General features: G+C 35.4%; 10 protein-coding genes and 1 long non-coding RNA gene across 13 annotated transcripts in view; 6 read left to right on the forward strand and 5 right to left on the reverse strand.

Annotated features, from left to right (window-relative positions):
* Positions 1 to 35,214: 35,214 nt before the first annotated feature.
* Positions 35,215 to 38,362, reverse strand: LOC129262515 (protein FAM184B-like). The gene is made up of 3 exons (XM_054900640.2): positions 37,353 to 38,362; positions 36,765 to 36,947; positions 35,215 to 36,234 (listed from the first exon to the last, which is right to left on the reverse strand). The coding sequence occupies exons 1-3, from the start codon at positions 38,328 to 38,330 to the stop codon at positions 36,028 to 36,030; spliced, it is 1,368 nt and encodes a 455-aa protein (XP_054756615.2). The 5' UTR covers positions 38,331 to 38,362; the 3' UTR covers positions 35,215 to 36,027.
* Positions 38,363 to 44,135: 5,773 nt separating this feature from the next.
* On the reverse strand, positions 44,136 to 48,527 carry LOC135154227 (uncharacterized). The gene is made up of 3 exons (XR_010293599.1): positions 48,356 to 48,527; positions 46,687 to 46,876; positions 44,136 to 45,605 (listed from the first exon to the last, which is right to left on the reverse strand). It is a non-coding gene; the product is annotated as an uncharacterized LOC135154227 (long non-coding RNA).
* Positions 48,528 to 74,657: 26,130 nt separating this feature from the next.
* On the forward strand, positions 74,658 to 79,114 carry LOC129262514 (tubulin-specific chaperone A-like). The gene is made up of 3 exons (XM_064099690.1): positions 74,658 to 74,828; positions 76,004 to 76,090; positions 76,981 to 79,114. The coding sequence occupies exons 1-3, from the start codon at positions 74,673 to 74,675 to the stop codon at positions 77,065 to 77,067; spliced, it is 330 nt and encodes a 109-aa protein (XP_063955760.1). The 5' UTR covers positions 74,658 to 74,672; the 3' UTR covers positions 77,068 to 79,114.
* Positions 79,115 to 81,802: 2,688 nt separating this feature from the next.
* Positions 81,803 to 104,940, forward strand: LOC129262511 (G kinase-anchoring protein 1-like). Its single transcript, XM_054900638.2, has 9 exons — positions 81,803 to 82,084; positions 92,081 to 92,245; positions 93,667 to 93,744; positions 94,424 to 94,618; positions 95,727 to 95,843; positions 96,516 to 96,623; positions 97,123 to 97,186; positions 98,632 to 98,702; positions 99,238 to 104,940. Exons 1-9 carry the CDS (start codon positions 81,890 to 81,892, stop codon positions 99,337 to 99,339), a joined length of 1,095 nt encoding a protein of 364 aa, XP_054756613.2. The 5' UTR covers positions 81,803 to 81,889; the 3' UTR covers positions 99,340 to 104,940.
* An 826-nt stretch (positions 104,941 to 105,766) lies between these two features.
* Positions 105,767 to 132,071, forward strand: LOC129260578 (uncharacterized). Its single transcript, XM_054898544.2, has 10 exons — positions 105,767 to 106,324; positions 113,946 to 113,997; positions 114,366 to 114,424; positions 117,982 to 118,061; positions 119,577 to 119,650; positions 120,735 to 120,805; positions 125,261 to 125,367; positions 126,088 to 126,152; positions 128,283 to 128,374; positions 128,830 to 132,071. Exons 1-10 carry the CDS (start codon positions 106,234 to 106,236, stop codon positions 128,988 to 128,990), a joined length of 852 nt encoding a protein of 283 aa, XP_054754519.2. The 5' UTR covers positions 105,767 to 106,233; the 3' UTR covers positions 128,991 to 132,071.
* A 6,681-nt stretch (positions 132,072 to 138,752) lies between these two features.
* Positions 138,753 to 147,219, reverse strand: LOC129262510 (BTB/POZ domain-containing protein 2-like). Its single transcript, XM_054900637.2, has 5 exons — positions 147,063 to 147,219; positions 144,017 to 145,095; positions 143,038 to 143,125; positions 140,698 to 140,844; positions 138,753 to 139,195 (listed from the first exon to the last, which is right to left on the reverse strand). Exons 2-5 carry the CDS (start codon positions 145,033 to 145,035, stop codon positions 139,037 to 139,039), a joined length of 1,413 nt encoding a protein of 470 aa, XP_054756612.1. The 5' UTR covers positions 145,036 to 145,095; positions 147,063 to 147,219; the 3' UTR covers positions 138,753 to 139,036.
* Positions 147,220 to 149,441: 2,222 nt separating this feature from the next.
* Positions 149,442 to 197,742, forward strand: LOC129262509 (protein mono-ADP-ribosyltransferase PARP6-like). Of its 3 annotated transcripts, XR_010293600.1 has the most exons (23): positions 149,461 to 149,722; positions 157,264 to 157,356; positions 166,257 to 166,346; positions 175,979 to 176,094; positions 177,332 to 177,448; positions 179,067 to 179,170; positions 179,584 to 179,644; positions 180,066 to 180,153; positions 180,479 to 180,548; positions 181,211 to 181,303; positions 182,143 to 182,259; positions 183,951 to 184,101; positions 184,876 to 185,025; positions 186,685 to 186,903; positions 187,654 to 187,790; positions 188,701 to 188,749; positions 189,417 to 189,529; positions 190,741 to 190,813; positions 191,292 to 191,408; positions 192,045 to 192,111; positions 195,489 to 195,573; positions 196,114 to 197,636; positions 197,714 to 197,731. XR_010293600.1 is itself a non-coding variant. In XM_064099692.1 (22 exons), the coding sequence occupies exons 1-22, from the start codon at positions 149,638 to 149,640 to the stop codon at positions 196,211 to 196,213; spliced, it is 2,295 nt and encodes a 764-aa protein (XP_063955762.1). In that variant the 5' UTR covers positions 149,442 to 149,637; the 3' UTR covers positions 196,214 to 197,742. The 3 variants fall into 3 exon arrangements, 2 of the variants coding, with proteins under 2 accessions (XP_063955762.1, XP_063955763.1); XM_064099692.1 differs by having other exon boundaries at positions 149,442 to 149,722; positions 196,114 to 197,742; XM_064099693.1 differs by lacking the exons at positions 195,489 to 195,573; positions 197,714 to 197,731 and having other exon boundaries at positions 149,465 to 149,722; positions 196,114 to 196,249.
* A 7,409-nt stretch (positions 197,743 to 205,151) lies between these two features.
* Positions 205,152 to 224,240, reverse strand: LOC129260577 (HAUS augmin-like complex subunit 1). The gene is made up of 9 exons (XM_054898543.2): positions 224,131 to 224,240; positions 219,584 to 219,697; positions 215,741 to 215,915; positions 212,702 to 212,834; positions 211,959 to 212,093; positions 209,860 to 209,983; positions 209,362 to 209,427; positions 206,535 to 206,654; positions 205,152 to 206,250 (listed from the first exon to the last, which is right to left on the reverse strand). Exons 2-9 carry the CDS (start codon positions 219,620 to 219,622, stop codon positions 206,200 to 206,202), a joined length of 843 nt encoding a protein of 280 aa, XP_054754518.1. The 5' UTR covers positions 219,623 to 219,697; positions 224,131 to 224,240; the 3' UTR covers positions 205,152 to 206,199.
* A 104-nt stretch (positions 224,241 to 224,344) lies between these two features.
* On the forward strand, positions 224,345 to 240,128 carry LOC129261894 (ribosome-releasing factor 2, mitochondrial-like). The gene is made up of 17 exons (XM_064099302.1): positions 224,345 to 224,971; positions 226,005 to 226,106; positions 226,911 to 226,965; positions 227,838 to 227,966; positions 229,919 to 230,044; positions 230,298 to 230,386; positions 230,971 to 231,120; positions 232,400 to 232,588; positions 233,068 to 233,148; positions 233,608 to 233,756; positions 235,407 to 235,547; positions 236,089 to 236,188; positions 236,706 to 236,859; positions 237,113 to 237,189; positions 237,829 to 237,967; positions 238,879 to 239,055; positions 239,887 to 240,128. Exons 2-17 carry the CDS (start codon positions 226,065 to 226,067, stop codon positions 240,126 to 240,128), a joined length of 2,040 nt encoding a protein of 679 aa, XP_063955372.1. The 5' UTR covers positions 224,345 to 224,971; positions 226,005 to 226,064.
* A 19,878-nt stretch (positions 240,129 to 260,006) lies between these two features.
* On the forward strand, positions 260,007 to 279,290 carry LOC129261893 (ADP-dependent glucokinase-like). The gene is made up of 7 exons (XM_064099694.1): positions 260,007 to 260,506; positions 269,671 to 269,899; positions 270,706 to 270,771; positions 271,323 to 271,554; positions 272,442 to 272,626; positions 273,483 to 276,402; positions 277,781 to 279,290. The coding sequence occupies exons 1-6, from the start codon at positions 260,166 to 260,168 to the stop codon at positions 274,071 to 274,073; spliced, it is 1,644 nt and encodes a 547-aa protein (XP_063955764.1). The 5' UTR covers positions 260,007 to 260,165; the 3' UTR covers positions 274,074 to 276,402; positions 277,781 to 279,290.
* Positions 279,291 to 280,306: 1,016 nt separating this feature from the next.
* Positions 280,307 to 288,358, reverse strand: part of LOC129261892 (retinol dehydrogenase 8-like) — a 16,040-nt gene continuing 7,988 nt past the window's right edge. The window contains exons 3-6 of the mRNA XM_064099695.1: positions 287,100 to 287,279; positions 286,222 to 286,315; positions 282,882 to 283,096; positions 280,307 to 282,503 (exon numbers count right to left, since the gene is read on the reverse strand). Of these exons, the coding sequence (XP_063955765.1) occupies positions 282,355 to 282,503; positions 282,882 to 283,096; positions 286,222 to 286,315; positions 287,100 to 287,279 (638 nt within the window). The 3' untranslated portion in view covers positions 280,307 to 282,354. The remainder of the gene's footprint in view (positions 282,504 to 282,881; positions 283,097 to 286,221; positions 286,316 to 287,099; positions 287,280 to 288,358) is intronic.

Here is a 288,358-nt window from a genome sequence, read left to right on the forward strand (position 1 = left end):
TCCTTATAATTTCATTCTTTCAGGAGCTGAACTTCTGTTCGTCAAATTTTTTGATCAAATCATATAGAAGAATTACTTTAAAGTTCGCGAGCATGCCAAAAAGGAATGACTGGCGCTCTTCGATGCTGCGGTGCTTCTTTTTTAAACTGATTACGAAAAAGCAAGACTGACAGCTCAGCGGTAAGTCATGTATTCCACTTCCCTTATGGGATTTCCAAACACTAATTGTGAAAAATTTGTAATGTCAAGTGATCTTCCATCTGCCATGGATCTAGCATTCATGAATCAAAGCGATTGTAATCTTATAATGTATTGTATTTTCAAAACCCAGCCACTTGCTGCCTCTGCAAGCTTCCCTTGATGTCTATGACTCATCGAGCGATTACGACGAATGTTGCTCAAAGTGAATGAGAATGTCTCCATTGTGACTGTTAGAAATGTATATTGACATGAATTCTTTGTTATATTCATTTTGCAATATTTATTTAGATGACAACATTCCTCATCCAGACTCTTAAAGGGAGGATTCTACATAAAGGCACATGTATGGTTAATAAGAGTTCCAGTGCCTGATATGACATTTAACACAACAATGTCAACCAGGATTGTACCACGGAGTAATGATAATAATCCAAGGCAAAAATAAACAATGTAACATAACCAAAGTATTCTGTATAATATATTGGGTTTAAATTGGAGAATACTTAAGTAACAAACATACAATGTCAGGTGAAGCAGTAACCAAATAAAACTAAGTAATGTTATGATTGTGAAACAGATTGTGAAACTGTTCCTGATAGGAGGGGTTCAATACTTTCCACACAAAGGTCAATACCAACAACTTTAGGTGGAAACTTGCCAAAGACATACCTGACACACACATATTGCATGTAGAATGTGTTTAATTTATTATAATAAATAATAATATGACGGAAAGTATCAAGAATTGCAACATCATTAGTGTCAGGCCAACTATTAACAGGTATCGGCAATTATATTCTTTCTAAACCTTTTCCAAGAGTCCTCTCACAGTAACTTTCATGTTTTTTTTTAACTACTATTGATTGTGTTTTTATTACTTCCCTATTTCCTCATTAGGCCTATATATTTATGTGAAAGACTTTTATAATATGTAGTTTCCATTTGCTCAAATTTATGAATGTTTATAATTTATTTCTAATTTCACAATATAACAATTCATAAACTTTATGAATTGTTATATTGTGAAATTAGAAATAAATGAATTGAATTGAATTGAACTAAACTACTATTAAAACAAAAAAATAACAACCACAACATCAATCTCATAATGAACCTCTAAAAATGTTGTTTCCAGAAGACCACAATCTATCCTGTACGTACGCAGTGCACACAAAAATGCAGTGCGTTGTGCTCAATACTAAACTGCATTTTCACAAACTATCTTTGGAAATCCAACACTTTCATGTCAAATTGTTTTTAATGAGAGCAGAAAATAAGACACATACATGTATTAATCATGGAGCAGCTTTCCTCATGTAATTCAAATTTCATGAAGTGTCATATTTTCTGAACAAGTGGAATGCCTCTGGCCGTCTCACCTGCATCACGCGATTCAATATAGCAGCAGTGCTGATTTTGAAAACTACTATAACTCGCACAAGATGTTCAGTGATACTTGGTTACTCTTATTTCCACATTTTATGAACTAGACCAATACACTTATAGAGATATGATGGCAATTCAACAAATACCACCAACGTGGCCAAAGTTCTTTGACCTTACATGACCTTTGACCTTGATCATGTGACCTGAAACTCGCACAGGATGTTCAGTGATACTTGATTACTATTATGTCCAAGTTTTATGAACTAGACCAACACACTTTCAAATTTATGGCTGTAATTCAACAAATACCCCAATTTGGCCAAAGTTCATTGACCCTAAATGACCTTTGACCTTGATCATGTGACCTGAAACTTGCACAGGATGTTCAGTAATACTTGATTACTATCATGTCTAAGTTTCATGAATCAGATCCATAAACTTTCAAAGTTATGATGGTAATTCAACAGATACCCCCAATTCGGCCAAAGTTCATTGACCCTAAATGACCTTTGACCTTGGTCATGTGATGTGAAACTCAAGCAGGATGTTCAGTGATACTTGATTAACCTTATGTATAAGTTTCATGAACTAGGTCCATATATTTTCTAAGTTATGATGACATTTCAAAAACTTAACCTTAGGTTAAGATTTTGATGTTGATTCCCCCAACATGGTCTAAGTTCATTGACCCTAAATGACCTTTGACCTTGGTCATGTGACATGAAACTCAGGTAGGATGTTCAGTAATACTTGATTAACCTTATGGCCAAGTTTCATGAACTAGGTCCATATACTTTCTAAGTTATGCTGTCATTTCAAAAACTTAACCTCAGGTTAAGATTTGGTGTTGACGCCGCCGTCGCCGCCGCCGCCGCCGCCGTCGCCGTCGGAAAAGCGGCGCCTATAGTCTCACTCTGCTATGCAGGTGAGACAAAAATCAGATGCATTCAATATAAAATCAGACTTGTAAACTACACAACAAGAATACTGAACCATTACAAAATGACAATTTTTTTTTGCATTTGAATTACATGTAGGCCTACATGACAAACAGGAAGAATAAATTTTTAGATAAATTTTGACCAAAACTTTATCAAAAATGACTCTAGTTGTGCTAAATACCAACTTTAGATCAGGGTATCCCTTAAATATTCTCAAATTTTATGCTGCTACTTTCTATACAACATATTTTATCACATAAATGCTCAATTTTTAACCTAATTCACAACAAATTCATTTACAAAACTATATGGGGACATTTAAAAAATTATAATTAAATTGCAATAGACACAACCATCCTTCAGAGGGTCAGAAACAGAGATCAAGACCAAGAAGTTTTGAGAAAACCTATTAAAAAAACAAATAAAGTATGCAGTCTGCCAGCCAGTACAGACTCTGTAATACTTTACACTCTGAAAGTATTCTTTTCGAAAGAAACCTGGCCTAGCATGAAGCACATTATGCGTTATTAAAGTGCCCACTTCCCAATGTTCCATATTAAAGTCTTTATAAAAGGCATACAACATGTATTGCCAAGGCATACATAGAAATCTAAATAAAGGAAATAACCAAGAGCAAACAAAATAGCATTTGGTTTTTTTTAACAAATGTGCAGATGCAACTCAAAATTTTTATGGAAAGTGAGGTTCAAATAACTTGTCACTAATTTCTCAGTACTCAAAGCAGATGGGGGATGCAATTCATGAAACAAATAATGATTTTCACGAATTACTGATATAAGCTACTGAAAAGGATAGGACTTTGAAATAAAGAGTGCGGGTCTGGACATATATGTCTAGCCCAGAGGGAGGGTCCCCAAATCACTATTTATGTTGTACAATTCTTTTATTTTATCACATATTTCAAATTGCAATATATTGTGGGGTAATAGCAATAAAATGAAAATAGATTCAATTCTGCGCCTCCAAAAAAAGGCACTCCGTATCGCAATATTTAGCTCACTGTGATCCCATTTTTTGGAAACTCAAAACGTTGAAAATAAACGATATCCATACTTTACAATCTGCCATTTTTATGTACAAATTCTCAACCAATGCTATACCTACATCCTTTCAAAACATTTTTACTTACAATAGGGACATTCATTCATATCCTACACGTCACTCATCAGACTTTCATTTGACAAACCCGAAAATAATTTTAGCACATAAAACAATTAGACACCACGGCCCAGATATATGGAACGACATACCCAATCATATTAAACTCACTGCATCTGTCTTTTCTTTTAAAGCTTCATTGAAAAAATACCTTTTATCCAGATATTCATAAATCTCTCACCTGCACTTGCACCCACTAGCACACACTTCATTTTTCAATTTCTACAATTTCTACTTTTTTTTCCGTTCTTCGATGATTCGTGACATTTTTTTTTTTTTTCTTACAGACACAATTAATTCCTAAGGTTTCCATGTAGCCTTCCCTTTTTTGGCTGCTATGCTTCAAGCATTTATTTGCTTATATAGTTTGCATCTGCATTTTACTCATTAAGTTTGTTTTTTCTATATTGTATCTATGTCCTTCTCCAGTCACTATATATAAGATTGTCACTTGTTTATATACTTTATGCTATCTTATGATTTTGTCTCACACATTGTAAATTTGTTTTTGTATATTATTCCAATAAATGCAGAAAATCCTGCAAAAAAAAATTTTTTTTTAATACTTTCATCCGATTGGCTCAGAGCGATTTTTCAAATTTTTTGCCATTTTCTATATATACCTGTACTCATATTAAGTCAAAGCAGATGGGGAGGGAAACATTTCACGAAACAAAAAATAGTGAGTTTTCACTGAATCTTGTTATAAGCTACTGAAATCATTGCATCTGATTGGCTCAGAGCGAAAATCACTGACAAGATGACACTCCCTAGGTTAGTATGGCCTGTCTTGGGCGGTGGCCAGGTATGCTTCGTAGAGCCGTTCAATAATCTCCACTGTCCAGGAAAACAGATTGCTGGGCATGTCTACGGTTTCTTCTCTCATCGCCCGGAGCAGGCAACAGGATATCAAGAGAAATGGTCCGAAGAGGAGCCGACGGAGGCCAACGGAACGAAAGACGAGGGTGAAAAGGATAGGACTTTGAAATAAAGAGTGCGGGTCTGGACATATATGTCTAGCCCAGAGGGAGGGTCACTGATACATCAACAGTAAACTTATCCAGTAAGACTAATAACCACGATCCATATAAAGAGATAAGATGAGCATCAGCCACTTGCCAGTTCTCTATTTAGTAAGGACCCTTTTCGCTTGTTTCTATGTTAAGTTCAGTGACCATTTTTTGCTTTACATTGTGGAAAAGAACCACATGTAGTGTTATAATAACATATTAATATTGTTAAAAGGATTACAAAGAATTGAATGATACATTATGAGCCAGTGGAAAAGAACTACCCCCCCCCCCCTTCTCAAAAGTTATACACTGATATCAAAAAAGCAATTAAACTTTTGATTGTAAAATCTTGGCATGATATGAAAATAAAATCCTTAATAAATTTAAAGAGATCTTTTGTTGATAATAAAAGGTAGTCAGGTATAATAGACCGGCACAATACTCAATTCTTGTAAAATTATAACTTTCATGGAGGTTTTATAGGTGAAACAGTGAGTGTATTTCTATAAAATGAATAAAAAATTATCTTTTATAGATTTCAATCAAAATAAATTGATTATCCAACATCACCTGCATGTAACTAACTGATAAAATTTCTTCTAATTGAGAATTTCATTTCTCCCCTTTAATAATTATCATTGACCGGTAGAGCGGCGTACCGTGGGTCACGGCATTGGGGGGACACCATCAAAAATTTGAGTCACTAAATGAGCTTGCGAAGCGCGCTCATTTGCCAGGTATACTGACATAATAGAGACATTAAACGGATATGTATCTCACTGATCAAATAATGCGAGCGCAAAGCGCGAGCTGAAAATTTTTGATATTCAGACCTAGAAAGGGACATTATAAGCAACTTCTTGTTATCATGTTACGTACTGGTCTCGCTAAATAAACAATACGAGCGCGAAGCGCAAGCTGAAATTTTATTGAAGTATATATTGACCCCAAACAGGGACATTTTAAGGACTATATTTAGGAATCCATGAAGAGTATACATCTCTCACCATAGTCAGCTAATGCGAGTGCCAAGCGCTTGCTGATTTGGTTAGAATTACATCTAAACACATGAAGCACTTTTTGTAGTCATTGTAATCATGATAATCATACGCATCCTACTAATCAAATATTGCGAGCGCGAAGCGCGAGCTGAAAATATAGGAAATTCAGACCTGAAGAGGGGCATTGTATGGCTTGTAGAAATTTACTAAGACCATACTTTTTTCACTAACCAAATGATGCCAGCGCGAAGCGTGAGCTGAAAATTTTTGATATTCAGATCAGGAAAAGGGACATTTTAAGGACTGATTTTAGGAATTCATGAAGAGCAGACATATCTCACAAATCCTTTAATGCGAACGTAAGCACGGACAGGAAGTGTTTTATATCAAGACCTTAAAATGGGGCGATCACTTTCAGTAGTCATGAAAAAGAAGCATATGTCACTATATATAATAATAATAGCTCGAAGTGCGAGGAAATATATTCGGTGAATATTGACTTGATTTGACAATGTCACGTCTCTCAAATATACTTGAAAACTATAGTATTCTGAAAAAAATATTTGATCTATTATATCTAGTTAAACAGACAATGCGAGCACCCGGAACAATGAAGACATAGGCCCTGAGCAAATTATGGTTCATAAAGTTATGAAAAAAATATTTCTTTATGTAATATACAGTAACATAACATAATTATAGTATAATATAACATTATAATGAACAATAATTTCTTCTTTCCCTCCACGTTTCTTTTCCTTTCTCCTTTCCCCCCCATCCCCCCCACCCCCCCCCCCCCCCCCCCCCCCCGTAGTTACGCCACTGAGGTAGAGTATCCCTTTAAGGTAATTTGAAGGGAAAATGTTTAGACCATGAACATGCATGATACCCTTTACTGGCAATGACCTGTAATGGTTGCTATGGTAACGGTGATCCAGACAGGCCCAGCTAGGGAAGAGAGTCAGGACCATTGCCAACATTAAAACAGTAAGTAGTAAACCACACAGCCTGGCCACAAATTAATCAAATTTTGAATAACAGAATAAACTTTCCCAAAGTGATTCTCAATTAGAAGAAATTTGACCAGATTTTACCAGTTACATGTAGTTACATGCAGGTGATGTTGAGTGGAGCGCTGTGGCCCAGTGGATTAGTCTTCTGACTTTGAAACAGAGGGTTGTGGATTCGAATCCCAGCCATGGCGTAATTTCCTTCAGCAAGATATTTATCCACATTGTGCCGCACTCAACCCAGGTGAGGTGAATGGGTTCGCAGCAGGATAAATTCCTTGAATGCACTGAGCGCTGAAAGGCAGCTCAAGATAAAGCCGGGGTAATAATAATAATAAACTATGCGCCTTGGAAAACAATATTTCTAGATAGATGGTGCTATATAAATACCTATTATTATTATTACTACAAGTTCTTATATAAATTATAAAATGCACCCCAAGGAGTGATGTTCGTTAATATGGAGCATTGGAATTTACCACCAAAAATGATAAACGAAATAAATTGTGCTGGGAGTCACAAGAACTGCCAGAAAAAACATTTAGGAATAAAAATGTGGGGATGGAAATGGGGGATTGTTTTTTCAAATTCTTTTAGCAACTCAAGAGCAATCATTATATTGTGGTTTTTCCCCCAAATGACATCACAAAAGGGAATATCAATGATCTTTTTCACCTTTTTTTTTTCCACCCCCCCCCCCTTTAAAGTTATGAGAAGAAAATGATGGAGGAAGTATTCAAGGAGAAGTTAACCCTGACAAAAGCTTTCTTGCGAAAATAGCAGAAAAAATAATTTTGAAATATTGATGATGGTTTGAGGAAAATCCATCAAAGATTAAAACGGCTATTAAATTTTGTTTTATTTGTGATGCCATATGCAAACAAGCAGCTTCCCCATAAAGTAAAAATAAAATAAATTTCATTTTCTCATAAAATTGACATTTTCTTTTACATATTGAACCTTCAGTATATCATTATCAACAGACAAATTATTTCACTCACTCTCCTGAAAGAAATGCTTTCAGTCATCAAGTACCATTAAAAAACTGAAATTCACGCTTCTTATAACTTATAACATATGGGGCAGCTGCTCGTTTATAACATTGTCACAAATAAAAACTTAAAATTCTAAAAACTTTCTTAATCTTTGATGGACTTTCCTAAACATCTTCAATATTTTTTTCCTGTTATTTTTATGACAAACTTTCCTTCAGGGTGAACTTCCCCTTTAAGAGCTCTCCTATGCCTCAGGTGTATTTAGAAACCAATTAAACTTCACACTTCACATTGACAACATGCTGCCAAAAATAAATTTCATTATGATGGCTTGTCATACATAGCATGTCGGTATCCAATGAGGTGCAACATCAAGTTTGGTTTAAAGGGGAAGTCAGCTCTGACAACAAGTTTATTGTAAAAATAATAATAAATATTGGTGAAGGTTTGAAGAAAATCCATCAATGATTAAAAAACATTAAAAGTTATTAGAATTTTATGTTTTGGATTTGTGACGACAGTGACGTCCTAAACAAGCAGCTGCCCCACATGCTATGTAATATAAAATGCATAAATTTGAATTTTTTTATGGTTCATGATACCAATTTCTTTCAGGAATGGGTGTAAAATAATTAGTCTCATGGTATACTGGAGCCTGGAGGTACAATAAAAACCATTTTCATTTTTTTAGAAAATGACATTTCATTTATTTTTTACAATACGGTTTATGGGGAAGCTGCTAGCAATGAAGTCACAAATACAAAAAAAAGAAAAATTCAAATAACTTTCTTAATCTTTAATAGATTTTCCTCAAACATTCACCAATATTTTCCATTTCTTTTTCTGCCATTTTCACAATAATCATTTTGTCAGGGAGAACTTCCCCTTTAAGAGAATGTGATGTGACGAGACTGAGAATAGATAGTCAGAATATCATAGTAGCATTTCATGAACAAAAATAACTATTGTTATAAGCTACTGAAATCCTTGCATCTGATTGGCTCAGAGCAAATTTGGCAGTGAACATCACTATTTTGTTTCATGAAACTCTCCCAGGATTAATTCACGTAAAAACTACATTATTGTGGCCCAGAGGATTAGTCTCTGTACTTTGAAACAGAGGGCCGTGGGTTCAAATCCCAGCCATGGCATATTTTCCTTCAGCAAGAAATTGATCTACAATGTGCTCCGCTCAACCCAGGTGAGGTGAACAGGATTTTAATCCTTGATTGACTTAGCAACTACATGGCGGCTCAGCAAAAGCCGGGGAATCACATGATGCCAAGTATCAAGCACAACTGCACTGATATTATATAAAGATATCAATGATCTTTGAAGCAGAAGACATTGAAAATAGGTACCTTTATATGGCAAGTAAAAGCAATAACACCCATTATTTAATGGCTGATGTTGCTAAGCAACTGCCAACAACAAAAAGAAAGTAGACCATTAAAATTCAAATAGAAAACCTTTTTTGATTTCCTTTAAACTGAGAAATTTCTGCCATCAAAAGAAAGAAGAAAAAAAATTCTCCCTTTCAGCCTTCTATTCTTCTTTCTAAAAATGTCTAAGTATATGTACACATATAATAAAACAACTCTTAAAGTATACTTACAAATTTGGAGTCGCCATAAACACATATGTAAAGACACATTACTTCAGGCATTGTATGTCTCCCAAAATATTGCATCCACTGTACATTTACGAGACCTTAAAAACTGAACTATACAGACATACTGAGCGTGAGGGTCTGAAAGTGCTAAAAATAAAATGAAAATCCTCCATGTCTGCTCACGCTCAATATGTGCGCTCCTGGTAGCAGATTGGCCATCTATAAATATCAGAAGGGATAATCTAAGAAAGGTCATTAAAATCACCAATTGCTCAAGAAGGATAAAAATCCAATTAGTGACAGTTCAATAATCTATATGGGGTACACACTTTGATAATAAAATCATTCGGTGGAATGGTTAAGAATATTGGTTGGTTTGCTGATTTGTGAAAATGTAGGCCTGCCTATAACCATGCAGAGAAGTTTAAAGGACAAGTCCACCTCAACAAAAAGTTGATTTAAATAGAAGAAGAAAAATCCAACAAGCATAACATTGAAAATTTCATCAAAATCAGATGTACGTGTACAAATAAGAAAGTTATGACATTTTAAAGTTTGGCTTAATTTCAAAAACAGTTATATGCACATCCTGGTCTGTATGCAAATGAGCATACTGATGACGTCACCCACTCACTATTTCTTTTGTATTTTATTTTTGAAAAATTCAAATTTTCTCCTCCTCATGTGAAACAAAATTTTTTTCCTCCCTGTGGAATTACCATTATTTTAACAGTTTATAGTTTAGAGTCAAGTTGGTCTTTATTGTCAAATCTGTAAAAAATGAAATACTGTATATATTCAAACAATTAAAAATAAAAGAAATAGTGAGTGAGCCAGCGAGGGACATCATCGATTTTCTCATTTGCATATCACTGAGTTGTGCATATCACTGTTTTGTGAAAAATAAGCATAATATAAAAATGTCATAACTCTCTAATTTTACATCCGATTTTGATGATATTTCAGTGATATGCTTGTTTGATTTTTCTCTATTTATTCATATCAACTTGTTGTTGGGCTGGACTTGTCCTTTATGCATGGAGGAATGTTCAGTGTAATCAGAAAATCCATTCTTGGTACTAGTAATAGTAGTATCACATAATGATAAATGATAACATGAAAATACTAATATTAAAGTCAATGTATAGCACAGAACTATATACTCTCTTGTACTTATACTTGGGGCCATATCATTGTGCCACTTGCAGCTGAGCCACCGATGGGGAAAAATTACAAGGGGCTCGGGCAATTTCAACCTCGATATGCACAAAAGAGCCCTGGAAATCCCCATTCGTTGCAATGGTAAAGCTCATCCAATGTTGCAGATTCAGGTAGTAAGTTGTGAGAAGTAGCACCCGAAAATTAAAAATTAACATTTAGCCTAGCTACATATAGACTCTAAAGCAGACGAGCATCCAACCTGGGTGGATGAGTGCAGCCAATGGAGGTAAATTCATAAATAAACCGAATTGTATCTACGTCAGAGGAAAACTAAGAAAAACAGAATGGTGTACATTGTATATATGAAGAAGAAACAATCGGACAAGAAATGAACAACAATTCATGTACCATTGTTGAGTCTACTTTACCATTTGTCCTGAAGTAATATGGTTCTCTCCAAGCAACCTACCCCTCAGAGAGATAGTCAAATTCTGTAGCATATTGAGATTTGTCCTCATAATCATATTAAACAAAAAATATAATTCTGAGACTTTAAAATTTGCACTTCAGTCAGTTTGGGACTTTGGGTAAATGTTCAACTTCATGTACATCGATGTACACAAGCAGTAGCCTACACAACCATAATTCTGGTTGAGATACAAAATGCACTTGAAAGTTGAAAGTTTGTCAAAAACTGACGAGAATAAAAACAAAGACCTATGTTTCTGAAGAAAGAAGAATAAAATTGAATGCTGACTTGTTTTCCCATAATTCATCTGGATATTTGTGCAACCAATAAACTCTTTAATTTAAAGGAGAATGTTCTGGGTGAGTTACTCTGGAAAAGGGAGCTAAAAAAATGCAACATGTTTAAGTAGTGGTTAACCAATGGTCAGCATGCCTTTATATGGGAGCTGTGCCCCCAGTGCCCCTATCCCCCCCTTCAGCTTTTAAGGTTTAAAGTCATAATTCAGACCCTGACGGTTTAATACTTCTTAACCACTGCTGAGGCCATATCAAATGAATGTAGAACAGGAAGTCAGTCTGTAAATCTACACAAGGTCAGTGTTAACTACAAACCATGAACATTTACTGGTATACACTTCACACTGCCATAGCGTGGAAAAATCTTGTATTTTTTAAATCGGTTATTCTGAAAATCTACCCCTGAACCGAAACTATTATTTCACCATTACATATTAAAGTTAAGTACGCTATACTTGTAAATTCCACAAAAGAAAGAATAGCTTTTAACAGTAGATACATAGTAATTATATACTGCATGTATAAGAACTTATGAATAATAATTACTTTCACAACCTTTTGTTATATGATAGCAATTCACAGCTTCCACATCCATAAACATGTGAACACATCATCCCGTGCCCATCAAAATTTGCAAGTAATTTTGTTTAGCTGTCTGGTTCACGAAGGTGTTTAGTGCATAAAATACTTGGTTAAAGCTTGGTATTTGGAACGTTACCTGAAATGTTTTCCTAATCGAGGAAGTGTGAAGGCATCATGGAAAATTCTCTTTTCTACAGACTAAATATACCTTCCTGTATTAAGTTAAAATCAGAGTGTCATCTACATGTATTCATTATTAAAGCAAAAAAAATTAACCGATCTAAAGACAAAATACATGGCATGCACATGTAAAAAGCTAGTTATATCAGTTCTACAAGGATAAGTCATGTTGAAAATGACCCTGCACACATTTCCTATTAAAATTACATGTACTTTACTTACAGTGTACGCTAAAACCAGTTTAACGAGGCAAAGCAATCTTGAAAACTACATCGCGAGGTGGTTTTCTGAACCGGTTTGGAAGATCGCTTCGACCATTCTCACTACACATTAAACAAGTTTCCAGTAAACTAGTTTTAGGAAAGTAGTGAGAACGGTGTCGTTTTGAAGATCGCTTTGCCTTGTTAAACTGGTGTTAGTGTAATTGAGGGTAAGCTCAACCGTTCTTTGGGAAGCAATCTTCGCACATTTTGAGCGCGCTACTCCACCCAGTGTGTAGAATGCCTACACTGCGGTTTTGAATTTCGCGCGAAACGTGTGACCCCACTGAGAGCGTTCCCATAGCAACAAGATCGCTTTACGTGAAGTGATTTAGACAAGTGGAGCGCCTCTGGCAGTCTCACCTGCATCACCCGATTCAATATAGAAGCAGTGCTCACTTTGAAAACTACTATAATATAATTATCACAAAAAACACCATATATATAATGATACAATACTACGTTCATTGACAATAAATGACATTTGACCTTGATCATGCAACCTAAGAGTTGTCAGTGATACTTGATTACCCCTATATCCACATTTCATAAACTAGAAATTTATGACAGCAATCTAATAATTACCTCTAAAATGGCCAAAGTTCAATGACCTTAAATGACCTTTGAATTTGGTCATGTGACCTGAAACTCGCATGAGATGTTCAGTGATACTTGATTACTCTTATGTCCACGTTTTATGCACTACATGTAGACCAATACACTTACAGAGTTATGATGGTAATTCAACAAATATCCCCAACATGTCCAAAGTTCATTGACCTTAAATGACCTTTGACCTTGGTCATGTGATGTGATGAAATTCGCACACGATGTTCAGTGATATTTGATTACTCTTATGTCCAAGTTTTATGAACTAGGTCCATATACTTTCTAAGTTATGCTGTCATTTCAAAAACTTAACCTTCGGTTAAAGGAGAATGAAACCCTTGAAACCAGCTGAATCCATATCAAAGAGAAAAATCAAAGAAACATATTGTTGAAAGTTTGAGGAAGATTGAATGAATAATAAGAAAGTTATGAGCATTCGAATATTGAGATCACTAGTGCCATGTAGATCCTCCCAACGGCAATGCGACCAAGGAGATATCACTATCTCCTTGATGCGACCAAGATCTGTGATATCACACACGTACAACTCCCTCATTACTTTAGTACTTATTTCACTTATATTCTCACTTTTATAGAGTCTATCACAAGGTCAGGTGTTCTCTTTATGAGATGACAAGTACAGAGGTTTCACAACATTATATCATTGATGAATCGTTTGTCATATGATTAGAATGAGCAAAAAGAAATGTTTTGGGGTATATTTTCAGTGTCCAAATGGGAGAGTTGTACGTGTGTGACATCACAGATCTTGGTCGCATTGCCAATGGGAGGATCTCCATAGCATTAGTGATCTCGACATTCAAATGCTCATAACTCTTTTATTGCTAGTCCTATTTTACTCAAAGTTTTGTTGATCTTATTCTTTGATTTTTCTGCTTTCACAAAAGCTAACTTGCTCCAAGAGTTTCATTCTCCTTTAAGGTTTGGTGTTGACGCCGCCGCCGCCACCATCGCAGGTGAGACAAAAACCACTTTCGGGTTATCAAATGGGAATGCTAGCAAAGTGATCTTCCAAACTGGTTTCCTGAACCGGATTCCAGTATTAAACCCATTTTAAAAAGCTGAATGAGAACAGTGTCTACATGTCCTTTTATAGTTACTAGTGTTACTGTTATACACATGCCTTTTGCCTATCATTCGAAGGGCAAAGGAAACAAGGCAAACCCTTATAAAAAAAAATATTCTCTTGTCAATAAAATCACAAATGAATCAATGCAATATCAACTTCAACTTCTTTTGTTTTTTTACTGGGAAGGGAGGAGAAAATTTTTGACTATAGATACATCGGATATTTGTTAAGATAATTTTTTTCTATGTACTGTATACAGTACATCAAAACCAAATCTTAAAACTAACCCAGTACTAATTTCGGACATACATATGTACACACGTACATGTATGCATGAGGCCTATAAAATGAAGCTTTTTCCCTATTTGTGGATAAAACAAAGAGTGCAAGCCATTTTGTACACAATTGCTGCTTTGCAAATAATTATCAGAGTTGCACAGAAGAACTAAAGTAGGCCTACATGAGGGAGCTCACATGTCATGATACATATATCCTCCTCTAATTGCTATCTAGCATTGAAACTTAATCCACACGTGATAAAGAGCAGAACTGTCAAGCAAGAACCCACTTCCGTTTTAGAAGCCGCTTTACCAGTAGGGTAATGCTCCGACCCTCTACCCTCCACTATTCCCCTTGATACCCCCCCCTCCCACTAACACCCTCGCCTTTATACCCTTTTTACACACGCTAAAATTTCCTTAACCCCGTACTATAGGTGGGGCTAAATTGCCATTTAGCCCCACCTATAGTACGGGGTTAAGCTTAGCCCACTTTCTTTTTACACAGCATTTTTGCAAAGTGGGCTAACCCCACCTTTAGTACGGGATTATTTGGCCCTGCAAAAAAGCAGGGTTATCCCAGCAATTGCGGTGCTAAGAGCGATAGTACGGGGTTAAGATCGCTAGTGTAAAACGAAAGTGGGCTAAGCTTAACCCCGTACTATAGGTGGGGCTAAATGGCAATTTAGCCCCACCTATAGTACCGGGTTAAGGACATTTTAGCGTGTGTAAAAGGGTTACGAGTGAATGAGCTACCACTAGTCCGGGGTTAGCCAGTTTCATGTGTGAAAGGCAAGCATTCCTTATCCGGGGTTAGCAATAACAATTTAGCATGTGTGAAAAGGAAAAAAAATAGTACGGGGTTAAGGATAGTACGGGGTTAGCGATAGTCCGGGGCTAAGAAAATCCTGTGTAAAAAGGGTACAAGTTTCATGAAATGGCATTTAGGTGTCTAGCTATCTGTGTGTATCTTGTATGAATAGAGAACAGTGTTGAAAATTAAAATACATGTATGCAAGCTGATTAGGTGGATGTTTCATAAAGCTGTTTGTATGTTAAGAGCGACTTTAAGAACGACTGGTGAACCTTTCTTATGCGCTAAATAATCACCAATGAACATTTAATGGTGAATATCATTTACCACAAGAAAGGATCACCAGTCGTTCTTAAAGTCACTCTTAACTTACAGCTTTACGAAACTGCCCCCGGGTTAGATTAATGGATTAGGATTAGACATTATGCTCTATCACTTATATCTTCAAATCTTAATATAAAATATAGCTTACAGTTAGAAAATTGCTTTGTAGAATTCAGCAAAGAATAAACTCAACTCTCAGCCAGTACAGGTGAGTATGATTCAAGATTACATGTATTTTATTGTTCCATGAATGCAGGCATACAATAGTTTCAAATAGAGAATCATAACAATAGAAAACTATGTATGTACATGTAGCTAGGCCATGTGACCTACACAACATAACTCACGGTAGTATTAACTAAATACATAAAAGCTATGCAATACAATATTACTATTAAAGTTTATCGCACATATTACTTGTTGCTATGTCTGGCAAGGCTCCAACAAGCTCTAGGGTTGTCAAACACAACTTTTGGTTCGCAAGTATGCATAAAATATGAATATGTGTACATGTGTGTATAGATATTAGTAAACAGGTGTATATTTACAAAACTAAATAGGCCTACTTTAAAACCACAAGACCAGGAATCCCAAGATGGTTTTTAAGGTACGGTACAGAATCCAACTGCAAATGTACTGTAACTCACCCCCACCCACCTCTAACTCACTCACAAACAAGGCAGACCAAGCCTCCTGGCCAGGAGAGAGGGCAGAATTCTGTAGAGGTGAATAAATATCAGTGAAGTCCCTGTATCTTATACACCCATGCCACTATAAAGGTAGAATACAGTTGGTGCAGCAAACAATTATTTCATGAAAAAGTATATTAAATCAGGGCTAATTGCACTGGCGGATCCGGGGGGGGGGGGGGGGATAGCCAGTCCGTGCCCCCCTTTTGAGAAGCAAAATTAAAATGTGTAATGTAAAACTGCCATTAAAACAGAGGTGTGCCCCCCCCCCCCCCCCCTTTCCTCACCAAGAGGTGGGAAGATGAGTGGATTGGCGCTGATTAGAGAGTGGGAGTCATGTGCCCTCTATGTTCGCTTTGGGAAAGAGAACTTCCAAACACCAAGGTCCAATCTGGACTAGGTCGACCAAGGCTTAGGCCCTTAGTTACAATCGTAAGACAACCATCAAAACACTGTCACAATCATTGCCGACATGATTTCAACAAATGCAATCCCTCACATCAAATAAGGAATGAGAAATGGAATTTTAAAAAATCAAGACTTGGTGAGACCGCGACACTATGATCATTGATAAAGATAAAGATTCCACTATTCCAGGATACACTGTACCAAAAATGTTGATTAAATCTTTACACTGACATTTTGAAGAAAATCCCACCAGTAAGAAAGTAATGAGCCACTCCCAACTTGTGATTCAAAATACAAATTAGATATTTTCTGAAGCCTAAATTTTTTTTTTGAGAATGTATGAAAAAGGTTGTACACAAAGTTCACAAACTCACATTTATATCCTTTTGAAGAAAGAAAAACAGGATCAAAACTTTATAGCCTATTGGACCCTTTGTTTAAGGTCTAAAACTCCTGTACATATTTCATGTTAAATTCATGAATCTTTCATGAATTCAGAACAGAATTCCCAGCAAAAAAAATCAAGTAGTACAATAATATCAATTCGATACATATTTTTGTGCGTGCGTTTTTGTAAATTGACTTTAAAAATTATTTCAATCTTTCTTGCTTTCATACAATTTATCTTTGGGAAATAAGTGATTGCCTAGTTATGTTTATATAGTGGTAAATACATTAAATAAATTTGATGAGGTATATATAAAGTTGCAGCCAGGGCTAATATTTTCTTCGCAGAGCAAGATCAACAAAAGCTGACATCCGTATCCCGATTCGTTTAAATCAAAGTTTATGGTTGAAATCCATCACCATTAATCCTAATAGTGCGGCTGATAGGCCATACGTGTGTTGCAATCCTCATGATGCAGCAAAACAAAATCCTGATATTTGAGCGCTTCTCTGCCTGACTTCTGACCCTATCATCCCTGCATGCACTCCCCCTATCATTCAACAATGTTCATATGATAAACCACTGGGTGATCAGAGAAGCTGAGGATTAGATAGTACTACAGCCGTCAACAAAATCATCTACAGGATTTCAGCTCAATATTAGATATTGAGCTTTAGAATGTCTGAAATTTTAAAGACCATGCAACTTGCTCTGCACTTCTGCGGCCTTGATAGTGAGACTTACAAAGTACTAAAAGCAGTTTTATGGTGTGTACACTGAAAAGACTACCTTGGGTAAATAAAACTTAATAAATAAATAAATAAGTGAATGAAGGGACAAATGAATTAAGTTTTCGCTACTCTTACAAAGTGATCACCATGGTCAAACAATACATAGAACCCTTTGGTTACAGTTTTTCTACCCAAAATACATGTCATGCCTCAAATATTTCTTTTTCTCAATAGGGATGAAAAGAATATCCACTTTCCCTGAATCTGGCAATGTTGTTCATCAAATATTTGCTCTCTAAACTTTGAAAAACCACACCAACGACAGAAAGAACAATGCAATGTGATCTTGGTGTGTATTTCAATTTTACAGGAAACTGGCAGCAAGATTGACTCATCTGCCATTTCTCTAATCTAGTTTGTTTACTTCTTTGAGGAATTTCCCCTCTTCCTTTCTCTTCCTAGACAAATGATTCAAAAACAAAGTAATACAGCAAATAATTAATAAATAAAAAATCAAATGAATGAATGAATCATACGTTTGAAAAGTGAATATATATGTATGCATATACATCTAAAATGTATAAACCCGTTAATATATACCAAAAAAGAATTAATGCACAACCAAATAAATCAATAGCTGAAAAAAATCAAAATGAATAAATACAGATATAATGAATATGAACTATAAAATGAACTAACAGAATTTGTATGATTTTTTTCCTTGTTACTTATCTAGTTTGAATAATTCTAACCTCCACTCTAGACATTCAATTTTGAAGGAAGAAAAATGGCCACAATATTTTGAAGCTACAAAGTGTATGATACCATGTCTACAGTGTTAAACATATCCTGTAATTTATGGATAATGGCCTTTTCTCCTTTTTTGAAATAATATTGTCAGAGTAGAAATCTAATCCGCAACTTCCTACAAAAAAAACATGCAAAGGGGTACAAAGGTGGAAAACTTTGGCTTGCAATATGAATTCTATTTTGGCTCATTCAAAAATTCATTCCAATTACAGAAACTTGTTTAAACTTTAACAATACATTATCAAAAGATGACATCTAGAGGCCAAATGTGTTGCTTTCATATGATTTTTTTTAATATTGGACTACATTCAACTAGTTTGTTGATTATTGTTCAGTTTGACTTGCATTTTTATGTTCATCAGACTTCTACAAAGTAAAGATGTTTAAGTAATCTATTTTAGGAGAAATACATGTACCCACTTTGTGAAGTATACAAAAATAAGACTATAAAAGAGACCATTTTCAAATTTATATCAACAAGAAATTATCAAAGTGTTAGATCAAATCTACAGTAATGGAAAGTTGACCTTCCAATAAGTGAAATAATTGCCTCACTCAAAGCATTATTTCAGACCAGAATATGCAAACAAATGTATTTACATCTTCTATAAAGTTGAATTTATATCTTCTAAAACTAAGATGATTTCCAAAAGTAATACAAATAGAGTTACACCTACCTTGCTTGGTCCAGGGAGCAATCTTGAATGAGTTGACTATTCACTGTTAATAGTTCGTCACCAAGTCGGAGTTGATTATCACTATGAATGTACGAGTTTGGCAGGATAGCTGCCAGTCTGATATTTCCCAATATTTTTCCACCAGTGGAAGCGGACTTGACAGGATCCACAGCCTGAGGTACAGCCAGCCCTTGCAGCTTAGGGGTAGCCCCGCCGGTCTGGAGGACAATCCCCAGCTCGTCAAACGTTCGAGGCGGTGAAACGAAGCTTAATATTTTAATCTCATCCCTGTCTTTATAGTCGAGTCCATCTTGTTGCGGAGCCGGAGCTCTGATCGCGGATCCTCCTGCTCCTGCTGCGATTCTGCCAGGGAGAACAACCTTACCTCGTAGCTTCAAACGGGTCGCACCTTCCTTCTCCAGGAGTCTATTCAGGTGGGAATTCAGAACATGGATCGTTTCGAGCACCTCTCCCTGGAGTTGGGTATTACGTTGTGCAGCATGTTGGAATTCCTCCACAAGTTGCAGGGCGCGGGAGGCTGAATCATCCGTGATAGGCATGCTGACTTCCTCCCTTTACAGCGCTGGGGGAATATTTGGAAACCAAAGAAATAAGAGGAATGAAGGGGGAGAGAAAACATTAACATAAGGATAAAATGTTGTTCTCAATTACTATCAAAAAAGCATGCCAAGTCTGCAACCCTGTCATCTGTAAACTAGTTTTCTCAGATGATTCACATCCAAGCATGTTTATGTTCCCGCATCAGACACAAATATGTTTCATCATTTCCACTTTATGACGTCTCAGAGTTTAAGACACATCATATCAAAGCCCATCTAAAGCGTTGGTCATGGGTCAGTAATAGAAATTATACTGGAATCATCAGTGTCATTTACATGTAGATCTAACATTCCACTATTACAACACTGTAGTGGTCACTGGATGTTTTTTTCAGCCGTTCGGTTCGAATGTCAATTTTTCAGGACACCCAATCAAAATAGATTTTTCAAATTTGAAATTTCTAAATTTATCCAATAAAACACTCTTATTTTATATCCATCACAATATCATAGCCATTTAATATAGGACATGCTCATTCACTCAACCATGTACAGTGTAGTAATGAAACGGACAAGTGACTTGCACTTTTGGGGAGTTTCCAAAACTAAAGATAGGCTTTATCTGATTATACGTTCTGTAGCAATTGGTCACTTTTTGACAACTTGAAAGTACACAATTACTTTTAGACAACAGCACACAGTAAAAACAAACTTTAACAACATGCATAAAACATGGTTTACTATGTGAAATAACAGTTGATTGTTTAGAGCTTAAATTTGTTTTTTTAAACAACTTGTAAGCAATAAGTATCAGTAATTGAACATTGTTTTTTAGTTTAAAACATTTTGTTTTAAATTTAAACAATATCTGATTGTTTCAGTAATAAATTCTATAGCATTTTAACTGTGTACATGTACAGATGTCTCTAGGCATATTCCAACACATCAAACTTTCTAGATAAGAATAAAATATAATATGAAATTCATGAATTGATTGTGTGAAGAGCTATAAACAGTGCATGAGTAATTAAAATTTCAAAGTAAACAAAAAAATGTACAGTTACTTCATGAAAAAAAAATCAAAAGTTGTATATCACATCATCACATGACAGGAGTAAAAAGTCCTCAGTGGGAGATCTAGGTGGGGGCGCAGGGAGCGTACGCCTCCTCTATATTTTGACAGTCGCCCATCAAACATACAGAGCTAAATTTAAGAGAAATTTCATCTGCACCCCCTCAACCACAACATTTGCTATTTGCTCTCCCTGTATACATCCTGGATCCACCACTAATGCTGTACTACATGTAGTCAAATTTCCCGAGCGGTGTGAGTTGAAAACTGCCATTTTACGGATTTCTGTATGAACCACAAATGAAGCTGGTAGAAAACTCTAAATGCAGATGTTTTCAACTCGCCGTACTGCCACCCTAGGCAAATATGACTGTGCCATAATTATTATTAACAGAGCATAGATGAACATATCAAGGGCATTCTGATGGTAGGTACAAGTTCCTTCTAAGATATAAGTTACAGAGTTTTAAGGTTATCAATTATACATGTAGTCAGTTCATCCTGACATCTAATCCATTAAATTTCCAACAATAAAAAAGATAGAAATACTGTTTAATGACAACATATGAAATTACAATGAATTCAATTCAAGGAATACATCTAAAGTACTTCTTTGAATATAAGGCCTACTTTACTACTACTATACTACTACTACTACATGTACCAGGAAAAATTAAATAATAATATAATGAAAATAATAATGTAATAATAATAATCCTCATCATCATTATCATCATCAACATCGTCATCATCTTCAATCATCGTTTCTTAATATTGTTTTTTATATTATTATGATAAAATAATTAAGTCAATAATTTCTAAAGATTTGATCAATATATTGAAAACCCTGAAGAGAATTGACATTGTTTTCTTTGCTGATGATTTCCCGAACAGGTGTTGTATGCTAGCCTATTGAAACCTGTTTGGAACAATCATTTCAGGGGCTCTAAATTATTTTTTTTTAATGGAAACTAAATTTGTAGGGGACCAGAGGGAAAATGAGATGGAGCCTTGCAACATGATTAAAAAGTCACAATCTCACCCCCCCCCCCTTTTTTTTTTAACCAAGAATGTGCTGTTAATGTTTCTCCCTTTCAATTAGAATATCCTGAAATTTCCAATATAAAAAGTGCAGTAGTTTTCTTGTATCGTCCTCAGTCAAAAATTATGTACACCTATTGGCACGGATACTCATATTGTAATTTTAAAAGAAAAATCAAGCAATTATCAATCCACCCCCCCTCAATTCTCAAGTCAAAGACTGCTGAATTACCCCATATCATCACTTGCAATCCTTATCTAAATTCTAATCAATAAAGGCATACATTATAGGGTGCTTACAACAGGCAGCGTGCTGTTTATTGATTGTTTATTGATATTTGGGAATAAAATGAAATGGCAATAAAAATTTTGTTTTTTTAAACTAGATCTATGCAGAATATTTAAAGGAGAGTCTGTATACGAGAGATTCCAAAATCTCAAAAGGGAAAGGGATACAATAATAATATTCAAGTTTAATAATAACAATATTTTAAAAAACAATTCCCTTTTATCCATTGTAAGTACTTAAGTACATATAATATCTTTACGAATGATCAAAAAGGGAAGACAAAAATAAGATCAATTGACCCCACTAATCACAGGGCACAATTACTTACAAGTATTTGTCTGGGTATATAAGCCTATTTCTTACATACAACATCCTAGCAGGTTCAATAAATTACCCTCTACAATGACTGCCTTGATAATACTTTTCCAGGTTAATCTGGAGTAATTTCCACTAAGCAGCTAAAATTAAGCTACATCCTGCCTCCACAATACAGGCAAAGATGATCTACACTGCTATGTCACTGTATGAGCATAGATCAGCTTTATATGCCATGGTACTGGTTTAGGTGATACATGAACGAGGTCTATAAGCCATGAAGCAGTGTTGTACCTAAATGCCACCTCATCGTTAATTACAATAACAAACAATGATCGATTGATTAACAATAATGAAATATTGAATACTACCCTGTAAATACTACTACAATGACTACTACTACTACTACTACTACTACCACTAATAATATTAATGATAATATCAAATAATAATGATAATAACAATAATAATAATTAATAATAATACTATTAATAGTAATAATAATAATTGATAATGAAAATAATAATAACAATTACAATTTACACAGTAATATCAATAAATAACTATTCATAGATTCATACTTCAAGCAATCTTTATTTAATGCAAAGCACATCAATGTGATCAACATTGATGTGCATAATGACAATGTTTCACCAAAGTTTATTCATTCCCTATACAGTAGCAACATATAAGTTTATTCAATTTAAAAAAATAGATACATGTACCACTATTTCTATAAGTTAATTCGATATTATTCATGTTGATTTTTTGTTATTCCTAATACAGTAATTATAAACTCATAATTGTTTTAATATTCATTGTGGTAGTTTATATTGTAATTGTATGCACCCACATTTTTTTAATATGAAGCAGTGTACATAATTATGTAAATCAGAAAGTTCACTGATCTTTGACGGGAATAAGGATGGAGGTAAATTGTCGCAAGGATTTACTTTACCTCAAGACTAATTCACTTCTCATGACTCAAAAAACATCCAAATACTTATTAATGGAAAGGGCAGAGTTTGTAAAAGATTTAAGTATGGTAGGCCTACAATTAAAAGCAAATTACACTTGAAAAAAAAAATTTAATCTGCAAAAACAATTTTGGTGCCTCGTAATTTCTGCACATGCACAGACTCATAATCAAATATAAAATTACAAATTGACAATTTGTATAAATACATGTAAAACAAATACATCAAACTATCAAACAAAAGAAAAATATATTTCTTACAAAAGATTTATCAAATTTCTTTGCTTCCCTTCTCAAACAGGAAATCAAACCTACATGATGCAATGAATCATATGCATGCAAAGACAAAAATAGGACTAACTACACACATGATTTCTTTTTTTTTAATACATGGCATGGACACAATTGTATTAATTAAACAAATTCAGACTCAAACAAAATGATTTCTTTAATTGATTGATTCATTGCTGTCATTTGAAAATTAATGATTTCCATCATCTAATCACAGTAGATCATCATAAATTAGTTTAATCATTATCATGCAAATTTAATACTAAATGTACTACTACTTCTACTAACTACTACGACTACTACTACACGTACTACTACTACTATTACTACTACTACTACTATTGCTGCTACTACTACTACTACTAGTAATAGTACTCTACTACTACTACTACTATCACTACTTCTACTAATATGTGTACTTCAAATTAATAATAATAATAAAAATAATGATAGTAGTAGTAGTAGTAGTAGTAGTAGTAGTAGTAGTAGTAGTAGTAGTAGTAGTAGTAGTAGTAGTTGTAGTAGTATTAGTAGTTGTAGTAGTATTAGTAGTTGTAGTAGTAGTAGTAGTAGTACATGTAGTAGTAGTAGTAGTAGTATAGTAGTAGTAGTAGTAGTAGTAGTAGTAGTAGTAGTAGTAGTAGTAGTAGTAGTAGTAGTAGTAGTAGTAGTAGTAGTAGTAGTAGTAGTAGTAGAAGTAGTAATAATAATAACTATCATTATTAATTTACTAACTTAATAATAGCAATATAATATCAAACAAGAAGATGCATCTCGAGGCGCTATTACGGGGACTGTCATTAGTCTTCAGTGCAATTTCCATTTGCAAGACTTAAAACGTTTCCATCATTACTGCTACAAAATTAAGCAGCTACATATGATCTGTTAATAATCTTTTCTAAAACTACAGTCATCTGATGTATTCAAATTCGATCGTGTACATTTTAACCAAACAAAGATATGCCAATAGATTGACTGACAGGTGCATGTATGAGCATTCAAATTGGTATTCAATCTCATCAAATTCCTGTTCAGGATTGAATTCAATTCACCATGCATATATTGTAGCATTATTATGTAGAACTCCATTGGCAGGTAAATTTGTAAAGTGAACAAAGTCAATTAACAATAAATTTACTAACCAAGGATGAATACCAATACATTGAATGAAAAAATGAAGAATTAATCCTCAGGCTCAGTGATGGGAAATGCGAAAAATACAAGAAATACGATAAATTTATAAATACAACCTGAGAAAAAATAGTTATTCCTATCTAAATATTTAAGAAATATGAAGTTTTACTATTTTAAAACACGTACATTAAATGCATCCGTTCTTTTGCTACCAATTTGAATTGAAGCCCTCGCATGTATACATGAGCACTAATACCACTGCAGTAAAACTGGCAATTCCAAGGCAATAGCCAATAGTGGCCAGCCAGTGCCACCACTCTGCACTACATACATGCATACGGTACATACGGTACACCTGCGTAATTGATTGCCTCAAAATTCGGAAAGGTAATTTCGAACACCAAGTAAATTGAGAATTCATTCCAGTATACTTTTTATTTTATTCATACTCACAACTTTCACTGATCAGCCGTTGGCCTGAACTGAAAATTCCATTCCCATTACGAAGCGAAGACACAATCCTTATTTTTGTTTTAGAAAAATGATGAATAGCCCAGTGGCTTCTTGCGATTGCGTGACTGTTGTTGACTTCATAGCGTCCCTACCTACTCAACGGGCATTGCGTGGGCAGTTTACGTTGAATTACGTGTGTAGGATCAGTGGTGTGTGTCAAACGATAAGCTTGGTCCCACCCGCAGAAATGCAAGGAACGTTCTGATAGCAGACGACAGTAGTAGGTTGAAAATGGAAATGAGGCCACATAATCCAGGGCACATAGTGCCCCGCATAGTGCTTAGATTATAGGCAGAGTAGCTATAAGCTTGCAAGAACATAGTTGGAAACCATATGAATGTGATATATATATTTTTTTTATGAACATTATCTCTGAAGTTTTTAACATACTCTGTCACAGGATGGAATGAAACCGTTTGTAGAATTCAAGTGAAAAATTAATTTCACTTTTGATATATATTTTTAATTTAAAAAAATGTCAATCGAAGTTCAAATACAAATTGCGATATTACAGGTACATATAAAAAAGAGAAAATGGTAGGATTGAACACGATCGGGGGCTGGGAGGAAACTCAAAGACACAAAAAGAAACTGAGGAAACTTTAGACAAAAGAAAGTACGAAGTTACGAATGATCTCCTCTTCTGGCTTTTCTCTTTCTCCTTTTCCTTTACATATTCTTTTTCTCTTTTTATATTTCACTTTAGGTCACCTTTTCCCCTTTTCTGGCAATCTCCCATGCTTTCTGACAAAACATTGGGAATATAACATGACAAAATTTTAAGCACGTGTCCCGCCCCACGTTATATAGACCTAGATAGGGGCTTGGAGGCACACACCTTTCCCTCAAAGAAAAATTATATTTAAAAATACGAGACTATACTTTAAAGAAGGACAGGTGAAATGAAAAGGGTAAGAAAAGTGTGAAATACGATATGATTTTCTTAATGTTATATGTCAGAATTTTTATGAAAAATAGATTTCCATTTTTTTTTAAGTCAAAATTTTCATTCGCTTTAAACTTTAAGACGTTTTGACCCAATATCCCATGCCCTGCCCCCCTCATTTTTTTTGGGGGGGGGTGCTTACTCGTAATTTGCAGATCAGTGTTCGATTGTCATTATAATGTAAAATGAAGAATATAACGTCATGCTCTCTGGAGTAGAGATCTGAGCTTTGGGGCCACGGACCGTCAACAAAACAAAACAAAAAGAGATAAGGGAAGAAACGAAGTTTAACGACCAAAAAAAAAGAGATAAGGGAAGAAAAGAGAAGATTCTGTCATATTCTCTTATTTACAGCTTTTAAGAAATGTTGCTCCATAGGCCTACACATTGTCGGCCCCCTCAATAAAAAAAGGAAATAAATAAAAATGCTCAGTACGGCACTCGGGTTATCTTTTCTCACTTTTGCCGGAAAGGGGAGAGGGGGGCAAGATTGGTGACATCATTATAGGGGTATGAATTACACGGTCGGGCCTTTCTTTCTAATATCTCTATGTCTCTATCCCCCTTTTTATCATCCCTTAGTATATGCGTGGGAGCTGGGGTGTTGCGTATAATTATTATTAACCATAGTCAGTTGACACCTCCCCCCCCCCCGCCACTCTCCTTTGGGGTGCTCCCAAATGACGGAGATTTGTAAGCAATTAACTTTTGGGGGGTATTACCATAATCATCTTGGAGTGACTTTTTTTTTTGGTGTGGGTCATTTTTTTTCCTGAACAAAACCCCAGAACCCCCTATTCAAAAATCGTTCCCCAGGGCCCAGATTGTATGGAAAATTATAGGAAGTACCCGCTTCTATCCACCCTTAGTGCCACCCCCCCCCCCGATCAAAAATATGAAAATTGTTCTCTCTATGTCTACATCAGGATTTCCTCTCTGAGGTGATCCATTCATTCCCTTCATACATGCCTCGCAGATGTTTGAAAATTATAAGATATCGTATCATGCAAAAACCTAAATAATTCAAAAGAAATCGCAATTTAGTCGATCCAAATTTCCTATGTGTAGGCCTATATTTTGCTCGGTTTTTCTTCATAACTATGAATTTTAGAAAAATTGAGAAAGAGAAGGGCGATGGAAACCCCCATCCCTTAAAACAAGGCGATTGTGATAGACCTAATGAAAGTAAGAATGGTAATTGAGTCGATATGCAAATGAGTGATAATGATAATCACAATGACGATTGTGATGGATATTAACGACCAATAACGTCATATTTACCCAGTACCATAGTACGGTTTACAGAGAATGGTATTGTTTCTTTTCTTCTTCTTCTTCATTTTTTGGTGGGGAGGGGTGGTCACTTTCTTTCTTTGTTTGTGTCTTTATTTCTTCATATTTTCAAACATTTCCTTTTCCATTTTTCCTTTCTTTCTGATTTCATGCTATAGATTACCCCCCCCCCCCCCATGGACTATGCCACAAAACTACAAAGTTAAAGATGCCCTCAGTAGTGGCGGTACGTAGGGACTTTCTAGAGTGCTAAGAAGCAAAACAAATTTTGTGATTATTCCTAAGATCAGTGGCGTACCGTGGGTCACGGCATTGGGGGGCACCAGCAAAAAAATTCAGGTCACTTAGGGAGCGCGCGAAGCGCGCTCAGTTGTCAGGTATACTGACCTAATAGAGATATTTTAAGGACATGCAGTGCCATTAAACGGATATGTATCTCACTGATTAAATAATGCGAGCGCAAAGCGCGAGCTGAAAATTTTTGATATTCAGAGCTAAAAATTGACATTATAAGCAAATTGTTTTGTAATCATGATACTTAACTGTCTCGCTAAACAAACAATGCGAGCGCGAAGCGCGAGCTAAAATTATTGTATATATTGACCCTAAACAAGGAAATTTTAAGGATTATATTTTAGAATCCATTAAGAGTATAAATATCTCACCATAGTCATCTAATGCTAGTGCCATCCTTTGCTGATTTTGTTAGAATTACATCTAAACACAGTCGTGAAGCACCTTTTGTAGTCATTGTAATCATGATTATCATACGCATCTTACTAATCAAATACTGCAAGCGCAAAAGCGCGAGCTGAAAATCAAGGAAATATAGACCAGAAGAGGGGCATTCTGAGGGTTGTTTGTAGGAATTCTCTAAGACCCTACGTATTTGACTAACCAAATGATGCGAGCGCGAAGCGCGACTTGAAATTTTTGTATATATTGACCCCAAACATGGATATTTTAAGGACTATAGTTAGGAATCAGAGTACACATATCTCACCATAGTCATCTAATGCGAGTGCCAAGCGCTTGCTGATTTTGTTAGAATTACATCTAATCACATGAAACACTTTTTGAAGTCATGTAATCATGATTATCATACGCATCACACTAATGAAATACTGCGAGCGCGAAGCGCGAGCTGAAAATCTAGGAAATTCAGACATGAAGAGGGGCATTCTAAGGCTTGTTTGTAGGAATCCACTAAGACCCTACGTATTTCACTAACCAAATGATGCGAGCGCGAAGCGCGAGCTAAAATTTTTTGATATTCAGATCAGAAAAATTGACATTTTAAGGACAGATTTTAGGAGTTCATGAAGAGCAGAAATCTCACCAATCCACTAATGCGAACGTTAGCACGGACAGGAAATGTTTTATATTAAGACCTTAAATTAGGGTTATCGCTTTCAGTAGTCATGAAAAAGAAGAATATATCACTACTACTTAAAACAATAACTCTAATTGCGAGGAAATATATTATTTTGTTGTATATTGATTTGAAAACGGGAGGCTTTAGTACAGCAGGTTTATATATCTCGTTAAACAGTCTATGCGAGCACCAGGAACAATGTAGACACAATTAAGCAAATAATGTTTAATAAAGTTATGAAAAAATGCTTCTTATGTTATATAACATAATATAATATAACACTACAATGAACAACAATTTCTTCTTTCCCCACTACGTTTCTCTTCCTTTTTCCCTCTTTTTCTCCTTTTCCCCGTTTTTTTTTTTTTTTTTTTTTTTGGCCAGCCGATTGGGGGGGCACGTGCCCCCCATGCCCCCCGTAGTTACGCCACTGCCTAAGATTATTTACATTTGAGGATTAAATAATGCGAAATTCATTTATTCATTTTATAAGCCAATCAGATGCAAGGATTTCTGTAAAACACAGTAAGTGAAAATCGTTGACTATTTGTTTCATAAAATGTCCTGTTCCATTCTTTAACCCTGTGCTGACAAGGAATTATTTTGAATTTAATTAAAAGATGAAATGCACAAGATATTGAAAAGATATAGTTTAGTCTAACCTTACTTTAACACCAGACTACCTCTAAATTCCAGGATTTAAAATAAATCCAGATGGACTGTGAAGAGTGACCAGTCGAATTTTATTTATTTTAAATCTTAAGGATTAACTTTTAAATCTCAAAAGATTTTAATTCAAATCTTTTAGATTTATATTTTAATCAACAAGGTTTAAATCTATATCTAATATTTGGCTGGTCACTATTCATATTCATAGCCGATCTGGATTTATTTTAAATCCTTGGAATTTAGAGTGTAAATTCATGAAATAGATTATAATCGCTGGACTGTTGCATGACTTCGAATTAATAATCAATGTTATATTAGTTCGGACATTCATGTCGCATATACCACTTTCAACTTTGAACTGCTGTTATACTTTTATATTATGATATTATGAAGTCTCTCTGATTACTGTCGCTGTCATTTTGTCCAATTTGCAAGAAAAGTGAAATATAGTACGTAAAAATGACATTTTGGCCAAAAGATAAGGGATTGTCAAAGGGTCGGAGTATATCGAAAAGATGACAACCACAAGAAGTCCTTTAAAAATGTACAGTGGAAGTACAATACTGTCAGCGGTTACAATGGTTATCAGAAAGAGGAAGATGTGATGTATATTACCTGAATTGTTTCTTCAGTAAATCAGTTTAATAAATTTCAATTGGAATCGATCCTATAATGGTCCAAAAGGGCAATTGTCTGAGTTTGAGGGCACTTATCAGAAGGTGAATAATGTACTTGTTGAAAAAAAAAAGAAATTGCAGATATTCATAATTATGAAAAAATAAAAAGGTGAGAAGTGGGTATTCATTGTTGGGATGAATAGAGTGCAGGATCCAAAAATTAATTCCTTATTAAACCGAGCCTATTTGGATTTTAATCCGGAAATAGATCCTATAACGTGAAAAGCGCCTATAGGCGAAGGACCCATGTTGTAAGAAAAAGGAAGTGATACAATGAAAAAGGAGTCAGCTTATCATCTAAGATGTATGAGAGCATTGCCACTCGCCCCCCTCCCCCATGCACTTAGGGGGGGGGGGTTGTGACAACTCTCTAAATTCCGTAGATTGAGAGTCAATCTAATATAGAGTTTTCAATCCTAAATTGGATTGAAAATTTCAATCGAATAAGATTGAATTTCTTATCTCACTTCATTTAAAGTGATATGAATGACTGATCCCCATACCTCTGAATTTTCCCCTATATATTTTTTTTCTTCTTCTTAATTAGTTATAACCGTGTTTGTTTCGTTTTACATTTTTACGTATCTATGTTTTTATGTGTATATTCATGTTTAATTATTGATATAATAATTGAGGTTGGCATAAAATATACAAGCCCAACCCTGCATGGCTTTAATCTTGCTCACCTTTTTCAATTTTTTATGCTGCTTAGTCTAAACTATTTTCTTTATTTATTATGCTCTAGATGTATCTTGATGGTCATGTTCTATACTCATGCTACTGTTACTATTTTATATATGCATTTTTTTGTGTGTAAATGTATGTTTAAAATTGAAATAAAGATTGAAATTGAATTCTACGTCTAATAGATTGAAAACTTCAATTCAACTTTGAATTGGTCCCAGATCGCAATTTATTTCAATTTAAGGTATTTAGTGAGAAGATTTGATTTTTTTTCTCAGGGGGGGGGGGGGGGGGGTTGTTTGTGTGTTTGTTATACCAAAGGTGTTTTCCGTCGTGTACATCATAAACCAGGATCTGCACGTAATTGTAGAAAATTATTTTCAAAGAAATTACACTTGTTCTCTTTAACCCCTCCCCATTTGTTGAAAAAAACAAGATTAAGAAAAATATTGAGATCTTTTTTGACAAATGGACAAGCAGGAAATTTTGTTTTGTATTGTTAATGAATGAATGAATGAATGAGTTTAATAAAGGACAAGTCCACCCCAACAAAAAGTTGATTTGAATAAAATGAGAAAAATCCAAGGAGCATAACACTTAAAATTTCATCAAAATCGGATGTAAAATGAGAAAGTTTCGCCTAATTTCATAAAACAGTTATATGCATATTCTGATCGGTATGCAAATGAGCAGACTGATGACATCACCCACTCACTATTTCTTATGTATTTTATTATATGAAAATTCTATTTTTCTCCTCATTGTCATGTGAAACAAAATTTTATTCCTCCATGAACATGTGGAATTAACATTATTTTAACAGTTTAGGTTTAAGTCAAGTTGGTCCTTGATGTCAAATCTGTAAAAATTGAAATATTGTAGGGGCCTATAATTCAAACGATAAAAAAAAAAAAAAGAAATAGTGAGTGAAGGACATCACCGACTCTCTCATTTGCATATCAGTGAGTTGTCCATATAAATGTTTTGTGAAAAATAAGTGAAATTTGAAAATATCATAACTTTTTTTTATTTTACATCCGATTTTGATGAAATTTCAGCGTTACGCTAGTTTGATTTTCTCTATTTATCCAAATCAACTTTTTTTTCTGGGGTAGACTTGACCTTTTAATAATTAGCAGACCTATAGAGAAATGTCTGACAAGATGGTGAGGATCAAGAGTTTTTGTATTTTTTTAATGATATAGACCAAATTTAGTAGAATAAGTACTTTGAGATTATTTAAGATTACTTAAGCTATGAAGTTTACATATTGGTATTGTGTTTCACATCAAGACCAACCAGTAGGTCATAATACTTCATCACTATTTTCTTTCTGTTCGTTTTTGGTTTTGGGTTGCTGAGTGAATGATGGCGCTCTTTCGCTCATAATAGCAAAGATCTAATTGTTTCTCTGTGTGAAAAATATATATGTTCGGACAAACGAGTTCAACAGTATGCAAATTGTTACTTAACATTCCATTATTATCCTAAAGAATGATTCTTTTTATGTTTAGAGATGTCAGATAATCATTATGTGAAACTTTTGTAAATATTGCCATTATTGGTATTTTGTGATAAAAACATAGGCATTAAAAAAGTTAAACAACGATATATTCTCAAAATATTATAAATGTTAGTGAATCACATATTTCATTTTATGGTAAGATATAATTATTTATCGGTAAGAAATATTTAACAAATATATAAATAAATGAACATCATAACCAGATAACAATGAGAAAAAAGGCAATGAAGAAGAAGAAGAAGAAGAGGAAATAAGCCGGAAAGGTAAGAAGATCAAGAAGATTGAGAAGACAAAAAAGAAGAACAACAGATAAAACGACAGTTTGCATCATGACAATAATTTGATTGGTAGCCTATACATTGTCCCAGCCAACACATCTCCTCCTCTTTCTGGCTCACCCCCTCTCTTTTGATATACAATTAATTCAAATAAAAACAACAACACACAACAAACTTTGAATTCACACTTTATTCAAATATAAAAGCTTTACGACAACAAAACAATTAAATTAATTATTGCATGTTGATTTGATAAACATACTCATTTTATTGGTTTATGTTAACCTAAAAAAAAAATTATTGAATTTACTTATCACACACAATATTTTGGAATATTTTTGAACTCTTAAACCAAATTGTCTGGTTTTAAGTTACAAATCATTTTATCTCTTGAATTATTAATTGGCAATTACTTTTCAGCTACAAACATATATACAAAACGGGATGGCAAATAAATAAAAATTACTTTGTATTGATATTTTCCTTCATTATAAGTTGGCAGTTACTATTCAGCTAAAAATATATAACAGAGATATTAGATAAAACTATTATGGTATGGCAATTAAACCCCCAAAATATTTGTATTGCAAATATTTGTATCAATAATATCAAATTATACAAAAGACTTAATAATATAAAATCTCTATAACTTTAATATCAGAAAACACAAAGACCAATATTCTAATATATCTATATTTCTTCAATTTTAATCCTGAATATCCATTATTATCCATTATTTTTTTCTTAGTGATGGACTAAATACATATGTAAAGTGCTGTATTTTCTACAACAATATTGTCATCAGGAAAGTATTCATATCAATATGCTTCTTGAACTTCTAATCACTTGTATATTCCTAGGACTGATGTCATCAGAGGTAAACTAACACTTTATCTTACTCAAAAAGAATTGGCAAAAACACTGCATAGAAAAACTTTCATTTGGGAAGTTCTTGTTTAGGACGGAAGAAAAGGAAATTATATCTCTACTATTTGGTAATTCTAAATTCTCCTAGCAATTTTAATAATACTTTACATTTTTTTTCTTTCACAAAACAAACTGCAAGCTGCTCTTGAATACTGATAAAAGAGGGAAGAACACAATTAATATCTTAAAGATGATTTTGAGTTAAAAAATAATCTCCCTTGTATGAATCCATCCTTCAACCAAACATCCAACATTTAGTGCCTGGTTATTCCTAAAAAAAAATGACCACCAATAATCGTCATTCTCCTGGATGTAAACAAATTAAATGAAAAAAACATCGCTTCCGCATTTTTTGTAGATATTCTGAATAAAGTCATGCCAAATCAATGAGCCCATTACTCTTTTGAAAGCAATAGCACAAATACTTGCTATATGAATTTTTAGACAGGAATTAGGAAAACAACACTTTTATCTGATATCCAATTATTTCTAATATTTTATTAGAATAGGTGGACTCAGAGAAATGAGTTATTTTGATACTACTAACTAAATAATTTTACTTTGAAAAGAGAAGGAAAAAAATGATCAAAGGAATGGCAATTGTTAATTTGATTAGACACCACAATCAATTATTCCATAACAAACTTCCAAATCATGTCTGATTAGATTACCTTGCAATTTCCATGTTAAATATATTATAATTATCACATACATAGGGAATTAATATACTAATGAACACAATACATGTATATGAATTTTTACTCAACCTCATAAAACGATGTCTAGATCTATGTACATTCTTTAAAAATATATATATACAAATTTCATTAAAAATACACATCTTATAAATTTGACATTCGTTTCAATACTGCACAGATCCCATTGCATTTTATCATAATTAAATAATATGATTCATACTTTCGTACATTTCAATACTTATATGGTAAACTGCTATAGATTGGACATCTCTCAAATAGATAAAGCTACCAAGATTTTTTTCTAGGTTAAGAGAAATAGAGCAAAAAATTGCAAAAACATTCCCCAAACAAACTAATGAATATGCTTTTCTTTCGGGGGAGAGGGTAGAATTCTTTGAACTATATGCAGTAAAAGTAACCACAGGCTATCATTACAGGAAATTATACATGCCTAATCTCCCTTTTCCATCCATCACATAAACAGCAATTTGGATTGACCAAGAGGTGAAATAAAAATGTAAAACTAGCTTGGAAATCTGTTAAGTATTCAGACTTCCTTATATTTGAAGTTGAGCAAAAGTTCAGAATTTTGTTAGGTATCCCTTTCCCCTCATCTGAAAATGGAAATATGATTTGACCACTGACAGTGATTTGCCAATAATCCCTTTGAAGCTGTAATTTCATTTTGTGATTACCTAAACAAAAAAAGGGCAGTTGCGTAGATTACAATTAATGAAATCCTTAAAAGTGATGAAAACTAAATAATTTATTTATTTTATTTATTTATTTATTTATTATTATTATTATTATTATTATTATTATTATTTTTTTTTTTTTTTTTGGGGGGGGGGGGGTAAAGTCTCATCTCATGTGAAATGTCTTCAAACCAAATGTATGTACTGTACATGAAAATCATGTTTTGTAAAACTTTGGCAATATTAAAAAGTCAATGGTTTTAATGTAAGAATACTATAAAAATATTTTTCTCACTTTTAAAATATACATTTACCACATCTCTCAATGTCCATTTCAGGAAGTACATTTTTTGAAAATACATAATGCAGCATAGAGCAAGACTTAATATCAGACCTGAATACTTTCCAGATCTTTCAAAGGCAACTCTTCCTGTGGGCGTGAAGAGAGCAAAAAATTGTGTGCACTTATTTTTTTTAAGTTCTTTAAATTTCAAATGGACTGATTGAAATACATGATAGATATACATATATTTTTTTAATCATTTCAATATGAAATATCTTAGTGAATAAGTGTCAATTCAATTAAAATTATATAGGGGAATAATATATTGCAAAATTGACTGGCCAAGTATTCACACACTGATTTTTATTTTTTGCGTATTATTCCACTGTAATATGTTGACTGGCCTAAACAAAGATACCTCACAAGGCCCAAGGTCAGACCTAGTTTAATATTGCTATATTAATATCTCCATGCAAAGGGCAAAATGAGTCTTGTGAGAGCAAGATATGTTAAATGCATCTTTCAAAAGTACAAGGCATTCAGTTTACTTCACTTGAAAAAAAATTTGCTAGAAATCAATATAAGTAAAAAAATTGAGAATTCATCCACAAAATGTCAGCTTCTTAAAACCCTTTCCTGATCAAAAAAAGAATATCAACTTTGCCTTCACTTCAATTTTCAATCAGCTATATCCACTTATACTGTGGACCGAAGCCTTCTCCCTGACTGATGGTGATGCCCCCATGACTCCTGCCCCTTTTGAGTTGTGTCCTGGTTTGGTACGATCCCTCTGTCTCCCGTCCATACCGAGGGTCGGTAATCGGTTCGGCAGTGACCGGGATTTGTGGGAACCATCATCAGAACGGGACGATAGGGATCCCGAGGGTGACTGCAACACAAATACAAGAGAATGATTGGTTAAAAAACAAGGTCCAGGGTTCTAGTCCCACTGCAGCAATCGAGTCCTTTGACAAGGCGGCATATATCTACATTTGCCACTCTCCGCCCAGGTGAGTGTAGGAAATGGGTAGGACTACCTGGTAGGAAGGAATTCCTTGAATGCTCAAGCACAGGATGAGGGCAGCCATGCTAAAGACAGAATGACAGTATGCAAAAAAATATGAATGGGATATTTCAGATGAATTTGATCTTTACCATTTAACTTTATTGCTTTGTGAACAGAAATAAAATAAAATCACATCATAAATAAGTAAGCAAAGGGTGATAAAATCAAAGACATATAAAGGCAACTAAACTGAACATAAATAATGTAATACATGCACATTAAAATATTGGATTTCATTTGATGGCAAAAAAATTATATATTAAATATTCAAGACACATACATGTATATTTAAGATTTCGAAATGCAAAGAGAGAAGAAATTAATACTCATATTAGACAAATTGTGATACCTACCAGAACCGATTGGTCAGGTCTAGGTCTAGCCATTCCAAGATTTGGTCCTGCTACTGTCATTCCTCCTAGTCGAATTGGATTTGAGTCTGCAAACATGCGATTGAAATTTCCTTCCCTGTTACTAAGTTCCATACGGTACCATTTGATCTCCTTCCGCAGCCTTTCAATCTCTTCTTGAGAATCCTGCAATGAAAATTAGAATTTGGATCATGAATAACAAAATTACGATTTTGCACCAATTAAAAACATGAAAAATATAATTCTGTTCTTTATTTCTAGAATATGTGTCACCTAAACTAAGTTTGATTAAACAATGATATCTAAATTAAGTTATGAGAAGTTGGGGCACACATATAACGTTGCATAATGGAAATATGAATGTCTCATACTCCTTTGAAAATACATTTCAATTTATCAAAGATTACTTATAAACAGGGGAAAATGAAAAGAACAAGATATAAAATAACAGAAGTCACTGCCAAGTTTCACAAATTTAGATTGAAGATAATTTTTGTAACCTAAATATGATCTGAACATCTGAGGTGATATTTTTTAAGCCTCCCTTCGTTAATTGCTTGAAATACTCACACTTAAAGAAACTTCAGAGAGGCTTTTAGATGATCTTGAACCAGGTCTAGTTGAGGTTGCTTCACTGCTCCGCCTTTGTTTATGTTCATGATTAGATGATGCTTCCTTCTTTTTCTCCTGTAATCTGGTTTTGAGATGTCTGATGTCCGTTTCCAGCAATTTACTCTTCTTCTGTGCCATCTCCTTGGCTTTATTTGCTTGAGTTGCATCATCGATAAGTTTTGAAATTCTTAACCTCAGCTCTCCTTCAGTCTTTTCTAAATCCTTTTTAAACTGGGCAATTGCCTTGTCACTTTCTCTTTGTGTTTGAACATTCATTGCCACCATGTGTTTCAAGTTTTCATTTTCTATTTCCTTGACCTTCAATTGTTCTTTGAGCCGAATAAGGTCTGCAGGATCGGGTGATCCATTGGTTCTGGGAGAAGTTACTTCAAGGTCAACAACATCAACTCCTGATGAAGACTCTCTCGATGACGAGGATTGATCATTGCATTTTTTATTAGATTGATCCATTTTGGTCATTAACTTTGCCTTCACGGCCTCCTCTTTGCTGATCTCCAATTCCTTTTGCAACTTGACAATATCTTCTTTGAGACTTGCAATCTCTTTCAAATATGTCCCATCTTTCTCCCAAATTTCAAGGAACTGTTTCTCGCTCTCTTGCTTTTGTTCATTTAACTTTCTTTCAAAGTCCTGCTGAACGGCCGCGGCTTGTGTTTGTGTCTTTCTTTTCGCTCCTGCGAAGTCCTGTTCAAGCGCTTCGATCCGTTTCTTCGCGTCCGCGATAACGTTGGAAATCTCTTGCTCATAGGCTTCTTTTGTCGATTCCAACTCCACTTCTCTCTCGTGATTGCGAGAAAACAACATATGTACAACTTGTGTGAGCTCTGCAACCTTCTTGGACATTTTATGTTCAAAAGATTTCTTGTTATTTAGACGAGAAGTCGGAATTCCCGACCCTCCTCCCCCGTCAGCCATGGCAGTTGTTTATGATGGCAACGTAAATTTTGAAGATTTCGACTACATTTATCTGTATGGTATAGTTGCTGTGCCAATAACGAAGAAAAATTAACGTTTTGCGTGGTATAAAAGGTTATGTTGGTCTAATAATAAAAATAGTCTTATTTCAATGTGACATAGAACAATAGACTGTAATGTTTAATTTGGTTTATTATTTATGTATCATAAATGTAGCGCTTGACACAAGAGAGGTCAGAAAATGCCGAGTTATGTTTTAAGTTACAAGAGTTCATAGGTTCAAACTTGTAAAGCCAAGATGCAGAACAAATGTGAGAAAGCAAGCTTTTAGTCACCGAGTAGTCAATGATTGGAACTCTCTCCCAGCTGAGGTAGTTGAAGCTCCCACAGTAGACACCTTCAAAATCAGGCTAGACCGACACTGGAAAGATAATAAGCACTATGATTGCCACTACTCTCAATTAGATATGAGAAGTCATCAACTTGCCCCACTGCCTCCTTAACTTATTGTAGCATGAAGGAAGCTGACAAAATTAGAAGATGGACCTGGAAGCTCGGCTGATAATTCAGCATTCTTCCAGTATTTGCGGTAAGGTAAGGTAAGGTAAGTTAATTTTCACGAATGTAATATATAGTACTGCCAGTTGTATTTCAATGTAATTTAAATTGTATCTTCCATAATGATGCTGAGATGTACAAAAATGCAGGGTGCTACATAAGCACTTGCCCGATTGCCCGGGGCAAGTAAAAGTTAGAGCCGGGAGTTAGAGTCGGGCAAGTGTTTTAAAGTAAAGACCAAAACTACTTGCCCGAATTGGGCAAGCAAAATTCTCAGTAGAATGACCAAAATTAGGGTCGAAATTATATGATATTGACCCTAGTTTTGGTCATGGCAGGCAAAATAAAATCACTTTGGAAAAAGAAATGCAATAACAAGGTAGATCAGTTCATGTCAAAAGAGAGAAAAGGTCAATGGTTTAAATAACCGCAAAACTTTCCTTTGAAGAGGTTTTTTCAATGATTTTTTTCGGGCAAGTGAAACAGATTTTTGAGCAAGTATATTCCAACTATTTAAAAATCTACTTGCCCGACCGGCCGACCGGGCAAGTGCTTCTAAAAAGTTATGTAGCACCCTGAAATGTATTTACTTTTCTGTTAATGTGGAAATAAATGAAAGGAAAATTAAAGTTTCGGATCCGGAGGGGGGGCATAGGCCGAATTAGCCTCTTGTCGAGACCCTGGCGGCTGCTTCCAGAGCGAAGCGAGGGATATATAGCAAAGCGCAGCGCCATGCAGGCATATTTCGCTTCGCATATCAAATCCCTCGCTTCGCTCAGGAAGCAGCCGCCAGGGCCTCAACAAGAGGCTAAGGCCAAATATGCTCACCGCGGGCCCTATATGAGTCTCGGCAGGCGGAGGTGAAAGACTATATATATATTTTTTAATTTTTGCTTGTCAGAATTTTTTGAGCAATATATACCCCGCGACCCTCTTTTAAAAGAACTCGGATCCGCGCCCCTGGCTCAGGCATTGAAGTGGTACTCCGGGGTGAAAATAACTACAACTATGATAAATAGAGTTCGTAAAATTCACCAAGGAAAATGGTGAACTGAATTTCATAAAAATCTGACTGATAGCAAAGTTCTTGAATATTAAAGCAAAGCAATATTTTCTGAAAACAGTATACATCGTCCTGCATGGATACTCGATCATTATAATGACATCATCAGCCCACCTAATTAGGTGGGCTGATGCCACACCCCCATTCCTCGTTTCTTATGTTTTTACATGGATCCTTTATGTCATATTTTTCTACATTATGAGATGCTCCCCCGAGTATAATTAAATATTGAATAAGTGGCAGCCATGAATATCTTTTGCATATGATCAGTTTTCAAACGGTTCAAATACTACTCAGCTTGGTTACCCCTTTAAGAAAACGGATTGTTATTGCATGCTCACCCAGCAGACGGTTATTTTCCCGTATTTTCCCCTCTCGATCTCTTTCTTTATAGTTGCATTCAATCTCATTTTATCAAGGCTGACCGTGATCTAATTGATTGATAAAGTAAAATTTAACGAGCGTACCCGCATAAGTCTGCATGGAATTTCATTAAAATCTGGTAAAAATTATCCATTGAATTTGAAAGTCTGCGTTATGAAAACAAACTTTTTATCCCCCCCTTCGATCTCTTAATGAAAAAAATGCCTTCATGTAATCTCCCCATGGGGCTCCCTAGACTGAAAACAGTTTTATGCATCCCGTCCATGCAATAGGCGGCCCGATGATGTCATGTCTCCACTTTGAATTTTCTTATTTAGGCCCTACTTCAAAAATAAATATTATTTGTAAATTATGTAAGAACATTGTCTCCCATGTAAGAATATATAGGGCATATAAGTTTCAACAATGTTTAATTTACGTCAGTTCTATTGTGACATAATTGGAGGACATCATTTTAATAACATAAGTCAATATATTAATTGCAAAAAACATAATTGAGTTTAAGCACCAATGGCAGTTCCATAAGAAAAAGGAAAAAGCTTAAAACTTTTTAAAATCTCAGTCAGTTCTGTCATTTATAAACCGAGCCTAGCTTGTACAAAGTATAAAAAAAAATGCCTGAAAATGTTTGAAAAATAAGACCTAACTAAATTTATAAATGATGGCACGACAAGTCTTTGGGAGGAATCCTACATAACCCGGGACATAACATCTTACCAAGTACACAAACGGACCTCAATAATGAACAAACTCCCGAATGAAAGGGAAAATTGGCCTAGCCCATGCTGTGTGAACCCCATAGTAAAGTGAAACAAAAATACTTTTTATTTGTCCATCGGTTTTTCCCTGAAATCCCCCTTTTTTGCTAGTTAAATTTTCGAGGCGAACTTTGACCCATGCTATCTCTATTATGGTCGACTTTTTTCATCGACAGGAATAATTTTTGACAACTAGTGCACGAATCTCCCTCCAGCCAGCGCCAGAGCGTTTCTTTATCAGAAGAACCCGTCATTTCCCCCGACCGCGCAAGTACAGTTTCTTGTATTTAGTTAGCTCTATCTTCAGTTTATCCGTGCTGTGCTGTACTGTGTGGTAGGCACTTATGATCCAAGTTTGAAAGGAGACTCGTAAAATGACGTCACTCTAGCCGATGAATATTCATTAGATCGTGGTCGTGCGTGTTCAATACACACTGCGTGCAGGCATGCAGATAGTTATATGCGAGGAACTTTGGCTCCAGAGACAAGTTGTCAAATAACGTGTGTGTGTGTGCGTGTGTGTATCATCGGCTGGTAGTACAGTATTCCATGCTGTCTAAGACTTCAAACGCGTCGGAGAGAGTGCATGGCAATTCGGTAAAACGAAGTTTCCGATATAAAGAGATAATAAAATAACACTATGTACAGTACGTTGAGAGGCAAATGTCAGAACAGGGGAGGCAGGAGTACAATCAGGTTTTTTTTTAAAGGGAAGAATAGTGTAGAATAAAAGGTATTATATATATAGCCAAATGATCGAGGGAAGTGAACAATGATGTTTTTAAAAAAAGAATGAATATACCTTACCTGAATATTATGGTGAAGCCAATTTAAAAGGAGGTGAGACAAGTTTCAATGGAGGTTTTAAAAAATAATAAACTGTATTATGGTGAAGCCAATTTAAAAGGAGGTGAGGCAAGATTCATGGAGGTTTAAAAAAAAAAAAAAACTATACTAAGAATTATGGTGAAGCCAATTTAAAAGGAGGTGAGGCAAGTTTCAATGGAGGTTTTTAAGAAGAATAACCCTGATAGCAGAAACTGGTAAAAATGACGTCATAATTACGTCAGTTTAACGACGAGTGTCACGTCATTTTGACGTCGTAACATGACGTCTTATTGACGGGATCTTGCACCCGCGAATAACGTCATTATGACGTCGTATATTGACGTCATTATGACGTCTCCAAGAGTGACTACGACGTCTTAATGACGTCTTAGCAACGTTTTTACAACGTTTTCCTGACCAGTATCAAGGGTCAGATTGACGTCGTGTATTGACGTGATTATGACGTCTTCGAGAGTCAACAACGACGTCTTAATGACATCCGTGCAACGTGTTCCTGACCGGTTTTAGACGTCATATTGATGTAATTATGACGTCTTTAAAAGTCATCTACGACGTCTTAATGGCTACTTTGCTACCTATTCCTGACCAGTTTCAGACGTCATATTGATGTAATTATGACGTCTTTATAAGTCAACTACGACGTCTGAATGACGACTTTGCAACATATTGCTGACTAGTAATAGACGTCATATTGACGTCGCATATTGAAATGAATATGACGTCTTTTGGAGTCAACTATGATATCTTAACGTATTCTGACGTGATAATGACCTAAACATTAAATTCTACATGCAATGTACATACACACATCACTTCAAAGACCTTGTCATTGAGGATTATCTATATTTGGTGAATACTGAGGTGGTCTGACAATGTCCAGCATTCCCAGTAACAATATAATGATCCTCCATGCCAGGGCCTTGCATAACTTGTCTCGGTCTCAAGAACATGACCCCCCCCCCCCCCCCGAAAAAGAATATATACAAAAATGGAAAACGAAATCAAATACATGTACGCATTTCAATTACGAAATCGTGGCAAATATTCTATTAATAAATAAAAGTTGCATAACATATTACCAGCAAAAAAAAAAGGAATACAAAATGTTGAAAACTCTAAATAGATTGAAAAAAAAAACACTTTTCTATGAAAATGCAGTATTAGGGTCAAAGGAATGAAATTACAATGTTTGTTATACCAATACATACAATTGTACATGTATAAATACACATTAATACATAACAGAGGCATAATGATCTCCAAGAATAAAGCTTTTTCGTTGAAATTGTAATTAAATATACCTTCAACTTTAGACAACTATGTAATGTAGGTAAAAATATACTGTATGTAAAAAAAAAATACCCGAGTTGGAATAGTTTCAGGATTTATGGAAGCTCGCATTTGGGTGAAAGAATCATACATGTACATTAATTCTTATGAAATGTTTGGATTGTATTACACTATCACTTAGGGCCAGGGGTAAAAGACAGTAGTTGCAGCAAACAATTATTTCTTCGGAAAGTCTTTTAAATTAAGGTTAATTGTCAAAATATTGTACATAATCTAGATCTGGGCCCTGTCTTACAAAGAGTTACGATTGATCCGATCAATCATAACTCTATGGAAATCCATCAGTGTCATAATTTTTTTCTACGAAAAATTTGCACAATGTCCTTTGTATGCAAAGAGAAACGCAGCGAATTTTTGAGAAAACAATGAATGCATGAACATACATCATAGCTAGAAAATATTTTGAACAAACATGCTTAATAGATGTTAACGTTGCTGACCGTCCATAGTTGCGATTGATCGGATCAATGATCATAACTCTTTGTAAGACGGGGCCCTGGTAAATTAATGTAAACTTGTATCTTTGTAAAATCATGAATTTTGATCTTAAAATCAATAATTCTGATGATCACTAACACAGAAAAGCATATGTGGGACAGGACAGTGTATTATGATTGATTTGAAAAATACCCGACATTTGATAGAATTACATGCTTATTTTGCTCATTTCTCAGCAATTACACATTTTCTTCCCGAGCTTTTTGGCACACATCTTTTATATATACATACACTTTGCTGGTAATTCTGTTGGATTCTGTTCGAACTCATTTTAAGATAGTTACTACTAGAGGTGCGCTATTAACTTAAGGCAACTATGTAATGTAGGAAAAAATATACTGTATGTAAAAAAAAAAATACCTGAGTTGCAAAGTTTTCAGGATTTATGGAAGCTTGCATTTGGGTGAAAGAATCATGCATCAATAAGTCTGATGAAAATAGTTTGTGGAACTGTTGTATTACACTATCACTTAGAAGGAAAAGACAGTAGTTGCAGCAAACAATTATTTCTTGAGAAAATCTATAAAATCAAAGTTAATTGTCAATATATTGTACATAATCTACATCTGGTACATTAATGTAAACTTGTATCTTTGTAAAATCATGAATTGTTTAACTTAAAATCGATAATTCTGATGATCGCTGTAAACACAGAAAAGCATATGTGGGACAGTGTATTATAATCGATTCGAAAAATACCTGACATTTGATAGAATTACATGCTTATTTTGCTCATTTCTCAGCAATTACGCATTTTCTTCCCTACATGTAGCTACGTAGGCTTTTTATGTGAGCTGAGAGATTTCATACCAGATTTCCTTTGCTTGAAAAAGTTCTTATGATAGTCTGTGTATCAGCATAGCATGTGTTCAGTGTTTTGAACCCACTGGAGATTGTGCATCATATCTTTATGTATGGAAGTCATTTTGCGTCTGCGGTCTCCATGGTTTTTTCAGGATCTATGTGTTGACTAGACCAGTCCCATATTGATATTTTCGTGCTGTGTCACTTTGGAAGGCCGTCTCTAATTGGTTGACTGGTGAGTTGGCAGATGCACAGCCCATCCCACTTTTCAATTATATCATTACGTAATCTCTAACATGTCTAAGATATCCACCAGATCAAGAGGCCGCTTGCACTCGGCTAACGCATGTACACAATCCTCTGCTTCATCATTAACTGGATCTAAACAAAGCCCAGCATACCTAGATCATATTGATACAGTCGTTCAAAGAGCGGTGGCCGTGGCAATGGAACGCGAGAGACAAAAACTCAATGATGACATGGATAAGCGCGAAAATAAATTGCGTGAAATTCTTAATGAAAAGCTCACTAGTCTACACGTTCTTGAAATATCTATCGATACTAAATTGAAGCAACTCCGTGATTTTGAAAAATCGGTTTCTGATAACATGACTAACACCATAATGCTTTGTCAAATAGGCTTGACCACATCGAGCAGTACTCCTGTCGCAATAATATCCGTATCCGTATGAGATTGTTCGAAATGTAGCAAAGCAGATTGGTATCGATCTTACTCCATGTGACATTGATCGATCCCATCACCTTTGCCGACCAACTAGCAGTCATGATGTTCAACCCAAAGGATCATACCCCGGCGTGGCCCTGTAATGCCAACTTAGCAGCTCCACCAATCAATGTGAAATTCACTTCATACAGGCCGAAACAAACGATGATGAAAAATAGAGGAAAATGAAAATGCTCAGGAACAGATGACTGGGTGCAGGCAGGCAAGGCAGTTCAGGTGGGATGAAAATTTATTGGCAGGACACCTTCCGTTTCAAATTACAGCATCTGCAAAAATAACAGAAGAGGAGAAACATAAAAACTTTTTCTACATAAACTATTTATTAATCTTCATTAAAAACTAGATGGTTTCAATATTAATTTCCAATTTATTTTAAATGATTAAAAAACGATGTGGGGTTTGTTACATATTTTATACTTAAAATATTAACATGTTAAGTCAAGTCGGGGGGGGGGGGGGCATGATGCCCTCAAGACCTTTAACCATCTCTGTATAAGGAAGGAAATTTTAAAATCAATTTATTTGACACATAAAACATATTATTTTTTTATAATTACAATTTTAATTCATGCCTTTTTTATGTGTTTTAAATGTTTATGGGGTAACCAGGACTGTCAGGACCGAGAATTCGAACTTCTAGGCTGAAATACAGCCATTCCCTATGCCTGATTTGGCTTAAATTCAGGTCAAGGATCAATTAAATATATATTTTGCAAAAAAAATCTGACAAATTTTGAGGTGGAATTAGTTTTCTGGCATCGCGAGATCGACCAATGCAAAATTTTATTAGCGCCAATTTACCATCTAAACTTGTCATTGAAATTAGAACGTCCAAACCGATCTAGTAACAGTACTAGCACAATGAATCAATCAGCTATGCATGTGCACCAATTCTGTATTTCTTGCATACGTACGTCACTCGAGTTAAAGTTCATGTCATTGCGTTATATAGCGTGGGAATTGTAAGAAAGTGATCCTTCAAAATTTTTACCTTCCAACAATTAACATTTTTTAAGCCTTTGTATGCATTTAGAGTACAAAAGCTTACAAATTGGACAAATTAAATGTTTGCCCCAAAATTATTGTGGGAAGGGTGGATTTTCTAGGGAAATCCATCTTAGTGTACAAAGTTCTACAGGCAACAGAGACTTGTCTAGGCTCCGTGAATGAAAATACAATGAAAAAATATCACAGAGTCCTCGAAGTACAGTCAGGACCATTAACAGATTATAAGGTGCCCCGAGTTTGTGCACACCCAAATCTGCGTGATTCTGATAATAGAGATTCCCAATGATCCCCCCCCCCCAAAAAAAAAGGCTTTACATCTGAAATAGCCTTCTAACTTACCTACATGTACTGCCCGATGCCTCCTATCATGTAGGGCAGCAACGAAGGATCTCCACTCCTGGCATCCAGCGATTCTGGGCCTTCTTCTGGAAACTCCCCCAGGCCAGGTCATATTCACTGACTTCATCTCCTCCTCAACTCCTCATGTGTGACACCGAGACAGGTGGTTTTGTGTCTCCCTCTCTTTCTCCTGAAATGTCAAACAGATCTATTCATTAAAAATCTTACTCAAAATGGTGCTTTTGGTAGAAAAATAATGAATATAGGGCATTTCATGTGACGGCCTTAACCCTTATTAAACTGGGGGGGGGGGGTCAATTTGACCCCCCCCTCAACAAATTTCATCACTACGCTGTCGCGCAAAAAATTTTGATCTCGCCGCTCACTGACTTTTTTCTTTCAAGTCTCGCGCAAATTTTGAGACCAAATTTGTGACGCCCGGGTACGCGGTTACGACATTACGCAACATTATGTAAGTGCATGTCAGACCCAAAATTGCTCATAAACATGATTTCATGTACAAATCCAATGCAAATTGTGTATTTAGCCAAAATTCATAAATTTATCATTATTTCTACTTTTACTGATTAAACTTAATTAATTTTGCCTTGTTTATGATTAGAATTAAGTCTAGAACGATTTCCATCGAAAATACAATAAAAAACAAAATGTAAAAAATTAAAGAAATAGGCCTACATGATTTAAAAAAAAAAAAAATACATAAGTCATAAGAAATCGGTCTTGGTACCAGATTTTTTTTCATTCACAATTGTTAGGAATGCGATAAAGAATATTTTCACCCCAAAAATAGCATTCTAGGAGCTTTATTTAGTGAATCAGAGCAAAAAGTATGATTTCATGAATAAATTAGCATAATTAGGCCTAGGCCTAATTCATATAAAAAAAAAAAATGAATTCAGTGAAATTTACCAATGCAACTACGTAGATTACGTCATTCTCTACCATCATGCAAATTTTCGTTGTGATCGTGCAATCCACGGCCGAGATCTTATAAGGGGGGGGGGGGCAATAATACCCCCCCCCCCTCGGGAATGACAAGAATCAAAATACCCCGGTAGATTTAGGATTTAAACATGTTAAAAAATTGTCAGTACGGTATATCATCGAGGATCTACATACTACATGTAGATCTGGTACAGAACATAAACTGAACTTTGTGAAATCTTGAAATCTACACTGAAAAATGTTCAAACTGAAGATCACCAACACAGATAGCACGTGGGACAGTTATTAATATTATTGCTCTGATTAATGTCGGCCCGACGCTTGCCTTGGCTCGAGTTGACCCGAATCCTGTGCTTTTTTTGCTTATTTCGCAGCAATTACACAATTTCTTCCAGAATCCTTTGGCACATACGGTATTATTATTATTTATAAATATAGACAGACACTTTGGTGGTCATTTCATTGGATTCTGTACGAACTCATTTTGATATCGTTACCACAACTGGCATTTACCTTAAACTTTAAAGTGTGCACTGTGTCTGTGCAGACTTGGGCCCTGAGCCCACCAGCGCAGCCTGTCCTATTCAGCATGCCGGCGCTCGGGGCAGCCACCCCGGCCGGGCAGTGTCAGTGCACGAAATCTAAAGCCAAAGGCAAGCCGCGCTCCGAAAAGAAAATCTTAGAAGATGGTTATCTAACTTACTGTTTGGTCTCCTGCGAATGCCTTCGAAGTCGTTATCCAAATCTGAACCGTGTTCTTAAAGTAGTAGAACTATTATTAACGGCCATCTTCGTCGCACTTAATTCTCGATCCAAAATTAGGCTGCAACATTTAACGGCGAAAAGGGCATACCTTTTTCAAATTAAATGGTTGCGACTGCGCCAGTTGCATGCAGTGCAGCGCGCATGCGCAGGCTCGACGCCCGGCGGCGAATTAATTCTGCGGATCATGAATTTTTTATAGGGGGTGAGCCCGGGGGCGTGCATGGGGGGGGGGGGGGTGAGCTAACTAGGGGCATGACACCACTTGCGAAAAAAAAGTTTTAAAATAGATACAAACTTCTTTGACATATAATGCTTCCTCTTGTTTGGTTTGGTTGGCAACCAGTTAAGAAATGATTATTTTTGCCACTGCTTTTGAAACTTTTTTTCTTTGAAGAATTATATACTTTACCTAAAATAAAAAAAATTCTGTACTATTTTTTTTTAGTTTTACTTTTCCTTTTATAAGTAGAAATAGCCTTGCTAACATGGCAAGGTTGAAAAAATGGCAAAATAGTATGTGGCTTTGAAATTAAACTTGTAAATTTCCTCGTCGTTGATTGGTAAAATTTGATGTCATAATCACGTCGTACTGTGGTCATATGAAAACGCAAATTTCTTTGTCGTTGTTTGGTAAATAAATGATGTCATAATCACGTCATAATGTGGTCATATAAAAATGCAAATTCATTTGTTGCAGATTGGTCGATAAATGACGTCGTAATCACGTAATAATCTGGTCATATAAGAAAGCAAATTTACTTGTCGTAAATTGGTCAGTTAATGACGTCGTAATCACGTCATAATCTGGTCATATAAGCGAGCAAATTTACTTGTCGTAAATTGGTCAGTAAATGACGTCGAAATCACGTCATAATCTGGTCAAATAAAAATGCAAATGAAAGTTGCCATTCTAAGTCGTCAAAATGACGTCGTAAGAACGTCATAAATACGACGACATGACGAGTATTACCACTTTACGATCAGTTAATGACGTCATTACGACCGTGTCTGCTATCAGGGAAACTGTACTACAAATTATGGTGAAGCCAATTTAAAAGGAGGTGAGGCAAGTTTCAATTGAGGTTTTTAAAAAGAATAAACTGTACTACAAATTTAAAAGGAGGCGAGGCAAGTTTCAATAGAGGTTTTTAAAAAAGAATAAACTGTACTACAAATTATGGTGAAGCCAATTCAAAAGGAGGTGAGGCAAGTTTCAATGGAGGTTTTTAAAAAAGAATAAACTGTACTACAAATTATGGTGAAGCCAATTCAAAAGGAGGTGAGGCAAGTTTCAATGGAGGTTTTTAAAAAAGAATAAACTGTACTACAAATTATGGTGAAGCCAATTCAAAAGGAGGTGAGGCAAGTTCAATGGAGGTTTAAAAAAATAAACTGTATTATGGTGAAGCCAATTTAAAAGGAGGTGAGGCAAGTTTCAATTGAGGTTTTTAAAAAGAATAAACTGTATTATGGTGAAGCCAGTTTAAAAGGAGGTGAGGCAAGTTTCAATGGAGGTTTTTAAAAAGAATAAACTGTACTACAAATTTAAAAGGAGGCGACGCAAGTTTCAATAGAGGTTTTTAAAAATAATAAACTGTACTACAAATTATGGTAAAGTCAATTTAAAAGGAGGTGAGGCAAGTTTTAATGGAGGTTTTTAAAAAGAATAAACTGTACTAAGAATTGTGGTGAAGCCAATTTAAAAGGAGGTGAGGCAAGTTTCAATGGAGGTTTTTAAAAAGAATAAACTGTACTAAGAATTGTGGTGAAGCCAATTTAAAAGGAGGTGAGGCAAGTTTCAATGGAGGTTTTTAAAAAGAATAAACTGTATATGGTGAAGCCAATTTAAAAGGAGGTGAGGCAAGTTTCAATGGAGGTTTTTAAAAAGAATAAACTGTACTACAAATTATGGTGAAGCCAATTTAAAAGGAGGTGAGGCAAGTTTCAATGGAAGTTTTTTAAAAAGAATAAACTGTACTACAAATTTAAAAGGAGGCGACGCAAGTGTCAATGGAGGTTTTTAAAAAGAATAAACTGTCCTACAAATTTAAAAAGAGGCGAGGCAAGTTTCAATGGAGGTTTTTAAAAAGAAAAAACTGTACTACAAATTATGAAGCCAATTTAAAAAGAGGTGAGACAAGTTTCAATGGAGGTTTTTAAAAAGAATAAACTGTATTATGGTGAAGCTAATTTAAAAGGAGGTGAGGCAAGTTTCAATGGAGGTTTTAAAAAAAGAATAAACTGTAGGATGGGGGGTCGGGTGTCCGGACACTTTATATTTTTGAAGCCTTCTTTTTTGTCTTTGGATTACACTAAAAATATGAATTCAATAGTTGTAATCATCTTCCATTTTGTTCTCTATAATATTTCCTTACATTTTGCACTAAACATTGATGAAACTTAATTCGCTTGTAAATTTTTCCAAATGACTTTCTAAAATTGATCGTCCGGACACACAACCTGTCCGGACACACAACAACTGGGTATACTACAAATTTAAAAGGAGGCGACGCAAGTTTCAATAGAGGTTTTTAAACAGAATAAGCTGTACTACAAATTATGGTGAAGCCAATTTAAAAGGAGGTGAGGCAAGTTTCAATGGAGGTTTTTAAAAAGAATAAACTGTATTATGGTGAAGCCAGTTTAAAAGGAGGTGAGGCAAGTTTCAATGGAAGTTTTTAAAAAAGAATAAACTGTACTACAAATTTAAAAGGAGGCGACGCAAGTGACAATGGAGGTTTTTAAAAAGAATAAACTGTACTTACTACAAATTTAAAAGGAGGCGAGGCAAGTTTCAATGGAGGTTTTTAAAAAAGAATAAACTGTACTACAAATTATGGTGAAGCCAATTCAAAAGGAGGTGAGGCAAGTTTCAATGGAGGTTTAAAAAAATAAACTGTATTATGGTGAAGCCAATTTAAAAGGAGGTGAGGCAAGTTTCAATGGAGGTTTTAAAAAAATAATAAACTATACTAAGAATTATGGTGAAGCCAATTTAAAAGGAGGTGAGGCAAGTTTCAATGGAGGTTTTTAAAAAGAATAAACTGTACTACAAATTATGGTGAAGCCAATTTAAAAGGAGGTGAGGCAAGTTTCAATTGAGGTTTTTAAAAAGAATAAACTGTACTACAAATTTAAAAGGAGGCGAGGCAAGTTTCAATGGAGGTTTTTAAAAAAGAATAAACTGTACTACAAATTATGGTGAAGCCAATTCAAAAGGAGGTGAGGCAAGTTTCAATGGAGGTTTAAAAAAATAAACTGTATTATGGTGAAGCCAATTTAAAAGGAGGTGAGGCAAGTTTCAATTGAGGTTTTTAAAAAGAATAAACTATTATGGTGAAACCAGTTTAAAAGGAGGTGAGGCAAGTTTCAATGGAGGTTTTTAAAAAGAATAAACTGTACTACAAATTTAAAAGGAGGCGACGCAAGTTTCAATAGAGGTTTTTAAAAAGAATAAATTGTACTACAAATTATGGTGAAGCCAATTTAAAAGGAGGTGAGGCAAGTTTCAATGGAAGTTTTTAAAAAAGAATGAACTGTACTACAAATTTAAAAGGAGGCGACGCAAGTGTCAATGGAGGTTTTTAAAAAGAATAAACTGTACTACAAATTTAAAAGGAGGCGAGGCAAGTTTCAATGGAGGTTTTTTAAAAAGAATAAACTGCACAAATTATGAAGCCAATTTAAAAGGAGGTGAGGCAAGTTTCAATGGAGGTTTTAAAAAAGAATAAACTGTAACTACAAATTATGGTGAAGCCAATTTAAAAGGAGGTGAGGCAAGTTTTAATGGAGGTTTTTAAAAAGAATAAACTGTATTATGGTGAAGCCAATTTAAAAGGATCGAGGTGAGGCAAGTTTCAATGGAGGTTTTTAAAAAGAATAAACTGTATTATGGTGAAGCCAATTTAAAAGGAGGTGAGGCAATTAAGTTTCAATGGAGGTTTTTAAAAAGAATAAACTGTATTATGGTGAAGCCAGTTTAAAAGGAGGTGAGGCAAGTTTCAATGGAAGTTTTTAAAAAAGAATAAACTGTACTACAAATTATGGTGAAGCCAATTTAAAAGGAGGTGAGGCAAGTTTCAATGGAGGTTTTTAAAAAGAATAAACTGTACTACAAATTATGGTGAAGCCAATTTAAAAGGAGGTGAGGCAAGTTTTAATGGAGGTTTTTAAAAAGAATAAACTGTATTATGGTGAAGCCAATTTAAAAGGAGGTGAGGCAAGTTTCAATGGAGGTTTTTAAAAAGAAGAAACTGTACTACAAATTTAAAAGGAGGCGAGGCAAGTTTCGATGGAGGTTCTTAAAAAGAATAAACTGTACTACAAATTATGGTGAAGCCAATTTAAAAGGAGGTGAGGCAAGTTTCAATGGAGGTTTTTAAAAAGAATAAACTGTATTACAAATTATGGTGAAGCCAATTTAAAAGGAGGTGAGGCAATTAGTTAATGGAGGTTTTTAAAAAGAATAAACTGTATTACAAGTTATGGTGAAGGCAATTTGAGAGGAGGTGAGGCATGTCTACAATGATTTTTTTTAAAGAATGATAAGTGTAGAATATAATTCAAATGATGAAGCCATCTTGAGAGGTGCATGAGGCAAGTCTACAATGAGGTTTCTAAAAACAATGAATAGTGAAGAAAAAGATCGCAATTGCTTTTAATAATCCACAAAATTGTGTAGTTATTTATTTCATGCAAATTGCTATTAATTGATTATGCTCATTTGTGCATAATTAGTATACTATACCTATTCCTCTAACTCCCTAAATAAAGCTCCAAATGTTCTAATTTTTGGTTTAGAAACTCTTTGTGGTGTTCTTCGATAATGTATTTCTTGTGTTTTTACCTTTGTATTGCATTGTTTTTTTTCAACGATGCTCGGACTCTCGTAACAGCATAAAATAAATCAGTTTAGTTCAACAAAACTAAAAACAATTAGGCATTCATGAATTTTGGTTGAAAACGCATATTCCATTGACGTGGTACACAAATATCACAATTTTGAGCCATTTTTGTCTGATATGCACTTACAAATTGTTTGGTAATTTTCAGAACCCAGTACCCGGGCTTCGCAAAACTGGTCTCAAAACATGCAAAACACTTTTTTTTTTAAATCGCAGAGCTCAGAGCCCCCCCCCCCCCCCTGCGTAAATAGGTTAAGTTTGCATTAATTTTGAACTTTTCCATTCCCAAATACGTAATATCCCCTCCCCAAAAATGCAATTGTCACTGAAATGGAATATACATAATATATTTTTTAATAAGCCATGTTTTGCAAAATAATCATCATGTCATCCTTTGTCAACAAGAAATCTGTACATGTCCTCTGGAAGAAAATAATACCTCGGCCGCCTATTAAATTCTAAGTTTTGATTTTGTAAGTATTTTACTTAGCAATTTGGCTGGCTTATCAAAATGCTTAAACTTGTATGCAGATCAGATCTCAGAATTTACCTTATCCAAATTGAACTAAATACTAATACCCATTGTGATGTTATAAATTTTGAGCCAAATAGTGCCAAATGTGTGAATGTATTTCTGTGCGTATCATTTTTGTATATGTAGACTTAAGTCTAGTAGATGGCTGACTTACATTTAAGCAAAATATTTAGCCAAAAAAAAATGCAATTGAATACCAAAAATGGATAAGTATTTTACTTTTGCAAAATACTGAGTAAAATATACTTGAAATTGTGGCTTTAAAAGTAGCATTGAATACCGGCCCTGTTCCTCATCATCATTATCATCCCACTACTTGACTGAACCATATAGTATTAAACAAAGCTAATTCCACATGTTCAGGGAGGAATTAATCGTTGTATCACTTGACATTAAGGAGAAACTTAGAATATTTCATATTTCCTATAATAAAATACAAAAGAAATAGTGAGAGGATGACGTCATCAGTCTCCTCAGGTGCATACAGACCAGGATGTGCATATAACTGTTTTTTTTTAATTAAGCAAAACTTTAAAATGTCATAACTTGCTTCATCATTTGAATTATATTATACACTTATCATTCTTTAAAAAAAATCATTGTAGACATGCCTCACCTCCTCTCAAATTGCCTTCACCATAACTTGTAATACAGTTTATTCTTTTAAAAAACTTCCATTAACTAATTGCCTCACCTCCTTTTAAATTGGCTTCACCATAATTTGTAATACAGTTTATTCTTTTTAAAAACCTCCATTGAAACTTGCCTCACCTCCTTTTAAATTGGCTTCACCATAATTTGTAGTACAGTTTATTCTTTTAAGAACCTCCATCGAAACTTGCCTCGCCTCCTTTTAAATTTGTAGTACAGTTTCTTCTTTTTAAAAACCTCCATTGACACTTGCCTCACCTCCTTTTAAATTAGCTTCACCATAATTTGTAGTACAGTTTATTCTTTTTAAAAACCTCCATTGAAACTTGCCTCGCCTCCTTTTAAATTTGTAGTAAGTACAGTTTATTCTTTTTAAAAACCTCCATTGTCACTTGCGTCGCCTCCTTTTAAATTTGTAGTACAGTTTATTCTTTTTTAAAAACTTCCATTGAAACTTGCCTCACCTCCTTTTAAACTGGCTTCACCATAATACAGTTTATTCTTTTTAAAAACCTCCATTGAAACTTGCCTCACCTCCTTTTAAATTGGCTTCACCATAATTTGTAGTACAGCTTATTCTGTTTAAAAACCTCTATTGAAACTTGCGTCGCCTCCTTTTAAATTTGTAGTATACCCAGTTGTTGTGTGTCCGGACAGGTTGTGTGTCCGGACGATCAATTTTAGAAAGTCATTTGGAAAAATTTACAAGCGAATTAAGTTTCATCAATGTTTAGTGCAAAATGTAAGGAAATATTATAGAGAACAAAATGGAAGATGATTACAACTATTGAATTCATATTTTTAGTGTAATCCAAAGACAAAAAAGAAGGCTTCAAAAATATAAAGTGTCCGGACACCCGACCCCCCATCCTACAGTTTATTCTTTTTTTAAAACCTCCATTGAAACTTGCCTCACCTCCTTTTAAATTAGCTTCACCATAATACAGTTTATTCTTTTTAAAAACCTCCATTGAAACTTGTCTCACCTCTTTTTAAATTGGCTTCATAATTTGTAGTACAGTTTTTTCTTTTTAAAAACCTCCATTGAAACTTGCCTCGCCTCTTTTTAAATTTGTAGGACAGTTTATTCTTTTTAAAAACCTCCATTGACACTTGCGTCGCCTCCTTTTAAATTTGTAGTACAGTTTATTCTTTTTAAAAAACTTCCATTGAAACTTGCCTCACCTCCTTTTAAATTGGCTTCACCATAATTTGTAGTACAGTTTATTCTTTTTAAAAACCTCCATTGAAACTTGCCTCACCTCCTTTTAAATTGGCTTCACCATATACAGTTTATTCTTTTTAAAAACCTCCATTGAAACTTGCCTCACCTCCTTTTAAATTGGCTTCACCACAATTCTTAGTACAGTTTATTCTTTTTAAAAACCTCCATTGAAACTTGCCTCACCTCCTTTTAAATTGGCTTCACCACAATTCTTAGTACAGTTTATTCTTTTTAAAAACCTCCATTAAAACTTGCCTCACCTCCTTTTAAATTGACTTTACCATAATTTGTAGTACAGTTTATTATTTTTAAAAACCTCTATTGAAACTTGCGTCGCCTCCTTTTAAATTTGTAGTACAGTTTATTCTTTTTAAAAACCTCCATTGAAACTTGCCTCACCTCCTTTTAAACTGGCTTCACCATAATACAGTTTATTCTTTTTAAAAACCTCAATTGAAACTTGCCTCACCTCCTTTTAAATTGGCTTCACCATAATACAGTTTATTTTTTTAAACCTCCATTGAACTTGCCTCACCTCCTTTTGAATTGGCTTCACCATAATTTGTAGTACAGTTTATTCTTTTTTAAAAACCTCCATTGAAACTTGCCTCACCTCCTTTTGAATTGGCTTCACCATAATTTGTAGTACAGTTTATTCTTTTTTAAAAACCTCCATTGAAACTTGCCTCACCTCCTTTTGAATTGGCTTCACCATAATTTGTAGTACAGTTTATTCTTTTTTAAAAACCTCTATTGAAACTTGCCTCGCCTCCTTTTAAATTTGTAGTACAGTTTATTCTTTTTAAAAACCTCAATTGAAACTTGCCTCACCTCCTTTTAAATTGGCTTCACCATAATTTGTAGTACAGTTTATTCTTCTTAAAAACCTCCATTGAAACTTGCCTCACCTCCTTTTAAATTGGCTTCACCATAATTCTTAGTATAGTTTTTTTTTTTTTTTAAACCTCCATGAATCTTGCCTCACCTCCTTTTAAATTGGCTTCACCATAATACAGTTTATTATTTTTTAAAACCTCCATTGAAACTTGTCTCACCTCCTTTTAAATTGGCTTCACCATAATATTCAGGTAAGGTATATTCATTCTTTTTTTAAAAACATCATTGTTCACTTCCCTCGATCATTTGGCTATATATATAATACCTTTTATTCTACACTATTCTTCCCTTTAAAAAAAAACCTGATTGTACTCCTGCCTCCCCTGTTCTGACATTTGCCTCTCAACGTACTGTACATAGTGTTATTTTATTATCTCTTTATATCGGAAACTTCGTTTTACCGAATTGCCATGCACTCTCTCCGACGCGTTTGAAGTCTTAGACAGCATGGAATACTGTACTACCAGCCGATGATACACACACGCACACACACACACGTTATTTGACAACTTGTCTCTGGAGCCAAAGTTCCTCGCATATAACTATCTGCATGCCTGCACGCAGTGTGTATTGAACACGCACGACCACGATCTAATGAATATTCATCGGCTAGAGTGACGTCATTTTACGAGTCTCCTTTCAAACTTGGATCATAAGTGCCTACCGTACTGTGTTCATTGAGTTGAGGGATTGATTTGAGAGAGCGCCCAACCTTCCTTTTGCCAGAAAAGCAGTTTATATTAAGAAAATGGCAAGTGCTGATCCACGGCTAAGGAACATCAAAATCAAGACAGGAGTCTTGAAGAGGTACTTCGTTGTTTAATGTTAATTGTTATATTTGATTGGGCTTTGGCCTTTTTGGCAGACGGCGCAGCGGCAAAAAAATTCCGGTTGACTTCCGTGCGCGCTGCATGCTGCACTTTAACCCAGAGAGCTCCCGCCCGCGCAGCGGGCGGGAGCCCAGAAGCTTACCGTGTATTTTACCATTGTCACCGGACTAGGGTGATTTATGGTCTAAATATTTCACCAAATGAATTGTGAAAACGGAAAGTATACAATTACCACGATTATATGGATGAAGGTCTAACGAGTGGCAGATTCCTGACATCTGGGCACAGTCTGGAACCTCAAAAAAACGAAAAGTTCTCTCCTTCTACCCAGTCTCGATCGGCCATTTTGTTACGATTTTTAACAAAAATGGCCGATCGAGACGGGGTAGAAGGAGAGAACTTTTCGTTTTTTTGAGGTTCCAGACTGTGCCCAGATGTCAGGAATCTGCCACTCCTTAGACCTTCATCCATATAATCGTGGCAATTGTATACTTTCTGTTTTCACAATTCATTTGGAGAAATATTTAGACCATAAATCACCCTAGTCCGGTGACAATGGTAAAATACACGGTAAGCTTCTGGGCTCCCGCCCGCTGTGCGGGCGGGAGCTCTCTGGGTTAGCTGCACTTGAGTCTTGGCCACGGGGTTGCAACCGGCAATCACGACCTGGTGGGTGTTTCATAAAGCTGTTCGTAAGATAAGAGCAACTATAAGAGGTAATCCTGGGTTTTAGGGGCGTAAAATATCTGTATACATTACCGGCCTCTAACTTCAGCAAATCATCCCAGCATAGTATGGACGGCTAAAAGGGCAAATATTCAAATATGATTGAGCTGTTTTCATCATTTTTGTCTCGCATGTTATAGCTGGATCTTTTCTTGAAACTTTGGCATAAGGGCAATCAAGTTTCACTGACCGAGTTGAAGGTCACATGATCAAGGTCAAAGGTCATTTAGGGTGAAAATTTTAACAAATAATTGTATTTTCCCCAAGAAATTTGAATGTAAGGGTAATTGAGTTTTACTTTTAATATCAAAATATTGCTGGTCACCTGAACAAGGTCAAAGGTCATCTTAATTCGAGGGGATTTGGCTTGAAAGGGGGAGGGGGGTTCTTCCAAGTACCCTACATTTTAGTGGAAAGGGGATCAAATTGGCCTTTATATATATTGCACCTACTGGGTTTGAGGGGTATAAATTATGTTTTGGCTTAAGGAGGGGGGGGGGGTACTTCCAAGAACCCTACATTAAATTGGAGAGGGGATGAAATTGGCCTATATATATTACCATATTGTACCTACTGGGTTTTAGGGGCATAAACTATTTTAGGGACTTGAATGGGGGGGGGGGTACTTCCAAGAACCCTACATTTAATTGGAGAGGGGATGAAATTGGCCTATATATATTCCCGTAATGTACCTACTGGGTTTTAGGGGCATAAACTATTTTAGGGATTTGAAGGGGGGGGGGTACTTCCAAGAACCCAACATTTAATTGGAGAGGGGATGAAATTGGCCTATATATATTACCATATTGTACCTACTGGGTTTTAGGGGCATAAACTATTTTTTGGTTTGAGGGGGGGGGTACTTCTAAGAACCAAACATTTAATTGGAGAGGGGATGAAATTGGCCTATATATATTCCCGTAATGTACCTACTGGGTTTTAGGGGCATAAACTATTTTTTGGCTTGAGGGGGGGGGGGGGTACTTCCAAGAACCCTACATTTAATTGGAGAGGGGATGAAATTGGCCTATATATGGCCATGCGTTTTATGTTGGGCCCGCAAATAGGTGGTATCGTTACATTTGCACGACAAGCACAGAAATAATTAATGGTATAAAACTTGAAATACATGTGCTACATGGGTATATTTGGTATCATATTAAAGGGAATCTTTATACCAATTACTTGAAAGAAAAAGAAATACTTGAGATTACTTCATTTACCAGTAATTAGCAATTATGTAACATCAATTGGCCATTTTTGCATGGTGGTAGACGAGGGGAGCATGATGAGGGGAGCATAAATTTTCATTTCATTAAGAAACTAAATGTGTAACATCACAGTACCTAAATATGTAATAGTTTTGAGGCTCATTGGCTTATTCTTCAATCATAAGTGGGTCAAATTTGAACTTTTAAGTTTAAAGGATATCTAATTAAGCTAATTAGTATAATTAATTGATGTACATGTAAATCATGAAATTAATACAATTGAAATTGTGGCTGTCTGATGTATAGGAAATGAGGAGAGATAAAATATAGTTGTGGGTTACACCTTCAATAAAATTTAGAAGCTGCAGAAATTTCAAAAAGAAAAGCACAAACTAATTAAAGACTTCAGAGATAAATCAATCTATTTTTAATTATGACCTCATGGTTTCAATTTTGACAGCGTAGACTGATAGTGATAACTTTGATGTGTCCGAATATTCAGATTATTCTGGTAACATAAGAGATAGCAAATACACCTTTTATGCAATTTTAATTAATGAAAACTTGTTTGTAGCAATAAAGCGGCTAGCCCTCATCTGATGCTATTTACTTTTTTTAATGTTACATCACACTGCGTCTATGAATCAGTAGATGACACATATTTGGCTGGCACAAAAGTGTTCAAAGAATATTTTTCCAAATTATAAAAAAACTACTTGAGAATGAAACTGGTACGAAGATTACACTAAACAGAGGCAATTGTACCCATAGAATATGTTTTGTGCATTGACATTCAACCCAGAACCGTACCAAGAGACCATTTCCTGCCGAATGTCGAGCAAGAGGATATATTCAAAATATAACACTATAAAATAACAAAGTATTTTTGCCAGGTGTATGGATTTATTTATAACATGTTAATTGTTTTTGTTCACACTAAGTTTAAATAAGCTCAAGCAGTAATGAGAACTTTTCATTGTGCATTCATATTTTTCCTATATTTATGTTAAACCTGACTCAGTTGTCAACCTGTGGTCCACCGGTCTTTGAGCCAAGAGGTGACAAATCCCACAATTTTTTTTTTTATATTAAAGGTAAATGCTAGTTTTGGTAACGATATCAAAATGAGTTCGTACAGAATCCAATGAAATGACCACCAAAGTGTCTGTTTGTATAAATAAAACGCATGTGCCAAAGGATTCTGGAAGAAATTGTGTAATTGCTGAGAAATCGGCAAATAAGCACAGGATTCGGGTAGAGCGTCGGGCCCGACGCTCAAAGCAATAATTATACATTGCCCCACGTGCGCTTATCTGTGTTGGGGAAGTTCAGTCTGAACATTTTTCAGCGTAGATTTCAAGATTTCACAAAGTTCAATTATGTAACTGTACCAGATCTAGATCCTCGATGATATACTGACAATTAAGCCTGGTTTTACAGACTTTCTCATGAAATCAGTGTTTACTGCAACTACTGGAATTTCTCTTTAACCACAGTAAATATATTATAATATACTGGTTAGTGTTTGCAAGTGTATTTATGCAACTAAAGGCAAGACTAATTGATATTTTAGGGGTAAATCAAGCATTGATACATTTTTTATTCATAATAACCACAGTAAATATATTATAATATACTGGTTAGTGTTTGCAAGTGTATTTATGCAACTAAAGGCAAGACTAATTGATATTTTAGGGGTAAATCAAGCATTGATACATATTTACCCGAAAAATTGTGATGTGAAATTTGGTCTTAAAAGATGATTGCGCCCAATTATTTTGGTAAAGTTATCCCTAACAAGTTATATATCACTGGAAAGGTCTCACTCTAAAGAGTTGAAATATGCATGTTATTTCCCTATAGGCTGTAAAGTTTATCTGATTCTCAGATTTATTGGGAAGTATATTTTTTCACAGTTTTCCACATATTTTGACCTTTAACTTTTTATGACATTACCCTATGCCTTTTCTGATTGCATTGTTGAATTCCTCAGACAATTTCCTTTCAGAATATATATACTTTTATGGGTATAGGATGGCAAACATAAGAAAAAAATACAATTGTATAAAATGGTGCGATTTTGGAGGAAAATTTGAGTTGTAACGGAAATGGGCCCAACTCAAAACACATGGCCATATATTACCGTATTGTACCTACTGGGTTTTAGGGGCATAAACTATTTTAGGGATTTGAAGGGGGGGTACTTCCAAGAACCCAACATTTAATTGGAAAGGGGATGAAATTGGCCTATATATATTACCGTATTGTACCTACTGGGTTTCAGGGGCATAAACAATTTTTTGGCTTTGAAGGGGGGGGGGGTACTTCCAAGAACCTTACATTTGAGTGGAGAGGGGATCAAATTGGGCTATATATATTGCACCTACTGGGTTTTAGGGGTAGAAACTATTTTATTGGCTTTCAATCACATGATGACGCATTGGTACAGGGGCAGATCCAACTTTTGCCAGTATGTGGGGGGGGGGGCACAAATTTGTTCAACCATATTTTCCTCGATTGGTAAAGGGGTAGTTGTAATTGACACTTCTTGTATTCGCTTTATTCTTGTAACCTTATAATCTCATACGCCCCATTCAAACAGTGTGAGCGCAAAATATTTTAATGTACGTTCTGGCCTGATCGAAAGGGACCTGTTTGCAGATAGCCAATAAGACGATCCATATTTCAACGATGGAAAACGCGAACGAGCAGCGCAAGCTGAAAATGTTTTACATTTCGAACTAAACAAATTCATATTCTACGCACTTTTTTTAATCATAAAGTTAAGCACCATTTGAAGCACTGTGTAGGAAATTTGTGAAGTGGATATGGATCACACTCTATAAATGATGCGAGCGCGAAGAGCGAGCTGACATTATTTATTTAGACCAAGGGCCTGAACATTTTATGGACATTGCGTAACCAAGGGCGGATCCAGCCTTCGCCAATAGGGGGGAGGGGCCGGAATTTTTTCAGCCAAATCCATGTTCGGCTGCTCGAAGAAATTTTTTTAAAAATTTTTTTTGGTTTCTTTTGAGGGATAGTCCTCATAGTCACTAAATCAAGCTATATATATATATATTTATATGTATATATATAGCTATTAGGACTATATATATTCACATAATATCATAAGCTATTAAGTGCGAGCAGAATTTTTTATATGCGCTTTGATCTGATAAAAAAAAATTCTGTTAACGGCAGCTTCTTAGCCAAGAGGACGTTACAAATTTCAACTATCAAGTGCGAAGTGCGAAGAGCGAGCTGAAAATTTTGAAAATTTTACCTGAAGAATGGAAAACGATAGGTATATAACTAAATAACTGATACGAGCGCGAAGCGCGAGCTGAAAAAAGAATCGAGATTTTAATCTCAACTTTGACACTCTATTCATATTTTGTAAATCATGAAAAGGATGAGTAACTTGAAATTTTCCTATATTAATAATGCGAGCGCAAAGCGCGAGCAGACAGTTTTTTTATATTGTGATCTGAAACTGGATAATGATTTAAATAGAGAACCTGTGTATCTGAATTTCAGATTTCGTGTTTCAGATTTCGACCTAGAATTTGGGTATTCTAAATACCTTTGTTATCATGAAAATCAATAAAGCAAGCGCAAAGCGCGAGCTAAAAATATATGATATTCTGATCTGACAAAAAGGTCAATTTAAGCTCTGCATTTCAAGCACTTTGTAGGAAAATTGTGAGGTTTCGTGGATATGGATCACAGTTTAAAAGAGCTGATATATTTCATTTTTTTAGTTTGGCATAGGACCGGGACATTCTATAAAGACATTATGTCATCGTATAAAAATGATGACTATCTTCCTATTTCTCTTCCTAAGCATGAGAGCGCAAAATCTAATAATATTATGGCCTGAAAAGTTGACATTATTTTAAAGCACTTTCGAAATTATGAATAAGATGCATGAGTTAATATCTTTCAACAATCAATGCGAGAGAAAATCACGAGCCGAAATTTATGATAAACTGTCATCAAATTGGGATTTTTAAGTAGTTTGTTTCAAAATTAGTATTGAGATATACATAACTCACCAATCATATTGCGAGCATGCAGCGCTAGCCGATACGTTTTGACAATCTGACGTGAATAGGGATCTTAAGTTTTGATAACTTTATGGAGTACAGGAAAATAATAGGTACCTGAATAATCAAATTTTGCAAGCGCGTCGCAAGCTGAAAATATTAATATTCAGACCATAAAACAAGAAATTTTTACAGAGCACGTTTAAAAAAAAAATTGTAAATCAAACAAAATAATGAAAGTTAAATTTCCGAGTTGAAATATGTTTTGTATATTGACTTCAAAATTCAATATTTTAAGCTCCATACTGCGTAAGATATGTAAATCACCTCAAAGGCAATGCAAGTGCGAAGCACGAGCGAAAATTTTATATCCCTACATGAAAGTTTTTTTATTATTTTCCAGGTCTTCCTCTCTTCTTATTTTATTCACTCGTCTTCCTCATCTTATGTTTCTCTTCTTTTTTTCTCCTCTCTTTTCCCTTCTCTTTCTATTTTTTCTTTCTTTCCCCCTTTTTTTCCTTTTTTGCTCCGCCAATAGGGGGGGGGGGGCGGATCCCTCGGGCCTCCCTGGATCCCCTTCTGTCTGACAAATAAAATTTTGCGAGTGCGCAGAAGACAAAACATAAATTTTTGCAGAGCACTTTTTAAAAATCAAGTTGTAAATCAAATAAAATAATGAAAATTCGATTTCCGAGCTGAAATATGTTTTATATATTGACTTCAAAATTTGATACTTAAGCTCTGTATTAAGCAAGATATATAGAAATCACCTAAAAGTCAATGCGAGCGAGAAGCGCGAGCGAAAATTTTATACTGTATGGTGACATGAAATACTTTTAAAATTATTTTCCAACTCTTCCCCTCATCTTTTTTTATTCACTCGTCTTCCTCCTCTTATGTTTCTCCTTTTTTGTCCTCTCTTTTTCTTTTTTTTCTTTCTTTCCCCTTTTTTTTCTTTTTTTTTGCTCTGCCAATAGGGGGGGGGGGGGCCGGGCCCCTCAGCCCCCCCCCCTGGATCCGCCTATGCTATGCGTAACCATGTAAAAATGATGACTGTCTTCCTATTCCTCTTTCTCAGTGCGAGATGAAACTTGTCGATTTCCAATTCTTAACAAGTGGAATGCCTCTGGCCGTCTCACCTGCATCACGCGATTCAATATAGCAGCAGTGCTGATTTTGAAAACTACTATAACTCGCACAAGATGTTCAGTGATACTTGGTTACTCTTATTTCCACGTTTTATGAACTAGACCCATACACTTATAGAAATATGATGGTAATTCAACAAATACCCCAATTTGACCAAAGTTCATTGACCCTAAATAACCTTTGACCTTGATCATGTGACCTGAAACTTGCACAGGATGTTCAGTAATACTTGATTACTATTATGTCCAAGTTTCATGAATCAGATCCATAAACTTTTAAAGTTATGATGGTAATTCAACAGATACACCCAATTCGGCCAAAGTTCATTGACCCTAAATGACCTTTGACCTTGGTCATGTGACGTGAAACTCATGCAGGATGTTCAGTGATACTTGATTAACCTTATGTATAAGTTTTATGAACTAGGTCCATATATTTTCTAAGTTATGATGACATTTCAAAAACTTAACCTTAGGTTAAGATTTTGATGTTGATTCCCCCAACATGGTCTAAGTTCATTGACCCTAAATGACCATTGACCATGGTCATGTGACATGAAACTCAGGCAGGATGTTCAGTAATACTTGATTAACCTTATGGCCAAGTTTCATGAACTAGGTCCATATACTTTCTAAGTTATGCTGTCATTTCAAAAACTTAACCTCAGGTTAAGATTTGGTGTTGACGCCGCCGCCGCCGTCGGAAAAGCGGCGCCTATAGTCTCACTCTGCTATGCAGGTGAGACAAAAAGGGGCAAATTCGATTATTCGGATTTCATCAATATGTTATTATGTATTCATTAATCTAATAAGCCTAATACGAGCAAGAAGTTTGTTGATATTAAGGCCTTTTGATTTTTGTACTTTTGTATTTATCAAATGCATGCGTTAATATAGTTTTAACAATTAATGCGAGTGCAAATCGCGAGCCGGATTTTTTACTGTCATGCGCGGGGGGGGGGGGGGGGTAGGGGCACAGTGTCCACCATCTTTTGAAGCATTGAAAAAGTGCCCTTTTTTACGCAATAAAAATGTCCCATCATGAACGTGTACTATGCCCCTTTCACCTTAGGAGGAGCCTGAAAAACCCTTTCTCGTGTAAGTGCCTATTTTTAAGTGCCATTTAAGTGCCAATTTCTACACAAAATCCCTCTTTAAAAAGGAATTTATCCAAGACAATATAAGTGATTTTGATTTCGAATATAGATCGATCATATCAAGACCACCTTCAACTATCGGTCTGACACAAACATTACGTTTAACTTTCTCACGCTTTGAATTCCATATCTTATGTAAACCCTGGCATACATAGTCTGGCATTGGAATAAACGTACCAACATAAACGATTTGAGGCACAATTAAACATTTCATATTTATCATTATATCGTTACATGTAAGCTGACTCATTTTCCATGCTTTTAGTATGTTATTGACCTTTTCAATTTTTCCTTCACAATGAGCTTTCGTATATAATACTCTTCATCCCCCCCCCACACAAACATTCCTAAATACTTAACAGGATCATCGGTAAAATCAAACTCGCTTCTTATCTTTCTAAGTTTAATATCCCTATTTTTAACATGTTTGTCTTATTCCAATTTACTTTGGAACTTTTGGAACCGGAATTATTTATCTCTTTCATAATATTATGAAGGGATTTAATCGAATTAATGAATATCGTCGTATCGTCTGCGAACAGTGTTATTTTCATCTTTCTGTGTGGTAAGCATAAACAATACCCTGAAACATCTATACCTCTGATTTTATCATTTTCTTTAATACGAATTGCTAAAATCTCTGAAAACAAAATAAACCACTATGCTGACAATGGACACCCTTGTCTTACACCTTTATTCTGATAACCAACCACATGTATTGTAGTACTGTACCTTGAGCATATTTATGTAACATCTTAGTCCAACTTATAAACGATTCCTTAAACTTTAATGTTTTAAACAGAAATGAGTGGTTCACATTGTCGAATGCTTTTAGAAAATCTGAAAAAAAATAATGACACGGGAACTTTTAAATTTACAATTAAGAGTCAATAATATCTTGAGCAAGCATAACATTTTTGCATGCCGATCCACATTGATCAGTTTAATGATGATAAAATTTTCTGTAAACGCATCGCTAAAACCCGAGCTGCAATTTTGTAGTCGATACTGAGTAAAGATATTGGTCGTCAATTATCAAAAGATAATTTTTATAATAGAGTAACAACTGACTCCATGCAGGGGTATGGAGTGATAATTTTTGAAGTGGTGATGTCATCGATGAAGCATCAGGAAGCCTGGGCCATCCACGTCCAAAACATTAACATTGTATGTTTTATTTGTTCTAACTAGGTATGATATAAAAAACCACAACCAATGGCACACATTAATTTCATGTTCCTGCATAAATTGTGAGTGAAATCATAAAGCCTACACTTCTGTTCCAAATGAAACGGATCACTCTATTAAGAGCCATTGATAATAATGACTGTTTGTTTTCCCCAGAAGGTTCAGTAATGTTTCATCCTATTCGTTTCCTTTTTCCATTTATTTTTTTCATCGGACATGGATTTCTCTGGGGGGGGGGGGGGGCTGATCTGTATAGCAGTGGATCAAGACGTGGCCTTACACAACAGACGAGGAGACCTTTGAAGCGAGTGACTATGAAGAGGAGGAACCAATCACACAGTCAGTCACGAATGAACAAGAATTTCAAATGACAATAAAGGAACACCAGTCTTGTCGAAGTTTGGAGATGAGGATCGACCTGAATTTAAAAGAGACCAACGCTTTTTCATTTCTTCAATTAACTCTGGATCCACAACGTGCCTAATGAACCCAACAGCTCTTTTCAGAGCTACCTTTATGACACTGTGTGAGAAACGTCCCCGTCGTAGTGTCGGTAATGCGTTTGCAGCTAATTCTCTCCTTTTGCATGAATCAGAAACAATCATCAACATCTTTTAGAAAAATCGTGGAATCAAGTATTCTTCTAAAAGACAAGCGTGCAATATATACATTCCTTTGTCATTTTATATCGAAAATGTCCGAATACATGAATAATACAGCTATCCCATGGTTTTCTATGACGAGGAATTAATTTCTGACATTATTTTCCCCCTTTTTACCAATGTAATTGTCGTAATTAGTATAATTAGCATAATGCGCTAATTAACATATATCTGCAATATATATATATATATATATATTCCTTTGTCATTTTATATTGAGAAAGCCTGAAAACATAAACAATTACAGCTATCCTATGGTTTTCTTTGATGAAGAATTATTTTGTGACATTATTTTCCCCGTTAAACAAATGTTATTGTGTAATTAGCACAATCAGTATACTGCGCTAATTAACATAATTACCAATATAATTACATATGAATATATATTCCTTTGTCATTTTATATTTTAAAAATGCCCTAAAACATAAATAATACAGCTATTTCATAGTTTTCTATGACGAGGAATTCATTTATGATATCGTATTTCATTTAAACAATGTTAATGTTGTAAAATTAGCTTAATGATTGGCATAATGAGCTAATCAAAGTGGATCGCCTCTGGCAGTCTCGCCTGCATTACGCGATTTGATATAGCAGCAGTTTTGACTTTGAAAACAGCTATTGCATAAAATATTCACGTAAGAAGAATTCATATGATGTCCATCGATCCAAAATGGCCTTTGACCATGATCAAGTGACCTAACATGTGTGCAAAACAATCCTTGATTACCCATATGTTTATGTTTCATGAACTAGATCCATAAACTTTCTAAGATATGATGCCAAGTTAAAAAATACCCCCAACATGGCCAAAGTTCATTGACCTTACATTACCTTTGATCTTGGTCATTTAATTGACCTGACATGCGCACAGGATATACAGGGATCGGCCTACATGGTTGCACTTATGTCCAAGTTTCATTAACTACATGTGGATCCATAAACTTTTAAAGTTATGACAATTCCACAAATACCCCCAGCATGGTCAAAGTTCATTGACGCTAAGTGACCTTTGACCTAGGTCATGTGACCTGAAACTAAGACAGGGTATTCAGTATGACTTGATTACCTTTATGTTTAAGTTTAATGAACTAGGTCCATATACTTTCTAGGTTATGACAACATTTTAAAAACTTATCCTTGGTTAAGATTTCGATATGTATTCCCCCAACAAGATCTTAGTTCATTGGCCTTAAATGACCATTGATCTTAGTCATGTGACCTGAAACTAAGGCAAGATGTTCAGTAATACTTGATTACTTTTATGTCCCAGTTTCATGAACTAGGTTCATATACTTTCTAAGTTATGATGACATTGGCATTGCTTATTTTATATATCAACGTTGACGACGCTGCCGTCGCCGCCGCCGTCGGAAAAGCAGCGCCTATAGTCTCGCTCTGCTATGCAGGCGAGACAATAAATACAGAGACAACGAAATATATGTATTGCACCTGTATTTTAATTACCACTAACCATATGTTAGTGATATATTTTTCATGTTTTTCAGGCACACTCGATAAAACTAACATAGAAAAAATGAAAAAAAATGAAAATCCATAATTTATTGTTCGAAATAGACATGAAATGAAATAGTCCGAAAATTTGCTATGCCCAATTGATCATGGGCCCGGCGGCCGCTGTGCAGCACCAGATTGACGAGGTTCTATCCCTTTAATCATTGAACGTCAAACAGGGTAGCAGCAACTCCCATCTTTAACGTCTTTTGGTCTGACGCGGGCGGGGTTTGAACCCCCGACCTCCCGGTTGTGAGACGGACGCTCTACCAACTGAGCCAACACACCGGTCATAGGAATATATACTTGATATATTGCACATAGATGTTAATTAGTGCATTGAGCCAGTAATTCTGATTAAGGCATTGGTTAAAATGGAAAATTACTGTCATAAATGAATTCATCAACATAGAAAACATTAGAAGAGCTGTATTATTTATGTTTTCAGGCTGTTTAATAGGAAATTTTATCTCCTCTCCAATTAAATGTAGGGTTCTTGAAAGTACCCCCCCCCCCCCTCAAGCCAAAAAATAGTTTATGCCCCTAAAACCCAGTAGGTACATTACGGGAATATATATAGGCCAATTTCATCCCCTCTCCAATTAAATGTAGGGTTCTTGGAAGTACCCCCCCCCCCTCAAGCCCAAAAATAGTTTATGCCCCTAAAACCCAGTAGGTACATTACGGGAATATATATAGGCCAATTTCATCCCCTCTCCAATTAAATGTAGGGTTCTTAGAAGTACCTCCCCCCTCAAGCCAAAAAATAGTTTATGCCCCTAAAACCCAGTAGGTACAATACGGTAATATATATAGGCCAATTTCATCCCCTCTCCAATTAAATGTTTGGTTCTTAGAAGTACCCCCCCCCCTCAAACCAAAAAATAGTTTATGCCCCTAAAACCCAGTAGGTACATTACGGGAATATATATAGGCCAATTTCATCCCCTCTCCAATTAAATGTTTGGTTCTTGGAAGTACCCCCCCCCCCTCAAGCCCAAAAATAGTTTATGCCCCTAAAACCCAGTAGGTACAATACGGTAATATATATAGGCCAATTTCATCCCCTCTCCAATTAAATGTAGGGTTCTTAGAAGTACCTCCCCCCTCAAACCAAAAAATAGTTTATGCCCCTAAAACCCAGTAGGTACAATACGGTAATATATATAGGCCAATTTCATCCCCTCTCCAATTAAATGTAGCGTTCTTGGAAGAACCCCCCCCCCCTCAAGCCAAAAAAATAGTTTATGCCCCTAAAACCCAGTAGGTACAATACGGTAATATATATATATATAGGCCAATTTGATCCATCTCCACTGAAATGTAGAGTTCTTGGAAGTACTCCTTAAGCCAAAACATAATTTATACCCCTCAAACCCAGTAGGTGCAATATATTTAAAGGCCAATTTGATCCCCTTTCCACTAAAATGTAGGGTACTTGGAAGAACCCCCCTCCCCCTTTCAAGCCAATTCCCCTCGAATTAAGATGACCTTTGACCTTGTTCAGGTGACCAGCAATAAGTTGATATTAAAAGTAAAACTCAATTACCCTTACATTCAAATTTCTTGGGGAAAATACAATTATTTGTTAAAATTTTCACCCTAAATGACCTTTTGACCTTGATCATGTGACCTTCAACTCGGTCAGTGAAACTTGATTGCCCTAATGCCAAAGTTTCGAGAAAAGATCCAGCTATAACATGCGAGACAAAAATGATGAAAACAGCTCAATCATATTTTAATATTTGCCCTTTTAGCCGTCCATACTATGCTGGGATGATTTGCTGAAGTTAGAGGCCGGTAATGTATACAAATATTTTACGCCCCTAAAACCCAGGATTACCCTATAAGAACGACTGGTGAACCTTTCTTAAGCACTAAACCATCGCCAATGGTGCATGGTGTATACCATTTGATTTACCAAAAGTACTTAAAAGAAAGGATCACCAGTCGTTCTTAAAGGGATGGTCCGGGCTGAAAATATGTACCGGTATAAGAAACTATAACTTAATAAATAGAGTAGAATTCACTGAGCAAAACGCCGAAAATTTCATCAAAATCGGATAACAAATTACAAAGACAAAAGTTATTGAATTTTAAACTAAAGTTTAACAATATTTTGTGAAAAGAGTCGTCATGATTGAATATTCATTAGGTGGACTGAGTGATGATGTCACATCTCCACTTGTTCTTTTGTATTTAGCTAGACAGCTGGCAGCCGTCTGTTTCGAGGAGTTTTTTAACATTTTGTTTTTTTAATTTCTCCTCATACACAGACGGCTCGCTATCGTGCAGCCACCATTAGGGGACTTGCAATGCAAAATCCCCCCGTCGGGGCTCTTCAATTTTTGTCTTTAATGAAATTTTTTTTTGAAAATTAATGCGACCAAAATACAAATTAACATTCCCTCTTGGCATTTATTGCCAAGAAACGGAGAAAAATCAAGTTAAAAGGAACAAAAACAGTGACTTACCTCGGCTGTCGTGCAAATTCACTTCCCTGTTTTATCCGATCTTAAAGGGGAATCCAGCCTTGGCCATAAAATGTTGTGTTGGGAAGGAGAAAAATAAATTAAACAGAATGGTGAAAGTTTGAAAGAAATCGGACAAGCAATAAAAAAGTTATAGCTGCTTTAAAATTGAGATCACTAATACTATGTAGATTTCAAATTGGCAACTGGGTAAGTAAATTATGACAAGGGGCAAGGACAACTTTCCCATAGGTCATGTACTTTATCATCAGGGATTTGTGGTTTTCTTTTTAAGTACCCATTCCCCGGGGAAGTAATCTAAATATAACCCAGGTAGAATATTTTTTTAATGTCCTCATGAAAGAAAAATACAATTTGAAATAAAACTTTTGGGAAAAGTGACATTTTAGCCATAATATGTATTGGAGTACATGGAAGAGTAGTCCTTGCCTTACATCACTATGAAATCCCATATGCGGCCAATTTGAAGTCTCCATGGGTATAGTGATTACCAATATTTACAACTTTTAAAAATTCATAACTTTCTTGTTGTTTGTCCAATATTGTTCAGACTTTCACCTATCAACTTGTCTGATTTTTCTTTTTCTTATAAAAACAAGTTTTTATTTGGGTTGGATTCCCCTTTAAGTACATAAACATATGGCCATTGAGTCCCCTGTACAGATCGCGCTAGAACTTCGGTCTCTGTATTTGGTGAGTGAAGCCAACGGAGTTCAGCTGAACAACCAACATAACAGAGACCGAAGCTTTTGGTCTAGTATTTAGCCTACTATTTTATTATATGAAATTAGGTTTATTTAAATTTTTTCCTCCAAGAACTAGAAAAATTGGATTGACAACTGAATAGTGCTTTAGATATTTATTGCTGCAACTTATTTCATTATAAGGGAGACATATTATTCACACAAGTATGAAATAATGAAAAAAATAATGATTTTATGTCATAACATAAGACAACGGAAAGTGGAGATGTGACATCATCAGCCCACCTAATGAATATTCATGACGACTGTTTTCACGAAATATTGCTAAATTTTAAACCTCAATAACTTTATTATTTGTTATCCGATTTTGATGAAATTTTTGGCATTTTGCTCAGTGAATTCTACTCTATGTATTGAGATATAAATATTTTCAGCCCGGACCATCCCTTTAAAGTCGCTCTTATCTTACGAATAGCTTTAATTTATGAAACACCCACCAGGGGCCTGTTGCATGACGAGATAAACGATACGTAGCCGTAGGAACGTCGTAGGACCATTCTTCCGAGATAGGAAGATTGGCGACAAATCAGCGCTTTCCGTTTCGCAAAGGCAATTTTGTCTTCCAAGTCCGCGACATCGTTTGATATCGATAGATAGTATCAGAAAAATATTTAGTCTTCATCGTCACCTGAACCTTTTATTTCGGAATGACGACTTCATAATATCATATATTTCAATAAAAGGAGATCAAATAATGTTTTATTTATATAATATTACGGTACTGATTGTAGAATTGATGTATGGAGCTTTGTGAGGTATAAAGAGAATAAACTTTAAAGATTCACAAACATAACTGGATAAAATCGAAATTTTCATGATTTCCCTTATTTAGAACACAGCGTCCTTTTGGAGACACCTTTCGTTGATATTTCAACAAAAGAGACCCTTGACCGATATAAAAATTGATTTAACTAAGTAATTTCGACATTTTATTAGTTCAATATTCTATATTTTTTATAGAATACTTATATATAATGATAATTTTTCAAATTATGCATTAAATGTTATTTAGAGTGTTATAGAAACAGTGGATAGAAGAAGAGAAGAAATGGATAGGCGAGAAAGTGGAGATTTGAGAGTAGAGTATTCTTTCTTGAAAGTAGTCCTGAAAAGGACTGTAAACCAGGAAAGATCTTTCCTGGTTTAGGGGGGGGGGGGGTGGGCACTTATATTGTCATTGACGAGTGGATAGCCTACCATGCGTGACCATGCTTGACCATGGGGCTTTGAAAAGCACCCTAAACAAGTATTTTCCATGTTCTGAAAATGCACCCCTTAACAAGTATTGGCATGTGAAACCCTACCCTTAACAAGTATTGGTAACAAAACGTTACCCTTGACAAGTATTCCCTGAATTGACCCCCCTAAACAAGTCCAACGATATCTTAATTGTTAAGTCACGGACGTGATCATGGACATCAGCTTTACCTTTACTTTCATTGGGAACTTTAGTACCACCCCACAAATCTCGCTCAAATCTGACCCTTAACACATAGTGTTGGGGCAAAAAGTACATCCTTTATAAAATATTTTAGTCTTTTTATACCCTCGCAAATTGGACCGTAAACGTAGTTTTCCAAGCAAAATATACATGTACACGTATACCCTTTTTTCTTTATTTTAGGGTTCTTGACACCCTTATTACATTACGTACGTAACGTGCCCTATCTTGAAAAACAGATCCTTTTTACGTGTTTTTTCTGGTCACGCATGGTATCCACTCATCAATGGAAGTGGCCCCCGGGGGAAATCCGTTAAAAGATTAAGAAAGTTATTGGAATCTTAAGTTTTGGATTTGTGGCGCTATAAAATAAACGAGCAGCTGCCCCATAATGTTATGTAATATTAAATACATGAATTTCATTTTTTAATGGTTCCAGATGACTTATTTTTTATTTCTTTTCATGATCAGATGTGAAATGATTTATAGATAAAAAAACAGTAAAACCATTTTCAATTTTCTGAGAAAATGACATTTCATTTATTTTTTTACCATTCGATATGTAGGAATGCTGCTAGCATATGATGTCACAAATCAAATAATTAAAATTCCAATAATTCTTTAAATCTTTGGTGGATTTTTCTCAAACCTTCGTCAATATTTTTAAATTATTTTTTTCTGCTGTTTTTACAATAAACTTTTTGTCAGGGTGAACTTCTCCTTTAAGGCGAATTAAAAGGACAATCACAGGCCCAGCTTATACTTGTAGGTGATCTTGTAGTAACTTAATGTTAGAACTTTTAATTGAGTTGACATGATTAAGTACGTATCTCATTTGGGTTGATTGTTTTCTTATCTTGATGGAGAAAATATGTCAATCTTTGGTATCTTATCTTCTTTTTCTCAATAGGTGTACAAAAGAAAAAGTGATGTATGAAAAGGAAGTTGTTTCGCAAGAGAAAAAAGTTGAAACAATGAAAGCAGGAGGAGACGATGAATATAATATCAAGAAACAGGTTTGTACATCTCTTCTATATCTAACTTTACTTATATCTGATGTGGGGCCCCATTTCATAAAAAGTTGCTATGGTAGTAGCTCTTGCTAAAATGTCAACTTTCATTGAAAGGGCCAATCAAAAAGCAGAATTTTTACTATTGTCATGGTAGTTGACTTCCACCAAGAGTTGCTATCATAGCAACTTTTTATGAAATGGGGCCCTGAAGCTTGTTTTGATACACCCCTGTATCCAAAGAATCTACCCATATAGTTACACAACTAATGCATGCTATTATATGACAAACTTGCATGCATGTAACTATCGTCGTCATCATCACTGTAATCATCATCATCATCATCACCACCACCATCATCATCATCGTGGTCATCACCATCACACCATCACCATCATCATCATCACCATCATCATCACCATCATCACCATCATTATCAGCCAGTAGCAGCCAGTAAAATACTGAAATATAAGGCCTGGCATCTTTACCATCCCTCTCTTTCTTTCCCCAATGATCTCCAAGACCAAACTTGTGGACTGGTGCCAGAATTTATGAAAATTTTGCAATTGAACAAAATTGTTTATTCTAGAGTATATTAATTGTCAGGTCAGAACAGGAAGTAATTTTTCGTTAGAACTAAGGATGAGAATAAGTTGTTATGATCTTGAACACTGCATCCATGAAAGGAAAGTGGTATTATCTTGACATCCTCATCGACTCACCCCTTCTCGGCAGTAGATCTTCTGCTTTGAGTCCATTTTCTTTTCTCCTGCTTGAGTTTGAATTTATCTCACCCCAGCTGTATTTCTATTTTACTCACCCAGCTAAAGAAAATCTCCATCACCTTAAAATACCTCATTGTTTCTAATGTGCAAAGATAATGTCCAAACACAGTAAATCTTGCGCTAAGTACTGGTGATGTGGTCTGTGAGCACTTTGAGTTGCAATCTCCTGTTTGCTTGGGGTTTTCAGCAGAAGAATCCCTGATTACATGTTTTTTAGATGATTGGGGTTCGAGTTGGAGTCATGAATTGAATTTCCAGGAGAGCATTTCATGAAACAAATTCACTGACTATATTGTTATAAGCTACCCAAATCCTTGCATCTGATTGGCTCAGAGCAAATTAGTGGGTGAAAAGATGCCTCTTTGAGTCTTTATTTTGAATTTTACATTCTTCAGATTGAAGTACTTGAGGAATCTAAAATGATGATCCCTGACTGTACAAGAAGAATAAGGTCAGCCTTTACAGACTTGCAGAATTTAATTGTAAGTACATCAAACCTCCTTTTGTCTCTTAATAATGTTATTGACTGGGTACTCTATCAAGTAGGGTTGACAATTTTTGTGTCTCTATTTAATTGCAATTGCAAGTCAATTTCAGAGCCCAGAATCAATCATAAGTTTTATGATTGATTACATATTTACAATTGATTGCTAGTCTGCATCTGTATTCATTAAATGATGAGATTCATTTATAGGTATCTTGCCTTTTATTGACATATTTAATTTCTTTTGATTCTTAATTGCTAGCAGTGACACTTTGAAAAATCAATAGACAGGATGTTTTTAGTCTGTTTCCAAGATGGTTTGCCATTCTTAAGTATGAACATTTATTTAGTCATTCATTCATAAAACAAAATGAAGCCTTGCAGTGGAAATTGTTATTGTTTTTACTGTACATAAATTGAATTTGGTTAATTTTGTCTACATTTGTCCTTTTTCAAGAAACTTTCTGTTTTCACATAATATTTCCATTCAATCTTTTGCTCTGTCTCTTTTTCTTTATGTGCATTCTGATCTCTCTGTTTCCCTCTTCTCTCTCTTCCTCTCTTTCTTTTCTCTTTGTTCTTGTTCTGGCCTCTCTGTTTCTCTCTTATCTATCTCTCCTCTCTTCCTCTTCCTCTTCCTCCCACCTCTCCACTCTCTCTTTCATTGCTCTCGTTTTTTTTAAATCAATATTTCTAAATTTTGTAATTATTTGAAAATGTTTTGCCTCACAATGCCAATTTATTTATCATATTGTCTCTCTTTTCTCTTTTTATTCTGCATTTTTCTCTCTCTCCCCTCATCCCTTCAATCCCCCTCTCCCCCTCTCTCTTCCCCAAATCTTATTCTCTCTCAATCGTCTTCATGCTTATTCCTTGTTTACTGTGTAGGACCAAGAGGAAGAATTGAAGGAAGCAGAAGAATATCAGATAGCTGCTGCCCTTTTATTAGAACACAAGGATGCTGTCGAACACTGAGTCGATATGTGTATATCAAGCCAACCATTTGATCATGAATGTATCTTTGTGTGTGCGTGTGTGTTTGTCTTTAATTTGTGCAGTTGATTCACAATGAACCCCTTGGCTTCCAGAGGGTCCAGTTTCATAAATTGAGTCAAATCAATACAAATTGTTTTTATTCAATGATAAAATTGCAGCATGCAGTAGCTTATTGTACTCGCTTGTAAGCTCGTCATTGATGACAAGAATTATGAAATAGGACCAGGGGCCCGTAACACAAAGCTTAGCAATGATCGTAGAATATTTGTTCGCTAATCTGTGTTTTACGGGCCCCTGGTCAATTTTTAGTTTGCTAGTCTTGACTGAATAGCTGGAGTGAGACATAGAGACTGTTTAAGAGCATGACAACCTTTCATATGAACGAGAAAACAGACAAATCACTTTAAGAAAGGCTATCATATTAATCCAGGTTCACACCTTTGCGTTTTTAAAGCTGTGTATTGCTGCATCAGCCTAAATTGGAATATACAGCCTAATGCAGCATACTATGCAGCAAAATATTCATTTGCAATCACATTTTTGCCTCATATAAAGTTGCACACAGGACAGTGAGGTGATGTGAGCTATAAAAGCAATGTAATGTGAGGTAAATTGAACACCAACGCTGCGTTAATGCCTGCATAAGCCGCTTGCTGTTGCTCATTGTTGCTTGTCCTTGCTCGCATTTACACGTCGCCACTCATCTTTTTGTTGAGTTCTGTCATGGATGTTTGAAAAAATTTCAAACTATCAAGCTAAAGCGCAAGGCCTCTGCGTTAGTCTGCATATTGACCTTTCATTAGCTTGTTTCATTACGTTGTTTTGTGTTTGACTACATTTAAGCAATCCGCAGCTGAACGCAGCCCAAAACACAAGGTTTGAGCCAGTCTTAAGGGTCTTACATGTGGAATTGCCCATGTCCAGGTGAATCTGCTTAATTTGAGTCTCGTTGAACGACAAAACTTTGTTGGATATAGATAAAATTTGACTTCAGTAGATATTGTTTGTAATCGCAGTGCTTGCATACCCTGTTGCGAAAATTCACTTTGACGTTGAGAATTATTTGATTAATGGAAAGTCTATCAACAAATGATGCAGTCACACCAGTGAAATTGTCTCCAGACTGATGAAATCTATGAAGGTATTACCAATTGTATAATATTGGTTGAGTTGGAGTCTGTTTCATTGGTGTGGCTGCAGCATTCTGCAGACTCGGCCATAAGTTGTTAAAATGAGTTTTTTTTATACATATCATTATCAAACGTTATTATGTGATTAATGTATCTTTTTTTGTAGTAAGCAATGTCTGGATGTTATAAATGTCTATTTGATTATTCTGTTTTGTGAATATGGAAGACATTGCAATTATAAATCTCTCTGTGAATAATTACCAGCAAGCTTGAATCTTTTTAATGTAAACATAAATGATGAATGAAAATGATGATTCTCTATGTCTATAATTGGTATTGAAAAATGAAAATGTTTGGAATATTCTGAGAAGGAAGATAAAATTAACGAATGAGTTTACACTTTTCACATCCGATTGCATTTTGACTGTAATTGAGAATGTACACTCTTTCATTATACACAATTGATGGGAAATATTTACTGATAAGCAGAATATGATAGGTGCTTAATCAGACTTAAGAATGGATTGTAATTTTATTATTTATTACACACAAATCCCTGAATTCTTGTTATTTGATGTGCATTATACATAATGATAGCAAAGAAGTTATACTAGTTCAATTTTGCTCATTTCATGCAAATATACTTTTGCTGGGGTAGAGTTACCATTTAAAAAATGCAGAAAGGGGAAGCAAAGGAGTGGGGTTGAATTTTATTCATATCATCTCTTTTTTATGAGATATGTATGTAATCTAAGATGTTCTTTCTCTAATTCAATGTATCATACCATTGACCTAAATTGTAATCAGTTTGTAAAAATACAGTATATACATGTACATGTATGTTGATGAAAATATGTAATAAAACACATTCCTGTGTCCAGTTTATCAAAACTAAACCCATCATTTCTCTGTTTATTGTTTAAGTTATTTCATTTACAGTATTTTGAGAGTCTAGCTCTAATTTGATTTTGATTTTTATGAATTTATTTAACTTGTCCTCATGTGTATTTTTTTAGTTTTAATATGCATGATTGTTTCATGGAGTAAGGGACACACCATAAGATATCCAGGGGGGGGGGGCTGGAAGTTAAAAAAGAAAAAAAAACTTGACTTGCTATATGAGCAAAAAAAAAAAAAAAAACTTGACTCACCATCAGAGTAAAAAAAAAAAATTGGTCCACTGACAAATCATCTGAAAGGGACAACCCCCCCTCCAAACAAAAAGTTTGTCTCAATGGACTGGAGAAAAAAAAACTTTACTCAAAGAAGAAAGGGGGGGGGGGGAATTTGCATCAACCCAAACTTCCAGCCCCCCCTCGGGTATCTAATGGTGTGTCTGTAACTTTGGACTGCTGTAAAAATACGTAAACATTTATATAAAAAAATGGGAATGACAGAATTGCATTGGGTTAGGTAAACTTTGATATCAATGTCAAATATTGTGATGTGATCCAGTGGGTGATTTTAAGTCCGGTGTTGGCCTTGGTGTTGAAATTTGGATTGCTTCCCCTTGCTCCAAAACTTATTCAGAGTTTGTAAAACTGATCCAGGTCACATTATTGACATCTCAACAACTAGTGAGTAACTTTTCGGGACCATTTTCATTTTATGTTTGGTGTTATAATCGTGTAAAAATTGACCGAACACCAACACCAAAAGGTCAACACTGACCTTGAAATCACCCAGTGTATTTACTAAGTCTTAAAGGAAGAGTTCACCCTGATGATATGTTTGTTTTAATGAAAGAAAAATAATAGTGAAGGATTGATGAAAAACCATCAAAGAAAGTTATGAAATCATAAAGTTTTTAATTTGTGACGTGATATGCGATAAGCTCCCCCATATATCATGTAATATGAATCCCGTAATTTTTGTTTATGGAACACTGATGAATGGAAATATTTTTCTTATATAAGGGAGTATGAAATGATGTGTCTAAAGATGTATCCCCCACACAAATAAAATCACTTATTTTTTGAGAAATCTGCATTATATGGAATTTATATCACATGACGTATAGAGGAGCTGTTTGTGACATAAAATCATAACCTTAACAAAATTGTAACTGTTATTCAACAGATTTTCATCAAACCTTCAATATTCTCTAATTTTTCTTGAATTAACACCAAGTTATTATCAGGCCAGGGTAAAGTTTCCCTTGAATAATATCTGAGGTGTTTCCAGGCTACATTAATCTAGACCCTTCATTTATTTTGGTGCATTTGAAACAATGACTTATTAAAGCCCTATGTGATCAATCTTTATTCTATTGGCTACTGTATTTTTTTTCTTTATTTTTTCATAATTTGATAATGATGATGAATATTATGATAATAATCATAATCCCATATAATAATACTAATATTTAGTACATATGTATATTTTAAAGGTTAAAGGAATTTTTCTGAAGAAGTTCGGAAGAGGCTGAAAAGAATTGAAGCCAGTATTTTTTTCTGAATGGCATATAAAGAAGGAGCAAATGTAGAACAGTGAAAATATGATATAGTCTATTGGTAAGTTTTGAGATGTTATAATAACATTTTAACAAATTGAAATTTGCTTTTGAACCCTGAGACCACCAGAGGGGGGGGGGGGACTTTCTTGATATTTGGTACAAAATGTCTTGGGAAGTTGGGATATATTCTTAAAGGACAAGTCCACCCCAACAAAAAGTTGATTTGAAAAAAAAGGAGAAAAATCAAACAAGCATAACACTGAAAATTTCATCAAAATCGGATGTAAAATAAGAAAGTTATTACATTTTAAAGTTTCGCTTAATTTCACAAAACAGTTATATGCACATCCTGGTCGGTATGCAAATTGGCAGACTGATGACGTCAACCACTCACTATTTCTTTTGTATTTTATTATATGAAATATTCTTATTTTCTCCTTGTCAAGCTAGTGAAACAAAGTTTCATTTCTCCCTGAACATGTGGAATTACCATTGTTTTAACAGTTTATGGTTAAGTTTAAGTTGGTCCTTCTTGTCAAATCTGTAAAAATTGAAATATTTTATTATTCAAACAATAAACAACAAACGAAATTGTGAGTGATGGACATCATCGACTCTCTCATTTGCATATCACTGAGTTGTGCATTTAACTGTTTTGTGAAAAGTAAGCGAAACTTAAAAATGTCAAAGCTTTCTTATTTTACATCTGATTTTGATGAAATTTGCAGCGTTATGTTTGGTTGATTTTTCTCTATCGATTCAAATCAAAAAATTTCTGGGGGGACTTGACCTTTAAGATCATATATATTCAGGAATTTATGATGATTTTTACAGCAAAGAAAATAGTTTCCTCAGTTGCCTGTAAATGATAAAATGAAAATTTTGTCATGAGAAAATAATTCCGACCGGTGCTACCATCTTCAAAACATTTTTCCATTAAGCATCCAATCAGTGATCTCCTCTGAGAAAAGAAAAAAAAAGTTTGTTTCAGCCATGCAGATGAAAGGAACTTTCATTTCCTATTTTTCATTTCCTATTACACTCTTGACAATATTGTTTTTGAAAGTAGCCGCAGGTGGCGCTAGAACAAAATTTAAAAGGCCCTGTTAAAATTAATGTCAACAAAAACAAACCACATGCGCGGTGTTGTGACATTTGAACCCGAAGTCTGGTGTATCAAGTTTGAGAGATTGAAATCGGTTGATTTATCCCCAAAATGGCAGCAATGCATCTTTCCTCAAGATTTGGTGTTCTTCGAGTCGATGATTCACCAGACCTGGATTCGGACGAAGACATGGCTGCGCAACGGAGGAAAGAGAAAGAAATGAAAGCAGCTGCAGCTGTGGAAGCCGCGAAGAAAAAGGCGAAGAAGAAGAGGAAGGCACAGCAGCAGAGCAATACGAAAAATGAGGTATGGTACAGTGTGATGTGCGAATGGGAGTGCGCACAGACCTGTGAAGGCTGAAAACCAAGTTGTGTGTGTTTGTGATCGTGCTGGAGTGTAATGGCATGGCTCGCCTACTCGTCCTGGGAATTCCCCAGGCGAGGATGAGTGCAAAACCTCAATATTGCAACATTACTTAGTTACAAGGGGAGCTAAGTTTATGACATGTATGTGCATCATCATCATCATCCGTTTAAGTACAGTCCACCAGGTTGGTGTATTATCGTACTTGTAAGTTGTAAAAAATAAAAAATAAAAAAAAATATATAAGTTATAACCTATGCGCAGTCTTACTCTTAGCGCAATTGGCTTTTCTGCACCTCAGCCTTGAAGTTGGCTACTGAAGTGCAGTTAACTGTAATGGCAGGGAGAATATTCCACAGTCTAATGGCATCAGGAATAAAAGTTTTCTGATAGTGATAAGTAACAGTGCGAGCATGTGGGACGTGTAACCTCATCTGATGACCACGAAGCGAAGTGGAAGTAGCAGCCTGGTTGAACTTGAAGTACTGTACCTTTGATACATCAACAATTGTGTTTACCAAGCGATAAACCATCACCACCTTGAACTGGGCTCTTCTCTCTTCAACTCAAGGGTGGGCCACTGTAGCTGTCGTAGCATATCGGTGACACTACTAGTGCGACGATGGTCTCCCATGGTGAATCTAGCATATCGTCGCTGCACCATCTCCAGCTTCCGGGTGTTGTCCTTGGTGAAGGGGTCCCACACTTCACATCCATATTCCAGGACAGGTCTGAGGAGAGATTTGTAACATAGAACCTTGACGCTTCTTGGGCATGAGTGCAGGTTACGTTGCAAGAAGGCACGTGTAGAGTTGGCCTTCTTGGTGACCATGCTAATATGGTGGTTCCACTTCATGTTCTGATGAATATGAACACCAAGGTATTTTGCAGAGCTGACCTTTTGTAAAGGTTGATCATGAATGGAGTATGTCATGTTTAGTGGATTCCGCTTGTTGGTTACTGAGATAGTTTGACACTTCTGAGGATTGAATTTCATAAGCCAGTCTGACTCCTACTTCTGCAAGGAGTCAAGATCCTCTTGAAGTTTGTTGGCATCATCCTGAGATTGGATCTTGCGGTAGAGTAGGCAGTCATCTGCAAACAGTTTGGTTGTTTGAGATGAAATGCAATCAGGCAGATCATTGATGTAGAGTAGAAACAGGAGAGGGCCGAGGACACTGCCTTGCGGCACGCCTGACGAGACTGGGATAGTATTTTTTTAGGTACATCCATTGATGACTACTCTTTGAGTTCTGTTGTGGAGGAAGTCTTGAATCCAGCGCAGGGTAGTAAGACGAATGCTGTAGAACTTCAGTTTGTATAGAAGTCGATGGTGAGGGACTTTATCAAAAGCCTTCGAAAAATCTAAAAGGATCATGTCGTGCTATTCGCCTTTGTCAAGTCCTTTGGCAAGGTCATCACAGGTGAAAATGAGTTGGGTGATACAAGAACGTCGCTTACGAAATCCATATTGAGCATCTGTTATAATGTTATTACTATCCAGGTGATCCATAATAGAGCTGCAGAGAACATGTTCTAGGACTTTGCACGAGATAGATGTCATACCTCGAGCGAAGTTCGTGCAGGCTCCACTCTAGACCAAAAGCTTCGGTCTCTGATATGTTGGTTGTTCAGCTGAACTCCTGGCGTTGGCTTCACTCACCTGTGTATGAGGAGAAATTTAAAAAATAAAAAAATGTTAAAAAACTCCTCGAAACAGACGGCTGCCAGCTGTCTAGCTCCACTCCACTTCACTACCGCTACACTACACTCCACTCCAGCTCCACCTACCCGAACTTCAGGACGGTGAACTCGATCGGATATTCTGAGTGACAAAGGTGGGATGGAAATGTTATTTATTGTAAAAATTATAGAAAAAAAAATATAACGAGAAAGAAAAATAGTTTAATTTCTTACTCTTCACCCGTATTTCACTCCGTGTCCATCCTCCGGTTATCCTGAAAATTGGTGATTTTGGGCCAGTATCTTTTTCCTCACGTATTATTCACTGCCGATTTCAAAACATCGCATGCGATCGCGATCGGTTTGACCTGCGACCGATCGCCTGAGTCGAATCTATTTTAAAATCGGTGTTCGATCGATGTCATCGAGCGCCGGTGCAGATTTTGCAAAATCGGTGCATCGAAAAAAAATAAAAATAAATACGTCGGCTGTCCGTTTCGTTTGGTTTACACAATCAATCATCAAAATACAAAATAAACAGTAATGTCCAACTCGACTACAACTTACTTGATTTGTATTCCCCCCAAAATGAAACTGATTGTGTAATTATGATGCCTATTCACCATTAATTTGAAGTTTATTTCGATCATAGTTCGAGTCTTACTCGTCTGCTCGTGCCGAGATAATTTATGCACGATGAATTCATGAATGGAAGTCATCGATCGTGCAGCGCATGCGCAGTACTGTGCTTTAATCAAACCAGAAAATAGCCGGAAAATTGATGCGATCAACGTAAAATAAACCTTGCTATCATGAACAATATTAATATTATGACCATAGAACATTATTTAATCGTAATATTTAACAATAATTTGCATATGATAATCATTAATATGAATTTAGAGCTTGATGTGAAACGTTTGTATTTCGTTTCAATTTTCAATGACGGACATCACATGACAATCGACTTGAGTGAGTGCACTTGTCTAAAAAAAATCATCACGTCAGGATTGATTCTCGAACATTGTCAACATGCAGAAACTCTTTTCAAGATGGTAATATCACCATATAATAACATTTTACATGATAAAACAGAGAAAATTGCGTTTGATATTTTTTCCATCAAATTGAAGCTAGTGTTGTAAAAACTAAAGGATGTGGTGTGGGTTACAGATGATGTGATGGCACGAGATACATACGAATTACAATGGGCGAGTGGTTAATTAATTACAAGTACAACACTGACAAGGGTTACGACTCACGACTACGAATGGGTTTATGACGGTACAAGAACAGTGACAACAACTAATACTCACCTGACACTTGTACAGACGATTCCACACGGTAGATAACAGGTATACTATATCAGACTTCTATACAGCTAGGTTGCAGACCATGGCGCCGAGTGGGGAGCTACTGTGATGTCCTCACTCGTTGGCGTCTCGGGGTCTTCTCTCCGTGGTGTCTGGATCCAATCTCGTACATGTACAAGTACATGGCCAATTTACTACACTAGTTTGGGCTCTGATTTCATGAATGGAAAATATGTCCTACGTCAACGAACGCGCATGTGCATTGTGCTTCTTTTTCTCGGAGCTAGCTCGTGCTCCGGAGACGTCCAGGCCAGAGATGGAATAAAAATAAAAATAATGCCAGTATAATACTATTATGAACATGACATACATGTACTTTGCTGACATTGTCAATACTTTAAGTATGGCCATAAAATCTTATTAAATCTTATTTAACATCCAATAATAATTTATATGAATTTAGAGCTCGATCCGAGACATTCATATTTATTTCGATCGCATGCTCTTGTCTTGTGTCTAAAATACAAAAATGTGGATTATCATATCAGGATTAATTTTCGAACATCGTCATAACTCATATTCCTCAATCTTTCCTCACAATCGTTATATCAGCATTGAATACCAATTAAAATGACCATCCAGAGAAAATTACGTATTTATTCTCATCAATTTGGAGCTCATTTTTTATCCAACTACACAATCTCAGGCAAGTTACAGTGCTCCCGCTGGTTGCACTTGTTTGCTGGCGCTGGCATCAAGCACGCCTGTCGTTTCGGGAGAGTGAGTGTACGGGGCTGCGGGCAGGGCTGGTGTGTGCGAGTCTGGACCGCAAATGCTAGTTGACCGAAAATCGTTCGGATCGTCTCTGCGTGATTCATGTCTTTGATATTGTTTCATTTTAAACTTATATGTTGTCATCTGCAAATATCATTGTTGATGATATTTTTGGAAGAATTCTGCATTGGTCCCCGGCTTTTTTTGTGTTTTGTGATCATGGAAAATACATACGAACTTTGCTCTGTCATCTGCTTGTGCAACGCTTACCCGGCCAGCGCATACTGTCAGTGCATGCAACGCGTGCATAGCGCATTGACTCGACTGCCGGAGCAAAAAAGAATTGACTTGATTTTCTCTGCTGCGCCTTCAAAATTCGATGCATCGATGTTCGATCGAATTAAAGCTGTCGAACACCGGTTTTCAAAATAATCGATATGACTCAGGCTTAATTTCCATCCCACCTTTGTCACTCGGAATATCCGATCGAGTTCACCTTCCCGAAGTTCGGGTAGGTGGAGTGTAGTGTAGCGGTAGTGAAGTGGAGCCTGCACGAACTTCGCTCGAGGTAGTATGTGCACCCAAAACTTTAAGCACAAACAAAACATCTATTTTAGTATTTGATTTTAAATTCCACAAAAATATGAAATGCATTTCATAATTTTTGTGGAATTTAAACTTAAAATAAGGCCTAGCCCTAGAATGTTTTGTTTATGTTAAAGTTTTGGGTGCACATACCATGCATACCTGACATGAAGCTCTCCTTGTAATGTCATTGTCAGTATGGAACTCTCTGCCATCAGAATTTAACATAGTTAGGTATAACTGTTAGTCTTATCTATATGAATTTATTTATACAGGAACTTCAAAAATATTTAATTGTAATGCCTCAAACAGTCAAAAGCGTGAACAATGATATTCTACAGTGCAGTGTTGTCTAGGATTGTACATTTTTTATGTTTTCTTTTCATATTTTAGTTAATTTTGTTGTTTTGGCTGTTTTTTAATGCCATCAAACTAAATTGTGTTGTTTAATTCCTTCTCAATTATTATTTTCCTTTACTCTTTTTTTTGTGTTAATGTTGTGGTGGCCGTCAAGGCAAATCCTCGAGGGTTTTATACAACGGCCATTTTCCATTTGTAATTTTATCTATATCATTGTAATTTTTGTTAACCATATTTATACCTGTTGTAACTTTTTTTTTATATAGGCAGGGCTCCAAACTGACCAGGGTTGTAATAAAAAACGTTTTTTATAAAAAAAAACAAATAAAACGTTTTTTATTGTTTTAAAACGTTTTAAATCGTTTTAAAACGTTTTTTTTCCAACGAACGATGTAATTTTCCTGTAAATCAATTAAATTATACACTTAATACAATATGATTTAAGCTCTTGATGTTTTAATTACATTTTTGGAGTATTAAGAGATGACTACAATTTTTGTTACTGAATTTTCAACAGAAAAGTTCATATTTTTCCCAAAATTACTAAATCAAGGAAATTGAATGCCAAAAAATTAAGTTGACATTTTATAGGTTTATTCCTCATATATGTAGTCTCAGGTTTTTTAGTCTTATCAATCTATAGGGGTGAGAAGAAGTTGCACTATGTAAGAAAACAACATAATCTATACACTATAGGCTTTCAAAGCTTAATTTCATTTATTCAATATGCTTTATTTCATTTGTATCAGTTATATAAATTTTAAGTAATAATAATGATAATAATAGTCCGCTTTTATGTAGTGCTTAATACATTGGAACGACGTGTCTAAGCGCTTTACAGATATATTATTAACCCAGTCATCGGATTCAATCAGTCATTCCCGCACACAATGTATGCACATCCTCCACTCCCTGGGTAGTATTCCAGTCAGTCGCTAGTGAGGCGCACACAGTACTGGACAAGCTACAATGACTTTCACATCCTACCGGGTACCCACAAGTGCATGAAATATAAGTTTGGGTTTAAATCTATAAATATTAGGCCCTTGAACTGCTTATTTCTTTAATTGAGGAATTTTAATCAAATTGTTTTTTTCAATGTTTGTTTTAACTTTTTTTTTTTTTTATTTGTTATGTACAGTTTTGTGGTTACTTTTGGGTTTTTTTATCGTTTTTTAATGGAAATTATTGGCAATTATTTTCCAATCATTAACAAAAAGTACAAATATTGATACAGATAAAATGTTGGCGAAAAATTTGCATTGGCTTTACTTGTGTAATATCATGGAGCTATCAATGTGTTGATAGCTCCATGGTAATATCATAACCGCATATCCATGCATGTATCCAAAAAATAGTCTTGAACAATATGGCGTGGCCCTGCTGTTCTTATGGATTTGTCATAGAAATTTTTAAGGAGGCCATTACAGTCCCCTGGGATTGTTAGGGTTAAAGGTCAAATCCACCCCAGAAAAATGCTGATTTGAATCAGTAGAGAAAATTCAAACAAGCATAATGCTGAAAATTTCATCGAAATCGGATGTAATAAGAAAGTTATGACATTTTAAAGTTTCGCTTATTTTTCACAAAACATTTATAACAACTCAGTGATGTGCAAATGAGGGAGTTGATGATGTCCTTCACTCACTATTTCTTTTGTTTTTTTAATTGTTTGAACAATAAAATATTTCAATTTATACAGATTTGATAATAATGACCAACTAATAACTGAACCAAAAAATGTTAAAACAATGGTAGTTCCACTCATGTTCAGGGAGGAAAAAAAATATATTTCACATTACGACAATGAGAAAATAACGACATACAAAATAAATAGTGAGTGATGTCATCAGTCCCCTCATTTGCATACCAACCAGGATGCGCATATAACTGTTTTGCGAAATTAAGCGAAACTTAAAAATGTCATCACTTTATTATTTTACATCCGATTTTGATGAAACTTTCAGCATAATACCTTTTTCTTGGGGTGGACTTGTCCTTTAAGGTTTGCTAGCTGATTATCTTATTCTGAATTAAACTACTTTTCTTCATCTTTACAAAGCGCAAAGTTTCACCTACTTTCGTGTGTACCTCAAGGTTACAATGTCAGTTATACTGTCTATTTGCAAAATATTATTGTGCTTGTGCAACACTTCCATTTCATTCAAGTACTACTATTACATATTTGAGCTTATTTTAAATAGTGTTTCTTTCCCTGTCTAAAAGTGAGCACAACACTCAAATGCTTGTTAAAATGAGAATATATAGATTGATCTACATAATTGAACAGGAGGAAAGGAACATGACAAAGCAATGGAAAAGGGGAGAATAAGGGGGGAAAGAGAGAGGAGAAAAAGAGTGGTTGTGAGAAAGAGATTTAGTTAGAAGAAAATAATATACCACTTAAGAAAAAAAGTATAAAAAATATATTCATGTAAAATCACGTCCATGCATATTTATAACACACAAGTCTATGAGGTGTTTTAAAACACGTTTTTTTTGTAAAAAAAACGGGTGTTTTAAAACGCGTTTTAAAACATGTTTTAAAACACACCGTTTAAAACGTGCCAACCCTGAAACTGACCCTTTTTTTCTACTGGTCCAACCTATTCATGTCGGACCAGTAGATACCCAGTTTTTCAATTTTTTACTGGTCCGAACTTAAAATCTACTGGTCCCCAAAAATGAAGGAAACATTAAAAATGGCGCGAGTTTATCTTGCTGTCCTTTCTTGTTACCCCCCCCCCCCAAAAAAAAATGAAGGAATGAAAGACAAAAAGAAAGCAAGACAGACAGAAAGAAAGAAAGAAAGAATAAAAGAAAGAAAGAATAAAAGGAAGGAAGGAAGAAAACAAAAATAAAGAAAGGAAAGATGTGAGGGGAAAAAAGAAAGAACTAAAGGAAAGGAAGGAAGGAACAAAAATAAGAAAGAAAGAACATGCAAAAGAAAAAAAATAAAAGGAATGAAGGAAAGAAGGAAAGAAATGAAGCAAGCAATAGAGAAAGAAAGAACTAAAGACAGAAAGTAGTGAAGGAAAGAAAAAAAGAAGCAATTAAAAAAAAAAGGGTAAAAGGAGAGATGGAAAGAAGGAAAAAAGAAATGAAGGAAGGATTGAAAGAAGGAAGAAAGGAATTAAGGAAGAAATAAAGAAAAGGTAAAAGGATAGATAGAAGGAAAAAATAATGAAGGAAAGAAGTACTTAGTAAATAAAGAAGGAAGGAAGGGAAGTAAGAAATAAAAAAGAAAGAAAAAAGAAATAGAGAAAATTATTATTTTAAAGGATAGAAAGAATGAAAGAATGAATTAAAGAAAAAATGGAAATTAAAAAAGAAAGACAGTAACAAAAAATGAAAGAAGAGAGGGAAGAAACAAAGAAAGATTGAAAAGAAAGGAAAGAAAGATAGAAAGAAAACAGAGGAAGAAAGCTAAAACTATCATCATAAATAAATTATCAGTTTCTTTTTGGCTCAATTAAAATATAGCTACGAAAGAAAGTCAGAAACCAAGTGTATCAACACACACACAAATGCATATGTGGGGCTATCATGTATTCAGACGATGTCACTCGAAACCCGATCTGTTTGAACTAAAAAAAAGTGAAAATTTCTCCTTTTACTGCTTACAAATGACAGAGTTACCCCAATTTTTAGGAAATATGGACATTATAAGAACTTTTCATGAGTGTGAACTGTGAATTTTGACAGTTCTGTGAGAGATTTCTGGCAGAGGTCAGCCAAGCTTCGTTCGTGCAGCCAGTAGAAAATTTACCATGTGGGCTGTGTGGCAGGCTACGTATGTACACTGTATGTTACCCTAGTAAAATTTACATGCGATTCATTCTGTGTGTGAATGACAGAAATTAACGCGAGGAAAATGGTTTGCAATTTGAGTCAATAAATTTTTTTTCATGTTTATGTTGGACCAGTGAATTTGACCATTTCTGGAAAAGTTACTGGCCCGACAATGATATTTTTACTGGTCATGTCGGACCAGTAAATCTTGCTATTTCTGAAAAATCTTCTGGCCCGACAGCGATTTTTACTGGTCTGGGACCGTTGGACCGGCGCTAGTGTCGCGCCCTGATATAGGCCTATATAATGGAATAAATTCAAATAGAATCAAATTGAATTGAAAATTTCAGTTAGTAATCTTATATATGTAAGTGTGCTGAAAATCTCATAAAACTCTGGTCTGTTTGAGACTATGGCCCGTATTCTGAAATCGGGTTTAAATTAAACCCTGTTTTAAAGTTGTGGTTTAACTATGGAGAGCCAAGTAGGGTACAAATCCCTAACAGTAACTCATTTGACACTCAAATTGTTCATAATTATCTGGGAATGATAACTGAAGTATTCTGAAATATTTTTCTTCATTATGAAAGCAACAGGAAACAAAATGGTAAACATAAGAGATATACAATATAAACAAAATTTTTGAGTTTTTGGCTCCCCATAATTTTATGATAATAATAATAATATAGGTATATTTACCCAGGGAAGCTGCTTCAATTCTGAAAACTGTTCTCCCAGCGGGCCCTGCTATTATTATTACCCCAGCTTTAGCTGGGCTGCCTAGGCGCTGAAAGTATTCAAGGAATTTCTTCCTGCCGGGTACCCATTCACCTCACCTGGGTTGAGTGCAGCACAGTGTGGATAAATTTCTTGCTGAAGGAAATTACGCCATGGCTGGGATTCGAACCCACAACCCTCTGTTTCAAAGTCAAAAGACTGGGCCACAACGCTCCACCAATTTTAGCACAGAGTTAGACCGTGGTCTAAGTTAAACTTAAGTTCAGAATACGGGCCTATACAGTTTTAATAGGCCCTAATGTATTTCTACTTAGTTCTTGTCTTGAATTCTTATGACACTTTTCACTTCTTGTAGATATAGATCTGTTACAGTAACATAAACTGAAGTTTGTGCAATCATGAAATCTAAGTAGAAAAAACAATTACACTGTTGATCGCCAACACAGATGAGCACATGTGGGACAGTGTATTACTGTTGCTTGGAAAAATAACCGAAATTTGACTCGAATCCCTTTTTTCTTACAGAATCCTTTAGCGCATATTTTGCAAACATTTATGCAGACCATTTCTATGCAGGTTATTTTATTCGATTCTAGGCAAAACTCATTTTGAAATTGTTACCGCAACTGGCAATTGTCTTTTAACTTCTCTCACCTCAACACTTATTATGATAATTAATTTTTCTTTTTATCAGCTACGGGAGATGACTTTCACCAAGATTGCTAGCGTTCCCAAGGTGGCTCTTGCATCGAGTCCTCCAGCCAACAAGCCGGTTGTCGTTCATCCCGATGTGTTGAAGATCGGCTCTCCTCCGGAGGGGAGTAAGGAATGGGAGCATTGGCACAATAAAGACCAGGAGGTATAATCCTATTTCTTTTCATGAGTTTTCTCTCAAAAAGAATTTGGCAGTGTTGTGAAATACAACCTGAATGACCCTAAATGGTATGAAAGCAAAAGATAAACAGTTGAAAGAATTTATTTCAAAGCATGCATTTTTTGCTTTCAACCATGTTCAAGAGACAAGAATTGCTGTTTGATTTTCCCCTCATAGATTGCAATGTTTGAAATGATATAATTAATTTTGAAATTTCATGTACTGGTACCTATATTATCTATCCATTTTAGCAATGTGAATTTTAATTGGGGTTGAAAATGCATTATTTTGCTTAGAAAAGTATTTTAGGCATTATCTTATCTTAAAACAATGTACTAAAATTACTTTTTTTTACAACTCAAATATTGAAAAATTTGATTGTTTTGTTTTGCTCGATTTTTAAAAATAATTAACGACTCAATAATATACAAATATACTTTGCCTTGAGAGTTTCTGGTAAAAACTATGGTCAAGAGGTGACTCCAGAATAGTACTATTCACTGAGGGGCGCAGCCCCGAAGTGAATGGTACTATTGGAGGCACCGAGGCCCATAGTTTTAACCAGAAACTCGAAATTATGGCAGAATATATTTGTTTTATATTTTGGATCAAAAATGTTAAACAAAAGGAAAAAAACAGAATAATGGCTTACCTTTTATCCTCTCTTGTCACTCTGAAGGTCTTGTGCTCTTAAATAATATCCAATTTTAATGAAATCCAAGTTTTAATAGTCAATGAAAATGTCTCAAAAAGTCAAAGCATAAACTGTAGTCTAAACATTTTTACACTATTTATATCATTTTCTTTGTGCGAGAGTCGCCCATGGTAAGCACTCAAGCTCTCGTATACCCCGCTGAATGTTGGTGATTTTGATATCACGCGCATCAGGCGTATGGCGCCGTGACGTCATTTCCCCAAATAGTTTTACTATTTGGGGAAATGACGTCACAAAAATGACGTAATTTTCCCAAATAGTATGCCTAGCTGCCAACATTCCAAAATAGTTGAAAATACACATAATCACGTGAAGCTCTTTTAGCCAATGACCGGAGGATAAATTTTTGATCCAAAATATAATACTACTTATATAATTTCAGGGCCTAGCCTGGCTGTGATAGATCATTGGCCATTGTTTGTTCCCTCATACACTCAATTGTATTATGTTCATTATATTGTGTAAATTATTTGTTTTGTAAATTTTGATTGTATTTGATGTTTTTTATTGAGATTATTGAAAATAAATGGATTGAATTGATTACACCATTTTAAGGGGATGAGCAAGAGTCTGAAATGCAGGAGTCTCACGCATAATACGTGAGACTTGGCATGTCTGCAAGTGGCAATTTACATTTAAGTACTTTGTAGGTCATGATCCAATGTTTACTATCTGTTTTCACCTCGTAAAGTTTGTTGATGGGCAGTACCAGAAAGACATTCAGAGAGCCATACTTCAAAGCAAGCTGGAATTTGAGAAAAGGGAAAAGGTAAACTCCAGCTCAGTTGTCTTCATGTTTCACTTTTTCTTTACATTGTGAAGGGTAGTAATCGTTTGACATTTTGTTCAGTACTGGCAAGTTATGTACCATTATGGATTTCAAAGTTTGATATTGCCACCCACAAAGTCTAAAATCAGGTTTGAGATATAGCTAGTGGCATACTTTACATTGTACACTTATAACACTTATTGCCAACTCGTCCACTCACCACATGGTCTACTTTCATTTAGTCCAATGCCATTCCATCAACATTTCGTCTAACAACCATTTGGTGACTTGGTCCAATCATCAATCTCAATTTAACACTTAGTCCAATAAGACCAAATGGTGTATGGACTAAATTGCTATTGGACCAACTGAACATTAGATGGAATGGCATTGGACTAAATGAAAGTAGACCATGTGGATAGTGGACGAACTGATGGTAGACCAAATGACAGTAGACGAGTTGGCAATTGGACGATTTGGCATGAGACGAATTGGAAATAAACCAGAACAATAACATAAAATAAATTTAAAAAATAGAAAAAGAACCATGTGTTTGGCTAGGTGTTAAGAATGTCTCCTTTCAATGCTAATTTTATGATGATTTAGTCTAATTATGATAATTATGAAAAGGAAGTAAATCATGCATTATAACTTCTATTACATTATTTTGTTTTTTTAGTTCTTTCAAGAAATCGGGCCTGCAGGGGTGGTAGTGGATGAAGAACAAGCCAAGCTGGCTGCGATGAATCGGAAAGAGAGAAGAAAGCACTTACAAGGCAAAGAAAAACCGCAGCCCATGACCTTGCAGGAGTTCCACCAAGAAGCAACGAAAGGAGGCGGTGACGTTGGTCTAGATGAAATAGAGTTACCTCCGGTATGACTATGATATGTTGTTAGGATAGATGTTTGGCTAGGCGTTAGGCTGAGCTTAGGCACGATCTATTTGTTGATTTGTCATTAGGGAGGTTTTACTCCACGATGTACAGAGGATTCCAGAACACAGTAAATATATTGAAACTGCCCGTCAATTGACAAAGAACAGCTGGGAGGTCTTTGTCGAAAATTGGTGAACCGGACTAGCGGTTTCGGACCTGGCTGAGATTGAAAATACGTTGTTTCTCTGGAGTCGAGGACTAAACTGCTGTTTTGATTTGATCCACCAATTTTCGACGGAAGACTTCTCGGTTGTTCTTTTTCATGAAGGGCTTTTGACAATGCAATTTTTCTGTTTTTGAATCCTTTGTACATTGCTGTGCAAAAACTCCTATTTATGTACGGTGATGAAGACATTAGTTTTTTGGATAACACTAACACCAGCAACAACAAGTCTAGTGTTTTGATACACCTGTAGTAATTAGGTTTATGTTAAAAGCAGGTTTAGATTGTGCCCTGCTGGTCTGAGTGTCACAGTCGGTGTTGACGATCTGTGTCATTTCCCTTTTTACTAACACACAAAGTGGGGAATTTTTTATTTCAGGTTTGATGCCAGTGGTATTGGTGGTTTTCACAATCTCATGATCATGAAAAGAATCAGAACTGTAATGTAAAAATTCCTCTTTTGCAATTATGATAAGTACAAATTCTTCAGAGCTTTTTACATTTAAAGGAGTACATCACTTTTGATTTTATATAATTTTAGAATTTGCATTTTGTACAATGATATTAAAGAGCAAATTCACAATATTAATTTTGTCATCAGGATTTTTTGCATGGATTTGAGAGGATTTTGTGAGAAGTTTGACATATTGCTCAGCATTGAGTATGTTTGTCATGATCTAGGTATTTTCATTTCATTTTCATTTAGTTTATTTCCATTTTCAACAATTTCAGTTTGTTTTGTACATTTTGACATACAAATAACAAAACATATTTCAAGCATCCCTGTACCAAAATTATATTCACAAAAATATATTCAAGATCTAGGTATATAAATAAATCCCTGATCATTATATGATTATTTTTTTTTGGGTGTGTTTTGACAGCCTCCTCCTGAAGAAAACAAGGAAATCTACACCAGTGTCAAAGAAGAGATAAACAGAGTTATGGCAAAGGAAAAGAAGACAAAGACGAGAAAGAAAAGAGACTCAGAAACGTCAGAGGTAACGACAAAATTATTCCAAAGTTGGGTACTAATTTTATAAGTACTGTGGGCAGTTTCATAAAGCTGTTCTTAATTTGAGAGTGACTTTAACAATGATTGGTGATCCTTTCTTGTGGTAAATGATATTCACCATTAAATGTTCATTGCTGATTATTCATTGCGTGACAAAGGATCACCAGTCATTCTTAAAGTCGCTCCAGGAGCCCAACTGCAGAAAGAGTTGCGTTTGAATGCACCTCTAATGATCATTATCAAGTTCAAGTCTAAATTTTGTCCTTCTGATTGGTCGTAAATCAAGTTGGGCGCGATCGTTCTGAATTGTGTTTGTTTTCAACTCTTTCTGCAAAATGCACCAGAGGCTGTTAAGAAATAAAAACCCCACAGAATAGCCCCAAGGGACTCTTTCACAAAGCTAAATACACTGAAAATCATGCTTAAAAGGGGTACTTCAGGCTGAAAATAATATGATATGATGAGAAAGAAGTCAAACAAAAACTAAAAATTTCATCAAAATCAGAAAAGGAATAAGAAAATAATGACATTTGTGCCGACTTTTTAGACGTTTTGTAGTTTTTTCTTGAACCCAGATAAAATGTAGACTTTTTTCTATGGAAATTCTCTATAGTACTTTTAGCCTTTATTATTATTTTTTATTTTTTTGCCTTACTAGAAAAACAATCATGAAATAGATGCCATTCGACAAGTACAGAAAGAAGATGAGCTGGAGAAAAAGACTGCTGAAGTTACTGAGCTTCATGAGACGATAGACAAATTAAAGGTATTACAGTTGCATTTCTTACCCAGTACATTTACGTGTGTTTCATAATACCTGTGAGCAAACTGTGCCCATATTGTGCCCTTTTCTCATTCACCTTAATCCTGAAATATTTGTGAACTCAACACCATGTCTTAACTACAGATAGTTCACTATCAAAGTGATTACAAACCTCTAGACGCTACACTTTTTCTTGGACCTCACTCATAGTACTTCTGATAAAAGTAGCCACTCGAAGTAAATTTACGATAAGCGATAATGATGGACAAGTTGTATGTGGCTGGCTTACAAACTGTATAGAGATAGATGAATCAGTAATCATGAATTAAAAAAAAATCCTTTGCAAGACCATTAGTCTTGATATTTTTATTTCTCATCTGTAACAACATTTAATAATATATACTTATAAATAGGGAGTCCAAATTTGTCTATGTATTTGTGTGTACCAATTCTTGTGTGCTCTGTTAATTGTCCAAATTGCTCATTATTTTGATCATTTTAGGCAGAGCTATCACAGGTGAAGAAGAGAAATAAACAACTATGCTTCATTCTCGGGCAAGGGGAAAGTAAGTACATGTATATACTCATATGTTCAGGCAGTTCTTTTTTTCTTTTTCACATTTTTGCCTTTGAAAAGAGGATTTGCAATTGAAATATATACAAAAATTATAATATTCAACTTACGTATTGGTAAGTCTAGTTTAACAGATTTGCATTCACATGATTTAACAACTCTTCTGTTTGTTAAAAGTTTGTAGATGATGTTAAGAAATGATTTGTATGCATTTAGGAAATGTTACATAAGATTTCCATATTTGAAAACATGTCATGAAAGACCACTTGGGTTCAATCTTTCTGATTGATAAGCAGTAATGAAGCTTCACTGCCAAGCCATTGCTGAATTACTGACTCTTTGCATAGTCATATTGAATTTACATCAAATACTCTCCTAATTCATACTGCATTTATTTCAAGAAATAAACTCCTGCCTGGGTCCTCTTTCATAAAGATTTGTTATAATAACAAATGCATGATTTCTTTAACAAAATGACTTTCAGTCAATCAGATTGAATGATTTCAGTAGTTTTTAATTGTTACATCAATTTGTTTTATTATAACAAGTTTTAATGAAAGGGTCTTCTGGTCCCCACTTATCTCACTTGGGTTTATGAAATACAGTATCAGTGAATTTCTTGAGTCTGACTGTAAATACACATGGGAGTGGATTGGAACCCACAACTTTCTTATTGAAAGATAAGAGTCAGGACAACTACTCAATGCCCGTCCCACTTGGCTTGTTTGATATTACTAGACCACAATAAATCATGAACACTGAGTTAATTGTTTCTTGTATGTGCTCACTAAGGTTACTAGACTGGCAACTAATGGCACGGCGTGGGAAAATATAAAAATAATTCATTTTCGAACAAAGTGATGAAAATTAGTTAGTAATAAGTAAATGAATAATGAAGTAAACATCTTTGAATCATAACAATGAATTATCTTCTAAATCTTCTAAACAATCATCTAAATGAACTTCATTGGCTATCTGTTTCTGATAGAATACATTATCGAATACTTGTTCAAACCTATAAATCTCTGTCAACCACACTTCCTTCTTACATTTCTTCATTATTTCTGCAGCTGCTCCTTCCTATGTCATTCCAAAATCCAGAAAACGGGCCGGTTTCAACTCTTTTCAATCTCTTTCCCCCCCCCCCTTCTTTGGAACAAACTCCCTCCATCTCTCCGAAACCTCTCTTCTCTTGACCTCTTCAAAAAACATCTCAAAACACACTTATATAACCACAAACCTTAACTTGTCTTATACCATCAACAGCGCTTTGTATCCTCTGGAAAAAGTGCTATATAAATCCAATTATTATTATTATTATTATTATTAGTTATCCTGTCAAATAAAAGCTGCTTGGCTTTATTAGTCAGTTCTTAACAGACTGTGCAGGTGGATTCTATTGATTTAATGTTAATTGCCTGAACCCTTATATTCCAGTGAAAGACAAAGCTGCAGTTCTACTTCAAGTGGAGGAGCTTGTAACAGAAAAGGATGAACTCACAGCAGAGGTCAGTTATTATATTGATAATTGGTATTAGTATAGCGCCATCTATTGACATATTTATTCCAAGGTGCACTATTGTGATTACCAGGGCTGGTATTCAATTGGAAGTATTAATTTTGTAAGTAGTTTACTTAGCATTTTGCTTCAAAAATAAAATAAAAAAGCAAATAATTCTGTATCAAAGTTACGGCGAGACCTGGTGCCGCGCAGCATTTTGAAAGATAGTACCCCTGGATATCGGAGTTTGAGACTCGATACGCATTTTTCTGAAGCGCCCATGATTCTTAAAAGTCCACCCAGTTACACAGCAGAAAGCAGCGATGTGTGGAGCTTTAAAACTGCAGCTGCATAGGAAGTGTGTTTTTTGTGAATAATTGTTTTCAAAGTCAGCAGTGCATTATATTGGATGGAGTAATGCAGGCGAGACTGCTAAATGCATTCCACTTGTTTTATGTAAAGGGTTATTACAAAAATTGTAATCTGACGAGGCACTTTGTTGGAAAAAGGGTTATTATTTGTTTATTTAATTTCCTCCACAGGTCGCTGAATTGTATGCAGCGCTGGAGCAAGAGAAGTCCAAAGTTAGCAGCCTGAAATCAGAGATACAAAAGCTTCATGAAAAGACTGATAAGAAGAAATAGACTCTCCAACCTTCCACGTGTGAACAGTTCTTGCTTTTAATGTTTTAATTTGGAGCCTCAACCAGGAGGGATATGCATTGAGTGGCAGGATTAGGACTTTATGACAGGCAGCCTTAAAAAAAATGGACATTATGCATGCAAAGAGATCTTAATGGAGTTACGTTGTTATGCTTCCTGTTACTAGCATTTCGTTTTGATTCATGTGGAATAGCTGGGAATGGTATGCTAAAAAATAATGCATCTTTGAAAACCCTATGGTTTCATGACATAAGTTTTTTAGGGATTGATCGTAAGACTGTTTGTTATGATTGATGCAGGCGCCTGTACTCTGAATACAGTCCAGGGGGTGTCTCACAAAGATTCAAATTTGACTTAAAGATAAGTACCAGTTGTGATAATGATCTGAAAATGAGTTCAAACAGAATCCAATAAAATGACCACCCAAGTGTTTGTATGTATGAATAAAGATTATCTGCCAATCGGCTCTGGAAAAAAATGTGCAATTGCCGAGATATAAGCAAAATAAGCAGGGAATTCCAAAAAATGTTGGGTATTTTTCCAAGCAATATCAATACACTGTCCCACATATGCCTTTTTGTGTTAGTTATCATCAGAATTATCGGTTTTCAGTTAAGATTTCATGCTTTCATCACAAAGATGAGTTGATTTCAATATACTAGATCTGGATCTATGACAATATGGTGGTGATTAACCTTGATTTTAAAAGCTTTCAGTCAGTCGGCAAGCCCTGAAAAAGTAGCTTCTTTTATCCAAGTGATATTCATGACTAGAGGGTTTTTGCATTGTTAATGAGCTTGGTGCGGACCAAAACACCTCTTTTTATTCGGCCATTGCTGCTCTAAATATAGACCAAATTTCAGGTTTTTGGTATCTTTGTAAAGAAGAAGAATCATTCTTTCAGGTCATGTGTATGGATTTTTAAAAGGATGTAATATAGGGAAAACTTTTGATCTAAAACATGAAACAAAATAATTTTTTTCATGCAACAAAAGTTGTTGTTTTCACACTTAATTTCTGTTTGAGCACAAATGATTTTTAGATCATGATAAAGCTGAAGATCTAAGCTTTACTATGATATAATTTTTATAAGAAGATGTATTTTAGATGGGTCAGCAGCCAGCTTTTCATAGGCCAAGTATATTTAGCAGCTCAAAAACAAGAATACTGCGCTCTGATTGGTCATAGAGACCACACACCCACGCAAATTCCAATGTTCCCCCACACTGGGCCTCTTTAAGGTCACACTCACCATGTGGTAATCTCTTCAAATTACCCGCGTCTGTTGTTTTGAAAACATTATTCAGCCAATCAGAACTCTGGATTTTATGTTACTCAGAAATTTCAGAAATCTCGTCTTGCATTTTGATGGAAAAAGCTGGCTGCTGACCCTTCTAAAAGATGCCACATATCAAGAGTGACATTGTAAGAAAGTATAGAGTTTGAGCTTTCTGATGATATAAATAATGTTTGTGCCTAAAACAAAATGTTGCACAATTTGCAAGTGAAAACAGAGGAAGAAAATTCCGTTTGAGGCATCTTTTCATGCCTAAAATTCAATTATTTATCAAAATATTTTATTCAATAGAAACAATCAGTATAAAAGAGTAACGTTTACTCTTTCATATGGTACAAAAATAATCAGTTTTACTCAGGGAGAAAGTGGTTAAATTCTTCGAGAAAGAAAGTCTCACAATTCACGAGATTTTGCAAGGACATGAATTCAGTCACGAGAGGACTTGGATAAATCTTGCTCATTTGCTTATTAACACAGGGGCTTGCGGACTGACTGCTTTCTCATGAAATAATTGTTTGCTGCAATTTCTTTATTTTACCTTTTGAACTTGGAAAATCACACTAAAATTCCCAATTTTGTGCATACATAACTCATTACTGCATTGGTTAGAGATCATGCTTAGAGGGCCTGCACTACTGCATAGTCACCAATAAGGTTACATGTGAGATTTCATGAGCGTTTTGGCCTTTAAACACGACTCAAAGTCACACGTAGCTTTAAACACGACTTGAAGTCGCACGTAACTTCATCACTTGAAGTCACACCTAACTTTAAACGTGACTCGAAGTCACACTTAACTCTCTGTGAATTACCCTCCAGGTGGATGTTTCTGTAAGTTATGATTGACTTTACGAACGAATGTTAACCTTTTTGTATGGTACAAATCAAATACCATTAAAACTTGGTGTACTACCATTTACCACAAAAAAGGGTCACCATTGATGTGTATTAAAGTCATGCGAAAAATTATGAAACGGCCGGCCCCCAGCTTTTGGTTTATTAGTATGGTCAGTAGAAATGAATTGTGTATACTATATTCAAATGAGACTTTTCACAGCAATCAATTATTAAGTCTGGTAAGCAAAAGGATTACCAGAACAATTACCATGCCATCATTCTATGATTGATTTGATTTGGTTTAAAACAGAGTTACATGGACGGTATTCGTTGCGCAGACGCCTTGATATTGATCACCCAAGGTTCAATCAGACGTAGAAATCAACTTTAAGATCAATCTCTAAGCTTTCTGTTATGGTTTTTTAATTCCCTGTTAGATCTTAATTGTATACTTCACATGAGATTTTATTTCTCCATTTTATTGTCATGAAATTATTTGATTGTCAGTCGTAATGGTTTTACTTCTACTGCCAAAGATCCGTTTTATTTATTACCCTTTTATAGCTCACTACTTGTAGTTGTTAAGAGCTTGAAATGAACGTTAAATTCCTAAAGAGAGAAAATTTGTATTTCTTCATCCTCCTATTTTACAAGATATTGATAGCTAATTTATTTTTTATTTTTTTCAGATTTCCTTATTTTTAATATGTATTGAACCCTTTATCAGCTAAAAATATGCATGCTTTTATCACATGGTGCTAAATTAACTTGTTACGAAGGAAATGGCATTAATGAGCTTGCTGTTTTTAATTAATGAGTTCACTGTTTATGTTGATCAATTTACATAAAAGTTGGCTCATTAATGCTGTAACTTTAATAACAAGCCTGAATTTAGCCACCTGTGACAAAAGCATGCATTCATTTTTAAAATAATTTTTTTCAGTATATGCACTGAATTAAGTGTAATTAATGATGAAATCTGCATAGACCAAGGTTTGGAACAACAAATTCAATACCACCGTAATGAATTCAGGCCAATGAATTCGATGGATTCACAATCCGGTACGCCACCTATCGGTTGCAACGGACAGGCTGATATTTTCACAATACCTCATGGGAAAATTTTACATCAAAATCATATGCTGTGTGGTGCGCGCTGCTTGCAAGCAATTATGCTGCGCTTGCTGGCACGGCTCGGCGTTCTTGCATTAACTGTTGACCAGTTGAGTACATTTTTAGTTCGTCGACCCACATTCACCGGAAAAAAGCTCATTCCGCCATGTTTAAAAGGCAGACTAAGCAGCGCCGTGGATGGTAAACACACGCAGTCACATTACAGTAGATCTACACTAGCACTATGTGCTGCATGTGCCTGCAATGTTGACCCCAAAGTTAGAAATTGGCCTGTCTGGCGCAACCGATAAGTGATGCACCGTATTGTGAATCCACCAAATGGTTGGTCATTTCTTATAAATGGATCTTTTAAAAATACTGCTGAATGACAGGAATGTAAGGTTTGAGGCATGCAAATGTTTTAGATGGTTTTTAAGTAAAAGGCCATTCTGTCTTTACATTTTATTCCAAGCAGACTAAACTTTTAATCATGATGTTCTTTGAAGTGTAATATTAAATGGCAACTCCCGGTAGTAATATTGAAACTTTTTAGTTGAGTTTGAATGTTGAGAAATTAACGGGATGTGCATTTAATGAGGGAAAAACAAATATTTGGGGAAAAGACTATCATAAGATCTTGAGCACCTTATTAAAAATCATAGCTGCAAGCTCCTTTTCATCACCATCCATCATATTTCATCATGGACAAAACAATTACAAATGTGCAAAAGCAGCCGTTAGATGTGTAGTGTTTGTTTATAGCGGAATTACTACAGAAAGGCACTTTACCAAATGAAGTGTCTTTAAGTAGCACTTCTATTTTAAAAGAAATAAGAATCTTCAAAGGGGAAGTTCACCCTGATGAAAAAGTGTGTTATAAAAATATCAGAAAAAAATAATAAATTTTTATGGTTTGAAGAAAATCCATCAATGATAAAGAAAGTTTTTAGAATTTAAGGGTTTTGATTTGTGACATGAACGAGCTGCTGTCCTATATGTAATGTAATATAAAATGCATACATTTCCATTTTCTTATGGTTTGAAATGACTCATTTTGAAATTGATTTTAGGAGATGGTGTGAAAATATGTATCTATTGATATACTGAAGATACAATAAAAAACATTCAATTTTTTGAGAAAATGTCATTTGATTTATTTTTTACCATATGATATGTGGGAAAGCTACTCGCATATGATATCACAAATAATAAAATAACCTCAAATAACTTTTTTATTTGTGGATTTTCTTCAAACCTTCACCAATATTTTCTATTATTTTTCCAGCTATTTTTACAATAAACTTTATATGTGGGTGAACTTCCCCTTTAAAAGGAGCTCTCCCTGCATTCCACATTATTTTGTCTATGATGTACTTTGAGGAATAATGGTGAATAGATGCTTGCAAGATTTCTGCATGAGGGACAAAGCTCAGAGGTTTTTTAAGGTGCCTTTATTAAAATGGGAATCATTTTTTTCCTTTTCCTTTCCTTTATTTCTGGAGGAGTACATGTATAAATTAAAAATATGTCCTAATTAATATGTGTAGCTTCTCTGGGTTATAAAATCATAGATAATATGTAATATTGAAGTGATGGTTGTTCCAGACTACCTAATAGCTTGCCAGACATAGCAACAGGTGATGTCTATAATAGAATTCTTGGTATTTCAAATATTTTCATTTGGTTTCATTTGTTCAAGGTTTAATAGCTCCATCCCTCGAATCAAATAAAAGATGATGTTAACTTCCAAGCGGAGTCTCTGGTTGCATCGATATATGCAAGCCCGATTTTGTGCAAGTGTACACCCACAAAACAGTTACACAAATTTCACTGGGAATTTGATGGAAGTCAAATTTAAAAGAAATAAGATGCGAACCCTTCAGAGCCAAATAGTTTGACCATACAATTGTATGATCGCACATAACCACTTATGCATATATTTTCATCGAGAATGAAATTTGATTTTATATTTTAAACACTTATCTAAATGAGCTTTATATGACAATCCTATAAATGTATTCACAGTAGCTCATACATGTTGAGAAAGGAAGGGTGTTGTTGCATGACAAAAGATAAAAGGAAAATGACATGCTAAAGAATAGACCCCAAGTTGATTCATTTCTTGGTGACCAAAAAGAAAGTAAAGCATTCAAATGATGTTTTAGAATGTGGCTGTATCGTAAATAGTGTTTAAAAAGACAATTTATTCATCTTGTGTGTCTGAACTGAAATGATACATGCATACAACAAAATAACACAAGATGAGTAAGCATTTTATTGTTTTACCAAAGTTTATGAACTTTCTTGTTCAAATAAATACTACATTTCTTTTTGCATATGTTTGATTTTGTGTTTCTTTTTTTCTCCTGTTTTAATCATAATCGCAATTATCATAGTTAATAGTACTCTTACAGGGCCAGATCCACGATTTTCCAAAAGGGGGGACACATTTTTCCTAGGAAAAATTTGACAAGCCAAAAAAAAAAAAAAACCAAAATATATAAGGATATTTCATCCCCGAAAAAAAGTTGACAGGCAAAAAAAAAAAAAAAAAAAAGGTCTTCACTTTCAAAAGGGGGGGGGGGCACACTTCTCTTTAGAATGGCATTTTTACATTAATTTTTTTTATTTTGCTTCTCAATGGGGGGGGGGGGGGGCACGGGCCGGCTTTGCCCCTTCCCTGGACCCGCCAGTGTACTCTTAATATGTTTTTAGTGGCTGGGGGTGGGAGTTAAAAATATTTACAGAAGGGCTATCCCATTCAACCTTTTTGTATGTCCCATATTTCTCAATTCTTACTTCACTTCATAAACTGACCAAGCCATGGTCATTTGACAGCATTACAGACTGTCATAAGAACCAGAAATCAGAGACAGAAAATTTCATGAAGGTCCCACAAATAGGGGGTCGGACGTACATATTTTTATGCAATTGCCCAGAATGAAATTCTAAAACTTTAAAAGGCAATATAGTGAATGCCCTCGCCACACTGAATGAAAATGAAATAATTTTGTTCACATTATTTTCAAGATCAGTGAATGAGGCTGTTTCCAACTAATTATGTTTTATGCCCATTTTAATTCTTAAGTATTTTATTTTTTTCCTCAAACCCTCACCAATTAATACTTTGCTGATTTTTTTTTCTTACAATAAACTTGAGGTCTTTCAGATCTTTGCAGATATAGATAATTTGTTCGAATATTCTTTGCTCATTCTTAGACCCCCCCCCCCCCCTTCTTGCGAGGATTGCAGCTGATTAACAGGCAGTCGACATTCGGCGAAGTAGAAAGTTTGGACATGAGTAGACTAGTATGTGTACAATAACAGAAGTGGGCGTGGGCAAAAAGGACGATTAACACAGTAGCACTATCCCAGGAATAATGTGCAGGCCAGGGGACCAACCCGGTGCCATATCGGCGTGAACGTGTATGTTCGGATAGCCGCAGCCTTCTTTTTATGCTCGGCTGTGTGTCAGGGGTGCTGGATTCTAAAGAATAAAGTGCTTTCAAAGTAACTTCCGCATGTTTTATGCTACTGTGCTGGTGCTTTGTGTTATCAAGCTTTGATATTAGGTGGTTTTTGATCGCGGGAATACAAGAGAAGAGATTTCCTTGCTTCAGGAAAAAAAAATGGCTGCCTTGAAAGTTCCGAAGGATGAGCGCCAGGAACAGGTGGTATTGGCTCGGCAGTTGGAGTCGGCTGCTACCGTTCAGCTACACGGTAAAGCTAAAGTGATCCTTATATTTTTGTGCTGGAGTTGGAAGAAATTCTATGAACAAAATTCTTGTTGATTGTGTACTGCAAGTACTGTTGGCAGTCAATATAAATCATGAAAAAATTACAATGAAAAATTACTTTATTGGGGGGGCCAGTCAACTCTATTGGTGTACACATGTTGCATGCATGACCAATTATTTCCAAATGCCCCCTATACAAGTTTTTTTCTGTGTGCAAAATAATCCCTTAAACAAGTTTTTCGCGGGCTTTACACATTTTGGCCCCGAAACAAGTTGTCACCAGAATATGATCCCGGGGAAAAAGCTTGGGGGAAAAAACACCCTAAACACGTTTGACCCCACGATTGACCACTGACCACTCATCTCATGAACAAGGTTATGTGCACTGCATGACCAGTCTTTCAAAACCAAAAAACCCTGTGTTTTTTATACCCTTAATGAGTGCACGCGTGGCCCACATCCAAAACTGAAAAACACCCCTTTTAACGCGTTTTTTTGGTCACGTATGTATACAGCAATATATTTGACTGCCCCCCGGCCCCCCGGAATGAGGGTCTTAATTGATTAGAGAAGAATAATAGAAGGAGGAGGAGGACTTTGTCTTTGATATATGTTTGATATGGAAGTCGGACTCCAGAGTCAGAGAACCATAAATAATATAAGTATAACAACAATGCTTCATAACTAGCCAAACATCATGTACTAGTTAGTAAATTAATGAATAGAAAAAGTTTAGGAAAGGGAGACTTAATTTGTAACATCCATGGATTTTATAGAAGAAATGCATCGATCAGCCCATGCACACAAAGGGTGGTGTATGATGTACATTAGTTGCATGCACTAGCTTACTAGCTTGGTTGTAATGAATTAGGAATGTCATCTATTCAATAGTCCAGTCACTCCCATCCTGTGTGATATTAACAGCTAACTTTACCATCTGATGAGCTGCGAGGGGTCGATATGTACCGGTATGCCTATAGAATAGATAGACATTTGGCCACTTTATTTGATTTAGTTATGGGTAATAATAATCATTTTATATACTGCAAATTCACAAATTGCCTCTAATGGTGTAGCCATTTAATTAGTAGCTATGGAAGATTACATCACATATGCAAAACATTTTCCTTTTTTTCAAATCAACTTTTTATTTAGTTTTTAATGAAAATACTTCTACAGATTACCGGTACATGAAAATATACTTAAAAACAAAAAATCATATTAAACAACCCTTTTTACTCATCAAAATTATGATTCCTTTTACGACTTTGGCATCTGTGACTATATGTACGAAAATGAAACAAATGAAATCATTTATTTCCAAAACATAAGTAAAAAAAAATCATTGCAAATATATATATTTGAAAATTTGTTCATGAAGCATCCCATAGCATCAGATCTTTTTTTTCTCCTATTCTTTAATTTTGTTGCATTCAGACCAAAATAGAAACTGTAGCTCATTTCTTTTGGGGAGAATTAAAGAAATAACACAATTAGGAAAGGTATTTCCCCTTATTCCCATTTTAAATGGATCAAACATGACAGTCTGTCCTCTGCTTACAGTTCCAGAACTGAATCATTAATATGAATCTACAGTATGTCTGGACTCTATTTTGTGCTTGGAAATTAAATTAGATATGTTGAATAATACAAAGGAAAATGACAGGAATAAGAGGGGGGGGGGGGGGCACATGCCCCCCCCCCTGATTAGTTAGATCTAAGCCAGACAGGGTCTATGAATAAAAAGTAAAACTCTCTCTTTCTTTATTGGGTTTATGTAACGTCTTCCTGTTCAGTTCCCATTACCAAGATATTACAGATTTCCTGTTTATCAGACTTTGTACATTATTCTTAGAAAATGATTTACCAAATTTCCACCCTTCCAATAAATGAATGATTCTAGCCTTTTACCCTTGATTCAATAATTGTTCAAAACATTTTTTTAACAATCAGTTATGTTTTGTTTAGGTCTATATGAAATTTTGATTGTGTAGTATAAACTACTATAGGCTTATACGTTTATTAGCTTTTTAGAGGAATAAATGAGAATGTCACAATAATAAAAAATATATATTTGATCATGTGAATGTGCTGCCAATTGGCCAATATATTTGTATAGAATGCTCACAAGTATTTATAGAAGGGATGTGATGTTAGAAATTATCTTCAATATTTTTTAATGGAAATCATAAAAATATCATAAAAATTCAGTGATATATCTCTAGTGTAAGGGATATTTGATAATTCACTTGTTTTACTTTAGAAAATTGAAATGTTTTCCAAAGATCTTGAGAAGTTGCTTCTTTGGGGTTGTTTTGGTTATTCTGTAAGCTAGTGCTTTATTAAAATTGAAAGAAAATCAAGGTAATTTCCACCTTGAAACTGCAAAAGTGTGAGGAATTATAAACACCAGAAGTCAAGATATTCCTGTGTTTATTATGTTTCAATTGTGATTTCCTTGAAGTGTGTTACAGTAGCCTCTCATTACATGCCCCATTGCCCCTCGGAGACAGACTGATTAAGAATTGACAGGACCCATAAATCATTTAACATGCTATCCTAGACCCCTTGCACATTTTTTTTTGCTTAATGACATTGGTATCCAACCAGTACATGCAAAGGTCATTTCAGTTCGTGTAGATTGACAACAACATCAGTTATAAAGTAGTCTGATTATCAGACCAAAGCAGAGATGGGATGAATGGTTGGTTGGTTGGTTGGTTGGTTGGATGGTTGGTTGGTTGGTTGGTTGGTTAGTTGGTTGGTTGGTTGGCTGGCTGGATGGTTGGTTGGTTGGTTGGATGGTTGGTTGGTTGGATGGTTGGTTGGTTGGTTGATTGGTTGGTTGGATGGTTGGCAGGATGGATGGTTGTCTGGCTGGATGGATGGATGAATGAATGGATGGATCGATGGGTGGGCGGATGGATGAATGGATGGATGGATGGGTGGGTGGTTGGGCGGATGGATGAATGAATGGATGGACAGTCAGACTGCAGGTCCCAAGAAAGTGGCTTCTTTCATCCAAGTGATATTCATGACTTGAGATGTTTTGCATATTTAATGAGCTTGATGCGGACCAAAACACCTCTTTTCATTCGGTCATTGCTGCTCTAATTATGCATGGAATTTCATGAATTTGGTACCATTGTAAAGAAGAAGAATCATTCTTTCAGGTCATGTGTTTGGATTTATTCAAAGATTTTGTAATATAGGTTAAAATTTTGATCTAAAATATGCTACAAAATAAATATTTTCACCTGACAAAAGATGCTATTTTCACACTTTCTTTTTGTTTGAGCCCAAATGATTTTTATATCATGATAAAGCTGAATATGTATGCTTTGAAATGATATAGGTTTCAAAATAAGAATTGGTTTAATCGGGTCAAGATCACACTTTTCATTTGCCAAGTACATAAAGCAGCTTGAAAACAAGTATACTGCACTCTGATTGGTCAAAAAGACCACACAATGGCAAATCCCAACGGTTCCAGTGCCTGGGTTCGTGGGAAGGTCACACTTCCCATGTGGTAATCTCCTCAAATACCCCGCGCCTGTTGTTCTGTGAACCTTATCCAGCCAATCAGAACTCTGGATTTCATGCAAGTACAAAATTTCAGAAATCTCGTCTTGTACCTTGGTGGGAAAAGTGTGATCTTGACCCGATTAAAAGGTGCCGCATATCAAGAGTGGCATTGTGAGAAAGTACAGAAGTTCAGCTTTATGGTGATATAGATATCATTGAGGCTCAAAATAAAAAGTTTTGCACAATTTGCAAAAGAAAACAGAAGAAGAAAATTCAGTTTTGAGGCACAATTTCAGGCCAGAAATTTGCTTATTTAACAAAATATTGTATACAAAATAAATGACCAATATGAAAGAGTAACTTTTACCAGGGACCTGGGAACGATTTTTTCAGTGGGGGTGCTGAAATCTCTCCTCAATGGTGGGGGGGGGGGTGGACAGAATTGAGTTTTCCATAATTACACACACACACACACACACACACACACTAGGGCACCACACACACATCCTAACACATACACCCACACACACACACACACATATACACATATATATGACAGTCACTTCTTAGCTTTCTTCTTATAAAAGAACATAGATATATAATAAGATAACTCGAGTGCAAAGCGCGAGCTATTTTTTTTTTTTGGGGGGGGGGGAATTTTATGTATTTTGTCCTGAAAATTGAACATTTTGAGCAATGTTTGTGGTCCTGAACAAGATGCGTATGTAACAAATAATAACTGCGAACGTGATCAGCGCGAGCAGATAGTTTTATATACGCTCTGGCCTGATCGAAAGGGACGTGTTATACGGACTGTTTGCAGTTACCCATTAAGACGATACATATATCAACAATCCAATAATGCGAGCGCGAAGCGCGAGCTGAAAAATTCCGACATTTCGACCTAAATACTGGACATTCTAAGCACTTTTTGTAATCCTGAACAGGATATGTATATAACTATACAATTGATGCGAGCGCGAAGCGCGAGCGGAAACAAAATTGAGATTTCAGACCAAAAAACGAGACATTCTAAGCACTTTTCTAATCATGAAGAGGATAGGTATATAACTATACAATATTTTTATTGATGCGAGCGGAAACAAAAAAGAGATTTCAGACCTATAAACGGGACATTCTATTCATGTTTTGTAAATCAAGATAATGATGGGTAGTTGGATATATTTTGACATTAATAATGTGAGTGCGAAGCGCGAGCAGATTTTTTTTATATTATAATAAAAAATTCCGCACTGAATGTAATATGGTTTGAAAAGATAAAGAAAAATCAGACGAACATAAGAATAAAGATTTGATAAAAATCCGACAAGGAATATCAAAGTTATTGCATTTTAAAGATTAGCATTATTCCGGTGAAACAGTTTTAAGCATGTCTTCACTAATATTCAATGAGCAAACTGATGATGTCATATCCCCACTTGTTCTTTTGAATTTTATTATATAGAATTAGGTTTATTCATTATTTTCCCTTGAAGAACCAAAAACAGTTGAATTGACAACTGATTTAGTCCATTAGATATTCTTTGCTGCATCTTATTTCATTATAAGGGAAAATATCATTCACACTGGTATGAAAAAAATGAAACAATTTTGATTCCATATAATAACACAAGAAACAGGATAGTGGGGATGTGACATTTTCAACCCAAATGGGCGGAAATCCCAGAGGAGACAGGGGGACGTGTCCCCCTACCAAAAATAGGGGGACACAATATCAAATTTTGGTCTTTCATGATGGAGAAAAATACATCACTTTACAATCAAAATAATACATATATTTTAGACTAAATGACCTTACATTTTGGGTGAAAACCTTTTTTTTTATGGGGGGGGGGGCTTGTCAAATTTTGTTAGGGTTAAAATGACCTTACATTTAGGGTGATAACCTTTTTTTTTTTTTTTTGCTTGTAAAATTTTACAGGCCCTCGTCCCCCCTACCTTTGGGGACAGATTTCCGCCCATGTAAACCCACCTATAAAATATCCATGATGACATGCATATCACCATTTTCATAAAATATTGCTAAACTTTAAAATTAAATAACTTAACTATTTGTTATCAGATTTTCATAAAATCTATTTATTTTTTATAAAATGTATTTGATATAAATATTTTCAGCCAGGAGTACCCCCAAAACAAGCTGCGTATCTGAATAAACATGCGTGCGCGTGTTTAGAGTTAAAACTAGTATCTGGGAATTCTAAATACATTTGTTATTATAAAAATCAATAATGCGAGCGCGAAGCGCGAGCAGAAAATATTTGATATTCCGATCTGAAAAAAGATGAATTTAAACACTATTTTATGTTAAGTACTGTGTCGGAAAATTCTGAAGGGCAGGGGGGGGGGTTCTACAAAACGTCGTTCATTTTGATTACATTTCTGTCATTTATCATACCTACCACTAGCTTTCCAGGAAGTGCTGCCTATGGAAAATAACATATGCAGCACCCCCGGGCAGCAGCCCCAAATTTTGGGGGTGCTTCACCACCAGCACCCCCGCTTCCCAAGGCCATGGGGCAGGGCGAAAAAGACTGTGAAATTTGATTTCTATTGTCTGACTTGTAATAGTTTATACAAAACACGGGCGGTGGGGCGCGCGCATACTTGATTCGACATAAAACCTGGAAGTTTTAAGTCCAACCCTGGTCCAACCACACCCATATCCCATATGTCCCTCCCTGCTATCGAGTAGGGTGTAAACTACTATGGTTATCACGTGTCGCGCGCGACCACGTCTGTATCGGAGTGCCGGAGCTTGATTGAGTCGCGTTACAGGAGGGATGTTATTGAAATATGTGAAAGACTATGTAAATGATTTGCGATTGTCGGGTGTAATAATTATGTACATTATAACATATTTAAAAAAATACAGGGGGGATTTCGTGGGGGTGCTGCCTATGGAAAATAATACACGCAGCACCCCCAGGGAAATTTCTGGGGGTGCTTCAGCACCCCCAGCACCCCCGCTTCTCAGGTCCCTGACTTTTACTCTATCTGATGGTGCAATAATATTTCATTTAACTTGAGGTTAAAACAGGTAAATTCTTAGAGAAAGAAAATCTCACGAATCACGAGATTTTGCAAGGAGGAGGATTCAGTCACGAGATGATTTGGATGAATCTGGCCTTTTTGCTCATTAGCATAGGGACCTGCAGTCTGACTGTGGGTGGGTGGATGGATGAATGGGTGGGTGGGTGGATGGATGAATGGGTGGGTGGTTGGATGGATGGATGAATGGGTGGATGGATGGATGGATGGGTGGGTGGGTGGATGGTTGGCAGGATGAATGGCTGGCTGGCTGGATGGATGGGTGGATGGATGGGTGGGTAGATGGATGGATGAATGGGTGGGTGGTTGGATGGATGGATGAATGGGTGGGTGGGTTGGTTGATGGATGGATGGATGGATAGATGGATGGTTGGTTGGCTGGATGGTTGGATGGATGGATGGGTGGGTGGGTGGATGAATGGATGGAAAGATGGATGGATGAATGGGTGGGTGGATGAATGGATGGATAGATGGATGGATGAATGGATGGATGGACGTTTGGATGGATGGATGGATGAATGGGTGGGTGGATGGATGAATGAATGAATGAATGAATGGATGGATGAATGAATGGGTGGGTGCGTGGATGGATGGATAGATTGTTGGATGGATGGATAGGTGGATGGATGAATGGATAGATGGTTTGATGGTTGGATGGATGGATGCATGGTTGGATGGATGGATGGTTGGATGGATGGATGGATGAATAGATGGATGGATGGGTGGGTGGATGGATGGATGGATTGATGGATGGATGGATGGATTGTTGGATGGGTGGGTGGGTGGGTGGATGGATTGATGGACGGATCGTTGGATGGATAGATGGATGGTTAGATGAATTGATGGGTGGATGGATGGTTGAATGGTTGTTTAACTCTGCTCAACACAACTAAACTCATGTTTCAACATTCAGTTTACATTGGCTTTGGTTTCAGTTTGCAGATTTTTCATTTTTCTTCATTAAAAATTATTTATGCAAATACCATTTTTATTGTTATTTCTCACAGGAGCTACTGTGACATCACTTACATTGAATGGATGTGATAGATTATTTTTAAGGTAAGTTACAAAGGAATATTTTTTTAAAATTAATTCCTTTTTACTTTGGACGAACGTTTCAATATTTAGGCATTTTTAAATGACTGTGCTTTATAACTTTTCCTGAAATGTAAATCATACCAACATCCTATATCATATTTATTTTTTCCCTATAGATGTAATGTTTGTTAATATGTCCAAGAAATTCTAGGTAGTAATGTGCTTTTTTGCAGTGCAAGAAAGTTGTCAGGGTTTTTTCCAGCTCATGCAGGGATGGCTTCTTATTAACAACTAAAGCATTTATTTTCAGCTCATTCAGAATAATTTTGATTCAATCTGGATATACCTGTTGAAATGAATGTATTATTTCTTTTCTCTCTTCTTTTCAGTGAGAAAGCAGTGTTTAATAACAAGAAAGCAATCAGGGGTGGCATTCCAGTCATCTTTCGTAAGCAAAATTTATTTGCTCTTTATATTTATGTATCTTTATTTAACTATAGTTATGATTTTCACCCATTCACCGATCCAGGATCTAGGCAATTTTCTAACAAACAATAATAATATAAACAGAAAATGATTGCTAAAGGCCATTATCACATTTCGAAATAACTTTTACAGCTGCAATTTTAATTCTGACAAGTAAAAGAAAAAGCCCCCAAAAGGAGAAATTAATCGTAATACATTGGAAGGGGGGGGGGGGGGGCAGATAGATTTCATTGGACGTTTTTTATTTATTATGAAATTATATAAGGGGTGGGGCAAAGCCCTCACCATGGATCTGTGCCTGCTTTTATCTGTGTTTATTGATTTTCTGGACAAATTTCTGAATCACATTTTGTAATTTGAGAAATATTCAATATGCTTTGTCTAAAAAGGAGAAACTATGTGCTGTATTCGCACATGTCATTAATTTAATTACATTAAGATAATTACTCTTCAAGTCAGTCATCAGGATGTGCTCTTATTCAATTTTTGTCAAAGAAAGAGAAATCACCTTGCCATGACATTGACAATATACTTGCTGGTAAGGTGAAGCGTGTCATCATTGATAAACTCCTGCAGTGAGGCACCTGTAAAAGTCCTCGCTGACACTAGGTCCCTTCAGACCGACTTAACCACAAAAATACCTTTAAATTTACAAGAGCTTGCTCAGGCCTCAAACTACCCAATAAATGGTAAATGGTGGTGATTTTTTACCTGATTGCTAGGAAAGCATGAATGCTTGTGAGCAAGCAACCAACAAGAGGACCGATGGCTTAATGTCCTCTCAGAGGGACCTGGTAATGAGGATTAATGCCTTACCAAATAATAATTTTCTGCATTCATACCTACCTGAACCAGATGGGGGGAGGGGTTTCTTGAAGTTTTAAGTACTGTACGTACAGTATGGTTTGAGTATAGCAGCTAGACGTGACGTGTGATGTGAAACCATCAGCTCAGCAAGCTGGCTACCCAAGGGCCATAGGGCACTCCATGGCCAGCGTACTCACTTGGCTAAAAAAACCTTTTCATAATTTGCTTTCATACTGAGAGAATACCCATTACCTTGGAAAAATCTCAGCTAAAGTTGACATAATTTTTTGGTCTATGATTTAGCAGATATTTCCTTTGGGGAATACAGTAGAATAAAACTTTGTTTCACAGGACAATGAGATGAAAATTAGAATAATTTGTATTTCATATAGTAAAATACAAAAGAAATAGCCAGTGGGTGATGTCATCAGTCCTCTCACTTGCATACCGACCAGGATGCGCATATAACTCTTTTGTGAAATTAAGCGAAACTTTAAAATGCCATAACGTTCTTAATATTTTATATCCAAGTGTGATGAAATTTTATCTGTTTATTCAAATCAACTTTTTGTTTGGGGTGGACTTGTCTTTTAAGAACATCTTCTAAGCTGAATTTCACCAAAGTCAAACACATTTCTCTGGTTTCAAGAGATTCGACTTTGGCCAAGTCATCTGTATCACAAGTAAATTTCATTCACACTGCCAAAAAACCTGGTATTTTTTATTATTGAGTCGGTTTGAAAGCATCCATCATGAGCAGGAACAGTAGTACATCCATGCTGGGCGGTGTAGATGGGCACATGTGGGTTGTTGGTATGACAAGTGATGATAATGCCAGATTTAATTGACCTAACCTTGTAAGCAAAAGTGGTATGCACACTTCAAGCTCCAGGACTGATCACACATTGCAAGTAACTGTTGATGCAGAAAAGAAGACATCAATCATCATGTGTTTGAGGTTGGGGGGGGGGGCAGTCTTAAATATTGCTGTACACACGCGTGACCCAAAAAACGCGTTTAAAGGGGCGCTTTTTCGGTTTTGGACGCAGGCCGCGCGTGCACTCGTTAAGGGTATCAAAAACACTGATTTTCAAAAAAAGGGATAGTTTTAAAAGACTGGTCAATGGTCAATCGCAGGGTCAAACGTATTTAGGGTATGTTTTTTCCCCCTAAGCTTTTTTTTAAGACTATAGCCAAATGTGTTTAGGGTATGTTTTTTTTCCCCAAGCTTTTTACCCGAGGTCATATTTTGGCGACAACTTGTTTTGGGGCCAAAACGTGTAAATAAAGCCCGTGAAAAACTTGTTTAGGGGGTTATTTTGCACACAGAGGAAAACTCGTTTAGGGGGTCTTTGGAAATTACTTGGTCACGCGTGTGTACAGCAATATATTTGACTGGCCCCCCGGGTCATTTTCATCCTAGAATCATTATTTTTAAGATGGTTCATTAAAGCATTAAAGCATTATTGTCAGTCTTATAGAATTATCATTTTGAATAATCAAACCTGAAATACCGATACCTTGATGGGTGATTGGGGGAGGGGAGATGGGATATGCCCCCCTCCCCCAACAAATATATTTTTTTGTACTACAGCTTATGGATGCTTGAGGGCCACCTCATCTCCCATGGCCATGACAAAAATCTCAATAAATCAAAGTGCATGAGTGAAACACCCAAAAATTTGTATTTTGTAACAGGATTCTTAAAAAATCTTAACAACACAACAGAGATCTTGATCTTTATAGCATAGCCTGCTTTCGTTTTAGACGTGATTTGCATACATTGAGTTTATTATCATCTCTTAGGTCAAATTGTAGTATTGTGCGTAGGCCATGCGTTGAAATTACAGGGAATCAGAGTAAGTGAATGACCCGGGGGGGGGGGGGCACTTCCATTGACGAGTGGATACCATGGGCAACCATGAGATCTCAAAAAGCACCCTAAACACGTATTTTCCATATTCTGAAAATGCACCCCTTAACAAGTATTGGCGTGTGAAACCCTACCCTTAACAAGTATTGGAAATAATACAATACTATTGGCAAGTATTCTCTGAATTGAACCCCTAAACAAGTACAGCGATATTTCAATTTTTATGTCACGGACGTCGGTTTTACCTATACCTACATCATTGGGTTTAATACAGCCCCACTCGCACAAATCGTACTCTAAACACGTAGTCACGGTGTTGACTCATAATTGGGGCAAAAAATACATCCTTTATAAAACCTTTGTCTTGATTTTTTATACCCTTGCAAATTTGACCCTAAACACGTAGCTTTCCTATCGAAAATAGATACCCTTTTTTTCATTATTTTAGTGTTTTCGACACCCTTATTACATTACGTACGTAACGTGCCCAATCTTGAAAAAGACATCCTTTTTACATCTTTTTTGGTCGCGGTATCCACTCGTCAATGTAAGTGGCCCCCCCCCCGGGTGAATGATTGCTTGAATAGTATTCCACAGTAACCATGTTTTGTGTTGGCCTTTCGGAATCTATGATTCTAGATTTTAGAAAATGGCTTTACTAGGGATGTGAGAGTTTAGCTGTTTGTGCACACGTATTTGATTTTCAGCTTATTTTTCAGCACTATTTTAAAATTCCCTAATACGAAGTAGTTTTGTTTCCGACTGTTATCACTCACAGCCCCAATTTGAAAAATATTCTTATGTTTATAATTCGTACTTTTTTTTCTTCACTATCCTAGCTCAATTTGGTCCATGGGATAAAGGAGCTCAACATGGCTTCGCAAGGATAACTCCGTGGGTCCTCACTGACAAACAAACAGTAAGTGGTCAGTAAGTGGTCTTCCTGACAACCTCACAATTTAGGCATATTTTCATGGCAGAAAAGCCTTTTTTAAAATACAATTTGTTGTTAGAAGATATTGATAAATTCAACTTTTTTTCTCGACACGCTAAATAATTTTCCTCAAAATTTTCAGCCATCCATTCTGGCGTTATCAATGATGAGACAAGAGCTGACGCAATGACGAATGATAGGGTTATAGTCATTATAGGAGCTTGTATGATTATTGTACTTCCGATCCACCATTTTATAGTTGTTGACATGCCATAAAGAATACCAATATGTATGCCAGTCCTCTATCGGTCTTCAAGAAAGGCATAAGTAGTGCTAGTGTCTCTGATTAAGAGTGTTCACTCCATATTTTATTTTTGTATATTCTCAATTTTACATTATTTGGATTTTTGAAAAGAAAATAAAACTTGTAAAAAATTGTCTTTTTGTAATTTGATGTGGACATGTCTGGAAAGAACATGTTGCTTTATCCAGAAATTATAGATTAAAAATGTATAATGCCAGCCTGGCATTTGAAGAGATGAAACGGCTTACTTCTGTTTTTGTGAATTGACAATTAAACTTAATATATTTTCTCTCAATTTAATCTATTCAACCCCAAAGTAATTGATCAGAAAGAAGATGAGTGATGAAAAAAACAAAACAAATTATATGTAAGTGATCAAATAAATGAATTATTTTATTTCAAAACAGATTTTCAAATCTTTATCATGTCCCTAAATTGATTGATGAGAAATCCATAGCTCTCTTAATCTGATGGATTTGACCGAACCTTCGGCAATATGCTTCTTTAAATTTTCTCCTTTTCTGGAAACCAACTTATCGATTGCCAGGGTGAATTTACCCTTTAAGTATTGAACTTGAAAACAGTGGGTACATACATGGGAGGTAGGGAGCAAATATTTGTTTGAGGGTGTCATGTCTCTACCAGCTGTTGTTAATTGCTCTTTCAAGATACAGATAGCTGGACAGATAGGAGATGAATTCAAGAGTTTATTGGAAGATAGCCTCCAATTATCCTGATTTGGGCAGTATTTGATGAATGTGACCATATGACCTACATGCATGGTAGCACATGCTGTTCCGAAAACTGAATAGTGCATTTAAATGTAGAAAAAAAAGAAAAGCTGTGAAATTTGATTCCAGTGAAAACCTAGCTATCTTTACTACATGTACAGTGTATAATGTATTTATAAATATTAATTTGATTATTGTGATAGGAATAAAGTCAGTGTTGGTGATTTACTTGGTGATTTCCTTTGACTAGTCATATTTTGAAATACCCAAATCAAAATCATCTTACTATTTTTCTTTGATTTAAATATTTTTTGTATTAAAAAAATGAATGATGCAGTTAACAACAGTTATCTCTTCAATATCATCTTCCTATCCTCTTTCTTGCTCTCTATTGCTTTATTACCAAAAATATTTATTTTCTCAATTCAACCCCTCCCCCCTCTCTCTCTGCTTCCCTATATGTAGGATCCTAAAAAGGAAGTGCTTTGTACATTCGAGCTGGAGGATAATCTAGAAACAAGGAGTATATGGAATCATAAGTAAGTAAGAATAAAAACAAAATAGCATTATTTTTGTAAGGTGTAAAACACACACATTTTTAATAGGCCTGAGTCTAACTGGTTGCTTCATTGCCTGCCAGATGCTAGTCTGCAGGTATAGACCTTTGGTTTTCACCTAGTGCTTAATGCATGGTCTGAAGTAGTGAGACTACATGTATATTCACTCATATTCTGTGACTGCTTCTCCTTAGGGTGTGTTTATGCTTTCATTACGAAGACAGAATCAAACGTTTCAGAATGCCGATTACAAACCTAGATCTTGAAGTGAAACCATGATTCTGGTCAAACAACGTTTAGAAACGCACCTTTTTGTAAGTTTACGATCAGCGTTCTGAAGCGTCGTTTAAATGAAATAAGCATGGACACAACCCTGTTTTGAACTAATCACGTATGGAAACGCTTATTCTGGCCTTGAAAGTGCAAGCATAAACATGCCCTTATTTGACACAGACAGTGAAGTTGGAGTGTAGTCTTCCCTGTAGACATGGTTAGGTCTGTGCTGGCAGACTAGCCCATTACTGCTGATCACCTATGCACTGTATACCAATGAAATTAAGAAATACACAAGAAATACACAAGAAATACACAGAATCAGAGGCTTTGAAAATTAAATTAAGTCTCTACCAAAAAATCAACAATAAAAAACCTGATTGGACTTAGTTCTAATCTATACACTATTCCTCTGTCTGTTCTTTTATGTATATATAGTTTATTTATAAAAAAGTAATTGTTATCTTAGGGGCCCATGGCCGACAAGTTTCACTTCTCAGGGAATCTCTTGATTTCCAGCAATAAGCATACAACTTATCTTTGTTCAGATTGCTGTTCACTTATTTATCCATTCATCGTTTATAAATCTGCCCTTTTTCTATTGCGTGTATTTTTCTTGGTAATGATACTTATATTGATTATGTATTTCTTTGTTGAAAATAGAGAAACTGAAACTGGAGCTCTTTTCTCCCCCTTTCTGTTCGCAAATATATTTTTAGCCTTTGATATTTAGAATAATTTCAAAGTTTATATACAATGATATTCTTTCCAAAACTTTTCTTAACTTACTTAGGTTCAAGGTTAAGTACACAGTTTCCCTACAGAAAAAGAATGCTCTCTTTGACTTCAACGTGACAAATACAGGTAAGTATGCCAAATAGTGGCTGACCTTATCCATGACAGAAATTACTCTCTGGTCTTTTTATCAAAGTGGAGAAAATGGCAGAGCGGGGATTCAAACTCACAACCTTACAATCATGATGAGTCCAATGCTCTATTCATCAGACCACACTACCTGTATCATGACCTGAAATTGATATAAAGTTGAATAAAAGGACACAAAAATCAACAATATGAAGAAAAATAACAGACTTGTGGTAGATGCAGAGTGTGCCAGGATAAAATTGATATGATTTGAGCTTATTTTAGGGCAATTTTAAAGTCTTGCATCAATTTTTTTGAAATAGTTTTATGCACTTTTCTATGCATTGAGATTTCCATTTTTTTTCCTTTGTAAAATTACAATTATTCCAAGCTGTTGCTCAAAGAAACAAATTAAACACTCTTCATTTATTAAAAAAGGTTAATCTTGTTTATTTTGTTCCAACAGAGATGCTATTTTTATACACTTCTTTGAATGAAATTTAATCATAAAGATTTCAGGTTGAAGATAAATACCAGTTGTAACGATCTCAAAATGAGTTTGAACAGAATCTAATAAAATGACAACCAAAGTATTTGCATGTAAACAAAATATCTGTGAAAAATGGCTCTGGAAAAAAATAGGGTAGTTGCTGTGAAATGAGCAAATTAAGCACGGGATTATATAAAATGTCAGGTATTTTTCCAAACAATATTAATACACTGTCCCACAGCACATATGTCTTTTTGTGTTAGTGATCATCAGAATTTTGATTTTCAGCTAAGATTTAATGATTTCACAAAGATAAGTTTATTTCAATGTACCAAATCTAGATCTTTCATTACATGGTGGCATTTAACCTTGATTTTATAGACTTTTCATGATATAATATTTTGCTGTAACTGCTTTCCTTTACCTTTTAAAGATGTGAGCTCCTAAAGCATTTAAAGAATACAAACAACCTCATAATGAAGAGAGTGATGGTAATTGCCACAGATTGGGTGTAGTCTGCTCTGCAAACCCTTCACTCAAGTTAAAATGGTTCCATACAATGACTTGTGCACAGAAGGCCCCTCTCGCTCAGTGCTAGTCTTGTGTCATTTATATGTGCTAGCTCCTTCTGTCATTTCATTTAAGAGAATGTTTAGAAGAACTTGTAATTTATAAATAACTTGCGGAACATCCACTGTTGTGCGTATTTTGTGTTAGCATGACCTTGATGATTTGGTGTATATTATCAGTATTTTCAAGATGTCGTTCTTAGTTAATTTGATTTATTGATAATTGATTATACGTCAAACGAGTGCCCGTCTGCGTTTTGTTTGCTGCTAAGTTTGTTAATGTTTCGTTTTACATTCAAATCCTAATGTGAATCTTAATGCTGTAACATTCTGTGCATACGTTATGCATTTTGTAAATATGTTTATTGTTATTCAGGGCCCCATGGAAGACCACTACTTATTGGTCAATGGGCTACCCTGTCAAAATATCAGAAATAAGTAAATAAAGAAAAATGTGTGAAGACCCACTTCTTGATCAAAGTTTCAATTGGGGTCTGTGCCTGCAGACTCAATTGGGCGCGAGGGAGGAGGTGAAAGGGGGTATGCTGCAGGGGAATTTTTTACCCATCTTGCTATATTACAATGACGGACATTGATAGCATGGGTCATAAGTACTTTACAACATAATGTGTAATGTGGTTATAAGTTAGCCACCAGGGGGTAAATGCTTGACATTCAATCTTTGTCAGAATGATTGATGGTTCTTGAGCAACTGAGCAAATAGCCTCCTTCAACTATGACTGAGTTTTTTCAGTATCATAGGACTCCTAGGTTTCATTACAGTAAAATTTCCATAGCATAATTAAAAAAGAATATAGATAAATGGGTATGAAAATTTGTTTTCTTGAAGGACTTTTTTCTAGAATTGATGTTAAAATTTTACCAATTAATTATTAGTATTATTATTTGGTGAAAAAATCCTATTTCAATTCTTCCTTTTCTCTTAAGTGTTCATAAATTCATTTAACATAAAAGTTATATCAACATTTTGAAATCCATTTTCGGTACGTAATAATGAATATGATTTTGAAAACAATATAGATTTCTGATTCTTAGAATTTGTAGGCAAATTAGAGCTGTAAACTGAACATAAGAGACTATTATATATTTATTGGCATTTCATGAATGGGTAAAAATAGTTGTAGAAAACTAATATGGGGTACTGCAGCTTTAAGATGTCAATTAGGTTCATCATCACCAGGTCTGTAGTGTAGTCTACCTGATTCAGGCCTCTCTCAGATTATATTACCACGATCTGTGAAGGGTTTTCTCTATCCCCTTCTAATATGCTATAATTCAGTACTCCTCACTACCCTTCTGACGGGAGAACAAACAAATGATCCGATTGGAAGATTAAAAATGTTTTTATGTCCCTTTACCATTAAAGAAAAAGGGTGGAATAATTGATTTATTTAGTATTTATTTTGTTTTTTCTTGATAAGTTTTTGTCTTCCCCCTATAAAATTGTTGGTCATAATTATTGGACCAGAGGGCTTAAATCGAGTGTCTATTAACTGTGCTTTATATAAAATAATGGATAATGATGACCTCTTTCTCTCTGCTGGCGATTTAAATATCTCTTGGATATATATTTATTACATTTATATGAATTTCATAATTTAATATTATGAGTGGGATTATTCAGTGTAAGTTAGAAGATTTGGGTTCATATTCCACTGCTGCTGCCACCATATAAATGAGATGGTTTGGGTTCATATCCCACTGCTGCCACCATATAAATGAGATGGTGTGGGTTCATATCCCACTGCTGCCACCATATCAATGAGTTGGTGTGGGTTCATATTTAACTGCTGAGAAACTGCCACTAAAATCCCACTGCGGCTGTCATGTAATGCATGTCATTTTCTTTAAAAATTCATTTTGTTATTACTGTTGCCACCATGTAAATGAGATGGTGTGGGTTCATATCCCACTGCTGCCACCATATAAATGAGATGGTGTGGGTTAATATCCCACTGCTGCCACCATATAAATTAGACGATGTGGGTTCGTATCCCACTGCTGCCACCATATACATGAGATGGTGTGGGTTCATATCCCACTGCTGCCACCATATAAATAAGATGATGTTGTTTCCTATCTCACTACTGCCACCATGTAAATGAGGTGGTGTAGATTCATATCCCACTGTTGCCACCATATAAATGAGATGGTGTGGGTTAATATCCCACTGCTGCCACCATATAAATGAGATGGTGTGGGTTCATATTTAACTGCTGAGAAACTGCCACTAAAAATCCCACTGCTGCTGTCATTTTACGCATGTCACTTTCTTTAAAAATTCATTTTGTTATTACTGTTGCCACCATATAAATGAGATGGTGTGGGTTCATATCCCACTGCTGCCACCATATAAATGAGATGGTGTGGGTTCATATCCCACTGCTGCCACCATATAAATGAGATGGTCTGGGTTCATATCCCACTGCTGCCACCATATAAATGAGATGGTCTGGGTTCATATCCCACTGCTGCCACCATATAAATGAGATGGTGTGGGTTCATATCCCACTGCTGCCACCATATAAATGAGATGGTGTTGGTTTATATCCTACTGCTGCCACCATATAAATGAGATGGTCTGGGTTCATATCCCACTGCTGCCACCATATAAATGAGATGGTCTGGGTTCATATCCCACTGCTGCCACCATATAAATGAGATGGTGTGGGTTCATATCCCACTGCTGCCACCATATAAATGAGATGGTGTTGGTTTATATCCTACTGCTGCCACCATATAAATGAGATGGTGTGGGTTCATATCCCACTGCTGCCACTACATAAATAAGATGGTGTTGGGTTCATATCTCTCCACTGCCACTATGTAAATGAGATGGTGTGGGCTCATATTCAACTGCTGAGAAAGTGCCACTAAAATCCCACTGCTGCTGTCATATAATGCTAGTCGTTTTCTGTCAAAATTCATTTTGTTATCTCAGAAAAGTAAACCAAGGCAAACCCGAAAAATATACACATTGAGTGCAATATAGCAAATGAATCTTTACTACAGTACTAGTATGTAATTATGCACCCATGACAACACTCATTGTACAAGGAAGGCATCTAAAACTGCTTTTCTAGCACCCCTGCCTCATGCATTATGGATATTTTTCTCCTTTTATTCAATAGAAAGAAAATTATTTTAGAAGTAGTTTTATATTTAATGGATCAGTGGCAAGTTATATATTGGATGATTCGGTAAAAAGTATTTTAAAAACTGGTTAAATTACCAATATGTCAATTGGAACATAAATGGAATTAATTAGAGGATTTCAAAACAGGATTTCTTGTCAGTTATAGATGTTATTTCTTGTCAATGTAAAGTGCATCCTTTTAATGAATAATGTTGAACATCCTCCTTTCTCCCGTACAGGTTTGGAAAAATTTGATTTTACTTGTCTTCTTCACACATACTTCCGGGTAGATGATATAGCCAATGTATCAATAACAGGTCTTAATGGATTAGAGTATGTAGACAAGGTAAGTTTAATATAGCTTAATTCAATTCATTATTTTCCTTTACCATTTTACATTTATTTTTTAAAAGGGGAAATAGACAGCATATTGAATGGAACATGTTTTTTTTTCACTGTCAAACTGAAAACTGTTTCCATAATTTAGATACATACTTTTAGACGGGTAAAAAGCACCACATTGTTAGGAACATACCTGTTGTTCACCGTGAAACTGAAAACTCTTTTCTTTATGTATGACCATTTTCAGTACTGCTATTATATCTTTTCCTCCCTTGCAAAACACACTCCCACACACACAATTTGTTTGTGACAAGGGTGGGTGTAGGAATTGTGTTTGTAATCCTGGACCCTGTCTTACAAAGAGTTGCAATCGATCTGATCAACCGCAACTATGGAAAGCCAGCAATATCAACATTTAAACTGCATGTTTGTTCAAAATATTTTCCAGATATTATGTATATTTATACATTCATTGTTTTCATGAAAAATTCAGTGTGCTTCTCTTTATTCACATAGGACATTTTGCAAAGTTCCTGCAGTAGAAATTATGACATTGATGGATTTCCATATAGCTGTGGTTGATCGGTTCAATCATGACTTTTTTGTAAGACAGGGCCCAGAATGATAAATAGTATGTCTCATGGAATTAGGAATGGGTATACCCAGCTGTTGTGTGTATAACATCTACCGTGGTATGCTTTAAATTTTTTTTTTTTGTGAATAGATACGAGGGGGTGCCACATTCACCGAAGACAGAGAGCTGGTCACAGTTGATGGGAATTACGACAGGTATCACGATACTACCCTTCATTGATATAAATGCTCATTGCATACAGATATTGAATGTGGTGAATTTCGGGGCGTCGTGGTATAGTGGTTAAGACTCGTCTTTCAATCTGAGGGACATGAGTTCGATTCCCAGCCATGACATGTTTTCCTTCAGCAAGAAATTTACCCACATTTCATTCAAACTTTAATATGGAAGGGATATAAAACAAATATACTGGGCGTTTCTTTTAAAAGTATAGGGGACGTATTCATCCTCGGTTGGTCCGGCAATGTCACTATTGCAGTAATTGCCGAACCAACCTCAGATAGAATATTTCCACTATAATTTCTCAAACCCGGTATATGTGTATAATATATGGATTATTTGTAAAAGGTTAAAGGTGGAATAATACAGAATTAGTCAATGAACAGTTATGTTTATACGATGTTCAAATATGTTTTGATAAAATCTGTATTATTCAGATGATAAAAGAAAAGTGTTGATCTGGGGATCATTTCATAAAGAAGGTCAGAACTGACAAGAGTTACCATAGTAACAGTTACAGTAACCAGTACTTTGGCTAATACATAAAACCCAAGGATTTTCCTGAAATCAATTATCAGATCAGTAAACTTTCATAAGATGGTGAACTGAATATTGCGAAATATTGGCCTGCAAAAACCCATGTTAGAAGGATTGTTTTCAACAGTTGTGATAGATAGCGTAGTATTTCTTGTGCAACACCTGTACACACATACACTCCCACCCCCACACCATTAAAACAGAAATACATTAGGATATCAGAGCAGTAACCATTCATTTTCAATTTTTTGTCAAGGTGAACTTTAGGTTTTTTCATATCCATGGTCTTTGGTTAACAAATATGACTCACTCTATTATCAAATTGTAGACATATTTATTGATCTTGAAAAGTGATAAATCGTATTCTTGTGGGGCTCTTTGAGAGGGAAATGCAAAGGTCAAATGCTTTATCAGGACTGATATTTAGACAGCCTCTTCTCTCGATTTCCAAGTGAAAAGTATGTGTTTTTTTTATATGAGGTAACTGCAATCTTTTTCCTTTAACATTTATGTTTTGACTAACATTTTACAGTATGTGATATCTCCCTGGCTTTGTCCTCCCTTTTTGTCTCACTTTTGTTTGTAAGTTTGACAAACACTTGAGACGTCAGAGGGATTTATTTAAGAGAGATGCAATCAATCAGACTTGTGTACAGTTATGTGATACAGGGGCTGTTTCATAAAGGCTGTTATAAACAAATATGGAGTTTGGAGAGCCAAGTGGTTTTGCACTTTAAAAAAATAGAATTTCCTCAATTTGAGATACAATTTTTTAATATCAATTTTCATACTTCTGACATATTTTTTTTAGGGCGTAAGTACTCATAATTGAAAAGGAATATAAATCATACAATCGTAAAATGTACTTCTTCCTCCATGGCCATGCCTTGCTTAAATGTTTTGAAAATATTTAGACTTTCATTTTGGCAATTCATAGTCAAATTGTAAAGTATGGCACAACTTTGTGAATAATAGCTTAAAGCAACCTTCAATTGACAAATCATGGGGAAATTAAATCAATACGAAATTTGCAAAAGGCCAATTGACTTGCATAATATAATCCGTCCGTCATGAGAGCCCATCAGACTAATGCAATAAAAGTTCGGACTGCACGAATTTCACCGAACTCGTGTTCTTTATTACTTCGGGTAGTTGCAGTTTAGTTTCCAACAATTCCTAGACTCTTAGCATGTCTCTTGATTGTTAAACCAAAATAAATAACTTCTGTGAAGTTACATGTCTCAAAGTGAAAACACGCAGTTTACTTCTGGTTGGTTAGTCTACTATCGCTCTCCTATATTAGACCCCCCCAGACATACAGGCGTCTATTACATTACACCCCCAGGCATGCAGCCGAGTGAAAGACTTCAATCCCTTCTCTGTTCTAAGATTGGCTTTGATTTCCCCATGATTTGTCAATTGAAGGTCGCTTTAATGAGACATCCCTCAGGTAGTTTTCTTTGAATGCATTCGGTCTATGTTGTTCAAATTGAGGGAACACTTGTCATTTATTATATTTCATAAAAAGTTATTGTTATCTGTCCTCTCCTTTTTCCTTTCTTTTCAAGAGTATACAAGCATACACCTAATAAACATGAAATCAGGAACACCATAGATGGAGCAACCATTGTCTTGGAGAAAAACAACTTTCCAGATATAGGTAATGTAGCATTGTATTATGCCATAATCATTTCTTTGGCCTTTGTGTTTGTGCGTGTGTGTGTAGGGGGTGTGAAGTATTTGCAGTGTTCATTCAGATTTAAATTTGACTTGGGATTGATAACCCTTGTATTTGGGATTTTTATTGGTATCATCATTTTCAAAAAAAATTTTAAATGAAAATATATCAAGATATAACAAGATATCAACGTTGATAAATCCACAAAGACATAAGTTGCTAGATACTTATTTCTAAATGTTAATCAATATTATGTTGTGATGATTGTTAAATAATGCCTTTATAAGTATATTTCTCACAGGGCCACATTGGAGACCAACCTTAGATTGGGCTTCCATGTTTTGAAATAAATACATGAATTAAAAAATGAAATTAGTCAATGCAGTAATGGTGTTAATAGTGTTTCATAATTCCAGGTTTATTCTTTTATGATTTAGTGGTATGGAATCCATGGGCAGAGAAGGCTAAACAGATGAGTGACTTTGGCGATGATGAATATACCAAGATGATATGTGTAGAAGCCGGCTATGTCTCCACACCCGTTACACTACAACCTGAGCAAACATTCTACGCGAGTCAGACCATCGGTGTTAAATAATTTGCTCCATGAGATGGGCTTTTTTTTTATGAAATAGAAGGTCTTCCATAAGCTTAAAAGGAAATTCTTTGCAAAGCAGAGCACAGCTGATACATAATTACATTTGTGAGATTTTTTTTTGAAAATAGATTGCCTACCAAAGGATTAAAAAGCAAACTTCAACTTATCTGCGTAGGACCTACAAGGGGTTTAAAAAAAGAATTAATCAAATTTATTCTTTAATAATCGCATACTGTAGCTTGACATCTGAGTCTGCACTTAAATAAACACTTATCCAGGTTATCATACCAAGTGGTTATGACCCTGAGATTCTCAGGACATTCTACTCTCCGTACAGACTATGACAATAATAATTCTAAGCAGAAGTGTAATTCATATTTTGATACTTTATTCAATATGTACAGATATGAGACGTGATGGTTCTATAAACTTGATTCTCATGATTTGAATGTTTATGTAATCCTTTCACAACAATTTTGATAATTTTTATACTCTTTTTCTAATCAGTTATTAGAACTAAAATTATTTTTTTACCATTAGAAAATTGTTGACTTTGTATTTCACGCAATCAAGGGTAGATACAATCTATGTACATGTAATGTAACAGAGGATATTAAAGGAGTATATACAGTTCTAAGTTTTTACGTAAACAATGGGTAAATGAAATACATCTCACTTTTATAATAACAAGTGTTTAAGGATACATTTTTTTTAGTCGTGTGAATACAGTGTGTTTTTACTGTACAATGATTTATGTTTTATTGCTTACACCCATAAGCGGCGGAAGCGTCCTGTCCCCCCCTAAATTTGAGATAGGGGGACGGCCCCCCCCTAAAATTTATGTTGATAAACTTTTATTTTTATTTTATTTTTTATGTTTTTTTTTTGCTTGTCAATTTTGTTTCCTGCATCCCCCCCTAGATTCAGGTAGACCCCCCTAAAATTATTGTGGTCCCCCCTTAAATTTTTGTTGATAACCTTTTTTTTTTTTTTTTGCTTGTCCAATTTTTTACCTGTGTCCATCAAAAAATTTCAGGTGGACCCTTATTTTTGTAATATTGCACTTTGAATTTTAATGGTACATGTATGTGGGAATGACAGGCAGGCCATTTGAATGGAACAGTTCACAATTTCTTACATTATATGATAAAGAATAATATTTTTATTATGAAATATCGGGCAAATTAAAGAGTAGGGGCACAATGGGAATATGCCTATACTTTTTTGGTAACAAGTTGTAAATTGTTGCTCCCAAATTGTGAGAGTACTGCCCACTTTTCAGAATTTACGCTTCTCACCTTTGAATAGAGGAGGAAAATTCTGTACTTTTGCTTTCGAAACAAAAAAATAAATTTTGAGCCCCCCAGCCCCTTTTATAAAATCTTGGATCTGCCCCTGATCACAGCAGCCATTGAATACAAAGAAAGAGTATTGATTTTAAATACTAAATCGTAATTTTGTCTATAAGTAGTTTTGATTATGTCGCAAATCTTCTGTAAAAGATAATTATATTATATGATTTATTATTCAGAGACTGAATATATTTGGCCATGTGGCTTTTCATTAGCAGTACAATCTTGTCTTTCAAACAAATTGCAATGGATACAGAGAAGTTTTGATTTGCTTTAATTAAAATCTGGAAAAAATATATATATATTTACCCAATGTATTGCTTCACTAACAAATGTTATTATTTTTTTTTCCTGAATGGAAATCATTAGAATTTTGAAAATTTATCATTATGAATGCAATAATTTGAGACAAAAGGCTGAAATTGAATATTTTATCAAAAAGAAATCCAAGTTGATGTTTTTATAATAATCATGTATTCAGCATGAAAACCATGATTTTATATCTTTAACTGTAAGCATCATGTGATATTTTTTAATGATGTATTTTGCTATCTGTATATTTTGTGCTTTTAAAAATCTTGCAAATTTAAGTTTGTGCAATTTCAATGTTTTTTTTATAACACAACTTTGACCCCTGATCCATTCCAGTGTAATATCATTACATCATACAAGACTGCCATTAGGAACCCATGGAGGTGAGATTATAGATATCAAATCCTTACATGGAAATGGTAACTTGTATGTCATCATTCATATAGGAAACCCTTGATCCATTTTCAGTTATAGTTTTATCATTGCTCAGAAACATTTACGAAAGGTCCCAGACACGACAAAACAACATTTGCAACATTTTCTATATAGGATGCAGACATAGAGAGACAAGTCTTTGCATTTCAGTTCATTAAACCCATTGCAAACTGAGCCCACATATATACGAGCTGGAGTGTATGGAATACATGTGGTATAGCAAAATCATTCAATCTCCATTGGGTTAACCTACATTATAGAGGTCAACTCTTTAAAACTAAAATTCAAAATCTTCACCATATGTTCTTTTGTTTTTTCTGCTTTTACACAAAAAATAGTAAATTGTACATATAAATGACAATATACTATTGAATCAATCACTGTATATCATTGAATCAATAAAGTCTGTAGAAATCAAAATTTTTGAGACTTGGAAGACGTGAATAAAAGTTTTGCATATTCTTCTCCCCCCCAAGAAAAAAGCTTTCGACTTTGGAAGGTCAACTTTGCAATCTCTATTGTACATATATTTCCTGCTATATGATGACTTCAATTGTTCCTTTGCTTTATGTTGCCAAAATATATCTTCTGCTTGTGAAACATTATAGGCAACTTTGGACATGAAATTTTGCTGAACTTTGTTTTACTTTACTCTTTCTGAGCAAGTGTTTTGTTTGAATATACCGATTCTGAACAAAAAAAAATGGATTGGTAATTAAGAGTGCCCTCATGTGGCTACATACTATAAAGCTACCAAGATAAATACAAATCTGTATTAGTTTGTTTACTGATCTATCCTTTTCTTCTGACCATCTGTCAAAACTAGGAAAACAACTCACATTTTTTTATGCATGAGTAGGTGTTTAAATACTGTTATGTGATAATTTTTTTTTGGTATTTTGATTGGGACTTTATACCACTTGTAACTTTTTCAGAAATAAATAGTGAGGTATGGATGAGAAAATAAAAATGGAAATATGTATTTTTGTCTGTTTCATGTTTCATTAGTTGTTTTTGGAAATTCTAATTCAATGCAAAGTTGAGAGATCTGGGGCCTGTAACACAAACATAAGGGATTAATCGTACGCTTGATTTTCATTATTAATTGAACCTAACCAATAAGTATCTTTGAACCAGGAGGTATTTTAAAATCTTGAATATGCTAATGGTTAAACTGCTGGCGGGGGTATGTATCTGGACCACCCTTACTGCCCCATCAGTCTATATGGCAGCCTTTATGTCTCCACCTACCACAAATTTGAATCAATATAGATACCTTAAGATTATCATGGAAGAGCACTAAAACTCAAATGGTCTCAGTGAAACTGATACTTGCTGTTGAACATAATAAAACAAAATGAGAAAGAAAATAATAAATTACTGGTAGCTGCCAGATGTTATTTGTAGAATGCCACAAAGTGCATGTACCAGTACCTGTATGCCCATTTCCTTGTGTACATATGAAATACAAAACTTTTTTGTTATCTCCCATTATGCTGGGGTGTTAAACATTTTTGTCTGACAAGTTGTCAGATCTGACGAATTTCCTTGATTTTGATTGGCTGAGAAGCATTGTTACTATGGCAACTGTCGGATGAAATGGGACTTGTCGGATAAAACGGCCGACAAGTCCTTTCATAAAATGCTCCTCGGGTCTACTGTAGTTTAAGATGATCTGCATTATGCACTCTCTCGTATGATGTGTTCTTAAATGGGTCCATTGTGTGAAATAATTTTTTATTGAATTTCTTGCCATTCTTTGATCAAATTTAGTTAAGTAATCATGCTTCTTGATTTTCTTGCTTTCTCTTTCTTCTTTCCTTTTGATCTTTTTTTTTGCTACTCCCTTGCTTTCTCATTAATTGATACTCAATGCGTGTCCACATCTCTCCATGTCTTTTTATTTCTCTTTCATTCCTCTCAAATCTCTCCATCCCTCCTGTCTGCCCCTTCTAATCCCTTTCTCCTCATTCACTCCCTCACGTACTGAATATATTATATTTCAGATACATAACGTTACGTAGACAAAATATCTAAAACAATTGACAGTTCATCACTACTGGATAGATCAAAGTTCCCAATACCCCCACATTTTACACTGTAGTTGGTGCCCCATTTCAGGGTTGCTTGAGGCACCCCCAATCAAAATACAATTTGAGTGCCCTTTATTTTACACTTTGAAGCTAGACCCCATTTCAGGGTTGCTTGAGGCATCCACCATCAAGATATAATTTGAGTGCCCCAAATTTTACACTTTGAAGTTAGCCCCCAATTTCAGAGTTTCATGAGGCTCCCCCATCAAAATATAATTTGAAAGCCTTTTATTTTACACTTTGAAGTTAGCCCCCCATTTCAGGGTTGCATGAGGCACCCCCATCAAAATATGATTTGAGTGCCCATCAGCCATTTCAGAGTTGCTTGAGGCACCCCCATCAAAATATAATTTGAGTGCCCTTTATTTTACACTTTGAAGTTAGTCCCCCCATTTCAGGGTTGCATGAGGCACCCCCCATCAAAATATAATATGAGTGCCTTTTATTTTACACTTTGAAGTTAGCCCCCCATTTCAGGGTTGCTTGAGGCATCCCCCATCAAAATATAATTTGAGTGCCTTTTATTTTACACTTTGAAGTTAGCCCCCCCCCCCATTTCAGGGTTGCATGAGGCATCCCCCATCAAAATATAATTTGAGTGCCCTTTATTTTACACTTTGAAGTTAGTCCCCCATTTAATGGTTGTGTGAGACACTCTATTAAAACATAATTTGAGTGCCTCCTCCCCCCCCCAGCATCAACCAAGTTAAACAGACCCAAAAATGACAACTGAACAATTCAAGAAGTAATCATGTCCAAAGTTTACTCTAGACACACAAAGAGAGGATAGGAGCAATATATTGCTTTTCATATTATTGTCACAGGTACACTTTAAAAGATTCTCACCAATTCCAATCAATTACAAATAAAATCATATATTGGATCTTAGAAAAGGATACATCTCTAATCGACACCTCATGAATAAGATATAAAATTGACATGATTAAAGTTAAAAGAATTTCTCTAACTTTGAGTCTTAGAAATTTACGTTTTACATGTAGTTGATGACTGGCTCCGGTAATTACTTTCTTTGACAAGGCATTTGTTTACAGTTGCCACTATCCACCCAGGAGGAGATGCATACCTGATATGCATGTTGAGCACTGGTTACGTTGGCAGCTCGCATCTCGGCCATGACTGGGGTAATAAAGTCAAAGCACTGCAAGTATAACATAACTTGACAGATACAAGCACTATACAAGTGGTCATTATTATCAACATCATCATGCATCGGGTCACAGAAAGTATATTTAGCAAACATTTGACAAGTGGCTCCGAGTAAAACTTCATCTTAATTTGTGACCTAATTTGACCTTTCATGACCTTGAATGACCTAAAACCACAGCTGACTGTATGTGAATATATTATCCAACTACTGATGAAAATGCAAAAATAATGCTTTCATACTGTTTACATATCACAGGTACCACATATACCGTAAGCATTACACAAAATGCTATATCATAATCAGTTAAATAACATACTTTTGACGTCATCTAAATGTACCATTCCATCATTCACTTATATATAAATTCCTCACATTTTTATATTACATTTGTCCATTTATCTAGATTGGGGAGAAATATAACTTAACCTATGAGAATATCTTGGATGCAAATTATAAAGATGTGAATGGGATGAACTTTTTGTAAAACAACGACACAGAGTGACTCTGAAAAATACACAAGGAAACAAAGCAGGGCCCCGTCTTACAAAGAGTTGCAATTGATCCGATCGATCTCAACTATGAACCAGCAATGTCAACATCTATTATGCATGTTTGTTCAAAATATTTTCAAGCTATGATGTATTCTCATGCATTCATCGTTGTCTTGAAAATTCACTGTGCTTCTCTTTGTTTACAAAGGACATTGTGCACATTTCCTGTAGAAAAAATTATGACATTGATGGATTTCCACAGAGTTACGATTGATCGGATCACTCGCAACTCTTTGTAAGACGGGGCCCAGGTCTGTCTTGAAGCCTCATGGGGAGTAGATAACAATTTGCTGATACCAGAAAAGCAATCAAAATCCCTGTAGGAATAGCTACATCTTTGGGGCTTCGCAAATTAAACAGTCCCATTGAACTGAATCGCAGAGATATTCCCTTTTCCTTATGAGGCAAGAAAGATGTTATTCTTATATGGTAATTATGTAACATCTATTGCTCATAAAAATTGATTCTATTTTTAAAGGTATAACATTCTCTATGAAACTGAGTAAACTGACACCGAACAGTCTTTACAAAAATGGTCGGGTGAAAGTGATAACAAAACTTTGATTACAATGGATATGGACTTCACACTACTAAGTCAAACAGTTTGAGAAAGTACATCCTTTTCCTTTTCAAAGCAAAATTTTGTTTATAATAGTTACACATATACCTCATATTGTTAATACACTCAATGTTACACAGGATTAAGTATTATAAAGTGAATGTTTACAGGCATGAATCTGAGGAGATTTGAAGTTAAATGGAACCAACTGTTTATATGTCTGTGTAGCTACATTTCACACAAGTCTTTACAGTATAATATAATTTTTTCTTCTTCTTAAGAATAAAAGACAGTCTGAGACAATGACAAGCACAATTTTTTTTTCCACCACTAAGCCATGAACCACAAGTCCTATATCCCACATTAATAGTGAAACATGTATGTTAGTTAATTTTACTGGGAGCAAACTCTATATCATGCATTGCGTACACTGAAAATAAGCCTTGTATGTCTATATAATTCAAACAATATTCAACAGCAAGATACTTGCCAACCTAGATCACTCAAAATTATGAAGTGTTCATTCTAAAGTATCTGTATTATACTAGATGATGAACAATTGGTAAATAAATACACAATTCATTTTACTATAAATATTTAAAGAATTACAACTTTAAACATGAGGAGGCTGTGTTATTATGCCACATAATACTTTGAGTGATCAATCAAAAATAAATGTGAAGAACACGGTAGTTTGCAAACAAGCCCGTACATTCGCAAACACAATGTCAAAGTACAGTTTTAATGTTTGCACGAGAGTGTGGGCAATTGTTCATAGAAATAAAATTCAGATAATAATTCAGAGAGATTATCATCTACACTAGTATAATTAATCAGCATATGAATTCATGAAGGTATGTAAACTATACAGTGTATTGCTAGTTTCCATGTTGCAAACTGAATATTGTATAGTAATTTACATCTATCACTGTCCATTGTTTGGCTTCATGCTTCTAGGTTAACATCACAAGCACTGCAAAGTGACGTAGGAAGCAGAGCATTTCACAAACAACCTGTTTGTGATTTTCACTGAATATTTGTTATAAGCTACTGAAATCCTTCCACCTGATTGGCTCAGAGCAAAATAGTCATTGGAAATCACTAGCTATATGTTTAACGAAATACTCTCCTGTTGCCAACTAGAACCTGGTGATCCCTGCTCAAAGCCTACACTCTATGGGACTCATTGAAGCCATTACTTAAAGTTGTTTAAAATAATGGGAAAAAGAAAAGAGGAAAATAACTAAAAAAACACAGAATAAAAACCTTGGGGAAATCTTCATTTCAGCACAGCATTGTTATGGAAAACAAAATTCACTATGAATGAATATGATTGAAGTGAAAAATTAAATCAGTATCAAAGATATAGCTGAGAATACAAGAGATGGGAGCTAGCCAATCATTTGCCAAAACATGTTTCTAACTCTCCAGAAACCAAGTACACTGCATGCATTCCATTAATTTGTTACATGGTCTGACTCTGATATGATGGTTTATAACGTGAACGCAAAGCATAGTTGAAATCGATTACAAAGAAGATTTGTGTTTAATATACAAGAACTGCTAGAACAACAACCCCCTAAAAATAAGCACACAAATAACAATTGTCCCCACCCCCACCCTCCCAAAATAAAATATTAAAAAATTAATTTCAATAAAATGAAAAAAAAAGGAAATGAAGATTTTTTTAAAACATTAATAGTGATGAATTTAAACAAAAAGAATCTAAAGTTACTGTCCAAATGATTATCAGTGACGATCATCACAAATTAATGCAGATTCGCTCAAAGGACTATTTTATGGGCATGGGTACTCTTTTGGTCACAATCAGTTCAATTTAACTATTTTTTTCTGTATAAATACATGATTCGTAATATTTATTAATGATTTTTACATTGATTATACATCTTTATGTACAATCAATGTAAAAATCATTTGATATCTAATTCTATTGCATTTTCTTAAATCTCTGTACATGGTTTAATAAATCTTTAATGTGAGCCACTTACTTTTACACCAAAAATGCAAATCTGGTAGTTGAAATTAGAATAAAAGCATGATTCGATGAAGTCAGTTCATATACTTTCAAAAGAACAGATGTCATTCATTAGAGATAGAGGTTATTTTTCCTCATTATGGGAAGCATTTCATGAAAAATTTAGTCAGTGAGTTTGAGATAATTTGCTTTGAGCTAATCAGATGCAAGGATTTGAAGTAGCTTAAATTATAACATCTTTCACTGAAAGTCACATTATTTTTTTTTATAAAATGCTCTCCTGTAGTGTCATTCAAATTTACATTGAATAGGGCCTCGTACTAGCAATTTTACAGCTCTGGGCTCTTTTGTTTTAAGATATCAAACTATCTCAATATTTTAATATCAAGGCCCCCCAGTGGCATAAAGATGGGGGGGGGGGGATGAGGGGAGCTTCCCCAAACCTTTTCATGACCACAAAAAAAAGGGGGATAGGAAAGAAAAGCAAAGAGAGAAGGGTGATATACAATATTATTTTCTTTGTCAAAATCTTTCAGAAAATTTGAGTTTTGTAATAAAAATGTCTTGATTTTTTTCTCGCTCACTCGCATTAAAAAAAATTAATTGTGCCCAATATACGATATCTGGCCCCAAGTTCTGGTTATTATCGTGATGCAAAGCTTGATTGCAATTGGCTGCTGAGCCCAATTACCAAGGTAGTTCCTAACCCATAATGGCAAAGACAGAATATCTCTCTCTCTTTAAGAAACTGGCTCTAGAAATCTTTCTATGAACTCAACTCAAAATTTCAGAATTGCATTATAAAAAAAAAATCCCAATCTCATGATATGATTATTACGCAACATTAGATACCAATACAAAACTTTCATCTAGTAAATCACTCATTCTTGATTTTTTTCCAGTAGGCTTCATTTCAATACTCAAATTGATCATTTTATCCATTATTTTGCAGGATATTCTGCATAATTGATGTAATACTCTTTCTATCCTTTATAACAAGTATACATGTATATAACACGTACCATTATTATGCATAGTCACAGCGCCCTAGTTCATATTGCTTGGCAATGCACTGGAAATCACACTAAAACACAATATATTACACAATGTAATGGTAATATAATGTACTAACATGTATGGTTTAAACTTCGAATCATGATCAGGAGCCTAAAACGCTTTGGATTTAATTTGCATTCTCACAGGTTCGTGCATTTCATAATACACGCACCACTAACATAACATTTGTTATCACTTTTTCACCAAAGACATATATAAGAAAGCATTAAACCATGGGTGAAAATTGAAAAAATACAGAAATATTTAATCGAACAATGGATCCTAAGGGGAGAGTAAGGGTTGCCGGTGATCCGCAGAAATATTCAGTGAGATCCAAGGAAACCTGTAGTATTTAAATGAGGTTTCTAATCACTTTGTAATGAGAAACACTGTCATTAATGCATGGCATACACTGCGATCAACCAATCTCCAGGGACTAACGTGATCGAGTGACGCCACAGTAATTGGCGCATGTATAATGAAACACACAAATTGAGATCAATAGCGCTGCGTACAGATATAGATCACGTGTAGAATATTAACTCTGGGATTTGGCCATCATCGACGGATGTTCCGTTGTTGTTTCCAGCGACGTAGGCAAACTGGAACATGACTTTGCCGTTTGAAGCAGACTCGTGGACGACCTTCCGAAGACCCTTGGTGCCGTAGTGAGAATCGGGTCCCTGAATTAAAAAAAAAAGCAAACAAGAAATTAATAAAGGCAATGTCTCCTTAACCCTAACTCACCTTGGCTATTTTGTGAGCCTAAATTCATGGGGGCAGGGGCATTCGAAAAAGCAAATTATGATTTGTTGCTTTTATTATTGTGTATGATCTATCATAATAATTAGCCACACAATCAATCGTGAAGCTTTATATTATTATTATGTTATTCAAAAATGAAATTAAACAAGCACAAACACTGCAAATTTCATCGAAAATAGTTGGGAAAGGGACCCAATTATTTAATTTACTATCACTAATCTGGAAATTAGACCAGGGCCCCATTGCATAAAAGTTACCATTATGGTAACTTTGCCATCCAATGGTAACTTGTCTGGAATCCTTGATTTTGATTGGTTGGTGATCAGCGTTAATAAAGTTAGAAGCGCAAAGTTACCATAATAGTAAAACTTTTATGTAACGGGCCTAGTTGTTTTAAACCGAACATGCTTTCAACCAATATTATAAAATGGATCCTGCTCAAATGATTGGCTGAAATCTATCACATGACCGGTCATCACATGACCAGTCATTTATTTTAGCTAACGGGTAAATTTGCTAATGACTACTACTACTACTTCTACTACTACTACTACTACTACTACTAATCTATCACATGACCGGTCATCACATGACCAGTCATTTATTGTAGCTAACAGGTAAATTTGCTAATGACTACTACTACCACTACCACTATCACCACCACCACCACTACTACTACTACTGCTGCTTCTGCTACTACTACTACTACTACTACTACTACTACTACTACTACCACCACTACTACTACTACTACTATTACTACTACTACTACTACTACTACTACTGCTTCTGCTACTACTACTACTACTACTACTACTACTACTAATCTACTGCCGCTACAACAACAACAACAACTACTACTACTACTACTAATATGCACATTTATATTGCGCTTAATACAATTTTTCTATGTGCTGCAAATTATTACCCAGGCTTTAGCAGGGCTACGCTTATTGGGCGCTCGAATATACAAGGAATTTCTTCCAAGTGGTTACCCATTTACTACACCTGGGAGGAGAGTGGCAAATGTACATAAACGCCTTGCCAAAGGATGCGGTTGCTGTGGTGGGATTTGAACCCCGGACCTCGTGGTTCAAAGTCCAGAGACTTATCCACTGACCCACAACATCTCTATAACCCCTATACCAACATTTGTTATCTTTGAAACAGTCCAAATGTAAGGTCTGTTCCAAAGGAACCCTGTGCATATAATTCTTACTATTGCCCTAGATGGTGTGCATTATTTGTATTATAAGAACCCCTTGAGTGTTGCACTAGCAACATAATTTTCACAATACACACCACTTGGCTCATGTTATCTTTGAAACAGTCAAAATGTTATATCTGTTCCAAAGGTGTGTATAATTCTTACTAATGCCTTTGATGATGTAAATTATTTGTATTATAAATAAGAACTCACTTTGAGTGTCGCACTAGCAACATAGTTTTCACAAGGTTGGATTTCTATAGGGTCTTTGAACATGACTCGGAAAGTAGAATCGGTACCATCGCAGCTGAAGCTTGTATCGTTCTGACCCATCATCTCTTCTGTATCAGCATGTATTATCTAAACATAACCACCAAAATGATAATAATAATAACAATACATCACAATATCATGATCATGGGTTAATGTTTAAACAGAAAACACACAAAAACATGCAAAAAATGACTTTGGACAAGAAAATTAAGAATTATTACGTATTACTATAGTTCAGTTTTGGACAACACTTGAATATGTGACTTTTTTTTCTCTTAAAAAGTTTTCCCCTTCCTTAAAAAAACCCATCCAAAAAACAGTTTCTGACAAGTGAGACACCATCCGGGGGGGGGGGGGGGGGGGGGGGGGGGGCACTCGGTATATAATGCATGGTGGGTATGTGCCACGGAGAGGACCCCCATGTTTACACTCAAATTTCTGTTCCAAGGCATAGCATTTTTATCTTATTGAGAAAAAGAACAAAGAAACCCATTCCAATGCATAGCATTTTCTTCTTTTCGAGAAAAAGAAGAAAGAAATCCGTTCCAAAGCTTCGCATATTTTTCATCACGCCGTTCTGGCCGCATTGAGATGCATTTTGGGGGAAAAGCGGCACGCAGAGCACTGCCCAACCATCGCCTCCGCGCAAGCGCACCGGCCAGCACCGTTGCCGCGGGGCTAGCTGCATGCACGCATGCCCATTTCATAGGGATGCAGCCGCACTCACTCAGGCAACCCGTTCCGGGACCCTCCTTTTTACCCCGCCCGTTCCAAAGCCCCATTTTTTTATCTTGCCCGCGGCACATACCTACCACTTTTGTGGTCGAGTGCCCCCCCTCCCCCCCCCCCCCCCCGGACACCATCAGAATCTTTGAAGCAATTTTTTTTTGTCTTGATTAATCCCTAAATATGAAATACTTGTTGTTATCATATGCATGCCAACATGTTTGAATACATTTTTGAAAATTATTAATTTATGTCTGAATATTTGGATAAGTGCAAAAAGTTAGATTTATTTTATTGATTGGTAGAACCTTCAAACAATATAATGGTATTTCCAGTCCTAAATAACACTATGAAACAGCATAACAGGCTTACAGACTTTTTTATCTTCAATCATATGAACACATGATGCAGAGCTACTTGAAAAGCTGTTTATCAAACATTAAACATAGTAATGAGACTGGTGAGAGACAAAGAAAATGATAATAATTTATATTAACAATGTCTCCTTAAAACTAAGCTAAAGAAGATCAATCAAGCTCAAAGCTTTGATATTGATTTATCAATTTAAAGCCTTTGTCTGATCAATCTAAAGAGCTTGAAATTAATTTCAAAATATAATTCATGTATCTTCAAATACCAACTGAGCAATTATTCAATTGAATTCAATTCAATTCAACATTTATTTCCAAAGATGAAAGCATTAATACATTTTCAAAAAATTCAACAATACAATGGAGGTAGCAACTCAGTAAGCAGAGCTTGTGACGAGTCCACCATCCACCATGACATATATAAAAAAAAAAAAAAACTTATCCGTACAAAGTACATTACATAACACGGGAAAAAAATAATAAATAAAATAGGGCAACTTTACATACATTATATCAAATGGGATGTCAGTAAATAAATTGTCAAACCAATCAACCCACACTGAAATAAAGCAAATCACTCAATTTAGGGACCGGAGGTTTAAGTTTTGTTTGAAGTAATTCAAATACATGTATGGTGCATTTCTGATGTCTTTAGATAAATTGTTCCACTTTTTTTACCTATGAAATGAATATTATGTTGATAAGAATACGTCCTGTGTCTTGGCAAATGAATAGGAGCGTGTATTGTAGGCCTATAAATTTATATAAATTCTGATTTGTATCAAACAACTGAGAAAAATGAACAGGCATCAGCCGACTGATACAATAATAATACATTGCTGGTAGGTTGTAATATCCTCTAAAGTAAGCAGGTTAAGCTCTGCGTATAATGTGTTAACTTTTGTTTAATGGAGACAAGTCCTTACAAATTCTCAGAATCATATCGGAGACATTTTGCATTTCAGTTCATTCTTGAAGTTGCTTTAAGAAACTCACAGATGCTTGGTATTTCGGAGGGAAAGTCTTTTCACTCTGTTTCCACTTACGTACTATAATAGGTCCCTCAGAAAGGACCTTATGCCTTTACAATGTAGTCCTCTGGCTGCTTGCATACAAGCATACATGCTTTCTTTAAAAAAATCACCAGCATCTTTCTCCATCTCTCTGTTATTTATATAATTACCTGAATGTTAACTGAGTAGTCCGCAGGACCATGGATGGACCCGTAAAGCCCAAAACCAACAACAAATATCCTTCGGTTCACCTGGAATCTAGGAAGAAAAGTAAAGTAAAGTCACTCAAATTCAAACTTGAATAGCGAATAAAAGTTTTCCAAAAAATTCATATTAATAAACCAGAATTATGATTATCAAGTGTAATATCATCAATTTTTCGTTTTTTTCTTATAGCAAGACTTAAGTAAAGGTGTGTTCATGTAGCAGCTTATTCAAAGAATTAGGTATGTTTTATAGATAAACGATCAGAAACTGAAAGGTGAATATACATGTATATGTATCATTAATTCTCTATGCCATAATAATGATCACAACACTTTCAAAACAATGATGATAAATCACGCAACAGAAAGGGCATACAACCCTAGCACTGTAACTAGATTTTCAAACAAGTGAACCACGTTTTACCAGTTTTTGACAATTTATTTGTTAGCCTTAAAACACACTTTATGGAGTTAAACTCTGTGTCCCGTATTCTGAACTCGGGTTTAAATTAAACCCTGGTTTAAAGTTGCAGTTTAACTATGGAGAGCCAATTGGGGCAAATATCTCTATTAGTAGTTTATTTTATTAACTCTAATGACACTCAAATCATGTATAACTTTCTCAGAGTGATAACTGAAATATTTTCTTCATTATAAAAGCAAAGGGGAAAAAATAGTAAATATAAGAAATATACAATATAAGGAGAATTTTTGAGTTTTCGGCTTCCCATAATTTTAGCAAAGAGTTAAACCATGGCATGGTCTAAGTTAAACCCGACTTCAGAATACGGGCCTGTATATTTTTTTTAAAACACTACTTCATTAATTGTAGCACTGAAATATTCAAAAGAAAACAATATTTCAAACAGAAAAAAAAAAATTTATAATTCTTCATAGGATTCCCTTTTCATGTCTTCCCAAAATCTTTTCTATTTATACCTACCTGATCCGATCACTTGTGCCACTATACCCCCACCTACTCTCCACCTGCAAAAAGCGTGTCAAGGTCTGTTCTTTGCCAGTTAGGCAGCATCTAGGATTGGAAGGGAACTCTGTAGCTGGTTTAGGATTCACTGTGAAGTGAAGAAAAAGATTCACCACTTCCCTATCAGTCAAAATCCCAGACTGGGCAGCTTTGTTGGCAAACTCTTCTACCGTCATTAGTGGAAAGCGGATCAGTTTAAGTGCCCGGCCAAGAACCCTCCGTTTGTTTTCTGATGTTGGTAGGGCCTGCTGCCTCACTGCTTCATGTTCGGCCCAGCGGATGACAGCATTGAAGAGCATACTCTCTTTAATACCAAGTGTATCTCGTTCTAGCACAACGATCAATGTGTCAAGGTCGATGTCTGTAAAACCTTCTGCGCTTAACGCCTCTGCGGTGTTTTTGTCGATTGTTTCCAAGCAGAGGTTAGCAAGTTGTGGTTCATCAAACAGTCTGGCTTGCGTAAGCAGCATAAAAGCATTATCAGAACTAAGGTTCTTCTTGAGGAATTCCACGCATGCGGATTCGAGCGCAGGGACAGCGTATTTCTTAGCCGTGTAAAGTGTTGTCATGACACTCTCTGGTCCAATCTGTACTTCATCGGAGTAAAGGAAGCGCAGAAGAGCAAGAAACGCTGCGGGCTCCACGTCTGGGAGTTCTACCTCGCTTGATGTTGTAGCCATGCCACCGTTGAACATGGCATCAAAGACAGCACTTCCTACAGACAGGACAAACTTGTGAGCGGGTATCCGCTGCATGTTGTCTCCTTTCCCAACGATGAAGTGGACATCACTCAAGGTTTCATTGTTAAACATAAAAGCCATACGTTCTTTGACACTGGTCTTGGTTGATTGCCAATTGTAGACTACAGGCTCACTGCGACTCCTCATCACTGTGGATACCGGAACCGGAGCAGGAGGAGGGGGAAGGGTTGGCTCTCTTTCTAGCTGTAAGTTCCTCTGGGCAGCGGCCCCAGCCATAGTGCATACTTCTCACAGTTTGTTGAGTCACCACAAGATCAAGAGCAAAAGATATGGTGCCTGTTTAAAGAGTGAAAATATAAATGCTAAATCAAGGTGATGTTGATTATTGATAATGATCATGCAATAAACATGGAACTATCAACTATAAGAGTTTTGAAATATAAAGAGATAAGGATTCATATGAAACACAAATGAAAAATAGTATTCAAAGCATTCATCTGACTACAAATTATTTTGAGTCATAAGGACTTTATTCAATTACTTTTCAGTACCCTGACATATTCTGAGTGCGGGGTTTCTTATTATCTCTTGTCTGTGAAAACAACAACAAGTACTGTAGTTGAGTTTCAATTAGACTTTCAATAAAATTTGAAAATGAGACAAATCAGTACACAACAGCCAAGTTAATTTCAAGTACCAACGCTGCCACCATGAAAATGAGAAGATTTCAAGCAGTGCACAACAACCAAGCAGATTTTAAATCCCACTGCTGCCACCATGAAAATGAGAAGATTTCAAGCAGTGCACAACAAGTCCAACCAAGCAGATTTTAAATCCCACCGCTGCCACCATGAAAATTAGAATATTTCAAGCAGTGCACAACAACCAAGCAGATTTTAAATCCCACCGCTGCCACTATGAAAATAAGGCAGCGTAGCTCAGTCGGTAAGAGCGCATGTTTCGGATAAGATCGTAGATCTCAACGTGAGGGGTTCGAGTCCCGCTCATGCCGAAACGTGTCTGACAAAAAAATCTGATGCTATATAGCGTTGTGTGTTAGCGTGCCTCACCACTGTATTCAGTGCAGGTGTGAATGCAGTTGGAAAACACTCCGTCCATCGGAAAGGACGCAAATGTTGGTCCCGTGTATAGGAGAGTCACAACCTATGCAGGTTAAAACCAATACACTATTTGTCAAAGAGTAGGGTGTTCACCCGGTGTATTGCACCTGCCGGTCCCGGCAAAATTCAGGTCAAGTCAATCTTGACGTTCATATGCCATAATCAATATAATGATTGTGGGCATTAACGGAAAGACAAGACAAGAAGACAAGATGATTTCAATTTTCAAGCAGTACATATTAACAGCCAACTTGATTTCAAATCCCACTGCTGCCACCATGAAAATGAGATGACTTCAAGTTCAAGCACTACACTTCAGCCAATTTTTTTTTTCAAATCCCACTGCTGTGTCTGCTGCCACCACAAAAATTAGATGATTTCAAGCAGTACACAACAGCCAAGTTAATTTCAAATCCCACCGCTGCCACCATGAAAATGAGATGATTTCAAGCAGTACACAACAGCCAAGTTGATTTCAGGTAGTGTATATAAGCTGAACATTGTTTTCACAAGGGCTGTATTATCACAAAATTATGTAGGCCTACATGTATTCTGTTCACAAAAGTTTATATTTTTAACTTAGACTAAACCAATTCTTTATTGTTATTAATATCAATATCATCATCATCTGTTATTATCATTATGCCTAATTAAGCAATAGGCCATTTATTACAATCTAATCGTCATACTTTCTTAGAATTTACAGGCCAAAATGATAATAATTAAAATATAATATTTCATTATCATAATTATCTAATCATCAAGTTAGACTAGGAAAAGTATTATAATTTGGCAAAAAATTATTTTAAGACAAAGTTTAAGATTATTAACATAAAAAAAATTTGCTACAAAATGTACGTACGATTCACAACATTGTTGTGTAGATCCAATTTTCAGATTCCTGGAATTTTTCTTTTCCCTGAACCTTTCCTAGAAAAGGTGAACATTTCCTAGTATTTCCCGAATTCCGGGAGAAATGGAAACACTGGCGGCTCACTCGGGTCTTTTTAAGTTTACACTATACTGTTTCAGTAATTCTCAGTTTACTCACTTAACCCCGGCACTATCCATGTATCAGAGTTATTCAGACATCTGAAGACAAATATGAAGAAAAAATATCGAGGCAATATGGGTTACGTTCTCTTTTACTACTTAAGGTAAAAAAATAAACGAAAGCCATACCACAAAAATGAAGCTCAAACATCACATCGGTACGTTCGTCTTTAACATGATAGATCCTGTAAATAAATAATGTTCAATCAAAACCATTTTCTTCCTTCTTTTTACCAGCATAGCTCCTATTCGGTCTCTAAATATGAAATGTCGCCAACTTGAGGTCAGGTCAAAGTTTATCGCCCAATAATCCTTTTTATAAGCCAAAATTATATTCAATGCAAGCCAAATGGGAATGACGCATTCGTTGTAGTCTCGCATCAAGTAGATCTTACAGTGTATCTAATGGATTCAATCTAAATTTACTGTCATCTGATCATAGGCCTATCTACTTTACTTCGTTGCAGTAATAATCTAGATTTGTCATTGGGGTCATTGCCAATGGTCCTACTTTGTATTCATGGAACTTGTTTTATTGATTTCCTTTCATTTAAAGAGCCCCCCCCCAAAAAAAAAAAAAAAAATCACATTCATATAAAAGTAGCAAATGGCTCTATATACAATAAAAACGTTTTATCCGCTGATTATTATGTTTTCAATAAATCTCTCTCAATTAGGTATTTGAATTATAACAAAAGTTTTGTGGATTAAAACGTCTATGTTCAGTTTCTAATAATGTTGCCGCCAAAGTAGATCATTGGCTTCATTCAGTTCCTCTCTAACAAATACCACATCCAAGTGAATCCAATGTGGTATTTTCACGTGACATGAACATACCATATATTTGCATTTAAAGTTACATAGGCCTTTATTCATTCAATTCAATTCAAATAAACATTTATTTTCTTCCATTTCATTACATGTTTCGTAAACATCAATTCACACAAAAATCAATTTATTATGAAGAATATAAGTATGTACATATTGGGTTTAAAGAAGAAGGCGTATTCCCTAAAAGCTGAGGCTTGTTATGAACAAAAAGCATAAAGTCATGGAAACAAATATCAATGAATACACTGCATTATAAGGTGCATGGGAAATTGAATCAAAGAGAAGGAATATACTCAGGGGCGGATCCACGGAATGTTTAAAAGGGGGGAACACATTTTTCCGAGGAAAAAGTTGAAAAGCCCAAAAAAGAAGTTTTTATATTTCGTCCCCAAAAAATGTTGACAAGCAAAAAAGAAAAAAGAAAAAAAAAAGGCCTTCACTTACAAAAAGGGAGGGGGGGGGGCACACTTTGTTTTAATGCAATTTTGACATTTTAAATTTAAATTTTGCTTCTCAAAAATAAAATTTCGTCAGAATAGTATTCCTTCTCATTGATTTAAGTTTAGTCGTTAACGCTTAAAAAGGATGTTCGCGGCTGAAAAATGATTAAGGTAAATAAATAGATTAAAACTAAATGAGTAATAAAACGTAAATAGATATAGTAAAATTCACCCAAATGCTGAAAATTCCATCAAAATCTCATAAAAAATAGGTTATTGAATCTTAAATTTTAGCAATATTTGTGAACAGATATGCACTCGGTCATTATGTGCGCCAATGCATGATGCCATGTCCCCATTTTCCTTTTCTTATGTTATACATGAAATCATGGAATTAGGCCTATTTCAGATTTTAGACATTATGTATGATGTCTCCCAGCCTTATAACAAAATAAATTATTTCCCTTTTATGCACTCTTTTAAAGTTCAATTCTCATTTTTTTTAATTTCTCTATTTACTTTACATCATAATAAAAACGAAGTGACAACGGTAGTACACCTCGCATTTCTAATGCATTAGTTGTCAATCAAACGTTTTCATTCTTGGTGGATAAATTTGGATAAATACAACAATAAAATAAAAGAGGATTAGAGGGGATATGATCATATAAGAAAGAAAGAAAGATGAAGGAAGGAAGAAACAAAGAAAGACAGAATTAAACTTGGAACTGGAAGGACAAAAGAACGGAATATAGAAGAAAGAGAGAGAAACAAATAAACAAATTAATGAATAAATAAATAATAAATAAATAAAGATACAAAGAAAGAAAGAAACTTAAAAAGAAAGAAAGACTTAAGAAAGAAAGAAAGACGGAAAGAAAGAAAAAATAATAAAGAAAGCAAGAAAGAAAGAGAGAAAGAAAGAAGAAAGAAAGAATAAGAAAGAAAGAAAGACAGAAAGAATTAAAGAATTATAAAGAAAGCAAGAAAAAAGAAAGAAAGAATAAGAAAGAAAGAAATAAAGAAAGAAAGAAAGAAAAACAGAAAAAGGAAGGAATAAAGAAAGAAAAAAAGAATTAAAGAAAGAAATTTAAAAAATAAAGGAAAAATCGACTCTGCCTTACTAATTTCAAATTTCCTTAAACCTAGACTATGTAATTTACGTCGGGCTTTTATTGTCCATATTTTGGCTAGAAAACCGCGCGAGAACGTCACTTTTTACGGTACTTTTTACTTTGTTTATCAAATATTCGGCTGACCGATCGATCGAGAGAGAGAATGAATGAAGGACAGGAAGAATAAATTGCTGCGCTAACAAAGCAAGTAATCAAAACAGAGAGCTGAGAGAGGAAGTTTTGAGTATATTACTGTGATAATTAATCAACGCTATGACACTTATGTGAAGAAGCTGAAATCTCAGTACACGAGAGAAGATGTCGAAAAGGCAAATGCTCATGCTTGCAGACGTTCAGTCAGTGGAAAACACCTGCAAAACCGACCCGGCATGTCCATTTGTTGGTAAGTTGTCCTCGGCCCCAGTGGCAGTGCAGTGGCCATGTCCATGAATTTATGTTGCCGTTCTCAAGCAGCTGTATCATGAGTATGACTCTGTCTCTGACTCTGAGTGACGCATCCTCATCATCACGATCATTGTCTTTTGAAGATGAGAATGATTCACTTTTCTCGTGTTTTGGGATGAGGTGGTGAATGGTGGAATGCATTGAAACATTCGTGAGACTCAAACTGAATGAATTTCGTTATAATGTAGGAGAAATTAATCCACTTGAATAAATAAATAAGAAATAGAGAGAGATGAAGGATGAAATTTGAGAGCTTGCATAAACCACTTTGTGTATTTATAATAATGTTCATAAATTTATTCTTGAAAGTGTATGAATTCCTGTGATGTGTCTGAAATATGAATTTACACTGGCATGACTGGTGGATCCATGGGGGGGGGGGGGCAGCCAGCCCCCCCCCCCCCTTTGAAAGTGAATCCTTTTCTTTGCTTGTAAATTTTTTGTGTGGATGAAATGTCCTTAATTTTAGGTTGAAAACCTTTTTTTTTGCTTGTCAAATTTTGCTCGGGGAAAATGTACCCCCTCCTTTGGAAAATCCTGGATCCGCCCCTGATTAGAGATAAAATGTTCATGATTCCAGGGTTCTTTCTTTAGATATTAGAAGTTCTTTTATAAGTGGCAGCGATGGGGTGCAAGGTGCGATTTTTCAGAATTTTGAATGTTTCAGGGGTCTGTTTCATAAAGACTTTTTATGGTAAGAAATTAACAGTTTTTATAATGCGATTAGTATCACTTTCATCCAATCAAATTGAATGATTTCAGTAGCTTATTGCATATTTGCTATCGTAACAAGATCTATGAAACTGGCCCATGGTCTAGATTGCTTTGTGAATATCCCGCACAAGTTTTTTTGTTGCTTATTTTAAATTTACTCAGACACTTCTAACAAGTTCAGACTTCAGACACAACAACGTGTGATCCAGTGATCAGGAGTTGTAATAAAACACTATAAATTTTTCTAAAATCTGTTCAAATCAATTGTGAGGCTTAAGGCTAGAATACTATTCACCCTCATCTAAAGAAACATATTCCCAGTACCAAAACGGCAACTAAACTATTAAGTCCCCTTAAGCAATTAAGAGTATTAGCGACGGTTAGAATACATGAAATTGCTTATGTAAGCATACTGATGACATCGAAGTGACATGCTGCAAGTCAACAAGATACCGCATGGAATAGGTGACCTTCAGCAATCTAGTTTTTCAACACTAATTAGTCACCATTTAGTGGGGGCCAGTCAAATATATTGCTGTACACATGCATAAACCAAAAAACGTGTTAAAAGGGGTGTTTTTTTTTTCATTTTTGGCCGCGGGCCGTGCATGCACTCGTTAAGGGTGTCAAAAACACAGATTAAAAATAAGGGTGGTTTTGAAAGACTGGTCAATGGTCAATCGCGGGGTCAAACGTATTTAGGGTAGATTCTATGTTTTTTTTCCAAAGCTTTTTTTTTAAAGACTAGCCAAACGTGGTTACTTAGGGTATGTTTTTTCCCCAAGCTTTTTCCTGGGGCTTTTTCCTCGTTTCTGAAAAGTGTTCGGGTTCTTCCCGATTGTAAGCAACGACCCTGGGAACGGGCCTGGGAAACGGAGAAAACTTGTTTAGGGGTCATATTCTGGCAACAACTTGTTTAGGGGCCAAAATGTGTAAATGAAGCCCACGAAAAACTTGTTTAGGGAGTTATTTTGCACACAGAGAAAAACTTGTTTAGGGGCTGTTTGGAAATAATTTGGTCACGCATGTGTACAGCAATACATTTGACTGGCCCCCTGGGAGATTAACTCCCAAAAAGCATGTACTGTAAGATCTAAGCTGATGCAGTGCTCTTTTTCATGAAGAGTTTTTACAGAGTGGAACAGCCTTCCATCCTATGTTGCAGAAAAATTGTTGTTGAACTCTTTAAAATCAAACCTTGAAATAAACTGCGTCCCCTGAATCGGGATTTTTAGTCATTTGAACAAAGTTTTCTTCCTCGTCATTATTGTCAAATCCGTAAAAAATTGAAATACAATAAAAACGAAAGAAATAGTGAGTGAAGGACATCATTGACTTGCTCATAGTTAAAGTATAACTGTTTTGTGAAAAACAAGCAAAACTTTAAAACTGTCATACTATTTTTACGTCCGATTTGGATGAAATATTCAGCGTTATGCTTAATTTATTTCTGTCTATTCACTCTATTGATTCAGATCAACTTATTTCTGTGGTGGATTTGACCTTCTTAAAGAGGGGGGGGGGGGGGAAGATGTGGTTTATGAATTAGGACCCAAATCAGAATCTGAGTTGTGTTTTTCAAGTGGGAAATTAAATGGAGGGTCCATGCTGTTGCCAGTCAAGTTTGAGTTCTTCAGTTAAAGGGAAATCCAACCTCTGTCATAAAATGTTGTGTGGGGAAAGGAGGAAAATATGTCAAACAGAATGGTGAAAGCTTGGAAGAAATCAGACAAGCAATAAGAAAGTTAAGACAGTTTTGAAATTGAGATCCCTAAAACTATGTTAATTACTTAATTTCAAATTTGCAACTGGGTAAGTAAATTTGATTATGACAAGTGGGAAGCTTTACCATAGACCATGTAATTATAAAGGATTTGTGGTTTTCTCTCAAGTACCTATTCCCATGGGGCAGTAATCCAATGCAATTAAAGAAAAAATTTCTTGAACTAAAACTTTTGAAAAAAAGAAGACAACTTAACAATTTATGTATTGGAGTAAATAAGAGAGTAGTCGTTGCCTTTATATCACTATGTCATGTGGCCAATTTGAAGTCTCCATGGATATAGCGATTACCAATTTTTTAACTTTCTCATAGTTTATCCAATTCTGTCAAAACTTTCACCCATAAACTATCACAACTTTTTCTGCACCCTCTTTGTATGTTTTCTGTTTGGTCTTATCCCACTTACCACAATCTACTTCACAACTTGGTCTAATTGTCCTAGAATTTACCATAATGTGTATGCACAGTTTATAGGCAATAACTATTTCATCTCATATTTTCCAAATAGTGTAACATCACTAAGTCTAAAAATGAACTTTATGAACCAAATTTTCATGTGAAAAATTGCAAAATATTGAGTGGACAAAGTGGAAATTGGACTGGTCATCTGGGGCTGGGCATTGGATGAAATTATGATTAGATTAAATGAGTTAGACCAAGTGAGCTTGTACCAAATATGGCCATTAGACCAAAATATAGTATACCCAGTGGGTTTAGGCCCTAGGGACTTTAGCCATGATACATGTAAAGAACTGCGAGTAGACCAAGTTGGTATATGCTTCTACAACTTCTTTTTTCCTCACATGACGTACATGTAGTTGTGTACCTTCAAGATAACTTATATTGTCTTTTGGTGGCAGCGGTGGGATATTGGTGTCACATGCGGCCTACATGTCAAATAGATTATTAAACCAAAGCTGTCCATTTTTGGAGGGAATATTTGTAGAACAACTTTTGTCATCAAACCATGATATTACAGACTTATATTATAGCACTATAATTCATTATACTGTCTGATTGATAAAGATTAGGTCTACTTCTGAATTACATGTTATGTGTTATGTATACATCATGGAAATGAGTTTGCTTTACCCTTTCCCCCATTTCCTTCTGAATTACAGTAACATACATTAGGCCTATCACTCACACCAAAGTGATTGGTTGATTTTTAATATCTAGATAGATAATCCACTTTATCACCATCAAGTTTGCCATCATAATCATGATTATCATCACCACCATTATCATTAATATCACCTTGATACCATCATTCACATCATCATCATTCATCATCATCATCATCACCACCACCATCATCATCATCGTCATCATCATCACCACCACCACCACCATCACCATCATCATCATCATTCATCATCCTCCTCCTCCTCCTAATCATCATCATCGTCATCCTCCTCCTCATCATTCTCATCATCATCATCCGTCCATAAAATGATAAAATGCTTATCAATGAAAAAGTGCACATAACAGAGTTGTAGACAACTTCCACATTTTTGTGACAAAAATAGGTCAATCACATTGGGAAGAAAATCAATATTCAGTATATTCATATTATTTAAAGGGTCTTTAATTTCAAAATGTATGTTTATTTTTTATCCCTATAAAGTATTTATAACATTACTTTTATGTAGGCCTGCAGTAATATACAGTTGAGGCAATTAGTTTACATACACCCAGGAAATTCAAAGAAAAGTTAACACTTGCCAAACATCATAAAATATTTGTGCTATCATGACGACTTTGATATCAAACAAATGAGTAGGCTATGTCACGCCCCTTCATCACACTGCTTTGTCATCAGGAGCTGAAAAATATTTAGGTGTAATTTTTCCCCAAAAAATCTTCATATTTAAGACGAATTAAAAATAAGAACTTGACAAAAACATTCCATATTTGTGCTAGTTACTTCTCAATACAAACATTTCAGATTGCACTTTTTTTGTTCAGTGGTGACATATCATATAAAATGTAATATAAATCATAGATTTGACATTTATGTATTTCTATGAAACAATGTTTGAAAATATAACACAATAGAACTGTACATGTACAGTATGGGGTAGATCAGGCCATCATAGCAGAGAATTCTAACTCATCTTTCCCTGTTTATCCCTGTTTATTATGGACACCGTACATTGCCCCTACTGACTTTTAACATGTAATTAATTAGCCCTATATTGCTTAACATATAGGTAGTTGTCTGTTGGTAATTTACGTAATTTCTCAAGGGGTTAGTTGTCTGGAGGATAATTGTCCTTGGGGAATAATCTTAAAAGGTTGTCGTGAAGGAAAGTCATTAATTAGCAGGTGTGTGTAGAATAATGTTGATTATGTTAAGAGAGGAGTGTACTTTACTGACATACATGTATTTGAGTAACACGATCTTAAAGATAAGTACCAGTTGTAGTAACGATCTCAAAACGAGTCCGAACAGAATCCAATACCACCAAAGTGTTTGTATGTATAAATAAGAAATATGTGCCAAAAACATCTGGAAGAAAATATGTACATGTAATTGCTGAGAAATGAGCAAAATAAGCACGGAATTCCATCAACCGTCTGGTATCTTTCGAAGCAATATTAATGCACTGTCCCGCTGCCAGTCTACAGACCTGTACAGATCTTTATGTATGTCTTCTGAAGACACAGAAAAGCATGCGGGAGTCCCGCATATGCTTTTCTGTGTCTTCAGAAGACATACATAAAGATCTGTACAGGTCTGTAGACTGTAGTTCTGTACACATGTCATTCTCACATGTACATGTATGATTCTTTGTTATTGGATTTACATGTATACTGTCTGCTACTGATACACAATGTACATGTCAACTTTAATATTACTTGTATCCACGAAGATACTTGTTGAACTCCCAAAAAAATTGTAAGCCTGCATGATTTTCTGTAAAAGTGTGTGAAAATATTCCTGAAAAATGTGGCTTTTATAATAGAGATTGAACTTATTCTTTGGAAATTAGAATGAGTAGTTTTCATTAGAGTTTTGGTAGCATAGAGATAAAATGTCACATTTCCCATTTTTGTGTGCCTCGATCCCCCTGACCTGCCCTCTCAATATATAGAGGAAGCTTCCATAAGATCAATTAATTTAGGTGAGTAATAAATTTGGAGCAAGTTCCATACATAGAAGGTTTGCTATTTCAAAGAGTCTTGAAGCAAATATAATACACTATTTTGAGATGCTCCAGTTATTCCACCAAGAGATGTATATATTATTTCTTCATTTATATTATCTTTATTCTTTTAGTTTTAGGTTTTATTTTAGCTATGTCAATTTTCAAAGCAGGCCAATTTTTTCCAAGGGGATCTTCATGAAAAGCAAAAGTAAAAACTGATGTTGGGTTCAAGCCTGGGTGCAACTTTAAGCCGCCTACATGTATGTTTGATGAACAATACATTAACAGGAGTTTGATTTTAGAAGTCACAATAGGAGGTGCTGCACCAGCACGAGTTTGCTCAATCTCGAGATTTTAGCCCGATCGGCCCTCTTCGCGATTAATCTTGAGATTCAAGAAACCCTGTCTCCATCATCGCAAGAAGAGCGATTCCTGCGAGGCATCGATGCATTATGGTCTGACGTCGTGAATAAATAATCCCGAGTGCGTCTGCACCTGCGAATTAGCAGGGTAATTCGTAAAATAGCAGTGATAGCACGCTATTTTGCAAATAATCCCAAGTTGACTTGGGATTGCAATCTCGAGATTAATCCTGTGAACTAGCGTGATAATTGCGTCTCCATTAGAAATAATCTCGAGATTGTTCAGATCGGGATAATTTGCCGGATCAGAAATAGCGCGCTAATTTGAAAACTCGGGCTGGTGCAGACGGCCCTAATGGCATTAGATTATTAGAGAGGATTGGGATTTCAGTAGGCCTTGCTCTTGGATGATCTTTTTTTTTCTGAAGTAGATATTCCATTGTGTTAAGATGTTCCTGTGGCCTTGACCATGTCTGGATTCTTCCCCCTGACCCCGTCCTTGCATTAATACAATTTAAGCAGAGAATTCATTCCCCTTTTCTACTTCCATTATTTCATTGCCGAGATGACGAGATTGTTGTATTAAGATTTAACATACTTGTATGTATATTTTCTTCTGTCTCTTTTATCAGACAAATTTCATTCATGTAGGCCTGAATTTATGTACATGTATGAAGTGTATTTAAAAAAAATTCATTGCCCTACTGCATGAGGTTTCTGCATTGTACCGGTACTTTGTAGCCCTGTGTCATGTGAACAGGGCTCTGTGCTAATGCGCAGAGCCTGCTTTTATAAAATTATCTTTGACCTTCTTAAACCCGGTGCTCCAAAGTCCTGCCTTTGTTATTGTTTATTCCCTGAAATATTCCCACAATAGATCCAGCAGACTGTCTGCCAAGAGACCGAGCTCCTTAAAAAGCCGATTCCAAATTTATGAGCAAGTGCGGCTGATGCGTTTCCCATGTACTGTTCCAAGTGTGAAAATCGGCTACAACATGTATCTTTAATTCATTTATTATGTAAATGTGCCTCTTATACACAATTTCTTCAGTTTAACCATTTTTTCTTTGTTATGTGCATTGTGCAGTGAATGGTGAAGTGAAATGATAAGCCATTGTAATTTGTATGGATATTCTCGGGAATGACGTCTCATAATTTTTTACTATAAATTATTCATTTCTCCTGTCAAAATGTCAATGATATGATACATCAAACTATTAAAATAATCCAAAGTCAATAGGATATTTAAAGAGAGTGATGATAGATGATAATGTGATATGCACAATACATGTGATGAAATTAATTATTATTTTTAGAAATTTAGAAATATATAATGCAATTCATTCATACAGACTGCATTTGTACTACAATACATAAAGGGCAGAAAAATAGGCTCTGTGGGCTACATGAGGACAGTGTAGTTGATTTTTTTTTTTACGAAGATTGTTTGAACTTTTTTGTTTTTCAGCTTTTGAGCAGAGCAAGAACACATTTGGTTTCACGTTAGCTGCCAATGGAGAGGTTGTGATCTATACGTTTAGCATGGGTGATGATTATCCAGGTAAGAAATTAAGGATGGATATCATATGAAAACCTAGCTGAAACTTTAATTTAAATTTGGTACTCTCTCCTGAAAAGAATTATATCTACAATGTAAATTAGTAGAGTAAAATTTTACTGAGTAAAACACTGAAAGTGAAAATTCAATCAAAATCTCAAAACAAAAGTCAAGGTTAGTGAATTTCAAATTTTCTTTGTCTTTGTAAAAACAGTTATTACTGTATGCACGCTGTAATGAATATGCATTTGATGGGCCGATGATGCCATGTCCCCACTTTCCTTTTCTTATTAGGTATAAACTGTATGAAATCCCAATTATTTCATATCTTCGTACATGTATGTATATCACGTACGTGCATAGCGCCAACTTAATGTGTTCCGCCATCTTGCTTGTTGGTTGCCGATAAAATGCGCATTTTCAGATTTTTTAACGCTCAGTTATTATCCATGACTGAAACATTGACCAATCAAAAACTAAGATTCTACAAGAAATATGAATATTCATATACGAAAGTATAAACATAGATAATTCAGTTTTATGTAAAATTTAAACCCAATACTTCAAAATATGGTTAGTTTAATGTCTCTAAAATGACCCTTAAAAACAGAATTTTATTAGTAAAAAATAAAGCTTTTCCCAAGTTGCCATGGTAACGCGGTCTGAGATATAAAAGCTTAGCAAACACTTCATTTCAGTGATCGAGGATGTATTTGTTTACGGTATACGTCTACATAAATTATAACATTTTTTTCCAGACCATGGATAAACTTTCAAAAAGAGACATTTTAGGCAAGTTTTTACGATTTCCGGCAATTTTCTGACACAGGCACTTTGAAGAGGTAATTTTTACAGAATTAGAAGAAGACATCATGGATTTTCCTAATTATCACGACGGATATGCAACTTACTTGTAAACAAATCAAACAAAGTCTATGATACATTTCCGATAATGCAAAAAGAGACATTCAAGTCTCTGATTGAGAGCCGCAGATTGAACATTCGCACGGCGCAATGGTAGCGTTTTCGCCGAATTCGTCGGGGCGAAAACTCCAAGAGAGCCGTACCACTCACCAGTCCCGAACGCTGCGCTGTATGTTTGATGATTTATCTGGTGCCATTTCGTGCTTATAAATTTGTTTTTTCTACAATGCCACTATCTCATTAAAATTGTTTGTCATGATAACATTGGAAATATTATCGTTTAATGGCCCAAAGAATCGACTGTAATAAAAGATACTTTGAAATATTGTCAGAGAGTGATTAGTTAGGTGATGTTTATGGTCAGAATTTAGTCCTGGCTTCGGGTGAACTTACGCGAACGCGGTCACTTGCTCACGGGGCGAGTCGGCCTGGCCCTTTGGTGGAAGGCCGTTAGGTAACGTGCAGTGCAGCTAGAGCAGAGTTGGGGAGTTATAGGTATAAAAATACTTTGAAATAAGTAATCTGCAAATATTTTTGTCTTATCCCTTTGGATTACTTAGATAAGAAATTCAAATTCTCAAAGTTTAAATCAAATTTTAGACAGTGACAACAAAGAGTGGTGCTGTATGGGGGGGGGGGGGGGTGGGGTCTTGCATGCCCCCAATTCACGAACAAGAAAAAAAAAGGAAAAGGTAAGAGAATCTTGCGAAATTGTTCAATTGGATTTTTGTAACCAAAAGTCAAAATTATGCTTATGTCGCTTGCTTGCAACTATATATTTTATAAATTTTGCCTGATACGCCATATCGTAGTACCCTCAATTATTTTCACTTGTTACGCCACTGACATGACTGATATAACATCTACTAGTTTATGATAACATTATTTGGTTGCGGGATCAAAGCATCAGCTATATATAGCTAAACATTTATACTTTATGCCTGTTCAACTTCCAATACAGGTTTAGGCCTGTATTTATGAGATGTTAAGATCTATGGGTGCCTTTATTATTTTCATTTTCAATTAAAACAATTATTAATTATGTATTAATTTAGTATTAACCTCGATGATACATTTTATTGTATTAAATCGTACAATTTCTGTTGTATTAAGCCCCTTATTAAGCCCTTTTAAAACATGCTCAGTATAGCAGACCCCCCCCCCCATATATAAAGACAATAGAAGTGTATATAGAATTAATTGAACCCCCCCCCCCTTATTGAGGACAAAATGAAAAAAAAATACTCAAAATAATCGACCGCCCCCCCCCCCCTTTGACGAGGCAGCTGTCGGTGGCCTGATGTCTTCATTGACTTCTTTTTGCTTGTAAAAATAATATTAAAGAAATAGGGGCTACTCTAAGTGTCCCCTGTGAAAATTGATTTGGATCTGCAAGTGCATGAGGCTGCGCCCCCTCCAACGTCATAGCTACCCCATATCTTTAGGTTCTAGCTCTCATATTTTTCAGCTCCCTGGTTTTTTGGAAGAAAAAAAAAACGAGGCGAAAGAAAAGAGTGAAATAAATGAAATACGATTAATCAAAATTTGAGTTGTTTGAAAGAATTATACTTATCAGAGAAACTAAATTAAATTATACAACCATGAAGAATAACAGCAATCTTGATAAATTCTGTTTTTTTTTCAAAATCAGAACCAATCAACCTTTTTCTGATTATTCTGTCACTTTCCATATTTTGGAGAAAAAAATAAAAGTGTTCATCGACGCCCTGTACTGCATGATGAAACTGTATCCCCACTCGGCCCTCGTAACCCCCCCCCCCCTCTCTCCCTCTCCCCCTCCCCCTCCCCCACCACAATGCCCCTTGCTCATTTCTCTTATCTCACCTTGACCTTAATTAATTAATCTTAACTATTTGGCGGTACAGTCAAACGTGACTGGTCGCCATCATAGTTTCATCCCCAACAAACAAGGAACAAACAATAACAATTCTGTTTTTCGACCCAACATCATTCCTTTCAATACGCGTAAGGCTATACGTGGGCATGCACAAACAACGTGGGTTAACAAAAACTGACCCGCGTTTGGACTAAAATTGTGATTAAAATAAAAATGTTATAAATATGAAAAAAATATGTGTATAATGAAGGATATCTGATAAACGGAAAAACATCAATCGCTAATTCATAAAAATGCTGGAAAAGATATGACAGAGGTTTTTAACAACGGTAATCAAGGGGAATTAGTGTATGGGTGAATGGCGTTCGAGCTTTAGCCGAGCGTTAGCCGGAGAGGGCGCGGGCCAAATCTGCCTGAATCTGGCAATATGGCGTCGTCCATTAAGCTGACGTTAGCCAGCGGCGACTGCACGTACGTGATATGTGTATGTTATGTCTCTCTTGTAACAAAGTAAGTTATACATCGCCATCATTTTCTTATACATTAAGTCAGTTGTCAATCCATTAAAAAAATTCTTTGAGGACAAAATTTGAAGAAATACAGTTTCACATTATAGAATAGAAAAGAATAAGTGGGGATATGGCATCAATTTGCTCATTGCGTGTAACTGTTATTTCTCCAAAGTATTGCAAACTTTCCGATTTTAATGAAACTTTTGTTGTTTTGTTTCTTTACTTTTACTTTATCTGTTGAAATCATATTATTTTCAGCCAGGATTACCCTATTAAGTTGGCCATATGTAATGTATATGATTCCGAACTCAAAGAAAACAATCCGACCATCACAGCATTCCAAACTATCTTTACTCCAGCTAAACGTTTCCATGTGAATCATAGCAAGTACTGATACACAAGTGTGAAGGGTAAATTGTCAATTCGTCTATTGCCAACTCGTCCACTCATCACATTGTCTATCTTCATTTTAATTATTAGTTTAATGCCATTTCGTACATCAACACTTTGTCTAAACAACCATTTGGTCTAATAATCATTTGGTCCAATCATCACTTTGACTAATCACCAGTTCCTCTATGATCATTTTGTCTCATAACCAGTTGGTTTAATGCCCAGATATTATTTTCATTCATTTCGCCCAATTAACACATAGTTCAATTAGACAAAATGGTATATGGACTAAATGGCAATTGGACCAACTGGTTATTAGATGAAATGGTGAGTGAACAAAATGGCAATTAGTAGTAGCAGAAAAGGACTTGATTAATTGCTTCAATTATTCATTTGCTTGAAAACCAAAATCTCCTTTTTATTGGGGGGGGGGGGGCATTTGGATGGAGTAAGCATTTTCAGAAGAGGGGGGGGGGGGGAGGGTTGAAAAGATGTTCCCCTAATACAACTTTAATGGAGCCCTTTCTTGCTTGTTTGTATCCCATGGTTTGTTGATAGTACATACATGTACATGTATGTGAGTTTTGTTTTGTTACTTGAGTGAGAATAAAAATGATTTCTTTTCAAGTAACCTGAGGATGTACTAGGTTTTCAAGGTTTCAAGCTACACTGACTGCCTCCTTTGATCCTGAAGATTCTTGCAGTATTGTAGTACCGGGAACCGGCAGGTGCAATGCACGGGGTGAACACCCTACTCTTTGACGAATAGTGTATTGGTTTTAACGTGCATAGGTTGTGACTCTCCTATACACGGGACCAACATTTGCGTCCTTTCCGATGGACGGAGTGTTTTCCAACTGCATTCACACCTGCACTGAACACAGTGGTGAGGCATGCTTACACACAACGCTAGCATCAGAGTTTTTTGTTAGACGTCTTCCGGCATGCTGCGGGACTCGAACCCACGCACGTTGAGATCTACGATCTTATCCGGAACAGGCGCTCTAACCGACTGAGCTACGCTACCCTACATGTAATCTGTAAGGTCATTTTTGAGGAACCTAATGAGGATTAATGCTGCTTAAAAGTTTTCTAAACAGGAATAATATCCATATTTCAAAAAGTATTTTTGAATTTGAATTTTTAATTTTCAAGTTTTCACATTTTAGAGCCATCACAATTATAATCCTAAGGCTAATACAGTAATTTATGGCATTGTTATGAAATGTGTCCCTTACTCGAGAGATGGTAAAAATGACATCATCAACAATAATATATTCATGGTGCTGGTTTTGCAACCCCCTAAATTACACGGTAGATTGATTCTTTATTGCAGACCAAATCACATTGTGTTAGTTTGACCTTTGTACCCCTTTTGTACCTTTTTTCCCTACTTTTTGTACTAATCAAAGATCAATAAAAGAATGAAATTGAGGTGATCAAACAATTAAGGTCTCTGGAGTGCCAAGGTAAATAGATCTCTAGGTATCCAGCAAACAGGTAGCCGTGTTATGTTTATCATCAGCAGTGATGACGCATCCTTTATGAATATATATGTAAAATCAATTGGGTATGAAATTCAAAGTGATGATGAATTTCGACCCTATTGTCCCTTGTGTCAAATGAACAGCAAAATATTCTTAACTTCCTTGTTAGAGTGAAATATACATGTGCATTGCATACTAGAAAGTTAATAGCAAGTAACAAATAAAAAAAACACTAATTTTTGCATTTTCAGGTTGCAGACTTCTTCAAAAATTACCCAATTAGTTAATGTACAAAGTTCAAATCCTATTTCTTTTTTTTCTTTTGCTTTTGATAATGATGATTGTAAGAGATACAGGGGGGGTGTCTAATCTTTGTTTCAGTTTTGCTCCAAGATGGCAAATGTAGTGCCATGTTCCTACTCCACTTTGATATTGTTTGTATCCAGTAGTTTAGGACAATGCTTGAAAATACACATACTAAAATACTAAATGGTGATGTACAATGTTCTAAAAACATTCTAAATGTATATTTCAAATATTGACTTTTTTATTTGAAATTTGTCATGTGCATGAAAGGGGTAAAACCAGCTGCTAGTGTAAGTCCATGGTAGGGCAACCTGCCCAGAAAAAAAAATTGATCAAACTTTTCTTGAGGGTGTTTTTTTTTCATGCTGATATTTTTTTCCATAATGATCTCTTGTATTGATTTTATATTGTGATGTACATGTACCTAGAATTATTGTTTCTCTCTTGTGAAGTATATTTCAATTTAAACTTAAACAGAGAGAGGAAAAAAGGTTATATGTATATGGAATAGGATTATATTACATTGTAAGTGTAAGTGTATTACATTTACAGTTCATATATTGGTCATAAGCACTGAAAGTACTTTTGTCAATATTTAATTGAAATTTGAAATTGTGACATAAACGCAAGGGATGATATTAAGTAAAGTAGACTTTTTATTATCTTAAAGAAAATCATCCATCTTTTCGATTGTCTCCAGCCACAGTGAACTTTTATTTTTTTCATTCAGGGCCATTCTTGGTCACGTGTGTGACAGAAATTTTGAAAAAAATGTGACTTTAATTAGTTATAAATCTAAAACTTTTAGAGATTTGTTACTAATTTTATGATTTTGAAACTTTCATTTTGACATTCACAGGAATTCCCAAATGAAATTTAACTTCCAAAATCATGCTTATGTGTGAAATCACACACATGGTCCACTTATTTTGACCTCTGACCTTGAACCTGCATAATGGAGACAGCAGAAAATACACATGTATGTCCAAATTATTATAACTGACATGTTATTGTGATATAACATTTGAATATCGGTCTCACAACCAAGAATGGCCCTTTATTACATCCAATCTACATTTGCACGAACAAGAATAGGGCCTACAAATGTATACAAGATGTAGCTTTTTGGTGCTTTTTACAAAGGGTCAAATTTGACTTAAAATTGAATTAAAATTGATAGACTTGTGTATGTTAGCCGCCTTGGTCAGATCCAGCTCATCATGCCTTTGCATGTACATGTAGTCATTAATTAGGTTGATCTGTGAAATACATCCACTTAGAAATTTGTGGGTTAACATGACTTTAATCTATACTTACCTAGTGAAACTGACTGAATCTACTTTGATTTGATTTGATTTATTGTTTCACACTCCACAAAAACATATACAGCTTGAACATACATGTACAGTATGAGAAGATGATGACAAAAAATACATAATTTTAGTGTTTTACAAAGAAATACAATTTCGTGAAATATGAGGAACCTATTAAAAAGCATAGCTTGTAGAAATAGGTTCCCAGACCCTTTAGAACGATAACAAGGCAAAGGCACTCACAAACTACTGTACATGTAAATTTGTGGGAGTGTTGTGGTGTACATGTAGCATCTCCTACATGTACTCTCCCCTTGTACTCAGAGGGTCATGTGTTCAATTCTCACCTTGGCTTAGCGTCCTTGTGGCAAGCCGTTAATTCTCACTCGACACCCAGGTGTCAAATGGGTACCCGGTAGGATGCGAAAGCCTACATGTAGGCCTATGCGTAGCATTTGAGTCTTGGAAATCTTGACATTGTATGCAGGCATGTCACGATCCAATGACTGGGTATATGTAAAGTGCTTAGAAAACACAAAATAACAATAAACGATATATAGATGTAAAAATGTAACTTATTGAATCATAAATGTCATGTCAAGCAGTAAATTGTGAATTACAAGAGACGAGGTGGATTGCAATCAAACGATTAAAACATTGTCCAGTGTGAACATGACACGCTAATGGGATTTTCTGAATGTTCGTAAAAACGTAAGAGAAAGCGAAAGTGATAATTCTTGACAAACCTCTAGATCACCACTAACTGCAGTACAATGGTCCCTATCCAGCTACATGAGCTGTATACAAGTAGATATACATGTACATATGTACAGCGTCATGTAGATGATGTGTACATGGATTTGAAAGCATGATGTAGTGTACATTCCAACTCTCTCAAATCTGTTATTAAGAATGATATTGTTTTCAAGTGGAGCGGTTTTGTGGAAATTTCTTGACACATTTTGAATCTTGTCAAAGAATTTTATCGGAGGGCCAGACGGTGTAGATGGTATGTTTTGAGCAATGTTTATTGTTTTGATCGTTTCAACGTGCCGCTAATTTTCATTCCATTACCCAGTATTCTCTTTTGAAATATGCTGTGATATATATATATTTTTTCAGAAATGTTGTACTTTCCCACTGATTATGAGTGATATTAAGAAAAGCACTAATGAGTAAAATATGAGATATATGTGACATTTCCAATGGGAATCTTTTGATCGAAGGGTTTTTATATCGAAGTGCGTCTGTCTATTACAGTGTTCCATTCCAGTGATATTTGATGATCAATATTTTGAGTTTGGAAAATTAATTACAAATGGAGATAGTAAGTGTTTATAAATTCTGCCCTGCCAACTGTAAATATTCACAACACACATTGCTACTGTATGTGGGTGCTGAATAAACAATATTTGTTTTATTAATTATTTTTTTAATATATATATTTCAGATCTATACACCACTGTTTTTTATGTTTATCGTTTTTTATGTCTGATTATTTTTCAATGTTTTTTTAAATTTTTTTCATTCATTTATTTTGTTTGTATTTACATACAAGTATACATGTATAGGCTTATATTTGTTTATTTATGTATGTCCTTATTTTTTTTTTTTTTTTTTTATTCTATTCATTTATTTATTTTGCATTTATTTATTTATTTATTCATTTATTTATTCATTTATTTTGTACTTTATTTATTTATTTATTCAATGTGCATGACTTTATTAATTTGACCAAATTTAGCTGAATGCAGGCCTTTACATACATGTACATTGGTTTTTTATAAAAATAAATTTTTGATCATGAAGAATGGAAGTGTATCCCACAACCTTGCTCCGTTTTGACTAAGTATAGAGTATGTTGTCACATAAATGTATGAGTGTTTTTCTAGAAAATAGAGTTTTTTAGAAAATCATGGACTGCAGAGCAACACAACTACATGTACAACCTTAATGTGAATCAAGAATATCATTGCATTTTCATTAATGAGGTCAAAATAGTTTATATCTGTGCATTACAATGTGTCATAATGAGGTCAGAGATATGGATTCGAAGTCCTAGATGATTTCTATTTGATTTTTTTCTTCTCTTCTTTCTCCGTCATTTCAGATAATACAGTTTTGACGTATTCCCATTGTCCGGACCAACCTCTACTGATACATGAACGCATACCGACTTTCTTCAATAGAATATCACCGAGTAAGTTTGCCCGGCAATGTGCATTGCATTTTTAGTCCAGTATTGGTTTTGCACAGTCTCACTCTCATTTTCACAAGTTTTTCTTTGGTTAATGTTATATTTGTGTCAATTTGGCAGACTCATAACCATATGATACTGTGTTTTGGAGGCTTTGTTGAAATCAGACTACAAATGATTTTTTTTTTGGTTGGTTGTTAAAATAAATGTATTTGAAAATGCAAAGATGAAAGGCTGAAGAAGGTGCAATTTAAAAATGTGATTTTGCAGAACCAGGAGTGAAAGTCAACTGAAAGCAACAGATCTTATTCAGGATCTACTATGCACCTTCTTTTGGTTTGGATATGCAATGCGTAGGCTACATGTACATTCCAAGCTCATTCAAATTTATGCTGTGCAAATTTTTGTCATGTCTAATAGTCTGATTGGCTTGCATGACGGACAGAATTTAATGTGCAAGTAGATAAAAATACTTCGTAAATTCTTTTTCCCCATGTGTCTTTCTGGTTCCTCTTTATTCTTTGGACGTATTATCAAAATATTTTCTTCACTAAGTTCTACAGTATGTCAATAGGTTTTGCCTAAAACTCTGTTGCATCCACATACTTTTAGGTCACCTGAATGACAAGCATGCACTTGCAAGAGTGTGACCGTTCAGATTGATGATTGAATGATCAGTCTGTAAATGCAAGAGATTTGTCTAATTTCAAGGAGTAACGTATCAGTAAATTTTATTTCAGCACTTTTCATTTAAATAGTACTTGGTCATGGAAAATATATTTAAACTGCTGTATATAACATATAAAAATAACAGGAAGAAAAAGAATGAAAAAGGGGAAACTGAATGATAGGAACAGTAGGAAATTCAATCACATGGTTGTAAATGGTAAAACACTTGCTAATGAACATTTGAGGATGTATTCTGTCTCAAATGTTTAAATAAATAATAGAATTCTGAAAACAACACAATTTAAAGAATTCTATACTAATCTGTAAAGGGACAACTTGACATTCAGATGAATGTGGAAGTGAATTTCTTTTTGAAATATACAGTAATTGTAAAATAGCCTTAAAACGGACGTACTGAAGCTTTTTCACATGCACTCATCGAGTAAAAACGCATTTATGACTAGAACGCTAGAGCAAAACAATATATGATAGAACTCAAAGAGACAATAGACGCTAAACGGCGAGCTGTGATTGGCTGTCAAGGTAAACAATTTAGGCTTAGTACCAGCCGTAAATTGAGGCGAAGCAACTATTGTACATCAGTGCAAACTCAACAATGCTATCCTTACTACTGTAGAAGCAACAAAATATCTTGGTGTCACTATCACATCAGACCTGTAGTGGAACAGTCACATCAGCAATGTTTGTCAAAAGGCTAACAACACCCTTGCCTTCCTACGAAGAAACCTCAGAGTAAACTTTCCCAAGTTGAAAGCTACAGCATAACAATCACTCGTCAGACCTTTGGTGGAATATGCATCTACTGTCTGGGATCCATCAACCTCCAAGAACATCTACAAGCTTGAAATGATCCAACGCAGAGCAGCTAGATACACACTGAATCGATATCACAATACATCAAGTGTGTCATCGATGCTGCAGGAGCTAGGATGGACATCCCTTCAACAACGACGAGAAATATCTCGCCTTGTGATGTTCTGCAAGATCCACAACAAGCTTGTCCCATTCAACTCTGGTGCATACATCACCAAATGTACTAGATCAACAAGAGCTGTTCACACTCAAGGATATCTCATGCCACAATCAAGGACCCAACAACATCAATGCTCCTTCTTCCCCAGAACCATCAAGATGTGGAACACTCCCAGTAAATGTTGTGACAGCACCTGCAACTGACGAAAGGCAACAGCAGCTAGATCCATACCTGTTTTTTACTTGCACCATGTATATATTTGGCACATGCACTTTACCCTTGAGGCCGTTCTCATTACGCTTTCTAAAACTAGTTTACTGGAAACCGATTCAGGAAACCAGTTTGGAAGATTGCTTTGCTAGCGTTCCCACTTGATCACACGAAAGTTGTTTTCAAAATCACTTCACGTAAAGCGATCTTGTTGCTATGGAAATGCTCTCAGTGGGGTGACACGTTTCGTGCAAAATTTGAAACCGCAGCGTAGGCATTCTACACCTATCATGTTGAGTAGCGCGCTCAAAATGTGCGAAGATTGCTTCCCGAAGAACGGTTGTGTCCTCACGCTAAAACCAGTTTAACGAGGCAAAGCGATCTTGAAAACTACATCGCAAGGTGGTTTTTTAAACCGGTTTGGAAGATCGCTTCGACCATTCTCACTACACGTTAATCTAGTTTCCAATAAACTAGTTTCCAGTAAACTAGTATTAGGAAGGTAGTGAGAACGGTGTCCTTGTGACACACACTTCACCAAGTTCTGCAAGAATCTTCAGGATTGAAGGAAGCAGACTACATAGAAGAACTACAAGAACGCAAGGGTTCTAACAAACTCCTGGTGGCACAGAATCGGGTCTGTTTGCTGAATATACGCTGCCTCGAGCATGTGCAAGTAAGTGAACTCCTTGCTCGGCTGAGCACCTTAAACCAAGACAGTATTGTTCCGCGCATGCTTGCTCAGCAAGTGGTTAGTAGTGGCCAAATTGCTACCACCATCCGTACTAGAGGTACGTTTTCTGCATGGGCGCGGAGGTTGTGAACGCGCAGTTAAATCTTCAGTATGTTTTTTTTATGGATATTTTACGATTTTGTGGTACCAAACACTTATTTATAGGCCTTCAGTAATTGTAATTATTCACCTATACAAAATACACAGCCAAAAATGCTGAAATCAACATGTTTGCAATGAAAATACAAAACATACAGGTACATACTGTAAGGATCTATGATTAAATAAATACATATTTACAAGAAGTAAATTTTGTAGATAACAATCCTTTAAAAATAATAATATTGAATTTACAGTATTACATTGGCAAATACAATTTTTTAATTGTCAATGATGGATTCATATTTTAAGGGGAGGGGGGGGCAGTAATTTTGGGATGAGCCAAAGGATGGGGTGGGGGGATTGATGGCTTGAGGAGGGGCTGTCATCTTGCCTTCAAACTTGGTAGTATCATTCAACTTTAAGACAATGTTTTATTGGCTCATAGTTTATGTATAGCAGTATCAATAATTAATGGCTTGATGTATTCTGCTACACAGCCGTTATTGTTCCATTAAAATTGCATGCTTTTCATTGGTTTATGTGACAAGATTTCCACATTTTAATAGAATCAATGCCATACATGTACAGTTTTATCATTATGTTTTGGCAAGTTTATTTTTTTGTATAGGTTTTTATTTTATTGTGTAGGGTATTTTGTTGTGCTTTGGGAAAGGCAGCCAAGCCGTCATTGAACAATAATGCAATTACTTCAACAGGGTGGTTGCCAAAACGATACATGTTTTTGACATTGAGTTCACACTTCTCGATTGTACATTCTTTCTCATATGTTCGGATTACTTTCTTTCTCTATAAAACCCAGTATGATTTTAGGGTATTGGGAGTGTACATGTAAAGTGATTTCACACTTGATATAGAAATGATCATTTTCAAAATTTTTAATATTTTCTTTAATTATTCAGTCTCAAATTCTTTACTCTCATGAAATAATTTTTCTTTAAACCAAATTTGATAAGCGTTTTTAGTCTTAAAAGAGGAAAGCTCTTATTAAACTCCAAGTAAGTTCTGTACAGTTATATGTAAAATTCTGCCACTCAAAACACTTTATGTGTTGAAGTCTTTAAAAAATGTGGAGCAAGATGCACTACGATACCAGGAAAATTATTCCCTGGCACTTACCGGTAATTATTTGGTTTAGTGCACCTGAATGGTATTATTACTCAGATATGTTTATTATTTAAAAGTGTAGGAGTCTAAGTTTTTTCTTCTTCTGATTTGCTTTCAAAACCTTACCTCAAAATTTTAGGTTGTAAAGTGATTTTCTTCATCAGAAAGGAGAGGAAGAATAAAAAAAACTGTTTGACATGCATTGAATTTGATCCATTATTCAGCCTATCCCATTATCAGTATTAAATGTCAGTCAACTGTGTCCCAAATATCAATGAATAATATTTACATTTGGATAAGTTGAAGGCTCTTTGTTTATTATCTTTGTGGTTATGATATTATCATTACTATCATAATTGTTATTGTTGCTTTATTTGGATGAATGAAGTGATTTGGGTACTAAGTAGATTAACAAGTGTAAATTTCTTCTTCATTTCATTATCTTCTTCATCTTCTTCTATCTTGTTGAATATAATGACAGCGGAAATGCAAGGAAACGATAGCGGTCCTATATATACAAACTGCATTACAGCCTTACCAGTGAACAAAGTCTCGAGAGAGAATGACGATTATCTGACGGGGTATTTGCAACAACTCATAATGAAATTCCGATATTTTCATCTTGCGGGTAACGCGACCGGATTCTGTATATCCCAGAGATATCGGCTCGCTCTCTACTGTCATTACTGGTCAGAGAATAGTGGTGACTTTGTGATTATGATAAACAGGGCCTGGGGCAAGGATATGCAGGACAATGGCCATATTGGGGTCATTCACACTGGAGGGAAAATATCGAAAAAATGGACTAATCAACACTCATCCTGTGAAATTCTGTATACATGAAAAGGCACTTTAAAAAGAGAGAATTCAAAATATGCAAGATAAATTCTTATCAATAACTGGTTATATAAACAAGTAAGTTACCTCTTACCCATAAAATGGTGTATTTTGTCAATGGAATTTTTAAGCAAAGGAAGTGCTACAGTATATTTTGACTAAAGTCTGTGTAAAAATTGATTTGATCTGTCCAGTTGAGTTGTGCATGAGTGAGCACACATTCAAGACAAAAGTTGTCTTTTATGCCTGACTCATATTTTTATTTTGACCCCCCCACCCCCCCCCCCCAATATTGATCAGCGTTTTTGTACATAGCGATTGAGGGGGAAGGAGGCAAATAAATACATGTATGTTTCTTTTGTATTTTATGATACAAAATGTGAAGTTTCCTTGATTTAAATGTGGAAAAAAGGTGGAATCCTCCCTGAACATGTGGAATTGCAATTGTTGAAATGTGATTTGATAATGAATATCATTGTCAAGTGTATGCAAAGTGAATGTAATTCATTTACATTACAAAAAAGCCATGTAGTGACTGAGTGACATCGTCGACTCTCTCTCATTTGCAAATCATGGAGTTATGCATTCTGTTTTGCGAACATCAAGGCCCGTATTCTGAAGTCAGGTTTAATTTTGACCCTGGTCTAACTCTGTGCTAAAATTATGGAAAGCCAAAAATGTCAAAATTGTCCTTACATTGTATGTTTCTCATGTTTACTGCGCTCTTTCCTAACTCGTGAATGGTATAGAAAGCTATCTTATTTATCTTTCTGAAACAGTTAAGAATATTTTGAGAGAAGTAGGAGCTGATATATTGGAATTCTGCTGTTAGAGATTTATGCCACTATTGGCCATCCATACTTAAACCTCAAATTTAAACCAGAGTTTAAATTAAACCTGGTTTCAGAATTGGGGCCCAAGCAAAATTTTAAAGATGCAATAACTCTTTCATTTTACATCAGTTTTTTGATGAAATTTCCAACATTATGCTTGTTTGATTCTTAAAAATAATTTTTGTATTCAAATCAACTTTTTGTTGGAGTGATGATGTGCCTTTCTATTCTCTTGAGGACATAGGTTTTAGGGTTTTTGGTAAGTGACAGGGCATGTAGTGCCAGTGTAGTTGTGTATAGTTTGACCGTGTTATATATGTATGTCCATTACCTGCACTACAGACTTATCCTGTTTACCCATCGACTGCTTGTAGCTTATGTCAATACTCCTTGTGTATAGAGAAGATATATAAAGATGCTGTACATGTAATTCCAGACATCTATTGACCTTGGACTACTCCGCGAAAGAAGACTGCTCTTACTCTGAGGGAAACAAATGGGCTTCACACACTGCAATGGTACGATAGATAAAGTGATCATAATACTCCGGACCAATGGTTTCACACTATTGTACAGGGGGAGCAAAGTCCTTTATCTCTCGTGATTGACTGTAGTGTTCACACGTTTCTCCAAGGAGCTGTGACGAGAATATGCAAATTTGCTTTAGGGTCATGTGATGCTCGATGTGTATGGCATGTCATCCCCTATATAACATTTCATGTACGGATTTGATAAAAACAGCTGTGCCCTAGTAATTCACGCTCAAGATTGCTCTCCCCCCGGGGGGGGGGGGGGGGCACTCAGTATATAATGCATAGTGGGTATGTGCCGCGGAGGGGACCCCCATTTTTACACTCAAATTTCCGATCCAAGGCATAGCATTTTTGTCTTATTGAGAAAAAGAACAAAGAAAGCCGTTCCAAGGCATAGCATTTTCTTCTTATCGAGAAAAAAGGAAGACAGAAATCCGCTCCAAAGCGTCGCATATTTTTCGTTACGCCGTTCCGGTCGCATTGAAGCTGCAATTTGGGTGAAAAGCGGCCGAGAGTGCTGTCCGACCATCGCCTCTGCGCGAGCGCACTTCGAGAAAAAAGGAAGACAGAAATCCGCTCCAAAGCGTCGCATATTTTTCGTTACGCCGTTCCGGTCGCATTGAAGCTGCAATTTGGGTGAAAAGCGGCCGAGAGTGCTGTCCGACCATCGCCTCTGCGCGAGCGCACTCGGCGGCCGTGCCGCCGGGCTAGCTGCATCATGCACGCATGCCCGTTCCATAGGGATGCGTACAAACTCACACGCTGGCGATCCGTTCCAAGGACCCCCGTTTTTACAAACATTTGTCGTTCCGAAGCCCGTTCCGAGGACCCTCCTTTTTACAATAAGCCCGCTCCAAGGCCCCCGTTTTTTGTCTCGCCCGCGGCACACCCCTACCACTTTTTTGGTCGAGTGCCCCCCCCCGGGGCTCTCCCCCAAATTTTGTCTTTGGAACTCTCAAATGAATTGGGAGGTGGGGAGGGGGGGGGGGGGTTATCTGTGACCGTGAACAGATTACAAGATTGGAGGGGAATTCTGTGATGTGGGTAATCCCCCCCCTAGATACTAGTGTCAAAAGAGAGCATACCAGGGAAAAAAATTACATGGGGGCTGGGGGCTATTTCGCCCCCAAATTCTCAAAAGAGCCTGAAAATTAAAAAAGCCCCCCCCCCTCAAAATTCCCCATTCACTGCCATGTTAAAGCTTATCCAATGTTGTAGATTTTGGCAATCTGTTGTGAAAAGTAGCCCCCCCCCCCTCTTTCATCATGCAACATGTATTAATACCAATCAGAGAACTGAGAGCTGTAATAATCCAAAACCCATCATCCATTTGTCCTCCCATTTCCCAATCCCACCTGTCTGTTATCCAAGAACAAAGGAGAGGGGATAGATGATAATTTAGAATCAGTTTGGGAAATTCCCTAAGCTCCTTTGAGAGTTGTTCCTGTGAGCTCACATATCTATTGGTGATTCTTTCTTCTGAGAACACTGACCTAGGTAGGGAGATATATTGCAAGTTTCATGAGTACAATGAGCAAAAGAGCTTTTGTTGTCTTTGACTATGGAGTTCATTTTTCAGGGTAGTATGTTGATGAATGTGGTATGTATACATGTAGGGAAAGTAGATAAAAAAGCTGAAGAAACTTTAATGTTTGGTTGGAAGACACCTAAGATACTGATATCTGTTGTGATTTTCAATCATGAATTTTTTTATTATAAGTCATATCTTGCTTCCTTCTGCCTTATTCCTTTGTTTATTTCATTCATTCATTCTCTCTCTTCATCCCATCCATCCATCCATCCATCCATCCATCCCATCCATCCATCCTCATCCATCCATCCATCCATCATCCACCATCCATCCATCCCATCCATCCATCCATCCATCCATCCATCCATCCATCCATCCATCCATCCACCCACCCACCCACCCACCCACCCACCCACCCACCCACCCACCCACCCACCCACCCATCCATCCATCCATCCATCCATCCATCCATCCATCCATCCATCCATCCATCCATCCATCCATCCATCCATCCATCCATCCATCCATCCATCCATCCATCCATCCATCCATCCATCCATCCATCCATCCATCCATCCATCCATCCATCCATCCATCCATCCATCCATCCATCCATCCATCCATCCATCCATCCATCCATCCATCCATCCATCCATCCATCCATCCACCCACCCACAAACCCACCCACCCACCCACCCACCCACCCACCCACCCACCCACCCACCCACCCATCCACCCATCCATCCATCCATCCATCCATCCATCCATCCATCCATCCATCCATCCATCCATCCATCCATCCATCCATCCATCCATCCATCCATCCATCCATCCATCCATCCATCCATCCATCCATCCATCCATCCATCCATCCATCCATCCATCCATCCATCCATCCATCCATCCATCCATCCATCCATCCATCCATCCATCCATCCATCCATCCATCCATCCATCCATCCATCCATCCATCCATCCATCCATCCATCCATCCATCCATCCATCCATCCATCCATCCATCCATCCATCCATCCATCCATCCATCCATCCATCCACCCACCCACCCACCCACCCACCCACCCATCCATCCATCCATCCATCCATCCAATCCTTCATTTATTCAATTAATTATTTCACTCATTCATTTCATTTTATTCTTATGTGATTCATTCATTTTTCAGTTTACTTTATATTTGTTTACTAGTATACATGTACAAAGGGTATTGATTGTATCATTGATTACCTTTACTACAGGATTTACTGGAACAATACAATACAATATGTATAGATTGATTCATTGATAATTTATCAGATTTTTACTTTCTCCTATTAGCTTCCTTCATTTATTTACAGATTCAAATTTTATTCTATTTTTTTTTACATTGATGTCATGATGTGGTCATCTATAATTCTGTTTATAATATATTTACTGTAATACTAGTGGATAGACTGGAGTTATAAATGTTTTCAGTAATAGTGCTGGTTGATATTTGATATCAATGATAGTTGATTATCCCCAGCAAAATATCGGCAATAACATAATACATGGCCGAGTTTGAAAATTCATTACCGGTATATACATGTATGTATTAAATTTAATATGAGTTGCAATTCTGTGAGAGCAGGGAAGTCGGAAATAAAAATACTGTACATGTAAGGCTTTTTTTGGGTGCTTGTCCATGAAAAGGGGGCATTTACAAAGTTCTGTGTTGGTTTCAAGCAATTCAGAGCAGCATTTTTGGTCAATAAATAGTGATTAACTTTCCATAATTTACAATATATGGGTCATAACATGTAACCTCAATACATCAACATAATCATAAAACCATTATCGAATATTCATTATTTTTTAATATCACATAATGTTTATATTATAAAAACATCACCATGCACTACTGAGCAGTTCACATCTTGCAAAAAGATTTCAGAAATAAAATGCAGTAATATGCAATCAGTATCAGTATCAATATCAATTTCAAAGTACTTCACAATGTTGACATTTATTATTTATCTGGAAAATACCACAATCATAAACATATTTATGCACTCTTTATTATTTTTACTCCAGAGTACTGGAAGAACTCCAAGTTTGTGAATCCGTTGCCACGTGTTGGACTCAAAGAATCGGAGGAAACGACAGATTTCTGGCTGAATGAAGACAGTCCATCCAGTGATATGGATGTGGTATGTACACTTTGATTATGCCTCAGTCCCACTGGCGATGCTAACTCCTGACCGACCAAATCTATTGGCCCATTTTCTGAGGTCGGGTTTCATTCAAACTCTGGTTTAAAACTGTGGTTTAACTATGGATAGCCCATTGTGACATAAATCTCAAACAGTAGAGGTTCAATTTACTCACTTATTTGACTATCAAATCATTCTTAACTCTCTAGGGAGGATAAATAAGATACATGGAGCTGTCTTCACCATTAAAGCATTAGTAAAGAGTACAGTAAACATATGAAAAAATGAAGAAAAAAAAAATAAAGAATTGTCAGATCTGCCTTATCTATTCAAGGGAATTGGATGAAAATGATTTATGACACTATAAGTATTAATAGATTTCAAAAAAAAATTGTGAAAAACATGGGGTTCTATCCTCTACTCCCATCCCCTAAGTGACAATTTGTGACTCAGTTTTCACATAGAGACCAATTATCTGATATGAAGTATACATAATTCTTGAAAAAAATAGGAATGAGACTCAGGGGAATTATTTTTTGTTTGTTTTCATTATTCATGAAATAGGTGCTAAATGTACGATGTATTCTTTGGTGTATTTTTTATATGACATGATTTGTAGATTTTTTTGTCTTTGAATGTCCATCCTTGTTTCTTTATAGCTTTAATTGAACTGAATACAATCTTAATAATGTAATAAGTCAAATTATGAAGATTACTAGCATTTTGCGCAATGAATAATAAATGAGAAATATATATAATTCATTTTATTCATGAATAATTTGACCTTGTTTATGGCCTCACTCTTGTAAATTTTGGATGTGTTTGACTTTCCTTGTTTGCTTCTTGGCTATATGACAATGTACAATCTTAAAGAGACTTTATTTCAATGACTTTGTTAAACTTGAATGATAATAATGATAATAAATTAATGATAATCATGTGACTCGGAGTAGAATATTATTTATAGAAAATCCAGCTATTTGAATGACTACATGGTTATTTCTTCCTTACCTTGAAGGTGAGATTTTTCCATGTAAAAAGCGGCATATATATGATTTAAATTATGAAATGTGACACAATCTCTTAAAATGGATGCTGTTTTTTTTTTAAATTGATTTAGAATTATCTTCCTCAAAATGATGTTATCAATATTGTAAGGTTTAAGAATATGATGTAGCAATGAGGTTTTTTTATGATGTTGAGTCAACATTACTTTATTTTGAATAACTTGCAGAACTTACCTGCTATTGAGGACGGAGACGATACGAATGACAGCGATTATGATGACGATGATGAAGATGACAACGATGTTGATGAGGATTATTATAATACAGATGGAGAGGATGTTTCGGTAAGGATGATACAGATCTTGATGAAATATTAATGTATCACCCAGGTTAGCCTAGGAACAATAGCCAAATTACAAGAGTATTGGTGTCATTAAATCTGGTTCTTTTTTATTATACGTCGGTCCTACGGGACGTATTATGGTATCACGCTCGGTGTCCGTCCGTCCTTGTAAATGCGATAACTTCAGTTTTACTTAACCTAAGCTCATATAACTTGGCGTGTATGATACTAGCATGAATCCCAAGAAGCCTAACGATTTTGAGGTCAAAAGGTCAAGGTCACAGTGATATGTTTTCCTCTTACCCTTCTGCAGTCCTTGTAAACACAATAACTTCAGTTAAACTTAACCTAGGCTCATATACATGTACATGTAATTTGGTGTGTATCATACTAGCATAGATCACAGGAATTCTATTGATTTTGAGGTCAGATGTTCTAAGGTGAAATCGCCACCTTCCACTTTTCTTGCTTGACCAATAACTCCATTTTCCACGTTACAGGCGGCCGTATCATGTGCTCGCCTTAGCGACACTCTTGTTTGAGTTTAGAGCCATTCTAATGTCCAGTTAGTCTGCATGCAGGCACAGACCGGGATTGAAATCTTGATCAACAAGTGGGTCTTGACATAAGACTAGCATGAATACAACTTGCTTCAAGTTTAGAATGATAAGGTCCTTCAGAGCACAGTTCTTTCCCAGGGATTTTGGTCTGCAATATTCATACCCCTTTCCTTGAGGAAAGGGTTTGATTTTATTCTCATTAAGTACCGTAATTCAAGATCATACTAAATTTAATTCCTGTAGACAAAGTAGTTAACTAACCAAAGGGCAATCTACGCTTTCTTTTCAAGACAAAAGTATTTATGGATATTTTATTTCTTATAAATATGTTTTCCATGTTTCCTCGCTAGCGAATTGATATGCTTCTTCAGTATTAGTAATTATTGTTCAATATACCAGGCATATATCCAAGGGTAATAATAATAATATACAGTTCTTGTATAGCGCATATCAAATTATGAATAATGTCTCTATGCGCTTCCAAAGGACTTGGATACTATTACCCCAGCTGTAGCTTGGCAGCCGTAATTACTAAGATTACAGCGCACACGCATTTCAAGGAATACATTCCTGCCAGGTACCCATTCACCTCACCTGGGTTGAGTGCAGCACAATGTGGATCAATTACTTGCTGAAGGAAACTACGCCATGGCTGGGATTTGAACCCACGACCCTCTGTTTCAAAGTCCGGAGACTTATCCACTGGGCCACAACGCTCCACAGGGTAATTGTTTGCCAACCCTCTAGTTTGCTATGCAAACCCTTCACTTGGGGAAAGTGGTCTGAATATGCAGCCTAAGGTCCCTCTTGTTCAGGAAATTAAAAAAGAAAATAAATGTGTGCTAGTCTTGTGTGAAGGCCCACTTGTTGATAAAATTTTTAGTCAGGGTCATTGATCTGTGACAGTAATGACCCTTTGTTTACTTTTCTTTTTCTTCTGCCTGTCAATCTTCTTTTTTGGTGAAAATAATTGCCCCCCCCCTTCTTTCTGGTCAATCCTCGATACCCTTGAAATGTACTTATTTAGTCTGATCATATTTATTTAAATCTTTCTTGTAGGAATTATACTCTGATGAGGATGAGCAAGCTAAGATGCATCCACTTCTAGCTCATGACATTGATCAAGTCAAACAATTAGGTGGCAACCAGGCACTCTCATATAGGTATGTATGAAAAGTGAAAAATCCATAGTTTATGTATGAAAAATGAAAAATCCATATTTTATTGTTCAAAATTAAAATCTGAGAAACTAGGAATATTAGGTTGATGATGTTCATGATTATAATGCTGATGTTGATGATGATATATATATTTTAAATTTTGATATTATTAAACAATTTTGATTATATTATTAAGAAGTAAAGCGAAGACTATGGTTAACACTCTTGATAAATAATTTTTGGCACCAATATTCACTGCTGAATGATACGCGTCGTATAAGCTAAAACAACAACAATGCCTTATTATTCTGACATTGTGAAATAAAATATTTTTATTTTAGGTGGATATACATGTATGGGGATGATGATTTGATGATTTTAGAATTGTAATGTCTTTCATTTTTCCATCCATTCAGAATGTTTGATGCCCTTGGCGACGTTGACATTGATCTTCAACTAGATGTTTCATTTCTTCAGGTAAAAATGGGGATGTATTCATTCGAAACATTTTTTTTTGGATTGAATTAAAAGCATATTAAATAATTGATATTTCAAATTAGACCTTCCCAAGCTTTATTTCTGTGGGGCTTTTCTGAATTTTCTTTTCTATGGACCAGAGGTACTTTTATTGATTGCAAAACTATTCTTTAAAGTGTCTAAAGTTTGAATACAAAAGTGTTATCCAGAACTTGTAGTAAGCGTCTTGCATGTATACTAGCAAAGTATTTCAAATGAGAAAGCCCCTTTTCAATAAACTCAAATTTTCTTCAAAATATTCTGCACTTTTTGCAAGGCTTGGTTGAAATCTCGCTCAGTCTCTGCTTCTATATCTTTACTGATCAGAGTTCATATGAAAGATATGTAATTCAGTTCTATTGTTCACGTTTTAATTTTGCAGGATGAGATAGCTAAAGCTTGGTGTTTAAACAGAGAACAACCTTTAGTTGTACGTCTTCACTGCTCACTTAATAAATACCTGGATGAAAGTAAGTATATTTTCTATTTTATATTATACATGTATCTATATTTTTAACCCCCTTCAATACTGTATAAGTTCTCCTTACCTCTCTCTGTTTTTATTTTCCCACCTTCTAATTACCCCCTTTTCTTTTTTTCTGTTATCAATCCTCTGAGATTTTTTCTCTTTATTTAAGCTATTGAGTGACAATACCATTAAAGATTATATTAGAAATGATTGAATTGAGAACAAATATATATGATACATTAATGTAATGAATAAATTTAAATGAATGAAGTTAGTTGAAAACATGTTCCTAAATAAATTATTATTTTTAATCCATTTACCTTCAGATAGCCCACAAGTATCAGTATTCCAAAGTTCAAAGAGTAATCAACCAGGGGTCTGCAGTCAAATGAAAAAGTAAGTCATCACTTGGACGGATTTGCCAACCATACCATACCACCCTCTAGTAACTAACTTATTTTGGTGATTTGCAGTGTTTTCGAGACTAGCTTATCCAAGGATTAGCTTGTTCCAAGGACTTGCTCTGCCATAAATACTTTGCTTTTGAGATCAAAGCTGAAACTTGGACCTTACTTCTGTGACTTAACTTCTAATGTCACAGGTGATAGGGAGACTGGTCTTTGTGACTTACATGTAGCTTCTGAGATCAAGACTAAAACTGATTCTTGACTTTCTCTGATTAAACTTTTGAGATCAAAGCTGAAACTGTTACTTGACTTTTTGCAAGTCATGTGGCCCTCTCTTGTTTTAGATAATATATCCCTGTGCAGCTGACACAGCATCTAAGAACATGTTTTAGTCGTGCATAACTTTGAGATCAACTTTATAAAGCGCCACCCTGAAATTTCTGGACATTCAACGCTGATAAGACACCATGAAAATCACATTTATTTAGTTTTGTTGCATCGTTGTCCTTTATTTGCCCACTCATTTTTCTTTCGAATTGTCTGCAGTTATATTCATCGTCGGTGTGTTCCATCATCCAAGTGATTTGATGGATCATTGGCTGACACAATCATATGTGTTTTTGTTTTGTCTTGTCTTTCTTTGTCTTTTAGAATCACACAGAGCTTCCTCCTTGCCCACTGGAAATCTCTTAGCAACAAAGCAGTACTTGCCCATCTCAAGAGCAGAGAGAAATCCCCAAGCAAGTGAGTGATGATCTCCCTCCTAAAACCTTCCCCCCAAACACACAATCTCTGCCAGTCCATAGGAAATTTATCTCCCCGCTCATTCACTCTCTCTTTCTTTCTCCCACTTTCTTTCATACTCAACAGTCTTCCTCCTTATCTTTCTCCTCCTTTACCTTTTCTTTTCCCTTTCTCCTCCTTTCCCTTTTCTTTTCCCTTTCTCGTCTTGCTTCTCTTGACCTCTTCTCATAACTCTTTTTCTTTGTTTCTCTACTTTCCCTCTTTCCCCCCTCCACTGATCCCCTTCCTCCAATTCCTCCTTTTAATCTTTTTCTTCTGTTTCTCTTTCTCTCCTCCCCCCTCCCCCTCCTATCATTCCCTCTCTTTCATTCTCCAACATCCTGCTCCTTTCCCTTCCCTTTTTTAAACTCTTTCTCCCTCTATCTCCCTTCCCCTTTACCTTCTTCATCCTCCTTTCATCCACCTTCCCTAATTTCCCTTTCTTTTCCTTCCATCCATCCTTCACTCCCCCTCAACCTTGCCCCAAAATACTAATATAACACCATCCAATGTTGAACTCCAAGGAATCAAGACTAATGATGACTTATTTTTCATATGAAATGAAATTAATGTAATTATAAAGTAAAATTCATATTGTTAAAAGTGTCATAAACCATCTCTGGGGACCATTTCTATAGTTTATTATTTTCAGGGACTATTGTTAAAAGCTACCAAAAATCCATGTATCTGATTGGTTCAGAGAATATTTGTCAGTGAACACCACTGACTATTTTGTTTCATGAAACACCCCCTTCCTGATTTTTTGACTTTGTGATGTTTGTCTGACCCTGTTTCCACAGGACATGTCAGCGAGATGGCCATCGGAACCACAGCAACACGTCAAGGGGTCGAACTCTTACAATTCCTATCTCTTTCTCCAGAAGTTCCAGCTCTATGAGCCAGTCACCAAGTTCAGAGTGAGTTTTGAAGAAATTAAAGAGATTGGTATTCCATTTTGTATCATATCTCATGTGAAACCCTTCTTTCAGATACATCATACTAATACAATTTCTTTATACATAAATAACATCACATGTTTTTGGCATAAACGTCTTTATATGGATATAAATATGTGTAGATTCACAGTCATGAAAGCACCAAAACCTGGGGGGGGGGGGGTCACTCTTCACATGGACTGCTACCCACCCGTGTCCGACAACCTCAGAAATGCACCCTAAATGGCGTAACTCGATTAACTAAATTTGCAACCCTATATGGCGTAACCCATGAGAAAACCCACCCTAAGTGGCGTGAACAGGGAAATCCCCTAATTTGATACCCTAAGTGGTTTAAACATCGAAATCGATTAATTTGATACCATAACTGATGACTGATGTTAAATACAGCAGGTATAAATTCCATTTTTTTAAAGTTATTGGAAGTAAGGCCAACATGATTACTCTCAAGGACAGTGCACCTCTCTTAGCCACTTGAATATCCATCTTTTGAGCCTAAATTAATGAATGCAAGTGAAAATGTTGCCTGCCATGACTGACTGATGCATCACTTACCATTCGTTTTACCAATTTTATCAAATCTTGAAAAAATGGAATCCATACCAGTTAATGTGTTGAAAAATACATTCATTAATTAAACCGGTATCTCCTTTTTTTATTGATAATAAAAAACAGGTATGAATCAAACAAAAAGGTAACTATAGGTAACGTGTGCTACCTAGTATAGAGCTGGGTGTAAGAGACTATAGCTCGGACTGTATGGGGGTATTCTCTCGTAAGTGCTGCGCTGGCCGGCGTGTGCGAGGACTATTTTGTATCCCATAAAATCACGCCCTTCATGGTGTTTCAGACCTGCCAACCAGTACGTTTTTGCAAGCAAAATACGGCAGTAAGTTTTTTCTTTAAAAAATATGTTTTTGTAAAAAAAAAAAATCTTTTTTTTATTTTATTTTTTTACAAAATCGTAATTTATTTAAAAAAAATCATCTCTATATGTCTCTATTTCATAAAACTTACACAAATATGGTTATTAGATCAATGTAATTTCACGTAACTTGTTTTTTTTTTCAATCATTTTGATAAAACCAGGGTGAGATATACACATGTTTAAATTTTTTTTTTCATCTGCAAGAGCAGTGCGCATTTTAGCTTGCATGCAGCTTGAGTGCCGCGATGAGCGAGTGCGCCACGCATTTATTATGAAATACACTTTTTTGGGGAAAAATACACTTTTTTTTATCACAGAATACAATTTTTCATTCCCAGAGGTTGGCAGGTCTGGTGTTTATGGCCTTAGATCTGCTCCTGAATCTCTTCAAATTTTCCTAAATTTGCAACCCTAAATGGCGTAGATATCTACTCAAATTTGCACCCCTCAATGGCGTAATTTTCATAACCAAATAAGCAACCCTAAATGCTGTGAAGAGAGAGAGAAAAGGCTACCCTAATAGGCAATTTTCCTGAGTGCCTGAAACGGGACCCATTTTGATGCTTTTTTTGGACGCGGGTGCTTAGCAGTCCATGTGGAGAGTGACCCCCCCCCCCCGCGACCAAAACCATGATTTATGTTTATCATGAAATGTAATTGCTTGAACTCCCTCAATTGATAGCTTTGCTGCAGCAATTTGATTGTGATTGATATATTTCTTTAGGTCTCCCTCACCGGTCTCCCCCGACTCCTCTTCCAAGAAGTTTGGAAAGAAGATATTTCCATGGCAACCATTTCAACGATCCACATCCACAGGTCATTCACCCCCTTCGCCTGGCAAGGAAGAGTTGCATCTCATTCCAGCAGCAACTGAGGTATAGACTTGGAATATGATTTTTATCATTCTTCTTTGTTTGAAGAAGTGGAATGGTGGTGTAATTGTATTTTTAAAAAAATAAGAAATTAATGATTTGGGTTGAATATATATGCTGTTGATTACAAAAATGATAATGATGCTGGTGATAATAATGATGAAGAGGATGATGGTGGTCATGATGATGATGATTGTGATGATTGTGATAATATGGTATTGGTGGAGATGATGATGATGATGATGGTGGTGGTGGTGGTGATGAGGACGATGATGATGCTGTTGGTGATGATGGTGATGATGGTGGTGGTGGTGGTGATGATGATGATGATGATGATGATGATTGTGATAATATGATATTGGTAGAGATGATGATGATGGTGGTGGTGGTGGTGGTGATGATGATGATGATGATTGTGATAATATGGTATTGGTAGAGATGATGATGATGGTGGTGGTGGTGATGACGATGATGCTGTTGGTGATGATGGTGATGATGGTGATGATGGTGATGATGATGTTGATGATGATGATGATGGTGATGATGATGGTGATGATGATGATGATAATGATAGTGATGGTGATGATGGTGATGATGGTGATGATGGTGATGATGATGATGATGGTGATGATGATGATGGTGATGATGATGATGGTGATGATGATGGTGATGATGATGATGATAATGCTGGTGCTTCCTGCTGCCGCTGCTGTTGATAATGAAGATAGCAAAATAATGCAGATGATGAAATTCTGTTTTTCTTTCTCTCTTCAACAGGATCAGAAGCAAGCAAAGCAGATTCCAAGCTTAGAGAATGGTTTCCTGTGGCAGATGTATGGTTACCTCAAGAACAGGATACCAACTCTCAGTGAATTCTGTGTTGTCTGTGATGAACCACATATATTTCAAAATGGTGCAATGTTAAAGGTGAGATGATAAAAGAGATAAACACCCTACCCCTATCAATCACTTGTTTTTACCAAATGCAATTGTGACAAGTGAATTTGCAAAATTATGAAGTATAATTCATTTATTTGAACATTTTTTATATTATTTCAATATTGTTTTAAATGTTTCTCTTTTAGAATTGTTTGATGTTTTTATTTTAACATTGTTTAATATTATTTTAACATTATTTTAATGTGATTTTAATATTATTTGATGTTCTTTTGTTACAACGTTCCCTATTGCTAGCCAGGGGCGACACCATGGTACCTTGATAGGGGGCGTGTTGACCTCAAGGTAACATCATTTTTATGGGAAGTCTCTATTGATGTAATATAGAGTAACATGGCCCAGATCTATTCTATATGATCCTGCATTCTTTCTTATTTCTTCCCTTGTCTTACTTTTTTTCCCCTTCTCTTTTCCATACTTACCCCCCCCCCCCCTCCCCCCCGGAAGGCACTGCCCATGTGACTAGCAGTGACGAGGTGGGCATGGCTGTACTTTTATGATGAAAAATATCTCTAGGAAAATAAAAATGGTTCTGGTGATTTCTTCTAAATAGGCTTCCTGAAATAAGTTATTTTAACACTGGCAAAGCTGTATTATTATGAGGAATATTATCTTTGGGAAAACTAAGAATGGCTCTGGTAAAATGAAAAATGGCTCTGATGTTTTCTTCTAAGTGGCTTCCTAAAATAAAAAAGGTAATTTTAACACTGGCAAGGCAGTATCATTATGAGGAAAAATTGTTCTGATGGGAACCTAAAAATGACTCTGGGGCCTGTTTCATAAAACCTGTTATAATAACAAATTTATATTAACAGTGAAAAGCTACTGAAATCCTTCAATCTCATTGGCTGGTAGTACATTTGTTATGGAATTGTGCATGTGTTATTATAACCAGCATGTGTAAAGATAAATAATGCCATTTATGATGACAAAAATGAGTTCGAACAGAATTTTAAGAAGTGCTCAGTGTGTGTGTGAAAATAATTGCCCAATGATTATATTGAAAAAATGTGTTATTACTGAGAAATGGGGGGGGGGGGAATGGAAATCTTTTCAGGTGTTGGATTTTTTTCAAGCACTAAAAATACAGTTCATTTTCAGCTTAGATTTCATGATTTCACCTAGTTGGGTTAAATGCGCATGTGAACCAGATATTAGACTATAATGACAATCTTGATTCTAAAGACTTTCTTATGAATTCTTTGTTTGCTGTAACTAAAAGTACTTAGCATTAAAGGGATTGAGTGATTTTATGGAGGTTTGCAAAAATCTGAGCTGTGGTGTCCTGTATAAATTACTAGTATGCTGTCAATGCATGCAATGATATTTCAAGCCCTCAAAATTTTATTTCATGAGTATCATGTAGGTGATTATATTCTGACAATGGACTATAGTGTTAACCTATGAAAGTGTACCTAGGGATGCTTATGAATATTGTCATCTTTATGGCAGCAATCAAGAATATAGGTTAGCTTTAAAATATCAGGCGATTCCTGACTGACTCAACAGGTTACAATTACAGTATTAGCCTCAAGAGAAAAAAATATTGTTACATGTAGATCCTAATTGAAGTTAAACAATCCTTTAAAAAAAAAAATTCTTCTCTTTTCCTTTCTCTTTCATTGTCAGCCTGCTGTGTGTGAGCGCGAGCTGTGTGTATTCTCATTCCAAATGCTCGGGGTAATGCAGGATGCGGCAGAGAATATAGCTACAGGTGCAGAGGTCGTTGACCTGCTTGTCTCGATGGTGCTGGCCGCTGTCAAATCAAGGCGGAGACAACTTATACTGGATCCGTTCCCGAGTGTGGTTGACCCAAAGAATAGCAAAGAGCTGGCTTTCTCTCCCAAGGTAACGTCTTTTGTATTCGCTAGTTCTCTATTGAGATAATAGCGTATTTTAGCATCCATTTCACAGACACTTTCTGTAACGTTCAGAATCTATTGCAAATGCCCGTCAAATCACAATAGACAGATTAGAGGTCATTGTCGAAAGGTGGTGGACTGGGACAGCACATCGTCTTTAGATTTGGACTGGACAAAATATTGCAAATATGGCATTTGTTCAGAGTCCTTGGCAGCGTTTCCTCAACATCTCTTGTCTGACAAGTTATAAGTTCTTCAAACTTTTCTTGATTCTGATTGGTCTCGTCAGAAAAAAGGTCTGACAAGTCATTTCATGAAACTCTGCCCCGAACGACACTGTTTTGTTATGAAGGGCTTTTGACAAAAGATTCTCTGTGTTATAGAAAGCGTCTGTGAGGTGATTGCTAAAATGCCCTAATGGAAGAGGTATTGGGAGCGTGGTTGTTACACCTAAAATTGAACCGAATATTAGACATGAATTTAATTAATATATACAAACCTATATTCTGAAGAATAAGTGTGCCAAAAATTTCGTCAGACTTCGAGCGAAATATAACAAAGATGAAAAATGATAATTTGTTCATAATACATGTAACTTGCCGATGTTGTACCGTGTATCCTGGAGAATAAGTGTGCCAAAAATCTCTTCAGAAGTTGAGCAGAACGCATCAAAGATGAAAAATACAAGATGATAACTGCTTTGCCCTATATTGACTTCCCTTCCTCCTCGATGCAGAAAAAGAATTTTGATCGGTTGGAGTGTACGCTAGATAAATTCAGTTCCATGACAGACATGTTAGCTGCTGGCAGTGTGACAGATATGAAGAAACAGATGGACAAGATGGATGTCTTAGCGTATCCTCTGTTGCAATGGTAAGAGTGAATGCACACCATAAAAAGCCTTATGTGTGATAACCATTACAAACATAATGCTTATACACAAATGAGAAATCTTATGTATGATAAGTATAGTCCTTCATTGAATGATGATACACTGACACAAAACCTTATGTATGACAACCATAGTCCTTCATTGAATGGTGATACGTTGACACAAAACCCTTAAGTTATGTATGATAACCATAGTCCTTTATTAGATGGTGATACACTGACACAAAACCTTATATATGATAACTAGTCCTTCATTGAATGATGATACACTGACACAAAACCTTATGTATGACAACCATAGTCCTTCATTGAATGGTGATACACTGACACATACCCTTATGTATGATAACCATTATGAACTTTATGAACTTTATGCTGCTACACACACACAAATTTAATTATGATAACCATAGTGATACACTGACACAAAACCTGTGTGGAAACCATTAAGAAATTATTGGTGTTACACATGCAAAACTGCATGTGTTATTTCTTTAAGGTGATACATTATCACAAAACATGATGTATGTTTATCCAATATGAACACATAGGTATAGATTCCACCATGGCTCCTGCATGTACCATAATTATAGTTATACAGAACTTATATGGCACCTGTTATATAATATGTTACAATACACTTACATGATATATAGGTCTTTTTTCGGACAATGAAAAAAGGTACACTTTATATTTGAAACATTACCTATGATTCAAACATATATGGATTTGTAGATTATAAAGGTATAGATATTTTAAGCATAATGCCTTTTAATGAATTAGCATCAAGTATTGGAAGTTTTATCCTTCCCCATTGTTTTTTTTTTAATGTAACCTGAGTTTTTATTTGAAATGACAATAAGTTGTGTTATTTCACCTATTATGTTTGCAGGATCATTTCCAGTAACAGATCACATATAGTGAAGTTACCGACTAACAAGGTATGTTATAACAAATGATATCTTCATCACGGTTTGGTTTTTATTTTGTCCTTAAGATCTATGGCACAAATTTGGCAAATCTTAAGATACTACATTTTTATATTGAAGTTTTTGTTCTTATTTACTCTGTGATTTTTTTCAATAATAAAAAATAATAGTCTTGAAAATCTGTTTGGAAACTCTTGTTGGAATGCTCCCCAGGGAGTGGCAAATGTGCATACAATGTGTGCAGGCGTTCCAGGAGACAGTGACTTGGGTGATGAAATATATACACATAAGTGACATTATTCCAGTATAGTTTATGTGTTTAATCTCATATAAAAGCCGAAAATTGCTGTACATATACATTGTACTATCAACTCGCTCTCGCTCTGATTGTATTTGCATTGAGTGCGTCGTGGCCTAGTGGGCATGACTCTCGTCTTTCAATCTGAGGGACGTGGGTTCAATTCCCAGCCATGGTGTGTTTTCCTCCAGCAAGAAATTTACCCACAATATGCTCCATTCAACCCAGGTGAGGTGAATGGATACCCGGTAGGAAGAAATTCCTCCAATGCTTGAGCGCCTATATAGGCAGCGCAGCTAAAGCCGGGGTAATAATAGCAGCACCTTATATCCTCAGGCAAAAAAGCATTATATAAATCAAACTATTATTATTATTTTACAGCAAATTCGGTTCATGCACACGCCACACCAGTTCCTCCTCCTCAGCAGTACTCCATCCAAAGAGACGGCCTTCAGGAAAGCTAAACAAGAACATGGCAGTATATTTGCTTTTCAGTAAGTGTCTAGCTTTCCTGTCCCATTCCTAACCATCAGGAAAGCAGTTCTTTCCATTTCGTTTCGTTTTATTAATATCCATTTTCAACGATTACAATATGATTGGTTGTGTAAATCTTGATATGAGAAATAAACATACATGTATGAGATTTTGAAAGAAAACTGTAAAAGTATTTGATAGGGCCAAGCATCTTTCTATGTACAATATATAGTCATGATTATCATATAAACAGGTTGGCAATTGAGGAGGCTGCTAAAAAAGCAGAGCTTGTAGGGTGCAAGCTCCTATTTAAAACATTCTTATATTAATACTATAGACCCCCCCCCCCCAAAAAAAAAAGAACCACTCAAGTACAACAAGATGACAACTTGAGCATAAAACCACTTAATTGGATATTGTTGAAATAAAGATGAAACAGGAAAGAGAAAGGGAGAGTTTATAGGACTCCAGATAAGCATCCAGATGAAGGATCGAGTCTGTGTCATTCAACGACTATTGTTATAAGCTACTGAAATCCTTGCATCTGAATGGCTCAGAGCAAATAAAAAACTTTTCATGAAATATTCCCGAGGCCATAACCCATTTGAATGAGAATTGTTCTATTATATTTTGATGAAAATTTGTTTTTGTTTGATTTTCTTTGTTCAAAATGTACAATGTGGCATTTCAATCAACTGATTAATGTAAACAAATCTAAATGCTTTTAAAAGGAAGAAGTTGATGATTGCTCTTCCTCCTCTCCTTTTCTTCTCACCCTTCTCCTCATTCTCATCCTTCTATTCTTCCTTCTCCTCTCTCCTCTTCTTTATATCCTCCTCCTTCTCATCCTTTTCCTCTTCCTCCTCCTTTTCCCCTTTTTTCTTCTCTGAATCCCCCCTTCTCCTTCCTTTCCTCCCCTCTCTCTCCTACTTCTCTCCTTTCTTCTTCTCTTAACCCTCTGCTCCTCCTCTTTCTCCTCCTCTTTCTCCTCCCCCTTTTTCTCCTTCTCTTCTTCCTCCTCCATTTCCTTATTCTCCTCTTCCTTCTCCTTATCCGTTTTAAGTATCATGAAAATAATGTAAATTGGTGAAATCTTCAGTTAGGGGATTGCATGTAAGGTATGGATTATGCAAGGTGTTTGCATCTTTGTCCAATAGGCCTACAGTTTTCCGTCAAGCTCTACTTTCATTGGAAAATAGTAATACATATTTTTTTTCCTTTCATTTGACAGTGGTTCTAACATAGAGAACTGGCACTCTATCCTGAGACATGGTCTTATCAATGCATCGGGCACTAAACATCAGGTATGGTAGTTGAAAATTAAAAAGAATAATGGAAAATATTGTGTATTCTTTTTTATGTCTTGGATGTTAAAAAAGGCTTCAAACGTGTGTTTATACTTTACAGGGATATGATTTTATTGTCTCGCCCACCAGAAGTGAAGGCGAGACAAGGGATCCAAAGGTCATCAGTCCGTCACAAACATTATGACACATGACTTTGCAACAATAAGTCACTTTTCAACCAAACTTGGATTGTAGATGTACTTAGGGGACCTGCATGTTATGGTGCAGTCGCAGGTCACACAGTAAGGTCAAAAGTCATTTTGAGGTCAATGTTAAAGTTTACCTGCAAGACTCTCTTATGACACATAACTCTGCAACCGTAAGTCACTTTTAAACCAAACTTGGTCGGGATAGTGATGACGATATTGATGAGGATGATGATGATGTTTGTTCACATTGCTGTTGATATCATTATTGATTATGATTTTCCCATCAGATGCATGGAGCTGCTTATGGTAAAGGCATCTATCTGAGTCCACATTCTAGTGTATCATTTGGCTACTCAGGAATGGGACATGGAATCCATCAGCCTGTCAAGAAACTACCTCCAGTTGTAAGTAACCCTTCCACATCGATCATATTCCCCTTTCATGGAAAATCCCTGGAAATATCCCTATTTCAACTAATTACCTCTTTTGATGGTGTATACGGAAGGGGGTCTGCAAATTTGATTTTTTTTTTTTTGAGGTGTCACAGCGAAGCAGTATCAGGTGCCTGATCTCATGCATGAAAATCTAAGCAGGGATCATGATATATGTTATACATGCTCACTTTATGTGCAAGATCATTCCTAATTTCCTTTGTGATTTAGTTTAATGATGCTTTGCATTTGTTAGATGACACTTATATGCTGTGTATAGATTAAAGCATTCTGGTTCGTACAAAGATCATATCACATAAATATCTTATATGAAAATATGAGCAAAGTGAAAGGAAGTTAGCCCCAATAATATCAATTTTATGTATAGTTTATGGTTTGCAGTTTAGAGAGCTGCATATACCAAGGCAAATGACTTTATTGAACAAATATGTTTTTTTAATAGAGGTCTAAATTTGTTGAGTCTGTGTGTTTCATGCATTCGGGTAGATTGTTCAAAGGTTGAGGGACTACTGATTAAAATGGTTTTGAACAATAAGATCAGGTTTTGATGGCATCGTCATCTAATCTTTGTGTTTTTTTGTCCCACAGGAACCAAAGAAGAGTGCTTGCAGGTTTCTACAAAGTAAAAACCTGAGATGTATTGCTTTATGTGAGGGTAAGTTGAAGAGTTTTCACCATCCTGATAAACATATATGAGCCTCAGTGTAAAAATTGAAATATATTTCACAAGCTCTGCTTAGATTTCAACAATTTTTAATACACTTTGACACATGGGCAGGAATATTATTTTTCTGTGGCTCTTTTCTCTAATTTACAGTGTCTATTTCAAAGAGTCTATTGGGCAAATCACCGATAGCGCCTGCTCCTTTTCATTATCCATGTCCAGCAATTTCCAGTATGTCTTTATGTTTTCCAAGCATTTCAGGAGCTCATACAATGCAGAAGAATGTACAAAGTTTTTTTGATATGTAAATTAGTATATTATTATTATCATTATTTATTATGTACTCAAACCCATCCATACCAGTCTGAAATTGAAATAGTAATTTAATTGACTGTTGAAGTGTGAGACAAGGGCCTGTAATGTTAAAAAGATTCAATCGATTCAATTGATTGTACAATGAAGCAAAACTGCAAGTCTATTGCTCTTCATGTACATAAAGTTAAAATTGATTTTAAGTATTAATTTTATCTTACATGGCTCTGAAGTGCAGTAAGTGTAAGAAGATTCCCATTCCTTCCCAGGCAGACAAGTTTTACACTCGATCTGGAAATCATTTTCCTAATTCATGTCTGATTGTTATATCTGTCAAACCTTGTAAAATTAATGTATTTTTGTCATGTATTACCCAAATAAATATTAGATAAATATAGTTTTGTATTGATTGGCAATCTATTTTTCAACACTGATAAGAACAATGGTGTAGTTGGAACAGCCTTTCAGAATGTCATCCTACCAGTCAAAGATATTGTCAACAATATGGTTTTGCTTCATGAAGATGAAATATACATTTTTGTCTCACCTGCATAGCAGAGTGAGACTATAGGCGCCGCTTTTGCTGCAGCGGCGTCAACATCAAATCTTAACCCAAGGTTAAGTTTTTGAAATGACATCATAACTTAGAAAGTATATGGACCTAGTTCATGAAACTTGAACATAAGGTCAATCAAGTATTACTGAACATCCTGCCTGAGTTTCAGGTCATATGACCAAGGTCAAAGGTCATTTAGGGTCAATGAACTTTGGTCAAGTTGGGGGTATTTGTTGAATTACTATCATAACTTTGAAAATTTATGGATCTAGTTCATGAAACTTGGACATAAGGTTAATCAAGTATGAGTGAACATCCTGCTCTAGTTTCAGGTCACGTGACCAAGGTCAAAGGTCATTTAGGGTCAATGAGCTTTGGTCAAGTTGGGGGTATTTGTTGAATTACTATCATAACTTTGAAAATTTATGGATCTAGTTCATGAAACTTGGACATTAGGTTAATCAAGTACCACTGAATATCCTGTGCGAGTTTCAGGTCACATGACCATGGTCAATGGTCATTTAAGGTCAATGAACTTTGGCCGTGTTGGGGGTATTTGTTAAATTACCATCCTAACTCTGAAAGTTTATGGATCTAGTTCATAAAACTTGGACATAAGAGTAATCAAGTATCACTGAACATCCTGTACGAGTTTCAGGTCACATGACCATGGTCAAAGGTCATTAAAGGTCAATGAACTTTGGCCATGTTGGGGGTATTTGTTACATTACCATCCTAACTCTGAAAGTTTATGGATCTAGTTCATAAAACTTGGGATATAAGAGTAATCAAGTATCACTGAACATCCCCTGTGAGTTTCAGGTCACAAAACCAAGGTCAAAGGTCAGTTAAGGTCAATAAACTTAGGCTATGTTGGGGTAATTGTTGACTTGCCATCATAACTTTGAAAGTTTATGGATAGAGTGAATGAAATGTGGACTTGGGTGGAGTTGACAAGTCTTAAGTCACCGTTCAAATGTCATTTATGGTCAATGAACGTGGTATTATTATTATTATTATTATTATTTTACTTGGCAGAATATCAAACAAGTCAAATACAATGATAGCAAATAATTGTTACAATAATACAGTAACACAAAAATAATTAAACACTGGATTCACCTGGATGAGCTGCCAGGCATTGGGCAAAGTTAACCAAATAACTATAGTCCGCGGACCGCCCTAACCCATACCCCATCCAGGTGAATCCACTGTAGTACTTTCATGCGAAAAAAAACATAGCATAAAATTTCATTCAAAGTTACATAATATAACAAAATGATCAATTACTCAGAATCAAAACACAAAAACATACAAACAAATATCAATAAATACACTGCGTTAAAATGTAAGAAATTGAATAACAGAAAGGGAATATGCTGACCAATTATCTAAATTAACTTTGGTCGGCTTTGTCATGCGATTCGGTATGAGATTGTATAAATTGCAATAAATAATTAAAAATTTAAAGTACTGTGGTATCTTGGCAAGAAATACAGCAAACATTTATTCAATTTTATTAATTATATTGCACTTAACATGTTGAATACAACCCCCTGAGATTTAAACTGCAATTAATGAAAATGCTATTGGAATATTGAAAATTGAAATACCATTGGATTTACATGATGTCATTATATGAATGGTGTTTTTGTGAATGTTTATTTTATAGTAGTTTTCAAAGTTAGCACTGCTGCTATATTAAATTGCGTAATGCAGGCGAGACTGCCAGAAGCGTTCCACTTGTTAGTATATTAATAATAATGTGGCTTATAAAGCGCCAAATCCACTCTGTAGAGTGCTCAAGGCGCATAAAGAGCTAAGAGTTAAATAAAAAAGTTTTTAGAAGGTTTTTGAAAGTTTCGACAGAGGTACATTTTTTTATGTCTTCAGGAAGGCTATTCCACAAAGTGGGGCATGCAAAAGCAAATGATCTTTCCCCCCAAGTTTTTGAAACTTTTGGAATGACAAGGAAGCCATATAGAATTTTGTATTTGTACAGTAGTTTATGGTTGAAATACAATGTCACTGCTTGTGAATTCTAGTTTATAGTGATTTCCATGCATTATAATAAGGATTATTCTCAAACATGATTTTCATGTGTCATGATTCCCAATCCACAAGATGAATTAAAATGTGACCATTTATATATAGAGAACATATTCAAATAGTGTCAAAAACGCTCATGTCGTGATGGTTTCATTATGTTTGCTCCGGCGACGATTGCTCCGCTCTAAATTCCACACAATAAACAAATGACCAATTTCAAACCTTGGTTTAACACTATACCTTACCTTATACCTAACCGTACATGTAAACCTAACATAAAACCCTATTGCAACACTAACCCTACACCGTACATCTTAGACGAAAGTAATCCCGGAGTAATTGTCGCAGGAGCAAATGTCGTGTCACCGTCGTGACAGATAGTTTATGAATGATAAATTATGAAATAATATATTTTTGATAATATTCATTGAATAATCTATTTATATTGCAGTGATAAGTTCCAAGGAGTTGAATAGACATGGTCATGTATGGGTTTGTTGTAATCCGGATCATGTATGTACTAGATTCTTCTTTGTGTAAGTATCAAGCAGCTTGGGAATTGCTGTTAGGCTTAATATTGTAGTACAGAATCCTGTTTTGAATTATAATGTTTTGCATAGCATTTCCATCTAATGGTGTGGCTTAAACAAACATGTATGCAATCATTTTTTCTATTAAAATTTCATAATTTCTCAATTTCAAGATAGATTCGGTCTAGAACTAAAATATGTCCCAAGTAGTGCTATTGCTTGTAAGAGTAAGATTGATCCTGAAGTGCTTCTTCCTTATTTAAAATTTAAAAAGTAATCATAATAGATTTGAATCTGTGTGATCCGTTAAGAAATACTAACTCAGTCTATTAACTTTTGAGATTTTTTGCAGATATTTTGCTTGTACATGTAGTTCAGTTATTTCAAAGGTAGTTACATGTAAATTAGTTTAGTTAAGCTCACTCATAAGGATATTTATTGTAATAAGCTTAAATAAATTTCAGTAGGTGCTAAATAAATATTGAATTATTAGTATTATGTATGTGATATGTTGCCAATTTGCTTCAATGATTTATGTTGTTGTAGGTACGAAGATGGCAAGGTCGGCGATCAGGGTGTAGATACCACACAGGACAAGTACACCAAGGACATTCTATCTGCTATGGCCGATTGGAGGACGCTATGACAGAGTCTTTTTCGTTACAAACAATTTTGATCAATATCTTGCTTTCCATGTACTCGCACCTCATCAAGAGCGATTCTGTTGCTTCCGTAAGAGTCAGGGTCACTAGAGGTCAAAGGTCATGACCTTTGATGAGTGATCCATCACTTGCAAATGCAAGCGCCTAGTCAACGGATCCTCTGTTGCCTCTTTATGATTCATGTTCACTAAAGGTCACAGGTCATGACCGTTGTAGAGTGATCACTTATTCACCCTTTTATATAATATATATACAGGCATCTTATCAAGGGTTCCTCTATTACCTCTAAAATTCTTGGTTGCTAAGGTCATAGTTCATGACCTTTGTAGATGATTAATCACTCTCACAAGCACCTCACCAGGGGATCCTCTGTTACCTCGATAGATTCAAGATCAACTTCAGCTCATAGATAATGGCCTTTGTTCTTGCACAAGTACCTCGTCAAAGGGTTATTGTTGCCTCTCTAAGATTTTAGGTTACTAAAGGTCATATGTCATGACCTTTGTATAATACTCAATCACTTGCTTTTCGTAAATAAGCACCTTATCAATGGTTCCTCTGTCACCCACATTGAGTCAGGGTCGCCAAGGTCAAAGGTCATGACCTATGAAAATTTCATTAATTCATTGTTGCTTGATTCCATGCTTCAAACTAAATTTTGAGGTTGAGTTCAGCTCTGTTGCAGCTATTGAGTCAGGTTCACCAAGGTCAAAGGTCGTGACCTTGGTAGTGTTTATTCTCCTCAGTATATATTTTTGGTGTACGAGTGATTTATTGATCTATGTTGGTTCCATTGAGTCAGGGTCACCAAGGTCATAGGTCATGACCTTTTAGAGCATTGAGATTGAGCACTTTGAACATGTTGTACATGTAGATGATATATTCCATCTCATATGTCTAATATGATTTTTTTTTGGAAAACCCAGTTTGTCAGATTTATGCAAAGATCCAAGTAATTGAACCTGTCATCATGACAATAGATTTGATATAAAGCGTTATGTGAAGTATTTTGTGGATAAAAGGGTTTGTGCCAACAATCATGATACTGAAATAAGTTGGATTTTGCAGTTCAAGTGAAATATTTCATTATTGATAAGATTTCTTTAAGAAAATTCTTTTCCTTCTGAGTAATGTTAGTTTTCCACACACCACGAATAATTTTGCATTGTGTGTGTTTTTTTTTTTTTGGAAGAACATCATGAGTATGGTGGTTCCTTTTATTCATCAACACAATAATTTTCTTTGATTGAAATGAATCCCTGAAAATACAACACTGAATCATTATTTCATTGCTTGTTTGAAGAGATCAGCTGTAATTTCCTCAATTCTGGTATGCTACAAAGAATGCACAACCAGATCTAAAATGAAATTATGTCCATCTGAGGTAATCAACAATATTGCAATTATGTTTAGGGGCAGAAGAATTGTCAGAATTTTTATTAAACGACAAAAGCTCATCCTTGTATAGATTCGTGATAATCCAGGATTCTTTGATTTACTTGCATTAAGATTGAAGAAAAAATGTCGGAGTTGAGTAGACTTTACGTTATATATTTATTTATTTATTCATTTAATTAATTAATTAATTTTTTATTTATTTATTCATTCATTCAATTCAAAAATTCTTTATGAATATATTTTTCTCCACCCTATATCAGGCTATATTAGACATTAACTGCCATATTACTAAGAATATAAAGGGGAAGTTTACCCTGACAATAAAGCTGGAAAAAATGATACAAATATTGAAGCTTTGATGAAAGTCTGTCAATAAATAAAGAGCTATGGATTTTTAAAGTTTTAAATTTGTGATGTCATAGAAGAGCAGCATCTTCATATGTCCAAAAAGTGCAATTTTATCAAAAAAGTTGAAAGTGATTTTATTTGTGCGATGGATGCATCATTAGACCCATCATTTCATACCCCCTTCTGTAAGAAAAATATTTGTATCCATCATATTCCATTAAAGATTTTGAATTTATGGTATTTATATTACATGATATATGGGGGAGCTACTCGCAAATTATTAAAGTCATAAATTAAAATCTCTAAAAATTGATAACTTTCTTATTCTTTGATGGATTTTCTCAAACCTTCAAGTTTTTTTCTCTAATTTTTTGTTTTTCATTAAAAGAAAGTTATCGTCAGGGTGAACTTCCCCTTTAGATCTTCATGTTCAGATTAAACTATTTGAATGCTAGTGATTTGGTAGAGCATTTCCTATTATATTTGCTGAAATGAAACCCCCCAGTTGTTGGAGACGTTTGATGTAGTTGAGTGCCTTTTATATATAATTCTTGCCAAATAAAGATAGATACCTTTTTTGCTGAAGGAAATTGTAATTGAATTACGCATGGATTTGTGTTGTTTTCTGATCTTTTTCCAACAGATCAGATATATTAATTTACAAGTTTCTGGAAATGCTACAAAAAAATCAGATATGTTGCTTTTATTACTGGTATACAATATAATGACCTTTTGGATAAATATTTTTTTGCTAAATCTTTCCAAAGCCAAGGGCCCCTTTACATAAAGGTTAGCAATTTATCATGGTGTTGAATTGTATGATTGATTATGTTATCATGTTTGATCCTTCGTTTAAATCAGTCTTTTGATCAATTACTAAGGTTTATGATACAGGATTCAGATTAGACTGTCATGTATGAAACAAAGGGGGGGGGTAAAGGCATGTTATTGAAATCATACTTTGAGTGTGTTAAAAAGGAATTTGGAAGGGGAAAGTATCATTAAACATAATATTATATTTTGGGTCCATTTTTTTCCATTAAAGTAATAATAAAAAATTCATTTTCATATCTGACATATTTTTTCCACAGCATAAGTGGTTCCATAATAAATATGATTTATTTGGGTATTTTTTCATCCATTTAAAACAATTTGATGCACAGATGACATCAACCAGCAAAACAGGAAATTTAAGTTTTTTGTTTGTTATATTCCAATTGCATGTATTATGAAGGAATGGAAATTCAATTTGTAAGTATTTAGTTTAAATAGTGCAATAGAAAAGCAAGCAAGTGTAGACCTGAATTGAAGCTAATAATATATTTTTAAAAAATCAGTGAAGAAATCACCTAAAATCATGAATATTATTCCACTGGTTCACAAATGATGAATATCTGCCATTTTTCTTTATTTTGAAATTATTATTATTTGTTTTTGGGGTCACCTTTGTATCGGGGGCAAAATACTAAAAAAATCAGTGACCTGCAGGGGTTTCCTCCTTATATAATTGATTTGGGGATTGCAGGTGGACCACTACACCCGGGTCTCCCCTTCTTTTATATGAATAGTGCAGTTGGTTCTTAACATGCAAAGGTGGTGACTTTCCCTTACTTTGAGCATCAGTTTAACATCCTATCCATATTTTGCTTTAATGCAAGAAATAATTGCAATTGCATAAATAATGCAACATAATTGCACATCCTCTAACTCAGAAAATGTGTGGAGCTATGAAAGCTCATTTGATGCGATGAATAGATATATGGCACATAAATTTTTACTTTCGGCAGTGAAAATTTCATTTCAAGATCCTGTGTAAAGCATAGCCACCTTGCATCATGTTTCACTCTTGTTGGAATGCTCCCCAGGGAGTGGAGTAAGTGCATACATTATGTGCAGGCAAGTCGGAATCTGCTGTCCATGATGATTTCATATCTGTAAAATGCTTAGATATTCTGATTTATTAAGCGCTATATAGAACCAAATTATTATTAGTTTTATGAAGTGTTTTACATAAGATATAACGAGAGCTAAGGCTCATGTGAAATGTGTGCTATATTAAAATAAAATCATGTTACATGGGTTAATATAACTACAAGACCTGGCCAAGGGTTCTATGCTATTTACCTGGGAAATTTATTAACAATAATTTGGGAAAGAATGATTATATTTTGTATACAAGAATCTAGAGTCACTTTGATTCACTAACAGTCATAAGGGGGATATTGATCTGTGTGCAATAGTTGTAAGGTATATATTATTTGAAAGTGGATTAGGATGAAAGGCTGTAATGATATGCTTATGTCATGTGTGTGTGTACTGTATATACTAAACAAAGTATGGGATGAATCAGAGGATCGTCATATGAGACTGTTCTTAGCGAAACTTGGTGAAAAAGGAAAACAAGTCCACCTCAGAAAAATGTTGATTTGAATAAGAAGAGAAAAATAAAACAAGCATAACGCTGAAAATTTCATCAAAATTTTGTGTAAAATAAGAAAGTTAAGACATTTAAAGTTTCGCTTATTTTTCACAAAAACAGTGATATGCACAACTCAGTGACATGAAAATGAGAAAGTCGATGATGTCCCTCACTATTTCTTTTGTTTTTTTAATTTGAATTAAACAATATTTTGTTTTCTACAGATTTTGACAATAAGTACCAACTTGATTGAACCATATAGTATTAAACAATGCCAATTCCCCATGCTCAGGGAGGAATTAGTTGTTGTTTCACTTGTTAATGAGGAGAAAATTAGAATATTTCATATAATAAAATACAAAAGAAATAAAATTGTGAGTGGATGACGTCATCAGATTCCTCATTTGCATACCGACCAGGACGTGCATATAACTGTTTTGTGAAATTAAGTGAAACTCTGAAATGTTATAACTTTCTTATTTTACATCCGATTTTGATAAAATTCTCAGTGTAATGCTTATTTGATTTTTCTCTTATTCAAATCAATTTGTTGGGGTGGACTTGACCTTTAAGTATAGATGAATTATTTGTTTCCCATTATGGCTAATGTCAGTGAAGCCTTTGTTTAATTTGTCATTTAAATCACTGTTTCTACATGAAAACTATTAAAGCAGATCAGTTCACTGATTCCAAGAATTGACAAGATTTGACATCATTGTTGTGTGTGAATATTGGAAGCAGTGGCTTGTCTGGAGAATATGACAAACAGTGAAACATTGGCAAGTGTGGTGTCTATTGTATTCATTTGGTTTTATTAGTCCCATATATTAACATCGATGCACATTTTGTATGACCTGCTCTCATTTGTTTTGCCTTATTAGATTGTTTATAGAAACAAAAAAAAAGTTTTATGTGCATACTTAGTTTTGTTAAAGCAATTAATATTTTAATTTTTCTTTGCAAAATGTAGTTGCAAGCAGATATTTTTATATTTTGTTTGGAATTTTTTTGAAGCAGTCTGGAACCATGTATGTATTTGTTGGATATGTCTCATAAAATTTTGCATTGTAACAGATTTGTCACTTCTATTAATCATGGATTGTTTTAATTATAGGAATAAGCTGAAATGTGTATATATATATATATCGTTATTTGATAGAAAAATGTATGATATGTACATATCATGTAAATATAAATGACATTGTAAAAGCCTGATTTAAAGCTTTAAAAGGTAATGAATCATCTTAAGTTCTTTTGTTTGAAAAGCTGGATAATATAGGTACTTCTATTTATTTGATATTGAGCGTGAAATACAAATAGCTTTGAATAGCAAAACAAAATTCAGTTGCAATTCATGAATTTATGGATATTGCTTGCCAATTTGAAGAATGTGGAAGAGGAAGTGATTTTCATTGCCTGAACGAAATGTAATATTCATCCTGTTTTGATTATGCAATAGTCAAAGGAATGGATCCCAAAACTGCATTCGAATTCTGTCCCTTAAATGTTTGGATTATTTATTTAAAACCAACTCTTCATTTCATAAGCCTATTGCAGAATTAATACCCATCCTGAGCTGGTTTTGACTATTTAATCAGTAAGGTAATACAGTTATGTCTCTTTCTTTGCCATACGCCCCCGTTCTTGATTCATCAAGTAGATGAGATATTCTGTTTTTTTTTTAACCCAAACCCAATAAGCAGGCCTCCCAGACAAAAAAAAGCAAATGACATTGATGCAAATTTGCATAGAAAAGTCTGAAGCCAGTGCAAAATCAATTATTACACTCAATCTTGAAACTGACTTTTTACACCGATATCAGTTTCAAGATCAGCTGCATCTTATACAGGACAGAAATTTTGAAAAAATAAAGATGATATAGACGCATCCAAGGAAGTGTGATCCTGCATATGGATATTGATATTCAAATGTAGGTGTGTGAAGGCCTCCACTCATCTTACGACTGGTCCACAATCCCATTGTAATGTGAGCATTGGCCTTTATATATATATATATATATATATGTATGGATGTCCTAGGGATTGTATTTTCATGACTAGCAAAACCCAAATAAAAGATCATGATTGGGGTAATGACATTTTATATCCCAACATCCCAATACTTGTAATAATAAAAAGGTTTCATGATTTATATGCGATAACCAAATGATTGCTTTAATCACCCCTACCCCCTTGATGGAAATGTGCCATTAATTGGACAATATTACTCTCATGCAATTGTTTAGTTTTGTTCATTTATAAACACATTGGCCGATGAAACCCATGTTCCTATGTTTATGAAATGGTCCAATGTGTAATAAATTTGTCATAAGAACAAACCTTCAATAATGTGTGACAAAATGAAATAAGAGTAAAAGTACAAAGTATTATGAATGCACTCACCTTCATGTACCGAGGAATATGCCAATGAATATTCCCGGTAACTTTTTGTTCCCATTTGGTTTGTTTCATTGTCTTTCTCTAGTTAATAAACACAAAACTATATTCAAACTAGCACTGGTGTATTAAGAGAAGAGAAAAGATTTTCCTTTTCCTTAATAAAGTGACAATTTCCAATCACATTCATGTCTATTTGTCCCTTTTTCTCCTTGTAGTCGAGCACTGTCTGTTGTAGTGACAAATATCGATTATATGACACCTACATGAAAATAGATCCTTGTCATTTGATTAGTTGTTCGATTTCGATCATTAAGTCCAAGTTTAATGCTATCATTTATACAATTCCGGATCTAACGATTTGTCTATTGTACGCATGCAGAGACCACTGGCACTACCTACGTATAAACACTCGTTTGTGTAACTGTTACATGTACATGTAAGTGACAAGCAACAGCAGCATGCACCGCACACACTTTCATCCAATTTCAAAATGTCAAATATGACAAGGGTCTATTTTTAGGTGTCATATAACAAATAACAAATACAGAATTTTTTTTCTATTGGTGTGATGGACAGAATACTTCATTCAGGGAAAGATGAAATGATAATTTGCACTCCCCCCCCCAAAAAAAAAAAAGTTTTTACTTTCTCAAAGAAGTTTCATCTTCAGGTGCAGGCGTCATTTGGCTGTTTATAAATCAAGTAAAACTTTAAGCACAGCTGTGAGTAACTGGTTGACCTGGTGGGTGTTCCATAAAGCTGTTCGTAAGTTATGAGCGACTTTACGAGTGACTGGTGAACCTCAATTTTTAGGTGTTAAATAATCATCAATAGACATTTATATCATTCACCGGTCCAGGGAAAGATCACCAGTCGTTTTTGAAGTCACTCTTAACTTGTGAACAGCTTTATGAAACGGCCCCCTGGTGGGTTTTTCATAAAGCTGTTCGTAAATTAAGAGTGACTTTACAAAAGACTGATGATCCTTTCTTAGAGGCTTGACCAGCACCAATTGGAATTTGCAGTATATGATTTACCATGAGACAGTATCACCAGTCACTTATGACTCACAGATTTATGAAAAACAGACCAGTTCTCATGCTTAATTTTAAGAGATACCCCAAATTTCCATTTAAACATGATGGGAGTGAATTTTCTATATGAACCCAATCAAATGTGGACAAATATCAGAATTGCACTCAGATGGATGTTAACAACAAGAATCTAAATTTACTTAAGATCATGGCCCGTCTTACAAAGAGTTGCAATTGATCTGATCAACCACAACTATGGAAAGCCAGCAGCATCAACATATAAAATGTATGTTTGTTCAAAATGTTTCCTAGATAAGATGTATATTCATATACCGTATTCATATGTTTCTTTTCAATTCTGTATGCTCCCCTTTGTTTACGAAATGACATTGTGCAAGTTTCCTGTAGGAAAAATTATGACAGTGATGGATTTCATATAAAGTTGAGGTTGATCGGATCAATCACAACTCTTTGTAAGATCGGACCCTGATTTGAGAATCTGATTTGGCACACAAGAAAGGGCTACCTGTCTTGCATAGAATAATTTCTAACTTCTGGGTCCCGTAACACAAAGGTTAGCGTTTTATCGTATGCTTGATCTTCACGATTGATTGTACATTGTAGTCCATGCAATCAATCGTAGAAAATGTTTCAAGATCATTGCTTAGCTCTGTGTTACGGGCCTCTGAACAGCTTTATCAACCCCAGAAAGAAAATTTCTTTGTGTGTCATCAGCAAATATATGTAACTACGCCCAAGCCGAATCTATTGCCACCAGAGAAAACTGTTCAACAATGTTTTTTTTATTATATATATGATACCGAGATAGATCCTTGTCATTTGATTGGCTGTTTGATGTTGATCATTCAACCCGTTATACATGACGTCATCATCTGTGCAATTTTGGATCCATATGAATTTGTCCATTGCACGCTCGCCGAGACCACCGGTGTTACACATAAAAACACTCATGTTTGCAGTTGCGCGTGTTGTATGCGACAATCAACAGACCGCATTCGCACTGAATGCATCTTTGCATTCAAATTTATAAATGTCAAATGACAACGTTCTATTTTTAGGTGCCCTATAACATATAAAACAAATAATGAATGTTCTTTTCATTCATGCAATTGACAGAATGCTTTATTCAGTGAAAGATGAAATAATGATCCATTCAACTCGGCTATGCCTTGTTGAATGGATCATTTCATCTTTCACCTCATGAAGTATTCCATCCATTGTACTCATCAAACATTCATCAAATGTATAATAGTAAGATCGTTCAGTCTCTAATGGATTAAAATCACATTCATTTCTGTATTGATTCAAATTATAATATGCAATTTTATTGGTTTCTATATGTATTTACAAATGTACAATATATACAGCATATAAATAGCAGGAAGAAAATGGAATACATTCTTACACAATTTAACACCACTGGATCCTGACTCAAGTGTTGCTCCAACTTATAAATGGTACACTGTATAAGAAATACATATATGTTATGAAGTGGGCACTTATCTGTGTTCCAAGACACTCCTTACTTTTGACCCGGCCCCCGTAACATAAAGCTTAGCTATTGATTATGGGGCTAATTTTTACAATTGATCATACACAGTAATTAGTGCAATCAATCGCAGAAATCAATCGCTAAGATTCACATGTTACGGGGCATAGAGCATCATGCAAGAAAGTAATGTGTAGCAAACTTGCAGATTTGATTCATTCAGCAATACTTGTGTCTTTCCCTATGTTTGCTATCCCACACTTACCAATGTGATATTTCCAGCATGACTTTAGCATTTATTTCAGAGTTTCTGTATTGGTAGCAATTGCTTTACATAATAAAATAACTACTTCCAATACAGAAACTCTGAAATAGATGCTAAATTTATGGCTGAAAATACCCAAAATACCCGAGTGGTATTAAGTAATTCAGTGAGAATTCTAATTGTTCCAAACTACTGTGCAAGGCTGATCACTGAAGTAATAGCCAACTTTAATTCTTGTGAGAACATGCTGTTCTAGTAAAGTCTCTACTTTTTATTGCTTAGTGTATAGATTATGATAACTAGTAGGACTCGACCTACAAACATTAAAACAATAGAATGACAGGGAGACACACATTCCATAAGGAAAACATTAATGCTCATTACAGGGCAAAGGGGCATGGACAGGGAAACGTTTTGTGCAAAGTTGCGAATGAAATGATCAAATGGATGTCCACTTTTAGGAATAAAATGCACTAAAAGAATTTCTGTCTATGTGAAGTAATGGATTGAGTAGTCAACATGTTTCTTCTTTTATTTTGATGAGGAAGCTTTGCTGGGTTCATCCAGTAACGTCATGATCAGAACTTCTCAGCCATCTCACATATGCATCATGTCAATTTTCCTTGATAACTCAGCTTCCATAGCCGCCTACATTATAACAAAATATAACAGGAATAGCCATAAGAAAAACTTGACTAGAATTATGTAAATTAGCCAGGGTTGCAAGTTATTGCTTCTTGAGATGTAGGTTTAAATGAACTTTGAAATGTCATCAAATCTTTTTTTCTTAATGATTGAGTGAAATTTCATCAAATCATTGTCATTGCTTCATGCATATATGAGCCAAGTTTAAAATTGGTCTGTTAAATAGTTTTCACACGAACAAAATCATTATTATTACTATCATGATTATTATCATTATTATTACTCACCAATTGCCTTTTTGCTTCTTCTACCTTCACTTTGGCTAACGACTCATTGGGTGGAAGATTCTGGTAGCTATCTAGTTTAGCTTTCAAAGGAGACAATCTCGAATCAAGGGATTCTAATTCCTGTAAGCAATAGAAATGGGTGAATAGGATTTTAAGAGGGACCTTAATATTAATAGTCAGAGGTCAATAGTGGTGTCTTTAATAATAATAATAATGGTCTTTATTAGGCATCAAAACATTATTGGCAGCCAAAGGCTGAATTGTAAATGTTTGTACACAGTAAAAAGATTCACATATGAATTTAACAGAACAGTATACAAAATATACAAAATACAGAATATATATATCTGAAATAAATTATGATTAATCAATATACTCAAGAAAGGGAGGACTCCATCCAACCTTGCAAAGATAACTAGAGAAAAGGGAAACATTTGATTGCTGTATGAAGTTGATTAAGCAGTTTGAAAAACCATATTAAACTGACAGAAAGAAATAGAAATAAAAACGTATCCATGGGCACAGTTGATTGAGATTGTTGGTAATTGGATTAAATGGGGTAAAAAAAAAAACAGTTTTAAGATACAAAAGGCGCTTTGCAAAGCTGGATGGAGCATTAAACAATGATGTAAGTATGAGACTTGGTTCGAAACTTTAAACTAAACTTGAAACGTAATCAAAAAGTCTCCACAGGCTGATCCGAATGGATGGAGAAAAGAGAAACAAGCATAACTTGCCCACTCCATCCATTTAAATCAACCTGCAGGGGCAGACCTGGGCTAAAAGAGGAAGGAAAGACATGAAGAATGGAAGAACAGAGTAGATGCAATGCCCCAAAAATAAATTTTACTTATAACCGGTACAACATATTAAAAACCTTTAAAGCAGGAATCTTTTAAGGTCAATTTATTCCCGTAAGCAAGAGAAATGGGTGAGTAGGATTTAAGAGGGACATTAATATTACTAGTAAGAGGCGCATAGCTGTATCTTTTATGCAGGAATCCTTCAAGCATCTATTCAACGTTATTACTGACAAGACCATGGAGAATACAGGGAAAGTCAGACTGAAACCCAGGTCAACTGTACGTGGGGGCGTCGTCTAGTGGTTAAGACTCTTGTCTTTCAATCTGAGGGAGGTGGGTTCGATTCCCATCCATGACGAGTTTTCCTTTAGGAAGAAATTTACCCACATTGTGTGCACTCAACCCAGGTGAGGTAAATGGGTACCGGCAGGAAGTTATTCCACAAAAAGGTGCGAGCATCGAAATCAGTAGACTAGCTTAGCCGCGGTAATACAGGAGTTCCTTGAGCACCTAACAAGGTGGATATGTGCGCTATCTAAATCCTATGTTATTTTATTCATTTATATGAAAACACTATATGTTCATGAAGTTTAAACAATTCCCTTCGATTTCTTACATGGCTTCAACAACAATCTAAATGACTATAAATAATTATCAGACAATTAACAGAGGATTGTAAAGTCATCACATTGATAATAACCCACGTTAAAAGAATTGGCAATATTCTGAGGGATGCAAAAAAAAAGAGATACTGGGTATAATAAAAGAGTATTCTCAACATGGACATTTTGTATGATATGATTTAGAGAGAAAAATTATTTTCATAAAACCTGCAGTATTTTATATAAAAAAGATAAAATACTGAAAAAAAGATAAGTTGGCATAACTGTCATTAGACTCAACAGTATTTGATTAACCTTTTTTCATTTCTTTTTCACTTTAAATTGAATTTGAAAGCAGAGGAGAAGACCTTAATCTGTTCAATCTCCTTACACTATAGCTAGATTAGAATCTAGATTAGTTTGATTCTTTACATACTATTTCAATGTTCTTAAATGTTACTGTAAGTCATGCTATACTATTGTATCAATCATATTTACTTGTAAATTGTACACAATTCAGTTGTAAGGCTGCTATATGCAATGTTTTACATATTTTTTAACCGAAATAAATATACAGTGCGTCCCAGAAAAAACGAAACCGAGATCAAGCGATGATTTATCATAACTTAATCACAAATACAATAGACAAATGACCTACCAATGTAAAGCTTAGAATCTCCTCTTTCATCTGATATTACTTAGATTATTCCCCATTCATGCATGAGTGAGCAAAAACAATTTGAAGAAAGGATACCAAAAACTCATTTGGCGGGGGGTATCTGAATTTCAAAAAGAAAATCACATGCCTAAAAAGTTCAATATCTGCTCTTTTATTTGATACCTTAATCACAAAAAATGGTCAAGAAGTAAAAAAGTTATGTTCCCTCGAAACAATGCTTGTATTTCCATAATTTCATTAAATAAACGTGTTTTCACCGGTTTCCCACAGAAGCTATCGCATGGTTAACAAAAGACTTAATGCATGGCTGATCGTCAACAAAACGGAGTGTCAAGTGAGTTTGAACGCTAGCCTGTAGAACCTCTTGATTTTATGAAATTATTGAAATTCAAGCCTTATTTCAAACAACCAGAACTTTGTTAATTCTTGACCATTTTCTGTAATTGAGGTATCAAATTAAAGAGCAGATATTGAACTTTCTAAAATGTGGTTTTCTCTTTGAAACCCAGATACAGCCCGCCAAATGACTTTTTGGTATCCCCTCTTCAAATTGTTTTTGCTCACTCATGCGTGAATGAGAAATAATCTAAGTAATTTCAGATGAAAGAGGAGATTCTAAGCTTTACAATGGTAGGTCATTTGTCTATTGTATTTGTGATTAAGTTATGTAAAATCATCGATAAAACTCGGTTTCGTTTTTTGTGGGACGCACTGTATAAATGAATTAAATAAATAAAAAGTACCTGTGATAATGCAACCAGACTCTGATGATAAAATGAAGGTTCTACACCAGTCTCATGTAGTTTGTACTGCAAAAAAAAAAAATTACACAGAGCAATATGAATGTCAAGATGTAAAACATATATTTATCATGATATTTCTTACTTTCACTTGTTTTAGTTTCTATGTTCTTCTTTCGGTGATCATGCAATATACACTTCAAATTTAAGCATTATCATTATCTGATGGATATGCTCCCCAAATATTCCTAGTGCTTTTCACAAAATATACAGTAAGTGTCAGTGAACTATAATTCATTCTAAAAAAAACCAAACAACTTGACAAGTCCCTGACTTTAAGTTCTGTGTTTGAATGAGAATCTTAAGGGAATTTTCAAGATATCAGATCCATTTTCCATTCACATTTTCATTCTAAACTATATTTTCTCCATGAAAATTTCTTGAATTAAAGAAAAAAAATGTTCATAATAGCATCTCTGTACATATGATAAGATGTGGTACCTCAAGGTTTTCTAGTTGGGCATCGTACTCTTTTGATTTACTCTGAAAAAAGCCTGCTTGTCTCATCTTATCTTCAAGCTTCGGTCCTTCTTCTTTGGCTTGTTCTTCTAAAGACACCATAGCTCTGTAATAATCAAAGAAGAATGACCAGTAATAATTACATATTTTTTTCTTATTTTTCTGTTATCTTCAAAGGGCTCTGCAGCTTACCATGAAGATGAATAACTTTGTTTGCACACAATAAAGAGGAGTGATGGTTTATTTTTATGGATTTGATACATTTTAAAAAGCAAATTCCAAGATTCAAATATTAACACTTTTTCCCAAATTCATTGTCTTTGTATCTTTTCCATAGCACAAAAATGTAAATATTCATGAGTTTTCTGCTAGAGAGTAGTACAGGCAGGGCAAGTATTCAAATGGTCACTAATCACATAAGAATAATATTAAAAGGTCTGTGTTATTTTTTCTTGATCTAGAGAACCTTATACTTCAAACTTTATCTAAAAAAATGTAACACCATTTCTCAAACAATGATTTACAAAGCATTAACAATATTGTTCATTAGGTAAGCATTCAAAATTTGCCTATTCTATGTGAAATTGAAGTGAACCAGTTGCTCTTTTGCTCTTCTTTGTAGAATAATAGAGTTTAGAAAAACATGGTTTAGGAATCCTTATCAAGTAAGTATTTAAAGTCATTGAATTTCAAAGATTTGCATTATTCCGGTAAACCAGTTCTAGGCATGTCTTCATAAATATTCATTAGGTGGGCTGATGTCACATCCCCATTTTCCTTTTTCTTATGTTATTACATGAAATCATAATTGTTTCATTTTTCATACTGTGTAAATGATGTGTCTCCATTATGATGAAATAAGTTGCAGTAAGAAATAACTAATGCACTTACCGGTAATCAGTTATCAATCCAGTTGTTTTATTTCTTGGTAGAACAATTTTGAATAAACTTAATTTCATATGATAAAATACAAAAGAACAAGTGGGGATATGACATCGTTAGCCCACCTAACGAATATTCATGAACATATGCCTAGAACTGTTTCAACGGAATAATGCAAATCTTTAAAATACAATAACTTTGTTATTTGTTATCTGATTTTGATCAAATTTTCAGCATTTTTGCTCTGTGAATTTTACTATATTTATTGAGGTATAAATATCTTCAGCCAGAGTATCCCTTTAAATGCTATTATTTTTTTCTTTCAAAAAATGGAACAATTTTCACCCTCACTGATTAATATTTTTTTCCCATAATCATAATAATAATACATAGCATTTATGAGGTGCCGATATGTAGTTGCTTATACAATGGCGCACTATATATTACCCCGGCTTTAGCTCCAGCTGCTGAAGGTGCCTGGTGCATTCAAGGAATCAATCCTGCCTGGTACCCATTCACCTCACCTGGGTTGAGTGCAGCACCATGTGGGTCAATTTCTTGCTGAAGTAAAACATGCCATGACTGGGATTCGAACTTGCATCCCTCTGATTGAAAGACATGAGTTGTAACCACTAGACCACGATGGCCCCTATACCAAATGGGTTTCCTGTTTTATACACACTGTGTTTCCTGGGGGCCGTTTAATAAAGCTGTTCGTAATTTAAGAGCGACTTTAAGAACGACTGGTGATCCTTTCTTATGCGCTAAACCATCGCCAATGGTATATACCATTTACCACAAGAAATGATCACCAGTCGTTCTTAAAGTTGCTCTTAACTTACTAACAGCTTTATGAAACACCCACCAGTAAATGTGTGCTTTCTGCTCATATCAGGAGAGAGCTCAATTCACATTTGTCATCTGAAATCTGACCTTGATTTTGACTGGCCCGATTTTAACCCTGCTAACTGTCAAATAAAACAGACTTAATCTGATGAAACATACAACTACTCCTTTCATGAAATTCTCCTTAGATGCAACTGATTCAATTCAATCGCAAGTTCAAATTGATCTCAAATTTATACTTTGAAACAGGAACTGCAATCATCCCACATTAAGATTTGATTTCAATCCATCGCAAGGCAAGGCAAAGATATGCTTTTCTCAGAAAGTCAGTGGCAATGGAAATTAATACTTACTTCTTGAGTGATTCTGTTTTAATCATAGCTATCTTGGTTTTGTTGAAGAGTTTCTGGTTTGAAATATTCTCTTCTTGCCGTTTGTCCTCCAATTTTATCAACTCTCTGGTAAGATCCGTCATCGCCAGATAATAGCTAGGAAAGAAGAAAAAGTACATACACTCATCACCATTTGATTTAGCTAATGGATATAGAAAATTGAGAAACAAAGTGACTTAAAAACAGTTAAAAATTAGTTAATAAAAACAGTTATTTTGGGAAAGATGGTTGAATAAATTTCAAGATTTAAAGCCAGTGAATAGAAAAATACAAATAAATGATAACCATACTGCACAAAATAATTATTTCCTTGTTGTCGACAAACCAATTATTATGGAATCATACTATATCATAGAATATATTTCCTCCATTATGCCTTAAGGTTTGTTGGCCACTTTGTCTTAGGGCAAATTTCTATATTAAAATGCATATGGGGCGGGCGGGGGAGGGCACAATAATTCTCCAAGGCCACACAGCCATTGAAGTCCTCAAACCATAATTGCATGTTCAGTAAGGTTAGAATACAGTGATCACTGGTAACTTCACAAGGCTGCTCACATTAACATTCTGAATGAGATTAAATAAATCTCATAGAGTGAATGATTGAAATAAAATAATGAAAGGAAATATTTTAAAAAGCCAATCTCCCCCCCCAAAAAAAAAAAACATAACGAGGAACATGGTACTTTTGTTCACAAACTTACTTGCTTGCTGAGGCAACTTGAAGGTCAAGAGTTTGAGCAATGTTTGAAAGGGTCCGCAGACTTACATTCCCAGACTGCGAGAGACTACTAGGAGAAAGACCTACATTCTCCAAAATCGATGACAATCGCTTCTCTGAAATACAAACAAAAATACATTATAAATAGGTAATAATCATTACTGTGTTGTTGTCCTCAAAATAACTACAATTATTACTGGATCATTATTTTCAATATCATTAAAAATACAAGCAATTCACTAAGTACTATAAACATTATCCTAAACATCATTGTCTTCATCATCATCATCATCATCATCATCACCATCTCATCATCATCATCATCATCACCATCATCATCATCATCATCACCATCATCATCATCTCATCAACATCATCTCATCATCATCATCATCATCTCAGCAACATCATCATCCCCATCATAACCATCATCATCACCATCTCATCATCATCATCATCATCACCATCATCATCATCATCATCACCATCTCATCATCATCATCATCATCACCATCATCATCATTATCATCATCTCATCAACATCATCATCATCAAATCATAATCATCATCATATTCATTATCATCAAATCATAATCAAATCATAATGATCATCATAATCATCATCATCATCATCATTCTCACCATCATTATCATTATCATCATCATCTCATCATCATAAACATCATCTTCATCATCATCATTATCAAATAATTATCACCATAATCATCATCATAATCATCATCTTCATCATCATCATTATCATCTTCATCATCATTATCAAATCATTATCACCATAATCATCATCATAATCATCATCTTCATCATCATCATTAAATCATAATCACCATAATCATCTAAATCATAATCACCATCATCTAAAAAATTCCTATTAATTATATCTATGATATTATACCTTCCTGAAGTTCCTAGTTATATTAGAATAAAATATTGGGTCATTTAAAGGGATATCCAGCCTTGGCCATTAAATGGTGTGTTGGGAAGGAGAAAAATAAATTAAACAGAATGGTGAAAGTTTGAAAGTAATCGGACAAGCAATAAGAAAGTTATAGCTGCTTTAAAATTGAGATCACTATTCTATGTAGATTTCAAATTGGCAACTGGGTAAGTAAATTATGACAAGGGGCAAGGACAACTTTCCCATAGGCCATGTACTTTATTATCAGGGATTTGTGGTTTTCTCCTAAGTACCCATTCCCCTGGGATAGTTATCTAAATATAACCCAGGTAGTATATTGTTTTATGTCCTCATGAAAGAAAAATATAATTTGAAATAAAACTTTTGGGAAAAATGACATTTTAGCCATAATATGTATTGGAGTACATAGAAGAGTAGTCCTTGCCTTTATCAACAATGACATCCCATATGCGGCCAATCTGAAGTCTCCATGGGTATAATGATTACCAATATTTACAACATTTAAAAATTCATAACTTTCTTGTTCTTTGTCCAATATTGTTCAAACTTTCACCTATCAACTTGTCTGATTTTTCTTTTCCTTATCAAAACAAGTTTTTATTTGGGTTGGATTCCCCTTTAATTACAAGTACAACCTGTTTGTCTCTATTTACGTCAAGTTTTCAAACAAGAGCTGTCAGATTTTCCAATGGTCAGACCAAAATTTCCGATGAATTGGAAAAGAAGGATGAAAATCCCTAATTTGTAGACATTAACAAGGGTATGGTACTGTGAAGTTGTTTAAAGGACAAGTCCACCCTAACAAAAAGTTGATTTGAATAAAAAGAGAAAAATCCCACGAGCATAGCACTGAAAATTTCATCAAAAATGGATGTAAAACAAGAAAGTTATGATATTTCAAAGTTTCGCTTAATTTTACAAAACAGTTATATGTACATCCTTGTCGGTATGCAAATGAGGAGACTGATGACATCATCCACTCACTATTTTATTATATGAAATACTGAATAGTCTAATTTTCACCTCATTGTCAAGTGAAACAAATATTAATTCCTCCCTGAACATGTGGAATTAACATTATTTTAATACTACATGGGTCAGTCACGTTGGCCCTTATTGTCAAATCTGTAAAAAATGAAAAATTGTATAATTCAGACAATAAAAAACAAGAGAAATAGTGAGTGAGTGACATCGACTCTCTCATTTTCATGTCACTAAGTTGTGCATATAACTGTTTTATGAAAAATAAGCAAAACTTTAAAATGCCATAACTTTCTTATTTAACATCCAATTTTGATCAATTTTCAGCATTATGCTAGTTTGATTTTTCTCTATTTATTCAAATCAACATTCTTCTGGGATGGACTTTAATAGCCAATTTGATTTCGCATTCAGTGGCAAAAGAGGAAAGCTCTCAACTAATTTCTATTCAATCAAATTCATACACCAAGTCAGACATACAAACTGGATTAAACAGAGAACAGAAAAAATGTATAGAGTCGAACAGGAAATAAAAATAATCACGCTGAAATGAAACTAGAAATAAACAATGAATTTAAAACAAAATGACAGAGAAATGTATAAAAGTACAATGGAAATATTTACAAAATGAGTAGGTCACTACTTATGACTGCCAGCAACGGTGATGATGATGATGGGAAGATGATAAGGATGGTAATACAGTGTTCCCAGCTTCTCAAGAAAACAAAATTCCCTGATGAAGTTTAAAAATTCCCTGATAATTATTTAAACCTATTCCCAGTTTCGCATGTTTTCTCAGTTGTTACAGTGAATTACATTTTTTTTTCAGTATAAAAACAATAATGTAAAACTAATCAGCTACACTAAAAAAAACCCACCATAACCAGTAATTCAATGGATGTTGTTTTGATATGCAACAAAATATAACAGAGTCTGACTGACTACCATGCTTTTGAGCCGATCAAAATTCCCTGATTTTTCCCTCATTTGAGGCATTTTTTTTTTATTTGAGGTATTTTCTATGATTTCCTTGATGGGCTAGGAACCCTGTCATATTGATGATGATTGTGAATGATGAATGTATGAACCCTGAACTTTACTCACCTTCGGCATTGTATTCCACTGTCTTCTCATTGAGATCATCGATGACAATTTGCTTATCTCTATCCCTCTCCTTACATCTGGTCATCAGATCATGTAGCACTGACACTGTCTTGACATTAATCTCATACTGTGGGACTGTGTCATCACCAAACATTTCCTCCAACCAACATCGCACCTACAGTATAGAAATAACCATAGTGAACATTAAACTATTGCCAATTTGGACAATGAAGAAAACAATTCATTGACTAATAATAATGATAATAATAAATAATAAGTACAATAATAACAATAAATAATAATAACAATAATAATAAGTATTACTATTATAACAATTATTATAATAATTATAATAATAATAACAAAAATAATATCATAATAATAATACTGATGATGATAGTGATGATCTGACATGGTGATGACGATGATAATGATGATGACGATGATATCATATTTTACCTATGGTAGTCACTGGCACTTCTGAAAACTATTCTCCCAACGGGCCCTCGCTTAAGATAACATTAGTATTACTATTATCCTGGCTTTAGCTACCCTGATCTCTGAATTATCAAAGTTTGGTCAATTGGTGGCTTGTAAATCATTCCTGAGTTTGCAACAGCCATCGAAACAAAAACTGACCAAATACGCAAATACCCGTACTGGGTAGTGACCGAATACTGGGCATGTTACCATATGGCTATGACATATTAATACAGAGCTAGAGGAAAAAATGTTAAAAGAGCTAGTAACAGTCTATGAAGTCTTACTTTAAAAAAAAGAAATTTGAAACTTTAGTTCAAGTTTTAAAACTAAGTTAAAGAAGCTAGAAGTTAACCAGTTCCCTGTTTTTTTTTTAAATCCATTAAATATGTTTCGAGTTATTGCATGGAAACCAAGTGGGGGGGACGGAAGGACTGAAATATTCAACGTATTAAATTTTTTTTAGGTGTGTAGGTAGATGACACCAAAATACAGGCTAACTTCGAATTCGGAGTCCGCAGGTCAAAGGTCACAGCTCATTAAATATGCGAGTTGGATCCCGCACGATAACTTGTTAAATATTTAACAGATTTTTAAAAATTTGGGTGTGTAGGTAGATGACACCAAAATACAGGCTAGATTCGAATTCAGAGTCTGCAGGTCAAAGGTCACAGCTCATTAAATATGCAAGTTGGTTTCCGCGCAATAACTCGAAAAATATTTAGACTAATGGATTTTAAACATTTTTGGTATGTACGTAGACGACACCAAAATAAAGGCTAAATTTGAATTCGGAGTCCGCAGGTCAAAGGTCACAGCTCATTAACTATGCGAGTTGGTTTCCGCATGATAACTTATGAAATATTCAAAAGATTTTAAAAAATTTGGGAGTGTAGGTAGATGACACCAAAATACAGGCTAAGTTTGAATTCGGAGTCCGCAGGTCAAAGGTCTAAATTTGTTCATTATATATATGCATGTTGGTTTCTTCACGATATTAAGTTCAATCATATTGAATGAATTTCTGATCGCGTTAAGCGGGGGCATCAGTGTCCTTTGGACACGTCAAATTCTTGTTTAAAAATGAAATCAATATCGTAGAAATGTTGGAAATGAAGTTGTAGACCTATCCCATTTACATGATTTAGTTGGAAATGAAGTTCTTTAAGAATGTAGGAATCTCGGGGGCGAAAGTTTCAGTTTTTTTTGCGGTACACGCACATGAATGGGACGCAATCCCTGGCTCGGAGGAGGGTAAGCATACGTTAGTGAATGATTTTTACTCTCTAGGAGTCTCCTGGCTTCTCCGGAGGAGAATTCCAGTTAAGTTTCACTCAAATTACGGTACAAATTTTTTGTGTGAAAGGTCTGATGATTCTTAAGTTAAAGACGAATTGCAATCATCATCATCAAGATTCACGTGTGAAAAGGGCCAAGGCCAGGGTAGCTTGGAGGCTTCTAGGGAGTAAAATTATTTCTACTATACTTAGGCTTACTCCCCATGAAGCCTGGGACGGCATAGCATAGGCACACACCCACCAAGTATTTTGGAGACAACAATGTTGCTCCAAAATACTTGATTTGTTTAACTTACTTATCACACAATTTTGTAAATGGAAAAGAAGTTCATTTCCCCCCATTAGGCATTTATAACCTTATTTTTACACAAAAAATAATACAAAAATTAAGAAAAATCATGTGAGAAGATGAGCAGGTACTCACAGATGATCTTGTCGCCATATTTCCGTCTTTGTTTGTAGCTTAGTTACAAGACGCGTATAAGAGAGGGCGACGATATCATGAGCATTGCCAATTTAAATTTTAAAAAATACTTCAATCGGCCGATAAATATCATGAATTGTAAAATACTTGCATTAGCTAATAAATATTATAAAATATTATGATAGGCCAGGCCAGGGCCAGGGCCTAGTATTAACATACTACAGTCTAAGTCCTAACATGTTAGATTATTTATAGGTCTAGATGATGATAATGTACAATGTAGATATAATTGTCACGATTTTGTTTTGACTCTTTGAGCAAACATTGTCTAACGTTAGACAGGAATAACCCATAACCGTCGTTTCTGGGGATTTATTTAACAATCATGACAATTTCTGATATTTTACTAGTATCATCCCCATTGACATTGTATTGACATTGTCATTGATGAGTGGAGTCAACGCAGTTCAGCGGAACCAAAATACAGAGACTGAAGCTTTTGGTCTAACTTGGTCTAACATAACCCAGAGGCAGAGAGTGTCCGAGCTTCGCCCGGGCGTTCTCTGGCTGGGTTAGCTACTGGTATAGTCACGTATTGTATTACCGGACACTATTATGATTCCGGACGCGCATATTACTGCGTTCGAAAACAATTTCGTACCTCAAGACTTTCGCAATTCAATTTCACAGAGCAATACATAGAACAAGATTGCAAAAACAAGGCCAAAAAATCAAACTTTTACCTTATTTATCTCTAAAATGACAGAAAATGCTTAAAATATCATATAACATAGTTTTGCATTAACAATTGATATATTTTCTAACGGAAATATGGGCCTGATTTGCCGAATTTCAATCTCGTCCACTCCTTCGATCGAATGAGGTGTGGTGTATTGTGGGTGATCGTCGACGGCTAGTTCTCAAGGTACATGTACCCGTTAGCGAGGTTTACCGTGAGTAGAGCCGTCGATCGGCAGCGCATCGATAGAACTTGATGAGCGTCACGATACGAACGCGAGCATATTATTATTGGAAAGTGCCATGGAACATGCAGCTAACAAGAAAAAATAAAATAAGTTATCAAACACGAATTTATTACCAACATCTGCTCAGATTCGATATATAAAAAAGCAAATTAACTTAAAATTTACTCTTGATATGATATAAGAACAAAAAAAATCACACAAATTTGTTCTTACATCGATAATCAAGGATATCTTATCCTGTCCGGCACGCGTCCGGAATCATGATGTAATTTGTCGCGCACGAAAATAATTGTTTTTCGTGGAGGGGTATGCGGCAAGTGCGATGCAAAGAAAATGGTTGGTAAATATAAAATAATTTTATCATATTCATAATTTTCATAATATTTGGTCTTGGAATAGCAAGTGTGAATTTTTCTTGATTGTATTTCCTCTAGTTGTCATTTTTAAAGCACTGAAATAAAGGTGTCCGGCAATAGGATACACTGCCATACTGTGAGTCTGTGTTACTAGACAACACTCAGTCAAAGTGGGAGGAATTCCCCCATCTCCCCGGCCCGGATTCCCCGGAACTGCTAGTGAGTATGACCAGCACTCAGCAGCAGACTATTTCATTTTCAGTATTTGTTTCCATTCAATGATAATAAAAAAATCTTACTTCTCTATGTTTTTCTCTGACTTCGCCATCACCGGACATGACTTTCACTCGAGTTGAAAATAAAGCTAAATAGCCGATACGCTGCCGTTATCTTGAGATGAGACTGGAGTCTGACTGAGTTGAGAGTGTAAAGAAGGTCAGCTGCAGCCTGAAGAAATCGAGATTAGCGCCATGAAATACTATGGAACGCCAATTCGGTTCATTTTATTCTTCGTACATTTTTAACGAGAAAAAAAAGGATTCAAGTTTTTAAATTACTTTCCTATTGAGATCCAATTTGTGCTAATTCATTCCATCCTCACATCTGGTTCTACAGTTTAACTTTCTTTATTACATAATCAACCTGATAATTTCATTCTCTTCATCCTAGTTCTCCCCCCTTCCGGGGGGGGGGGGGGTAGTCCGGGGGCAGTCGGGCAGTCAAATATACACATGCGTGACAACAAAAAAAAACCGCGTTAAAAGGGGTGTTTTTCAGGTTTGTACGCGGGCCGCGCATGTACTCATTCAGGGTATCAAAAACACGGATTTTTTTTAAAGGCCGTGGTTTTGAAAGACTGGTCAATGGTCAATCGTGGGGTCAAACGTATTTAGGGTATGTTTTTTCGAAAGCTTTTTTTTTTAAGACTAGCCAAACGTGTATTTAGGGCATGTTTTTTCCCCAAGCTTTTTTCCTCGGGGTCATTCTGGCGACAACTTGTTTGGGGGCCAAAATGTGTAAATAAAGCCTGCGAAAAACTTGTAGGGGGTTATTTTGCACATAGAGAAAAAACTCGTGTAGGGGGTACGTGTTTGGAAATAATTTGGTCACGCATGTGTACATCAATACATTTGACTGGCCCCCGGTGTTTTTTCTCATTGGTAATTTTTATGAATAATTGCATGGGTTTCTACATTTCAGTTGGGTTCTTCTCAGTTTTCTCTAAGTTCATTGGTAAGCGTTAGGTACTGTGGATAAAAGTGAGATGTGAGTCAGGAATTAAGGCCAAGTGTCTAAGAAGAGACATCAAATTATGTTATATACAAACATTAAAAAAGAAATACATTTATACTGTATGCACACATCCAGATCTACGTTTATTTTCTTTCGTCCTCGCCTATTTCATGTTTGCTGATATTTTCCTGTTTTGTTGCTGAATTATTATTTGAACTTATATTATTTTCTTTTCATCGATAATAATACCTCCCTCCAAAATGATTCTATCAAATATTGTTAAAACAATGATTTTTTTTCCAAGTTAATTTGAGTGAATGCTGGGAGGCACATCACTGAGGGGGGGGGGCAGTAGAGAGTGCCCTTTAGTTTTCAAGTAGAAATAAAGTGAAAAAGAAATAAGAAATGCTTCCAGCATTCCTGGCTTCAAATCTTCCATTAAGACATACATTTTCCGTAATAATTAATTTCCCTTTTTATATATCTAGAATGACTGATAGTGGATATTATTGCAAAAGTTAAATTGTTATTCATACATTACGCACTATGGTACTTTTTATTTTTAGCGCCTCTAAACATCCATTATTATTATTATATAAAAGAAGCCTGACCTCATATAAGGCAATAAAACCTTATAAACCTATAATTCAATTGAGAAATGAAACAAAACATCACCTTAAGTCGTCTTGCCAATTTGAAAAATATCCTGCCACCTGAAGATGCTGAGATAACCTGTCTTCTATAGCTTTTGGGGATATGGTATTACCACTGGCGGATCCAGGGGCAGTGACGTAGCTAGGATTTTTCCCGGGGGGGGGGGGGGGTCGGGGGAACAATTTTTTCTCTGTGTGTATCGCCAATAGGGGATAGGGCCCGATATTATTTTCCCCGCTCAAAGTTGATTTTTCTTTGTTTTATTGGGTAGTCCTCATCACAGTCACTTCTTAGCTGTATTCTTAAAGAAAAACATAAATACTCATAAGCCCTAAAGAAAAGGTGCAGCGCGAAGCGCGAGCTAATTTGTTTGAAACTTTCATGTATTTTGTCCTGAAAATTTAACATTCTGGGCAATGTTTATGATCCTGAACAAGATGCGTATGTAACTAGATAATTATTACCGCGAACGCCAAAGGCGGAGCAGAAATTTTTGATAAACTTTCTGGCCTGATCAAATTCGGAGCTGTTAAGGACTCTTTGAAGTTACCCATGAAGACGATACATAATCAACAATTAAATAATGCGAGTGCGAGCTGAAAATTTTGACATTTCTACCTAGAAAAAGATTGTCATTCTAAGCACTTTTTGTAATCATGAAGGGGATAGGTATGTAACTAAACAATTGATGCGAGCGCGAAGCGCGAGCGGAAGAAAATTGAATTTTTAGACCTAAAACGTCGGACACTCCATTCATGTTTTGTAAATCATGAATAGGATGGGTAGCCTAATTGGGTATCGCCCTACGTTAATAATGCGAGCGTCATAAGCGCGAGCAGAAAATTATTGATATTCTGATCTGAAACTGGATAATCTAAGCACCGTCGTTTAGACCTAGAATCTGGGCATTCTGTATACATTTTTTCAATCATAAAGATCAATAATGCCAGCTCAAAGTGCGAGCTGAAAACATTTAAATTCCGATCTGAAAAGTGGTAAATTTAAGCACTATTTCAAGCACTGTGTAGGAAATTGTGAAGTGGATGTAGATCACACTTAATAAATGATGCGAGCGCGAAGCGCGATCGAGCTGATATTTTTTAATTATTATTTTGACCTAGGACCGGGATATTCTAAAGACATTTTGTCATCATATATGAAAATGATGACTATCTTCCTAATTCCTATTATTCTTAAGCGCGGGATGAAACTTGTCGATATTCCATTCTGAAAAAGGGCCAATTTAGTTATTAGGAATTCATGAAAATTTTATTTTCTTATATATCAATCTAACATGCTTATAATGAGAGCTAGCGTGGAATTTGTTGACACTGTCCAAGGCTTGAAAATTGGACATTTTAAGCATTTTGTAATTATGAATAGGACGCATGGGTTAATACATTTTTAACTATTAATGCGAGTGCCAATCGCCAGCCGATTTTTTATATAAACTGTAATGAAAAGGGGATTTTAAAGGGATGGTCCAGGCTGGAAATATTTATATCTCAATAAATAGAGTAAAATTCACAGAGCAAAATGCTGAAATTTGATCAAAATCAGATAGCAAATAACAAAGTTATTGAGTTTTTAAGATTTGCATTATTCCGGTGAAACAGTTCTAGACTTATTATCTTTATGATTATGAATATTCATTAGGTGGGCTGACGATGTCATAATATCCCCACTTGTTCTTTTGTATTTTATTATATGAAATTAGGTTTATTAAAATGTTTCTACCAAGAACTAAAACAATTGGATTGACAACTGATTAAGTGCATTACTTATTTATTGCTGCAACTTATCTCATCATTATGGAGACACATAATTTACACATGTATAAAAAATGAAACAATTGTGATTTTATGTAATAACATAAGAAAAAGGAAAGTGGAGATGTGACATCATCAGCCACCTAATGAATATTCATGACGATGTGCATATACTGTTTTCACAAAATATTGATGAACTTTAAAATTCAATATAACTTTGTTATTTGTTATCCGATTTGCTGAAATTTTCAGCACATTGCTCTGTGAATTTACTCTATAGGCCTATATTTAGATATAAATATTTTCAGCCCGGACCATCCCTTTAAAGGGAAATCCAGCCTTGGCCATAAAATGTTGTGTTGGGAAGGAAAAAAATAAATTAAACAGAATGGTGAAAGTTTGAAAGAAATTGGTCAAGCAATAAGAAAGTTATAGCTGCTTTAAAATGGAGATCACTAATACTATGTAGATTTCAAATTGGCAACTGGGTAAGTAAATTATGACAAGGGGCGAGGACAACTTTCCCATAGACCATGTACTTTATTATCAGGGATTTGTGGTTTTCTCCTAAGTACCCATTCCCCTGGGACAGTAATCTAAATATAACCCAGGTAGTATATTGTTTTATGTTCTCATGAAAGAAAAATATAATTTGAAATAAAAATTTTGGGAAAAATGACATTTTAGCCATAATATGTATTGGAGTACATGGAAGAGTGTCCTTGCCTTACATCACTATAACATCCCATATGTGGCCAATTTGAAGTCTCCATGGGTATAGCGATTACCAATATTTACAACTTTTAAAATTTCATAACTTTCTTGTTGTTTGTCCAATATTGTTCAAACTTTTACCTATCAACTTGTCTGATTTGTCTTTTCCTTATAAAAACAAGTTTTTATTTGGGTTGGATTCCCCTTTAAGTAGCTTGTTATACAGTGCGTCCCATAAAAAAGAAAACCCGTTTTCGGAGATGGATTTCACAATTATTAAACGTGTTCTTGATATGATTTTTTTTTGCTTGTCATATTTTTCTCGGGAAAATGTGCCCCCCTTGGAAAATCCTGGATCTGCCCATTGGTAGTACTTTATATATCTCGAGTCTATGGTCTATTCTTGTTCAGTCTTATATAAACAGCTAGATAAATCGTAAAATTATTTTTGTATGGATTATAATGTAAATGCCTACTTTTAACCTCAAGTCTTTTCTGTTATTAAGGGCTTGGCTTACTCATGCCACTGCTCGGGAAAACTAGGGCCTTATTATGTTCCCTGACTGAATACCAATTTACACAGCTCACAGGGTTGGAGCTTGAAACACCCCAACAAAATATTTGGTTCTCATGGCGTTCCATAGTTTAATCTTTTACGCATGGATCCCATATCCGGATATGAAGAAAGTTGTGCGAATCTAGTAATAGTATAGTAAGTATCTTTGGAGTTTAGTATGGGATCGTGATTATGGCTGATAGCCTGATATTGAGAAGTTTTTCTAGATGATCAACTACCATAAGACTTGGAGCAGATATATATATTGAGAAACAAGGACAGCTTCAAATTACATTGGTAATTGCATTTTATCATTTTAGAGTAGGCTCTAGACCTTCAAAGTTCAACTCGAATTGTATGATCTCGCGGATTCGGCTCTGGCCTCTGCTCAGCAGTTAGGTAGGCCAGCGCTGCGCTCGGGCGGACCGGCCCGGGATTTTTCCCGGTCAGCGGAGAGCATCGGTGGTAGCATTTGTCTCATCCACCAGGGCTAACATCTAGCCAAACTAGCCAACAAAACAATTACCTGCAGTTTTTCTACCTTTGAGTTCTCAACACTAAGTGTCTACTGAGGAGACTACTAGGGCGTGAAACAGGCCCAAAACGAACAACAACAACAACAACAGGTCAGCGGAGCCGCGGAGGCATATAGACAGGAATAACCGTCGTTTCTGGGGATTTATTTAACAATTTCTGACATTGGAATATAATCCCCATTCACCGATGATAGTGTGTTAGTGCAAGCCTGCATGTGTAATCAGGTCAGCAATTCGGGCGACCGGGTTTTGTCCAGATTTTTATTTATTTTTTATTCTAAGACTAAATGACATTACCGGTACCATATATTATTAATATTATCTTGAAGTTGAATGAAGGCCCACTATTTTTGTTAGACTCTAATCTTTCTTTTGATACTATATAAGTTCCGATGATTTATTCCTTATTTTTTAATTTTTCTGCCGGAGAGGAAAAAATGGCAGCCGTGTGTTGCTGCCCTCTACGTTCAATGAGTTGTGCTTTTATCAAGGCTTTCCGATTAAATTTGCGATATCCTGGCCAATCAATGCGAGCGACAAGTTCCGAACGCACGCACATCTAGTACAAGCGCAAAGCAGTGGCACAAATCGCGATATATAGCGACTGGTAAATACGTCTGTAAGGATGATGACGTCATCCAAATTCCAAGATGGCAACTTACGTTGACCAAGGAAAGGATTGAAGATGACTGTTTCGATCAGCCCAGATATGGACAAAACGATAATTTCAGGGTCTCCTTGTTAGCTTTCCAGGGCTATTGGGGGCTAATAAGCTCCGAACCCCAGGGTAACTTTTTCTCCAGGAGACTGGTTGAGGTATCAATGGCATTTGGACTAGTTTACACTGGATTTTGTAGAGCAGAGAACTTTGGTCCAAAGAGTTATGATTGATCCAATCAATGGAAATCAATCAGTGTCATACAGGAAATTTGCACAATGTTCTTTGTAAACAAAGAGAAGCACAGTGAATTTTCTAGACAATGATGAATGCATGAATATACGTCATAGCTAGAAAATATTTTGAACAAACATGAATAATAGATGTTGACAACTTGACATTGCAGGCCGTCCATAGTTGCGATCGATCGGATCAATCGCAACTCTTTGTAAGACAGGGTCCTGGAGTTGTCATTGTACCAATTAAGAGTTTCTTTACTGAGTAAAGTATTCATTTTTTAAAGAGAATGTTATTGAAAAATTAAGTAGGAAAAGTTTGGTACATTAAATTCTTCCATAATCTCTTCTTTAAATCATGCAGGTCACCTCCTTTTGAGATTCTGTGGTGAGTGATCAAGGCCAAGGCTGAAATTTTGATGCAATGTTCAGGAAAAACTTGAATTCTCCATGGATCATTTCATTGGTAAGAAATCTTTTTGGTTCTTAATTTGGAAAAATATGTTCCTTCAATGATTTTAAGTGACTACAATGTAGATGATTCTCTGACATTGGCTCTGGTGATATTACTTCTAATTCTATGTGAAAATTAAATTACGCCAAATATGAATCCTAATAAATCCTGATTTTTTTTCATAGTGCATGCACTCTAAGACAAAAATCACTTTTTTTATCATAATCGCTTTTTTTATCACTTTTTTTTAAGATCATAACCGATGTCTTCATAGAAATTAAAGCAGGAGCTACTGTTAAGAAGCAAAAGTAGGTCACTAATGTAGGTACTTTTTTCTGACTGTCTAGTTTGAGATAATGTTAAAATTTACGAAGAATCAAACTTTATTCTAAAACAATCTGTCCCCTTTCTATTGTATACTTTTGTTTGGTTTCTATCGTATTATTTTGTTTGGGGGTGCTTTAGACACCTCACCCCAAATCTTATGAAAGGTACTTTGAATCAATTCAAGTAGTTATTCTTCACATTTACAAAAAAATGTTACGTCAATTAGATGTGCTTAAAAAAAAGTAGTAATTTTCATCTTAGTTACAGGAACTTACCGTGTACCTATATATTTTTTTCTTAGATTAATGACCAAATTCAAAGTTACGAATCTATGAGAAAACTAATAGACAAGATAAAGATGAAATTTCCCTGCTTACAGTGCTACCTTTATTTTTTCTGAAATTATGCAGTGTATGACAGACACAAGACCCTGCTTCTTCCATCCGTACAAGTAAAAAAAATATCAAATTCTCTTTTTGTATTCATTAGATCAAAAGTAAACAGATCAGATGGACATCCATCTCGCAGAAGTCAACAAGCTCTAGTAAGTTGAATAATTTTCCTCTTTCTGGAGCATTATGGCCAAGTGGATTAGTCTTCTGACTTTGAAACAGAGGTTCGTTGGTTCAAATCCGAGCCATGGCGTAATTTCCTTCGGCAAGAAATTGGTCCACATTGCGCTGCACTCAACCCGGGGGGGGGGGGGGGGCATTTCATAAAGCTGTTAGTAAGTTAAGAGCGACTTTAAGAACGACTGGTGATCCTTTTTTGTGGTAAATGGTATACACAAAAACTTTCATTGGCAAGGGTTTTGCGCGTAAAAAAAGGATCACCAGTCGTTCTTAAAGTCGCTCTTAACTTACAAACAGCTTTATGAAACACCCACCAGGTGAGGTAAATGGGTACCTAGCTACAATTTATTCCTTGAAATGCCACCATGCTGTAAAAGGCTGCGGGGCTAAAGCCAGGGTAATAATATCCAATTGAGTCCATAGAAACGCATTTGGCAGTGATATACGCTATATAAGCATGTTGGTGTTATTATTATTATCATTTTATCCATTATGGATTGTAGCTGCTCTTGTACACACTAATTCACATCAGATTTTTTTTCCAATAAGAGTGATGAAGGAATGTATGCCCAGTTAGTTGTTTGATTGTAATTATAGTTGATGGTATGTGATTCAGAGTTCAATAGTTATACTCATTTCCAACCATGATGTCATTAATACTGTGCAAATGGATCCCTAGTTAAATTTTGACAAATTCAGGGGAAAGTGGGAGGGGGTCACCAAGAGTTAAAATTGATTTTAAGAGAAATAAAATCAATTTTGTGAGATTTCATTGGTTTACAGCTTGTTGAAATTGATGTTAGCTGTAAGTGAATCACCACCCATCATCTTTTATTTTTTTCAGGTGATAATGGAATCCCAGCTGATGTTGATAAGATCCGAAATATTGGAATCCTGGCCCATATCGATGCAGGCAAGACTACCACTACTGAGCGAATGCTTTATTACTCAGGCACAACAAGATATTTAGGAGGTAGGTACAAGGGAGAATCGCTACTTGGTCTACACATGCTTTGTCTGAATTTCATTATGGGGCCCGTCTTACAAAGAGTTGCGATTGATCTGATCAATTGCAACTATGGATGGCCAGCAGGGTCAACATATAAAATGCATGTTTGTTCAAATTTTTTTCTAGATATGATGCATATTTATAAATTTATTGATTTCTTGACAATTTGGTGTGTTCTCCTTTGTATACAAAGGACATATCGCAAATTTCCTGTAGAAAGTTATGACACTGTTGGATTTCCATAGAGTTAAGATTAATTGGATCAATCGTAACTCTTTGTAAGATGGGGCCCTGATCTCTTCCCACATGGTATAATCCTTCTCCGGCTACATTTAATTCATCTACCAGCCATTGGATCTAATTGCCATTTAGCCATCTTACCATTTTGTCCAGTTTCCATGTAGACTATACCCATTTTGTTTTATATCCACTTGGTCTAAGTCAATATAAATAGATGAACTGTTAATGAAGCAAATATTCATATGAAGAAAATAAATCAAGAACTGGAAATAACTCACTTGTTGCGACGTTTCGCCAATTACCAATTGGCTTCTTATAGGGCACATGATGTGCATGTTGTGTGAATGTTTATGTATAAGCTGTCAATGTATTTTACTTTTAATGTAAATCATGGCTCAATTTTACTTTTAGAACTACTAAATCTGTATTTATTTTTGTGGTTTTTACTCAGTAAAACCATTTATCTATCTATCTATCTGTCTCTCTGTACCTGCTGTCTGTCTATATATTTCTAAGAACATTCAAAGACATACATTAAGTAGATAAAGTGAAAGAATTAGAAGCATTCAAATATTCATATGACAGTGTACACAATAATTGATAGAGAAAGTTGAAATGAAACCACCTGGGCATTAGAGAATTAGAGTAAGCAAGTGTCAGATCAAGTGTAGAACAAGAGAAGGGTGTTCAACCCTGGTGTATTACACTGACAGGAGAATGTGAAAAGTCTGTGTAGTATGCCTAACAACTGAGTCTTGGAACTCTTGTTGGAATGCTCCCCAGAGAGAGGAGAAAGTGCATACGTTGTATGTGGGCATGCCAGGATCCGATGACCGGGGTAATGATATATCTATAAAGCGCTTTGAGATGTTGTTCCAATGTAAAGCGTTATATAAAAGCGAATAATTATTATTATTAAGATTCAAATAGATAAGCATGTAACTGTTTGTAATCCTGGCTCTATCTTTGCATTTAATCAGACTGTCCAAATGGATACCTGGATTACTGGAGGTGTTGTGTAGTGGTTCAAATGACTCTTACATGTAATCTAAGGGCCAAAATTTCGAACCCCACCCTGCGATAGTGTTCTTTGGCAGGGCACTAATAACACATAAGTCACTTTTCACCCAGGTGTTAAATGGATACGCGGTGTGATGTGAATGTCAGTGTGAGGCATGTGCACACTGATTTAAATGGTTGCCTGGCCTGGTTGCTCCCCAGGGAGGGGAGATGGTGCTCTTTATGTGTGGAAGTGCAATGGATCCAATGTCCTTGGTAATAAATGTAAAGCGCTTAGAAACGCTAATATTCAGCACGTAATTATTATTAGCACTTTCCCAGGTTAAACATTTTTTTTTTCAGCAATTCAGAAATCTACCCAGCATTATATTTCATAAAAAACATTTCCAAAAATCTCCTCACTCAAATCGAAATACGAAAATATCAGTGATAGCAACCATTTCTGATTTCTAATGTTAAGATCAGAAAGTGTTATTTTTTTAATCATAGTTCCATTCTTAAAAGGAGGAATCTGTTTAGATCAAGAATATGAATATCTTTATTTTGACATGTGATATGATTCATTTTGTTGTTGCGAAAGTTGTATTCAAACTTTGTCAGTTTTGTATGAATTTTTGGCGTAAATTTTACATAGTAATGATATTTTCTATTTGTAGATGTTGATGATGGCGATACAGTTACAGATTACATGCCACAGGAGAGAGATCGAGGGATCACCATCACATCGGCAGCAGTAACATTCCCCTGGAAGGACCACAGAATAAATCTCATAGATACACCTGGTAAGAAGACTACTCAGAATGGGCACATTGCATGTGAAAGATTGAAAGTCCATATTAATGTTTGAGGTGTTTATTTTTAGATAATTAGAATTGAGTTCTGCTTTACAACTCTCAAATTAAATTTTGTATTTTTTTTAGACTTAAATCTTCTTGAAACACCCCAATATTTAGAGGAAAATCCAGAGTCTTAATACTAAATTGTTTGATTAGAGTTAAGATATGTCTGCATTTTTATTTTTTTATGTCTTACCAGGTCATGTAGATTTCACCATGGAGGTTGAACGATGTCTGAGGGTATTGGACGGTGCTGTAGCTGTATTAGATGCATCTGCTGGAGTTGAGGTACTGAAATAATCTTATTCACCCTTATCCTGATGTTTCATATCTCTTACCCTTCCTTTATGCAAGCAACATATTTTACATAAATACACACTGTTAATTCATGGTAATTAAACGTGATATAATCTTTTCTATTAAATGACATTAATGATAAATATTGCAAAAACATAAATGTATCATAGAAATATAATATTCCATGAAGGAACTCATAAAGTAATTGTATCCGTCTTTTTACGACAGGAAGTAAGTAAAATTATTTCCAGCTCTTTGTAGGCAAACCCTGCGGCTTTGTCCCCACCTGCTCAAGTTGGTGTATTGTAGATCTTTTGAGTAAACTTTAAAATGAGATCTTCCTTGTTTTTAGAAGTCACATCTTAGATACATATTTGTAGATGCTCTTTATTTTTTTGAAAGTTTTTGTCTTGCCTTCATAGCAGAGCGAGACAATCGGCGCCGCTTTTCTGACAGTGATGGTGTCATCAACATTAAAAGGTTAAGTTCTTGAAATGTCTTGCCTTATTTTGACTGTGTTTACTCTTGTATTGAAAATGGGACCATATTCTGAATCTTTTCTATCTTGATTGAAGGCTCAAACTTTGACAGTGTGGGATCAGGCCAACCACCACGGCATACCGAGGATAGGATTCTTGAACAAGATGGACAAACCTGCCGCCAATGTAGATATGTGCCTAAAATCCATCAGGGATAAACTAAACACTACACCATTGCTTCTACAGGTAAGCCCCTAAAGCCAGTTAATAACTTAAAGGGATGCTCCGGGCTGACGATATTTATATCTCAATAAATAGAGTAAAATTCGCAAAGCAAAATGCTGAAAATATGATCAGAATCTGATAACAAATAAAGTTATTGAATTTTAAAGATTTTCATTACTCCGGTGTCATATCTCGCCTTGTTCTTTTGTATTTTATTATATGAAATTATGTTTATTAAAAAAAAAATTACCAAGAACTAAAACAATTGGATTGACAACTGATTAAGTGTTTTAGTTATTTTTTGCTGCAACTTTTTTCATCCTAAAGAAGACACATCATTTACACATTTATGAAAGAATGAAACAATTATAATTTCATGTAACAACATAAGAAAAAGGAAAGTGGGGATGTGACATCATCAGCCCACCTAATGAATTTTCATGAAGACATACCTAGAACTGTTTTTTCCAGAATAATGCGAATCTATAAAATTCAATAACTTTGTTATCTGTTTTCCGATTTTGATGAAATTTTCAGCATTTTTCTCTGTAAATTTTACTCTATTTTTTTTAGATATAAATAATCTCAGCCTTGAGCATCCCTTTAAGACTAGTGTATGATTCTTTCTTGAGAATATCAATCAAGCGAAGACATCTGCATCTCCAAACTCTCTATTTCCTGAACTGAAGAAACTTTTCAAAGGCATTTCTTTTCAATATCATTACCATATATTTTGTGGTGACCAACTTTCCCATCTTTGATATTTAGCACTGTTTTTAGAATGTATTTGCTTCACAGTACACCATGTATTCTTTTGTGGGCATATGTTGGTCCTAAAAAGGACCACCCAAACTCTTTGAAGTTTTGACAAGTGTTTTCTTGTCGTCTTAAGGAGCACTGTTTTCTTTACTGAAATTATTTCAAGATGTACTTTCAATCGGTTAAACTTTTTTTTTCATGAGAATTTCATAAGCAAGTATATAAAATCATGGAGTGTTGTGGCCCAGTGGATAAGTCTTCTGACTTTGAAACAGAGGGTCGTGGGTTCGAATCCCAGCCATGGCATAATTTCCTTCAGCAAGAAATTTATCCACATTGTGCTGCACTCGACCCAGGTGAGATGAATGGGTACCCGGCAGGATTAATTCCTTGAATGCATGAGCGCTGAAAGGCAGCTCAAGCTAAAGCCAGGGTAATAATGATAATAACAACGCGCCTTGGAATAGAATATTTCTAGATAGATGGTGCTATATAAATGCCTATTATTATTATTAATTCTTTACATTTATTCTGTTTACAGCTACCAGTCATGGAGTCGAAAGTATTAGTAGGAGTAATCAATCTTGTTTCAATGGAAACCGTCACATGGCCTGCTCCAAGTAAAGGTATTGATGATGGGTCCCGATTGATTCATTGTCCTTTGTCAGAAAGCCAGGACACCGGTATAATAAATCAAGCTAATGATGCTAGGGTGGACCTAGTAGAACAGGTATGATCACACAATCGTCATCAGAAATCAGAATGGTATCAAGTAAAACTTTTTTTTTTTTATTGAGAAATTTCTTTCTCTACCCCAGCTCATCTCTGAAGTTCTTGATATTACATTACAAATACCCTCCTAAAGAAAAAATAATTAAAATGGTTTAGTGAAAAAATGAAACATTGAATTTACCTTTGTCTTGTTTTGTTTAAGATCTGAAGATGAATTATTTAATTCAATTTGACACTCTGTTTTGAAAAAGATTAAATGGAAAGGAATTGATTTATTTCAATTAACATGTTTACAATATAATTTTCTTATGAATAAGGCTTTGCTCTGTTTCAGTGCTTAGAAATACTCACATTAAGCATTATGAAAATGTTTTGTCTTTTCCTTCTTAATCTTATTTCTATATTGATTAGTGAATATTTCTGATGTATTTATTATTTATGCAAGTCTCTATTTTTTCTTATTACTTGATATAACAGGTAGCAGATTTAAATGATGAGTTTGCAGACAAAATTCTCAGTAGCCCCAGCTTCAATCCTCTTCATATTTCATCACAAGATGTGAGTTACTCTCATTCCTAATGCAAATTCAAATTGTATGTATAATATCAACCAGCATGGCTGAGGGGTTGAGTCAATAATGATAATGATAGTTTAATTCATTGAGACCCTATTCATTTAAGGTAATCCTCAGGCATGGATCGTTATGTTTCCTTTGAAAATTTGTTGTCATTTTACTTTTTTATAACGTCGAGGTAAACACAAATATTATTAACAAATACAAACCTACATTGAAAAATACATTGTAGCGTTGATCAAGTAAAAATCAAAATTTAAGTATGGAACAGCTTTAAAAAAATGACAATGATCTGTAATCATTAGCCTATGCTTGGGAAATTCCTGAGAATCACAGTTTTCTTTATTCTACTGATTTCAAATAATTTACTGTTTTTTACTGTGCAGTAGTCGCTAATCTCTGTATATTGTCTGTTTGTTGTATCTTATATGAAATGATGACAGCTTATGAGAGCAATAAGGAATGTCACATTTCATCAGAGGGGTTTACCGATCCTTTGCGGCAGCTCATTGAAGAATAAAGGAGTTCAGCTACTGATGGATGCTGTAAACAACTATCTGCCAAGTCCTCTCTTTAACAAGGACCCCCTTGTGTAAGATTTAACATAATTTTAATTTCCAAATTGCTTTTAGTCTTTATACATTTTCCTACCTATTTATACAGGGGGTTGGTATTTTTCGATAGCCATGGTTTATTTATTATATATTGGTTAACCTAGACCACACTTTTTATGGAGTGCTAGTTGTCAACTCCTTCACCAATTCAAATCTATTCTTATTCTGCTGCAAAAAGTTGTCAAAAAATTAACTGAGTCCTGAAATGGGAAGAATAGGAAAATACAATAATATCATGAATTTTAGTTGATTAATCTGTACATTGTAATTTCCACAAATATGGAAGAAATATCACGAAGCCAGCATTCCATATAAGTGTGGTTTAAAATTCTAGTTTAGAATAGGGTTGAACCTAGGTGTAATTATCACAATACCACCCAGGCAATTATTTTCATGGTATTGCATCACAATTTTCCCCACAGTCCAGCATGTTTTAAAGATTGCTCCAGAAAAGTATTTTATATAGCAATTTCTGAAGCTTTTTTCATTTCACCAAAAAATTATAATCAAAATTGGCAAGCAAAGTTATTCCCTGAAACACTATCCTTAGATTCTGGATTTATATTTAGATCAAGTAAAATATCGTATCTTGAAATGGGAGCATTCCATGAAATGTGTTATTGAAATGGTCCCGGATGTTGCATGACAACTGCATTAAAAAAATCTCATATTGTATTGGCAAAGTTTGCAATCAAAGTCTTTAAGTTTGAAGGTCTGGAGGGACTGAACGTGTTGTGTAGTCTTTAATTTATGATAAAAAAAATGAAATAACTTAAACTTTCATGATAGATATACATTAAAAATTATAAATATAGATTGACTAAAGAATAAATACTTGTGTAGTTCTTTTGCAAAAGAGCCTAAAGACTCATCATCATCATCATCATAACCATCAACATCACCACCATCATCATCATCCCCATCATCATCATCATCACCATCATCATCATCACCATCATCGCCATCATCACCATCATCACCATCATCACCATCATCACCATCATCACCATCATCACCATCATCACCATCATCATCACCATCATCACCATCATCACCATCATCACCATCATAATCACCATCATCATCATCATCACCATCATCACCATCATCATCATCATCATCACCATCATCATCACCATCATCACCATCATCACCATCATCACCATCATCACCATCATCACCATCATCACCATCATCATCACCATCATCACCATCATCATCATCATCATTATCATCATCACCATCATCACCATCATCATCACCATCATCATCATCATCACCATCATCATCACCATCATCACCATCATCACCATCATCACCATCATCACCATCATCATCATCATCACCATCATCACCATCATCACCATCATCATCACCATCATCATCACCATCATCACCATCATCACCATCATCATCACCATCATCACCATCATAATCACCATCATCGTCATCATTCATCATCTGTACAGGAGTATAGGATGTCCTGTGAGTCTCCCAGTTGTAAACACTTGGTACGATAAGTGTCTAGTCAAGTGTGGACAATAAAACATAATTAAATCCCTGAAAAATTAACCATTACAAGTTCAGCTTTATTCACTCTTTCCTATTTATTATTCTTGTCAATACAGGGAGGTTTACGGCATAGATTTGTGTGCATATGCCTTCAAGATAATCCATGATAAACAGCGGGGGCCTCTTATATTCCTTAGAGTCTACTCTGGAATACTTAAACCACAATCGGCCATTTATAATGCCAGCAGGAACTGCACGTGAGTATTACAATATTAAGTGTGGCTTTGCAATGATTTGAATTTACAGTAACTAAATGTCTAAAAATAACCATAATCAATATATATACTCTATCTTCAATTTCTTTATGCCATATCGTTGTTCTATATTTCCTTTATAAAATCTCCTAAGTTTGATTTAAACAAAAATATTTATATGTTGTCCAACAACAGATAAATTAATTGTTCAAACAATTCAAATTCAAAAGTTTATTGATATAAAATCCTGACATTGAAGGATCATCATCAAAAACAAAGAAACATAAGAACAAAAATAATTTAATCAAACACTGATGGTGCCAGGGTATCGTGATGGGGGGAGGGGGTGGACCGGGGAGGCTACCTTTTTTTTCTCAATTGAATTCTAGGGGTAATATAGAGCTACACAACATATACCTATCTTTTCAATGCTCTTCTTCATTCTCTCTTTCTTTTTCTTCACTTTTTTTTGCCCCCGTTCCCCCTGGAGTACTGCCCCTGTATTCAAATGTTGACAAAGTTGATCATGATTTTGGTATTGCAGTGAAAGAGTGAGTCGATTGCTGTATGTAATGGCAGACAGCTATCAAGAGGTTACTAGTGTACCAGCAGGAAATATAGCCATAGCCGTTGGTCTTAAACAGGTTTGTCATCATCCAACATTCTAATGATTCTCAATTTAGTACTGTGGCTTTACAGGGCTCTGTTTATCTTCAGAGAAAGCTTGTTACGGCCAATGAAAGCTTTGGTATGAATTTTAATAAGGTTCTATCTAACATGCAAATCTCACAGATATGTAGTAGCCATCAAATATATATTTTTTATTCTCTGTGAAAACTTTGAATAATATAAGTCTTAGATGTCTTATGCCCTCTCTTAGCAATATTTTTTTTTTTTAACATGCTCTTTGAACATTTATCTCACAAATTTAAAGATTGGATATCAGAAATCTACAGACAAACGAAATATCCTAAAAATTTCAGCATTCCTTGTTTTAGAATAAACTTTAGCACCCCCCCAAAAAAAAACCCCATAAAAACATGCAGATATTTTATTTTGATCGGGCTTATGATCAAAATAAATTTTTATGTAAAGCGGCAAAATTTATCCTGTCGAACACATTTTCAATTGATCTGTTGTTTTTTAATATATGTTATGTAGACAGTGACTGGTGATACCATAGTAGCATCCAAAGCAGCGTACAATATAGCCAAGAAGAAGCATTCCCATCAGGCGCCCCTCCTAGAGCCTATCAAGATACCAGAACCCGTGTTCTTCTGTACCATCGAACCACCTTCACAAGCCTACCAAGCAGGTTAGCATATCTACTTGATACTTGACGAGATAATTCCTCTTGCAGATCCAAACGGCTAAACTGGAATGAACCTAGCATGAAAGATTGGTGTCGTATGTGATGAATTTAATAATTATACTTGAGGAGTGTAATTTGTTTCTACTGAATGAATGTACAGGACATAGTTATTTCATTCTGCACCAAACAATTGCACACTCTCTCTTGCAATGTCATTTTATAGAGTGATATGCTTCATTTGTATTTTAATGAATAGATCTTGAGAGAGCCTTAGAACGCTTACATCGAGAAGATCCTAGTTTACAAGTAAAGACGGATGATGATACCGGTCAGGTATGTGCTCTACCTTCTTCAGGTTATGCTGTTCGTTCCATGATAATTGCTCTGATGGAAAAGCGGCAGGTTAAGTCAAACATAAAACTTAACCTCCAAAACTAAATAAACCGTAATCCTTATTGTTACATTATTCTGAACCAAAAACTCCTTTAATACATTCCTAATTATTTACCCTTTGCTCTCTAGGATATTAAGACAGGAGAAAATGTCGCAGGAGCATATATTGTGTCACTTTGCTATTAACCTGTCAAGCCCGGTGCACACATCACAACCTACTGTTAATCTGATTTTCAAAGAAATTGAAACATATGATAAGAATATGCCAACCTATGAAATCTTAATGATCAAAGTTTTGATTATTGGTATGAATTCTTAATTCAACTTCGTGTAAAACCTTTGTAGCGAGATTTTTTAAATAAAAAAATTATGAGGCTGCGATGAATGCAAGGAATGCTCCTCAGGGAGTGAAAATTCTGCACTTTTCATGCCGGATTGAAATGAATCCAATGATGGGGGTAATAATATGCTGTAAAGTGCTTTGAGCTATTATGGGAAAAGTGCTATATAAAAAGTAGCTATTAATATGTTTTTATTATTAACTAAAGTCTGTCCTGTCTTTGTCTGCATTTTATTCAGCTGATGTTATCTGGCATGGGGGAGCTACATCTTGACATCATTCAGGATAGAATACGCAAGGAATACAAGATTGATGTGGAATTAGGCCCTTTACAAATCAGCTACAGAGAGACAATATCTGGAACAGCTACTGCTTCAAGTAAGTCTTTACCTGTGAAAACACAGACTAATCATGATGGTGAAATGATGATATCAAATTACATTCCAATAATGCATATACTTACATAGTTTCTATGTTTATTGTAACTCCCATAGGAACTCGGCAGGACAGTTTTTTGCTGGTAAATGCCAAGCTGGTATATAACCAATTACCGAGGAAACATTTTACGTCTAGGTTAATCAGGCATAGTGGCTGACCTTATAGACGACAGAAATTACTCTCAGGGCTTTTTATCAAAGTGAAGACAATGGAAGAGTGGGGATTCCAACTCAAATCCTTGCGATTATGAGTCCAATGCTCTAACCACTTGACCACGTGACACTGTGTGCCTTCCATATATGGGTAGTACTCTCATAGCCATGATTCATATCTCTAGGTTAACCTAGACCACACATCAGGGCCCCGTCTTACAAAGAGTTGTAATTGATCCAATCAATCACCACTATGGAAAGCCAGGAATGTCAACATCTGAAATGCAAATTTGTTCAAAATATTTTCTAACTATGATGTATTCATACATCCATGGTTTTCTTGAAAATTCAGTGTGCTTCTTTTTGTTTACAAAGGACATTTTTTTTAATTTCTTGTAGAGAAAATATTATGACAATACTGGATTTCCATAGAATTGCGATGATCAGATCAATCGCAACTCTTTGCAAGACGGGGCCCTGGAGTACCAGTTGTCAACTGATTCACTGAAGTACAAAATTATTTTAATTCTATGTCAAAAGGTTGTAAAAAAATAACTCATGAAATGAGAAGAAAATAAAAACACAAAATGCAATGAATTGCACTTGAATAGACGGGCTTTATTATCAGAATGTACTTTGTTCAAATAGGCCTATATGACACATAATTTGCATATATCTGTTTGCTTGTGTTTTTAATAGCGACTTTAGACAAGGTTATCGGTGATAAGCATCACTTAGCCCGAGTGACTGTGTCTGTAGAGCCTATGGATGATCATAATAAACCTGTCCATGTTACCGTACTTGACAGCGACGGCAAGAAAGATGATGAGATGCAAGAAGCCGTCAAAGATGGCGCCCTTTCAGCTTGTAGACAAGGTTTGTATAAATGTCCATTCGTTCTCCTCTCACTTTGCCTAAACACATTTATGACAATGGGTCCATAGTAATAGGGTTTTGTTCTGTAACTTTAAATCATACCAAGTTCATAAGTTTCAAGAAAATTAGATCAAACCATACTGTGCCTGTTTGGTAATGCAACCTTTTCTCATTGGATTTTGATAATTGAAGAGAAAATTATGGTTAATAATTATTTGGTAATATGATTAAAAGATCAAATCACTGTTTCCCATGCAAATTGGCAAATTCATATCTTGTAATATTTTTAATTCATATTCATTTCAGAAGCATGGACATATTCTCTATCAAAAGAAGCACACCATCCTGGTATGTGCAAATGAAAAAAAATTTGTTTCCATTTTGAATGAATTTTTTTAGTTCAATGATTACAACTCTCCTGAAGGACTCGTTTTCAGAATGATAAGTCTATCCTTAGGGGAGTTTTCCTATAACTGCTCCTATTGAAATAGTAATAATGATAATATGGAACATATATATACATAGCGCTCAATACAATTTATCAAAGCGCTGCATACTATTACCACGGCTTTAACACGACAACCCTGATCGGACGCTTGAGTTTTCAAAGAATTCCGTCCTACTGGCTACCCATTTACTACACCTGGGTGGCGAGTGGCAAATATAGATAAATGCCTTGCCAAAGGATGCGAGTGCTGCGATGAGATTTGAACCTTGGACCTTGTGGTTCAAAGTCCGGAGACTTGTCTTCTGAGCCACAACACATCTACAGTTATTGATGACACCCTCACTTTGCCATTTGATCTATTCATACATGTATATTCCTTATAGGTCCCCTGTTAGGCTTCCAAGTTCTTGGTGTAGCTGTAACCGTTGACAAGTATTCAGTAATCCCAGGTACATCTCCTACCATGTTAGCAGCATGCGTGGCTCAGGCTACCCATAATGCTTTGCAGCAAGCTACGGCAAGTCTTCTTGAGCCCATCATGAATATGGAGGTAAAAAAAGAAAGAAAAAAAATTGTTGATGGATGGATGACATATGAAGATAAACTTAAGACCTGGGTCTTGTAACTCAAAGGTTAGCGATTAATCGTACGCTTGATTTTCACGATTAATTGTACATTGTAGTCAATGCAATCAATCGTAGAAAAATGTTCTATGACCGAGTGCTAAGCTTTGTGTTACGGGCCCCTGGTTGTGGGAGAAAATCTGACGATACCTCAAACTAATCCAGGGTTCCCACAGATATTTGAAAAAAGAATTCCATGACATTCCATGACTAAATTGCTGCTTTCCATGACTTCCCGTGATGTCCCGGAAGTTATGTAGAATTTGGGATGTCACAAAACTGGGGAAAATGGAAATCATGAACACCAATTATAATAGCAGAGTATGATCACAGAGTATGAGAGTTGTGAGAATCAGGGTACTAATGGATAATTCGTTTTTCGTTTCCATTCATCGCAAAGCAAAAACGGAAATCAGCCCTGTGGTTCGGCCTTTGGAAACACAAGAACGAAATCACAACGAGAAAAACGTGTTGTGATTTCGTTTTTGGAGATCGAAAACAGAATAATGAAATCAGAAATACTTTTGGGCTCTTTCTGCATGATTTCTCATTCTATATTTGTGTTGGTTATACATCAAAAACAAAATCAGAACACGCTTTTCTCTCCGTGATTCCGTTTGGAAAAAGGCAGACAGCGAAAACGAAATCGGAAACTCGCTTTCCACTTCCTCTGTGATTTTGTTTTTCGTACAGCCAACAGCCATATACGAAATACGGTTTCCGCTCCCTCTACCTTTTCGATCGTTATACACGTGCATGCGTGAATATAAAATCTGCTCTCATATTAAATCTTCTCTCGTGAATATTAAATGTTTGATTTTAGGTTGTACTAGTTTGGACTGTTTTTTTTTCAATTAGACATATATATTATGTATGTACATAAATGTAAGAAAAAATAATATATATTCCTTATAATAATCATGGAATCAATCTTGTTAGAAAAAATATCAGATATTTTGAGAACAAATTGAATTGATTTAGAAATTATTCATGACATTGTTTTACTTAATTTTCGTTAAGAATTGTCAAATGTATGGATGTGTTGATCACAATATGTGTACATTCTTAACCAAACTTTGTAATTATGGTGTGATTTGATTTAATATTGCTTTTTAATTTATGATCATGAATGTAATATTCTACTATGTTCAATTTTGTTTGATGAGAGAAGAGAATAAAAGATTATTAAAAAATGCAGCGCAGTGCATGCATGTTGACCGGCAGGAAGTTGGTTGGATATTCAAAATTCAAACTGTAAAGATGGACAGTTTGATATTTAGGTTCGATATTAAAATGCGTGTGAAGTTGGACCAATATTCAATATTCAATATAAGGGTCTGAAGACTAACTAGGGGATTTAACAGGTGAAGCGCGTCTCGGGCAACCATAAAAACACTGGCATGCCCAAGTGCAAGAACATTTAGGGGACCAACTTGAGTGAATAAAAGGGAATAAAATTTTAAATTTTTGATTTTTTTTTCAAGGGGCCCCAAGGGATATCCCAACGGCCTAGCCGGGGTAACCAGGTATCCTAACTTGTAAAACTCAACTCGGGCAATCAGATAAACATTACCTTGATCCGGTGCATGGAAATTTAGGGGGCTCAAATTTGCAAATTTAAAGGAATAAAGGGCTCTTTCAAGCATTTTTTAAATTAAAACAAGTATTTTTTTTCAAGTGGCCCCCACGGACATCCCGACGGCCTAGCCGGGGTAGCCATGTATCTTAACTTGTAGAACTTGACTCGGGCAACCAGATAAACACTAACTCGACTCAGTGCATGCACATTTAGGGGGCTCAAATTAACAAAATTAAAGGAATAAAGGGCTCTTTCAATAAATTTTTTTATTAAAAAAAAAAACAATTTTTTCAAGGGGCCCCCAGGGATATCCCGACGGCCTAGCCGGGGTAACCAGATATCCTAACTTGTAGAACTCGGCTCTTGCAACGAGATAAATACTAGCTTGACCTGCTGCATGCACATTTAGGGGGCTTAAAGTAACAAAACTAAAGGAATAAAGGGCTTTTTCAAGCATTTTTTTATTCAAATAGCAAATTTGTCAAGGGGCCCTTTATTCCTTTAATTTTGTTAATTTGAGCCCCCTAAATGTGCATGCGCTGGGTCAAGCTAATGTTTATCTGGTTGCCTGGATACCTGGTTACCCCGGCTAGGTCGTAGGGATATCCCTGGGGGGGGGCTCTTGAAAAATTACCTTTTTAATAAAAAAAAATTGAAATATACCTTTATTCCTTTAATTTTTTTAGATTGAGCCCCATAAATGTTCATTGGCCGGGTCAATCTAGTAATTATCAGGTTGCCTGAGTCAAGTTCTACAAGTTACGATACTTGGTTACCCCGGCTTGGCCTTCGGAATAACCCTGGGGGCCCCTTGAAAAAAATTATCAAAAAAACACTTTATTCCTTTAATTTAGTTAATTTGAGCTCCTTAAATGTGCATGCGCCGGGTCAAAGTAATGCTTATCTGGTTGCCCGTGTCGAGTTCTACAAGTTATGATACCTGGCTACCCCGGCTAAGCCGTTGGGATATCCCTGGGGACCCCTTGAAATAATTACTTTTTTTAAATAAAAAAATGCTTAAAATAGCCCTTCATTCCTTTAATTTTGTTAAATTAAGCCCCCTAAATGCGCATGCACCGGGTCAAGCTAGTGTTTATCTGGTTGCCCGAGTAGAGTTCTACAAGTTAGGATACCTTCTCGCCCCGGCTAGGCCGTCGGAATATCCCTGGGGGCAACTTGAAAAAAATACTTTTCTTAAATTAAAAAATTGCTTGAAAGAGCCCTTTATTCCTTTAAATTTGCAAATTTGAGCCCCTCTACAGTCAGTCCGCAAGCCCCTGTGTTAATGAGCAAATGAGCAAGATTTATCCAAGTCCTCTCGTGGCTGAATTCATGTCCCTGCAAAATCTCGTAAATTGTGAGACTTTCTTTCTCAAAGAATTTAACCACTTTCTCCTTGAGTAATATTGATTATTTTTGTACCATGGGCAAGAGTAAATGTTACTCTTTTATATTGGTCATTTCTTTTGAATGAAATATTTTGATAAATAAGTGAATTTTTTACCTGAAAAGATGCATCAAACAGAATTTTCTTCCTCTGTTTTCATTTGCAAATTGTGCAACATTTTGTGTTTTAGGCACCAACATTATTTATATCATCAGAAAGCTCAAACTCTATACTTTCTTACAATGTCACTCTTGGTATGTGGCATCTCTTAGATGGGTCAGCAGCCAGCTTTTTCCATCAAGATGCAAGACAAGATTTCTGAAATTTCTGAGTAACATAAAATCCAGAGTTCTGATTGGCTGAATACTGTTTTCAAAACAAACAGGCGCGGGTAATTTGAAGAGATTACCACATGGTGAGTGTGACCTTGCAGAGGCCCAGTGTGGGGAACATTGGAATTTGCGTGGGTGTGTGGTCTCTATTACCAATCCGGAGCGCAGTATTCTTGTTTTTGAGCTGCAAAATGTACTTGGCATATAAAAAGCTGGCTGCTGACCCATCTAAAATCTTTTTATAAAAATTATATCATATTAAAGCTTAGATCTTCAGCTTTATCATGATCTAAAAATCATTTGTGCCCAAACGGAAATTAAGTAAGAAAACAAAAACTTTTGTTGCATGAAAAAAATATTTTGTTTCATGTTTTAGATCAAAAGTTTTTGCTATATTACAACATTCTTTTAAAAATCCAAACACATGACCTGAAAGAATGATTCTTCTTCTTTACAAAGATACCAAAAACATGAAATTTGGTCAATATTTAGAGCAGCAATGGCCGAATAAAAAGAGGTGTTTTGGTTCGCACCAAGCTCATTAACTATGCAAAAACCCTCTAGTCATGAATAGCACTTGGATAAAAGAAGCTACTTTTTCAGGGCTTGCGGACTGACTGCTAAATTTCCATGCGCTGGATCAAGGTAATGTTTATCTGATTGCCCGAGTTGAGTTTTACAAGTTAGGATACCTGGTTACCCCGGCTAGGCCGTTGGGATATCCCTTGGGGCCCCTTGAAAAAAAAATCAAAAATTTAAAATTTTATTCCCTTTTATTCACTCAAGTTGGTCCCCTAAATGTTCTTGCACTTGGGCATGCCAGTGTTTTTATGGTTGCCCGATACGCGCTTCACCTGTTAAATCCCCTAGTTAGTCTTCAAAACCCTTATATCGAATATTGGTGCAACTTCCGCACGCATTTTAATATCGAACCTGAATATCAAACTGTCCATCTTTACAGTTTGAATTTTGAATATCCAACCAACGTCCTGCCGGTCAACATGCATGCACTGCGCTGCATTTTTTCAAATAATTTTTTATTCTCTTCTCTCATCAAACAAAATTGAACATAGTAGAATATTACATTCATAATCATAAATTAAAAAGCGATATTAAATCAAATCACACCATAATTACAAAGTTTGGTTAAGAATGTACACATATTGTGATCAACACATCCATACATTTGACAATTCTTAACAAAAATTAAGTAAAACAATGTCATGAATAAATTCTAAATCAATTTGATTTGTTCTCAAAATATCTGATATACATTTTTTTTTCTAACAAGATTGATTCCATGATTATTATAAGGAATATATATTATTTTTTTTAACATTTATGTACATACATAATATATATGTCTAATTGAAAAACAGTCCAAATTAGTACAACCTAAAATCAAACATTTAATATTCACGTGAGCAGGGGCGGAAATCTCTCCCAAAAGGTAGGGGGGACACGGGCGGATCCAGCCTTCGTCAATAGGGGGGGGGGGGGGCAGAAATTTGTTTCAGCCATATTTTCCCCCATCGGCAGCTCGAAGATGATTTGTGTTTGTTTCTTCGAAGGGGTAGTCCTCATTAGTCACTTCTTAGCTTTATTCTTATAAATTCATATATAATACCATAATCCTTATTTATATGATGCGAGCGCGAAGCGAGAGCAAAGTTTTTGGAAATGTTATGTATTTTTTCCTAAAATTTGAACATTCTGGGCAATGTTTGTTATCCTGAAAAAATGTGTATGCAACTTAATAATTACTACAAACGCAAAGCGCGAGCAGAAATGAACTGATGGAAAAGATACCTGTTAAAGACTGCGTGCAGTTAGCATTTAACAATCAAATAATGCGAGTGCGAAACGCGAGCTGATTTTTGTTGTTGACATTTTCACCTAAAGAATGGAAATTCTAAGCACTTTTTGTAACTCAAGCAGAATAGGTATATAAGTAGACAATTGATGCGAGTGCGAAGCTCGAGCGGAAAATTTCGAGATTTAGTCCTATAATATTTACTGAACGAGACACTCTATTCATGTTTTGTAAATCATGAAAAGGATGAGTATTAATAATGCGAGCGCAAAGCGAGAGCAGAAAATTTTTATATACGTTTTGAACTGGTACCTGTTGAAAAGGTACTTGTTAAGGACTGCTTGCACTTAGCCATGAAGGCGTTACACATTTCAACAATCAGAAAATGCGAGCACGAAGCGCGAGCTGAAAATTTCTAAAGAAAGAATGGAAAATTTTAATCAATTTTTGTAATCGTGAACAGGATAGCTATATAATTCAACAATTGATGCGAGCGCGAAGCGCGAGCAGAGAAAAATCGAGATTTAGACCTAAAAATGGCCACTCTGTTCATGTTTTTTAAACAGCCATAGGCTGATCGAGGGCTTTTTACCGTGTTTAAATAAAATAAATCAATCAAAATCAATGTTTTGTAAATCATGAAAAGGATAAGTAATAGGGGGTCTTCCTACCTTGGGCTTCCTACATTAATAATGCGAGCACAAAGCGTGAGCAGAAAAATTTTGATACTGTGATCTGAAACTGGATAATGATTTAAATAGAGAACAAGTTGAGTATTTGAAACAACATGCGCACGCGTGTTTCATATTTAGACCTAGAATCTAGGCATTCTAAATACATCTTTAATCATGAAAAATAGGGGGTCTTCCTACCTTGGGCTTCCTACATTAATAATGCGAGCACAAAGCGTGAGCAGAAAAATTTTGATACTGTGATCTGAAACTGGATAATGATTTAAATAGAGAACAAGTTGAGTATTTGAAACAACATGCGCACGCGTGTTTCATATTTAGACCTAGAATCTAGGCATTCTAAATACATGTACATCTTTAATCATGAAAATCATGAAACTTTGATATTCCGATCTGAAAATATATTTCAAGCACTTTGTAGGAAAATTGTAAGGTGGATATGGATCGCACTTAAAAAAAAGAGCTAAAATTTTCATTATTATTACTTTGAGTTTTGACATAGGACCGGGACATCCTTACGACATGTCATGAAAATGATGACTATCTTCCTATTCCTCTTGCTTACGAGAGATGAAACAAAAGGGATAATTCAATTATTAAATTAATATCATATTTATTAATGCCTAATGAGGGCGCAAAATCTGATGATATTATGGCATAAAAACTGGACATTTCATCTTTGTAATTATGAATAGGATGCATCAGTTAATATATTTTAACCATTACTACGAGTGCAAATCGCGAGCAAATTTTTTTGATAAACTGTCATGAAAAGGGGATTTTAAGTAGTTTGTTGTATAATCAATATTGAAACATACATAACTCGCCAATCAAAATGCCAGCGTGCAGCGCTAGCTGATACGTCTTGACAATCAGACCTGAAAAGGGATATTTTGAAAACTTTATGGAATACACAAAAATAATAGGTACCCGATAAATCAAAATTTGCGAGCAAGCAGCAAATGTTGATAAAATTATTCAGACCATAAAACTGACATTTTTACAGAGCACTTTTTAAAATCAATTTGTAAATCACACAAAATAATGAAAGTTCGATTTCAGAGGTGAAATATGTTTTGTATGTTTACTTCCAAACTTGATATTTGAGCTCCATATTGAAGAAGATATGTAAATCACCTAACAGGTAATGCGAGCGCAAAGCGCGAGCGAAAATTTTATATAGTGCCACGAAAGATTCTTTTTTTATTTTCCAAGTCTTCCCCTCATCTTATTTTATGCACTCGTCGTCCTTCTCTTCTTTTTCTCCTCTCTTTTCCCTCCTATTTTCCTTGTTCCTTCAATCTTTCAATTTTTTTCTTTTTTTTGCTCCGCCAATAGGAGGGGGGGCCCTTGGCCCCCTGGATCCGCCTATGGGGACAAGGGGCGGGAAAATTTGACAAGCAAAAAAAGGTTATCATCCCAAAAGTACGGTTATCTCGTCCCAAAATCCCAAAATACATATTTTATTTCGATTTAGAATGATGTATTTCTTACCATCATAAAAGACAAAAAATAGTAGGGGGACATTTAATATTGTGTCCCCCCTACTATTTTGAGTAGGGGGGACACGTCCCCCCTGGGATTTCTGCCCATGCACGTGAGAGAAGATTTAATATGAGAGTAGATTTTATATTCACGCATGCACGTGTATAACGATCGAAAAGGTAGAGGGAGCGGAAACCGTATTTCGTATATGACTGTTGGCTGAGCGAAAAACAAAATCACAGAGGAGGAAGTGGAAAGCGAGTTTCCGATTTCGTTTTCGCTGTCTGTCTTTTTCCAAACGGAATCACGGAGAGAAAAGCGTGTTCTGATTTTGTTTTTGATATGTAACCAACACAAATATAGAATGAGAAATCAGAAAGAGCCCAAAAGTATTTCTGATTTCATTATTCTGTTTTCGATCTCCAAAAACGAAATCACAACACGTTTTTATCGTTGTGATTTCGTTCTGTGTTTCCAAAGACCGAACCACGGGGCTGATTTCCGTTTTTGCTTTGCAATGAATGGAAACGAAAAACGAATTATCCATTAGTACCCTGATTTGTGAGACATGGCAAACTGGAAAGCTGCCATAGCCAATAGGTAAATGCAATTCCATGACTTTTCTGTGACTTTTCACAAATTTTCCAAATCCCCTGACTTTTTTTACAGGATTTTCCATGACTGTGGGGACCCTGTCTAAATTGGAAAATGCTGAGAAGCAAGAAAAGATTATATCATTTTAGCTAACCTTATAATATTTTTCCTCTTGGCATTTCCATGCTAACCACCCCCACCCCCAGATTTAAAATCAGTACTCATTAGGATGTAAGATTTTACAGACTTAATTAAATATATTTTATGTTGGTGTCATATCTTGCAGGCCTGTTGGTCAATATGTTGAGCTGAAAATCATTTCTTGTCTTTTAAAGTTACCTGAGAGACATGACCAAAAATAATGGATGTGGGGTCAGAGGTCAATCAGAAAAATTATGGTTGATTTCGCTGTCATTCAGATATTGAGTTCAGTACACAATGCTATTAAGTTGGGGGTAACAGTTGAGTGTTCCATGAAGCAAAGTAGTCAGTGATTTTCACCGATTGATTTGTTCTTATCCAATCAAATGAAAGGATTTCAGTAGCTTATAACAGTTCTCAGTGAACATTGCAAGTATTTATTTCATGAAATGCCCCCCCAGAAGTTGAGACCTTATATATATTTTTTCATGCATGGAGGTGAGGAATGGGTATAGAAATATGATTCAAGCACTGTGATAAATTATTTATGGTAACTGCTGTTTAAATGGATTGGGTGGTATTCTGATGGTGACACAATATTTACTCCTGCAACAATTGCTCCAGGCTTTCATTCGTCTAAGATATAGGGTTAGGGTGAGGGTTGCAACAGGGTTTTATTTTAGGTGTAGGGTTAGGTTTAGGATAGGGTATAGTGTTAAATCCAAGGTTAAAGGTGGCCTTTCCATTAGTGTGTGGAATTCACGGTGGAGCAATTGTCGCTGGAGCAAATGCCATGGAACCATTCTGATAACCATGGTTTGAAACCTCGGTTAACTTAGACCACACTTTACTGGAGTGCCGTATGTCAACTTACTTACATAGTACAAATTATTCCAGTCCTGCGGAAAAAAGTTGTCAAAAATTCCTTTTGTCAGAAAAATAGAATAGGAAAATACAATGAATTTTAATGAAGTAATTGGTACACTATCTTTGCCATGAATGAGAAAGAAGTATTGAGAAACTCCACATTACATAAAAGTGTTGTCTAAAAATCTAGTTTAGAGTAGGGTTAAATCTGGGTTTAATTAACTGAATTTATGTCATGGGGCGGTATTCTGAGGTCATTTTATCTTTAAAATATTTTATTTTATCTCTTAAAATGAAATTGGTATTCTGAGATGACATTTAATCTCTCAGATAAAATTTGAAATTGTATCTTGCTTTTAAATTTTATCTTGCGTATCTATGATGATACGCAACAGAGCAGTGGCTGCGTAGACATACCCATCGAGTATCTGGCCATTGAAACGCGGGTGATGTGCTTGCGCCCATGTTACTTCAAAGAAAAAATAAAATAAACCTAAAAGAGGGTAGGGCTATTTTATCTCCGCGGCGTTGATTTTGTCAATATTTCTAGGTGAATTAACTCCAAATGTTGGCATGAAAATTAAGGAAAATGATATATTCATTGAGAACAACACCTTTAAGTTATTCCTGTACAATCAGGAAGCATTTCATAAGACTTTTCTTGGCTAATATTGTCTTTGAAATGATGCTTGAAAAGATGCGATATAGACTTTAAAAACAAGATGAGAGTATTGCCATTTTTGTCTCACCTGCATAGCAGAGTGAGACTATAGGCGCCGCTTTTCCGACGGCGACGGCGGCGGCGGCGTCAACACCAAATCTTAACCTGAGGTTAAGTTTTTGAAATGACAGCATAACTTAGAAAGTATATAGACCTAGTTCATGAAACTTGGCCATAAGGTTAATCAAGTATTACTGAACATCCTGCCTGAGTTTCATGTCACATGACCAAGGTCAAAGGTCATTTAGGGTCAATGAACTTAGACCATGTTGGGGGAATCAACATCAAAATCTTAACCTAAGGTTAAGTTTTTGAAATGTCATCATAACTTAGAAAATATATGGACCTAGTTCATGAAACTTATACATAAGGTTTATCAAGTATCACTGAACATCCTGCATGAGTTTCACGTCACATGACCAAGGTCAAAGGTCATTTAGGGTCAATGAACTTTGGCCGAATTGGGGGTATCTGTTGAATTACCATCATAACTTTGAAAGTTTATGGATCTGATTCATGAAACTTGGACATAATAGTAATCAAGTATTACTGAACATCCTGTGCAAGTTTCAGGTCACATGATCAAGGTCAAAGGTCATTTAGGGTCAATGAACTTTGGCCAAATTGGGGTATTTGTTGAATTACAGCCATAAATTTGAAAGTGTGTTGGTCTAGTTCATAAAACTTGGACATAATAGTAATCAAGTATCACTGAACATCCTGTGCGAGTTTCAGGTCACATGATCAAGGTCAAAGGTCATGTAAGGTCAAAGAACTTTGGCCACGTTGGGGGTATTTGTTGAATTGCCATCATATCTCTATAAGTGTATTGGTCTAGTTCATAAAACGTGGAAATAAGAGTAACCAAGTATCACTGAACATCTTGTGCGAGTTATAGTAGTTTTCAAAATCAGCACTGCTGCTATATTGAATCGCGTGATGCAGGTGAGACGGCCAGAGGCATTCCACTTGTTGTTAAAAAGAAATCTCTGTAAAGAAGCGCAAGCGTATAGTGCAAGCGTATTGAAGTCAATAAATTGACGCAATCTCACTCCTACGCCACACCTCCTAGTGGAATGGATTTCCATTGGTTGAGTGATATGAGAGAGCTATAAAAGGGCATTTCTAATTGGATATTGATTAAAAAATAGGTGTGTCTTACAGAGATAAAATTGTTCTCAGAATACCAATTCGGAGAGATTTTAAGGGTATTTTATCTCACTGATTTTAACGGAGATAAAATATTTTATTTTATCTGAGATAGAATGGATCTCAGAATACCACCCATGGTGTTTAGCATTATCCACATTATTACGATAGTAGGTATTTATAAATGATATATCATTTAAACATTCAGATAACGACGAGTGAAGAGAGGCTGCAGATGGTTTTAGGTGATGTGGCGAGAAGAAGAGGCCAAGTCTTAGCAGTTGAAAATAGGATGGGAACCAAAGTCGTCTCTGCAGCAACACCTCTAGCTGAAATGATGGTATGACAGCTTTACTTTGCGAGTACTCTATTTTTCTGTTTCTTTACCTTAGCATACTGTACTTTAATTTCCCTTACATTACTTTACTTTACCTTAGATTACCTTACCCAATTTCACTCTAATCTTCCCCTTTCTCTTTCTTACACAAAAAAATAAAATAAAGGAAAATGATTGCTAAAATCCTTGAATTGGCAACACAATGAAAATGTACTCATTGAAACTCCCTTGAAACTCTTGATCATTCATTCTTTGATGCTGATATAATCATAAGAGAAATGCAGCAATTTACGGGAAAATGATGTTGCCAATTTAAAGAATAACAGTTGATCGAACAAGGAATCAGATAGTTCTTTTGCCCAGAATCAGATGAACAACATGAATATGAGCCTCGAATATGACCAAATAGAGCGTCAAATTGGTATCCATGTTATCAAGCATTAAGGGGAATCCAGCCTTGGCCATAAAATGTTGTGTTGGGAAGGAGAAAAATAATTAAACAGAATGGTGAAAGTTTGAAAGAAATCGGATAAGCAATAAGAAAGTTATAGCTGCTTTAAAATTGAGATCCCCCTGTTGTTTTTACTATTTATTAACGATCTTCCTAATTGCTCTGATGAGTTGAAATTTATTTTGTTTGCCGATGATACCAACATTCTTTACTCAACAAAAAATTACTTATCTATAAACAACAATTTAAATGACAAATTAATCAATGTTTCATACTGGTTTAATTGTAACAGATTATCATTGAATGCTGAAAAGTCTAATTTAATCTACTTTCATAGTAAAAAATCTCAATTTCATACAAATATTTCTGAACAACTAAAGATATCAATGAACGACAAGATTATTCAGAGAGTCCACTCTGTTAAATTTTTAGGTATTTTTATAAATGAAAACATGTCATGGACTGATCACATTATGTATATTGCAAACAAAGTGTCAAAGGGTGTTGGTATCGTTGGTAAGCTGCGAACGGTATTACCTAAAAATATACTGAGAATGCTTTACAATACATTTATTTTACCATTTTTGACTTACTGTAATGCTGTTTGGGCAAACACTTACAAATCTAAGTTGAAGTCCCTTTTCTTATTACAAAAGAAAGCTGTTAGAATATGTTCTTTGAATTCATATTATGCCCATAGTAGGCCTCTGTTCAGATCACTCAAAATTCTTGACATTTATCAGTTGAATAGATATTGCATCTTGATTTTATGTTTCAAACATAAAATTGGGTTTTTACCTTGTTTACTTAATAATATGCTTTCATTAAATATGTCAGTACATAACTATAATACAAGGAATAAAAATAAATATCATTTATGGGCAGTCGAAAAATCCTATCTTTTATTTTCATTCAGTCATAAAGCACCAACAGTTTGGAACGACCTGCCAAGTAATATAGCATCAATAAATAATTATAATGCATTTAAAATAAGTATAAAGCAGCATTTAATCAATCTTCAACTTGTGTAGATTTATTTTCCACCTTTTACCTTTGTGTAGGGTTTGTTTGGTTTGTTTTTGTTTTTTTGATTTTTTTTGTTTTGTTCCCCTTTATTGTTTGATCTTGTGTTTTATTGTGGGCAAATAAGTTTCTTATATCTTATTTTGTTAATTATATTTTGTCTAATTCCTTTAAGGGAGGTTATCTTGACAAACTCTATTTTGGGGTTTTTATAATTTCCCTATTTCTTCTGTTTAAAATGTTAACTTATTATATACATATATATTTTATGTGGAAGACTTTTGTAATACATGTACATGAATATGGTTTACATTTGCTCAATTATGTATTTTTATGAATTTTGATATTGTGATTTTTAATTGGAAATAAATGAAATTGAACTGAAAAAGATCACTAATAGTATGTAGATTTCAAATTGGCAACTGGGTAAGTAAATTATGACAAGGGGCCAGGACAACTTTCCCATAGGCCATGTAATTTATTATCAGGGATTTGTGGTTTTCTCCTAAGTGCCCATTCCCCTGGGGCAGTAATCTAAATATAATCCAGGTAGTATATTGTTTTATGTCCTCATGAAAGAAAAATATAACTTGAAATAAAACCTTTGGAAAAAATGACATTTTAGCCATAATATGTATTGGAGTACATGAAAGAGTAGTCCTTGCCTTACATCACTATGACATCCCATATGCGGCCAATTTGAAGTCTCCATGGGTATAGTGATTACCAATATTTACAACTTTTAAAAATTCATAACTTTCTTGTTGTTTGTCCAATATTGTTCAAACTTTCACCTATCAACTTGTCTGATTTTTCTTTTTCTTATAAAAACAAGATTTTATTTGGGTTGGATTTCCCTTTAAGTGCTTTCTGCTAACATCATAAAGTAATTTGTGAACGAATTTTCAGCATTACTCCTATAAGTTTAAGTTCACATGCTTGATCTGTAATGAAAATCATAAGTCAGAAAAATTGGAACCAGTGGGATTTGAACCTGCCATCTACAGCTTTTGGGGCAGCGACTCAACCACCAGGCTATTCTGGTTCACGGCTGAGTCACGATGAACTGGAATTCGGATACTCTTGATCCTCTTCTGTCTGACTCATTGATATGCAAATGCAGTCTGTTATGGTCAAGTCGCTGCCTGGAAAGCAGTAGATGGCAGGTTTGAATCCCACTGGTTCCAATTTTTTCTGACTTAGATTTTCATTACAGATCGAGCATGCGATCTTAAAGGGATGGTCCGGGCTGAAAGTATTTATAGCTTAACAAATAGAGTAGAATTCACTGAGCAAAATGCCGAAAATTTCATCAAAATCGGATAACAAATAACAAAGTTATTACATTTTAAAGTTAAGCAATATTTTGTGAAAACAGTCGTCATGAATATTCATTAAGTGAGCTGATGATGTCACATCTCCACTTGTTCTTTTGTATTTTATTATATTCAATTTTTTCCTCTAAGAACTAGAAAAATTGGATTGACAATTGATTTAGTGCATTAGATATTTATTGCTGCAACTTATTTCATTATTAGAGAGACATATTATTCACACAAGTATGAAATAATGAAAAAAAATATGATTTTATGTAATAACATAAGAAAATGGAAAGTGGAGATGTGACATCATCAGCCCACCTAATGAATATTCATGAAGACTGTTTTCACAAAATATTGCTAAACTTTAAACTTCAATAACTTTATAATTTGTTATCCGATTTTGATGAAATTTTCGGCATTTTGCTCAGTGAATTCTACTCTATGTATTAAGATATAAATATTTTCAGCCCGGACCATCCCTTTAAACTTATAGGAGTAATGCCGAAAATTTGTTCACAAATTATAATTTCCTCTTATTGAAGCCTCTTTATTTATCATAAAGTGACATTGATGGTAATGTTTATTTTTATCTTCTGTTATCAGGGCTATTCGACAGCACTGCGATCTCTGACTTCGGGTACAGCCTCATGTTCATTAGAGTTCTCCAATTATCAACAGATGTCATTTATGGAACAAAAATCTGTCATTCAGAAACTAACTGGTTATTCATGACAGACTGATATTAAGAAAGACATTTATTATGCCCAAAGCATATCCACCATATATGAAGGGTGCTCACAATAAAATCCTCAGAATTTACAGTTTGGCCATTAGATAGTTTTCAAACTGGCCTTGAAATGTTGTACTGATCAACAGTCCTTAAGATTAGTAGGAAGATTGTTCCATGTACGGCGAGCAGCTGACGCAAATGTACGATCTCCCATGACCATCTGGTTTTTGGAATGAAAAGATCAAGATTAGAAGTCTTAGAAGTGCGAAGACCAGAGCGACCAGGTTGGTGAAAATCAAGAAGATGTGTTCTGGTGAAGAGAAAGTCAGAGCATGATCTTCTATCGGAAGGATTTTATTGGTGAGACGATGTTCAGCTGGAAGCCAATGAAGGGACCTAATGACTGGGGTGATGTGGGAAGACCTCCACGCATAGGTAACTAGACGGGCAGTGGCATTCTGGTATGAACTTAATCACAAGATTGCTATGAGATTCCACCAATCAGAGCCCCATTACATAAAGCTTAGTGATTGATCTTTGGGCAGATATCTGTGATTGATTGCAACAATTCTCGCTACCCCAAATAGGAACAAAAATCTCATAATGCGCGAGACGAGATAATTTTCACTCCGTCGGGTCGTCATCACGACTTCCGGTTCAGAGTCCTGCTCGCGCGAGGTTCGTTGTAGGTACTTCCACCACGCTGAAATCGATGCCAATCAGCGTAATATGTACAGATTATAATACTTTTATTTAATTTGGTCAGTTTTGATTCCATTTGAATTATAAATTAAAAATATATATATATTTTCACGTGAAAATTACTTTTATTCATGTTTTTATTTGGTTATTAAAAAATAAAACAAAAAATGAATATCTTAAAATTTTGCATTTTAATAGCAACCGGCTTGACATCCCGATCGTATTCGACTTGACGCTAAATATATACACTACATCATTAATTCCGTTCAATTTTCTGTCCAACACAAAATGGATAAAAATCAGTTTCGGAACTTAAAAAAATGTTAACTGACAGAGGAATACCGTGCAATGGAAAGCGTCGGGCAGAATTAATGACTTTAGCAGAAAAGGCCGTTAAACTGTATCGTGAAAGAGAGGGTTGTGATCACGAACTTTCTGAGCGAAAGCGACATGTGTTGTTGTGGATGACGGCACTGTTGATCTGAATGGCAAAACAGTGCATTGGACTTCCGAACAGGAAGTTGTAATACCAAAAAGCTATCCCATAATGCAATGCGCGTTACAGGGATTTTTTCCGGATCTCGGCGAAATCGCTATTTGGGGTAGCGAGAATTATTGTCTATTATCGGTCATAGAAATTAGCTTCATGATATATTGCTAAGCTTTATATTACAGGGCCGAGAATGTTAATTTTGTTGATGTAACTTCTTATGACGCAAATGGCAACATTCTTTTGCCCTGAAACATTCCTCTAGAGATAAGAGGCTGTTTTCAGACATCAAACAAGGTTGTCACCATTGCAATAATTCTGCAATTGCTGTGGAGGTGTTGTGGTCTAGGACTCTAGTTGTGGTGGCATTGTGGTCTAGTGGTTATGACCATTGGCGGCGGAAGCCAAAAAATTTAGGGGGACCACAACAATTTTTTGACAAAAAAAAGGTTATCAAAAAAAAATTTAGGGGGGATCGTCCCCCCCCCCCGCTTCCGCCGCCTATGGTTATAACTCTCGTCTTTCAATCTCAGGGACGTGGGTTCTATTCCTAGCCATGGCATGTTTTCCTTCAGCAAGAAATTTACCCACATTGTTACAGCACTCAACCCAGGCGATGTGAATGGGTACCCAGTAGGAAGAAATTCCTCAAATGCTTGAGCACCTAGCTAGCCAAGCGAAAGCCGGGGTAATAATAGGGGCCCGCTGGGAGAATAGTTTTCGGAGCTTAAGTGGCTATCCTGGGTAATTATACCATTACTATTATTACATTACAGATTTTTGTATCCTGTCCTCAAATTTAAAATAAAATTTAGATAAAGGTTTGAACAGCCACTGATAGTCCAGTCGGATAACAATTTATGTAATTTGGATTCAGTAATTTGGTCCACAATGACATGGTTTGATTAACAATCAGTTGAACTTGAAGTTGACATAGTCTAAGATCAGGTTGGTATTTACCATTTAATCCAATTTCCATTCATCCTGATCATCAATTATTTTTTTCTATTGTCCACTTTGGCAAAACCCCAATTGGATTATAAAAAATGATGATTAGACTAGACCATCATCAGCCCAAGTAGTTAAAGGACAAGTCCACCCTAACAAAAAGCTGATTTGAATAGAAAGAGAAAAATCAAACAAGCATAACACTGAAAATTTCATCAAAATCGGATGTAAAATAAGAAAGTTATAGCATTTTAAAGTTTCGCTTAATTTTTCAGAACAGTTATATGCACATCCTGGTCAGCATGCAAATGAGGGGACCAATGACATCATCCACTCACTATTTCTTTTGTATTTTATTATATGAAATATGAAATATTTTGATTTTCTCGTCATTGTCATGTGAAACAAAGTTTCATTCATCCCTGAACACATGTAATTCCATTATTTTAACATTTTGTGGTTCAAGTAAGGGGGTCCTAATTGTCGAATACGTAAAAATTGAAATGATGTATTATTCAAACAATACAAAACAAAAGAAATAGTGAGTGACATCATCGACTCTCTCATTTGCATATCACTGAGTTGAGCATAGAACTGTTTTGTGAAAAATAAGCGAAACTTTAAAATGTCATAACTTTCTTATTTTATATCCGATTTTGATGAAGTTTTCAGCGTTATTCATGTTTGATTTTTCTCTATTTATTCAAATTAACTTTTTTCTGGGGTGGACTTGACCTTTTAATAGACCAAGAGTAAATCAGACAATATAAACATGGACTTAAATCAGGCTTGCCAACTACTCCTTTTTTTGGAATTTTTAAAATATATATTATATCATATAGGGAAAGAAAACTCCTTTTTTGTCCAGATATTATGTACAGTCATCTACGGGAAATATATTGTGACCCCTATTTTTTTAATGAATCACTCCTATTTTGTATGTTTACAGGTTGGTAGGCCTAAAATGGTTTAGCCCTTATGAAAATCACCTCTCTAAACAATAAAACTAAGCAGATTTAGATGAAGCATAAATACACCCAAAAGATATTCCCTTACTAGATGTCAATAGTACAATGGCTTTTGTGCAGTCATTACTGTGTTCAATAGACAAGGACCTCTGCAGAGAAATGCAGTTTGAATTACAGTGGCGCTAAAAAAGTTTGTGAACCCCACCAGAAAATGAACATATTTTAAAGTGTTCAAATTCTGTCATCTTTTAGATATTTAATTGTGAAGTAAGATGGAAGAATATTACTTTCAATGTAGTTTATTTCTCTGGCCTCGCCAGAAATTGTAGCGTTGTTGTCTGCGTTCAACACTCAGCATGAAGGAGTGCATTTTCTGGTGGGGTTCACAAACTTTTTAGCACCACTGTAATAACGTATTACAATAAATTTATTCACCATTGAGAGTCAATGAGCTTGCAAATGTTGGTTTTCAAAACAGTTTGATACTCATATTGATCAGTTAATAAGTATTGGTGCAATAAAGTTATATTTTTTACAAGGATTGTAGTAGTAGTATTTGGTATTTATTGAGATCGAGAAAAACAAACAGTCCAAAGATTGAAAAATCCAGTGTACATAACAACAAGAATACAATGATCGTGATAATAATTGCTAACATATTACGAATTATATTGAATCATATAATTTGTATAACATCAAAAATGTACCAGTAAAAGTCAAGTAAAAATTATTTAAAAAAAGTTATACCAGTATGTTAATGTTGATCAATGAAAAATAAACATCTATAGGTGTAATACATTAAAATGAGAACATAATGTAACCTGGGCACCAGATACACAAGCCGTTCAAAGTTACGCAAAATAACGGGGGGGGGGGGGCAGAGCGTATTAAGCAAACGGGGTTAGAATATAGGAAAATATTGGAGGGGAGAGAGGAGAAAATATTTTTGGTTCCATGACATTTGCTCTGGCGACAATTGATCTGATGGAAAACCTTCACATACAGTCAAACATTAAAAGCTAACCTTGAAAACTAAATAAACCCTAATCCTAAAACCTTGGTCACATTCGCTCTACGGCGAGTCAAAAACAGCCTTTTTATTCATTTTTATTCAAAACACCTATATGTAGCTGGTACAAAAAAAAAATTTAAACGGCTGTTTTTGACTCGCCGTAGTGCAAATGTGACCGAGGTATTATCTTCGCATTATTCTGAACCAAGAACTCTTATTACAGTATCGACTCCAACCCCTTGCCATCTGAGATTTTAAGACCGTAGCAGTTGTCACAGAAGCAAATGTCGGGTTACCAACGTAGACGGAAATAAAAGGTTAACATAGGCAACAGAATAAAAGGTCACTGGAGGTAAAGAAAGCATATTAACAAAGAATGAAGAAAAGAGAGAGAAATGAGGCAAGATGAAAGAGGAATAGAATTGCGTAAAGCAAATGAATTGGAAGGAGGCAAGAGGAATAGGCCGGACAGAAAGGAGAGAGGGAGAAAGTGAAAGAAATAAAAAGATGTGATACTGGTTAAAGAACATAAAGAAAACAAAGGATCGGCATAATTTACAAATTAGAGCATGAATAAAATGAATGAGAAAAATTCAATATTTAGTAGATCAACTATTTCAATCATTGGTTCAAGATGTGCAAAACACTGAATTTCAGAAAAATATTTCAAACCGGTTTAAAAATGTAAATTGAAAATCGGGTAAAGAAATATTGAAATGAAAAAAGTTGGATATTGTATTTTTCCTTTCCATCATCTCTCCCTTATACTTATTTGCTATTTTGTTTTTGCTGGGGAGTGAGGGGTATGTGACTACCCGCCCCATACTATGTTGGTTATATCCATTTTGTCTACAAGCAGCTAGTTTACCTCTCGGATTGTGTAATTCCAAATGGGCTAACCTGTTTAGTGTATTGATCAATTTGTCCAATGCCAAGGTGGTCAATTTTTGCACTTGGTCAAATGAAAATTTGGTTCACTAACAGTTCATCTGATGACATTTTGTAATAAAATGTCAAGTTTTGCTTGCTCACTTGCATTTAAAAAATAAATTTTGCCCGATACGCCATAGGCTTATCTGGTCCCCTCAAAACAATTTGGACCCGTGTACGGCGGGCGCCTTCTGAAAAGACAATTTCCATTTCAAAGATACCATGGTCTAATTTTTTAAACGATCGACGAACCCGGTACTATGACCCGGTACCTGCGCCGACCGTACCTACACGGTACGTGCAAGCAGCCAGGCCAGCGCCCTGGCGTAGTCCACGAGCCACCTGACGCCTGTATCTCCAGCGCATATGAGCAGCGTAGACCGTCGTATCCAGGCGCCAAGCAAGCTCAAGGCCGGTTGGCTGTCCACGTCAGTACCGTATCGCGATGTAACATCAGTAGGGTTTGTCGGCAGCTCCAGTCTTACAGAAGATAACACTTTATCTATCACCATGTTTTCCAATACACTCATCGTTGCTGTAGCTCTCATTGCTATTTCTGCTTACTATTCTATGAAAAACTTCAACCAAATTGGCTTATCTGCATCTGTCGAGTCACAAATCGCATTTTCTTGGGGAAATGTCATTGCTGCTGGATTTTCATTGCAACGTGTGCAAGGACTTCGAAACATGTCAAGAATCGCTGTCGGGTAACTAATAAAATATTATTAAAGGTCAAGTTCACCTCAGAAAAGTGTTGATTTGAATCAATAGAGAAAATCAGAGAACCATAATGCTAAACATGCTAAAAGTTTCATCAAAATTGGATGTAAAATAAGATAAAGAAAGTTGTTTAAATTTTAAATTAGGCCAAACGTCCTAACTTAGTCTTGAGGACACAATGATGTAAACCAGGGAGCTCCCGCCCGCGCAGCAGGCGGGAGCCCAGGGGCTTACCGTGTATTTGACCATACTCACGGGACTAGGGTGATGAAGATTGCTGCTAAATGCACCACTTTTATGTCTATTTAATGCTCCTGCGCGGCCACACAGCCGTAACGGTTGCGTGAATTGCGATCGAAGCAGAAAGGAAAGTACTGATGAAAAAGGTCAAAGAAATGAATTAAATTCAATCTCATTTTATACTTACAGTTTAAAGATTTATTCACACCGATAACATCGATAAATGTACTCCATACTTTCCAATGTCTAGATCGCTACGTCCTCAGAAAGTGCGATTAATTTTGTGAATGTGTGTCAATGACCGACTTCATCTACGGATCGCATGCGTAGCCCTTTGAGCTTGCGCCGCGCCGCACCACGCCCTTGCTAAATCCAAACTTCCAAAGATTGTTCCGACTTTATTTGGAAGCCTCGGAAGAAAACTTCCGAGTCTTCCAAATAATGGACATCGTTATTCATGAGACGGGGTCTCCAACTTATATAATTTGCATGTTTGTTTTATTTTCAGATACTCAATGAAACTATAACCCTCATAAGACTTCTGTTGATGATGTTTATACTAATAATATCCAATCAAGATTCGTTTATCACTGTCAATTATTGCTATGTTCATTTGTATTGTTCTATACTCACCTATAAAATAATGAATGTGCCCATCACTAGTGGGAGAAATATTTTTAGTCATTAATAATACATTGATATTACGATTTTGTTCTTATTATAATTAATTGCGATTTAAAATGTTTTGAAAGTAAAGTTTAATTGACAGGAAAGCAGATTTCTAAAATAATGTACTATGTAGGCCTACAAATACAGCGTGTTTGAAAGAGAGGAAGGGGGGGGAGGGGTTGTAGCTAGGATGGTCGAAGGGAGAGAGCGAAAGGGGAGGGGTCGTGGCGTGGACAATGACAAGGGAATGTTAATCGTACGTGTGCGGGATTGCATGATGAAGAAGTCAATATTCGAAGCGAATGCATATTTATAGACATGTCTATACTACTACTGATGATGACGGCTGAATAACCTTTCTTTAAATGTATATTTTGGCGATTTTGAATTTCAAAAATATTTTCTTGCACCATGAGTGGGAAGATCGAGGTACGTGATTCAATAAATTGCATCAGTTTTTAAGTTACAGAAATTCACGAACAGATTATTAAAAATGACAAAAAAAGTCAGAAAGATCTTCTTAATTTTAAAGCCCCCATCCAGCGTAAACAACATGAAGAATATTTGAGGTCACGAAACCAGCTGATTCGCATTCAAACAACAGGTAAACAGGTCACGCACATGGCACACGTACATTCCAAAGGCGGGAATTTGGGGAAACCCGTTTTCAAGCACAATGATTGGCTCAACCCAGAAAGTGAATACTAATTAGATCACGTGGCATCGGCTTTGGGGCGTCTCGTTCACATTCCAATTCTTTTCATAAATATCCACTCGCAGTAGGCCTAATTAGGCTAACGACGTTGTAAAGATAACCCAGATAACTCAATATGAAACACAATTCCGATATAAAACATATAAAGACATAAGTGAAATTGAAAAAAATCATCCAACGATATTCAAATTATACTAGCAACTCATGTGGGCGTGAAAAAACGAAATACATAATCCTCTATTAAAAACGTTCACACATATCAACTTCAATAATTGGTACTTGAAATGCAGGGGCCGTGGAAAGGTCTTGAAAGGGGGGGGGGGCTGACCATGCAAAAAACACAATCAGGTGGTCCACTTTATGTTTTTGTACACGGTTTTGGGAAAAAAAGTGGGGGGAGGGGGAAGGGGCTGAAACCCACCCAGCCCCCCCCCCCCTGTTTCCACGGCCCCTGAAATGAATATCTGTGAATGAATTGTCAATTCCACTTTATAAAGATTATGCAGCCACAATCACAGAAGACACATCCTTAAATGAATATTAATTTCATTTGCTCCGAACATGGACTTCTTTTCGCCAATCCCCTCCCCCACAAAGTCACAAACATCCCATCGTTTTCATTTACATTGCCCACGACCACCTCCCATTATTCTCTTTATCATTTACACAAATTAATTTCAAATAATATTTTATTTTAAATCGTAGTTGTTACCGGGAGTTGTTAAGCAATTGTACAACAAATTCATGAAGCATTCACTGCAGTGGCGTACCTTGGATTTTCCACAGGGGGGGGGGGGGGGGGGGGCAAATTCGTCCGCCAAAAAAATTGACAAGCAAAAAAAAAGGTTTTCAACCACAAATAAAGGATTTCGTACCAGAAAAAACAAAGGAGCGGCCAGGGATCAGTTATGACTCGTCAGGGGGCGGGGGGGGGGGGGGGGCAGTCTACCGCCACCCGTAGGTACGCTAGTGATTCACTGTGATGACTAAAAACATTTCTCAGGATAGGACCGTTCATTATTTAATTGGCAGGCAAAGAGTAATAAAGAACAATACAAATGAAAATACACTACGTATAACTCACATTAAAAAATGAGTCGTAATATGATAAAAAGTGTGAATAATATTAATAAGGATTATTACTTATGAAAATTATAACAGATTCAATGAATATCTGAAAATAAAAAAAACACATTCAAATTAAATCAGTTTTGGATCCCATCTAATTTTGGAAGACGCGGATCAAGGATTTTGATGCCATGTGCGATTTGTATTTATGTGGCCGTGGCGAGCGCGAGTGCAGTGACACAGAACTTGGTAGACACACCGTCGCGAAATTAATCAACACTTTCAAAAGATCGATGTAGAGATCAAGACTTTGGAAATTATGGAATAAAATCGGAATATAAATGTGAATAAATCATTTTGCTGTAAGTAAATGAGTTGGACATTATTAACGTGATCTTTTAATAATTTTCTCAATTCGCTCTACGGCAGTGTCATCACAAATGCATTCAATGAATTCATGTAGATGTAGCTATACAAGGCTGGGGCCTGGGACGAGATGAAACTAAGTTTCGATCGAATTTATGTTATTTTTGAGACACTTTACTTTTGACAAAATAAGTGACAATATCAACTGAAATTCGTAGCATCTAAATTACATTGCCCAACCCAGTAACCCACGGTACCCCTCTCCCCTCACTTTAGTTTTGAGAGTACCGGTATTTACTACCATTTTAAAGACGTACCGGTCCCGTAAATAATGTGAGCAATGCGATACGCAAATCGAGGTAAACGTCTTCGCGCTTCCTACGGGCCTCGAGTCAAGGTCGTATCGTATACAGATTAGTAGCGAGTCAAAGAAATCCTGGGAAGAAATCGTGGACGAAATAATCGACAAGTTTATTTTAGGATCTGAAAAGCATATTGTTTTTTTTTAAATATATTATTCATTTTTTTGTATAGATCTAGGCCTGTTTGACAGTTGTCGGCCACGGTTGTCGGGGAAGTTCACGGTTGGCGGATTTGCTCTGAAAATTTTCAGGGTTGGCGGCGCCCGCCAACCGTGACGCGTGGTAGCGAGAACGTTGGTATGACGTACTTCCGGCTAGCGATGCCGTTCTGATGAATAATTTATAGGAAAAAAATATTATTTCGCAAGTGTTAAAATTTATCACGTAATTATAAATAATTAGTATAGTACTGATAATTATTTATAATCACGTAATAAATTTTAGTATTTGTGAAATAATCATTTTTATCTAGGCTATAAATTATTAATCAGAACGAAATTGCAGAGGTTGCAAAATGCAGCTGCGCGTATTTTAACTCTATCCCTATGGGGGGGGGCAGTCTGCCCCCCCTGACGAGTCACAACCCATGCAAGGGACGTATCCCTGCCCCCCCCTGACGAGCTTGAAGACCCTTTTTTTTTTTTTTTTTTGCTTGTCAATTTTTTTTCTGGTACGAAATCCTATTGTGGTTGAAGGCTTTTTTTTTTGGCTGTCAATTTTTTTCTGGTACAAAATCCTATATTTGTGGTTGAAGACCTTTTTTTTTTTTTGCTTGTCAAAATTTTGGACGGACGAATTTGCCCCCCCCTGTGAAAAATCCTAGGTACGCCACTGAAGTGCAGCCACATCACCCCTATATTGAAAACTCTTCACTGGTTGCCCCTGAAGGAATGCAAAGTCTTTAAAATCCTTTTGATTTTTCATATAGTCAAAGGAACTTCCCCCAAGAAATTTACGATCCTCATATCTAATCTCTTACAAATTCAAGTTGCTAAGAAATCATGCGGGGAATGGGCCTTTGCTCATGCAGGGCCTATACTGTGGAATTCTCTCCCACAGAGTTTGAAAACCCAGACTTCAGTGAACATCTTCAAGGGCAACCTGAAAACATACCTGTATAAGAGTGCTTTTTGATAGACATTGATTTATTTTATTGGTCAGACATGTATTATAATGTAGGTATTTTTTTTGGTTCTGCTCTAAAGCGCCTTGAGCATCTAATCAAGACGGAAAGTGTGCTATACAAATCTCATGTATTATTATTATATAGTGAGTACCGTAGTGACTTTTTGAAATTCGAAAGAATCCGAACAAATTTGGTACCATTTTAAAGCTTGTGAAATAAGAAAAAGAATAGTGCTTAAAGGTCAAGTCCACCCCAGAAAAATGTTGATTTGAATAAAAAGAGAAAAATCAAACTAGCATAACACTGAAAATTTCATCAAAATCGGATGTAAAATAAGAAAGTTATGGTATTTTAAAGTTTTGCTATTTTTCACAAAACAGTGATATGCACAACTCAGTGACATGCAAATGACAGAGTCGATGATGTCCATCACTCACTATTTCTTTTGTTTTTTATTGTTTGAATTATACAATATTTCATTTTTTACAGATATGACAATGAGGACAAACTTGACTGAACCATATACATGTAGTATTAAGCAATGCTAATTCCACATGTTCAGGGAGGAATTAATCATTGTTTCACTTGACAATGAGGAAAAAATTAGAATATTTCATATTTTATATAATAAAATACAAAAGAAATAGTGAGTGGATGACATCATAGTCTCCTCATTTGCATACCAGCCAGGATGTGCATATAACTGTTTTGTGAAATTAAGCGAAACTTTAAAATGTCATGACTTTCTTATTTTACATCCGATTTTGATGAAATTTTCAGTGTTGTGCTTGTTGGATTTTCCTCTTTTTATTCAAACCAACTTTTTGTTGGGGAAGACTTGTCCTTTAAATCAACTCATCATGTCAAATATTGACAGATATTCCCTTTTAAGGGGGAGAATGTGCAGATTTTGTATCTGCAGCAAAAGGAGATTCACTATTACACAAAATGCAATGACTGGGACTGTGTAATCCTTCTTTTTAAAGTGCAATGTGCTGCTATGCGCGTCAAGGTTTTTCTTGAATTATACACCATTTTATTCATAATAGGAATTCCACCCCAACAAAAAGTTGATTTAATTTTCACGAACAGACTTTATATGCACATCCTGGTCGGTATGCAAATGAGGAAACTGATGTCATCCACTCACTATTTCTTTTGTATTTCATTATATGAAATATGGAATTTTCGAATTTTCTCCTCATTGACAAGTGAAACAACGATTAATTCCTCCCTGAACATATGGATTCAGCATTGTTTAATACTATATGGTTCAGTCAAGTTGGTCATTATTGTCAAATCTGTAAAAAATAAAATATTGTATAATTCAAACAATAAAAAACAAAAGTGTAAGTGAGGGACATCATCAACTGTATGATTTGCATGTCACTGAGTTGTGCATATCACTGTTTTGTGAAAAATAAGCGAAAATTAAAAAAGTAATAACTTCCTTCTTTTACACCCGATTTTTATGAAATTTTCAGCGTTATGCTAGTGTGATTTTTCTCGATTTATTCAAATCAATGTTTTTCTGGGGTGGACTTGACCTTAAACTTCAAAGTTTCTCATGTTATAGGTTTTTATAGGGGTTTTCCTCTTCCTTCATGGCTTTTGTAATATTTATACTTGTTTTACATGGATGCACTGTTGCAGATACAAATTCTTAAAGCGGCATTTCACTGATTGCCCTACTGAGATTTCTATGTGTGGACGAGTTTTCAGATGTGGAATTATAATTTTATAATTCATCTACCCAACATTTCCCTTCCCTTTAAGACGACTCTACCACATGTTTAAAAATAATGATTACAAAATCGATTAACTGAATATCACAAACAAGATTTATAAGGGGATAAATCATTTTAAGAAACTCTTTATATCTACTCGTCAAAATAGAAACCAGCTATGGAAACTTCTCCAGTGTTGAAAATGCTGGTTCCCATATTCAGGAGTAGATAAAGGCAGTTTATTAAAGGGGAAATTCACCCTGACAAAAAGTTTATTGTAAAAATTGCAGTAAAATAATAAAAATATTGGTGAAGGTTTGAGGAAAATCCATCAAATAATAAAAAAGTACCGTAATTAGAATCTTAATTATTTGATTTGTGATGTCATATGCGAGCAGCATTCCTACATATTGTATGGTAAGAAATGAAATGTCATTTCTCAGAAAATTGAAAATGGTTTTACTGTACCTTCAGTATATCAATAGACAAATCATTTCACACATGTTCCTAAAACAAAAGAAATAGTGAGTGGGGGACATCAACTCTCTCATTTGCATATCACTAAGTTGTGCCTATAACTTTTTTTTGAAAAATAAGCGAACTTTAAAATGTCCTAACTTTCTTACTTTGCATCCAATTTTGATGAAATTTTCAGTATTGTGTTTGTTTGATTTAATATCTTTATTTATTCAAATCAACATTTTTCTGGGTGGACTTGACGTTTAATGGATTTTCCTCACACCTTCACCAATATTTTTTATTTTTTCTGCTCTTTTTTACAACAAACTTTTCTTCAGGGTGAACTTCCCCTTTAATGAGATTTATTTTGTCAGTGATGATTCTGACAAATTAAATCTCACTAGTAAACTATCTTTATCTACTCATGAAAATGGCAATCAGCTATGGAAAATTCTCCAGAGTTGAAAAACGCTGGTTCCCATTTTCATGATTAGATTTATATAAAGAGAGTGTATTAAAGACATAGGAAAGTTCACCCTGACAAAAAGTTTAGTGTAAAAATAGCAGAAAAAATAAGAAAAAGTATTGCCGAAGGTGTAAGAAAAATCAATCAAAGAATAAAGAAGTTATCAAAAAGAATTTCTGCTCATTTTACAACAAACTTTTCTTCAGGGTGAACTTGCCCTTTAATGAAATATTTTTAGCATATCATTTTTCAGTCTATATTGTACAGAGACTGAAGCTTATGTTCGAGCTCTTCCTGAGTGAGCTGCGGCAGCGCGAACATGAAGTGGCCATGTCCCCGGAGCTAGTTTAGATCTAGACTGAAAAATCATTTGTTTCAGAGGAATTAGAAAACAAAGTTTCTGATTTTCTGAGTCCTCCTACACAGACAGAAGACTCCCCCAGGACTCGTAGAGTGGTAATGGTGGTGTTGCTCAACTACAGGTGTCTATATGGGGATCTGAGATTTCCCAGATTTGCACACACTTAACTGGATTTTTGTCCAGAAGTCCCAGATTTGCAAATTACATGGTCTATTCGTGTTATAGGGAAAAAATTACACGATTGCTCAGGGCAATTTCACCCCTGAAATGCTCAAAGAGCCCTGAAAAATCCCCATTAACTGAAATGTTAAAGCTTATCCAATGCAGCAGTTTTAGGCAGTAGGTTGTAAAAAGTAGCCCCAGAAAATGGAAGAAAAAAAAATTGCCTACAGCATCTTGATGGAGCATTTTTCTTATTTTCAACGTTTTAGACGCTATTCGCGTTCTGCTCCTACCCATGAAAAACACCCCTTTTCAGTGTTTTTTTTTTCTTGGGGCAGCTTTCCAGTGCTGTCCACTGGCAGTGACCTCCTGGGTCCCTCACACTGTGTGCAAGACACCAAAGAAGTAAAAAAAATTTATTGAAACTTGTCAAGGTGTAACTGAAACCCAGCCTGCTGAGCAGGTGCAGGCCTGCTGGCTGCTGGTAAAACCCAGATATTTTAGGACATTCAGTTATCAATGATGCCAAGGAATCAAGGATTATTTTTTTTACGAAATCCAAATTTTATATATTTTTGTTTTATAGGATATACACATCAGGACAGTACTCGTTTGTAGCCAACATTTCTACTACTAAATAGTTAAAGGGGAATCCAGCCTTGGCCATAAAATGTTTTGTTGGGAAGGAGAAAAATAAATTAAACAGAATGGTGAAAGTTTGAAAGAAATCGGACAAGCAATAAGAAAGTTATAGCTGCTTTAAAATTAAGATCACTAATACTATGTAGATTTCAAATTGGCAACTGGGTAAGTAAATTATGACAAGGGGCAAGGACAACTTTCCCATAGGCCATGTACTTTATTATCAGGGATTTGTGGTTTTCTCCTAAGTACCCATTCCCCTGGGGCAGTAATCTAAATATAACCCAGGTAGTACATTGTTTTATGTCCTCATGAAAGAAAAATATAATTTGAAATAAAACTTTTGGGAAAAATGACATTTTAGCCATAATATGTATTGGAGTACTTGGAAGAGTAGTCCTTGCCTTACATCACTATGACATCCCATATGCGACCAATTTGAAGTCTCCATGGGTATAGTGATTACCAATATTTACAACATTTAAAAAATCATAACTTTCTTGTGTTTGTCCAATATTGATCAAACTTTCACCTATCAACTTGTCTGATTTTTAATTTCCTTATAAAAACAAGTTTTTATTTGGGTTGGATTCCCCTTTAATACCACAGCCCAGTATGGTCTCGTAAAAATGTGAGACATCTAATTGATTGTTGCTATGTCAGAAATATTTTTTGCAATCCAGATATGTCAAGAGCAGTCATTGCTTGAAATGCACAATAACAAACTGATTAATTATGTAGGATGGCTAGGACGAAGGTAAATGTATATTTTCCTCTTTTTTTTTCAGAGTCAATGTAAACTCGGACTTGATAGTCTCGGGAACAGCTGTTTTGAAGAAACTCGGAATAGACCCTTCAGGTCAAGCCATTGACAATTCTGTCATAGGGTCAGTAAAGGAACTGGAGCAAACTTTCTCATATTCTCTGAAAAATGGTGCTGCCATTGAGAGGATATTTTCCACAAGTAAAGACTTTGAGAAGGTAGTCCGGGCAGCAGATAGCTTGGATGAAAAGCAGGTAACGATGTCCATAGGGATGCAGATTGTTCTCTGTATTTGTAGTTTTTTGTTTTTGTTGTTTTTGTTTCTCTGGGGGGGGGGGGCCAAATATACTGCAAGTTACACAGAAAATACTACCCCCTCCCATGATTTATGTCCTTTTTGGCCCGTACTCTCTAAAAGAGGTTTCGAGTCTACCTTGGTACAAACCATGGACTATGAAGATTTTTTTATTTTTTTTTCACTTTTCATCTCATACACTAAGAAAAGTCCAATTATAAATGTTCACTTTTGGGAAAGGGCACTGAATTGAAGTAATAATACCAGAAATCTGCATGGTCCGTGATTTCTTACTATGGTACAACTGAAACTTCTTTTGAGAATACAGGCCTATGTGTCTGTTTTCCAGAAGGGTGAGAATGCTGTTTTCTCACAAGAAGCAGTTTGAAACTGTATTCAATTGTATAGAAAATAAACTATAGATTGCACAGACAGATGAAAAGTCTTTCTCTTCAAACATGATTTTGTAAATCTTTGATGAAAATTTGAAAGATGGAATGGTCAAGTAATCACACCAGCCGTTCCTCTCTCCCTTTCTTGAAGACGCTGTAAGCCTTATAAAATTAGTAATTTTCAACACAATTCTATTGATAATACTTCTCTTGTGTATATTGTTATTAATCGACCCAAGTTTCCTCTTATAAATAAGAAGAATTGTACTTATCAATTTTTAAAGCCAATTTGTTAAAAAATATTGTATATGTTTGTCTGCTTTTATGTAATGCTTTCTCATGTTTCATGTTTTGATCTTGCTTATTTTTCTAGTACTTTGTCGGTGGAAATGCTGCACTGGCAGGACTCACAATGGCTGATACATGGAGAGACTTAGAGGTTTGAACCTTTTCACATACATACAACAGTCTTTCTTAGGATTATATAGCTATTAAAGGCTGTTGATGTTATGACATAATGATTTCAGTCAGCAAAGATATTCTTCTCTTAGAAAGCTTACCATGCTGACTGACAGAAGTCATACCTTCAGAAACTTTTTTTTTAAATCCATCTGTGATCGTCTGACTACTTGAGTTTGGCTTTAACAGCAATGACTTGGGCAGATGTGATACAGCAGAACACTGGTGAAGTGATTTCATTTTGTTCCAAATTTCATTAAATACGTACAACAAACAATTCAAATTAGAAGATCAATATATGTAAGTCAAGGTACAAATGAAATATATAACAAGAGGAAAATGAGAATAGGGCCTTATGGGGCACCAGAAACCATGACATAATCATTAAAATTAGAGGAGAGAGAAATAGCGGTTTTTCTTCATAAAACTTCAGGGTTTGCTAGCGTCAATAAGATCAGATTTTAACTGTTATTGAAAACTGCAATTTGGCATGGCTTTACAGAAATATTGTGTGCATTTCATACTGAACAGGTGCTGCTTATTGGCCCTTGTGGGCCTCGGGTAAGAGCTCTCCTCCCATCAAATGTCATCGTCCCAAAGCCAAGTTACAAGGAAACGGATGAAGTGCATCTCATCATGGAATTCAAACGTAACGAGAGATGGGGTGTTCACCAGGCAAAAGTTGCAACACGATTCATCACATCCTACGATGTCTCCAATACGGAAATGACTGCCCTCTCGGAGTTTGCTCGGAGTGTAAATGGTGAGACTCTTTCCTTTCCTTTTTCTTTCCAATTTTTCTGTTCCAATTTCACATTTGAATGAATTCCACTTTTGTATGGCTCTTGCTATCTGTACACCTTAAACTAGAATCAAATCTGTCAAGAAATCCTAATGATATAATGTACATTTTTATAAGCATCTGATCTAAAGTACTTGAGATTGAGGAAAAACCAAGAAATTAAAGTAAGCAATAATTCTTTACACTGTAATTCATTTGCTAACATGCTTACATGATATGTTGCTTTTTGTGAGGGTGGGGATAAGATGGATAGAGTCACATATTGTGCGTAAAATCATCGCTAGTTAGCTTAATCTCTTCTATATTGAATAATTCCCATATTGATTACATCCACACTACAATAATTTGTTAGGAAGATTTTCACCAAGCTGATTCTAGGCAAGCTCAAAATGGAAAAATATGCACCATTTTGTAACCATCTGAATTAAACTGGTTTGGCCAAACTCTGAATAAATGTGGGCACATAGTGGTCTAGTTAGTGACCCTCTTTAAATTAGGGTTGTTGGTTCGAATCCCTGCCATGGCATCTTTTCCTTCAGGAAGAAATATACCTATATTGTGTTGTACTCAACCATGGTAAGATGAAAGGATACTTGGCAGGAATTCATTTATTTTAAATTAAGTTTTGATTAATTATAAATTAAATTTAATTATGAATTAACAGAAAAGATATCTAGATAGATGGCACTATAAAAATGCTTTATTATTATCTTGAGTAGCTCTGATCATGATGATACTTGACAATAAGTCTTCTGAGAGATGATGTGGAAGAGGTTCATCGTGGTGAAGGATTGACCTTTCTTCTACCCATTAAGTCTTCTTCTTTCATTCTGTCATTCATTGTGTAGACTTCTCACCTGATGCTGTATTCTTCTCTGGTCTTCATCTGTTGGATGGCCAACCAGGAGAGAAGAAAAGAGAAAAGATGGCTGCCCTAAATCAAGAGTTGTCCCGTCTACCATCAGACCTTCCTGTTCATCTAGAACTGGCCAGCATGGCTGATCCAGAGTTAATCAAAGGCATATACACACAGGTCAGTATTGCTCAAGTGATGAGTATGGTAGTTCAAAGATGGCTGCTCTTGGTCAAGAGATGTCTCATCTGCTATTTCACTTTCTGGTTAGTATGTGCCTTTAAACATGCCTGATCCTGAGTAGATCAAAGGTATATACACACAGGTCAGTACTGATCAAGTGATGAGAAGTTCAGAGAAAGCTGCTCTTGATCAAGAGATGTCTCATCTGCCATTCCATTTTCTGGTTTAGTATGTGCCTTTAAACATGTCTGATCCAGGGTTGATCAAAGGCATATAATACAGGCAGTTTGTGATCAGTAGTTTGGCTGGAATACAAATAGGTCAAATTATCAGTTCAAAGATGGCAGCTCTTAATCAAGAGTCATAACATCTTCCATTTGAACTTCTTGTTAAATTAGAGCCCTTTAGACATATCAGAACTTCAGTTGATCAAATGCATATGTAGTTATGTCAGGGGTAGGTTTGTGTTTGGAAGGATATTTCAAGCAATAATAGTAATTCACAGATATCAGCTCTGTGAGTGCCCGCATACTTCCTTTTTTTCGAAGCTGGCAAGGATGACAACGCAAGAATTGATCAAGGGTCAGTAGTTTGAGGTATCATACTTAATCGTACAAATGTACTTTCTGTCAAAATAAACTTTTGATCCTTTCATCAATGACGTAATGTAAGGAGAAAAAATAATAAAGATATAGTTAGAGTCATTGTTGTCATCTCAAGAGTCATGGGTAAATGTTTATGTGTAATTCTCTTGCAAATCAAATTCGAAAGCTGCAGTTATGCCGATGTTTCACCATCAAATATTATCCTAGCAGAGAAGGGTTTTTCATCATGATATCTGATTCTCTTTCAGGTTTTGTCGTCGGTTCACTCCCTAGGCCTAAACGAGCAGGAACTGAGCTTCATGTCGTCAGTCAACTCTGGCCCTCACCCCGAGGTCTACATCAGGGATGGCTACCCGGAGGTAGGTGCCGTTGCCGATATCCTCCACTGGATCCTGTCCTCAATGCAACAGGGTACCTGGCTCACGAAGGCTGAGCAACCCCTTGCAGGATGGTCCTCCAAACTCACCAGGGTACACTTCCACAGTCTTGCCTTTCACATCGTGGCCACGATCAACAACACTTGGGTCAACAACGCAGCAGCCGTGTCAGCGGGTGCCAGGCACGCAGGACGGCAGGCTTGCGATGACGGCAAGATCGTGGATGAGAAAGTGGAACTACGCATCCCGAAGGAATTCGCTCTGTCCATCAACTACGCTCCTCTCAGACACAGGGTGGTCAGTATAGATCCTCAAGACCCGGTTATAGCATGGACAAGAGATAACATTCAATTTCACTTTACACCAGTTTTAGTTTGTAAAAATCCTGTGAAGACCGTCGGACTTGGGGATGCTATTTCATCAACAGGGTTCTTGTATTCTCACATGGTCTCGGCAAGTTGATGAATGTAGATGTTAGGTAGTACTGCTCTAGAGGAACCATCTATCTTTTAAAAGAATATTAAAAATTACTTGATGAATGAATAATTTAAATATAACTGGGAAAATTTGAACCTCCAAGATCACATCTTTACTATAATTATGCTGTTGCAATTGTCTAATCCTATAAGTGTTTACAAATCAGGCTGACTTTAATAAAGCCATGTATATCAGTGGAAAAAAAAATGGAGATCAACTTCCAATTTGGATCATTTGATATGTAGCAGGTGTAAAATATGAAAGACTTTAAGAGAGTTGTGGTTTTCAGGTAAACTTCTCGGTGTGAACAAAGTGACAGCCTCACAGGGTATATTTTTCATTTTGAGTACAAAACTGACTTTGGAATCAAATTCTCCCTCATTATACAAATAGTGAATAGGCTCGAGATTTCACTTGAGATAAAAGAAAGATGCTGTATTCGACGAGGCATAGCCGAGTTTATTAAATAGAGTGTCTCTTTCTTTCACCGAATGCAAAATGTCGCACCATTGCACGAATAAGAATATTCGCTATTTGTGTTGTACAACACCTAGGAAGATAGCAAAAATACATACAATAATAATTTTTTTTCCTACATTAGTCTATGAAAACAAAGAATTATTGAAAGCGAAAAGCAAAATCCCTCAAACAAGCATCTGATTTTCAGCAGCAGTGCGCACTTAGCCAGTAAGCCCTACAAGTATTGCACCTGCATTTACTAATCACGATGCATTGAATCATGATTTTAAAAGTGAGATATGTTCCTGACCGTGCAATGGTACATTATGGATTGTATGTGTGCAACAGTATGAATGATTGACATGCAGCCTCCCATTTGCTTTCGTACAATAAGCTAAGTAGGGGTTGTACAATTAGTAATGTATTTTTTGTTTGTGGATCAATGCGCAAGAGCTATTAAAATAGTGTGTTTTATATTACATAACATATGGGGCAGCTGCTCATATATGACATTACATATCAAAGATGTTAAATTCTAATAAATTTCTTTATCTTTGATGGACTTTCCTCAAACCTTCAATATTTTTTATTATTTTTTCTGCTCTTTTTACAAGAAACTTGTTTTCAGGGTGAACTTTCCCTTTATTACTATATCTAGTACAATTAAAAAGAAAAGCCCATCCATGTATCCTGCTGTAAGCTGCAACAAGCAATAGAAGCTTTGATTCCAAGCAGAACTCCATGATGTCTTCCTCTTTGTCGTCATTTTAATTATCATACTTGTTATTACTAGAGCAGATGAAATCTGTTGAGGCATTGTTTTTGTGAATTGTGTTTAAAACGTACAAATTCCCTATTATCAAAGCAAAGAATCATTATACAATATACCTTTGATACATTTTGCCAATATGCTAATTAGTGTTATTAAAATAAAAAAGAAACCATGAAGATATCTGTGTGTTGATTCATTCATCCATGTAGGATGACTGATTTAAAATACTATTTTATTGTGACAAATTTTGAATTTTCTGAAATAGAATTTAGTGTGCTTAATTGAAAAAAAAATTATAACTCTATTTCATGGCATATATTTACTTATTATTTTGAAAGGGTTGAAAGTATAAAAAGGCTGTTAATTTCTTTTATACACAATTAAAAAAAATGATTTTAAGGATTTTATAATTTATTGCATATTTACTTATTTTGCTTAGGTTTAACATTTTAAAAGGCTGTTCATTTCTTTAATACAATATTTTTAAAATGAATTTCAGTTCTGTATAATTCATGTCATATTTTCTCTTTATTTTGTAGTGTTGAAAATTTCAAAAGGTTTTTCATTTCTTTAACCCTAATAAGACGGGGGGGGGGGCAGATTCAGCTCCCCCCTCGATATTTTTTACGATAAATCCTTCGCGCAATTTTTTGACCGCATCGCTCGCTGACTTTTTACTTTCAAGTCTTGCCCAACTTTTGAGACCAAAATTGCGACCACCGGGTTCGCGGTTCCAAAATTACGCAAGAAATAAAAAAAACAATAGAATACATAAGAAAATAAAGGTGATGTTGAAGTTTTTTTAAAGTACATTTGATAAGAGTCTGTGAACCAAAAAATTAGCATTTTAGAGGCGTTATTTAGTTACTTCGAGCAAACTTGATTTTATGCATACATTAGCATAATTGATTAGCAATGAGATTTGCAGAATTTGATCTTATAGTTTTGTAGATATGCCATGAGTAACGCACGTGCCAATTTTCGTCGCGATTGACGGCCGACATCACAAGGGGGGGGGGGCTGATTCAGCCCCCCTTTATGATCCTGGCTTCTTGGGCGTCGAGATAGTCCAGTATATATACAGTGCGTATAAAAAAAAACGGGACAGATTTGAAAAGTCTATAAAATTTTAGTTTCAAATTATTATGTCTATATTTTGGTGTTAATAGGTGCTCTAAGGTCTTGTCTTTCAAATGCTATTAAAAAAAAATAGTTTCGTTCATGCTTGAGCGAACACGGGACGTTTTTGTTGGGGGTTCAAAAAGAGGCTTGCGCCAGAATTGCAGAATATGAGTAATATGATGATCGGACTTCTTTCTAATTAGCAGACTTCCTCTTAACCTTTTCATTATCTTTGCCATAATTTTCAAATCATGCAGTCAAAATTCATTTTCAGATCTATTTATTTGCTTGAATTATTCTGTTATTTCTTTTTAATATGCTCTCTGTTGGCTTTGAATATTCCTTCTTCAAGCTAAAATTTTTCTTTACAACCGAATTATGGGAGAGCATGGATTTTTTTATTCAAATCCTTTCATTATGTGCTACAAAGGTTATGGTTCCTTTTGAACAAAGCCACACAGATGGGCGGGCGCTCGGGTTGCTCCCCCCCCCCCTTAATTAAAAAAATCATGACCAAGAAAAAAGTGGACAGGAAATAAAAGGAAAGATAGAAAGTAAAATATGATATTATTTTCTGAATATTATGTCAAAATCTATCACAAACTTTGATATTGTAATTTAAAAAAGTGGGAATATTTGCGTGCTCACTTCGCTCGCTCACACCTTTTTAATACATTTTACTCGATCTGCCATATCTAGCTCCTTCAAAATTGACTCAATACATCATGGTCATTGAAAGACATGAATCCCTTCCTGTGTTTCCTGTCAAGCAATTAAACTTGGTCAAGGAATTAATGACCCATTGAAAAATAGATTCATGTCTTTTAAAGGTACATAACATAATTTGTTTCACATAATAAAACGATTTGAATAATCACAAGTTTTCCCAATTAATAATTCAAATCTTCTTGCTTGGGTTGACAAAAAAAATCTTCTTTCCTCAGTTACTTATGAAGGAAAATTAAAAGGTAAGAGAAGTTTAAATGAAAAAACAAAATAATTCAATTAAATAAATAACTTTGTAAATGAAATTTGACAGCATAATTTGAAAATTGTGGCACAGATAATGAAAAGGTCAAGAGGAAGTCTCCTGATTAGCAAAAAGTCTGATCACTGTATTACACATATTCTGCCATTCTGGCGCAAGCCTCTTTTTGAACCCCCAACAAAAACGTCATGTGTTCGCTCAAGCATGAATAAAATTTATTTTTTTAAATTGCATTTCAAAGATAAGACATTAGAGCATCTATTAACACTAAAATATAGACATCATTATTTGAAACAAAAATTTGATAGACTTTTCAAATCTGTCCCGTTTTTTTTTATACGCACTGTATAGGGTTAATGCAGGATTTCTTTATGCTTTTAATACTTATTATTTTTACAGGTTTGAATATTTCACAAGGCTGTTCATTTCTTTAAATATATATATTTATGCTTTTCATAGATCATCTCCTTATTTTTTTGACAGGGTTGAATATTTCAAAAGGCTGTTCATTTCCTTAAATAGACGATTTAAAAAAAAAATCATCACTGGCTTAATATGGTTGAGGTAGAACAATTATTTAATAGACAAAAGATAAAATTGTTCCATGTACTTGTATATTTTTTTGTTCCAACTTTAAAAATTTTCAGCTCAGTACTTTTCTTTCTATGAAATGTGAATAAGATATATTTGCACTTTGTATTGCCCGCTATACAGAAATAGCATCTGAGCATTATAAACCTTGGGTCAATTTCTTATAACTTGTTATGATAACAAATTTGCAATAACAGTTAAAATATACTGAAATCCTTTAATCTGATTAGCTTTAATCTGATTAGCTTGTTAGAAATTTGTTATAAAAATAGTGCATTTGATACTAACACAGCGTAATCCTGATCTTGATTTTGTTTTTACCTTTTGCAAATCTGGTCTACTGCAAGCAGATATAATGTTGTGATATGGGGGGTATCTGCAAGTACTTTCCACCCTACACAATTTGGTATTTGGGCATTTGATTACTCCCTTTTGGTATCAAGCTGTCACAAAGTGAATACAGAGTATATTACTAACTCATCTTTCCTCATGGGTTATAAGCTAAAATGAAATTCATTTGAAATTTTTTTACAATTTACCCCCAATAAATTCAGAGATATAAACCCCTGATATATATGCACAATGAATTGTCAATAACAATTCACATGTTTTGCTATCAGTGCACACAAGCATCATGCGTACTGGAAATAGTCCTGCCCCGTACCCCGTTGCATAAGACTTACCATTTTGGTTACTTTGCCATCCAATGGTAACTTGTCTGGAATCCTTGATTTTCATTGGTTGGTGATCAGCGTTACCATGGTAGCTGCCATTGGATGGCAAGGTTACCAGAATAGTAACTTTTATGCAACAGGGCCCAGGTTTTGACTTTTGGCACATTCAATTTGATGATCATCGGGGGAGTTTTCATGAAATAAATAGTCAGAGATTTTCAATGACAGATTTGCTATGAGCCAATCAGATTCAATGCTTTTGGTAGCCTAAAATAGTCGGTGAAAATTGTTTACTGAATATATGTTAAATGAAATGCTCTCCCTGTTATGATGCCAACAGACTATCTGTATTTGGTATGGCAGGCTAACTCTTTTTCTCGAAAGCAGATTATAAGTTTTCTCTTCATCAAGGTGTTGGGATAAAAAGAATTAAGATATTTGTGGGTGAACTTAAATTTGTATTTTAAAAAAGTGGGAGTGTAGGTTTTGTATTTTATAATATACATGAACATATTTGAATAGTATTGTGCCTTTTCATGAATGGACATTATCTATGTGCAATTTATTTTTGATAAGATAAATATAAAAATATTTTATCTCTTTGTAATTCACTTTTTCTCTGTTGGGAAACTCTCCTGCATGTGGTGTTTGAGATTTGTTAATTAATGATATTGATATTTTGTATTGTGCACAAAGTTACACATATCTACTGAACATGGTACCTAGGGCACTATGTGTACAAGATGTAACATAGATATGGGGGTTGATTGCCACTTGGTCTACCCCCACTTGGTCTACTTTCCCTTTGGTCTTTTCCCGAGTGACCTTAATCCCAATCTGTCTACAACCAGTTCATCTACTAACCAGTTGGTCTAATTGTCATATAGCCCGTTTAGTACCATTTTGTCTAATTTCCTTTTATGCTATACCCATTTTGTCTGTAACCCACATGGACTAAAACCATTTAGACTATATCATCAGATGAACTTGATAATGAACCAAATTTTCATTTGACTAAGTGCAAAAAAATGGACCATCTGAGCATTGGACAAAATGACATTTAGTCCAAGTGGGTATTAGACCAAGTCATGGTTAGTCCAAGTGGGTATTAGACCAAGTCATGGTTAGTCCAAGTGGGTATTAGACCAAGTCATGGTTAGTCCAAGTTGGTATTAGACCAAATCATGGTTAGTCCAAGTGAGTATTAGACCAAATCATGGTTAGTCCAAGTGGGTATTAGACCAAGTCATGGTTATTCCAAGTGGGTATTAGACCAAGTCATGATTAGTCCAAATGGGTATTAGACCAAGTCATGGTTAATCCAAGTGGGTATTAGACCAAGTCATGGTTAATCCAAGTGGGTATTAGACCAAGACATGGTTAGTCCAAGTGGGTATTAGACCAAATTGACAGACCAGTCAGGTTAGTCCATTTGGTATTACACAATCTGAGAAGTAGATTAGACCCGCTGCTTTCAGACCAACTATATATATAACCAACATAGTATGGGGCGAGTAGTCACATGCACCTCACTTCCCAGCAAAAACAAAATAGGAAAGCAAGGATGAGATGATGGAAAAATAATACAAGAACCAAGTTTCTCATTTCAACATTTTATTCAAATTTCTCCTGACATTTCATGTTTGATTTTATAAATGCTTGCTTGAAAATATATAAATTCTTTGGTTTCTGTCGCTGCCTAATATAAGTTTCACAAGTCCATGTACATTTTGTAGTGAAATGCAGCGTGTGCATTGATGTGGTATGTCATTGATTTTATACATCAAACAGAAAATAATAGATTTATATTTGTATGATTATGTTTGCAAAGGAATATATCTTTTCCTCCTATGAATTACTGTAAATAAAATGAATTAATTGGTGTCGTATAAAAACAGTGTGGTGATCTTTGTTACTGAGTGTAATAGTTATTTTCAAAACTCATTGATCTCATTGATGAGTATGTGTATGGCTCCCCTTAGAATGATCTAAACAATGGTGATGCATTATATACAGCTCTTGGGAAATTAATTTTGATTTTAGTTTCATTTGAATCTTTGTATATATGAAAAACCGCCAATGTTTGATAAAACCATGGCCTAAATCTTTGGAATATGGAGAGCCAATAATTTTTATTATTATTGCTATCATTCTATGTTATTTTCACCTTTTACCTGAACTTATCCAACATCAACTGTGATGAAGAAATGTATGGGCCCATGCACAAGCATAATAGAGACACTATTGTCCCCAGACAATTGGGCCCATGAACATGCTTTGTAGGATCTGATGCTGGATGCACACCTGATTTATGGGTCCTCAAAAGTGTTACAAATATTCAGAATTCTAAGTAAAAGACCATTCATTGACCATTAATGCATAGAGATATAATTCAGCAAACATTGAAATAAATGATTTTTTTTCCAGTTTTATTTTTTGTTACAATTTGAGTAATTTACAATTCAATTTTATGTGATAAAATTTACAATTCAATTTTATGTGATAAAATTTACAATTCAATTTTATTTTATAAAATTTACAATTCAATTTTATTTTATAAAATAACAATTCAATGTAATTCAGTACTACATCAGGTATCACATCCCAGTATAGCTTCCTGTATGAGCTGCTACAGGACATTATTACATCAAGTAATGTCTACCTTAAAGCTAAATTTTATTTTGTTGAAATACATTACTTCAAATCACATTTTATAACTTTTCAGTTTTTTTTTTCATTTTCCTCACATGCTAAAAGGAAAATTCGAGTTATAACATGTGGTAAAGGTTCAAGCAAAAGTACACTAATACACATATTTATAGAAACAACAAGTGGAGCTACATTCGTTTTGGTATTCAATTTATGTTTTTGCATGATTAAAGATATTACTTTGTGTTTCATAGATCGCAAATAAGTTAAATATTAAAAGAAGAGGAGGGGTCAGCCTGCAACCAAAATCCTAATATTAATAGGAAAATGGTATCCTGATGATAAAGTCTAGCAAATCTGGCCTCGAAACCTTGAAATGTTCTCTTTTTAGTGGTGCCTAAATATACCAACTATGCCCATATAAAATGTGCTTTATTAAATTGAATAAGATATGGGGCAAGTCTGATAAGTGATTATGGGAAGGGATGAGGCGAAGGGGGATACTTGTGTCGTGTAAAGTCCTTTGGAAGCGCATAGAGACGTAATATTCATATTGTGATATGCGCTATACAAGAAGTATTTATTATTATTATTATAAAGAGGCGTGATTTTTTTAAATATCATTAGTGTACCTAGCATTAAAAGATAAGATTCACTTATCAGCAGAAATCATGGGTGTTAATATATAGGCATACTATTGTTTGAGAAATAAAAAGGGGCATTAAAAAATCAAACACGAGGCGAGAATAAGAAGCACCTGCTCCCTCTTTCCCTTTGTTACACCGCCTCCAATTTAATTTGAAATGAATTACCCACATATTACAATATATTCTGCATTCTCCTTTAAAGGTATATATATTTATTTAATGAAGTATACTATAGCATTCACTTGTAATAAATACAATTTATTGATTTTTTAAATCGAAATAAATCAATGGCAACTTCCCGCGGGTTCGATTGTGCGACTGGATTTAAATATATAAGAAAACATATATATATTTCTTGAAAAAGTTACTTCTTGAGTGAGTCGGGGATGATATGAGGTACGATAGTTTCACAGAATTCGTCTCCGTAGGGATCCACGAAGTATTTCTTGGCGTAATCATAACGGAGTTGGCTGGTGGGGTTCCGCAGGTGCGGTTTCTTGGACTCCAAAGACTCTAGATTTACAGGGGAAAACAGAACCGGGAAATTATTACATAAGCAATATTGCATGAGAAAATACAAATATGAATGTTAATTAAAATAAATCTAGATAATATCAATGGTGTACTGTTTTATAATTGAAAAGTATATGAAACACCGATATTATTTAACATTTCTAAATGCCAATACAGCCCCCTAAAAAATAGAATAAAAAACAATTACGGGACGATGTTCGCCCCAGTGTTTGTCATACACACTTTCGCCAAAGCTTATAAGCACTTTGATCTTAGAAATTGCAAAATGAATCTCATTCTATCCCCGGTTCTTTCCTTGCATCCCTTTCCCTCCTGATCCCCTCTCCGGCCCTAAATACAATTTTGTTATTTTCAAACCTTTTATGACATTGGCAATTTCTTCGGGCGTCTGATTCTCTTTCTCAAAGTTTGGATTGGCAACAAGGAGTTGGATGACCTTCTGGCAAATTTCTCTGGACTCCTTATCTATGTTCTTTTCTTCTGCGAGCTTGAGGAACTCTGGTTGATTATTAGCTGATCCCATATTAGCAATGAAATCAGTTCTCACTGGACCTGGTTGGATACTATTCACCCTGCAAAAAAACACCCATCAGAGAAGAAACATTTGAAAATGTTGTGTCGTGGTGTTGATAACTCCCGCATAAGGAAACTTACAAAACAATAAACAAGAAAGTAAAGTATGATGTAAAACAGTGGGAGGAGAAAATTCTTGACACGCAAGTCAAAGAAATGGAAACTGCTCAGAGGAAGAACGACTCACATGATCTCATCAAAACAGTGAAGAAGCTTGCTAGGGAAAGGAAGTAAGTAAGTAGGCCTACAGCTAGCTAAAAGAAAATAAAGATGGTTAACTAAGAACAACACCCTTGAAGGGACTGTTGGGAGAAGCATTTTAAATCCCATCTGAACACCCAATTTCCACCGGAGGAAGATGCTGTACAAGACATACCTGATCCACCGCCAGCAAACACTCAAAGTAGACCATTCACAATAGTGCCATTAAACTACTATTAAGATAGCTGCTGAACTAGTTTCAAAATAAAAGAATTTCTACCAAAAAAAATCGTTAATGTTGCATGATCTGAATGTAACACTCCTCAAGTCTTGAGCAGCTAGCTAGGGTTCTTCCTGTGCACAAGAAAGAAGAAAACTAAAATTACTAAATCTAGCTAAATACAGAGTGACCACTCTGGCATGGGAAAGTTTTTATTAGAATGGTTCTTCAATTTAGGTAACCATCGATGATCATCTTTGAGAAGAACAATGCGGTTTTTGCAGCTCACGAGGCACGACTGAAAGAAAGACGTTTGCTGTCCACAGAACTTTGTTGAGTTTAAGGCAGCATTTGACACTAATTAGATCGAAGCCCTTTGGAAGTGCCTGAGATCAATTGGTGTGGTTCTAAAAATGCTGAAGATTTCCATTGCGAAAAAGAAAAAGAGTGTATTATATGTTTCTTTCATGGACATAATTATGTTGGTCCTGAACTTCTATTTGACCTGTTAGATTGCATCTAGATATAAAACGTCATAAAATGTCATGGTAACGGGAAGATATCACATTGGTTGATGTTCTCGTCGGCGTGAGACAAGGCTGCCTCCTGTCTCCAAGCCTCTTTAACCCGTTTCTTGAGTTTGTGATGGAGGACATTGAATCTAGAAAGTGGAATAAAGATGGGCAACATGAATATTGATAACATCAGAAGATACGCTGACGATACCACGCTTTTAGAATTGTCTTCGGAGAACTCCTACTCTCGACAGATACCCTGGAGAAGGCCTGCCGAAAATGGGGAATGACGATTAATGCCTCAAAGCACCGAATCATAACTGAAGACCAAAGTGAACCCCGAAGTGAACATAAAATGATATTAGCATTGACAAAGTCAATTCCTTTGTTTTCCTTGAAAGTGCAGGAACCGCGAAACGGTTTGGAAAGTGGGGGCGGGGGGGGGGGGCTGTAAATGCAAAAAATCCTTATCAGATGGTCAAGTGCGGGGGCTGAAGCCGCGGCCGCAGCCCCCCTTCCCCCCGTTTCCGCGGCCCCTGAAGTGTATTCCCTCTTTGGACATGGTGGAGGATGATGTAAAACAACGCATATCCTTAGCCGCCTGGGCATTCGGGAGGCTATAAGAAGTACCATCTGGATGATCTGGTTCAACCAAGACATCCCAAGGTCACTGCAGATCGGGATATACAAATCCCTCAACCTTCCCAATACACTATACGGTGCAGAAACCCGGGGCAGAAACATGGACCCTCAGTGTGGAAAGCGATAGACAGACTTGCAGTCTTCGAAATGAGATGACTTCGCATCATATTACTGGACAAAATCAGGAATTTCAGATGGAGAGACTCACCCTAACGGATGCTGATGACCTAACCCAGGGTAAAACTGAATGGAAAGGGATCACCCGTATAAGAAAGCGAAGGAACACATCGCCCCTTGACAGTAAGTCAGGTATAAGGGTTCTGTGTTCTGTTTTGCTTAATTTAAGTTTGCCGTGGTTTCTATTTTGTGGAATGTGGCTTTGTGAGATTTGGATTGACGTATTGTCTGCAGTGCAGCAGTGTATGATAGGTTCGTTGTGACTTAATTTTGTGGAGTCTTTTTTATTCTTATGGTGTGGTTTGATCCAGTTTAGTGTGGTGTGGTTGGAATCGGTGTAGTTTGGGGTGGTCTGATCCATATAGGTCTAAGTTGTGTAGTTTTATGTCGTTTAATGTATCCAGCTTGGAATGGTGTGGATCGTGCATGGTTTGATCAGTTTGGTGTTTTGTGGTGTGGTTTAATCCCATTGGTGTATGGGGTGGTTTGATCAGATTGGTGTAGTTTAAATTAGTGTGGTGTACTTGATCAGTTTAGTTTGGTGTGTTCTGATCCATTCCATAGGCCCAATTTGAGTACTTTTTATGTGGTTTGGTGTGGATCCAGTTTGGTGTGCATTGTGTGGAGTGTAGTTTGGTGTGGTGTACACGGTTTTGATCAGTTTGGTGTAGGGCCTACTCTACATATTCCCCCACCTTAACATAGTGACTGTGTTAATTGGTATATTTCACAAAGTGACAATCTTTACACTGTGACACACTGAGTTCTTTCAATTTAATGAGAACATTGTCATGGTGACTCTTTCTTCACACCGTGTCACACTGTGCCTCTTTCCTCTATAGGTTCGTTATAGGGGGTTCATTTTTTCTCCTGTTATATATGCTGATTTTATATGTAGTGGCTCAGTATCATACTGACTACTTTTGTGTCAAATCTATCATTCTGATGTTTTACATCTAGAACATCATTCTGTTCTACCCCCAGATATGGCATGATATTTATATACGTATATTCCGATGGAAAAGAAGAGAAAAGCCAAATTTAAATGAGTGGTAGCTTTTCAAATATATCAAAACATGGAGATATTTATTGGCTTACATCCAAGGTAAACTTTACAAATATGATACCTTCAAAAGAGAAGGACAATTTGTTAAGCAATGTTGATTGATTGTCAGATGAGAAAATAAGTTTTCAAAATTGACGATGTACGATCATAATTATATTCAAAGTATATGTGGACACCAGCACTTAAGAGAAACTTGAAGCTATATGTATGTACTTGGTTGTAGTTTTTGAAAGCTGAAGTACGTTAATTGCTCAACACACACGCAAAGAAAATGATTACAATAATTCATTTCTACCAACTTACCAAATACCAAATGCTCGGTAGCCAATAGAAAGTGACTCGGTGAAACCTTCTAGAGCGTATTTTGAGGCTGCGTAGATCTCTCCAAAAGGCCATGCTATGGTAATTAAAAAGCGAAATCAAATTGTTGCATTATTTTCCATGTTCAAATAATTTGAAATATTTCATGTTCCAAATATGAATACTGAGTTTTCATCATATCTTAGTCCATTGAGAATTCTTATTTTACAGAGATGCAGTGAACTAATGCTACTTATAAAGTATGCCACATACAAATCTGATATTACGGTGTACAGTGGAAACAAATGATTTTGATTAAAGGATAACGGAATAAAACTTTGATACATCAAAATATTAATAATCCTATTTTAACCCTACTGTCTTAAAATCTCAGAGGACATACGGTTACACTTACAGCTAGGATTGTAATAGAGTTTTTTGTTTCAGAATAATGTAAAGATAATAGCTAGGGTTTATTTAGTTTGGGAGGTAAGGTTTTATGTTTGGCATTTACGTGCAGATTTTCCATCGGAGCAATTGCCGCCGGAGCAAATGTCATGGAACCTAATAATATTCAATTTATAGATTTAAGTAGACAACAATAATAATATAGGTATACCCAAGGTATCCACTTCAGTTCTGAAAACTGTTCTCCCAGCGGGCCCTGCTATTATTATTACCCCAGCTTTAGCTGGGCTGCCTAGGCGATCAAGCATTCAAGAGATTTCTTCCTACCGGGTACCCATTCACCTCACCTGGGTTGAGTGCAGCAAAACGTGGATAAATTTCTTGCTGAAGGAAATTACACCATGGCTGGGATTCGAACCCAACAACCCTCTGTTTCAAAGTCAGAAGGGCCACAACGCTCCATAGTTAGTTACCTGTTATACCAGCTACACTACTGACGTTCATGATGCGACCTGAACGTTGTTTCTTCATTATAGGAAGAACCGCTTTCATCAGATTCACTGGGCCAAAGAAGTTGGTATCGAACAACTGACGCATCTGTTGCTCGCTGACAAGTTCAACATAACCCGATGAGCCATGCCCCGCGTTATTGACTGTGGGTGGAAATAAATGAGAAAACGATGGGATGATGTCTCGGTCACACGGAGAAAAATCGACTCCAGATCAATAAACCTTTCGGATATTTATCAGAAGCGGATCTAGAGGGGGGGTTGGGGGGTTGCAACCCCCCCCCAAAAAAAAATCCGGGGACCATTTTTTTAAATCTTATCTTTTTTTTTAAACTTGTAACGCCATTTTCACACACAGATTTTCAAAAATTTTCCCTACTGTGGGAGGGGGGACACCCCCCTCCCACACCCTCCCCCCTCGCTCGCTCCGCTCGCTTGGACTCGGTCGCTACGCTCCCTCGCATACCACCCCAACCCCCCCCCCCCCTTAATAAAAAGCTGGATCCGCCCCTGTTTATGATGGCTTAACATTGGTCGCTTTGGAGTCATTTTGGTCGATGTGACTGCACCATAATTTATGATGACAAGTTATTGTCGCAGCTAGAGGCAGTACAGAGTTTTTCTCATTTACTAAGGAGCCGCTCTACAACGCACCAATTCCTTTGAAAATGGAAATCAAATCACAATGGAGAGCTGAGAGGCTTTTGTCGAAAGTAGGTGGACCGGGACAGTAGATCATATCCGAAGATTTGCACCGGACGAACAATTGCAAATATGTCGTTGTCCAGAGTCAAGAGACGACGCTCCTGCCCCGGTCCACCAACTTTCGACAAAAGTCTCTCAGCTCTTCATTGTGATTTGACTTGCATTTTCAAAGGAATTGGCCAGTGCGTTGTCGAGAGCGGCTCTGTAGTAAATGCGAAAACTCTCTAATCACACCAATTAACTGTCTTTATTTAGGGGATCATAATTACAATTGTTGGATGTGCTCTCCACTGAAGTCTGTTTCATAATATTCGACAGTTACCATAGCAACATCAAACACCTGTGCTCCTCAGATTACAGACGTGAAAAATGTTGATGAAACGCTCTGGATCACACTCATCCCAAAATATTAGGCCTACCTTATTTTCAATGACACCATTGGTCGATTGGCTTGGAGCATATACGACTTCATTATGTTTTTGAGAGACGTCGGTGATATATGTGACCACATTATGTTT

Source organism: Lytechinus pictus, chromosome 5, assembly GCF_037042905.1.
Source record: "Lytechinus pictus isolate F3 Inbred chromosome 5, Lp3.0, whole genome shotgun sequence".
NCBI lineage: Eukaryota > Metazoa > Echinodermata > Echinoidea > Temnopleuroida > Toxopneustidae > Lytechinus > Lytechinus pictus.

Coding starts and splice junctions, on each gene's coding strand:
- LOC129262515 (XM_054900640.2), bottom strand. CDS start 38,330: ATGGCTGACGGGGGAGGAGGGTCGGGAATTCCGACTTCTCGTCTAAAT. Junction 36,948..37,352: donor TCTCTGAAGTTTCTTTAAGT/GTGAGTATTTCA, acceptor TTTTCATTGCAG/GATTCTCAAGAAGAGATTGA. Junction 36,235..36,764: donor GACCTGACCAATCGGTTCTG/GTAGGTATCACA, acceptor TTTGTGTTGCAG/TCACCCTCGGGATCCCTATC.
- LOC129262514 (XM_064099690.1), top strand. CDS start 74,673: ATGGAGAAAATATGTCAATCTTTGGTATCTTATCTTCTTTTTCTCAAT. Junction 74,829..76,003: donor AATATAATATCAAGAAACAG/GTTTGTACATCT, acceptor TACATTCTTCAG/ATTGAAGTACTTGAGGAATC. Junction 76,091..76,980: donor CAGACTTGCAGAATTTAATT/GTAAGTACATCA, acceptor TTTACTGTGTAG/GACCAAGAGGAAGAATTGAA.
- LOC129262511 (XM_054900638.2), top strand. CDS start 81,890: ATGGCAGCAATGCATCTTTCCTCAAGATTTGGTGTTCTTCGAGTCGAT. Junction 92,246..93,666: donor GGCACAATAAAGACCAGGAG/GTATAATCCTAT, acceptor CACCTCGTAAAG/TTTGTTGATGGGCAGTACCA. Junction 96,624..97,122: donor AGACGATAGACAAATTAAAG/GTATTACAGTTG, acceptor TGATCATTTTAG/GCAGAGCTATCACAGGTGAA.
- LOC129260578 (XM_054898544.2), top strand. CDS start 106,234: ATGGCTGCCTTGAAAGTTCCGAAGGATGAGCGCCAGGAACAGGTGGTA. Junction 113,998..114,365: donor TGTGATAGATTATTTTTAAG/GTAAGTTACAAA, acceptor TCTTCTTTTCAG/TGAGAAAGCAGTGTTTAATA. Junction 120,806..125,260: donor CTTCAACGTGACAAATACAG/GTAAGTATGCCA, acceptor TCTCCCGTACAG/GTTTGGAAAAATTTGATTTT.
- LOC129262510 (XM_054900637.2), bottom strand. CDS start 145,035: ATGGCTGGGGCCGCTGCCCAGAGGAACTTACAGCTAGAAAGAGAGCCA. Junction 143,126..144,016: donor GGCACAAGTGATCGGATCAG/GTAGGTATAAAT, acceptor TTTTCTTCCTAG/ATTCCAGGTGAACCGAAGGA. Junction 140,845..143,037: donor ACTACTCAGTTAACATTCAG/GTAATTATATAA, acceptor GGTTATGTTTAG/ATAATACATGCTGATACAGA.
- LOC129262509 (XM_064099692.1), top strand. CDS start 149,638: ATGTCGAAAAGGCAAATGCTCATGCTTGCAGACGTTCAGTCAGTGGAA. Junction 180,154..180,478: donor TAATAAATACCTGGATGAAA/GTAAGTATATTT, acceptor ATTTACCTTCAG/ATAGCCCACAAGTATCAGTA. Junction 192,112..195,488: donor ATGTATTGCTTTATGTGAGG/GTAAGTTGAAGA, acceptor TTTATATTGCAG/TGATAAGTTCCAAGGAGTTG.
- LOC129260577 (XM_054898543.2), bottom strand. CDS start 219,622: ATGTCCGGTGATGGCGAAGTCAGAGAAAAACATAGAGAA. Junction 215,916..219,583: donor TCAGAGAAAAACATAGAGAA/GTAAGATTTTTT, acceptor TCTATACTGTAG/GTGCGATGTTGGTTGGAGGA. Junction 212,835..215,740: donor AGTGGAATACAATGCCGAAG/GTGAGTAAAGTT, acceptor TTTGTATTTCAG/AGAAGCGATTGTCATCGATT.
- LOC129261894 (XM_064099302.1), top strand. CDS start 226,065: ATGTTCAGGAAAAACTTGAATTCTCCATGGATCATTTCATTG. Junction 226,966..227,837: donor GCAGAAGTCAACAAGCTCTA/GTAAGTTGAATA, acceptor TATTTTTTTCAG/GTGATAATGGAATCCCAGCT. Junction 233,757..235,406: donor TTTAACAAGGACCCCCTTGT/GTAAGATTTAAC, acceptor TTGTCAATACAG/GGAGGTTTACGGCATAGATT.
- LOC129261893 (XM_064099694.1), top strand. CDS start 260,166: ATGAGCAGCGTAGACCGTCGTATCCAGGCGCCAAGCAAGCTCAAGGCC. Junction 270,772..271,322: donor ATACATGGAGAGACTTAGAG/GTTTGAACCTTT, acceptor CATACTGAACAG/GTGCTGCTTATTGGCCCTTG. Junction 271,555..272,441: donor GTTTGCTCGGAGTGTAAATG/GTGAGACTCTTT, acceptor TTCATTGTGTAG/ACTTCTCACCTGATGCTGTA.